Source organism: Equus asinus, chromosome 5 (genome assembly GCF_041296235.1).
Source record: "Equus asinus isolate D_3611 breed Donkey chromosome 5, EquAss-T2T_v2, whole genome shotgun sequence".
NCBI classification, from domain to species: Eukaryota; Metazoa; Chordata; class Mammalia; order Perissodactyla; family Equidae; genus Equus; species Equus asinus.
The window spans coordinates 21,384,520-21,626,770 of record NC_091794.1 but is presented as its reverse complement, the minus strand read 5'-3'; the positions used below and the strand labels follow the sequence as shown (position 1 = coordinate 21,626,770).

Genomic DNA, 242,251 nt, shown 5'->3' with positions numbered 1-242,251 from the left:
GGAAGTGTAATAGAAGCCAGCCTTTCCTTCTTTTTGAGAGACTTCTCTGACAGCTCAAGCTAGTAACAATGGCTCTAGACCAACGGTTCTCAACAGCAGTGATTTTTGCACCCTCCTCCCACCTAATGACATCTGGCAAAGTCTGGAGACATTTTTGGTGTCACAGCCAGGGAGGGTGCTACCAGTATCTAGTAGATGAAGGCTAGGGATGCTGGTAAACATCCTACAATGCACAGGACAGTCTCCCACAACAAAGAATTATCCAGTGCTGGATGTCAGTAGTGCTGAGGTTGAGAAACCCTCCTCTAGACACAGTGGTTCTGAACCTCAGCTGCACATTGGATCTCCTGGTAGCTTCTAAAACTCCACGTGCCCAGGGTATACCTCAGACCAACTAAACTAGAAATGCTGCGGATGGAACCCAAAGGAGAATTTTTTTGAAACTCTTCAGGTGATTCCAATGCACAGGCAAGGCTGAGGACCACTGTGTTAGAAACTACCTTAAAATCAGTTTCCAAAACGCTCTCTGTTTCCAACCTCAGATCCTGGTCCTGATAAATCAGGGCTTCCTACCCTGATGGAAGGAAGATGGAAAACATCCCCAGAGCTCCCAGTGTTCCAGTAAACATGGAGCGGGATGAGACGGAGCAGGTGTATTGTGAGGGATTATCCAGGAGGAAAAGCAGGCTGCCAAGCAGTGGTGGGGAGGGCCCCTGCCTCCCACCAGAAAGCATGAGCTTTGGTGCCCAGGGCGGGCACAGGGAGAGTGCAGTGGGGAACAGAGGGCAATTAGGAAACCTAAGGCCGAGATGTAAACTATTTACAAGGTAAAAGTTAATGTGCAGTTTCTGTGTTGTGATTTCCCAGAGTGATGAAAGCGTTATCACTCCTGGGTTTGAGGGAAATTTTGTCCTTCTGGAAAGATATTTTACTACTAAAATGAAACATAAAAAAAAAGAGGCTTGAGAGCTGACATTTAAACTTCTTCCTTACATTTAGCAATCAGCTAGCCCTCAATTTGATATAATCAACTGTATACCATTGCATCACACATCTGAGGTATTTATCCTTTTGTGAGTCAGTGGAGTGCATAGTTGAGAACAGATGCTGGAGCCAGATTGCCGGGGTTCAAAGCTAGGCTCTACCACTTATTAGCTGTGTAACCCTGAACAAGTTATTTAACCTCTCTGAGCCTCTGTTTCCTCAGCTATAAACTGTGGATAATGATAGTACCTACTTCATAGGGAATCCAGACTCTGGAATCCAGATGGTGCTTTCATAGCTGAGTGAGTTTGAGCAAGTGACTTAACCTCTCTAAGCCTCACTTTCGTCATTTGAAAGAAGGAAATGATTTATTTCACAGGGATTTGGTACAGGTTAAACGTGGCCAGGCACTGAAGGCACCCTCACTGCTTGGGGCACATCGGGAGCAGAGGTGAATAGTAGCTATCATCGTTATTGTTTTTCATTGCTATTATGACTCAGTGAATGCTTATTAGTTGCTGCCTTAGGGAGGCCATTGTGCCACCTACTGTAGGAGACATTAGAATGAGTAAGCCAAGGTCCTTGTCCCTAAATTAAAACTAGCATTTAGCTGAAGAGGAAGGCATGGACCCTTCTACTACAGTAAATAACAGAAGCCCAAAGTGTGGAAAATTTAGAAGTATTGCCTCATTTTTGTCATCTTTTAGGTCTTAAAACAAGAAAACCATATTGAAGTTCAATTTAAGATCTCAACAGTGCATATTAATAGCTCAATTAAAATGAAAGTTAAGATAGAATCTGAAGTGGCTTTGATATAAGTAGTTCACATATGACTAGTGACAGAGCTTTTCCTGGAGGCATCTTGCCTAATCATGTGGGCCTTTGGGACTCTAATTAGCCTACTCCAGGTTTTTTAAAGCTAAAATTATATCAGAAGCTTCGATACAACCCACTATAGCACTATTAACAGGGATACCTTGTCGAAAGCAAGTGTATGCGGTTCTAGACAGTCCCTGGAAGAGAAGTTTAACAAATGGGGCGGTTTGCTCATTCATGAGCATTTGCTGCCTTTATTTTGGATCCTATGAATAAAATTAAAATCTGAAGGACAGATGTAGTTTATGATACTACTTCTCTTAATGAAAGGACATGGTATCAATTAAGAGTGAATTCAGCTGTAAGGAACTGCAAATCTAACAGTAGCTTAACAACTAGGACTTTATCTCATGAAAGAAGTCTGCAGTTGGCAGGACAGGATGGGGACAATGACAACCAGAAGTTATCCTGGACCCAAGTTCATTCTGGTTTTCTGCTCCACTGTTCTTGGTATATTGTCTTCATTCCATTTCTAGGCCTCACATCCATGTTCTAGGTCACAGGAAGGGAGGAAAGCAAAAGAGTGAAGGGACAGAAGGATTTCTCCTTAGAGAATGTTTTCTTCCTATGCAGGAAAGGAGGCCCTGTCCAGCAGATTAGTCTACCGCACAGAACTGGGTCACATGCCCAGGCTTAGACCAATCCTGGATTCATTTCCTGGGGCTGGGGTCATGCCCACCTCTCCTGAGATAAAGGCACTTCCACCAAATCGGGGTTCTACCAAAAGGAAAGAAAGGAGGAGTGAGTGACAGTGAGCAATAGCTGGTGCCCACCGCAGACACCTTGTTGTGGAAATTCAACAAGAATAATGTGCGAGGTGTTGGGTTTGAATTGAACATCTTCACCCTCACAGCCCCAAGAAGACACAAATCTGCTGATGCTTGCTTTCCACAGAAAATGCTCCAAGCATCTGCCTAATTTCTCTCCAAACACATTCTTATTAAAACGGCTCTTCAAGTCTTCTGTTTGTATGAGGCAAGGAGGTTCGCTGGCAGTTGTCTCAACAGTCTCATTTCTAATCACGAACAGGTGATGTGGGCAATCAGAGCAGTAATTCTTAATCAAAACCTAGAACCCTAGTCCTCAAATTAGCAGGGTTTCCTGAAGAGCTGGAAAGTGCTTTCTCCTGTCCAAACTTTTCCTATAGAATTAGGTTCTGAGACTAGATCTTTCAAGATCATTCCAGTTCTAACATTCTGAATACCTGTGAATGTGCCAGAAAAACTAAAAGTGCAAGTGGGAGTCTCTACTCTCAAAGGCGCCGTCTCTTAAACCCTCCAGGCTGGATTAGGTATCCTTTCTCAGTACTGGACTCCCCACAGCATCCGTTTTCATCCCTTTCAAAGAATAGTCACAGACATGCCCTCTGGAGCCAGGCTGCCCAGATTTAAGTTTTATCTCAGCCCTTATTAGCTAGTGGACTCAAGCAAATTATTTAACTCCTCTAAATCTCATCTGCATAATGGGGATTTTTAAGATGTGCTGGGAGGCGTGTAACAGCCCTTATGTTAGCTCAGTGCCTAGAACACAAGTAAAAGTTTAGTAAGTGTTGGCTTCTGTAATTGTTTTTCTCCACTGGTGGTTCCTCCAAAAAGGAGCTATATCTTCTTCATATTAGTATTCTCAGTGCTTAGTAAATGACCAGGGCTCAATAAGCGTTTGATCAACGCAGAGGAGACCTGACGGTCAGTGTCCTACTAGAACTCAATAGGACACAGGCTCCTCCACCCCAGTGGTTCAGGAAACAAATCATCCCCCATACCTGCAGACCAACAGGAGTTCATTCTCCTTGCGGCCTGCATTGCTGTCTCCTCCCAACTGCCCTGATGGGACCAAATCACATCTGTGCCACCCCCTCTGCAGAGCATGATTTTGGAGAGAAGCTGCTTATCCAACTTCTATTACGTGGCTTCAGGGTAACTGACCACCTCGATCTCCATCTACCCTCACCCACGCCACTCCATATAAAATAATAATACTCTTTGATGCTGACTCCCTCTCAAAGTATGAATAAAACCCTCTTCAGAAAACTTTGCGTTTTTAATTGCTATGAAACATATAATGTAAGTAGAAAAAAATGCGCTTAACTGTGCAAATGTAGTTTCAAGAGAGGTCCCCAACCACCTTCTCCCACCCACAACAATTCCATATCAGATTGCAGCCCCGAGTCTCTCCTATGTTAATTTCTGGAGCAGCCTCAGCCAGTTGCCTCCTTCCAGACCCCCAAGATCTTTTCAGAGCCTAATTTTTAAATAAGAGATGAATGACTTAAATGCAATTAGTGATAGAAGTAAAGAATTGACTCAAAACAGATAAGGTGCTACTCCTTGTAATTATGGGGAAAATGAACTTGAACTCTAGTGCTAGGTTTGCTGCAGAAATCTCAGATGTTTCACCAGCCATCCCTCTCCAGGGACATTCAGAGGTCGGATGTCAGACTTTCATTTTGACTTTAATTCTTTAAACCCTGAAGCTTGGCAATGAGATCGATGCACCCTGCGCTGTCTTGGGATGATGAAGAGTCTGCAGTTGGATGACACGGCTCAGTGTCTGTCCAGGCTCAGTGTGTATCAGCAGAAGGAGGAGTCCCTGTCTCAGCTGGAGAAATGGCAGTAATCAAGGCAGCCAGAGGGGAAACTATTGGAAGTATTACAATCATAGTTATAGGTACAAATGGATCCTCTAAAGGAAACATGATAAAACTGTATTTGTTCACACAAAGGTAGAAAGTGGCAGTGGAAGCTTTGAAAATTCAGAACCTTTGAATATATCTTTACTCATTTTAAAGTGCTGTCCACATTTTTTAATCATGCATATTTGATCAAGACAGTTTCCTATACAGATCTCTAATCTCTTCAAATACCCTATTAATGATCGTAAAGAATGTAGAGATAATCAATACTCTGTATCTCTCCTAAGTTATGAGAAGACTGTGTCAGGTGCCACTGGGAACGAGAAAAAATAAAAAGGAAAATAAATCAGGGACTGAACCCAACGGGATTTCAATCAGAGCACAAATGTAATCTTCTTCTCCAGGCAGGATCCATAATAAAGGGTAAAAAGACACAGTACTTAAACAAACCAGCCTATTAGGGAAGCAATATTGTTCCAGAGAGGGGAAGGGCTGTCATACAAGGATAAGGAATTATTAAGAAGACTGACTCCTCATGCATGTGCATAAAGAGGAACTAATAGAGATAATATATTCAGACTTTCATAAGGCTTTCAACAAGTTCACATCCAAATGAGTCATCCTGGGATTGGTAGGGGCTGCTTTATTCTGCATTGAGCGCTGTCTCAAAAATTGAATCATTTCTGGCCCAAAGTCTTACAACAGACTGATTACTGGTCATCCTCCAGCCTCTCTTGCCCAGAGATCATCCTCCAGGATCCAGAATGATCTTCCAGGAATGCAAATCCAATCAGGTTATTCCTGCTTAATACCTTCAATGGCTCCCATTGCCATCAGGATGAAGTCTAAACTCATTAACCGTGCTAAGGGCCTTATGACCTGGTTCCTGGTTTTCTTCCTTAGTACACACTTGTCATTTTTTGGATGCTCAGCATTTGAACCACTTTCTTATGTTTGGGAATTCTTTACCTACCTCACACTTTAGAGCTGAACATGCCACACGCTTGCTCTTCCAGCCTCCCTTGCAGCTGGAATTCAGGCACATGATCTAGGCTCAGCCAATCATATGACCCTGGGCTGAGGAGCAAGTGATGGAAAGATATAGGAACTTTGAGGAACTTTTTCTGATGGCTGTGGTTGTAACAAGCTTGAGTTGTTGGGCCAACAGAGGCAGCAGTACCAGTTGGGGCTCCTGTACCCAGTGCTCAGGGCTAGAACATCAGTCAGCATGTGGCAGCATTAAGAGCTCAGATGAGATGGCAATTGGTATTCTCACCAGACCACTTCTGGGTGTAATCTGGGGCATTGTTCATATAATAAAAAATCCTTTTTTTTTTTAAAGATTGGCACCTGAGCTAACAACTGTTGCCAATCTTTTTTTTTTTTTTTCCTGCTTTTTCTCCCCAAATCCCCCCAATACATAGTTGTGTATTTTAGTTGTGGGTCCTCCTAGTTGTAGCATGTGGGATGCTGCCTCAGCATGGCCTGAAGAATGGTGCCATGTCCATGCCCAGGATCCAAACCAGCAAAACCCTGGGCCACTGGACAGAGTGCACGAACTTAACCACTCGGGCCACGGGGCCAGCCCACTAAGAAATCTTTTGAAACTGATAAAACTCTTAAGAACACATTGCTCAATAATTTTCAGTGTTAAAAAAATGTTTTACGCTTCTCTGCATACTGCCTTCTTTCCAAGTTTAAGCACGAAAGTTTTTCCTATTACTAAGGTATACTAGAATAACTCCCAATGAAAGACCAGTATGATCAGGGATTAATATCTTTAATTTATCTTGTTTAAACTTTAAAATCATTAAGAAAAAAGGCATCAGGAAAATTGGGCAGTGGACTTGAACAAGCAAATAACAAAATAAATACAAATGGACAAAATATTTGAAGAAAAGTTAGACCAATAATAAATGCAATGCAAATTTTAAAGTTTTTATCAATCAGATTAAAAATAATAAACTCACTGAGACACTGTTCTAAATACTTCATAACTCATTAAACAATGAGCTTAATAACAATATAAGTATTATTAGTATATCTATTTTGAAAATAAGGAAACTGAGACACAGAGAATTTAAATACTTTCCAGGTCACTTCACCAGTAAGTGGAGGAGCTAGGATACAGCAGCAAGGAGGTCAGGGAGGTGGGACTCAAAGTTCCAACCCCCTAATCACAGGGTTGGTTCTCCTGGAAACCAGCCCCCATCCTTGAGTCAACTAAAGGTCACCTCATTAACATAATAAAAGACACCTTTACTGATCTCATCACTTAGGAAATCCCAAGGGTTTTAGGAGCTCTGTGCCAAAGCAGAGACAAAGACCAAATATATATTTATTATAAATCACAGTATCACAGGATTTCACTTTAATCTGAAGCTATGACTATCTCCCGGTCATTTTTGGCTTTTTGTACCTGGGAAACAGCAGACAAAAAGAAAAAAAAGGTTTCCATCTTGGCAGCACTAAGTGACCCTGATTACAAGGAGCTAGGGTTGCTGCTACACAGTGGGGGCGGGATGGGATATGCCTGGAACCCAGGGATTCACTGGTGCATCTTGGTGCTTCCCCGTCCAGTGACAACTGTGACCAGGCGATTACTGCAACGGCCTGATGATGCTAGAGTAACTAAGGTTCTGGCCTTCGGAAATGAAGGTCCTGCTGACTCCATCAGGCAAGCAATCTAGACCTGGTAAATTGATGGTCAAGGGAACGGAAATCCAGGAAGCATCATGGGGATAAATGATGACTATCAGTTATGGCCTCTGATCAGTGGCAACAGTGTGGACTGTAGTTTGTTCCCTTAACCCTCCTATTCTGAGATTGCAGCCAGTCACCCTGAATGACGTTAGATTGGACTTAATGTGTGCATAGATCCACGCAGTGCAGGGAGTGGATGAGGAAACTGTGTACTTCTTGTGCTGTCTCACTTCCTCTTGGCCCATCTTTCTACGCCTGTTGCTGCTGTATCTCTCAGCTGCCTGCAGGTGTGACCTGACAATACTTCAGCTCAGCTGTACAGCACATCAGTTTCTTTCTGCCCTAAGCTTCCTTCCTCCTCCATGTGAGATGCCTCTAAGAACCCAGCCAGCTGTTCTGAGGCATGCCCATGCCTGGAAGTGCAAGGGAATTACCTGCAAGAGTCAACTCCTGACCAATGGGCAGAGGAGCTAGTGGATAAATATTCACTTTTTCCTTATCTGGAGGGAAAATTCTGAGTACATTCCACAGGACTCCTCAGAAGGTCCCTGGTGGAATGAAGCCCCATTTCTCTAAGGCAACAGGCCAATAGCACACATGTGGTGGGCTTTCCTTCTCTCATCATCTCTGTTTCACTCTTACAGTCTCCCTCTTGTTCGCCCAGATCACTTCCCAACATAAACTACCTGAATACAAGCTTTTCTCTTGGGCTCTGAGTTTTGGGGTACCCCAGGCTCATACGAGGATCAAATGGAAGAATAGTTGCGAATGTTTTGACAGTTAAACCAATAAACTAATGTACATCAGCCCTACCTAGCATGCTGTTCCTCCTACAGCACCTGGTTTTATCCTGCCTTCATAGGTGAAATGGCCACCCTCCTGTTTCAAGACTGAACTACAAAGCATGGGGTAGCTTTATTTTATTGAACAATATTCTGTTATTTCATTTTCATCTTCGTGACCTCGTGAGGGAGGAAGCAGTACTATCTCCATACCATACGTGAGGATTCGAACGCCTGATATTCTAACTGCTAGGCTCCAGCTGGATTCTAGCCCAGGTCTGACCTCTAAAGCCCATGCTCTAGACCATTCTACTTCAGTTTATTTTTTTTTTCTGCTTTATTTCCCCCCAAACCCCCCGTGTACACAGTTGTATATCTCAGTTGCATGTCCTTCTACTTGTGGGCCTACTTCAGTTTCTCGGCACGGCCTCCAGCCTCCCTGTCTTCACACTCCACAGTGGCCCCCAATCCAGCCATACCCAACACACCTTGCCCTTTTGTGCCCTGTTGGCCGTTGATCTTCAGAGCCTAGATCCAATGCCATCTCCCTAGACAGAGGTGTTTGCATCAGCTTGCCTACATCACTTTCCTGAATCCCTACGGTGTTTTTTACCACACTGTTGTTACTGTTCTGCTGCATTTACCACTGGGGCTGGAGCCAGACAAGTAAGTAGTATCCACACATAATAAGCACTCAAATAATAACTGCTGAATAAACAGTTCTCAGAGTGTGCACTCCTTAAACACAGGTCCTAACTTTGTCTCACTGACTGTTGTATTATCAGCACATAGCACAAGGCCTGGCTCACAGCAGACACTCACTTGTTGAGCAGACACTCACTTGTTGAATGACTAGTTGAATGAATGAACGAGTCTGTTTCTTCATTAAACTGTGAACTCTTACAAAGTAGAGATTCTACAATGTCCAGCAAACATTTGTTGCATCAAGGTGATATTAAGAAGGAGAAACTATTTAATGATTAATAGAACATTTATTTAAACAATACATATAGTCATCATTGCCAGACTTAATATGAGATGTTAAATGTGCGATCCAATTTTCCTTCCTGGATAAGTTTTTCTTTCTTATCCTGTATAGACAGAAAAAAAAAAGTGCAATAAAAACAATGCATTCTGGCATAACCCATGGCACAACTCTGAAAAACAGGAATGAAACACTCCAATCCTAATTCCAATTCCCCATGGTCTGAAGCCTACAGAGTATGAGTGAGGAAGTGGCAGACTGAAGAAAGAAAGGGACAATAAGAAAACACTTCTATTGAAAAATACCTTACCCACATTTTAGCAAGTAGTACTGTATTACCCTACTAAAAAGCACACATCAAAAGCAAACGCAAACTCCTTCTGGGTAAGTGTGGCTTACTTTTCTGTTAAGTGGTAATTTATCAGACAATCAAAATACACACACTCTAACAGGAGAGTGGATTGGCCAGCTTAAGGCAGAGTTAGACGGGCGGGATCCAGTCTCGATAGCAATGTGAGGCCTAGGGGCTGGGCCTGGGCCTGGGCCTGGGAATCTAGTACCAGAGTGGTTTAGTGTCACAGATAAGCTGGGTTTTCTCTGCAATCATATACCCAGGCCTCTGATGACTGATTTCCACCACAGGCTGCTTCTGCTTTTCTGTTGTTAATGCATTAATAAGTTTTAATATTAAGTCACATAATGTGACCAACATAACTAGAATTTATGCAAACAGGGAACACACTAAATGATTTATGTATTCTGCTAACACTTAATCCAATAAACACTTCTCTTTAAAACAAATGAACTAAGAAAACTAAATACAAAAATTTGCAATGACAATATCTAACAGTTAATCAGAACAGAAAGGTTTAACTTCTGCATATCTAATGAGAAAAAAGAAATTAACTTTTTAAAGTTATTTCTGTATTCTCTCACTTAATATTCACAGTGTAATTTCCTTACATCATCCAAAACACACCAGGAACACTCTTTCATGAGCTAAGCTCAAGTCTTAGAAATTTAAATTGACTGACTCACTGCTTTAAATTCTAGAGCAGTCATTAAATTAAATCTGAAAGACTCAGAGGCCATCGTGATTTTTAACAAAGTATATTTCTATAAAAGTTGATATGATGAGGCAATAAAACCAAACATACAATTGAAATTTTCTGTTTTAACTCTTGCTGGAAAGGAATACAGATAAAAGAAGAGAAGAAGCCAAGAAAGAGTAGAGGGCAAAGGCGGGAGGAGCGCTGGAGCAGGCACCAAGAGGAAGAGCCTCAGCCAGCAGAGTGAACCCATCACACAGACACCAGACATCACGTCCTCATACTCACTCTGTCAGTTTTGAAAACATAATACCAGAAGAAGAGGGGCCCGATTCCAAACAGTGCTCCTAAGAGTGAGGTCTTGGGAGTGGGTCTGAAATTAGGATAGATATTTGCTGATCTTGCATAGGTCCAACGAAGCAAGGCAGGATCTTCCTAAAATTTATGAAAACAAAAAGTTACAGGAACTCAAGCAGGGTCACACGGAGAAACAGTCTCCCCAGGACTTGTGCGGAGGAGCACAGGAGACGCCTTTGTTCTCTACAATGGTTAAGGGGATTCTCTGAATATTCCTCAACAGCTTCAGGGAAGATCTTTCATTTCTAGCGTTTGTTGAATAATTCTGATGATCCTATTCAAATCCTTCAGAATTTAAGACTCTTATATCACCCTTCATTTCTATTATTTAAAATTTATTTAAAATTTAAGAATACTTATCTTTTAAAGCAATCAGAGAAGCCAGTTTTTCTCTATGATCATTTTTTAAAATTCTTTTCTAGACTGTTTTTAGCTTCACTGTCTTTCTTGAAGTGTGACCAACAGAACCACACAATACTCCCAATGAAGACAAACATTTCATATGCTCTGTCATGCTTTGAACTTTGTTTCCAGGACCCCTTCTAATGCTACCCCGACACTGGTCTTTCCAGGCTACAAATAAGCCGCAGGACAGTGAAGAGTGAGGTAGGCTAACTCTGAACTTTAAGCTTAAGCTGACTTGGTTATTTTAAGAGCAAAATTATTATATTTCACACTATTAAAATAGCTTTGTAGAAAAGACAAGGTTTTTAAAGAAAAATAATCAGACTGTCTTGGTTAAGGAAAAAAGTAATTGTCCATTTTTAATATTTATACTGGAATATATAAGAATAGCAAAATCTACCCCAAACACATAATTAAATTTAATTAGCAAAAGTCCCAAATGATTTTACAAAATTATTTGCTCCAATTAACTGATAGAGAGATAAAAATAAGCAAATGAAATCTGCTTTAAATCTTTAATACTAAGCTGTGAGGAAGGCATTAAGGTCAAACTTTAATACTAAGCTGTGAGGAGGACATTCAAGGTCCTGACCAACACCAAAAAGTCATGATTGGTAGGACTAAAATAATTAAACTGGATCTTCCACAGTAACATTTTAAACCAAACTGTTTGCAGAAACAGCAAAGAAGGTGAAGACACAAGATACAGGTTCATGGGGATGTTGAAGCTCAACACCTAAAAGGATAAATACATCTACTCTTGTATCTATCCCTTCTGCTATGGATGTATTTGAAAGACTCCCCTTCGAAGAATTCTCAATCTGTCGGTCACCTCTCTACAATTTAATATCTGCCAGATCTATCTTCCAGAAACACACCTCATTTTCAACAGCCCCATGTGCATAGTTCACTGAGCCCAGTACTGTTAAGTGAGGCTCCAAAACACACGCCATGGGAGACAGTTCTTTGCTACCACTCCATGTCCAAAGGACTGTGGGCAGCATCTGACATGGTGGACACTCCTTGAAACCGTTTCTTCATCTGGCTTCCAGGGCACACCCCTCCATGGTTTCCCTCCTAACTCTCCTGCCATTCCCTCTTAGTCTCTTTTGCATTCTTCCATCTTATCTCCCCAATCTCTTAATATTAGACCTCAGACTTTGCTAGTCTTTCCTATCTGTATTCACTCCCTTGATGATCTCCTTCAATCACATGGCTGTACATATCCATCAACCATAGGCTGATGATTCTCAAAATTATACCTCCAGTCCTAGACCACGACCCTGAACTCCAGATGTAATATCCAAGTACCTGCTCAACGAGGATGTGTTGCCTAACAGGATGTCAAATGTGATGTTTCCCAAATTGATCTCCCAACAGTCCACCTCCATCCCTGCTCCTCTCACATTCTTCTCTATCTCGGTAAAAGGCAAGTTCATTCTTCCAATCACTTACGTCAAAAACCCTGGAGTCAACCTGGACTCCTCTCTTTCCCTTATACCCTAAATCCAATCTGCCAGCAAACCTGGTTGGCTCTACTTTCAATACACACCCAGAACTGACCACCTCTAACCACCTCTGCTGCCACCACTCTGGCAGCCCCATCGACTAAGAGATTAGATTACTGCGAAAGCCTCCGGACTGTTCTCCCTGCTCCTGCCCTTGCTCCCCCACAGTCTATTTCCAGCTAAGCAGCCAGAGAGATCTTGTTAAAAATGTAAGTCCAGATTATGGGACTCCCTACTCAGTGAAAGTCCTCACAAGGGCCAACCAAGGCATGGGTGATCTAGTCCCAGGTACCTTTCTGACCTCACCTCTTCCTAACCTGCCCGCATCTTTCTCCTCTGTAGCCACAATGGTCTCTTCAGTATTTTTAGAATTAATTAGGCGCACTCCTGCCTAAGGACCCTCGCACTTGCCTTCCCCTCTGCCTAAAATGCTACATTCCTAGAGAGCTGTGTGGCTAGCTCCCTCTCTTCACTTCTTTCAGATCTTTACTCGAATGTCACCTACCAAGCGAGACCTTCCCTGGGTTTATCTAAAATTGCAGCTGCTCTCCCTCCTTACTACCTACACACACTCCTCATCCCCTTCTTTGCTTTATTTTTCTTCTTATCACTTACCACTATATCTAACATGTTAAGTGATTTCATTTCTTAACTTGTTTATTACCTGTCTCCTCCACTGGAAAGAAAGCTCTCCGAGGACAGGAGTCTGTACCTGTTTTCTTCTCCACTGTTACCACAGCATCTAAAACAGGGCCTGGCCCATAATAGATTCTGAGCAATTATTTATCACTGAATTAATCATTCTTAAAAATTAGGCAAGGAATTTCCATGCATTGATCAATATATGATTACGTCCCAGGCATTCATTTAATTAACAGAACTACTAACGAGGCAGGTATGACTACCTCTGCTTTTACAGGACAAAATTGAAACTGCCCTGGATCACAGAACTGGAAAAGAGAAAATCTGGAGTTTAAACTCAGCTCTGTTGGACTCAAGGCCTTATTCTTTTTTACTACATCATACTATCTGGCACATCAAATCCATTCGTGTGAGGATGTAAGTAATAAATGTCTCTCTCCACACCTTCTTCTCAAGTAAAGAAAGTTCTAGCTGGGGATGGTACAGCCAACTGGTTAAGCTTTGGGTCACAGAGACCCAGGTTCAAATTCTGCTTGCTAACAGAGTATCACTCTGTGACCTCCTTGTCCTTCCTTTGTTGTCATCTCATCTGTAAAATGGGGGCAGTAATAGAGCTTAACTCTTTGAATAATATTCAGAAAGGGTTTAGATAGTGCCTGGCACATGGTAAATTTCCTTCAATCCTCACAACTTCCTGAAATTCCTACAGAACACCAATGTAGCTGGTGAGAAAAGTTTTTTTTAAAAAAAAATATATATTTGACATCATACTTACACAGCTCACGGGCAGAAAGTTATCTATAAGCACACTTGTTAAATAATAATAGCTATCAGATTACTGGGCATATATTACGTGCTGGGAATGTTTCACGGGCTATTTCATTTAACCTCACAATGAGTCTATAAAGAATGTACTACCATTCCCATATATGAAGATCAGAAAACTAAGGCTCAAAGGAGTTAGGCAGACTGCCCAAGATCAGATAGTTTGCTACTATGTAGTGCCTTGGCACCGCACTCCAAAGTTTCAAAGGACTATGGGCAGCATCTGACATGGTGGACACTCCTTGAAATCGTTTCTTCACCTGGTTTCCAGGCCACACACCTGCATGGTTTCCCTCACTCTCCTGCCATTCCCTCTTAAGTCTCTTTTGCGTTCGTCCGCCTTATCTCCCCAATCTCTTAATATTAGACCTCAGACCTTGCTAGTCTTTCCTATCCGGATTCACTCTTCTAAAGCTGCAGGGTCTTTGGATCTTTAAAAGATGTAAACTGAAGAATCACTATATTCCCATCAGGAGAAAGCAATACTGCTATGAACTGTGCACTGAAAGATGGAAAAGGGCTTTAAAAAAACTATATATGACACATTTTCTGAACACTCATTACAAGCCAGGCACTGTGCTGGCCGATCACGTGCCTTATCTCATTTAATTCTCTAAGAGCCTCGTAAGACAGGAAGTACTATATCACCCCCATTTTGGGGATAGGAAGACGGAGGCTCAGCAGCAAAGTTGAGTAAGATTTTTCAAGATCACCCAGGCGGAAAGTGATCAAGCCAGGACTCAAACCCAGCCAGCTGTGAATCCAGAACGCGTCCTCTTTACCAAGCTCTCTGCCCAAGGTCAAAGGGCTAGTGAGTCGGCCTGCTCCCTGGGCCTGGAAGAGGGTCCATTTCTAAGACACTGATAAGGAACGGTGGCTACTCCGCTGTGTGGTCCCCCTGGGCCGGTCTGGGCTGCCCTGCTGAGGGGACCGCCCGGACTCTGGCCCTCGATTCCCGCCCGGCCGACCCGTCACTCACAACGAGCCCTCGGCGGCTGGGGTCGTTGTACTGAAGCAGATACTCCCGTTTAAGCCGGGATCTTATGGCCAACCGTTCAGCTTGCGCCTTCCGCGTTTCCGGAGATATGTCGTACTCAGCTGGGTCGAGGGTGGTAGGCAGGCTGGCCAGGCGCGACGGCTCGTACTTGGGGAAAGACATCTTGGCACCCCCCGGCGCACAACTGCGCCTGCGCGGCTCCGAGGCCCCGCCCTCTTCTGACCTTCAGCCTGAGGAGGTGCGCCTGCGCGTCAACCGGAGCTTGGAGACGGAGTTTAGCGGGAACTCGGCTCCCTGTTAGCGATCTGCGCATGCGCAATGTGCTTTCCTTCCCAATCCCACCAAACTATCGCTTATTGATTCTTCCTAGCAGCCTTATCTTTACTGACATAACCGAGCTTATGATGTGAAGTTCAGCTGTGTGGGACTCCAGAGAGAGGAAACGGGACTGACTGTGAAATCCTATTCCAATGTGCGTCCATCCAAGGTGTGTAACCTTGGGCAATTCACTTCCTTATCCTGGAGATAATGACTCCTATTCTGTCCACCTAGCAAAGTTGTTGTGAGGATTAAATAAGGTAATGAACAGATGCCAAAGTGCTTTGCAAAAGATAATTCCCTATCCAAGAAAAAGAGAATAAGTTTTTCCGTACGTTACCACATTAGATCCATACATATTAACCAGAAGAGTATTTTTCATAGGCACGAAATAATGTTTAATAGGAGAATGATGTTATAAGAGAGGTGTTGCCTGCCTGACTATAGTAGATCAGAAAAAAATGAGGTATTGAGTATATGGAGAACACATGTCAGTACCCTGTGGACCAAATTACACAGGCTTCTCAACTTTGAATTTTCATTAGTGCTATGAGTCAAAGAGGAGTAATTTCACCAATTGTATCATAGCATCATGCTGTAAGAAAAGAATTCAGAAAAAAGATTTGCAATTTTAAGTATTCCAATTAAGTCTGTTTCTATAAATACCAAAATATATCTTCGTTGGCCTAATCACAGTGGTTAAAGTTCCTCACACTCTGCTTCAGCAGTCCGGGTTCAAGGATTGGATCCTGGGTGTGGACCTACTCCATTCGTCAGCCACCCTGTGGAAGCGTCCCACATACAAAGTAGAGAAAGACTGGCACAGATGTTAGTTCAGGGCGAATCTTCCTCACAAAAAATAAGTAAATAAAATAAAATAAAATTACCTGTCTAAAAAAAAAAAATGAGGCATTGAGTAAAGCTCGTGAAGAAACAGTATCTTGATTAAAATACTAAACCCTCTCTAAAATCCTTAGCATTCTGCGGATGCTAAGAATGAAAAACATCCTTAAAGATATGAAAATAGGCATAGGGGCATTGTGTCTTACTATGAAAGATGATTTGGGAAGAAAAGGAAGATAACCTGAAATGAAACCTCCTACATCCCTACTGTCCTTCTCTCTCCCCCACTATCACCAAGGGAAAAGAGCAACTTCAAGTTGCACAGCAGGGTCTTTGGGTACCCATCAGACACTTCTTAGGGGAAAATATGTAAACAATAGTTCCACAACTCAAGTAAGGAAAGCTGGATCAAAAGAGAGCTTCAGCTTGGATGAAACGTCTGGGGATGTGTAGGTATGTGGGGAAATGGTTGCTAGGCAGAGAAACGACCTAGGAAGTGTTGGCACTTAAAGTGATGAGGAGGAGCATTGCTGTCAAATTTATTCAGCATTTTAATACTGTTTTAACATATTTATTAAGCACCCACCATGTGAAGCATACTGTACACTAGTCAGTCTTAGTCAGCCTTCCAGGTTCAGTGGGGGAAATGCAGAAGAAGTGAAGGACATGATGTTTGTCTTCGAGGAGCTGACAATCAGGCGGTGCAGAAAGAACAGACAGAATACGATAATATTTGCAAAGCAGTTTAATGTCCAAATGAATTTAGAGTAAAATGGGCTCTTGAGAATGCAGGCTGAGGGAAGGTAAAAAAAAAGAAATTTGAGACAAATCACTCACCCTTGATTTTAAAGAAGTGCAAAAAAAAAAAAAGGAAATTCTGGGTTTTTTCAAAAGTGTTTTAAAATATTAAGAAGATAATGAAAAGCAGGAGCAGGTTGTAAATTCTAAAGACTACATTGAAATGTTTAAAAAAAAACCTTTGTTTATAGATTAGACACTGATCTAGGAAAAAGAGTGTGTAAAAAGAGTAAAAGAAAAAAGAAAGAACAGTGAGTACAAACCCCTGACAATGTTAAAAAAAAAAAAAAAAGACTTTTTAAGGTTAAGAGAGGGAGAGACAGACAGAATACACTTCATCCTTTCACTTTGGATGAGTTAAGGTGGTTACGTGGGAATAACATTTGCTTGATTATCATAAGGATCCTTTAAGATGATTGCTAAAAATAGGCAGTCCTAGGTTCTCTTCTGCTCTTGGAGATTCAAATTTGGTCTGTCAGGGGAACATAGGAGTCTGTACTTTTTACAGTTTCCTAAGAGGAGTCTTATAATAGTGCATTTGGGAAACATAGAGATGAGTATAAGAGGTCTTCCTTTCCCTCTTCTTTTTCCCAGAAAAGGCCCTCTTAGAGTGAATGTATTTAAGATGGAGACCTTGATTCCATAGTGAAAGAAAAAGACTTGATTGGGACTTTATCTTAAAATAAGGCAACCAAAAAACTAGGAAAATGAATTTATCTTATATTGAACAGATTTTAGGTTACAATTACAACTGTGTGCTAATTCTAATAAATCAAGTGTTAATCTGTGGGGACATTATTTTTATATAGCTCATTATCCCTCATTTTGCATTTAATTTTTATAAGAGGGTCATATTTGCAAAAGTGTTGCAGGGTTTTGTCCAGTTTTCCCAAAGCCCTCTCTTATTCCTTTGAATCTAAATTATTTCCTTTTGAAGTACTGGTGTCATCATCATTCTTACCGATTTTCTGTTTTTCGTGTGTTACCTGGTCCAACTCTGTGAACTCCTCCTTTATTAGTAACTTTGCATGTGGATCCAGCAGCTCACAGCATCACTTTTATCAAGTTTATGAAATTCCACATCTTTTGCAAGATTTGCAATAGATTTCTACTGTATTTGAGGGTAGGATATTTCCAAATGGATGACCAAGACTTCAATAGGGATGGGTGTACACACTAGGGTTAGCAGATGGAGCAATTTCGCAAGTGGTCATTTCATTATTTCATCAATGGATATTTCATGTTTTGAAGACTTTCACTTCTCTAAGAAATCTCCTAATAGAATTCATCAGAATTTATTGGGACATGGATTACAAGGACTAAGTATATGTACCTGTATTTGGCTGGAAGTGGGGGGATGAAGGGTGAAGGAAAGAAGCAAATATGCAGGTATGGTCAAGCTATGTGAATGGGGTAGGGTTTCAGGGAACAGAAGATGGGCAGGTGAATACAGAAACTGTAAGAAGCAGATAAGTTCCAGCTTGCAACAATATGAAGAACATTCCTTCTCTTCATTGGGTAGGATCATAAGAAAATTTGTGAATAAAGTTCTCATTTTGGGTTGAGAATAAACCCAATACTCAGAGATTTAATTAATCAGTAATTAACAGCAGTTGACGTTTAGTATTTTTCTTTATTGTTATTTTTAAAAACCTTATCCTAACATTGAATATCAGCAAAGGATATACCGTCAAGCTAATAAAGAGACCCCTCCTTACATGAGCCCTCTGGAATAACCTGGGAAGGACCCTAGAAATGTGTTCACAAGGTCATTCTGTTTTTGTGAAATGAGAAAAAGTAAGATATTTTCATCACGATTGCCTAAGACTGCTGTGTCTCTCCTCTCTGACTTCCCTTCTATCACATTTTCCCTCCTGTTGGGTGGTATCACAGTGGTGTTAGGCACTTGGGGGATCTGGCAAACAAAAGTTCGGGTTTTGTGGGATATATTTATTTAATTCACATTAAGTTATTGCTCATTGCTAGGCATCCAGGTGCAAGAATGGCTTCCAGGGACACCACCATCCCCTAGAAGGTGCCGGGTCAGAGTTTGTATTGTGATATGAACTCATCCTGTGAATCCTGGCCCTGGAAATATGTGAGTAGAGGATGAGAAAGAAGGTATAAAATATACAGAACCAGAAGCTAATTTGTAGAAAATTCTTCTAAGCATCATTTGAATTTTTTCTTAAAGAAACTGGATAAAACCCTCCAACACTTTTGCTAATATGACCCTGCTGCAAAAATCAAATGCAAAGTGAAGCATAATGAGCTGTGTAAAAATAATGTTCCCACAAATTAATATGGATTTATCAGAATTAGCACATAGTTGTAATTGCAACCTAAAATGTGTTAAATAGAAGATAAATTCATTTTCATTGATTTTGGTTGCATTATTTCAATATATAAGCTTCAGGTCTCATCAAACTTGGATCTTCCTGTTTGTCAGTCTTGTTAAGGCTGCAAGGAAGAGACACAAAATGCTATGTGAATTAATTTAATTGCAAGGAGATCCAGGAACGCAGGGTAGCAAGAAAAGTCAGCTCTTCAGTTGTGTAGCCACCCTGGGAACTTGTCTTCCAAAATTGAAATGAATAGCAGTTCCAATGGAGAATAAGAACAATATTCCAGAGTTTCCAGCATCCCACCTAAAGCTCAAGTAACCCACTTTCTCTTTGTTTATCTAGCATTTAGTCTTTCTTCCAAAGAGGATGTTATTGAGTAAGGTTGACACTATTCTATCTAAAGATTGCCTGAAAGCACCATGTGGAAGGTTGGCTTTCGTGTATCCAACTCATCTATGGCCCTGTTAACTTGTGTGCTGTCCAAATCAGTCATAAATAAGGTTACATGACTGTTTTTACCCAACAGATCCATCTAAGTCACAGAAGCATCTCATATTTAGAAAAGACGCACATAGAACTACTTTCTTCAGAGTGGTACTGTACCCAGCAGGCACTTTGAGACTACACGGACTGTCCATTACAAATACACATCACTTTCTCTATGTTTCTACTATAGCTTTATAATAAGTCTTGCTATTTCATGAGGCAAATCTATCCATTTTTTTATAGTTCAAAATTGTCTTAGCTACTTTTGTTCTTCACTTTCAGATGAATTTTAGTATTAAGCTGTCAAGTTCCATGAAAAAAAAATCCATTGGGATTTTGTTTCGAATTGCACTAAATTTATAGCTGGATTTAAGGAGAACAGTCATCCTTATAATATTGCATCTTCTTGACTGTAATCATTAGTTAGGTCTTCCATGTCCTTCAATCATGTTTTGTAACTCCCCATAAAGAACTCCGGCCTCTTCTATTAGATTAATTCCTGCTACATTATAGATTTCATTGCTAATGTTAATTGTTTCTTTTTCCTATTACATTTTCTAAGTGGTTATTGCTAGCATATAGTAATATTATTGATTTTTGTACCCTGATCTTGGAACCAGTATTCTTATTGAACTTTTCCTTAGTCCTTTTAGCTGTCCTATACATTCTTTTTGTGATTGTTCTATATAGTCAGTCATATCTTTTGCAAATAGGAGTCTTGCATTTTCTTTTCAAAGTGTTTTATTTCTTTTTTCCCCGCTCTTATTCATTAGCTAGGACCCCCAGTACAATGTTGTATAATAGTAAAAATAGAGGATCTCCCATCTTTTTCCCAGCTCTAAAAGGAAATCTTCTGTTGGTTCATCATTAAATATGTTTGCAGTAGGGTTTGGAAGAAGCTCTTTATCAGGTTAAGAAAACTCCCTTACGTTCCTCGCCAAAAGCTTTTTTTTTTTTAAATCATGAATGACTGTTTAATTGATCAAATGCTGTTTCTGCATTGTTTGACATATTGTCATATGATTTTTCTCTGTTAGTCTGTTAAAAAGATGAAGAACCTTAGTAGGTTGTTCTGATGTGGACTCATTTTGCATCTGGAATTAACTCTACTTCATGGCCATGATAATGTTGTTTAATATACTGATGAACTAAATGTATTAGCATTTTATTTAGAATTTTACCACTTATGTTTATAAATGAATTAGCTCTATCTTTTTCTTATTTTGTTCTTGTCTAGTTTTGGTAATATATTTACATGAAATCAGTTGGATAGAGTTCCTTCTTTTATTTTTTTTTAAAAGTCTCCAAAGCAGTTTGTATAAGACAGGGACTATCTATTCCTTGAAGCCTTGGTAAATTCTCTTATAAAACTCTTTGGGTCTTACATCTTTTTTCAGGGAAGACTTTAGGCTGTCAATTCAATTTCTGTAATGGTTGCTTATTCAGATTTTCTCTCTTCTGGAGTCAATTTTGGTAATTTAAATTTTCTCAAATATCTTGCTTTAAACTTATTTCCATAGAGTTTCTAATCTCATCTTATGATTTTTTTCTATCTCTACTGTCTTTATAATTATGATCTTCTTTTTGCTTCTAATATTATTTATTTATTTCTTCTTTTTTTCATCATGCACTCTGCTAAAGGTTTGTCTACTTTGTCTTTTGAGAAAACCCATTTTTTACTTTGTTAATCATCTCTAACCAATAACTTTTCCTGTTATACTTATTTTTCTTTTTTCTGAGATTACTTATTCATTTTTGTTTATTTATGTTTTATATACATATATTATATTTTTTTGAGGAAGATTAGCTCTGAGTTAACATCCACCACCAATCCTCCTCTTTTTGCTGAGGAAGATTGGCCCTGAGCTAACATCTGTGCCCATCTTTTCCTATTTTATATGTGGGACGCCTGCCACAGCATGGCTTGATAAGCGGTGCGTAGATCCTCACCCAGGATCCAAATTGGCCAACCCCAGGCCGCCAAAGTAGAGCATGCGAACTTAACCATCACACCACTTGGCCAGCCCCTGTTTTATACTTTTTTATGCATATAATTCTGTACATTTCATTTTAGCTACATCTCCACAAGTTTTTACCAGTATTTTCATTGTCCTGTAGTTCTATTTCATAATTTCCATTACGTTTTTTTCTTTAACTCATGGGTTATTTAGAAATGCATTTTTCACCTTCCAAAAGATGTTTTGTTTCACCTATCTTTTTGTTGTTAATTTCTAATTTAATAGCATTATTGTCAGAGAAGTTTGACTGTATAATATTAGTCTTTTGAAGGTTGCTGAGACTGTGGTCAGTTTTTTTGACCAGTCATTTGCCATTCAAAGAGTTATTACAAGGTGAACACACCTTTGTAAACATACATAGTCATTTTTATAATAGTTCCATGTGAGTTTAAAAAGAATGTATGTTCTGTATTAATTGACTGCAAGGTTAGATCAAGTCTGTTAGTTGTGTGGCTTAGATCTCTCATATCGTTATTCATCTTTGTCTATTTCCATTATAGAGGTATATTATAATCTCCCAATGCCGTTGTGGTTTGTTAATTTCTCCTTGAGCAAGATTAGAATACAAAGGGTGAATTGAAGGTGAATTGGAAACATTTTAATGTGCGTGCATCTGTGAATTGTTTTTAGCATAAAAACAAAGCAACTCACACATAATGGCTTGTTCACTCCATCCATTTAGTGTGCTGTATACAAACCAACCAGAAAAAAAAATCTTTCTGCTTAAAATATACAGTACACTTAGAAACACATCTGTCATGTAGACATATCCAAAAGCTTATGAATATTACATTTTGCATTCCTCTTCTTCAGAGACAGTCTTTTCATCCTAGTCTTAGCATATATCTGTTCTTATTACTAAAGTCACTTACATAAGCACATATTTGTACTTGAAAGGAACAATAAGTTTCCTACAGTGTAAGGTGACATTTTCTTGCAAGTTGTCAATTTAATATAAAATTAATCCTCTTAGCTGAGGCTATGTCATGCTTTCTTCTTTGGGATAAAGTACTGCTCTAGCATCTTCTTTTGCTTGGGGAGAGCAATTGCCTCTAGGTCAATTTTCTGACATACTCCCATTTCTTACCCATATGGCAGTCAGAGTGACCTTTTAAAATAGACGTTATCCTATCGCCCCTAATTAAATCCTTACATGACTTCAAGGTCCTGTGAGTTCTGCTCCTTGACTCTTCAGCTGCACTTGCCTCCCTGTTCCCCATCACTGTCTGTGTTCTAGCCACACAGGCCTCTCTTCAGTTCCTTCCCTCCACAGGGCATTTGCACTTACTCTTCACTCTGCCTTAAACATTACACTCTATACTCCCATTCATCCTTCAGAAATCAATTCTGTAGCCCCTTAACTAACCAAAAAGGTCAAATCCTCCTAGGAGCTTTCATGGCACTATAGACCTCTCCTTTGTAACACTAATTACAGTCAGAATTTTATATTTCTTATTATTTAATTATTTCCTGTCTCTCCCCACCCTCACACTAGAATGGAGGCTCTTTGAAGACCAGGACCACATTGGGCTTGGCTCGCCCTGTATCCCAACACCAGCATGGTGTCTGGCACATCATAGCAGTGGTGAGTGAGTAAATGACTAGTTGCCTTTCTTCACTTCAAAGAGAGTATATTAGCCAATTGTACCTACACACCTCTTGCTGCCTCTGCTTTCAATCATGCTTTCCTCCAGGCCATACCCCATACCCATCCGCCCCACCCCGCCCACCCCAAATTCACAATTCAAGTCTAAGAGCATTGTCCAGTAATGTCAGTTTTTACTGAAGATTTTGTGTGGTTACAGAGGAGGGGGGTATATTAAAAACAAAATGCCCCTTTAACATCTCTGCTCCCCCTAGCCGACCCCCCCGCCCCTCAACCCTATCTCTAACGCGGCTGGCGCTGTCTCAGGCCTCCTCTTTTGCCGCCCTGCCAAGTCTGCTCTGGCTCCAGCCCGGCGGCCTCCTTCTCCACCTGCCGCCAAGTCTAAACTCAGCATAACCAAGTGCAGCCATAGCATAACCAAGCCATGACTCCTGGGGTCTTTAGTTCAGAGAGTCACTTGCATTTTTAAAAATTTGGAACAGATAGTGTTGTCCATTTTTTAATATTTTCCTTTACTTGATGATATTCTTCTCCCTGTGAGTGCCATCCTATGCCCTCCCTGCTATCTGTGGCCAACTGAAATCTTCTGTCCATCAAGGTCCACGTCAAATGCCACATCTTCTAGAAACGTTTCCGTAAAGCCCCCGAGTAGAGGTGACTTTTCTCTTCCCTAAATGCATATACTACTTCCTTTATTCTGCTTAGTACTACAGGCCACGTTGTGGTTGTTTTCCTCTCCCTCTCCTGTAAGAGCCAGTTCCACTTCATACTCTACATGTCTCCTGAAGAGTCTGGCTCAGGACCCTGTGCACGGTAGGCTCCACTGCTGGTTACATTATAATGAAACTTTTTGTATTTCCTCTCTTAGGTTTTGGTAAAAGCCTCTTCAATAAAGCTACTGAATTTCATGGTTCTAAATGACAGATATCCAATATTTCCATTTCAGAATCAGCTAGCAGAAACCACTCCCCTATTTGAAGGATCCCTGTAGATACTGCCGGGGATGTAGTACAGCCTTGGGTTCAGCAGTCTTGGAGAGCAGGTCTCTATCCAGGTAAAAGATACAATTGATGTCTTTGACTGGGTTGAGTCTGGCTTTCAAAGATGCAGCATCAGTCTGTCCTGTGAAAGACTACGAGGGCCCCTGAAAGAGTTAAAATTGAACTCCTATGACTCCTTACAAATGCCAAGGAGGTGGCTAACCAAAAATGTTGGCATACAAATTTAACCTCCTGTGGTCTAGAGAGAGACCGACTGCTAGCGGGCTGTGTTCTATTATTAGTGTGATCTTCCTGTGAAGAGATCTCTCAATGTCTCATAGTCACCTTGATCAAGCAAGGGGGGCAGGCAGGGGGCGTGATGAGATTTGCTTCATGTGTGATGGCTAACTGAGGGCATCTAAGATATAACTTGCTGTTACTTGCTCAGACTTCTTACCAAATTGTATTTACCTTCTCAACATGAAACCGTAAATATCTTTACCTCCTTTTATTCCAATAAGCATCTTCATTACCCTGAATTAAACATGGATAAAAAGTAAAATGAAGTTCTTTGGTTTCTTTTTTAACATTTTTTTCTATTTCAGAAAGAAATACATTTCATTATTAAAAAAATTTAAAAATAGAATGAAAAATTAAAATGTAAAGAAATTCATATTTCTACAACCTAAGGACAATCACAAAATTTTTGACATTTTTTTCTTCCAATCTTCTTTCCATGTAAAGGATGTTTTTTGAAAACTGTAAGGATGCTACAGATATACTGTATTCCATTTTTTCATTTAAGTTTTTAAACTAAGCATTTTTCTGTAGTCTTTTTTATAGATAACAATATCCATAATATTGTGAATGTCTAATACTCCAACAAGAGGAAATAATTATAATTTGCTTAACTATCTCCTTTGCTCTTTCTTAAAGTTGGTTAAAAAAAGTAAAAGTATAAATAAGTACTTAAACACTGCATTTCTAAACATTTTACATTTATTCATGGAATTATCTGCTTTTTTACAGTTCAGTTTATCTTTGCTCCTTGCCCCTATTGGATCTTCCAGAGGCTGTGCCCACCTCCAGCTTTCCCAGCACCTCCTCTCAGTCCCATGATGCTCTGTGGTAAACAAGCCTGATGCTTCCTTGACAACTGTCACTTGGTCTATGAGCTTTTATCACCCTATCATCCCAAGAGGGCATGCTCTTAATTTCTCTTGGTTTAGGCTCATCCTGAGCAGAAGCAGGCCAATTCCCAGAAAATCAATCCAATGGGAGCCAGTGTGTGAATGACTGCTTCTCTGAATGGCGAGCGGACCTAGAGCAAACCACAGTGAGAGGGTCTGAAGGCTGTGAACAGACGCATGGAGCTTCAGACCCAGGCCCCTCTCCCAGTGCCTCTGCAATTTTCCACCCTATGATCTTCAGGCAAAAGACCTGATCTCTCTAGCCTCAGTTTCCTCATCTGTGAAATGGATCCCTAGTCAGAGTATTGGAGATAAAACGAGGTCCTGACGTAGGACCATCATGGCAGGGCATGATGGAAAGTTGTTAGGTGACTTCCTCCTCTCTGGAGAATGGTGATAAGGATGAAACAATTGGCAAAATGTATGCTATTCTACATCTGAATCCTAGTTTCTTCTTTTAAAACCCAGCTCCTAACAAGTCTCTTTCTTAAAAGGATCAGCCCTTTTTTCTTCTAAATATTCTAAAAATATAAAACCCAACCAAAGTTTTAAAACACACTTTTGTGGTTGTTTTTTCACAAGTGTTAAAGACAGTTGGATATGCTATCCTCCCAGGAGCATTTTTAAAATATCAGGGTACCTTCTATTTTTTTATTACAGAAATTTCCCAATACTCACAAAAGTGGGGAAATGGTATAATGAACCCCACATACTCATCGCTGAGCTTTCACAATTTTGAATATTTTGCCAATGTCATTTTATCTATCCCCCTCCATATACTTTTATTTTTGCTGGATTATTTTAAAGCAATTCCTGACAGCATTTCATTTTACCCATAAATACTTCAGCATGTATTTCTAACAGTTAAGGAGGTTTTTTTCCTACATAACCACAATGCTATTATCACACGTAACAAAATTATCAATAATCTCAGGAGCATTTTAAAAATAGGATTCTGGAAAAAGCAAGCCAAAGGAATGAGTAATATAGAATTTCAAGCCCTATGGTAAGCAGTTTGGGAAGATGCTTTTGGCAAAGGGGGTACTTTCACTCTGCAGATGACATCATAGAGCCAGATGCCACTTTCTCCTACATATCCGAAATTGGATTTACTTTCTTACCCCCCCAAGAATATTCCCTAGTTCATTTCAAGGCATCAGCATCCACCCAGGACCTCGAGCTTGAGATCCAGAGTCCTTGCAGAGTCTTTTTACCCTCCCCTCTCTCCCTGGCACTCCATTTAACCAGTTTTGAGGTCCTTAATCTCAGAATGAATATTGCATCTCCCCCTCTCCATTCTCACTTCTTCTCCCTTCATCAAGGCCCCCATTATCTACCTCTACACTGCTGTTTTGAAAGGTCTTCCTTTGGGTTCCCCCAGAAACAGAGCCTGAAACAAGGATTTGAGTATAAATAATTTATTTGAGAGGCAATCCCAGGAGACACTGGGAGCTGAGTTGGGGAGTGAGACAGGGAAGTGAAAGAAGCCAATGCGGGTGTGTTATCAAGCACTGCAGGGCACGGGAGGGAGCTCCATCCCACTGGGAAACTCTGGGAGACAATACAGAACATGCCTTCAGAGTTATCCCAGCACACAGGCAAGGGAGCTGGGGTATTTATCCAGCTCTCCACCCATCATTGCTTGATGGCTTCTCTTAGGGGCAAGAACTCCCCAACACTTCTGGCCTCGCTGTATATGGGCTGAGCATGCTGCCAGCTAGAACACAGAGGGTCACGGGCCTTCAGTGTGTAATGGTGAGTACCGAGGGGACATAGGCAGGGCACCAACAGACCCACTACATTGCCTCCCTTCTCACTCTCTCCCAGGACAGAGGCCAGGGATAACTTCCCAAAGCGCAAATGTGATCCTGGTGCTCCTGTACTCAATAAAAAGAGTATGTGGATGATGCTAAAGACCAACCTTGTTTATTTCCCCTGATGGAGGTGACTGTCTTATGTGGTACTGAGCCCTATGTCCTGGACACCTGTGGCACATCTTCTGCAGATGGCCAAATTTTGGTTTGCACTTTAACTACTTGTGAATTCAATGGATAGATAGCTTTATTCATATGTTTATAATTAAAACCATGTTTATTTACAGAACAAGTTGGTAGGGGAAGGGACAAATGATTGCCTCTGGTTAGGACTCCACTGGTACAGCCCTTTTTACCTCTCACTGGTTTGCAAAATCCTTCCCAGACAGTGGAGCGCCTCCCTCCACTGGTGCCACTGCACCAAAGCTATCGTGGCAATACTTTGTTCTTTAGGCAGTCACATTATCTGGGAATCTCAATGTGATTTAAAAGCTTACATAACTTCCCAAATGAGTCAGCATGCTCTGACGAGGCAGCATGGTGGAGTGGAAAGAACACAGCATTGGGTGCCAGATAGAACAAATTCAGTTCCTGCATCTGCCGCTTCTTAACTGCGTGGCAGACAAATTACCCTGCCTCTCCGAGCCTCGGTTTCTTCCTCTAACAAATGGGAATCAGAGTACCTACCTAGGAGGGTTACTATAAGGATTAAATGAAGTAAGAAAACAATCAGTGTGATCTAGCAACATCTAGCAAGTTCTTGAACCTTACTGACCTGCAGTAGTAGAAAATGCTCATTTATCTCTGTCTGCTTTTAGCACTAGTGAATTTTAGATGAAAGTCCAAATCAGTTCTGTGTAAAGGAAAATTGCTCTTGCTCCACTCTGGGTAAAGTAGCCACATTGTGTGTGAAATAAATCTGTACCAGAAAAGGGTGGGATGCTCTAGGAAGGGCTGGGCTGGCACAGCCTGGCTCGGCCCCGACTGCAAGGGCAGCCAAAGATCGCTAGCTTTCAGTGGCGACTTTGCGAGTTCATGGCGAGACAGACAGCAAGAAAAACAAACTGTGCAGGAGAGCCTGTGCGATCAGCTCTGCATAGCTCCTTACCGCGGTGGAGAGCAGTCAGGAATGGCGCTGCAGAATGTCTTCTGCTAGACAAAGCTGCAGCATACAAATGAGGATGCTGCTGTGCCAGCCGGGGCTGGGGACGATTCTGGAACTGTTTTTCCAAAGTGATTGGAACAAACGCCTGCAAGTTAAAATAAATAAGTAAATAAAATCCCTGGTCAGCAAACGAGCATGCTGCAAAGTTCTTCCCTGCCAGTCGCAACAATATTAGGGCAGGATTACCAGGCCAGGATCTTTACAGTCAGCATAATACACAGTTAGTAGTCAGCTGGAGTCAGCAGAGAAAGTATTTATAAGCAGGGGGTGATCAGTGAGTGTGAACCTAAGAGCAAAGAAATCTCTGAAAAGAAAAATCAGGAGCCAATTTTTGAACTTAGAAACAACAGAATGTTAGAACAAGAAAGGTTCTTTCAGATCATCCAGCTGTTCTGGTGATTTTTAAATGCTTAAAAGAGAAACTTTTTTTTCAAATAAAATCTTATGCAGACTCTCCCACTGTAAGGCAAATAAACGGGATGCTGCTCTGAGGAGGGGAGGGCAGGAGGACGAGAGGGCAGTGTGGTTCAGGGGCCCCAGTCTCTGAGCCTCAACTTTAGATCTCCCAGTGTGGCCCAGAAATATGTCCTGGAAATCCCAAGGCCCCACTGACCACAGTGTGACAACCTCTAGTCTGGTCAACCCCACACATCATACTAATGGGGAATTTAGGCTCAAAGAGGGGAAGTGATCAGTCTAAGGTCACCCCGCAGAAGGAACCAGAGTCCAAACCTCTTGATTTTAAGCTCCTTGCTCTCTCCTAAAAACCATCTCCCCTTTAAAAAAAAAAAAAAAAATGTCTTTAAAGATAAAGTTACCCCATGAAATAGCTTGTTAAAGTAAATGAGAAAGCCAGAGGCATCCAAGTGTAAATACTGGCTTTGGAAAGGATCCAATTGTATCTCCTTGTCTGCTGGACCCAAGTGCATCTTCTCATTACATTTATTTATTTATTTATTTTTTTAAGATTTAATTTTTTCCTTTTTCTCCCCAAAGCCCCCCGGTACATAGTTGTGTATTCTTCGTTGTGGGTTCTTCTAGTTGTGGCATGTGGGACGCTGCCTCAGCGTGGTCTGACGAGCAGTGCCATGTCCGCGCCCAGGATTCGAACCAACGAAACACTGGGCCGCCTGCAGCGGAGCGCGCGAACTTAACCACTCGGCCACGGGGTCAGCCCCATCGTTACATTTATTTTTAAGACTTTCGGGATGGCAGTCACCAAATCCAAGGAAACTGGCTAAATTAATGGTCTCTTAGGCCAGGAGAAGTCTAACCAGTTTGTGCCTCCTAGAAAACAACAACTTAAAACAACTACAACAGCGTAATGTCTTTAAAAAAAAAATTTTTTAATATACTGGCACAAAAAGAAAGGAATCTGAAATGCATGGCAGATGGAGATGGCCAGACGAAAGCCCTCACACAGCGGAGCACAAGCCGTTTCAGACTCCTGATTCTACTTCCTGTTGTGAGACCGTGGGCAAGTTGCAACCTCTCTGGACCTCAATTATTTTTTTTAATCTATAAAATGATTGAATCTTTCAAGTCACTAAAAGTCAGTATTCAACAGAACCCTGCCTCAGTGCTTCCCTGCCAGGTCAGCCGGCACGGTGCCTATTTCATGTTCAACAGAGGTTTCTAGCTCCGAGGCTGAGGAGCTGGAGGTACATTATTCTAGGAGAGAGAGAAGCAGCAACGTGGGGGCCGCCGTGGGGTAAAAGGAAGAGGGAGCAGGCAAGCAGATGGGGAGAAGCGCTACAGCTCTCCTTTCACGCTTCAGAGGCCTGCGCTTTGGTCAGCATCCATCCTGCACATTATGTGACACCTGTTACCCTGGAGTCCTCTAAATGGCAAGATAAATGGCATATGCAAATGAAGAAAAGTCAGTAAGAACATAAACTGAAATGCTGTTTTTTCTGAGTTGTGTGATTATGAATGCCCTGCACGTCTCCCTCTCTCCCTCCCTTCCTTCCTTCTATCCTTCCTTTCTCCTTATATGTGTTTCCTAAATTTTGTACCTTATCTGTACATGACTTGTGTCCCACCACCCCCCAACACTAGAAGGTAAGGCGGTGAGTGCAGGACTTTCTGTCTATTTTGTTCACTGCTGTAACCCCAGTGCCTAGAACAGTGCCTGGCATTTAGTGTGTGCTTAATGAATATTTGTTGAGTGAATGAATGAATGTGTGATTAAAAAGTAAGACTTTTTTTTTTAATTGCAAGCAACATAGATCATGCTCCAAAGCAGTGGCTTTCAATTCTTTTGGACCATAGCCCACAGTAAAAGAATATATTTTAAATTGTTATATCATAGTACATAAACCAACACACACATATATGACATATCTAACAAAAATTTCACAAAATAATACTTATTATTACTACTTGTGATGCACTCTGAATTCATAATTCTCTTCTATTTCATTTTTTGAAATGCTGCCCCACTAAATTTATTTCAAGACCCACTAATAATAGGTTATGATCTGCAGTTTGAATGTCACTGTTGCTGAGAGGGCAGCCACCTCTAGGGTCAGGCACGGTTACCCATAGGGAAGGGCATGGGTGGGAATCCTAGATCTACTGTACCTAATCTTCTAAACAGAACAGAAACCCCACCTAAGCAAGGGCCAGATGAAGTTGTTTGTGGTAACCTGTGTTCCCTGGCTTCTCTTCAGAAAGACAGTGTGTCTTAGAACCTTGAGTAGAATCATTTAGGCAACTCCATCATTGTACATAAAGACACTGAAGCTCGGGGAGGGAAGATGGCTCCTCATCACACCGTGTGTGTATGAGCTTAATGTTCCTGGAAACCAGTACTCTAGCCAAATCCACTTCTGAACATGAAGTAGAGAGAGAGAACACTGGGGAGGGCGTCAGAGATTCCAGTTCTGCCACTGAGTAACTGTATGACTTGGCCAAACCACTTTGAACTTCAGTGTCCTCATCCGTAAAACGAGGAGTTGGGCACGATGCTATTCAAGACCAGCACCAGCCCTAAACATTGATAGTCTAAGAGTAAGACAAACAAATAATAACAACTATTACCAAGCACCTATTATATACCGGACTCTGAGCTGAGTGTTTTATATATAGTATCTCGTTGAACCGCCCAGCAACTCCATGAGGACAGTTATTAGCTCCTGTTTACAGAGGAGGAAACTGCAGCTTAGAGAGGTTAAATAAACTTGCCCGAAATCAGCAAGCGGCAGAGTTGCTTTCTAATGAAGATCTCTCTGATGCCAAACCCCACAATCCCAACTACAACACATCCTGTTTCCCAATGGACCTGCTTTGGGGTTTCCATTCAAAGCCCTGACCCCTTTGGTCTCACTTTAAGCTAGGAACGTTCAGTTAAAGATGTTAGGACAAGATAGCAAATGATGAAATGCTACCAAAAGGGTGTATGTAAGAGGAAGAGAAGCAACATTTTTTAAAATGCAATGTCCTAGGCATTTTGTTTATGTTATTCAATTTAATCCTTAGCACAACTTTTAAATCAGGTATCTTTTTTTTTTTTTCATTTTACAGAACTAGATGGAAAGAGGTATAGCAACTTCTTGAAGATAACAGGTATTCTAAGTGGATGTTGGGACTGTAAACTCCCTGAAGAGAGAGACCGACTTTTTCATTTGTGCTTCTGTCATCAATGCCTGAGACAGTACCTGGTACATGAGAGGCGATCAATCCACATTTACCAAAGGAACAACTGAAGGACATGGCCAAGTGTCAAATGCAGATCTGCTCAACTCCCAAATCTAATTCTTTCTACAACTGAACTCATATAACTTATTTAAAACCAATTGGTATTTGGCCAGTTGTTTTTAACCTCTTATTTAGTGCATAATGAGAAATACTATGAGCTCTGTCTCCAATGCCCATTTGAAGCTCTAGCTACATAATTAGTTACTGAGTTCCCCACTCTTGGCTGAATCTATAATTAAGCAGGTTTGGTAAGACATAGTTAGACATAGTCCCCGGTTCCCTACAATGCATAACATTCACCCAGAGGACTAGACTTGGAGAAAAACACAGGACTGGAAAATATTTTATCATACTCCATGATCGTTGCTCTCCCTGGTCACCATAAGCAGTTACAGAACAGGAAGGAGCTTTCCTTTTTTTTTAATCAGTGAACACAAATTTTAAAAGGCCCACAGGCATCAGGGGCCATGGCTCAGTCAGCCCAGGGCACTTCACTAGGGCCTTCCAGTTGTGTGCTCCTCTTTCTTCACTCTCCCACTTCTTCCGGGTATTTACTAAGGGCTCTCATGGGCTCAGCCTCTGCAAGGTGCTGTGAGGGCTGCAGGAGGAGCACAGTACGAGCTTCTAGACTCTGTCTGCAGGCATTATATACCTGGAACTCAGGTGTGCCTGTGAGGCCCCCAGCAGCTGAGCTGCTGCCTCAACCATTATCACCTTTCTTCCTCACCAGCTCCTGAGAGTCTGGGAAGTCCTTCTTGTTACCGGGGCCCTAGGAGTGTGAGTCTCCCTTATTTCCCTCTGCACAGGGGGTCATCATGATGTCCGTGCAAATGTGGCCCTCTCGGCTTGAGTGAAATAGCACCCATGTTACTAGGCTGGAACAATCAGAGACGTGTCACCTTTTACAGGTCAGTCAGTTGGAGAAGACGCTGGGTCCGCTCAGCTTTGTGGATAATTCTCCTTGATCTCTACTCTGAGTTTGACTACCTCTATTTCCAGCCTGCACTAAATCTACTGTGTTCATCCAAAATGTTGTTTTGCTTGGGGGTAGGACTGCCTCTCCCAGAAGTCAAATATTCTCTTTATATTCTCCTTATTTCCTGCTCTCAGCTTCCTCTATAACATCTGCCCTGGTCGAAATCCTTTTTTTTAAATAACATTTACTGTGATATTGTCACCCATTTAAAGTGTACGATTCAGTGGTTTTGTATATTTACAGAGTTGTGCATCACCACTATCTAACTTCAGAACATTTTCATCACTCCCAAAAGAAATTCTATACTCATTAACAGTCACTCTCCGTTTCTCCCCTCCCCCAGCCATTGGCAACCACTAATCTATTTTCTGTTTCTACGCATTTGCCTATTCTGGACATTTCATATAAATGAAATCATATAATCTGTGATCCTTTGTGACTGGCCTCTCTCAATTAGCATAACGTTTTCAAGGTTTATCCATGTCATAAAATGTATCAGAACTTCATCCCTTTTTCACTGAATAATATTCAGTTGTATGGATATACCACATTTTGTGTATCCATTCATCAGTCAGTGAACACTTGGGTTGTTTCCACTTTTTGGCTAAGATGAATAATACTGCTATGAACATTTATATACAGATATTTGTGTGGACATATGTTTTCAATTCTCTTGGGTATATACCTGGAAGTGGAGTTGCTAGGCTGGCTCAAATCTTAGGGAAACAGTTCTAAAGGTCTTCATGCCTATCTCTGTTTCCTAGGGAATAGTTTTCTCTATGTTCAGTAGACAAAAGGGGATGACCAACAGCTGGAACTTCTTCACCAAGTCCTGGACACAGCGCCTGCTTTTCCAAGTCAGACACAAAGTTCAAACATCTCCACTCTAAACAACATGCCACTTTGAGTGACTATGGCAGATTCAGGATGGGGACGAGTCACCGCAGTGACTCACATCAAAAGGCAGCTTGCAGCACCCAGACGAGGTATGCAGAAGCAGCCTTTTCTGCCCAGGTTTCAATCTTACAAACAAAGGAACATTTACAGTCATGTCGTTCCCTGCTTAGAGCTAATTCCCTGAAATCTAGTCTCTCATATGGTGTCAGGAATCTTGGACTAGGATCTGTGGGGGTACACATAGCATGGGAATAAGCAGTTGATGACCTTGGGATCCTAAATTGCCCTTTCCCCACCATCCACTCTGCAGCCCCCGGTTTATAACTGAAGTCTGCCCTCTGCTGGTCATAGGTGGCCCAAACTCACAACATGGAGCAGCTTGCTTCTAAAATCATTTCTTCTGCAGGAGCATTTTGGAAATTGCTACAATTTATTCAGCTATAGCAATACAGAGAAGTGACGTCTTGTGCAGAGCATTACTCTTTTATTTTTTACTTATTGGTGTTTGTGAGTTTTTTTCCTTTTATTCAACAGAAGCAGAACTGGGACAGTTTTAGTTATTTATAAGCCACTTTCATTTGTGATAAATAACCATTATTTGCATTTGCGCGGTGCCTGCCAAGGCCCTTCTGCTCCTATTGCCTCATGAGTCACTAAGATACTTTTCTTGGTAGAAGTGGATGAGGGCCATTCAAGATAGGAGATAATACAACTTAAGGGCTGTCAACAGTCCAGTAGTTTTTCAGAAGTGGTTTGTGGACTGAGTGTTGAGTAAAGAAAGACCCAGAGACTGATTCTCCTCAAGTTCTGTGGGACATCTGCTTGCTCTGTTAGAACTCTCAGGCCGTCAGACATTTGGGGATCCCAAGCAAACATGGCAGCCCTTTCTTCCCCCTCATTCCGTATGGGCACTCTGGCCGAGGAGGCAGAACCAGGAGGGATGTGAAAGGTGAGTGGGGAAGGACGCGAGAGCCTGGAAGGCAGTGTGAGCAAAAGGCTGAGCCAGAGATAAGAGGAGAGGAGAGAAGCTAGTGGAAGGGGATAAGAGAAGGAAACAGTGAGCATGGGCAGAACAGGGGCCTGAAGAGCAGTGACCCTACTTCCCGGAGGGCCATTACTGCTTTCTGCAGTGCAGTGACTGTAAAAATCTGTTCAGCTTTTAGTTATCAAAGGAAAGGGAATCCTTTCCCATCTTTTCACTCAGAGTCCTTGAAAATAACTCTATGCCTCTGACCTAACGTTTTAGGGACATTTATACTTTCTGCCCTGAGAGAAACACAGCATTTTTATGAAAGAAAAGTTTTGGAGAGATGGTTTGGGTTTCTAACCTCTGAGTAGTGGGGGAGGAGGAGGTAGGGGTGGTGAGTATGCATCCTAGCAAGAGGTCTGGAAATCTATCCCCCTCCTCCAGGGTGATCCTCATGTACAGCCAGAGTGGGGGCTCCACTGCTGACCCCAGGGTCAACCCCCAAGGGTCCAACTACCCGGTCAGTCAGCTTGGGGCTGCAGAAGCCAGGGCACAGGGTGAAACCGAGATTTCTCTGTCCTGTTCTTTCTCTTCCGCTCCATTTACCTCTCGCCTCCTCCCTCACCTGCCTCCCTGGTCCTCGGCCTCAAGTTCTCTCCTCCCACATTACCCCTCTCCGGCCTTTGTGACTCCAAACTCAATCACTTTAGGAAAAACAGGGCTCACTCACTGTCTCTCTATGACTGGGTGCTGCCCCTTTAAAATCAACCTTCAGCTGGGAGAAGAGAGAACCAGGTCTTCTGCCTTTCCTCCCAGAGACAAAGGCTATTCTTAGCAGTAAAATCAGCTTGGCGTTTGGGGAGACTTGTGTTTCTCTCCTTCCTGCCCCAAGGGCTTTGCACATTGCAATTCCACTTCTTCATGCAGAGAAGATGAACGGGGAGAAAGAGAAGGAGAAGGGAGGGGGCCATCACTGCTGCCCTGATAGACTCTTCTCAGGACTGACTTTGGAAGGCTGGTCTGGTTGCTCAGAATGGACGGGGAGTGCCCTCACCCCAGCCCCAGAAGGCCCTTTTAATTCTAACAGTCACTTTTGAGGCGAGCCTACTAAAGGCCAAATGAGCTCCGTTCAGGCCTTTTGTCCGCGCCACGTGTTCAATCAATGTTTGCTCAGCCAGCCTCCTGGGGGCACCCTCGGTAGGATTGGTCTCAGGACTGCCCTCGCTGGGCGTTAGGACCGTGAAAATCAGTCAGGGCAGTTAAGCCCCCGCATTAGACAGCAGGCTTCGGAGAAACCAGGAACTTGGGGAAATAATTTTAAAATTTAAAAAAAAAAAAAGGAAAGAAAGAAAGGGAAAAAATGAGTAGGCAAATCTCGAGAAGATTTACGTAATCCGATTCCACTTTGGACACAGATGGTGACATTCTGCAGAGTGGCCAGCAGGGGGAGCTCAGGCAGTGTGTCAGAACGCCGGCTCCCAGGTTACCAGGAGCCAAACCCTCCGGACAAACAAAACAATGAAGCTTTGTGGTTTCTCTTGGGGTCTTAACGCAGGGAGGCTCAATCCAGGACGGCCTGATCCCCATCCTTGGGGACCCAGCTAGCATCTCACAGAACATCGTCTTAATCTCTCTCTCTCCCAAATTGTTTTCTCTCTCTGTTCCTCTACCTCTAATCTCTCTCCTCAGGTTCTCTCAGTATCTCTTTGTGCGTCTCTTCTTGTAATTCTGGTTTTCTCTGAATCTGTGTTTCTGTCTGTGCGGCTTTCTTGTTATTTCTCTATATCATCCTAGATCCACTAGTAAATGTTAATGAAAAATAAATGGAGATGAATCCACCCACTGGCTGGACTCTGAAAGATTTCAACATCTGGCAAAAACTAACACTTTAAATAAAATTTAGAATATGCCGTACAGCAACAGTGGCTAATTCTGCCACCACTTAGCAGTGCAGTCACGTCTTTCGTGTCTATTCTCTGGTCTCTCTCCTCTGGGCTGCTGCCCTGCCATCCTACATTCTCGCTACCACACATTGGTTACTGCCAGGCTGCTGCCTACCCTCCAAACATTTGACCTCCAGTGGTTATCTCCCCCCTTAACCAGCAGGACTTTTAGAGACAATGCCCACACTAGAATTGTTGTGCCTCTAGTGACACAATTTAGTCAGACCCAGATTTAAGTCAGACCCAGCCACTTCATTTTCGGAATGCACTGGATCTCTTGGGATCGGGGGTTCAGGGGCTCAGGTGGGAAATGGAGAGAGTCAGCCTTGCACTCTACCTGGAACCTCTTGTCTTCCAATATTCAGGTGCTCCGGCTGGATCTGGTCCACTGGGCCAGAGTGTCTTCACTCATGGTGACTCTCTTTCAGGGATCTTCCTCATTCTCTTTCTCTGCAGCTTGACACTTGGGGACCTCTAGTTTGTCACACAGTCTGTATGTATCTGACCCCTTGAGGGGACAGAGTTTAAATTCTTTTTCTGGTCTTTTGGGCTCTGTGGGAATCAAGAAATGCAACTGATCATGTGTTTTAAAGTTCCAGAACATCCCATGACAGTCAAGAAGCACCCCCCAGCATCTGATGGAAGGCTGCTTTGCTTGGAGCCCGCAGAGGCCAAACGAGGGCCCTGAGCATGTCCAGCATCCAGACGGCTCTGAGGCAGCGCTGCTCAGCAGGAGTTGTCTCAGTTCCAGCCCCAATACTGCGGCTATGGTGGTGGCGGTGATGGATCCTCCTCATTTCCACATTTCATGGTCCTTGCCTCCAAATCTATCCTGTTCGACCCGGTTCTCATTATTTTTCAGATCTTAATCATATGTGTCCCTGAGAGGCAGATTCTAACACTAGAGCTGGTAGAACATGATGCTCTTCAGTCTTGGCATTTTAACTTTCTTTAAGCCTCCTGGAGCCAAGGAAGGTAGTGGTGGTATGATCTGATCACACCTGTCCTTGCCCTGCTCAATACTTGGTAACCATTATCGTCTCCTAGTTCCAGAACCTGTTTGGACCACGTTCAAGACCAAAGTAGGGAGTAGGGATCAGACAGACAATGCAATGCAATCCAACATTTAAAGACTCTTAGCACCTGCTTCCCTTGCTAGGTCCTGGCTATACAGAGAGGCTGAACAAGACATAGGCCTTGTCCTCAGGGAGCAAATGCTTCGATTGGATGACCCACTGTATCCCTGAACTGACAAAAATGAAACTGCTGCAGAAAAACCCAGTGCTGCAAAGTGCTAACCTCATCAGGCACGTTGCCTCTGCAGTGCAATCCATAATCTCTGTGACTTCCAGAAGCAGAATTGTTCTACGACTTTCTAAATTAAGCTTTGCATCACTTTAGAAACTAACAAAGCATTCCTTCCCACAGACACTGTTCCCAAATTAAACATTTTGTGCTTGTACAGCTGTTCAAATGTTGGTGAATTGGAGATGGAAAGGTTCTTAGGAAAGGAAGAGAGGTGGGTGCCTAGAAGAGAGGGGAGAGCTCTGCAGGGGTGTCCTTGGGCGGAGGAGGGGGGAGTCAAGTAGCAGAGATTACAGAACAGTTGGAGAAGACTATCATCAAGTTAGTGAATGCATACACTGTTTTTAAAATTATTAGGTCTAGATAAGTGTAGGTTAGGGGTCCCATTATGATGTAGTATTTAAAAGCATACTTTTAAGTGGAAAAGTTGGTGAGCGGCTAGTCTCTACCTCTAATCAGTAGCAACCAGAGGAAAGAAACAAACTGTCAAGGCGATATCTTAAGGTCGTTGTGTGGCCCAGCCCAGGTCTTCTAACTTGAGCTCAGTTCTTCATCCTTTGGTGGGGCCCAATGTGCCTTTGAAATCAGATAATTGTGGCTCATCTCTCTAGGGAAATAAACCCAGGATTTTTAGATGCTCCACATGGACACAAGGTAAAATCTCCTACTCTCGGCCACCCTTCTGAACTCTCGCAAATGTGTGTATGGCTAGCTTCTCAGGCCAGATTGCAGGCTCCTTGGAAGTTCAGGCTTTATGTTTTCTCTTCCCTCCTGCTCACCTCCAGCAAGTGTCACAGAGCCAAGTACCTAGCAGGGCTGTTGCGTTGCCAGGAAGAGGGAAAGCGAAGGAAGAATGTGAAGTAAGTGGGGCAGATGTCTGTTTCTATCTTCGACCACTTGTCATACAAAAACTTGTGTCCTGATACATGTTCTGCCCTGGATGGTCATCTGCCTGCCACCCTATTCCCCAAATCCTAGAACACAGCACTGATTCCCATGGTGGCAGCAGCAAAATCCTCCTCAACATGATTTTCCAGGCACAAGATGGGCTCAAAGGTACAAAGAGACATGGCCTCAGTGATCTCCCGCCCCAGGAGCCCGATGTAAGTACAGAAGGCAGACTGGCCGCCTCGGCTGGGGAGTAGAGGTGAATTAGTAGGAGGGGCTACTGTGAGTTTAAGTTGAGAGGGAGAGGTGGTGCTGAAGCAGGAGCAGCCAGGAGCAAATGAGGAAAGCTGCCAAGGACATCTGGGTGACTGGAAGGAGAGAGTGCCTTCTGGTATTGGGAGGGGTGGGCGGACCTGGGGAATGTGCCAGTAAGGCTGAGCCCATGAGCACTTGTGCACATGTGCACACTTGACACCAAGCTTCACTGCACTCTTGCTTTATCTTCCTAGACCTCTATCCTCATTAGCAACTGTGACTTCTGTTCTTTCATCAGGACTGCAAGGGGGAAACACTCAGTGATAATCCAGAGGCAAGGACAATTGACTAAACAGAGATGGCCTCAATTTAAGACATTTGCCCCATTATTACCCTGCCATCTCTTCATTATTGTATGTCCCAAGTCCGTACTTTCCCAGATTTGGTGGAGAAGGAGAAGGATTCCAAGACTGTTGTAAGCAGAGGCACTCCCAACAAATGAGACCATCCCATGCCCTAGGGACTGACTCAACTGCGCTCCACTAGCCAGAAGAAGAATCTGAATTCCAGCCAAGGGAGGTCTTTGTCTCTCCCCTTGTAGATACCAATGACTCCACCATGAGAAGAATCCTAGAGTGATAGAACATTAGAGACAGCAGGGACCCCAGAGATTGTCTATTGATCCAACACGCTTATTGACAGATGAGGGAACTTCAGAGTATGGAGATGACATACGTGTCCAAGGCGACCAGGAAGTCAGTGAAAGAATCTGGACTCTCACCCAGAAATCTTGACCCAATAGCACACTAGCTCTGCTCCTGTCTTACCTGACCCTGACCCTTTTAGATGCCAAAGGTTTCCACCCAGGGCCAACTCTGAGCAACAAGGAAGAAAGGTCTGAATTTGCAAAACTTCATTGTGGAAGCAATTGCTCTTTAGGAGACCTCTTCATGTTACAGCCAGCCCTGGGGACTCTGTCCCTGCCTCCCTGCATCCGCCATATTGCTGCTCTAAAAGCCCTTGTGGCTGCCAAATCTGACCCCTCTGGCCAAACACAGCTCCTGATCTAATCCTAGTGGATCACCAGACACACAGTCTTGGTGCCTCCTCCTGGAGCAAAGAGGGTGATGCCCTGTCAGGTGCAAAGTAGAAATGGAGCACCTTGCACAGACACTTCATAAATGTTCTACAAGTGAATAACTAAGGTTCCAACTCTGCTACACTCCCTGTAGCTCACCACTTCCAAAAGCATCCAGCAAACTTAGGTTCAACCTGTGGCTCAAATCAAATCCAATAAACAGATATTTCTTGAGCTCCTATTGGAAAGGCAGTGTAACACATGCCAAGCTCTAGACAAGGACAAGCCTGAGACCCTGCCTCCAAAAACCTCACAGGCTAACTGGGGGGACCAGGTGAGATGACATTTGAAGTTCATATCATAAGGCGGCAATACAAGAAGTACCATGAAGTAACAAATGATCATTTGCAAAATTATTAGAATAGATAATTTGCATGTTGGTACACAGAAGAAGAGGACATTGTGCATTGAGCAGTCCAGGGAAGTTTGTGGAAAAGGGAAAATCTGATCAAGACTTTAAAGGATGGGAAGAATTTAGAGGCGTGGAGAGAAGGGAAGAGCATTCCCGAAACTGGTAACTGTGAGAAAAAGCACAAAAAGAGAAAAATGCAAATGTGTTGAGGGTAGGGAGTAATAATAATCATAACAGTAGGTGATGCTTATCATGTATCAGACACTCTTCTCAGCAGCTAACAGTGATCAATCCTCTTGACTCTCATGCAATTCATATAATTATTATTATTATCCCGTTTTTACAGTTGAGGAAACTGAGGCATAGAGAGGTTTAAGTAACTCACCTGAGGACACAGCTTGTAAGTGACTGGGCTGAGATTTGAGTCCAGAAGCTACACACTCAGCCACTGCTCTTCACAGCTTCTCTCATTTTGCCTAGAGGAGTTGATTCCTCGGAAAGGTGTGTTGGGGGTAAATCATAAAGGATCTTGAATACCATGTTCACAAACTTGGACTGATTTTGTGGGTGGCAGGGAACCATTAAAGGTTTCTGAGCAGGGACGTAGATCTGGATTTAGGTTTTTAAATTGAGATACATGGGAAGAAAATCCTAAGGACACATTCACATAGAAAAAAAAAATCGCAGGACTGGCCCGGTGGCACAGTGGTTAAGTTCGCACATTCTGCTTTGGCAGCCCAGGGTTTGCTGGTTTGGATCCCAGACGTGGACCTACACACCACTTGGCAAGCCATGCTATGGCAGGCGTCCCACAAACAAAGTAGAGGAAGATGGACACAGATATTAGCTCAGGGCCAGTCTTCCTTAGCACAAAGAGGAGGATTGGCAGTAGATGTTAGCTCAGGGGGCTAATCTTCCTCAAAAAAACAAAAATCACAGAGAAATATATTAGCACACACATATAGACGCCCTTCGTTTTCATAGAGTGCTTTGTCCAGAGTTACTTCTGGTAGCCACTCAGATCTTAAACTAACAGAAGATCAAATCCTTGGTTGGTGGCATTGAGGGAACAACCAAAAGGTAAGAAGCCCTCAAACCTACATGCTCAGAAGCTGGGGGCAGAGACAGGCTTGGAGGACGGTGTATGTAGGGAGATAGGAGCCATCAGGAGAGGGTGGGAAAGAGTAGACAGACATTAGCAAGTGAGAGGTCAGCAAAGTGAGTCGGGACCTCAGGTGTGTAATTCAGCAATATCTTAAGCATGATTAAATCAAAGCTTCTGGAAGAAGAAAACATATCGTCAGCCATCTTTTTGATTATTTTGTAGTAGCAAATAATTTCTTCAGTCCCTTTCCTCTTTTTACCTGCTAAAATGGAAAATCTTTGTTTCATGTACGGAATGCTTTTCTTTATCTTTCTTTTTTTTTGAGACTTAATTTTGCTAATACATTCCATCAAGAACAATAAAGCTGAACTTGTTCTCGTGACCATCCACTATAATGTATGTGGGACAGATGAAGTAATAGGACCTTTGAATGGGTGGTAATTGAAATAAGAGGATCTTTTTTTTTTTTTTCCAGGAGCTCTATGCACAAAGAAGCCAGCTCAACCCGATGGAGTAAAAACATTAAGTAATTTGAATCCTGAGCAGAGATTAGATAATTGTCTTGGATGGGACTTTGGGAACAGTCACAGGAGATGAGGCATCTTCCTGATGAGATGGTCTTCGGGGAATGTTAGATTTGTGTGAGTGTTGTTGGGCTCCTGAGTCAAAGCATGGGTTGTGGGGCTGGCCTTAGTCCAGGCTCCAGGGAGAATGATGTACTTACCCTTGTAAATTGTGGTATTCAGTAAAAGCATTGCCTCAAATGGTGGCCACGCCTTCATGACTGCGCTTTTGGAAGTGGACTCCAAGTATGAGTTCCCAGCAGCTGTGTTCTGTCCACCCACAGGAAACCAACAGATAAATGATGTGAGGGTGGGTAAAGAATGGTTTGCAAATGCCCAAATCTTGTTCTCTTGAGCATGTACTCTTGTTTGAAGAATGAATTGATTACTTTGTGTTAAAAATGAGGGCAAAGAACGCTCTAGTAGAAAACCCGATGTCATTGTGTAGCTGTCCCCTCTTCAATCACATGCACGTCACTACTAAACTGAGGCTGTTGCTCTCTCCTGCCTTTACTTTCTTCTCAGCTACTACAAGTTGAGAAGACTTAAGCCCACGCCTGACCTTGAGTCATTTATGGCTGGGACTGTGCATAAGGGGTTTGGAAATAAGTCACATTGCCAGACCCAAGTTTTAGAAACCAATCCGCTCCTTCCAGGTTCCTGTGTTGACCCCAAATTCTTCCCTTTCAGCGACATCTGGGATCTGGGGCCCCAAGAACAAACCTGGGTACCCATGTGGCCCCAGAGCCACAGTTCTTTCTTGTTGACCCTTCCCTGTATGTTGCCCCAAGTCCCAGAGCTGAACTGTCACCCTGGTCTCCCCTCATATGTTCTGAGTTATTGTCCTGCCTGGAACTCTCTTTCTCCTTCTAGACCTGAGTACTCTACCCAACCTCATCCAGCTTAGCTCCTTCGTCCTGCCAGCCAGGGTTTTCTGTGATGCCAGGTCATGCAATGACTGCCTCATGCCAGGGCAGGGCAGATTTGCTCGTATTGATTCCTGTTCACTTAACTCAGTGTCTCTCAACAGGAGAGGTCCTACCCACTAGGGGATGCCCTGGAAACTCAAGGGGGCGTTTTTGATTGTCTCAGTCATTGGGAGAGGGACTGGTGGTATTGAGTGAGAGGGAACCGAGGACACTAGCTGTCGAATCATGTGCAGCACAGGCACAGCAACCAAGAAATGTCGTGTGTCCTGTGTAACCTCCAAAAGTCACACACTCCAAAAGTGTGGAAAAAGTTGTTTATAATTATCTGGGTGGGGAACTTAATCCCATTTTACTTGGAAATATAAGTTCCTTTTGCATAGTTTTAATATATGCTGAATTTTCCATAAATGCCCTCTAAGGACTTTTAAAGCAAGAGAAGATTGTTTGGTTCAGAATCTTCTTTTTAAAGTCTGCTTTTTCGGTGAGGAAAATTGGCCCTGAGCTAACATCTGTTGCCAATCTTCCTCTTTTTTTTTCTCCCCAAAGCCCCAGTACATAGTTGTATATCCTAGTTGTAGGTCATTCTAGTTCTGTGTGGGAGGCCACCACAGCGTGGCCTGATGAGCAGTGTGTATGTCTGCGCCCAGGATCCGAACTGATGAACCCTGGGCTGCCAAAGTGGAGCCTGCGCAAACTTAACCACTCGGCCCCAGGGCCGGCCCCCTGTTTGCTTCAGAATTTTACCAAAAGTAGTCACGATTTCAGAAAAGCACTTCAATGACAGCAACATCACTCTTGGCATTTGAGTTGCCAATACACCTGCCTCTGTCTCCATTTGTCTCTGTCACATTCATTCTGATCCCGAAGCAACAGACTACTTCATTCTGTCTTCTGGTTAGTCATCCACAAGCATTAATATACTATGATACATATTATTTTATTACAAATTATTCCTCTTCTATGAGTATTTTTTTCTTATTTTTCTAGACATTATGTTGAGTTTTTAAAAATATGTGGGTAGGTTTGTTCTTTGTGAATTCCTTTTTGGAGTAGTAAATGGGACATAACAAAGCCTTCAGTTAAAAATAGGTCATTGGGTCTGACTGGGTTAAGAATCCTTGACCTAAGCGGATAGTGTGGTACTGTCTGTTGAAGGCAGAAAGGGTCTGAAGATGAGGTCGATGCATGCCTGGTAGAAGGCTGTAGCTGCCTACCAAGAGGCCTCACAGGTAGTAGCCCCGGGGGAACTGACCACTTGCCCAATTCCAGCATTTCCCTCATCAGGATCTCAGAAGTTTTCAGAATCCAGGGTCACTTGAATCAATGAAATCCATTAGGTTACTCATGGCAAACTTAGAAATTTACAGTGAAAGACGTTTCTTCCCAAGGACTGAAAAGCTTATATCCACCGTCCAGGGCAGCCAGTGATAGAATCAGAACATCTGGAAGCCAACGTCAGATGAACACAGAGGCTGAGCATGGGGCACATAGGGTGCTGAAGAGGGATCAGAAGAGGCACTCCTGTCCCACAGCCGAGCATTCTGCTCCAGCAAGCACAAAGGGCAGGGTCTCTCCTCTGCAGGGCTTCGCTGGGCACTGTGGGTTCCTTGGGTTTTCACCCTGTCACCCAAGCTGACCACCTCCCATTCTGTCCACCAACTCCCACCGGCCTTCACACAGTCTTCCTCCAGGCACTGCAGAATTCAATGGATTAAATATCTTCTACTAAATGACATTCACATTCCAGACCTGCCTTCCTCTGATTACACCCAAATTGCCTGCCTTGATTAGAGTTTCGTGAGGTCCACACATTTCAGACAGCCTCTTGCTTTACTCCCACAGACAACTAATCACATTCCTTATCTGTGAATTTTACTAGCTCAACTCACAAGGTGAACTTATGTTCCTGATCTCCACTTTCACCGGGAGGGAGACTTCCCACTGCAGCCTCCTGTCCTGTCCAAACGGATGTCAGAAATGAGGGCTGAGACCATCTCAGGCTCTTTTCCTGCTCTACACCAGTCCATATAAGCTGGCATGCTTTTCCTGATTCTTATCTCAATTTGACAAAGAATATTCCTGCCTCGTTCCAGCTCCCCACTGACCCCCATCCACCCTCCCTGGGTGGCAAAGTTCCAGCATAGATCAAGCTGGAGGCCACCCAAATTATGACAGTAACAGATTATGGTTCAGAAGAGATAGCACGGGCATCAGGGTATTTGCTTTGTTGATTTGTCTGTTTGTTGTTTTTGAATATACAGTGACTCTCTCTTACACAGACTGGTTAGAGATGGAGCGATGATCTGATTAATTGAACAGTCTAATTAATTAAGAGCTATTACAGATAACATAGATGGACAATGACTTTCAAAGAATTATAAATGAAATGCCATTAATTCAAAACCAATATTATATAGATAGTTGTCTCTTTATGGTTCAGAAAGGAAGAATTCAGGGAAGCATACTTGCCTGTCTGCAAGGGGCTTTTCATTATTACGTTACCAACTGAAATAATGTTCCCTCAAGCTTTTCATCTCAATCACCCAAATCTTCTCAGTCCTTATCAGTGCTCTCTGTGCCCTTTGACTTCCCAGAGTTGAAACTTTCACTGTTATTTCTGCATCAGTAAGAAGCTTTGTCACTCTAACCTCCTTGTAGCTTCGGCCCACACTTGTATCACTTTCATTAAGATGTTGATTGAGTGTGAAGAAGCTTCCTCACCAAATCAAGAATTTATGTTAGTGTATTTCTATAAGGCTCTAATTTGGTACCTTCCATTCTTCTTTATTAAAACACACAGTAAATATAGCACACTTTCATAATTTTCTCCAAGACTTTTTAAATGTTGAATGAATATTAAACTTAAATGTAAGTGTAAGAAATATTTCAAATTGTACCACATTTATTCACTCATTTATTATTTATTACATGAACGTTTATTAAGCATCCATCACATGGCAGACACTGTATTAGGTATTGGAGATGCTAAGATAGCAAGTCATGGTCTCAGTTCTCAAGGAGCTCATAGTTTTAAAAGAGAGAGAGAGATACATGAAAATACAGCTTCAGCTCAGTGTCGTGGGTCCTTCTACAAAGGTTTGCTGAATGTTCAGTAATGGCACAAAGGAACTAAATGATCAACAGCACTTAAGAAAGAGGGCTACAGAAGTTTCACAGAGGAAGATGCTTATAATGAGTTTTGAAGGAGAGGTAAAAATTTTCCCACTAGACACAGCAAAGAAGAACATTTCAGAAAGATGGGAGAATATGCACTAATGTACAGAGGCAAGTAACAGTAGCGTAGTTTCTGGGAACTGGAAGCAGTTTGATGGGGTTGGTGCCTAAAACAAGACCTTGTAGGCGATGGGGCTGGAAGGGCTAGATCCTAAGTGGTCTTGAATGCCTTAATAAAGTGTTTGGACTTCATTCAGTTGGCAGCGGGCAGTAATCAATGAGTGCTAAATGGGAAAGTAACACAATCATATCTGTGTTAGGAGAGATTACGATGAATTCCGTGTGGATGAATGTGTGGTAAGACCAGAGGTAAGGAGTCTGGCTGAAATAACTGGCTGGCCACTGAAGATGTATGATCTCCTTCTACAGTATAGAGTTGATTCTGGAAAACATTTGCTCAACAAGAGTCGACATTTCCCAGCTGTCTCTAGGTGATGCCATGTGACTAGTTCTGGCTAAAGGAATGTGAGTAAAAGTGTGTAGGTCACTCTGGGCCAAGGTGGTTAAGTGAACTTACCCCTTGCTGTCCTCCCTCCCGCAGAAACCCTGGAGGCTTCACGTTGAAGATGGTTATGTCACAGGATGGAATGAACCTGTATCTGTGATTCAGAGAAGAGGTGCTCAGAAGAGCCACTCAACCAAGAAAACCCACGTTGAACTTTGCATGAGTAAAAAAATAATTTTTTGTGTGCTAAGCCTCAGAGGTCTAAATATTTTTTAAACTATTAGATTACCCTGGCTAATATAGGAGGATTATTAGGAGATGCTTACAATACTAAAGATAGAGACTTTCCATGTTGTATGCTGAAGGATTAGAGCCCTGGGAGAAAATAAATGGAAGATCATAGAAATAGAGTGATAATTTATGGATAATATTAAGAAGGCAGTAGGAGATGAGATCCAGAGCATAGGAAGCAATAGATCCTTCGACAGGAAGAAAGGAAGAATGGCTCTTTATTTAAAACCGGAGGGAAGACACGTGGATAGACACATCTATAGATGAGGAGTAAGAAGCCACCTAATAGCTACATTTTCTCTAGGAAGTAGGAGGTAAAGACATCTGCTGAGAGAGTGAGAAGATGGCAATAAAGGTCTTGAGGAGCAAGACAAACATTAATAGTAACTTCTGTGAAGAACAGTAGAGAACTGCGCAGAGATATTTAACAAGTGAAAGACCACTAGCCCATGTGGTTGAATGAACTCTCTCCAGCCCAGCTCATTATCCTGGGTGTAGCTGGCAGAAAGGTGCGTTTTAGTATTGATCCAAGGTTAAAGGATTGCAGAGTAGGTGTGGTGCAAGAACAGAGGGATGGTGGAATTGACTCAGTAGGTCAGGATAGGCTTAGCTGCTATAACCAGGGACCCAACAATAATTTAGTGACTCAAATAACAAAAAAATTTCCAATTTCAGGTGCAATGGAGTAAACACATTCCAGACTGAATGAAACTAAAAAAAACCCCTCGATAGAAAGATAGAGAGCTTTTCAAGGACCCTGAAAATTAAATAGTAGCTATTGATTGGAGAAGAGGACTAGAATTTGAACTACCATCAAACTGGTGGTGAGTTTATCATTTTTTTCCTTCAATATACCAGGTGGAACTCCAAGCAACATAAAACCTGAATATGGGCATCTGCAAGGACAGAGGGAGCTCCAGGAGAAGTCCTCTAGTTCTAGTTCAAAGAGAAGGGAAGGGGGCCAGCCTGGTGGCGCAGAGGTTAAGTGCACACGTTCTGCCTCGGCAGCCCCAGGCTTGCTGGTTCGGATCCCAGATGCAGACATGGCACCGCTTGGCAAGCCATGCTGTGGCAGGCATCCCACGTATAAAAAAGAAAAAGTAGAGGAAGATGGGCACAGATGTTAGCTCAGGGCCAGTCTTCCTCAGCAAAAAGAAGAGGATTGGGCAGCAGATGTTAGCTCAGGGCTAATCTTCCTCAAAAAAATAAAAAAATAAACAAAGGGAAGGGTCTCCAGTCTCCTAATGCTCAGAAAGAGTGGGGGAAAATCCCCTTTTATTTTTCTTTACTCCATTCTCTCACACCCCAGGCCCTAGGAAATCCCATGGCAGCAGTGTCCTTGGCAGCAACTGTAGTGACAACTGGACCTGCAAGATTCTAAAACACTGAGGGAGGGAAATCTTCTTCTCTGATCAGAGGAGCTGTGATCCTCAGAGGATGGGACAAACCCCCATTGCCTTTGCCTTCTCTCTGTCCTCCCACCAGTTGGCCCTGGACATCAGTGTGGTTGCAAAAAGTATGCATCAGAGAGGATAAATATAGCCCCAACTTTCTAGATGGAGAACTCAAGGTAACCAGAAAGTACCAAAGAGATTACCACAGGAGGAAATTGGGAAAGCAGTGCCATAAAGTTGCTTATGAACTCCTGGGCTCACTTCCAAGTGGTACGTGCTTGGATCTGACCCTAAACAGCACACAATAGACTTTAAGAACTGAATTACAGTGTAGCCCACTGTCAAGGTCCCAAACTAGCCACTGGGTGGTGCACCAGAAAGACAGATCTGAATAGCACTGAGAAGGCTTTGAAATCAGAAATTACACTGAAATCACAGCTATTTGGAACTTGTACTTGAACCTGAGTTGATTGTCTGTTAAAACAAAACAAATGCCCAGAATCCTGTAACATAATATTCAAAATGTCCAGGATACAATCCAAAAGTAATCAGCATATGAAGAACCACAAAAATCTCAACCTTACATGGTAAAAGATAATCAATAGATGCCAACATCAAGATGACGTGAAGGTAGGATTTATCTGGTAAAGATTTTCAAGCAGCTATTATAAAAACGCTCCAAGGAATACAGGCAAACACTCTTGGCATATAAAAAGCTAGAAAGCCTCAGCAAGGAAATTGAAGACATAAAGAGAAACAAAGGGAAATTTTAGAATTAAAAACACAAAACTGAAAATAAACTTACTGAATAGGCCCAACACTAGATTAGAGACGGCAGAAGAAAATATAAGTGAATTCGAGGACAGGCCAATACAATTTACCCAAAGTGAACAACAGAGAGATTTTTTTTAATGAATAGAGCTTTAGAGATCTGTGACATGATACCAAGATCTAGCATTGCTGTCATCAGAGTCCCAGAGAGAGAGGATAAAGAGTGCAGTGTAGAAAAAGTATCTGAAGAAATAATGGCTTAAGAAATTCCCAAATTTTGTGAAAGACATAAATCCAGAGACTCAAGAAACTCAGCAAACCTCAACAGGACAAACCCAAGGAAATCTACGCCCAGATATACTATAAGCAAACTTATAAAGTAACAACAAGGAAAACACTTGAAGATGACCAGATGAAAATGATACGTTATTTGTAGGCAAACAATTTGAGTGACTATGGAATTCTTATCAGAAACTGTGGGGGACAGAAGGAAGTGGAACAACATTTGTAAAGTGCAGAAAGAAAAAACACTGTCAAATCAGAATTCTGTATCCAGCAAAAATATCTTTCAGGAAAGAAGTGAAATAAAGACATTTTCAGATGAAGGAAAACTAAGAGCAGCAGACTTGCTCAAATATAATTGCTAAAGGAAGTCCTCAGACTGAAAGGATATGATACCAGAGGAAACTTGGGACACCAGGAATGAAGAGAGAGCAATAAAAATAGCAAATATATAGGTAAATATAAGAGACTATTCTTCTTCTCTTGAGTTCTTTAAAATAACTTTCTAAAGCAAAAATTAGAAAATATCTATACCTGAACAAAAATGAAAATACAACATATCAAAATTGTGGATGTAATTAAAGCACTGCTTAAAGAGAGATTTATAGCATTAAATGCTTGTGTTGGCAAAGAAGAAAGTTCTTGAATCAATAAACTGCCAGCTTAGAGACTTTTAAAAAGATAAGCAAATAAACCCCAAACAAGCAAAGGAAGGAAAAAATAAAGAGCAAAAATCAACTAAATTGAAAACAGGAAACCAATAGAAAAAAAATCATTGAAATTAAAAGTCAATAAAACTGACAAATCTTGAGCCAGGCTGCCAGAGAGAGAGAGAAATTACCATATCAGGAATGAAAGAGGGGATATGACTACAGACCCTGTACACATTAAAATAATAATAATAATAACAATAAGGGAAAACTTGAACAACAACCCTACACACAAAAATTCAACAACTTAGAGGAAAAGGACCAATTTCTTGAAAATCACAAACTGAAACCCACCCAAGATGGTACCTTGCATAGCAGTGTAGTGGTTAGAGAGATTGAATCCATAGTGTAAAATCTGCCCAAAAAGAAAGCTCCAAGCCCAGATTGTTTCACTGGTGAATTTGCCAAATGTTTAAATAAGATAACATCATTTCTCCACAATTTCTTCCAGAAACTAGAAGAGGAGGGAACACTTCCCAACTTACTTTATGAGGTCAGCATTATCCTAATACCAAAACCAGACAAAGACAGTACTAAAAAAGAAAACTAGAGACTAATACACCTCATAGACAGAAACACAAAAATCCCAACAAGATATTAGCAAATTGAATCTAGTAATATATAAAAAGAATAATACACCATCATCAAGGGAGTTTATCCTGGTAATGCAATGTTGGTCCAATATTTCAAAATCATTCAATATTCTCTACTATGTTAATATCAAAGACAGCATTAAGAAAATGAAAAGGCAAACCATGGTCAGAAAGAAAATATTTGCAAAACAAAACATATATCTGACAAAGGACTTGTATTCAGAATATATAAAGAACTCTGACAACTTGACAAAGACAAATTGGACAAAAGACTTGAGCAAACATTTTACCAAAGAAGATGTGTTGATGGCCCACAAGCCCATGAAAAGATGCTCCAAATCATTAGGCAATAGGGAAATGCAATTTAAAACTACAGTATACTCACTAGGGTGGCTGAAATTTAAAAGACTGACAATATTAAGCCTTGGTGAATGTGGAGCAACTGGAATCCTCACACATTATGAGCAGGAATGCAAAATGGTATAGCCACTCTGAAAATCAGTTTGGCAGTTTTTTAAAAAGCTAAATACACTTACCATATGGTCCATCAATTTCACTCCTAAATATTTACTCAAGGGAAATGAAAACATGTCACAAAATTTATTCACAGATATTTAGAGCACAAGCATTCCTAATAGCCAAAAATGGTAACGATACAAATGTCTGTCATCTAGTGAATGGATACTCGAAATTTGGTATATCCATGCAACGGAATCCAACTCAGTAATTAAGAGGAATGAACTACTGATATATGCATGACATGGCTGAATCTCAAAAACGTCATGCTAGATGAAAGAAACAGACTACAAAAGGCAACATGCTGTATGATTCCATTTATATGAAATTTTGGAAAAGGTAAAACCATAATGACCTGAAGCGGATCAGTGGCTTCTGGGGGCAAGGATGGACTGTAAAAGGGAAGAAGGGAACTTTTTGAGGGTGATAGAAGTTTTAAAACTGGGTTTTAGATGGGGCTGGCCCCGTGGCTGAGTGGTTAAGTTCGCGCGCTCCGCTGCAGGCGGCCCAGTGTTTCGTTGGTTCGAATCCTGGGCGCGGACATGGCACTGCTCATCAGACCACGCTGAGGCAGCGTCCCACATGCCACAACTAGAAGGACCCACAACGAAGAATACACAACTATGTACCGGGAGGCTTTGGGGAGAAAAAGGAAAAAAAAAAAAATCTTTAAAAAAAAAACAAACTGGGTTTTAGGGGCTGGTTACACAACTGTATACATGTATACATGCAATTTACCAAAACTCAACAAGCTATACACTTAAAATGGGTGAATTTTATTAGATGCAAATCATGCCACAATACATATACAAAAATAAAAATAAAGGTTAAGTAAAAATGTTTTCAGACAAATAAAACCTGAGAGAATTCAATGCCAGCAGCTATAAACCAAAAGAAATACTAGACAATTCTTCAGGCTGAAGTAAAGTGATCTCAGATGGCATGGAAATGCAGGAAAGAATAAAGAGCACTGGAAAGGGTGAATATGTGGTTAAATAGAAAGGAATATTGACTGTTTAAATCAAAAAAATAATATGTAGAAGTAAAATATATGACAACAGTAATGCAAACTGTGGGAGGGCGGTAAATGCAGTTACACTGCTGCAAAGGTTCTTGTCTTATTTAGGAAGTGATAAAATCGAATGTACTCATCTAAGGTGGACTGTAATCCACCAAGGATGCTATTGTAATCTCTAGGGTAACCACTAAGAGAATTAGGTAAGAATATACAACTAAAAAGCAAATAAGGGAGAAAAATGAAATAGAAAATATTTTCATAATCTAAAAGAAGGCAAAAAATGAGACATTAAGCAATGAAGTACAAGAGAACAAATAGAAGACAAATAGCAAGATGTTAGAGGAAACTATATCAGTAAGTATTTTAGATGTAAATGGTCCACAATCCAGTTAAAAGACATCAGACTAGATGAAAACGCAAAACCCAGCTACATGCTATTTACCAGTCACACATTCAATAAAAAGATAGAGAAAAGTTGAAAATAAAAGTATGAAAAGAGATAAACAACAAAGCACTAATCAAAGTAATCTGGTGTAAATTAATATCAGACAAAGAAGATGTTGAAGTAATAAGTATTAATAGAGATTAACAGGGACATTTCATGGTGATAGAAAGATGTTTTAAAATACTACCCATTTCGATCTTCCTTTCTTGTGTTAAGTGCTATAATTATCTAATGATAGAAAAACTGCCTTCAGGTAAGATGATGTTCCAAAACACCTTGTCATTTCACAAAATATTTTCACAAAAATATGATGAAACTAATTTTTAAAAATTATTGTGGATCTATGGGTGACATTAGACTTATAAGAGTGACACCTTTAAAAATGTTAGGACTGTTACATTTGCTGATCACCAAAGGTTTTATTTGTGCCTATAGCATTAACATACGTAAAAATACTCATTGTCTCCCTCCTATTTGATAACATGCTTCTATTTCCTCTTCCTTCTTCTAAAATCACGGGTAATGAATTCATTCAAAAACTAGGAGGGAGCTAGCACTGCCAAAACAGACTGGTTTCATCAGCTTGATGAAATCGTTCAGGGATAAGACCTTCATCAGCTATCATGAGTCTTGACTAGAGTTCAGTCATTACCTGTTTTTTTTTTTTTTTTTAAGATTTTATTTTTTCCTTTTTCTCCCCAAAGCCCCCCGGTACATAGTTGTATATTCTTTGTTGTGGGTCCTTCTAGTTGTGGCATGTGGGACGCTGCCTCAGCGTGGCTTGATGAGCAGTGCCACATCCGCGCCCAGGATTCGAACCAACGAAACACTGGGCCGCCTGCAGCGGAGCGCGCGAACTTAACCGCTCGGCCACGGGCCCAGCCCCAGTCATTACCTGTTTTTTAAAAAATAACTTCACCATAGCTTCATATTCAGCTGTTATTTTCTGGATATACATCTAGCTTCTAATATATCCTTAAATAGAAAGTATTGAATGTAAAGCTGTAGAACTTATACAAATGTCAGATTCTGTTATTATTTTTCACCAAACTCTGAAGGTCATCATTCAGAAACCACATATGGCTCAGTGAAGTGTTTTTGCTCATAAAAAGCCCTTATGTCTTTCTGTGTGAGCTGGAGCCAGAGGTCGAAATGCTCTCGAAACGTTGCACCAGAAGCCATTCAGATAGAATAGTGTGGGATAAGCAGAATGCGTCCCTCCTTCGACGACTTCATTTGAATCAGAACCAACAGAATCACTGAATGGAGGGGCAGTCATTTCTGCCTTGATGTCTTATAAGCTCCTCCAAGTAAAATTTACCATAACTGTACAGCTCACTGAAACTGGGAGATCTGGGGGGACTTGGCCCGAGTGTAGGGCCCTCAGAGGAGGGAGTGGTTAGCAAAACCCAGAGGAAGCATTCTGTGTACAGAGGAGCTAAGACTTTTGGTCGATGGAGCAGAAGGGAGCTGGAGAGGGCAGCGTAAAAACCCTGCCCTCTTGGGGCTGGCCCGGTGGTGCAGTGGTTAAGTGTGCACGTTCTGCTTCAGCGGCCTGGGGTTCACCAGTTTGGATCCCGGGTGCAGACATGGCACCACTTGGCAAAGCCATGCTGTGGTAGGCGTGCCACATATAAAGTGGAGGAAGATGGGCATGGATGTTGGCTCAGGGCAGGTCTTCCTCGGTAAAAAGAGGAGGATTGGCAGCAGATGTTAGCTCAGGACTAATCTTCCTCAAAAAAAAAAAAAAACCCTGGCCTCACTCTCCTCTCTCTTTCTCACTTCCTGCCAATACCCGCCATTGACCAAACACAACTGGAAACCAGAAGGCAAGTTGGGGTAGCCACTGTGTGCACCGAGTAAGATGGAGAAGGCCATAGAGGGGATCTGGAGGGCATTGGGAAGCTATCTGGCACAGGGACTACTGTAATTGTCTAGATAAGAGATCACCTACTGAATCAGAATCTCAGCTGTGCAATAAACTGTGTGCTGTGTGACTTTGTGGAAGCCAGTTAACTACTCTGAGTTACAGTGTCGTATTCTGTTAAAATGAGAGTAATAATACCTACCTCACAGAGTTAACGGTGAGCATAAGGTTAATATGTGTAACATTTAGTGCAGTGCCTGGCACACAGTAAGTGTGTGCTACCTTCCCTTCTCCATTAAACTTATTCACTGTTTGTCTCTTTTAAGCCAAGCCTGGATATCTACTTTCTTTTTCAATGTTAACAAGCTTTAGAAAAATCCTATTATTCCTAAAGGCCCTGGGGAAGTGTCAGAATCATTCTTATTTCAGACACATTACAATAATAATTGCCTTGAGTCAGGATATTATTTAAGCAGAAAAACATTTATTTTTTATTCTTCGGAAATGTTGTGCACACTACAAGGGATTAATTTGGCTCTTAGCAAATAACTCAACATAAATTACCACCTATTTACCAGAAGCAACAGTTTGTTTCCTAGGACCGCTACAGACTGACAGCAGCGGTACCCTGTTTGTTTATGTCAGGCAATGAGATGCTCCGCACTCCAAAATTCTCATTGGATTGCCTTTTGGGGAAGCTCAGAAGATTTGCTATAAACCAACTGTTCATTCCCAGGATTAGAGCTTTTTGGGTTTTTTTTTTTTTCGTGAGGAAGATTGGCCCTGAGCTACTATCTCTTGCCAATCTTCCTCTTTTTGCTTTAGGAAGATTGTCACTGAGCTAACATCTGTGCCGATCTTCCTCTGTTTTATGTAGGATGCCACCACAGCATGCCTTGACAAGTGGGGCTGGCTCGACACCCAGGATCTGAACCTGCAAACCCCCGGCTGCTGAAGTGGAGTGCATGAAATTAACCACCACACCACTGGGCCGGCCTCTTTAGAAGACACACCAATTTGCAATGTCATTTCCAAGTTCTGATGGAAAGTCTGTAATGTATGTTTATAGTCATCTAATGTTTTTAACCATGATCCTCCAGGCTGGATATTTTCTGCTATTACATTCACCCACAGTAATTCCAAAATGATAATGGTTGGCCTGCTGGCTAGGCCTCCAGAGATGTCTGGACGACGCCCAGGCTGCAGGCTTCCCCTGTGGGGTGCTCTGATGACAAGGGAAAGAACTGACGGTACTGAGAGCTGTATTGAGAAAGGCTAACAATGCTTACATGCATCTCCTCTTTCCACTTTACTAGGCAACTTCACAGCCTTTATGTTGACTGAGGTGGATAGCAATAGTTACTTCCTTGCTCTTTACAGATGAGAAAACTGCCTCTCAGAGATGAGTAGCCTGCTTCAGGCCTTCCAACAATTTGGGTTGGCACAGGATCAGAATACGGGTCTTCCGATTCTAAAGTACTTGTCCGTGGATGTAAAAGTAAACTTATATACTCGAGTCACTTGCTGACTGCCTGCTTTCTGTAAAAAAATAGAACAAAGACTACCAAGAGCTTTAACAGTTAAACAGAAAACACAGGTTACAGTTTGTTTATTCGTCTGACAGGAAAACACTCATCAGTAAAAAAAACTTCACTGCCTAGTCTGCTGAGGGGGAAAAGTCAGAATTTTGTGAGTGCTTTAGAAAGGCGGAAGGGATTCAAGGTGGTTATGCTAATTAAATATTGAAAATAAATGCTCTGGATAGAACAGAGCCAGACCGTAGGTCTTACGTGATTGGTTAAAGCAAATCCCCTTGTTTGTGGGTCAGGAGAATCTTCAGTTAGCAAGGGTCTGGTAAAGGGTCACTAGAAGTCGACAACCCTTCTTCAGCTTCAGCTGGTTACAATCGTTAAGAACAGCATTCTGTTTTGACATCTTCTCAAACTCTCAGATTTCTCAAGCATTCATCAGAATCACCCAGAGAACTTGCTGAAATACAGTCGGCTGGGCCAAACCCCACAGTTTCTGAGTCAGAAGGTTTGGTGTAAATCCTTAAAATCTGCATTTCTAACACATTCCCAAATGCAACATTGCAGCTGGTCCAGAGTCCATGCTTTGAGAAGCACTATGTTACACACATGATGCTATAAGGGGGCGTTTTAACTTTATACCTCTTTGATACCAACCTCCTCCTTGGAATATAACTATCAGATGACTCCCTCATGCCCAAGAGGAACAGAGGTCTCTCCTCGCAATACCTTCATATTTCACTTATGGAAGACCTGCATTTTCTTCCAACAGTGGTTCTCAGGGGAGGGAACTATTTTTATTGAGGGGAGATCAATAAATAAATGGCTCATGGAATCTAAAGTCAATACAACTTCATACTGCAACCTTTATGTGTTCATGTCTCTTCCTCGGGAGAAACCAGTACTGAATTATTTGACTCGCCTTTTTAAAAATAGCATTATATGCGTTGATTTGATCTCATTAAATTTAGTTTGTTTTTATTACCCTAACCTGCCTGATCAATAATCACGTTTTTCCATGCTCATAACTTTCTCCCCTCTGATTTTGGTCAGTGCACAATCTGATTTATTTCTGCAATGACTCAACCTTACCATTCTCTAAGCTAACAATTCTCTTCGTAAGACTCCACTCTTCTCCACACACACCTTCTTCATTCCTTTATTGGGCACGTATTCCCCACTGCCCCATAGTTGTTAATTGTGTACCTGTTTGTTCTTCCAGTGGATTGGTGTCGGTGTCTACAGAGAGAAGGAACTGATTATGAGACTCTGTTTCCCTCACAGCACCCGTCCAGGCTCTGCTCATAGTAGGCACTCAATAAATATTGGTTTGGATTCACTGACAGGTTTAAATCAGACATACCTTAGCTGATTATTTGTTTTAAATTCATCTAAGTGAAATTCATATTTTTTGGCATACAGTTCTGAGTCATGACAAACACATAGAGTTATGTAACCACCACCACAATTAGGAGAGAGAACAGTTCTGTTACCCTAAAAAACTCCCTAATACATGCTACCCCTCAATAGTCAAAAATTCCCCTTTCCCTTAGTTCCTGGCAGTCAGTGGTCAGTTCTCTGTCCCTGTGTTTTTGCCCCTTCCTGACCATCATGGAAAGGGAATCATGCAGTATGCAGCCTTCGGATATAGCTTGTTTCACTTAGAAAAATGCAATTGAGAGTCACCCATTTTGGTAACTGTATCAACAGTTCATTCTTTATTGCTGAGTAGTATTCCACTGTGTAGGTGTACCACAGTTTATTTATCCATTCACCAGCTGAAGGACATTTGGGTTGTTTCCAGTCTTTGGCAATTATGAATAAAGCTGTTGTATATATTTGTATACAGGTTTTTAGGTGAACACAAATTTTTATTCCTCTTGGATAACTGCCTAAGAGTGGATATGATATGGTGATATGATAAATCTATGTTTAACTTTGTAGGAAACTGCCAAAGTTTCTGATGAAGCAGCTGAACCATTTTATATTCTTATCAACAATATGTGAGAGTTACAGTTGCTCCACATCCTCGTCAATTCAAGGAATTGTCAGATTGTTTTGTTTTAGACATTCTAACAGGTGTATAGTGTTATCTCATTGTGGTATTAATCTGCATTTCCCTAATAAATAATGATATTGTGCATCTTTCCATGCATTTATTTGCCATCCATGTATTATCTTCTTTGAGGAAATATCTTTTCAATTTTTTTGCCTATTTTTTAAATTGAGTTGTTTATTTTCTTACTGTTGAGTTTTGAGAGTTCTTTATATTTTTTGGATGAAAGTTCTTTGTCAGATATGTAAGGTGCAAAAATTTCCCCAGTCTGTAACTTATCTTTCATTCCCTTAGCAACAGCTGTGCAAAGCAAAATATTACATTTTGATTGTCTCATTTATCAATTTTTTCCTTTTAGGAATTGTGCTTTTGCTGTTCTAAGAACTTTTTGCCTAACTCAAACCCACAAAGATTTTCTCCTGTTTCCTTCTAAAAGTTTTACAGTTTTACATTTTACATTTAAGTCCACAACCCATTTTGAATTTATTTTGGTTTAAGGTTGGGAGTATAGTTTGAGGTTCCCTTTTATGCATGCGGACATCCAATTGTTCCCGTGCCTTTTGTTGAAAAGACTGCTTACTCCATTGAATTGCATTTGCACTTTTGTCAAAAGCTAATTGACCCTATTTTTGTGTGTCTATTTCTGGCTTCCCTATTCTGTTTCACTGATCTATATACGTATCTTTTTACCAATACTACATGGTTTTGATTACTTTACCTTTTTAGGAAGTCTTAAAACCAGGTAGCATGAATCTTCCAAGCTGGTTTTTCTCCAAAATTGTTTTGACTATTTTAATTCCCCTGTCATTCTATATAAATTTTAAAATCGAGTTGTGAATATCCACAAAAAATTCTACCCTCAGTTGATCTTTAACTTACATTATTTACTTTGGCTAGCCTGTGGTTCTCAAACTTCAGTGTGCTTAAGAATTATAAAAATGCACATTCCTAACTCTGAAGATTCTCATTCAGTAATTCTTTTTTTTTTTTTAAGATTTTATTTTTCCTTTTTCTCCCCAAGGCCCCCTGGTATAAAGTTCTGTATTTTTAGTTGTGGGTCCTTCTAGTTGTGGCATGTGGGATGGCGCCTCAGCATGGCTTGATGAACGGCGCCATGTCTGAGCCTAGGATCCGAACCGACGAAACCCTGGGCCGCTGAAGCAGAGCGCGAGAACTTAACCACTCAACCATGGGGCCAGCCCCTCATTCAGTAATTCTGCCAAGGGCTTAGGCATTAGCATTTTTAATACTATTCCTAAGGTGAGCCAATGTAGGCGATCAGGGACCATGATATGAGAAACATGGTCCTAGCTTCGCTGGAACCTAGGAAATGCTCCACAGGCTTGGAAGGATCTTCTAAATGTATATCCACAAACTTAGCAAAACGACATGGCATTGGGTTCACAGTTAAATTTAAGGTGGTAATGTACATCATACAATATTATGGCCAATCAGTATTGTCCAGCCGGTGCTGGAACACAAACAAGAACCTCCTAGATGTCTAACTCCCCTGCTTTAGGCAATGAGAAAAATGATGTGGATTTCCTTGTCCCGTGAGTAGCTCCTCTGTCGTATTCATCCCATGGACCAATTCCATGAACATTTTCTTATCCTCAGGGCAGAATTCTTAAACCATTCTCAAACTAGGAAAAACCAGATTGAAGAGATTCACAAGGTGAGTAAGAGTGTTACAAGGAAAAACATTAATCAAGTGAGTAGATTCTCCAGAGAAAAATTAGATTAATGACGATAAATATTAACGTTGTTTTACGTTGAAATATGGATTGATCAGCTTGCTCAGGGAATTGGACATTCTTGTTAATTTAATTTTCTGGGTAATGGGAGATGGAAGGGTAACTGGAAAAACCTTTCCAATAGAAAAATCTTTCTAAAATGAATTAGTATACTTTCCACTTTAATTTATTACTAAGCATTCACTGCCCTGCTTCTTTCCTAAGGGTTGGAAATAACAATTTAGAAAACACCAAAGTGAATCTAAGAGACTGCTCATGGGTCCCTAGACCAGGAGGCTCACTGAATAGTCCTGGCAAATAGGTGGGAAGAAAGAAATAATTGTAGAATGGCATTGGGGAAATGAACTCCTTTCCAGCTGTTAATTGCTTTGCTAATAGACCAAGGCTGCTTAGAGGGAGATGAACCTTTGGATTTAAGAGAGCCTTCTCAGACCAGCACCCCTCAGGAACAGGCTTGCCACGTGGCAATATTGGTGCCCAATGGAAGAAACAAATTGGAGATCTCACCCAGCACAGGACCCTTCTTTGTCTTAAATTTTATCAAGTGACCACCTATTCTTGAATCTTCCTATAAGATTTCCTGAGGTACCACAAGGAGGCTTGATGAATCACTTAATGGGCAGTGTAGGCTAGGGGTTCCTAGGTGGACTTGGAGCCAGGCTGCTTTGATCTACAGCCTGGCTTCACCGCCTGCTGGTTATATGACCTTGGAAAAGTCATAGAATAAAGAACTATTCCTCAGTTTCATTATCTGCAAAATGGGGGGAATACTGGTACCTACCTCACAGAGTTTATTGTTATGAAGAGCAAATGGGTTCATGTATAATTATAAGATACTCAGAACAGTCCCTTGAGAGTAATCGCTACTCAAGTGTTAGTCAATCCTATTAATAAAATGGTTTATTTATGAGGAAGGATTTAAGACAGTAGAGAGCAAACAAAATGGAAGAACTTATGCTAAAGACTCGTGAAAGGGGGCCAGCCCGGTGGCGCAGCAGTTAAGTTCACATTCCACCTCAGTGGCCCGGGTTTGGACCTATGCACAGCTTGTCAAACCATGCTGTGGCAGGCATCCCACATAGAAAGTAGACGAAGCTGGGCATGGATGTTAGCTCCGGGCCGATCTTCCTCAAAAAACAAAAAAGAAACTCATGAAAGGCACAGAAAAATGGAGTTATGGGCGTAACAAACAATGCCTTAAAGGAACACCTACACACACGCAAAGATAATCAGACAGCACAAGAGCAGATCTGAATAAGATATGGAGGCAGTATAAAAGGGAGAGAGGAAAAAACACTGATGCCAGCGAGCCATCCCGTAGAGAGGCACCAGCTTCTCGTCGTCTTGCTGAATCCATGCCTCTCCTCACTCCCTTCTGCTCGATTGACTTCCCCTTCCGGACTAGCCAGACCATGCAGAGGACTTTGGGGACTTTGGTTCATAACCCTTTGCATATTGGATGCTGTGTTTGGTGTTAACTAATATGCTTTTATGAACCTCATATGATTTAATGTGTGATGTTTGATTGAGTCTCTGTAAAGGAACACTGGGCTGTTACTGTCGTTCCCAGGCCTGTCGCTTGCCACGAGATCCTTTGAATTTACCCTAATAAATTCTGGCATTATGGAAAGACACAAAAGCGAGTGGATAATCTGTCATCAACTGCTCGTTACAAAGACTGAGAAAGTATACTCTCTGGGAAAGATGTTATCGGATTTGAAGTGTGGGTGCTGTTTTTATTTTTGCCTGAGTTGCTAAGCAAATATTTGTTGGGTATATACAAGATGGTGACTGTCTTAGAGGAGAGAACGCTAGGGTTTGATGAACACCCTATAGGAAATGTACCATGCTCAAGGTTCAGTGAAGAGAACATCCTGATGAGTCAGCTCGTCTTTAGGGTCTCCCCCTTTTATGCTGAGCACCTCCTTTTTAAAGGCTCTGATCAGAGTATAGACAAAGGATCCTTCCTTTGAAAACTGTAGCACAGATAGGATTGTTCAGACTGAACTACAGACTGTGGGAATAACAAATAGGAAAATAAACACAGAGACTACCACCAGTCCAGACAATCTAAGGCCATGCATGGCGTGTTCTCCAGGCCTTTAAATCTGTCCCATTTCCTTGGACCTCAGGGTAAAAGAGATCTTGCCTGGGCCTCTCTACTCAGACAGACAATGACATCTTTAACCCTATCCAACCAACAATCCGTTCATGAACAGTGAGGCCCCAGGGGGCCTAACCAAGGACAGGCTGGGCTACCTCTGGCCTGCCTAAGACCCACCCTCTCAAATAAGCCTTCCATCCTAATGCCCTGTCACCTGTTGGAAATGGGTAGCTGTCTTCAACTATCTCCGAATCCCACGCGATATCACCTGACATTCATGTTAGCCCCAGAGTTATTGTTTCCCTTCAATCTCTCTGGTGCTATGATTTACCATTAGAAAGGGAGTAGGTTGCCACATAGTCTTAAAGAAATTATGCTGAAAAGAAATCAGAAATAAAAAAGATTCTGAGGATGTGGAGATGTTGCAAAATAATTCTCAGGAGGTTGAAAAGTAGAACTAGAGTCTGCGTGGGGCTTTCCCTGCGGACAGAGTTCCAGGAACACAAAACAGCAGCAGCAGCTCATGCTACTCCGCTGGGGACTGAAGAGCACGTGTTCTCGTAGCCTTCCAGAAAGATAGCTTCCCCGTAGGGTGAAATGCTTTACTTTACAAACAGGGCCTTCTTCCCTCCACCTCAAACTAGATTTCTAGGCCCCCTATTGATACCTCACCTTGCAAAGCCATAATCAAGCCAGGATATGTGACTGTGCCATAAGAGGGACTGAAAGTTGGTTCCCCAATGCCATGGAGCCAGAGTTGTAGTGCTTGAGCAAAAGTGTGGGGGCATGGAGGCCTGCCACTCAGATCTTACTTCAAGAAACAACTTGCCACAGCCTGCAGCTGCAGTGCCAAGGCCATGCTGTTGCCAGGCAGCCCCCAGTCAAGGGCTGAGCAGAGTGGAGGCCAGGACCTGGCCATTTCTACTCCTCCAATGGACCATCTTTGATCCAGGTCTCCCCGTTGAGCTGGCTGAGACCATCAGATCTGCATTGCAGTCTGATGCTGCTGCTTCCCAATTCTGCCTTTTTCTCCCCTTCTTTTCACAGATGCCAGATCACCATTGTGATCTAAAAGCTTTCCCTACCCTGTCCTGCTTCCTTCTCTTTATCTTTCTCAGGCATCACACCCACCTCCCACCCATAAATGCTGTGCACTCCCAACCATGTCTCAGCAACTGCTTCCTGGAGAACCCAACTGTCACAGCTGATACAGACAATGGTTCAAGAAAGCAGATGAGGGGCCAGCACTGTGGCTGAGTGGTTAAGCTTGCAAGCTCCGCTACAGGCGGCCCGGAGTTTCGTCAGTTCGAATCCTGGGTGCAGACATGGCACTGTTCATCAAGCCATGCTGAGGCGGCATCCCACATACCACAACTAGAAGGACCCACAACTAAGAATACACAACTATGTACCTGGGGGCTTTGGGCAGAAAAAGGAAAAAAATAAAATCTTTAAAAAAAAAAAAAAGAAAGCAGATGATAAGTTGAGGTACTGAGCCTGGATCACTCGCTGCCCGACTGGCAATGCAAACCCTATTCTGGATGGTATAGTGAGCAATGGGGGCTGCAGTTCTTCTCAATAACCTCCCTCTTCTACACTTCCCCTCAGGAAGAGGGGCCCACTGGAATCCTGGAGGCACTGGTCCCTGAACGTATGTAGGGAAGGAGACCCTAATGGCATAAGGGAGGACTGTGGCAGCCATGGATGTGCACCACTTGGATTCTCTTCCAGAATGAACTTGCCATTCAGCTGCAAGGAGTACGATTCCCTGACAGTCTCCAGCACCTTCAGGATCTGCCTCAACTTTCAAGCCCAGGCCAGACTTTTCCAGTGCAGCCCCTGCTCGATGACTGAGCACAGCAGGGGTGCTAGGGCCTGGCCATTTCTGCTCATTGCAGGACACCTCTAACAAGCGGTCCTTGCTCCAATCTCCCCACTGGGTTGGCTGGGACTTTGCAAGATCTTCAGCACCGTCTGAGGCTCTCCTTGCCCAATTCTGCTCCTTCCCTCCTTTCCTTTCACAGGTGTCAGATCCTCCTTTTGGTCTGAAACCTTTCCTTGTCCTAGCCTGCTTCCCCCCTCTTTATTTTGACTCTTGAACTCGTGACTCCATCCCATCCTGCTTCCCAGGGGGCCCACACTGACCCACAGGGCTCATTGGCCCCCTTGAACACCTCTGAGGACGTGAACCCACTGGGCCCTCCCTTGACAGGCAATGCCTCACACTGAATCTCCCCTGCAGAGGACCCTGAGCTGCTGGTTGGGGAAGATTACAGGCAGAGGACTGACTGCACCAGCACGATCGTGGCTCTTCCAGTTGAATTTGTGCCTTCGGAGGATTGAGAAGATTACTGGAAGTGAAAACGTATTTCAGGACATGGTGTCAATATTTTTCTTCTCAACTCTGATTTATAACACCAAAAATGACAGATTCCTGGCAAAGCAAGTAACACATGTTAGGAAGATTAGAGAACATATTTTAGGGACAAAGCTTAGTCGTCAAAGGGCTTCACCTGAAGTTGGAAGGGAATAGAGAAAAAGGCTCAGAAGAAACTTCTAAATCACATAAATGGAAATTAACATAAATGGCTTAGAAACAAGGTTCACAGCAGGAGAAAGAGAAGCCTAGTAATTCTAAGAAATAACAGAGATCCAGACTGGGAATAGTACTCAAGGCTCAATTATTCATGTGAACACACAAGATAATACAATAGAAGCAAAACTTTGAGACAAGCAGATTGTCCCAGGTTGGGTTTCTCAGGAAGCAGACCCTGAGATGGAGATCAGGCTGTGGGAAGCTCATTAGAGCCTGCTGTTGGGATTAATACTTGTGGACTGGAAGGGAAGAAGCAGAACTGAGCTGAGAAGGAAGTGGAGTTCCAGTGCCGTCTCAATGTGATGCCTCAGCCAACCCTGCTGAGGAGTTCTGAGTTGTGATGACACTTCAGAGCTTTCCTAAACTGGGGCAAGAGGGCAGGCCTTTCATGCCCACACCAGTCAGTCATTGGACACAGGCCTCCCTGAAAGGGGCATGGCCCTGGGAGATGAGGCAGCTCTCCTCAGCTGAGGCAGTCCCCAAATAGACTGACAGGTGAAGACCGGCTTCAGTGGCGCTCCCAGGAGCTGAAATAATAATTCCTTTATTCCCAAAGGGGAATGAGTGGTGCATCACAGCATCCACCACACAGATAAATATAATTTCCTAGATGTTCCTGAGACTTGGGGAAAGGGAACTGCTTCAAGCAATGAAATGGCATATGTTTTGCAATATAAACACTTCTGATTAAAATGGATATATAGTACCACAATGTGTCAAAATGGCAAATATATGGAATCCACAAGTACAGCATACAGCATATGGAGAGGATTAAATGAGTGAGAGAGGACGGCTATTTGCAGGAGTATGCTAAGAATGCCAGGCTAAACGGGAGAGCTGGAGGGTGCTTTCCCAAATCAAATGATAAAAATGTCACAGAGGCAAGATGTAATATTGATGTGTTACTTCAACTACTTAGACATCTGTTCAAAATCTCTACAACAATCTTAGAGTTTAATACATTGTTGACTTGCCTTCCTAATAACTCTGTCTTTCAGAAAGTACAAGAAATGAAGGAAACACTACACTGGCTCAATTCTGACCAGCAAGGAAGGATGTGTTGGTGATGTTTATAGGATAGAAATCTTTCAACAAACGTATGCAATAAAATGCAGTTCTTGCCTTCCTGAAGATGAAAGAAAGGGATCACGTCATCCTGGAATCTATAAAAGAAAAACAGAAGAAGAACCTCTGGCATAAGAGACTTGTAATTGAGGCTTTAGGAAAACGAACTTCAACTAGTTCACAGAGATATAAATATAATCCCAAGCCCAGAAGCAATAAAAAGGAATATGTTGGGTTTTTCTTCATTGTGAAACTCTGAAAAATTAAACTTTGTACTACAACAATTACCTGCAGAAGCCAATATGACCCAACATGGAGTCCTCTGATGAGTCTACATTTTGAAATGACACACAATAAAAATGAAAGAAAGGACATCAACCAACATGAAAGTGACAGACGGCAAAAATTCAGAATGAGCTGAGGAGTTCTAAATGATGAGACCACAGAAACAGCTTTAAAAACACACACAGTTTGAAGCAAGAAGATGAAGGGAAGGATAAGCTGACTGCTTAGAGAAGATTCTGTTAAATGATAACAGAGAAAAGGCAGAGCTACTCAATTGCTTCTTTCTTCTCCAGCAAGGAACATGATCTTCAGACTGAGACGGGTATAACAGATACCACAGAGGGTAAATTGAACCCAACCTAAGTGAGAGAGTCAGAGCGAACCTGGTGTACAGGCTTTGCAGACTGAACAAAAGACTACAGGTCTCTGAACCACTGCCTCTTGTCTCAGGGAAAGAGAAAATAGAACAGGTGCCAGACACCTAAGCCAGGCAAAAATACAGATTTTCTAAAAGGAGAAAGAATGGATTATGGAATTTATAGAGTCAGCAAGCTTAGCATTGCTTTCTGCAATATTCTAGAACGCGAATTACATAAACATTTGTGAGCTAACCTTTAAGACAGGCTAAACTAACTTCATATTATTTTCTGATACAGCTAAAGGGTAGATAAAATGTAAGAATACCAGGCACGATCTTTTTTTTTTCAACACAATGTGTTGCAAATACGCTCATAATATTCATTTGAACAAGATGGAGTGATGTTGCCCAGTTTGTTTGTAAATGGGTTAGAAGGATCCACTGCTGGCCAGACAATTGCATTCAGGTGTCTGTTAACGGATCCATGTCCGTCAAAAACGAAGGCCTCTAAGGCTGTAGCATGTAGCTCTATACATGTTCTTGTCTTATTCGACACTCTGTTTTTTGGAAGTACATATGAGGACAATATAAAGTATAGTAGAGAGAATATTATGAAAAGAGTAAGAGTAAGGAATTCGTAGAAGAAGAAATATAAGATGCTCAAACTCAGTAATTAGAGCAATTCCGATTAGTAAAAACTAAAGCAATTTGTACTAATCAATATTACTGAAATGTGGGGAAATGCTACCCTGACACACATTGGCAGGAATATACATTGGTAGGCCTTTTTGGAAGACAATTTTAGCATTTGTTATCAAGATCTTAAATGCATATACATTTCAAGCAGCAATCCCACTTCCAGGTGTCTAGCCCACATAAATTCCCATACGTGTACTCAAAGAGTCATGTACAAGGAATTTATTACAGTATTTTTTTAGTAACAGAACTAAAAACAATATATATATATATATATATATATATATATATATATATTGGTGAGGAAGATTGGCCCTGAGCTAATATCTGTTGCCAATCTTCCTCTTTTTGCTTGAGAAAGATTGTCATTGAGCTAACATCTGTGCCAATCTCCTATTTTGTATGTGGGATGCTGCCACAATGTGGCTTGATGAGCAGTGTGTAGGTCTGAGCCCGGGATCTGAACTTGCCAAGCCCGGGCCACTAAAGCGGAACATGCCAACTTAACCACTACGCCATCAAGTCGGTGCCTAAAAACAATCTTAATGTCTATCAACAGGGGGAAAGTTAAATAAGTTATACACATCCCTACAATGGACCACTGTGCATCGGATAAAAAGATGATTACGTAAATGCTAACATAGAAAGGGCTCTAAATATATTATGAAGTGAAAAGGGCAAATTTCAGAAAAAATACAATACCTCACAAAATGAACTATTTCCAGGAATGAAGAAGTGCATGGGAAATGATCTTAAAGAATACATTCCATGGGGCCAGCCCCATGGCGGAGTGCTTAAGTTAGTATGCTCCACTTTGGTGGCCCAGGGTTTTGCTGGTTCAGATCCTGGGCATGCACATGGTACCACTCATCAGGCCACGCTGAGGCGTCATCCCATATAACAGAGCCAGAGGCACTCACAACCAGAATATACAGCTATGTACTGGGGAGGCTTTGGGGAGAAGAATAAAAAGAAAAAGAAGATTGGCAACAATTGTTAGTTCAGGTGCCAATCTTTAAAAAAAAAAAAAAAAAACAAGAATACATTCCAAGCTGAGCTGTGTGAACACCTTTGGAGAGGGATATGGAGTCGGAGGAAGGGCCAAGGGGGATGTGCACTTATCTATGGTGTTTTGTTTTATGCAACGTTAATATACTTAACATATTGCCTGTAAAATTAAAAATAAATGAAAGAGCCATTTTTTTTAAATATAATATTTTAAAGGAGAAAGGGCAACAAGGCACTAGTCTAAAGAGATGTATCCTGTCCCAGCTCTGCTCTTGCTAGTCAGTCACCTTGCCACTCAGCTTCAGGGGCCCCACCTGTAGGAAAGGGAACAGGCCCTGAGACATTGATGACACAATGAGTTCACATAAACAACGAGGCCTCACAAACTTCCCAGGACACTACAATCTCCTATAATTAAAATGCATCCAAGTTGAAATTTCAGGTGACCAATGTTGGAGGGAAAGTTAATATACTGAATGAGCGAAACCGGGTCCAAATTATTTTAATGAATTGGGACAACGGGCCTCAAACAACCAGAATAATGGAATAGGGATGAGTATAAATTTTTATTTATAGGTTCAAAAAATGGATTGCATAAGTGCAGGACACAAGAAATAGCGTTAGAACCACTATTGTGAAACCATTTGAGAAGCAGTTGTATGATGCAGATGCAAAAAATGGAACACAATTTCAAGCCACATTTAGAGCAGCCTTGGGAAGACAGACGTGGTCACAGTTACCAACTGGGTCATCCACCAAGACTGCCTGGTCTAAGCTGGTTGACCAGTTAGAAACATTGAAATATGTTTCATACAGGAACTTACCAGATTGCTCTGCTCTTCTCTTCATTGAATGCCACACTATTTAGCACTTAATATAATTTCAATAATTTTCACTGTTGTTCCCATTATACTGCAAGCTCTTTGAGGGCAAGCACTGCAGATCATATTTCTTCATTATGCCTAAAACTTGGATGAGAGCCAGGCATATAAAAGGCATTTAATAAATATTAAACATAATAAAATGATTTTTAAAAACTGAGGATAATGCAGTTCCCACATTCATCATTCTGAAGATCAATGATCACATACATGATTCTAAGAATCGGGGTGTGGGTTGAACCTACACTGCCAGTTGATTCTTTTGTTACCTTTATATAACCTTGTTTTCTTGGGATGTTCTTTTTTTTAAAAAAAAAAAACAGAGTGCAGTGGAAATTTCAATTGGTTCATTACTGTATCGTATTAGCAAAGGCTTTATGTGCAGAGGAGTCTGTGTTACAGGTGACAAAAATGGCTAAGGCATCTGTTAGAATGTGAGAGGAAATTATCCATCAATCAGAAACAATTGGAGAAAACAGCTATTTAAGCAAGGAAGCCCTTTGTAGAATTTTACGAGAATTCAGACGCATGCAATTTTTCTCTCTATTAAAAATTAGTACCCAGTGTAGTCAGGGTACTAATTTTCACCTTCTCAGAGTTATGGTTCTTCTGAAGTAGGCGCTGTGTCCACTGGAATATGTGGAAAGTTGGAGCCATATCTATCACCTTGGCTGTTTCTGTGAATCCTTCTTCCCGAATATCTATCTGTAGTTTTCCTCAGAACCAGTCAATATACTTTTTAAAAAGATATGTATGACCCAGTCTCCCTCCTCCTGATCTGAAATGGAGCCCCAAATTCATGATTTTTTTAGAGCTTTTTTTGATACCTGGCCAGGACTGAAAAGAACTTAGCTATAGCTATAGAAAATAAATTCTGTAACCTTAATGACATATTTCTGCTACTGTCATATTGTAGAATATATCTTCATCTAATTCAATTAATCACTGATTTGGATTTGAGAGGAAAACAAAAGGGAAAATATTCAAGAATTCTATTGGTGAGATGAGAAAATAAGACCACCCCCCCCCACCACCACCACCACCACCAGTCACAGCGGGATCTCTTTGTTATTCAGCATCCTGGCAGGGAACTGACGGAACAAGCCAACAGGATAATTGAGGAGAGTTTAAAAGGAGTGTTCACAAGGTGTGGAGAGGGGTAGGGGAAACACCCCAGGGCCAACAACCATGGGAACCACTGGCCTGGAGGGGCAGGAGGAAGGGGTGGTAGACAGAATTCCAGCTGCATGAGAGACCACCCGACAGGGGCCTTCAGGAGAGAACCAGCCTGCAACCAGCCAAATCTCAGCCTCTGCCACCTTCCCCTCACCTGCAGCCCTTCCTAATGGTCAAACTCACCTGGAGGCAGAGGGCCAGGAAGCTGGTTGATGTAGTCTGATGAGGATCAAGGCTGCCCCAGGGAGAGAAGCCCAAGGCATTCTGGCCTACATGCCCATCTTACCACCTTCTGGGAAGTATAGGAGGTCCTCACCTGGTTCTTATCTAAAGTTATAGACCACAAGATAACCAGACCCCACCTGTGCTGATACCATTTTAACGACTTTTTTTCACATGATCTTTCCTTTGTCTTGTAAAAAATAACTCACATACCTATGCCTTATGAATTTAGCCCCACCCTCAACAAATTGCAGCTCTTCACTGCCCATGGGTCCTGTCCCCATGCTTGCAGCTTTTCACTGCCCATGGGTCCTATCCCCATGCTATTCTCAGAATAAAACAGCACTACTACCAGATCTTGAGAGTCCAAGAATTCTTTTTTTCTACTCCTCGGCTGGCCAAGCCCACAGCACAGTCCATACAGGTCAGCCTCCAGGGGCACAGTGCAGGGTGGAGAGTGGATTTGGAGGATAAATGGAGATTACCTAGCACAATGGATGGTCTTGCCCCACAGGCAACCCCATGGCCCCCTCAGCTCCTTTGTTTGTTTGCCAATTTTAATTTGTTTAATGCACAAAACATTGGCAAGTTTTCTAGTTGCCTAGTACCTGAACATTGTGGCTATATTTGGGGAAGTTTCCTCGTTCAGAGCCCTGGCTCTCCAAGATAAAAGACAGAAAACTTGCCTCCTCAGCCCCTCATTTGCAGCTAGCTTGGTCAATGCGAGCCCGAGTACATCAGTTAGACATATCCAAGCGCAGCAGATTCCTGCTTGAAGAAGGAAGTTTTGCACAGAATCCGTTGTGCTGCTGAGGATGGTGAGAGAGGAGACTGGCTTTCAGGATTAGCAGGGGTTACAAGTGAGCTCCCAAGACTGGAGCAGTACCAACACCCTGCACAATTCCAGAGGGTGTCATTCACAGCATGGTATGTCCTCCCTAGAAATGGCGTTGATGCTGGTGGCAATTGTAGCTTCAGTAAAACCAAGTTCCCGTAAGCATTTGGTTCAGTACAGCATCCAGTGCATGGTGCTTGCAGCAATGGGTTTTCTCAGCAGGATAGTTCTAAAGTTTGGGGCCCTGTTCCTGAAAGCTTATCCTCAGGCCTGATGCTAGCTATACCAATGATTTTGTGAGCTATACAAAGCCCTTGTAATACATTACTTTTCTGCTTAATCAGCCAGAGTCAGCTTCTGGTGCTTGTAACTGTGGACCCTGAAATATACTACACTATTTTTGCATCTATCTTTTTTTTTATTCTTTTATATTTATCTAAATTGGACACTTGGGACATGGCCATGTGAGCAACAGGATAAGGAGCATCCTGGCTAACTCTGTTTTCTATCTGGAGCAGGAAATGCTGCTATGCACGTGTTTGCATTTGAAAAACACACAGTAGATTGAAATTGAGACCTTAAGAAACCTGGTTGTGATTTGTTCTGTGAAATGCCTCCACTTTGTAAATAATTAAGCATTGTGGTAGAAATCATTTATCAAGCATCCTAGTTCTATCGCTTCTGATATAGGCTACGGACAAGTTTGTTAGGGAAATACAAATCTTGGAGAACCCGATTAATTCAAGCTCTAGCTTTGCTACCAGTATATCCTGTAACCTTGAGCAAGACCTTTAATTTCTCTAAGTCTCCTTTTACAGGTCCAGAATTGAGGGGCCAAGAATATATGATCTTTGATTTTCCTTTGAGGTCTAAAATCCTATGATTACATATCTTTTTTAAAATCTTAAGAAATATACTTAACTTTTTCTGGATTTTAGGTCTTGAAGGACCACAGAATTTGCAAATCAATTCAGATAACACAGTTCTTGATCCAGTGAGAACAGTTTGACCTTGAGGGGGAAAATCATGTCTTATTGTTTTTATAACCAGCAAGTCATTCTAACTTTACTAAATACAAAATTCCTATTTCATCCTTAAATATTACAACCCATGGCCTGTGTACTCATTAATGGTCACTTGTCTGTCACAGAAAAGTGAAAGTATGGCAAGGTAGATTTTTTAAAACAGCTGCTGGACATCTAATAAGATGGGACAGTCAGTCCATACTTTGGCCTTGCTGTTTCTTCCCTCAAACACACAGTAAAGATAGATAAACTATAAAAAAGAAAACAAAAATGACATTACAGAGTTCAAGGGGAAAAGAAGATTGCTATCTCCACGGACAAAAAAAGCAACAGAATGCCAAAGAGTGAGTTGGGCTGAAGCCATGGAATCGCTGGTCTTCTGGTCCAGAATTAGGTGATGGTGGCTGGGTGATTGGGAGCCTACTCCAGTTGAGACGAAGGATCTGAATTGGGACGATTGCCTTAGCCAAAGGCTGTCCAAGCTGAGTTAGGAGAGGCTGTTTACCTAAGGAGATGAGAGGACACAGATCCAGCCTGGAAATCAGGACAAGAACCGAGCCACATGTTGGCCTGGTGCCTGGACCTGAGATACCTCTGACATCACCATGGCTAAGAGCCTGAACTGCCTTTATAGAGTCTGGTTCTGAAATGAAATTCCAGGGGGCCAAGTAAAGAGACAACCACAAAACCAAAGGATTTAGAGAAACAAACACAGGAAAAGATAGGAAGGAGAAAAGAGGAAAAAAGCAGACTGACTATAAAAACAATTCAATTCAAAATAAGCTTGCAAAAAAAAAAAAGTTCCAAGATCTGTGAAATCTAATTCTAAAACAATAGAGTTAATAAAATATGAAATCAGAACATGAATTCACTCCAGAAAGAAATTAATTTTAATGAACAGTATAACAAGCTGACTACAACAAGGATGCTCAGAGATAAATAAGAGAATAACAGTTATAAAAAAACTCACCATTATGGAACGTAAACAGGCATAAATGAAGCAAGAACAGATGGATATGCAAAATAACCCAATAGAACTCTCAGAAATGAAAAAGCAGGCCTTGAAATTTTAAAAATACTTAATATATGGAATGAACTCTAGACTCAGTGAAGGAAATACTGGTCACTGAGAAGATCAAACTGAGGAGTTCACCCCAAATTCAACACAGAGAGACAAAGGGTTTAAATATACAAAAAAGTGGCTACATGCATATAACATGAGTCCCAGAAAAAGAGAATGAAAAGATTGACAGAGCGGCGACATAAACTGCTGAACATAAAAGTAATTAGCTGAGAATTCTCTGGAGAAAAAGAAAGACATTAAGTCCTCAGATTGAAATTTCACTGTTGGTAACAAAAGGATAAATAAAAATACAGACCCACCTAGGAACATTGTAATGAGACTTAGAAGTTAAAGAATAAAAGGAAATCTTAAAAGTGCCAGAAAGAAAACCCAGATCATAAAAAAAAAAAAGAAGAGGGAAAGAATAGCACTAGCACACTTCTCAGCAGACCTATTAAATGCTACAAACAATGGAGAAAGCAATCTTCAAAGTGCTGAATGAACAAAACTCTCAACTTAGACTATTATATCCAGCTAAACCACAATTTGAGTGATGGAGAAAAAGAAAGATATTTTCAGACACACAAAACTAAAACTATTTATAATGCACAAACCTCCATCGAAAGAACCTTTGTTTTGCCAACCATGCTTCCTACCCGCCCATTCCTTAGCATCTCTACACTCCCACTCCAGCCCTACCTTGCTCTCTTCCCTGCCTGTGCCAAGCTCCATGCCCTGATCTTGCCCACGTTATTAGCCATGTACCTCCAGTCACTCTCCGCTCTTCTTCACTTTCCTCTTCCCCTCCTCTGACCTGGTTCTCCTTATCCCCGTGGTATGAGCACCTAGCTGCTACATTCTCCTGCATCTCACCACCCTGAGCCAGCCAGACACACCTCTTTGACCTAGAGTTTCTGCTATCTCCTTCCACAGAGTGTGCAATCTGGGCAATTTAAGATTGGAAGCATAAAGAAATGCGGCCCCATTATCCTTCACCCAATTGGGTTTGTGCAGAGAGTGGAGTGGAGGTTAGAAATCTAAGTGCCAGGGAGAATTCCAACTACTGCTATAATGAATCACAGTCTTAGAATGTCTCTCTCTTTCTGCTGCCTCGTGTGTGTGTGTATGTGTTCTGTTTGAGAGAGGGAGAGACTGAGAGAGAGACTGAGATTTTGTAGTTTTAACACGTCTCAAATCAGGAGCAGCTAATACAATAACACTTTAGTTTCCTGACAATCTTGGATAATAGATTTTAAGGGAATTTCCCATCTAACCAAGAGTCATTCTCATTTGTGCTGTGAAATTACTGTGGACAGGGATCTTCCCACACAAGAGTGTATTGACCTGATCTTGCCCCACTGCACGATCTTACTGGTCAAAGCCTCAATTCTCCGTCTTCATTCAAGTGGTTTGATCTGCACTGTGCAAGCAGGAGCACCCTGGCTTTGCTTGTATGCCTTCTTTTCAGTTTCTGGGGTTTGTATGTTGTTTTGAGGGTGGAGTTTGTCCATGGAGGTTTTTGCAGTAATAAAGAACCATTTTATTTCAGACCTGGTGGCCTCTGGACCAACTTAACACCACCTGACAACTTTTAAAGAGGCTTCATACAAAGAAAATTAAGGCCATTTTTAGTGACTTTGGCACAATCAATTTCCCCAAAGCATCGCCCAAGTAGAGGGTGGAAAACTTTCAAATATGATAGGCAGTGACAGATTTTTTGTCTAATTGTTGAGAAATATAAGAAGTAAATGCATCGCTAGAAAAGCAAGCAATTTGAAAGTTCTCGTTTAAAAATAAGAAATTAAAATATGCACCATCTCAGCAGATTTTGCAAACGAAATGTCTTTTTATGGCATTTATTTCTCTTTTCTTTGATTACAGAGAAAATATGGAAAGAACAGAGAGAAAAAAAAGCAGATTTTTGGCACTGCCCTAGAGATAGCCACTATTAACTTTTGGAGTCTACTATTTTTTAACCTGCTTTTTTCTCTTCATATATATAATAATTGGCTTAATCTATCATAAAATATTACTACAACACAACATTATGTTATGATTGCATAGTATTCCATTGTGTGAATGTACCATAATTTGTTTAAGCAATCCTCTTTTTGGCTAACTGGCTGTCTCCAATTTCTCATTATGATAAATAATGTTGTAATAAACACACTTCTACAAAAATCTTTTTTGCACGTCTTGGATTATCTTTTAAGGTGACTTCTGAAACCATTTTTTTTGCTTTCTGAAGGCTGGAGTAACTGACTTGAGAGAGAGCTTTTAGGCGCTGATTTTCCTCTAGCTCAGGCTCTCCCAGGAGTGTTGACTTTCTGCTTCACAGAGGTGTCAGTCACTGGCAGGCTTGCTGCTGGTCGCTAAGGCAGCTGCATCATTCTTAATGGACAGGCTCATGATTAGTAAACTCTTCATTTCCATCTTGAAACCCTCGAATTGTTTTTGCCATTCTATTCAAACCAATTTAAAAAAAACAAAAACACATCCTGAACTGACCCACACGCCAACTTTTGGATGCAGCTGAAATTAATTTTTGTGTGTTTAAGAGGAGGTTGAGAACTGTTCTCCGAGATCTGTTATTTTTAGTTTTAATAGCTGTTCCTGTGCCTTCCCCAGGCCGGTTCACGGTTAAGTTTATCAGATCTATAACGTACATTTTAATTAACTCCATGGTGGAGCCAAGCAGAATTCTGCAACACTTAACTGAAATTTTGGAGAAACTTCATGAGCATCTTAACACACAGTTTAGGCCTGTTAATGTGACTCAGAAATAAAGACATCTTTGGCTCACAAACTGCCGCCCTTACATTAGCAGTCTCCCTTGAATCCCAGCAGGCAGAAAATGAAGTCACTTTGGACCAAAGCCTAAGAATACAATGACTTCAGAACACAAAATCTTCACTTAGGGAGGAGTTCATAATAGTCATCCTGACGAGAAGAATTTAAACTCCCCTGGACATTAGTGAAATTGTTTATGTTCAAATAGCCGAAAAGATGGGGGGCCGGGGGAGAAGGATAGAATTTTCTCCTATTTATCTGTTTCTTTTTGTTGTTTTTCCTTTATTGGTGGTTTTTGATAGCACAATATCAACAATCATAATCATAATCATGATACAATAGTTCTCATCATTTCATCACCATTAAAAAAAAGAGGAAAAATTCAGGTTTATGCCAGCTGACTTAATTACTGGTAAACCCGACTGATTAAAATAAAATCTTTTTTTGTCAATATAAGTAACAATGTTCTGAGTGTCTTGGGTTTCCAAGCTGCAGCAGCTGAAAATTAAGTTTATAGCCTATGGCAAAAGCAACACATCTTAAGATATGTCAGAGTTTCTGGCAGAAAACAACTGGGGAAACTGGGCATAAAGAAATCATAGAATTTTCAAGTTAATTCCTAATATTTTTAGCAGTCCTGACCCCAGAAAAATTATAATCAGTTTTAATAAAGGCCAATTCAAAAGCAGCGGTGTAGGACTTGGCGCTCATGGCACCCTTCATAGTCATGGCTTGTTTCCTTATAAACCTCTATTGTACGATGTATAAAAATTGGATAATGCTGCCTGCCTGGCTCATTAAGAGTTTACAGGCTTTTAAACTAAAAGGCTGACAGAGAAAGAAAGAGAAGCCTGCAGAAGGGCTGGGAGAGGAAGCCAGAGGAGAAACAGAGGCTGTGCTGAGACCTTGGGGGAGCAAGGAGACCTGGGGCATGATCCCAACCACACCTTCCTCTCCCACACCTGAGCCAGAGCAACGTGTGCCCAGCACAGAGTGACTGCAGAATAAAAGCTGCCTCGTATTCGCTCTTCATAATCAAAATGAAGACAATTATGTGCTCTTCCATCATCCATTTGTAACTCAAGGTGGAGTAGAGTTGGGAACCTGGGGAAAACGCCTGGGGTCAATGTGTGCGGGCATTGCTATGACTGTGGGCAGAGAGAGCAGAAGCAGGACCTGGTAAGGTGAGTCGGGGCTTATTGCCAACACTAGCCAGCCTAGAAGGACAGGACTGGGCTTCTCCTTGGGGAATATGACATATGTCACCAGAGGACAGGGCCCCATTCCCTGATTCGGCACATAGAAAATAGGGACCACTGGGGGAGGATCCACGGGATTTGAAACACCAGCAACAATAATAAACGACACTAGCACTTTAGAGCTTACAAAGCACCTTCATCTTTTTTTCTCCTTTCTATTCCATGGACTCCTCACATTTCCAAACGTGGGCAAACTCTTAAGAGAAATGATGTCTGAAATAGTGTGTAATTCCCAAGTTGCCAGAGAAAGATCCGGTAAGGGGGCCTAAATAAAATCATGAGAGAACCAGGTTCTGAGGGAGTCATCAGCACACAACAGTGTGTAGCAAGTGGACTTGCTGTGCTGGTAGGCTCCCTCAGTACGTTCAACTTTTTCTGCTCCCCTGGGAGTGTTCAGAGAGATGGAATTTTCTATGACTTATGGAGAAGCGCAAGTGCAGGCCAGTCCCACCCAGACTGCAGTAAAAAGCCACCAGATGGAACTGAGAGGAACCTGCTGCCTCCAAGCCTTCATTCCTCTCCCAGGTGAACATGTGACATTTCCAGAGGGAGACGACACTATTCATCTTTTTTCCAATCCAGTGAGGCTGGCAGTCCCAAGTGAGGAAGTCCATGACCAAGACTGACTTCTCATCCGCACTTCAGATTCCCAGTGCATGATTTGGCCCTGGGAAAGAGGTTTCCACCTCGATACAATAACTCCCACGGTTTCAAATAGCCTGAAACTTCCAATATCTAGTCTTGCCTTCAATATCATAGCTCTGTGCATTGCTAACACGAATCTATTCCATCTATAGAGGGCATTAACTCCTGCAGAACCAAAGCCAACGGCTCTTCAGTGTTACCATTCATAGCAAGGCTCTAGCATTTGCTAAAGCCAGCTTTAGTCTTGCCCCCACTGTGAAAGCCTGTGACCAGCAGCACCATCCATGGGTCCAGCAGTCTAAGCTATTTCAGGCATTAATTCACTCATGGAGGCATAGGGGAGACTTTAGGTTTAGGGGATGGGAAAAGCATTCAATGGAGGTGCCTCCTGGCTCTTTCTGCATAAGCCTAAGTAAATCCTCATTCTTCCTCACAGCCCTGGGGGAAAATGAGGAAGCCTGGGGACTGCTGGAGATGGATGGGGAGTTCCCCGGGCCTTCTGATCAGGCCTGCAAGTTGGCCAGTAGAATGCTAACTTGAGGTTTGGTGGTAAGGGAGCCACAACTGCTGTAGACCCTCTAAAGCTAAGTGGGTGGCAAACAGGCCTTCAGAAGGCTCCCTCTCACGTCCTCCTAAGCAGCTGGGTTATAGGCTGGAACTTCTCTGGGCTTTCACTGTTCTAGTTGCCACATCTGTCTTCCATGAGCATTGGTAAAGAGAAGACCCCGTGAAGGTGATTCAGCAAGAGAGAACTAGCAAGGGAGAAGAAAGACAAGCAAAGAGAAAGTTGGAGAATGAGCAATTTAGTGGAATGCAGGGAAGAGCAGCGGGAGGACTGGGAAAGAGCCCTTACTGTAGCTGCCCCCCACCCCCAACCCCCGGGCCCTCAGTGTGTGATACACACTATTTACATCCTATCTTTTGACCAAACCCCGTAACAAAGATTTTTGCATTAACAGGTAGGTGTCTTTATTTGCATTTCATAGATGGAGACATGAAGGCCGAGGACTGAAGTGTCCTTGCCCAAGAACACACAGTGAAGCAGTCGGAAACTTTCCCGGCCCCTCATTTGTCCTCTGGCCTTTGGAGACTATTGATTAGGCCTTAACCATTTTCTGTTCTTTGGAACCTCTCCCTCATGGGGTTCCAAGATGCAATCGGCCGTGGCTATTCACACTTCTTAATTAGAGAGCATTGTACTGTTATTTTTTGAGAATTATACCAAAGCATCAGAACAATGAAAATCAATTACAGGATCTGAGAGATGGAAGGAAATTTTAAGATCGCTGAGCTCATTCTCCTCATTTGCTAGATTAGGAAACAGTACAGTCCAGAGAGGTGAAGCGGTTTATCAAAATCAAATGGCTGTGCAGGAAAAGCCGCAATTGCAATGTCGGTATCTTTATTTCTAGGAAGCTATCTACCCAAGAGTCTTACCAGACACAGATTTGTTTCTTTTTTAATGCCCAATCCAAGGTATTTAGCATCCCCAGAGCATTCCAAATGAGTGAACAATAGCAAAGAACTCAGTGTGATCCAAAGCACTGACTTCTGGTGTTTCTTCAAGGGTGTTTTTGGCTTTCAATCTGTTAACCATAAGAAATATTGAACTTAGCAAAGTACATCGAAGTTTTCTAGGCAACATGTTAAGAACAGCTGAAACTAATTAAATGCTAATCAATTTACCCTGTCTGATGCAGAGTGGAAAAAATGTTCCAGAGGTCTCTCCGCCCTGAGATGTTCTTGGCAATAGGTCTCTGTGCTGTGGGCCCCTCCCATCCCTCTTAGTCATGTACACTCAGGAAAAGGAGACTTGGCCAACTCCCTTCAGATCTGAGAGGAGAGCAGAAGCCAGCTCAGACTTTTCCCTTGAAACAAAAGTTCACCCTGGGAGGAGAAGGCTGCAGACCCTGGGACAATGCACAGCACAGCTGAGAGAACAGGAGGGACTGAGGAAGGTAGTGAAGTCCAGCCACCCTATTGATCCCTGTGGCCACCTCTGGATTTACCAAACATCTCTATTACCTTATCTCCTAACACTTCTTCACCCCAGGACCCACTCTCTTCCAGAGAGATAGGCAGCAAAGCAGATTTTCAAATCCAACAAATCAGGGGTTGAATTTGGGTTCTGCAATTATTAGATAGGATCATAGGCAAGTTATTTAACCTCCCTAAGCCTTGGTTTACTTATTTGTTAAAATGGAGTAATAACACCAGCTTTTAAGAATTAATTGAGATAATGTTTACAGAGTATGTGATACACAGTGGATGATCAACAAATGCTAGTTTTGTCCCACAGCATGCCTCCTATTTAATTGTTCATATACTCTCCTTCTTCTATTCAAATCATTTCAGTCGCTTTTCTATTAGCCCAGATCAAGTGTGTCACAATGTGTATGTGTGTGTGTCTGTCTGTCTGTCTGACTATCTGCTGTGTCTGTCCTGGAGGACAGATGGATGAGAATACGTGTGTTAGGAAGCCACAAGCCAAAGTGCCTGGATCCCCTCCCTATGTGCAGAATAGGGAACACACTACTTTTGATTCTGCTCAGGGTTTTGTGTCCAGGATAACTATCAGCTTCCATCCCCAAGGCCTGAAATCTGAGAGCCTCTGCAAGACAACCACAGTTCACTAATTCGCAGCATCAGTCCATGTGTAAATATTTTTTAATGTGTTAACTTTCATGTAACTACCTGTATAAAAATATCTACACAGGTAGATAGACATGTATCTTAAATTATATCTTTATTTTATTTAATTTTTTCTCTTTAAATCAACTCACATCTTAATTAATTGCATATATTTGTATTAATTAATTAAAAATATATTACTAATTTGGTGCTTTTATTCTTTTCTAATTATGTGAAGGGTAGGAGTGGGAAAGGAGGTAATTATGCACCCAAGTCAAGTCACCAAGTGTTTATTAAGATTTGAAAGATACCCAGTGGCTTCTGCTTCCAGGAAGATAGAGAAGATATACTCTTCCCTATTGCTCCCACTAAGCCCAATGGAGAACCTTGGATGTAAAATATAAAACAAACATAAGAAGACTCTGAAAGATAGGGAGAAGACAGGACTTTGGGACCCAAGGAACAGCATGGTGGTGATTTTCCGGGGTTCTTTTTGCCTTGTAGATCCCAGACATGAAGCAGAAGAAGCATGCAATTTAAAAACACCAACAGATGAAGACAAAAGAAACCCTCAACAAAAGCCTGCTCTCTCTAGCCAAAGGACCAGAAAATGGGCATTGTAGCAAGACAGAAGACTTTTAGACAAAATCCACTCTGCTTCAGTGAAACACCAATGGAGAAACCATGCTTCAACCTCTCCCACACCAGCAAAGTCCTAGTGGGGAGCTTAGACTCCCACCTTCAGGAGGCTTTAGTGAGGTACCCTAATCCCTCTGCTGGGCTGGTACAACAGTGTCAGTGGAGACCACACGAAGAGCCTCAACTTCTATCCCTACCAAGGAGTAATGAGACATGCCTCAACCTCCCCTCCCTGCTGAGGTGGTATCAGAGGAGGCCTAGTGAAGAGTCAGGGCTTTCCTCATCACCACGTGGAAACCAGGCCACCTCCATCATGGTGCCAGTGGGGATCATATGGAGAATCAGAACTCTCAATCCTGTCCCAAAGTAAAGAGAGACTCCCCACCTTGGGTATCAATGGGAGCTGAGTGAGGAATGTGGACTTCTACCTCCACCTGGCAGTAACAAGGTGGCCATCCCCTTTTCCTGCCAGAGCAGTGTCAAAAAAAGCCAGCTAAAACAGAAGGCTTAAATAAGATCCAGAGTCTTATAACAATATGAAAACATCCAGGTATCAATCAAAAATCACTCATCATACACGAGTCAGGAATACCTCAAACTGAGTGAAAAAAGACAATCAACAGATGTTAACACTGAGATAACAAAGATCTTAGAATTACTTGACAAAGATTGTAAAGCTGCCATGATAAAAATGCTTCAATGAGCAATTACAAACATGTCTGAAACAAAGGGAAAGTAGAAAATCTCAGCAAAGAACTAGATGACGTAAAGAAGAAGCAAACGGAAAGTTTCAAACTGAAGATACAAAAAATGAAATAAAAATCCTAGCTGATGGGTTCAGAAGCAGAATAGAGGGGACAGAGGAAACAAACAGTGAAGTAAAAGATAGAACAATAGAAATTACACAATCTGAACAACAGAGAAAAAATAGACTGGAAAAAATGAACAGCACCTCAGACCTGTGGGATCCTAACCAAAGATCTAACATTGTGTCATCAGAGTCCCAGAAGAGGAGAAAGAGGATGGGGTGGAAAACTATTCAAAGAAATGACAACTGAAAATTTCCCAAATTTGGCAAGAGACATATACCTCCAGATTCAAGAAGCTGAGGAAAGCCCAAACAGGGTAAACCCAAAGAAACCCATGATAAGATATGTCATTATTAACCTGAAAACTAAAGACAAAGAAAAATTCTTGAAAGCAGTCAAAGAAAAATGACATTATATCTATATAATTTGTATGACAGCAGATTTCTTATGAGAAATCATGAAGGCCAAAAGGAAGTGGCATGATATTTTTCAAGTGCTAAAAGAAAAGAACTTTCAACCCAGAATCCTATACTCAGCAAAAATATCCTTCAGGTGTGAAGGGGAAATCAAGACAATCTCAGATGAAGAAAATTACAAGAATTTATCACCATAGACCCACACCACAAGAATGGCTAGTTAGAGTTCTCTAAACAGAAAGAAAACAACAAAGAAGACACGTTGGAACAACAGCAAAGAAAAAAAGGTCAGCAAAAATGTGGGTAAATACGATCGCCTTTTCTTCTGTTGAGTTTTTAAAATTATGTTTGACAATTAAAGCAAAAATTATAACACTGTCTGGTGTGGTTCTAAATGTAAAATATTTAAGACAATTATGTTATAAATGCGGGAAGGTAAAGGGACGTGAATGGAGGTAAGGCTTCTCCAACATTACTTGAACTGGTAAAACGATGACAGCAAAAGACTGACAAGTTAAGTACATATAACATGATACTTATAGCAACTACTGAAAAAGCCATGCAAAGAGATACACTGAAAATACTACAGATAAACCAAAGTGGAATTCTAAAAATTGTTCAAGTATCCCACAGGAAGGCAAGAAACAAAAAAACACAGAAATGAAAAACAGAAAGAGAAAACAAAAAATAAAACAGAAATACTCAAAAGTGGTTGGGGGCCAGCCCCAGTGGCCTAGTGGTTAAGTTCAGCATGCTCCACTTTGCCAGTCCAGGTTTGTTTCCTGGGTGTGGACCTACACCACTCATCTGTCAGTGGCCGTGCTGTGGCAGAGGTTCACATATGAAAAGAGGAAGATTGGCAACAGATGTTAGCTCAGGGCAAATCTTCCTCAGCAAAAAAAAAAAAAAAAAAAAAGTGTTCAGGAGCTTGGCAAACACACAGAGAAGTTCACAAACCAGCATACAGATGCTGGGCCTAAGCCACAGCTATATCACCATTGCAATCTGCCCAGCAGCCCAGCCTTGCCACTGCCACACTCACGGGCTTGCCCCTGACTGCACCCAGGTGTCATCTGCCACTAATATGGGGCAGGGGAAGGCATGTCTTACAAACTAAACTTGACTGCACACAGGCCCATGGCCTCCCTCCACAAGGCTGCAAGTGTCCACTCACCTTTCACCTTGACGGCAATGTTTTCACAGTACTACTTGCTGCTGAATGACTACAGGCCACCATCCTTAGGCTGTGCTCAGTGAACTGGGGACAGCCAGATACCTCAAAGCAAGTATGCTAAGCTGCTGACCATCATAGAAGGATTGGAAAGTGATCTACACTGAGGTATCGCTCATGCTAGAGGACCGGGGAGGGGGTGCTTGGCTGAAACAGAGCAGAAGGCCAGATCCTAGCCACCTTGTCAGGTTTGAAAGGCTCTCCGTTTTTTTACAAGATGAGAAGTCACAGTTCGTATCCTCTGTTTAGATGAAACACATCTTCAAAATGGTGACTGTTTGCTTTTCCCTCTCCTGGTTCACTAGGCGCTGAACCTACAGAAAAGGTTTGGCAGTTGATAAGGATTTGTACTTTAAGTCGTTAGAAACTATTCAGGTATTTTTTTTAAATCATTGATTAAAAAAATGCACATAAAAGTTGTCTAACATAGCAAACTGTAGTTTGCCTCTAAGATACCAGTGTCTCACTATAATCTTTTTGTTGAATATACTTATGTAACCAGAATTGTTCCTTCTTTCTTTTTGCAAGCCAACACAACCCTAAGGATTTTGGTTTTAATGAATACTGACAGCACACTTGACTTAGTAGCCAGTCCTTGTTGGCCATACATTATAGATTCTGCGTAACGTAACTTTTTTTTTGCTTAAGCATTTGCATGACTATGAGTGCTTTGAAGTCAGTTTAAAAATGCACAAGTTATAAATACAAAAGAAAGAGCAACCAACCAAACAACAATATTGTTCTGAGACTATATAAGATTTCAGTTGTGTTTACTGTAAGTTGATCAAAACATCTGGAATAAAATGATTAAAACTGTTTTCATCTTTGTGTATATTTATTACTTGATATAATAAAGCTTATTTTCATTAACAAAAAAATTAAAATAAATAAAATTAAGTGCAAGACTTAGGCTTTAACATATTTATGATTACATTAAATGCAAATAATCTAAATTCATCAATTAAAAGATAGAAATTGGCAAATTGGATTTAAAAACATGACCCAACTATGTGCTGTCTATAAGAGACTCATTTCAAATATGATGATATAGGCAGGTTGAAAGTAGAAATATGGGAAAAGATATATCATGCAAACATTAAGTAAAGGAAAGCAGGAATGGCTATATTAATAACAAAGTAGATGTCAGAGCAAAGCAACTTACCAGAGACAGAAAGAGACATTATATAATAATTAGAGTCAATCCACCAGAAAGATATAATGATCCTAAATATGTTTGCACCAAACAACAGAGCTGCAGAAACTGATAGAACTGAAAGAAGAAATAGAAGAGTTTGTAAGGAAGAGCAGATTTGAGCCACTAGAGGATTAGAGCCCAGAGAATATGACTGGAGCAGAGAACAGGAAAAAGGGGCTTTGCCCTGCACAGATGGGCCGGGCTGGGCACAGGGAGAGACACAGTCTTCGAGGTAAGATGGGGCCCAAGGATTCCAGCAGAGTGTCGTATGCAAGATGATTTCATACCACTGAACTTTTTTTTATTTTAAAAAGTATTTATTTTAATGTAGGCTATCATTCCCATGTTGACATTGCTTTGAAATGGGGGTGGACTGTCAACATGCCCCCACTGTGTCACACCACCAAGCAGGGACACCACCCACTGTGAACCACAGAAGCATCTAGGCTTAGGGGCAACATCAGTCACCCACCTGGCCAATCTCCAACCTGGACCAAGGAGTTCTTCACACGTGTAAGTTAAGCAGCTATTTTCTTGTATGCATTTAAAAAACAAATTGTCTTTACTATTTGATTGTCCTTGGTTTTTCAACTTTAACTTTTAAAGGTATAACTTCTTTGTTTTCACAATGTTTATGTAAGCAGAGTGTTGAACAAGTATGACCATGACACAATCAAAATCCAACTTTGTATTTTGTTTCCCAGGTCTCCTTTGAACTTTATCCAGTGGGAAAGCTTTTTTACTGCCACTGGATAATATCCCAGCAGGTCCGGCGTCCTTTTTTGCCAGCTCTGAAGTAAAAGACGGTCTTAGAGTCTTCTTTGTGCTAATACAGTCCTAATTTGGTAAGTTGAATGTCAAGTCCTAGAAATTAGTCAACCCTTCCATCTCCTCCCCCTCCTCTGGGCAAGGCCTCTACTTGACAGCTGTCTGCCTTCCAGACAGGGAGTGTGGTTGGCTTCTGCTCTCTCCACTCACTTCCTCCTTCACTTGTTAGCTGCTGTCCTACTTCTTTTCAGGGTTAGAAAAGGGGAGGTCAGAGGGCAGAAGAGGTAAATGCATGAGGACAGTATTTCCTGGCTGGTGGCTGAGAGCTCTTCAGGCCAAGTAGGTCAAACCTGACTCCTTCTTGCCTGGGCACTTTCTTGGAGATTTCTCTCACTCCCTGTTGCAGGACACTTTTTTTTTAGTGAGGAAGATTGGCCCTGAGCTAACATCTGTGCCAATCTTCCTCCATTTGTATGTGGAACGCTGCCACAGCATGGCTTGATGAGCAGCGTGTAGGTCTGCCCCTGGGATCCAAACCCACAAATCCTGGTCTGCTGAAGCAGAGTGCAGAAACTTAACCACTATGCCACTGGGCCAGCCCCATCCATTGCAGGACACTTAATGCAAGCATTTCTAGTCTGAGTGGCTACTGACTCCCTTCAAAGCCCCTAAAAAGCCAGTATTCTCCCATAGATTCTTCTTACTGGAGTTCCTCCGGGCCACTCAACTGGAAAGACCCAAGATGATCTGACCCAACTCCAGTTCTCTTTGTCCCAAGTGGCCCACATCTGGTCCACGGAAAACATTCACACCTCCCTTGTCCCCAAAACACCGGGAGTGCAGCCCAATCCTAGCCCAGCCATTTCTACCTTTTCTTAGGTGGGATTCAGTTCCCATTGCTCTACATCTCCTAATGGCAGGGAACGCCCTCATAGCTCTCCATGGGGTCTCAAGGAAGCTTCTCACACTAGGTCTGAGGAGAAAGCAGTACCCCCTCTCTTGGGTCTCTAGCATAGCGCCAGATCCTTCCTAAGAGATCCCTCACAGAGCCCCCTCTCCCTTCATATTCTGACTCATTTTAAATATCATTGATCTGACTGAGGAGTGCAAAAACCCTGGAACCAGTTCTCCACAATTTCCTTTGTAAACTTGCATGTGAGGAGTCCATCTTACACTAACTTTCATAATATACCTACTGTTTCTTGTATATTGTGTCGGAAACTCAGTCAAAACTGTTGGAAACCTCATTTAACAGCCTGCTGTATTTATTTGTATGATTACCTTCCATTTAAGGAAAGTGACATCAGTTTTTCATTTATGGCAGAGAGAGTTTACTTTTTAAATTAATGTATGTAATTACAGAGTGAGCTGATTTAAAAATTTTAAGTAATAAAATACAGGAAAAATATACAAAAAGCTAAAAACAAAGATAATATATGAGCAATAGACATCATAGATTATAAAGCAAGGGTATTTTATAGAGATTAATTTGGTAGATGTGAGAAGAATACACTGGAGGAAGGAGAAAGTAGAGTTTTACCATGAATCCTGAAAATACACACAAATGTGTAGTCAAGAAGAAGACTTAGCAGATAGTACAGAAGACGTTTGGAAATAGAATGCCTTCTGAGAGTTAAAGTACAATACAGACATTATGTCCTTTGTTTGCCACGTTCCCCAACTTTGAGGAGACTGACTATCCCTCCTTAATGAATATAAAATAAAAGCAGTACATTCAAAGGGACCTTATTCCCCAGCCACAGTTGATTGTTCCAGGGTAGGAAATTGGCTCGGGTTTGGCTAATGATACTCCTTCCTTAGGAATTTGGATTTGGGATCAAGAGATTACAACTCAGTTAGACTGCCCCTTCAGGTATGGGTTCACTATTAGTGTGCTGAAAAATTTTCTGAGCTTGTAAAACGGACAGCTTACATCTCAGAGCCCGATATGCATTACCCGAACTCATGAAAACTAACGAGCCAAAAACCCAGAATTCTGATTTTTACATTTATAATGAGAAATGTAGTGATCCAACAAACTGGATACTTTGGTGATCAGATCAGCATATTCTGACACCGTAGTTTAATCTAATAAGCAGCCAAATTTTCAGGAAGTTCCTTGAAATCATAAGAAGGCATGCTAGTTGAGTAATCCTAGTTAAATATCCCAAATGTGGTCCCCCAAAAGATACCCACATCTTAACCCCTGGAATCTGTGAAGGTTATGTTGGCAAAAGGGGTCTTTGCAGATGTGATTGCATCAACTATCTTGAGATGGGAGATCATTCTGGATTATCTGGGTGGGCCTTGAATGCAATCACAAGTGTCCTTATAAGAGCGAGGAGGTTTCACACACAGACAGAAGACAAGAAGGCAATGTGACTCCAGAGGCAGAGACTGAAGAGATTGACATAGCCACAAATCAAGGAATGGTGGCACCCACCAGAAGCTGGAAGAGTCAAGAAACAGACTCTCTCAGAGCCTCTGGAAGGAGCATGGCTGTGGAATGAGTAAGGGCCCTGCTTATTCATTGATTTCAGCCCAGTGAGACTGATTTTGGACTTCTGGCCTCCAGCACTATGAGAAAATAAATTTCTGTTGTTTTAAGCCATCAGGTTTGTGGTTATTTTTACAGCAGCCACTAATACATCAATACTTAGAGTTTCGGCTTGAGAGCCACCCTTTCTCTTATATGCCTGAATTCTGATTCATTGTGTGTGTGAAGGAACAGCCATACATGTAACAGAAGCTGATTCAAGCTACCATAAGCAGAAAAGGGAATTTGTAATTAGGGTCTAGGGGAGTCTCGCAGAGCCTGCCAGCAGGAATGCAGCTGGACCTCAAGAATGGACAGAACCAGGCAACCTAGGGCTCCTCTTTTGCAGTCACTCATCTCTGCTCCTTTCTGAGCATCTCTCTGCTCCATGGCCTCTCTGGCTGCAGGCTTCCTCTGTTACTCAGCCCCCATTGCAGATAATGGCCTCCTTCAACAGCTCTCAGCTGTAAATTGTGTTTCCTCAGCTGTTAAATGAAAAAGTTCTGCGAGCTCCCTCTGGCTCTGAAAGTTGATGGAATTCTATGAGGAGTCTCGTGTGGAGGGTATGGGAGGGATCCTGGGAGTGGAATGCCAACTACAGTAGATGAGAGGCCGGAGAAGAGCTACAGGGAAGATGGCTCTAGGTTGAGACTCAGAGTACTGAGTTGAGATATCTTAAGGGGCCCAGTGAGATCACAGGCTTGACCAATTGGAGAAGAGATTTTGACAGGTGGCATGGAGGAGGCTTCACCCTGACACTGTACCTTTAAGCTAGCGCTATCCACTTATACCCTAATGGCTGGCAGAAATCCAGCTAGGCTGCTGCTTACCTCTAATGAGCATCAATTATTTATGAATTCCTTCCCCTCCTTTGGTAGAAAGACACTTTTTTTAAAAAAATGGAAATAAGGCATGTTGCTCCATTCTACATATGTATTCCTTTAGAGCACTTCCTACTGCCCTGGAGGAAAGTTCAATCTGGCCCTGGACCTACCGTGTGACAAGTAGACACATTTACGCCCATGCAGAGTTCAAAAAGTGAAACCCCACTCCCCGCCAAGAACAAAACCTCACCCTGGGCCTGCTGGCTTCTTACTGAGCCTGCTCTCCATGTTTGGAGTTAGCGGGAGGCTGGAGGAGCTTGCTTGCTAAGGCTAAGCGAGACTCCACTGGCGGGGGTATCTGTACCTCTAGACCTGGCCTTGAGGTGGCTGCTGCTCCTGACCAAAGAATTCCTAACATGGATTCCTCCATGCACGCTTCTCTAGCCTCCTCTGCTAACACTCCCCAAGCTGGCACTTTCTACTCCAGCCCGATTAAATTGCTTCCAGTAGGGACTCTCTCTTCCCTCAAGCCTCTGAATTGTCCTTGGCCTGGAGTCCCCACTCCACACCCATTCACCAACCACACCCTTCACCTAGGTGACTCCCACCTGCTTAAATGACACCATCTCTGGGATCGCTTCCCTGACCCCTTACGTGTACCCACAGCACTCCTTACTTGTCGTTAAGTTTATAATCCTGGCTGGCAGTCAGCTATGTATTTCTTTGTCTCCCTCCACCAACCTCTGGTTCCAAGCTGTATATTTTCCATCTACATCTCTCATGACCAGCACAGGGCATGGAACATGGTAGAAGCCCCCTAAATGTTGAATGATGAAAGGGTCAAGTGCCCCATTTACACACCTTCATTTTGCTGCCCTGTTGACAGAGATCATGGCCCCTTCCATTGTTTCCTACTTTCAAACTGTGATCCCTTTCACGTTATAATGGATATTTCATCTGATGCACAGTGAAAAAAGAGATGCTTAGAACCCTAAACAGAGGACTGTCAATGTTTTCTTAGATGAGTTGGTTTTCTTGTCTATATAAATCTAAATGAGGTTTTTCCAAACATGGCAAATGTTCCGGGAGATACAGGAAGGGCTATAGGGAAAGAAACAGCCCTTCCTGCTCCCAGCTCAGAACCTGAAGAGAAGACCTCCAAAGATCCTCCCAGCTTCACTATGGAATGACACACAGTCACCCACTCTGAGTTCCCTTTGTGGCTTTACTTCTCATGGTCCTAAAGTTTGGAAAGCAGAATGAATTCATTTTGAGACTTCAACTTTCGTGCAGCATTCCAATGATTAAATCCATCTTGAGAAACATCATTCATTGGCCTGACTGAAGCTATTGTTGCTTGATTTGCTCAGCACATATTTTCCAAGCATGAAAGGAGAGGGTTGATGTGTGGAACCTCGGAAGAAATATCTTATTTGGTACCCACTCCAACTGCTTCCTCAGAACAGCCCCACCCTCAGGCAGACCTACATTCCCTCAGAGGTCTCCACTCCTATCCAGGGCCTCCAGAGTTCAGAAGATCTGTGAAGCCCTCAGGAAGGAGGCATTCTTCTTGCATGAAACAAGGCTAGGGAAACGGTCTCAGTTTTATAGGACTGAGAGCATGACTTTTTTTTTTAACGCTAAGCAGCATAGACGTAATTACTTCTGTCAATGCCACATTGCTAATTCCAACATCAAAGTGAGTGTCTGGGTTGGAGAAAGAGGGTGGAAGGGTAGGTGAGTTCATGAGGCAATGAGGAAGAACTCCTTACTTGACTCTACAGAGCCAAGTGTTTGTTGATGTGTACACATTTACATGCTGGCCTTCCAATGCTTCCGAACACTCTAGACCGATGGTTCTCAACTGGGAACAATTTTTCCCTCCGAGAAACATCTGACAAAGTCTTGGGACATTTTCGGTTGTCACAACTTGGAGGTGCTACTGGCATCTAACAAATAGAGTTTAAGAATGCTGCTAACGTCTTACAATGCATGGGACAGCCCCCTAAAACAAAGAATGATCCAACCCCAAATATTGATAATGCCCTGCTCTAGATACTTTGACTTAGTGACCTCATCACTGTCCATGGCCATCAACCACCTTCCCTAACTCCAGCCCAGAACAACCTCCTGAGCTCCTGCCTTACACAACCAACAGCTTAGCAGGTATTTTTACTAGAGGTCTCAAAGGCTCCTCAAACTCAACGTGCCAAAAACTCATCTTCATCCTCAATCATTCAACAAAGATAAATAAGCACTTACTATGTGATAGTCACTATATTCATAATGAAAATATAGGAGTAAAGAAGACAGAATCTCTACCTCCTTAAAAATTCTGGTCTGGTGGAGAGTCGAAGCAGCCAAATAGGTAATTATAATATTGAGCGGAAAGTGGCCGTTAGTCCAATGGAAGACTGGGTTTTAGAATTGGTGAGAACTGACACTCAAATATATAGATTGTATGCAAATTTCACTCTACTGTAGTAAGCTTAAAGGATACAGTTGTCAGCAAAAGGATAAGAGATATCAACTAGAGATGCTTGGTAAGCATAAATTCTTGGATCTCCTGCAGTCCCCCCTGACACACGATCTCTGTTGGTGACAATGGTCAGCCTAGGAATTGGGAGGTGGGTTCCTGCCAGAGGATAGGAAGCTATGAACTCAGGCCCTTGGGCACATTACCCTGAAACTTTAGCTTAATTGCCTGCACTGGTTGTAATACCTGTGGGGTTTCAAGGTTCAAGGTATACTTTCTTACTCAAATGCTACAAATGCCATGTTTTTGCCTTATCCAAAGGCTGTATAATAATAAATAGACTCTACCCATGGGCCATAGCTCTGCTTTACAATCACATTTAGCTTGAGGGCATGGAGAATCATTTAACTACTATACCACGGGCCCAGAAGGATTAAATGTGGCAGGCTATTAAATGGTGCTTTGAAAGAAAGACTCGAACTCAGGCTTGGAAGTTAGGGAAGGCTTCCTGGAAGAAGCGTCTCTAAGACATGCCCTAAAAGACCCGGGAAAGTTAATCAATTGAAGGCAATGGTGCTTCATGGGTTCCTGGAGACTTGCCCTGTGTCCTTCATAGTAACTGTAGTTCAGCACAAATGTAAATTCCCCCAATTTCTCTGGATGCCATGATTTAGATACCTACCCTCACTCTCAGCCCTGGCCCTCAATACTCCAAGCTTTCCAGCTTTCTGCTCCTCCCCAATGCCCCGCCCTGCTGCTGAGGTCCCCATTGCCTTGTGGGTGGACCCGCCTACACACAACCTGGATGAGTCCTAGTCCTTACTCCACCACTTACCAGCTGTGGAACAGCAGGTGGTACCAGGTTTCTTACCTGCATCATTTCTCCCAAGAACGTAGCCACCTCAAACCACCAAAGGACTGCTGTTCCAGAAACAAGTTAATAAGAGCTCAGTGCATTTATTGGTCTATTTTCACCTGTTCCCCCTTCTAAAGTGGTTCACATTGGAATCACAAGAAGTTTTAAAAACCACTGATGTCCCCAGACATCCTTACTGAACTGGTATGAGGCACAGCCTGAACAGCAGGAGTTTTTAAATCTTCCCAGGTCATTGCAATATGCAGCAAAATTTGAGGACCACAAAGCCCCATCCAAGCCTGCTGGGCCCACAGCACAGAAGCAGTGAGCTGATGCTCTATGGCCCCACCTGTGCACTCTGCCCAACTCTGCCAGGTGTGTGCCTTGTCTGTCTGTTCCCTGTGGCCCACATGGGATCCTCCATTCATTACTGTTAACTTGGAACAGTGTTATTGATTCTTCCTCCCAATTCAGAGTCTGTTTGGTTCCCTCAATCACCTTCCCATCCACTCCATTCTACCCAAGTACAACCTTACTTCTCCTTCTCCCAAAACAAAGGACTGTTTATCTGCTTCTTGTGTTCCCCTTGGGTATTGGTTTATTGCTACTGTAGCAATTTACCACAAACTTATTGACCAAAAGCAAGACAGATTTATTCTCTTACAGTTCTGAAGTTCAGAAGTCTGGAATGGGTTTCCCTGGGCTATCATCAAGATCTAGGCAAGGACGCATTCATTCTCGAGGCTCTAGGGGACAATCCATTCTCTATCCTTTCCTGGGTTCTAGAAGCTGCCTACATTCCTTACCTTGTGGCCCCTGCCTCCATCTTCAAATCCAAAAGGATAGCATCTACTAATCTTTCTCTGTTTCTGACCTTGCTTTCATCATCATGTCTCCTACTCTCTAGTGATTACATTGAGCCAACCATTGATAATCCAGAATAATCTCTTTATCTCAAGGTCCTTAACTTAATCATATCTGTGAAGCCTCTTCTTCTATGTAAAGTAACATATTCACAGGTCTTTGGAATGGGGACACGAATATCTTTGGGGAACCCTTATCCTACCTACCACATTGTTTGAGGCAGCTGTAATTTTGTGATCCATCAGCTTTCAAATATCTAGAGGTTCTGAGATCCTTAGAAGATGCAGACATTGTAACAGGACTTCAGTTTCCAATAAAACCAGAAGGTTGGATTAGACCAACACGGTGGCAGGGGGAGAGAGGGGAGACATTTTTAGTTGTCACAGCTGATGGGGGTCACTGGCTTCTAGTAGGTAAAGGCCAGAAATGCTGCTAAACATCTTACAATGCACAAGAAAGCCCCCTGAAACAAAGAATTATCTGGCCTCAAATGTCCATAGTGACATGGTTGAGAAACACTGAATTAGACCATTCCTACTCAAAGTTTGGTCCATGGACCAGCAGCCTTGACATAACCTGGAAGTTTTTTAGAATTGCAGAATCTTGGGCTCCAACCTCAGAATCTGCATTTTTAACAAGACTCCCAGGTGATTTCTATACATATTAAAGTTTTGAGAAACCCCGGACTAGAGCAGTGATTCTCAACCCTGGCTGCATATTAGAATCACCTGAGATGCTTAAAAAAATATATATTGATGCTTGAGTCCAACCACAGACCAGTTAACTCAGAAACTCTGGGGCCGGCCCCATGGCCGAGTGGTGAAATTCATGTGCCCCACTTTGGCGGCCCAGGGTTTTGCTGGTTCGGATCCTACTCGTGGTACCACTCATCAAGCCATGCTGAGGTGGCATCCCACATGCCACAACTAGAAGAACCACAACTGAAAATACACAAGTATGTACCAGGGGGCTTTGGGGAAAAAAAGGAAAAATAAAATCTTTAAAAAAATAAAAGAAACTCTGGGGGTTGGGAACCAGGCATCAATGTTTGTTGAAAGCACTCCAGATAATTCTAATGTGCAGCCAAGACTGAGAGCCTCTGCTTTATGATTGCTAAAGCTTTGCAATCAATGTGTGGTTGGTGGACAAACAGTGTCAGCATCACCCGGGGAACTTTTTAGAACTGCAGAGTCTTAGGCCCCTTGCCAGCCCTCCTGAATCGGAATCCGCATTTTCACAAGATCCCAGGAGGTGCATATTCACATCAAAGTTTGAGAAGCACTGCTAAAATTCCTTCCAGCCTGAATTAGTCAGTGTTCTCCAGAAAAACAGAACCAATAGGACATACATATACAGAAAGGGTTTTATCATAAGGAATTGGTTCACACGATGATGGGGACCGACAAGCCCCACGATCTACAAGGTGAGTTCTTCCTTACTCAGTCTATGGATTCAAATGCTAACCTCTTCCAAAAACACCCTCACAGAAACACCCAGAATAATGCTTGACCAACTATCTGGGCCCCCATGGCCCTGCCAAGTTAATAGATAAAACCAACTATCACACTATTCTAGAAATTCCACTTCTTTTCAAAATATTATATAATGCAGTCTTCACTGAGGCCTCTCACTGTAGTCCTACGTGGAAGAAACTATTCAAAATCTTATTTAAACAATGCTCTTCTGTTTCAAAATACTGCATCTTCCATGACTATATTTAGCCAGGCTGTTCATGGGTAACCATCACATTTTAAGCAACTCACAGCTTGTTAGTTTCCAGGAACAAGGATTTCTAAACAAAGTAGCGTGGGGAAAAGCGCTCTCCCCAGAGAGGCAGGGGTGTGGTTAGCAGCATGAAACTGGGCCAAGATTTGTTTGGGAGAGTGGGGTCTCTAACAGAGGCATACCCAGATCATGCCAAATGGAGCAGAGAAATGAATTACAGAGCAAAGGGAAGCCCTGGTGATACCACTGCAGTTAGAATGAAAGGTTGCAGAGAGCTGTTTGTGGAGGCATGAATGTCCAGTGGTCAGTGCAGCCCTTGTCAGTCAAGTCTTTAAGTCAGTTGTGAGCAACAAAACTCCATCTTTTCATCTAAATAGGATAAGAATAATAGAGTGAGCAGGGGAAAAATAAGGGGCAACACATTTATCTTCTAGGAAACATAAAAAGAAGAGAGAATTGGCATTTTTTTAATATATTATCTCTTTTAATCTTTGAAGTAGGAATTACTACATCCATTTAATAGAGGATAAAAATTGAGGCTTTGAGGGGCTGGCCCCGTGGCCGAGTGGTTGAGTTCACGCGCTCCGCTGCAGGCGGCCCAGTGTTTCGTTGGTTCGAATCTTGGGCGCGGACATGGCACTGCTCATCAAACCACGCTGAGGCAGCGTCCCACATGCCACAACTAGAAGGACCCACAACAAAGAATATACAACTATGTACCGGGGGGCTTTAGGGAGAAAAAGGAAAAAAAAAAAAATTGAGGCTTTGAAAGATTAAGCTTCTTGCCCAAGGACACAGAGCTGAAAGTGGGCTAACCAAAACTGAAACACACAGTTGTCTCTAATTGCTGTTCTTTATGCTGAAGATGACTGTTATGGGTTGAACTGTGTCTCCCCAACCCCCACCCAATGTACGTATGTTGAAGTCCTAATCCCCAGGACCTCAGACTATGACCTAATTGGAGATAGGGTCTTTACAGAGGAAATCAAGTTAAAGTGAAGCCATTAGGGTGAGCTCTAATCCAGTACGACTGATTTCCCTATAAAAAGGAGAGATGTGGGAACAGACACACATAAAGGGAAGACAGAGTGAAGGGACACAGGGAGAAGACGGACATTTACAAGCCAGGGAGAGAGGCCTGGGACACATCCTTTCCTCACAGCCCTCAGAAGGAACCAGCCCCACCAACACCTTGATTTCAGACTTCTAGACTCCAGAACTGTGAGACAATAAACGTCTGTTCAGGAAGCCACCCAGTTTTGGGTATTTTGTAATAGTGATCCTAGCAAACTAATACAGTGACTCTATAGTGAGAATTTAATCAAGAAAACACAAACCACACCAGTTCCTTTTCACAGAAAGAATTTAACTGAAGAAACTGCCTAAGCAGCCATTGGGGATGGAAAGGCAAGGCAGGGGAGCCGTGAGGTAAAATAGAATTTCATCCTTGGGCTAAGGGAAAAGGGAAGTGGGTGGAGTCGTCAGAATCCAGAAGCATAGAAGAAAGGCCCTGCTGAGCTGGGGCCCATATCTGGGGCTGCCTGTCAGTGTTGCTGTCTCCAGAGCTCAGAATAGGGAGCCACTAAGTTGGACCTCGGATCTCTGAGGAGAGGGGGCAGCTGGCTGGGGCTGCTATCACCAAGGGGACAAGGGGACACTATGAGGTTGGCTCAGAAGTGTGGGAAAAATGGAAACTGGAACCAGTTGTCTTTGACAGGGTGAAGAATCTTTCCTGGGGTGACACTGACAGGAACAGAAAGCAGAACAGTCCCGAGAATCTCCTCCAGCCTTCCAGGCTCCCTTTGCTATGCTCTATGGTCAGACGCTCACGGGGAGCCAGCCAGCCAAGGAGAAATTTGGCTTGATGACATCTCCCTTGTTAAAAGGTCTAGATGATCTTACTTCAAGAGGACCCTGCTCATGATCCCTTCTTCGGCCCCATTACCAGTCGCCCTAGAATTTGGCAAAGCTTACCTGCACTGTCTGATATACCAGCACTTTGCAAATTTCCTAAAACACATTTGTTATCACATTACTCCTCTCCTGAAAAGCCTTTAATAACTCACAGTTGTCTCTATAACCCTTTTTTCTCTCAACATTGAGCAGGCCCTTAGCCCTAACCAGCAATGATTTCGCCTGTCCCTATTAAATGATCTTTCTCATTCTTCATGTTGGCAACTCCACACACTCTCCATGAGCCCTTTCTCCAGGCTGTCCCCCTCAAGCTCAGCAGTTGAGATCACTTGTCACAAAGATAATGGGCTATCTGGCAGGAACCCCTCAACTTCTCTTCCCTCTTCCTCTAACCTTACATATCGTAGCCCTAACTTTCCTCCTTCCTGCCTGTCCTAGAGCAAGAGCTTTCAGTCCTCCTGTCCCAGGGTAACCTCCTCCCTGTGTGGGCCTCAACCCAATCTCTCCCGCCTCCCCCCAGGCTTTGCTCTCTTGTCTATATATTTTTTTTAAATGTATACTTTTTTTGGTGAGAAGAGAGTGGCCCTGAGCTAACATCTGTTGCCAATCTTCCTCTTTTTTTTTGTTATCCCCAAAGCCCCAGTACATAGTTATATATCCTAATTGCAAGTCATTCTAGTCCCTCTATGTGGGATGCCACTACAGCATGGCTTCATGAGTGGTGCATAGGTCAGCACCCAGGATCCAAACTGGTGAACTCCAGGCCACCAAGGCAGAGCACATGGACTTAACCACTCAGCCACGGGTTGGCTCCATGCTCTCTTGTCTATATTTTTAATCTCATCTTGCCCAAAAGCTACTTCCTCTCCACCTATAAATACAGCCAATTCTTCTCTCATCCCAAAAAAAAGCTTCCCTAAATCCAGCTCCCTTTTCATGTCCTCCTCCCTGCATACCTTTACCTCCTCACTTTCAGTCACTCCTCCACCCGTGCACTCTGGCATCTGTCACCAATGCCATCAAATGCCATCCACTAAAGTCAGCAATGACCAACTAACTCAACTGATGGTGGGACCTCTTGCCTGACCTCTTGGTAGATTTTATGATAGTGTTTTTTTTGGTTTAAAATTAATACACAGTCATTATAGACATTTTGGGAAATACAGAAAATAATAAAATATAGTGAAAAAAAAGTTCTGAATGGTTCTGAGAAGCCATGGGGCATACATGAGAGAAATGGGGTTCTTGGAGCAGAGAACTAAAAGAGTAGAATAGGAATTAAAAACAGTTCACAGGACACAAAATGTTTACACTGAAATCCAAACTATCAACAGTCTTTGGAGAATAGTCCTGGATAAATCCAGCATTCTGAATTCCTAATGCTTATCCCTTTAACCACCAAGACATTTGAATCTTATCTCATAAGCTAAAAATATCTTCTAAAAATAACATACTCCCCCTCCCTTTGTTCAGAGAAAACCAAGACAAATTTAATCTTTATTGCTGGCTTAAGGTCATGATAAGGCATAGTAGATATAATAATAGAACTCTGTTTGTTATCTGCCCATTGCAGTGCCATGCCCGCACTAGGTATTTTCCCTGTGTAACCTGAATGTAATCTCATGGAATTGCACAGCTCGTCTGTGTTTCATGAATGAGCAAACTGAGGCTCAGAGAAGTGAAGGAGGTTATGAACTGCAGCCCATCTTCTAAGTAGCAGAGTCTAGGTCTGGACCTAACACCGTATGTTCTTTCCGCTACCGCAAGCTGCTGCCCAGAGGGAAGAGCACTGGGTTCAATTCTGCATCTTCCTGGAAACCTTAGAAAATCCTCTAGACTGTTCTGTGACTAAATTATAAAGCCTCAAGTAGATTTTTTTCCATAGAATGCAGATAACAAAGAAGTTGGTTCTTGGTGTTTGGGTTTCAAAATAGTCTCTGTACTAGTTTGCTAGGGCTGGCATAACAGATCTACCATGGACTGAGTGGCTTGAACAGCAGAAAGTTATTTTTTCACAGTTTTGGAGGCTGGAAGTCTAAGATCAAGGTGTCAGGAGGTTTGGTTTCTTCTGAGGCCTCTCTCCATGGCTTGCAGATGGCTGCCTCCTTCTCTGTGTCTCCTCACATGGTCTTTTCTCTGTGTGTGCACATCCCTGGGGTTTCTCAGTGTGTCCTTATCTTCTCTTCTTATAAGGACACAAGTCAGACTGGATTAGGGCCCACTAATAGCCTCATTTTAGCTTACTCACCTCTTTAAAGGTCCTGTCTCTAAATAGTTACATTCTAAGGCACTGGGGTTACAGTTTCACCATATGAGTTTTAGGGGAGACACAATTCAGCCTCTAACAGTCTTTGCAAAAAAACAAGTTTCTAGATCTAAAAGCTTAGCTTTTAGTTATCAAAAGACTATAAAATCATGTCACACCATCATTATGTCACATTAATAACGACATAATAATATTATTATGTCATATTATGTCATATTAGTAATGACATAATTAACAAACTCTGAATCCCATATTTCATACTTGGATTAGATTACCCTAAATTCCCACTAAGCTCTAAGTCACTGATCAATTATAGTAGCGGTTACAAGAACAAATGAAAATTTAAGACATGTTATCTTTACACTGAAGTCCCTAGACAGTATTGATGTTTTAAATGTTTGTACCTGATTTTTAAATGTTTGTACCTCTGTTGCTATCTTACTATCAGCTATTTTTCCTACTGTTTGCAACACACAGCCAGATCCTTCTGCCACTTAGCAACCCCAATCCTAGAAACTTGATAACTGAGTGTGTTTAAATATGTAAATTAAAACAAATAGGCTTAATTTGAGGTCTTAAGGGGCTTGCCTATGAATGAACTCTTCAGTGTATGGCTTCTATGAAACCTGTTTTAGTGACTTAGAGATTTTGCTTGCTATCGCCTATCCCCAGCTGTGTGGAGATTCTTGAGGTTGCCCCGTCTGACCCAAGTTTCAGGTAGATGAGATGTTAACATATAGTAGAATCTTGTCATCAAGATCTAGGAAAACCTTGACATTAGCAAAGGAAACTCTGGGACCTATTTAAATCCCAAATTCATTAATGCTACATTGGCATAGAGAATGGATAATATAACGCGATGTGTTCTTCTCCTGCCCACCCCTACACTGTCTTATATCCCTTGACCAGTCTTCACTTGACCTAGACCTGAAGTTGTCGTTGCCTCAGGGTAGGTTTGTTTCAACAAAATGCAAATAACAAAGAAGTCAGCTCTTAGCTTTTGGGTTTCAAATAGGCTTTGCAAGAAAAAAGCATTTTGAGATCCAAAAGCTTAGCCTTTAGATATCAAAAGCTAATATCCAAAAGGATTCAGGGCATAAAATCGTTCCATATTATACATTATTAGATTGTGAATTCCATATTTCTAAAAGAGCAATATAGAAAGTTTCCTTTTTGTTAGTTCTGGTTATTTTGTAATTGAAGAAAACATCAAAATATGCTATTTCAGTGCAGGTATTCCAATAAGAACAAAACACTAAGTTTTAAAAGAAAATATGCCATAAACAGCAGAGAGAGAATAATTCCAGGGGGTCTATGGTCCAGTCCCCCAACCCAGGGCTGTACAAGAGAGAAGAGAAAGAATGTCACCTAGGCGACTCGAGAAAGGCCCTTGTACCCTCCACAGGCTAAGCCAGGGAGGAAGGGAGACAGAACTCTCAGGATCTTTTGGGGAAATCTGACCCCAAGCAGCCTCAGAGAGTCACTGTGCACCCAGGCAGCAGGTCTGGACCCCGAGAGCAAATCAACCAGGAAAAACCTCACAGTCAGGGCCAGGAGGACCAGAGGGTGAGGGGACATCTTTGTAGATGCCAGGCTCACATCAGTGGTCATCACCCAGGGGTATAGCCCATTCTCCCCAACACACGCTCCAGGGGGAAAAAGGGACAACCCTGAACCCAGTGAGCAAACTCAGACTCTGCCGCCAGGTAGAAGAGAGGCTGCAGATAGGACTTAAGTTCAGGATAGAAAAGAAGAGAATGTTACTCCCCCTACTGCCCAGTCCACACCTGAGTTTGTGGCCTGAGGAATATGTTCCCACTACACATGTGATATATTTCCTCAAAGGCTAGAAAATACGATTGAAAGTGATGCTTCTAGTTAATGCTTGTATTCCATGTCGTACCCACTCCACTGAGATGCAGATGCCCACAGTCCGTGGGGCACACCGTCCAGCTGAGCCACTCATTCCACACTCCCCAACTCAGAGGAAGAATCCCATAGGTGCCCCAGTGCCCGGCCGGCCTGGGGGCTCAATCAGAGGCCATCTGTTCACAAGGACTAGAACCACTCCAGTTTTTTTTAAGAAAATTTTTTTAAAGAATTTATTGGAAGGATACCAGGGTATCTCATGGATCTCAGAGGCAGAAAGAAGAGCCAGGCCTTGCACCAGAACCAGACCTCTGGAGCCGGAACCAGATCAGGAAGCCAGCCTATACTCCTAGCTTCCTGGGACCTCGGGCTCCCTGCCCTCTGCGTGTGTCTGCACTGTGCTTCTCTCGTCTCTCGCTGAAGGACAGACAGCTTTCTCTCCCGGGTGCGCTTCGCCCCTCCACCCAAGAGTAATATGCAATTTCTTAGCTCAAAGTCTAGAAGAGATGGCTGGAGGCTCTCGAGCTAATTTCTAACTCAAGCAGTTTTGTTCAATCCTTTTTAAAAGGTTTTTTATTTTCCATTAAAAACTTTTCCCAACTTATAAAAATTTAAACCAAAGAAAAACTGAAAGAATAGTACAATGAACATTTGCATGCCCTTTAGTTAGATTCACCAATTGATAGAACTCCAGAATGTGATTTCTTCTTCATGTATCTCCTGAAAACCAGAACAATCCAGGGGACAAAACTGGGTTGACTTAAACACCAGATTGGCTCTCCTGGCTCAGCAGCGCAATCAGCTGTGGTGAGGAATCATGAGGCACAATGCCAGCCATGGGGGTCTGTGTCTCTTGTGGGGGGCAGTTCTCAGAGAAGGACATGGCTGGATGGGTACTCAAAACGATTCTACTGTATCCTGACTTCTTTTCATATCCTTTAGATTAAGATGAGATATACGTAAATAACATATACCATGTCATGGACCCTTGAGGTTGTCTGTGAACAGCTGAAACCACAAAACTGAACTCCACAAATGCCAAAGGTCTTCTACACTTTACAAACGGCACCAAGTCTACCCCTGCTAAATGTCTATTAAACTTGCTGCTCTTGGGGCCGACCCAGTGGTGTAATGTTCTCGTGCTCCACTTCAGTGGCCCGGATTCACAGGTTTGGATCCTGGGTGTGGACCTACACACCGTGCTTTGGTGGCATCTCACATAAAACAGAGGAAGATTGGCATAGATGTTAGCTCAGCAACAATCTTCTTCAAGCAGAAAGAGGAAGATTGGCAACAGATGATAGTTCAGGGCCAATCTTCCTCACAAAAAGAAAAAAAAAAACTTGCTGCTCTCGACCGCTTCTTGTGATGGAATTCTGGAAGGGTCAGGAATAACCTGGGGCTGGCCCTGTGGCCGAGTGGTTAAGTTCGCGTGCTCCACTGCGGTGGCCCAGAGTTTCGCCGGTTCAGATCCTGGGCGTGGACATGGTACTGCTCATCAAGCCATGCTGAGGCATCATACCACACACCACAACTAGAAGGATCCACAACTAAGAATATACAACTACGTACCAGCGGGCTTTGGGAGAAAAAGGAAAAAAATAAAGTAATCCTATGCAGGATTCAGTACCTATGAAAAAATAAAATAGTTAAATAAATAGCTGATAGTCATTGAACGCTCACTCTGTGCTGGGCCGCATGCTAAGTGTTTTACATACATTACTCAATTCCATCCTCACGAAAACCCTCTGTGATATTATTATTCTTCACATTTTACAAAAGAAACTAAAGAGCAAAGAGCTTAGGTAACTGGCCCCAGCAGCTAGTAAGTTGCAGATCTCTCGGACTCCAGAATCTGTAGTCTTAACCACTACTCTGTATTTAAAGGCATAACGGTTCCCTGAATGCTTAAGGAAGCCATTCATTTTCCCCTCCCCCTACAGAGAAAGAAACCTTGAGCTCGTTTTTAATAACAAAGGATGGAAATGTCCCCAATGCTAAAACCTGATAGTCTCAGACAACCTTTATCACTTTGACTGCAGGAAGCTAAGACACAGAGTAAGTATTCTTGTGCCATTTAGCGCTATCTCTGAACAGCCCCCAGCACTCCAGCTTCAACTAAAAGGTCACCTGCCAGATAAAGAAAGGTTATCCTCTCTTTAAGAAGGTGATGGTGTTGGAACGAAAGCACCACCCCCAATTAGAGTCCTGCCTGGGCCAACAACATACCAACGGGAGTCTCTGAAGTGCTGAGCCTGGTGGCAGGTAGCATGTTCCCACACACTGACTGCATGTGCTGAGGGGCCTTTCACAGGAACAGCCTGGGCTAGGCAGTATCCATGGGGTATATTTCCAATTACCCACATCTTGCAAAGTCCCAAAATGCTGACTCTCGAGATATATTCAATCCACAGACAAGCTGATAAATACATTATACTCCTGCCTCTGAGCCTGATTTGAATACGGGCATTGAATATCGCCCTCCCGTCAGGATGCTTCAGTTCACCAGTCAAGTCTAGTTTGGGATTTCTGGGCTCAAATACGCAAGGGATATTCTCAACATCACAGCCCCTGCTGGCAGCCTCACCAAGAGGAACCCTTGCTCTGGACTATCCTGGGGTCGTCCTGCCTAGGCTTGTATGTGCCAAGGACACGAGAGTTTTGTCACGGGAGATCATCCCTCTCTTTCCTGACATCCATCTCACAGACGAGGAAATAGTCCCAACAGATTGAGCTTTTCCCAATAACTCCTTATGACTCAACCACGCAGATAATTTTTAAAGCTTTTCTTAAGTCTACGTATGTTTCTATTTTTGAGGGAGTGGAATTGTTCTGAAACTTCCTTTTTGTAATGCAAGGTACCACTTCCTGTTATTGATCTAAACTATACTCTTTCAATTTTCCTTGGACACCCTCTACTACAACTATGGTCATTTTCGTTGCCAAATCCCTTTGTAAAGGGAATTTTTACCCCTGTGTTAGCTAGGCTCTTTCAGGCTGCTTGGAAAAGATACACCATGTTAGTGAAGGAAATGTCTTCATTGCAAGGATGCATGAGAATGTGAGCCAGGAGTCATCACCTCCACCTTAACCATAGACTTCCAAGATTAAGGAACACCAGGCTTCAGGGAGACCTGGAAGAATAACTCGACACTGTCCTCCTTCAGTCTAAGCTCTAGTCATCCACTTTCACTTTCTCCATCTAGCATTTATTCTTCCAAAGACAGTGAATTGGACCAGTTTGTCACCACCCACTATGGAGCTCCCCTTCTTGATCAGGCTCTGTGAGTCTTGGTCTCGATCATGTCCAGCTATGCCTATTAACTTTTGACTCAAGAGAAGTCCCTTGTTCCACCATTTATGGCCAGGATAAGCACAGGGCATATGAGTACCATTCAGAAGAAAGCTGGGGGCATGACAGATATTTGAGGCTTCATGGTGTATCTCTTAACTTACATTTAATAAGTTCTGTTTTATAACTTTAAGGTTTATGCAGGAAATGCAATGGCCCCTGGTAAATTGTGGAGACTAAGGGATTGGAAAGTTTCGTTGTCACTGTGTACGGAAAAGAGTTAAGATATCAGGCCTGAGAGTACTATCCTTAGAAAGCGCTGGTTGCAAGGATGGCCCATGGCTGACATTGGGAGACTTGGATTTCCAGAGGTTTCCCACCATTCCCAGAACTGATGAGAGTGGCTCACCGTGCCTAAACTGTGCCTAAACAGTATGCCTTATGCTAAACACTTGCTTTCCTTCTAAGAATCTGGAATTCTGGTATGTGCTAGGCAGACAGTGCCTACATGACCAGCCCCCAGCACACACCCTGGGCACTGAGTCTCTGAAGAGCTTCCCTGGTTGACAACATTTCACATGTGTGTCCCAATTTGTGGCTGGAGGAACTAAGCGTATCCTGTGTGACTCCGCTGGGAGAGGACTCTTGAAGCTTTCACCTGGTTTCCTCTGGACTTTGCCCCACGAGCTTTTTCTCTTTGCTGATTTTGCTTCGTGTCCTTTCACTGTAATGAATCACAACCATGAACATAACTGTGTGCTCAGTCCTGTGAACCCACCTAGAGAATCATGGAATCTGAGAGTGGTCTTGGGGACCCCCAAAACACAGCCAATGGGTCCGCAGATTTTCATCCGTATTAGAGCAGCACCATTTCCTCACATTAAAAATGGAAACTTTAGGTCTGTTCCTTGCAGAGACATTGCACTGCACCCATTACAGCTATTGAAGTCAGAAACTTGAAAGAGTCGGCTTTCTTTGGAAGGAGCCACAAGTGGCTAAAAATTTAATGAAGGCAAAGAGGAGACATCAAGGGGGCAGACCCAGCTGGAGGGGGCTGCCGCGCAGCATCTCTGCTAGGCTCACTCTGAGGGGTATTGAGCAGGTGAATGGCAGCATTTCCATTTACCATGAAAAGTCAGTAAAAATGAGCATTTTCTGCCACGTTCACACATTCCTAATGAGCCAAATTCTTCTACTGCACGACCTTCGTGGGCAGGTCAGTTCCTTTAAGCAGCTGCATTTATTCACTTCCATTTTTAGGTTTTGCTGGTACATTAAAAATAATACCTAAGGGTCTGAAAGAAGCCCTGTCATTGCTCAAAAGCGCCTGATTTACTCCTGGGGAGTAGCCCCAGCCCTGGGAGAATCTCAGTCAGTGAGGTTTTATGATAAATGCCTGTGATTATACTGATAATAGACTGTTCCACCAGAACTAGGCAGGGGAAGGCATTTTGTTTTCACTGGGGAAAAAAAGCATAAACTGCTTTCTACATAGCCCAGGCTAGTGCGTTAGCATCCTGATTCTTCTCCTAAGGGTAGGAGTTGACAGGGAAGAGGAGAGAAAGAAGAGGGAGGAGGTATTGGAGGGAAGGAGACTAAAAGTGGGGGAAGAGAGGGAAGTAAAGTGGCCAGAGAATAAGGTGAGGCTCCCTTCAGCCTTGGGCTGTGGCCATGAAAAACCCTATCCGCGGGAGTCTTCTCAGGAGAGCCCCAACCTATCCATAACCTGACGCTGCCGATTAACTTCCTGGTGCCACGGAGGCCACCCTCTCATGCAGTCCAGACCAGTTGCACTCAGACTGGAACCTACAGGAGGGTGGGCCCATCATTCTGACGAAACACGCAGCTTTTCCAGTCTCCACCTGAATCTTTACGTCTACATATGATTAGAGGAGGGGCTACCCAATGTCCCATGTCCCAGGGACAAGTCTGTTGTTCTGCCCAGAATTCTACATGTCCCCGTTGTGTCCCAAGCTGGGAAAGAGCCCAGGAATCTAACTGACTGCCTTGTGGTGGATATTTGTTGTTTCAGTCTGCCCAGGCTCCCTTCTTTGGAAAAACCTTCTCCCCTATACCATGTGGTTTGGGAAGATATCAATCAGAGTGTGCTGCCTGCTCTGGGGATGGCTTCATGACCCAAACACAGCCAACCACAGGACTGCCCCCTGGGCAATATGCTTTGTCCAAGGTGCAGGAGGGACACACGACACATCTGGACCAATCCGAATCCTGTCCTGGGTTGCATATATGGACCTCGGGAAAATAAACACTCTCTTTTGTTGGGGTTCCAAAACTGGGAGGATGTAATCTGAGGACTTGCACTAGCCATCTTCTCCGCCATGTGGAGAAACTAAAGATGCAGAATAAGCTGAGGTGAGAGAGACAGAAAGCGAGAGTGAGAACTTACAGCATTGAGTCCTGTTTTTGTTTCCTGGAGCAGCCATAAAAAAATTACCACAACCTTGGTGACTTACAGCAACAGAAATTTATTCTCTCCCAGTTCTGGAGGCCAGAAGACTGAAATCAAGGTGTTGGCAGGGCTGCACTCCCTCTGCAGGCGCTGGGGGACAATCTGCTCCTGGGCTCTTCCCGCTCTGGTGGCTGCCAGCATTCTCTGGTGTTCCTTGGCTTGTGGCTGCACCACTCCAATCTCTGCCTCCATCCTCACATCACCTTCTCTGTGTGTGTCTCTTCTCCTCTTCTGTCTGTGTCTAATATCCCTCTGCCTCTTTCCTATAAGGATGCATATGATTGTATTTAGGGCCCACCTGGATTATCTAGGATAATTTCCTCCTCTCAAGATCCTTCACTTAATCACATCTTTGCAAAATATATTCACTCTTCTGCATATAGGGTAACATTTGCAGGTTCCAGAGGTTAGGAAGTGAACATATCTTGGCGGGGATGGAGGGAGCTTTTTTTAGCCTACCATAAGTCCCATTCAAGTCCCTGAGACCTTAGTTCCTGCACCTCTTCCTTCAGCCCCATTCATCCTCAGCAGCCAATGAGTTCCCTCTAGGCTTAGGCTAGCATCAGTTGAGTTTGGTCACTTGCGTTAAAAGCGTCTTAAATAATACACATCCCCATGGCTGCAGCAGGCTGGGAAATGAGGAGGCAGCCTGGTCCAGTGGACAGAACATCTGCTCTTCTGTAAGAGTTGGAGACAATCATTTCCTTTTCCTAGCTTTGATGTTTCATAACTCTTAAAAATATTAGGCTTAAAGGACTGTAGCATTTGTTAATGCTATTTTATTGTTTCAAACACTCTGTAATTATTTTTATGGCCTGATGATCAGCTGGGATTTTTTTCAATTGTGACCAAAAAAAAAAAAACCCAACCTAAAAGGCTTGAGCAAAAACAAGCAGACAACAAAGCTAAAAAGTCTGGGGCTAATCAAGTCCAGCTCAGTCTGAGGCTCTGACGATATTCTTGGGCTCCTTCTCTTGGCTCTGCTTCTTTAGAGTGGGCAGTCTTTCAGGCCCCAGGAGGTAGCCCCCTGCAGCTTCAGACTCACATTATCGTGTACCTAGGCCAGTGGAAGAGATGGTCGGTTTCCCTGATGGGTAGAACAAAATTCTTGGAATTGGATCTCATTGGCTCCGTTGGCCTGACTTCTGTCAGATGCCCACTCCTGAACTGTGGCCAGGAATGAAATGCACTGACTGACTTACCCTAAATCATTGCTTTACCTCTAGAGTGGAGTAGAGCACACGGGTGGAGAGTGAAAGAGGAATGATATTCTAGAGGGAAATTGGATACAGTTACCTGAAGGAAGCTGAAAGCATGCTGGCTACCAAAGGAATAGATGTGTACTGAATATCATGTGGATTTCATGATATGAAATTCCTTTATTGATCCAAATTAATAGGCCTTCCAAGCCTATTGCCATGATAAGTAGATTGATTATCAGAGATCATAGTTTTGTGAGTATAATATGAAAATTTTTACTACCAATTTACAGAATTTTCAGAAATTAACTTGGAGGAGATTGTGTGGATCTAGCACCTTTAGACAGGGCAGAATAGGCATACATTTAAATTATACATTGCTCTGTATACGTCAATAAACACATAAATATTTAATAAGGACTTTATTTCCCCAAGTGGCTAATGAAAGCATCTTGTCAGTGGTACTTTCAATGATTAAACAAAATGTCACAATGAATGTGATTAACAATGATAAATATTATACTCAACTCTAGAAGTGTTCTTTTGGCCTAAGTGGGAGATTTGGTTTTCCACAGCAGTGGTCTTCAAATTTTATGGTCACATACCTCCACCAATAACAATGGGCTAACATATTATATACATTATGAAACATAGACAAAATATAAAATAACAAGACGGGTTAAAGATAAGATAATCAACATTTTTAAAACATTTCATTATTAATGGTTACTAATGGTCAAAAAGGCTTTTTGTTCTCACTGGAAAAATAATAATAAATTTAGTGAGAGTGATGTTTTTATTTCATTTAGAAAACATTTGCTTCACATTCTGTGACAGAGAGAGTTGAAGGTCTGATTCTAAGTCCAGTCAATTGTGATATTTGGTTTTATGACTGTCAGAGGTGAAAAAAATAACTCACTATTATAGACTGGATTGTGTTTCCCCAAAAATCATATGCCGAAGCCCTAAGCCCCAGTGTGGCTGTATTTGGAAATAGGGCCTTTAAGGCGGTGATGAAGGTTAAATGAGGTCAGAAGGGTGGAATCCTAATTCTATAGGAGTAGTGTCCCTATAAGAGGAGGAAGAGGTACCAGGGATGCACCTACACAGAGAAAGGCCGTGTGAGGACACAGTGAGGAGATGGTCATTTGCAAGGTAAGGAGAGACGTCTCACCAGAAACCAATCCTGCCAGCACCTTGATCTTGGACTTCCAGCCTCGGGAACTGTGAGAAAACTAATTGCTGCGGTGTAAGCTACCCATTCTGTGGTATTCTGTTACGGCGGCCCTAGCAGACTAATACCCTCCAAATACACGCAGATTTGGATGGAAGATGTGCATCATTGGCTCACTCACAAAATGGCGACACTCATTCTTCAGTCCTCTAACCAATCATGCAAAAGTTTTTGTTGCCATTTGCCTAGTAAATTTCCCCCTGCTCTAGAAATCATTTGTTCTTCAAATTAATTGAAAGTTACTGCATTTTTATATTTTTCACAAACGAGTAAATAAACCACTGGAACTCTTTAGACAAGTTTGAAAATTTTGTTGAAGTTTTTAAAATGGGCATATATGAGAGTTTTTATGGGTGCCACACCTTTATTGTTTTGGACAACAAAATCACCTAATGATGAAACATTTCCAAATATCCAATTTTAAAATACTTTCTCCATAGCACAAGTTTGTTTTTAAAAGCAATGACTTTCTCACTCATTATTAGCATCACAAATTTTCCTTGAAGTGGTAGACTCTGTGTGGATTTTTTTTTAATCCAATAGGTAGCATTCTACTTCTTATCACATAAAAAGACAACAAATTTGGAACAGCTGATTTTATGTTAAACAAAGGTTTTTGTTTTCAAGTTCAACAACATTTACGGCCTCTGACCCAAGATAATCTGTGAGCTTCAATGTGGTATAAAATATTTTCCTAGTCACTTCCCATATCGTTATTATTACAAATAATCCACGATACGTTAACGGGAGCTAGCTGCTGTCAGTCCCTTGGTGTGGGAGAATGCCCCCTCACTCCTCACGGTACTTGGCAATGGGGTGTAGCTTATGACTGTCTGATTTATGGACCAATTATGGGTGCCAGAGTCTATCTACACATTTGCAAAGTCAATTTCTGTTTTTAAATAGGAAATAGTTAAAAGTTAAAGGCAGAAATCCTGATATTGTTTTCCCATGCCCTTTGCAGACACTGCACCCCACTTTGGAGGACACTGGTTTCACAGTGTACGTTGGGGATGCTTTGCTGCCATGGACATTGCTTGGCTAGCCCAGCATTCATTCCCCGCTTTTTCTGCCAACATTAGCCTGATATTTTTTTTTTTAAAGTTTGGCACCTGAGCTAACATCTATTGCCACTCTTCTTTTTTTTTCTTCTTCTCCTCCCCAAAGCTTCCCAGTACATTGTTGTATATGACTCTGGTTTGCTATGTGGGACCCCACCCCAGCATGGCCTGATGAGCGGTGCCATGTCCACACCCAGGATCCAAAGCGGTGAAACCCTGGGCCGCTGAACTGGAGCACAGGAACTTAACCACTCAGCCATGGGCTGGCCCCTAGCCTGATTTTCTTTTGGGTGGGTCCTCATTGGCTTAGGCCAATCAGCCCAGCCCAGCCCCTCAGTCACAGTGATGGTATGGGGATGTCAAGAAACCCAACTTAGGCTTTTATAAAAAAAGCGAATCCTAGAACTTTTGTAGCAGCTCCTAAAAGAGGCTCTCTCCCTCACTGAGATGGTGTAGTCCAAAGGTGTGATGAGGCCATCACCGCAGCCAGTTTACCACCTAAGAGCATAGACCGGAACTCCCAGGAGCCACCAGGTGGAACCCAGGGATGAAATAAAGACTGTTGAAGGTAAAGGTGAGAGATGGCAAGAAATTGGATCCTTGGTGACCTTATTTGAGCTCCACGATGAAGGCTAGCCCTGGATCTCAGCTGTATGGGCCAATAAGTTCCATTCAATTGCATAAGCCATTTATTCCAGTTGGCTTTTCTATCACTTGCAACCAAAAAATTCCTCTGATGTAATCGTCAACTCCCTCATGCAGTTTGTTTTGTTGTTTTTTTTTGTCTTTTGTTTATTATAAATAGTTAAGTTAACCATAGTCTGTAACACAATTATCATCAGTACTTGCAAGGTCCTTCTATTAAATTATTCCCTTATTAGCATACATTAATTATAAGTTTATGTACCAGGCACTGTTCTAAGTAATTTACATAGATTAACACACGTAATCTGCACAATAACCCTATAGAATTAGTGCTATTATTATCCCTATTTTACAAATGAGGAAACTGAGACGGAGAGAGGGTAAGTAACTTGCCTAAGGTTTCACAGTAAGTAGTAAAGCCAAGATTCACTACCAAGGCAAATTTGAACCATGGCAATCTGGCTCCTAAACCCATGCCCTTAATCAGTACAGTACACCAGAAAGACTGCACTACTCACATACTAACAGTTGGCATTGTCCAACTATCTAATTTTTGCCACTGTGATGAGTGTAAAGTAATATTTACCACTTATTGTGTAACCTTGGACAAATTAGTTAAACTCTCTGTGTCTCGCTTTCCTTGTCTGTAAAATGGGAGTAATAAAATAACACTGATTTCATACAGTGGCTGTGTAGTTTGAGCTGACCTTGAGCATCCTTGCCCCTTGGCCACTTGGGATTCCTTTTTTGGGCATTGCCTGTTCATACCCTTGCCCATTTTTCTATTGTGTTTCCTGTCTTTTTCTTATTGATTGGGTCACATGTATATTGCAGTTATGAGTTCCATGTTAGTTTTACATATTGAACATCTCCTTCTAATCTATCATTTTTTCTATGATTCCCTTGATTGAACAGGAATCTTTAATCTCAATATAATCAAATCCATCAGTTGTGCCCCAAATGAAGAGAGAATAAAGATACAAAAAACATTGTTTACGCCCTAAGCAACTTAAAATCTAGCGGGAGAATCAAGAGCAACAACTATATGAACAAGTGTTAAAAATTGTATAATAGTAAAAAAAAAAAAAATGTATAATAGTATGCAATAAAATGCCAGTTTGGAAGGCTGTATAACCAACTGTTAACCTTGGAAAAGCATCCAAATTTTTCTGAGCTTCAGTTTCCTTAGTTGGAAAATGGAAGCAATAAATAAAAAAAATACCTTTCAGTTTGTTGTCATAATTAAATAAAATAAGACATGTGGAATGGCTCTTGTGGTACCTGGCACATAGTATCAACTGCTATTCAGATACAAAGCAGATCAATGAGGTAATAATGGCTACCATTTATGGGGGTAGTACCTGCCAGGCACTTTCTATAAAGTACTTTATTTAAATTTCACACCCCCCTGCAAAGCGTTATCACTGTCCTTTTTCAGATGCAGAAACCTAGGTTCAGAGAGTTTAAGTAATCTGACAAAGGTCACACAAGCTGGTAAGTGGTAGCACTGAGATTAAAAGCCAGGTTCGCTTGACCTCACACCTCATGTGCTTTCCAATATGCCAAGTTATTGTCAGAAAAGGAGCTAGAGAAGCAATAAAACTTTACTTGGGTCCTGCAATAGAAGAGACAGAATTTGAACAGACAGAGGGAGAAAGGGCAGAAAGGAGATGGAGCTGGATTCTGAGGGGGTGTAGTGCACGTGCAAAGGATGAAAAGTATTGTGAGTCACTAGAGGACAGAAGGGAAACCTTGCACATCACAGTTCCCTTCAGTCCTGGCCCAGAGACTGTAACCATGGGCCCTCTAGGATCAGATCAAACTAACCCCATCTTAACAGAAGGTTAAGCTTGTTTTACAGGGAGAAGCCAAAAAATGCAAGTCATGTAGCCAGAGAATGCACAGAAGAGAAAATCTTGACCTGAAATAACGCCTGAAACCAAAGTTTCCTCCACCCGACCCACCTACAGAACCAAAGGACCGGGACACAACTGGAACTTGAAAGAAAAAAACGTAACTTGGACTCTCAATGGAAGCGAGGGGTCCACTGTCTAGGAAGATCTGGTGTTAAAGGCCCTTCTATACTTTACCCTGAGTGTTTAAAGCGCTCCAATCAAAACCTGCCTTGCAAGCCCTCCTGCATACCAGCCTGGTCCCCCAGCCTCTTAAATTTTGCCCCAAGCTCTGGATCAGGAGACAGATTTGAGAGGCTCACCTCCTGTCTCCTTGCTGGTGGACCCCACAATAAAGCCTTTCTTTTCTCAAAAGCTGGTGGCGTAATTATTGGCTTTTTATGTGAATTGGGCAGAGAAACCCCCTTTCGTGCAGTAACAAGACTGGGACAGAGTAGCTGGTGAGGGGACATTTATTCCCTTCTTCTTTTCTTTCTATAACAAAGAAGCAGGAGTGCATTGTCTGACTGGTGAACGTGCAAGAGGAACTGGGGGTGTGCCACTCTGGCCCCTCCAGTTTGGGGAGCAGGCCTGTCCCAGGAAGCACATGCTTTCTTCCTTTCTAGAAACTGTAAAACTGCAGTCAGTTTCATACAAGCAGATTGTCCAACTCTGCTTGTGAGTGGGGGGGGTATGTTCAGTTCTGGGGTGAAGTACAAGCAGAGATCTAACGCCATGGCCACCATTCCAGTTGTCACCAGGGACAAAGGTGACATTTTGCTATCAGTCTATCAGACTCCTGCAGCTATCTCAACGGATTCTGAACTTGTGGAGGGAATATGGGGGTTGTTTGAAGTCCCCTAAGATGGCAGCAGTTGGCACTCAACAAACCACGGTCAAAGAGTGAATACGACAAGTTCAGAGGACAATGAGAAGACTGACCTGACTTGAGCAGAGGGCATATGTTAAGCAGCTGAAGTTAGATGGATACGGTACCCCAGAAATGGAAGACTTACAAGAAAGGCAGAGTTTGGATTTGATGGGGGAAGAAGAGTGCTGAAAGCTTCTGAGCAGGGGAAGAGCGTGAGGAAGACAGTGTTTAAATCAGGTAGTGAGTCTACGGCAGTGGGTTGCAGTGGAGACCAAGGGAGGAGAGCCCGGAGCTGGAGGCAACCAGAGGTGGTTTCCAGAATTCCCAAGTGAGGGAGGATAAAGGTCTGGCGTAAGGGAAGAGAAAATGTGACTGGGGCTGAAGGGATGCAGGTGATATCTCAAAGGGAAAACTGCCAGGGTATGGTGACAACCAGGTTTGGGAAGTGGAGATAGGTTTTCCGCGCACCACTCTGAAGGAGGCGGATGGGCAGGCCAGGGAGCTGGTGGGAAGTGGAGCTCAGCCTCGGGCATGTTAAATTTGAGGCGTCAGGCGGATTTGTTCTCGGCACCAGGGAAACCGATGCAAGGTGGGAAAGAGGCCACAGCTGGGAGCAGTTTGGGGCGTCAACACTGTCAAAGAGGCAGTGACATCTGAAGGCCTCCGGGAAGAAGTTGGTAGAGCTGGGAAGTTTGAACATGGAGGGTACCTGGGATGACAGGGGTGGGAGCAGGGACACAGGTGCAGGGTGGGCGGAGGGGAGGGTGACACCAGTCGCTCCTGGACCTCTGGGAAGGGCGGGATGAAGCTGCGGGCAAACGCTGGAGTCAAGATCTCAGCAGAGGAGGAGGGCCGCCACCTTCCCCCCAGGAAATCCACAGTTGAACTCAAAGCAGCTTTCCCCACGCTGGCCAGGCCTCTGGGCCTTGCGCCCACTTCCTCGCACTCTGGCTGCAGTGGCGCCCTGGACCCCAGCCTGTGGGGGTCCCTCTGTGCCTCCGGCCCTCTCTCTATCAGCCATGGGGGGCGGCTCCGGCTCCCCAGGCCGCAGGGCGCCTTTTCCTCCAGGTTCCCGCCCCACACCGGGCCGGGGGCCCCGGCAGCACCGCCCACCTGGCCACCGCCGCAGCCGGCGCCCGCAGCCCGCCCGAGCCGCTGCAAGCCGGCGGCCCCTCCCGGGGGTGGGGTTTCGGCCTCTCCCCCCCGAACACACCCCCTCCGCCTTTGTTGCAGCATCTCCCCGGACACCCCCCTCTCTGCCTCTGCCTCCACGTCCTGGGGTCTGAGGGGTGCTCGGCTAGGGGCCCGGCGAGGAGAGGGGTTCGGGCGGCGCCAGGACGCCCGCGGGCTCCCCGGAGCGAGGGGCGGGGAGGAAGCAGCGGAGCCCGGAGCCGCGGGGCCCGCTGCAGCAGAAGGGGGAGGAGAATGGGGAGGAGCTGGGGGGCAGGCAGTCGGGGAAGGAGGGGTCTTAAGGGGCGGGGAGCGCAGGTCGGATTTCCTCCGAGGCTGGCGATCAGCGGAGCTCCCACCGTCCCCTAGAGCTCGCTGCAGCCGCCCTGCCCCGCGCCCTCCGGAGACCGGGACGGGACCATGGTGAGAGCGGGGTGCGCGGCGCGGAGCCGAGGGCGGCCCGGGGTGGCCGGGCGGAGGGGACGAGCCTGCGGGACCCGAAGAAGTTTCTGGGGTCGGCGCGGGGCCCGGTGCCTTCAGTCTCGCTCTTCTCTCTTCCGCAGATGTGGACACGCTGGCTCGCGCTCGCGCTGGTGGCCGTCGCCTGGGTCCACGCCGAGGTAGGCGAGCGGCTGCGGAGGTCCGAACTCGGGCTCCGGGGCCACTTGGGTCTGCGCGTCAGGCGGGCGGCGCGTTCGTCCTGGGGATGCTCTCCCGGGTGGGACCGGGAGTTTGCATAGGGGGGGTGAGGGGGGCGCTCCGAGCAGAAACGCTACTTGGGAAACTTAAACCTCAAAATCGGGAAAAGTAGTTTGGGCCGTAAGCGGAGCCGCACCGCGGCTAATATGGAGGGAGAGCGGGGAGGGGAGAGGACGAGCGGGCCCATCGCGACGGGGGCGGCGACAAGAGCAGCAGCCGAGTTCAAAAAGGCGCCTTGAGTTCTTTCCTTCACTTCAGAGGAAACTGAGAATAGTTGCGGACTTTTCCCTTCCGAGTCTGTTTCCTGGGGGGAAAAAACCCCACGGGATTCTTTTCTTTTTTAGGGCGGAATACAGTTTTTTCTCTTTTATGAAAGATTATGATTCGCTGAAATTTGGGGTTCTTTCTTTGTATAATGTCCTCGGATTTTGTGTTATTATCAGGGCCATGTCATGACCTTTTAAAATCTCTATTTTTCCCTTAAAGTAGCGTTGCGCAAGTGTGAGACATCCCTTCCTCTGCCCTTGGGGGCTCCGCGTTTCCAGTCACAGTGTTTCAGCGCTTTTTTGGTAATGTTTTCTTTTCAACTCCAGTGACCTTCCTGAGACAGTACAAACAAACCAACAAACCCTTCCCTCAAAAGCCCCTCCATTAACTCAAAGGTTTATGGCTAGAAAATAAACAATTCTAAATTCCCTGTGCTCCAGTCTCCAGAAAAGTGAGGTCAGAAACCAAACATTTGATAATTATGGCAGGAAATGTGGAAGGAATTAAAAAGCATGAGGGAGAAGAAATGGAATGTACATTACAAAAGAAATAGCTCCCTGGTGGGTGGTTATTCCCCCTCTTTGAATTTTTTTCTTGGTATTGCAGCTTAGCCTCACCCTTAGCATCTCAGCTTGACTCTGCCTAGAAAAATCATAAAAGCAATCAAGCTCTTTTTGATTTTAAGAAAATACACCTTATCATGAACTCTCATCTAATTCAGTACTATGTCTTTGGTTGAGCTGGAAACACGAGCTGTTTTTGCTCACAATGAAATAAAGAAACACCTACTGGATATCTGCTTTGTGTTATAATAAACCCCATTTTAGTGATGGGGAAACTGAGAGAGATTACAGATTTATCCACTGCCCTGAGCTGTTCAATGGTAGGAGTAGAACTTGAATCCAAGGCACTCCGGTGTCACACCCCGGCCTCTTCACCACCACCCCACAGGAGGACCATGTATTTGCCAGGCACTGCTTATATAGCAGATGCCGGGCTGCATGCAGCATTTCTTTTAAAGCTTCCTGAACCTTGTAGGGTAGGTTTTGTTATCCCCATTTTACAGAGGAGGAATCAGGTTTAGGGGGATCAGGGAAGCTGCTCAAGGTCATAGTTCTGAAGGAGCATCTGAACCCAGCTCCCTCCGCCTTTGGAGCCCATCTTGAACTCCGGGTCTGCTTCTCAGGCGTTTTGTTTTCCAGGGTTTGGATCTGAGGGAGGATCTCTCTTTCATGGGCTGATTTAGCCCTGGCTGAGGAACACCCGGCCCTCCCTGCTGTGGTCCTCAAAAGGCAGCCGCAGGCCAATGATGGATGAGGCGAACCCCTGGTTGGTTTTACAGCGGGCTTAGGAATTGCCAGCCAGTGTGAAATCGCTGGAAACTGGAATGCAAATACAGATGAGGTGTGAGGAGGCTGTTGGTTCACTCACCACAAGGCTGCGTGGCCCAAGGTCCAGGATCTCACTATACTAGGCAGCCTGCATACACCCCCTCCCCCCAGTGCATTGCAGGGAGAAGCAGAGCTCTCATAGGAAGTTCCCCCAGCAGCAGTTTCCTGCTTGAGGTGGAAGAGCAGAAAGTCCTCTCACAGAATTCTCAGGCAAAATCCACAGGGAAAGAGGCAAAATCAGGAAGTGCTGAGGCATGAAAACTGAGGGAGTTGGTGCAGAAAAGAGGCTATAAACTCAGAAAAGAGGAGTGAGGAGTAGCTATGAGCTAGTTATATTTTATGACTCCAGGTTATTAAGGGTTATCTTTTAATCAGTCCAGTCTCTTGGTGTCTGGCTCTAGTAACATTTGGCAAAATTTTAATCCATGTTTTAATAATAATATACCTTTAATTATTAATGAAAAGGTAAATTAACCTTAGCAATGTGGATATTATTTTAAACATTTTATCCTGTTAATAGTTAATAGTGCTTGCAGTCAAAATTTTTTTCCTTGTTAGCTATAACAACATATAGAAAACAAAGCCAAATAATGATATTTATAGTCTTTATTGACATGAATCCACTTCTGTAGACTTTAGGGCTAACATTGTACAAATATGGTTGAACTTTTTAGAAATGAAATTTAGAAAAGAAACTGAGTTTTCTTGGTGCCTTTTGGTTTAATACAAACACAAAGATTCAATTCAACAAATTTTTTAAAAAATATGATCGCCTGACACATCATGTTGATATTTGAAGAAGCGAAGCCTTTGGAGTAGTAGACATCCAGAATCAGAGGTATCCCAAGCTTGGGAAAGGGTGGTTGTCATCATTATTAATGCCAAGCTTTTTTTTTTTTTTAAAGATTGGCACCTGAGCTAACATCTGTTGCCAATTGTTCTTTTTTCCTTCTTCTTCTTCCCAAAGCCCCCCGGTACATAGTCGTATATTCTAGTTGTGAGTACCTCTGGTTGTGCTATGTGGGATGCCGTCTCAGAATGGCCTGATGAGTGGTGCTATGTCTGCACCCAGGATCCGAACCAGCAAAACCCCAGGCTGCCAAAGCAGAGCCAGCAAACTTAACCACTTGGCCACGGGGCCAGCCCCTAATGCCAAGCTTTAAATCCTGTTTGGTTAGAGTCAAGAAACTATTAACAAATCTCATTAAGGAAAGTGTCATATTTTGAGTATTTTCCATGATCTCTTACTGGCACCTCAGGGTTGCTTTTTGATTGCTCCCTTTCTTTCTTACTTTCTCTTGGTCTTAATACTCTATCACCATTGTATTCCTTCAGGCAGCCTCCATCAAAATTCTGCCCCATCCACCTGAGCTCGCACTCATGCACTCTTTAGAGTCTGTGCTGGAAAGGGGGTGTTGAGGGGTGTGGCACGTGTCTCTTGATGAGCATATCTTAGTGTCTGGTATGGATGAGGAATGGGAGGTGTGCCAGCAGCAGAGGGAGAGCTTCAGTTAACAATCACACAGCTACCCCTTTTCTCCATTCTTCTGGGAGGGGGCTATGTGGCCCTGCTCACTCGCCCTCACCAATTTCGCTCCCATTGAGAATTACTGCAGTTCCCCGAGAGGTGTGGATGGTGGGGGCTGGGAAAGGTTGAGAAGCCAGGTGCTAGGGCATGTGCCCTTGAGCCTCAGTAGGCTCAGTCCCTTCTACATGGCAGACTGGAGGGGACCCTGTGGGCCAACTGCTTCCCAAAGACAGCCTTGGCAGGTGTCCAAGCGCTCTGATCCCCAGCATTCTGGCTCTATAAGTTCATCATGATAATCACATGTACAGGGGAGTGATTCACACAAATCAGAACACTCATTTCAGTAAGGCAATGCTTGACCCACGAACTGAGTGCATCATTTAAGGTAATAGTAACAAGGACAGTAACAATAGACAAGATTATTAGGGCATTGTCCCTCTGAAGCCAGATTCCTTAACCTCATTTACACCCTGTTATCAACATACAGTTAATCAGCCACGAAGGGTTTTATTGGCTGATGTGGGATCTCCTCTGTACTCTCTGGAATTATTCCAATGGTAGATTCAGGCAGGCTGAGGGTCTGACCCACATCCGCTGACTGCTTCTTGGAGCTGCAGCAAAATTAGGGTTTTAATATCCATCTTGTACATTAACCACTAAAATAATCTCTTGTTTGTTTACCCTTTGGCAAATAAACTGCTTGCTGTGATTCTAAAGACCATCGCTGGAAACTGAGATGTGAAAACAGCAGATACTCTGCTGAGTAGCCAAAACAGATGGGCAAGTGCCCTGAAAATTGTGGCCCTGGCCATTGAAAATGTCTTTAGAAGAGGGGGGACATGTTACAGTTCCCATAGAAGTCTCTGCATTGGGTGATGGAAAGCAAAAGTCAGTTCCCAGGCTCAGAGGAGCTAGTTGGGGAGGACCTGTGAGGTAGAGAAGATCGGGGGCATAGGCTGCAGTGGATGTAATGTCCCAAAGAAGAAAATTAAGTCTTTAAAATCAGCGAGGCAGAAAGACGTGTTTCCAGGAGAATGGAGAAAGGAAAGGATGAGCTGTAAATATCAGTAGTCACACATGGAAAATTGAGAATGTCACTGTGTCTTTTTCCTACTCCTCTTCAAATAACTGGACATCCAGACAGAAAATTTCTAGCAGCCACAAATAGTATTAGCTTAATGACACCAGATATGATAGGATTGAAAAGCCCCTTACACTTAGATGGGTTCATTTTGTAAGCCAGGTGATTAATGTCCTGCAAGTCAAATTCTTGCTTTTCTCTAAGGTGCTGTCTTCTGGTGCCTGGGACTTTGTTGCGGGGCACTTTGTCCAGGAGCAAGTAGTAATGGTAGGAGCCTTCCCTTCATGATGCCAATCAGGCAATATTCCCTGCTGCCGGCTGAGCATGCCCTACACACAAGGCAGAGTCATGGATGAAGTGTAAGACCTGTCTCTGCCCTCAGGTTGCTTACAATGTAATGGTGGGCCAGGTGCTTTTAAACTCTGGCAGCTATAATGTATATTATTATAACTACGTGATGAACAAGTATCTTTACAATTATTATTGCTTTTTTTTTACATCAACATATTGATTTTTAAAGTTCTTTTACATTAGTACAGTACACACATCTTTAATGTATAGCTTGATGAACTTTTACATATGGATACACCCATGTAGCCACCACCCACTCAGTCAAGACTGAGGGAGTTGGTGCGGAGAGGAGGCTGTGAACTCAGGGTGTGTGGAAACAGTTACAATGAAAAAGGTGAGGAGTAGATATGATCAAGGTTACATTTCACCACTCAAGGATCATCATCATTTAATTAGTTCAATCCTTTGAAGTCTGGCCCTAGTAATGCTTGGCAAGCTTTTAATTCATGTTTTAACAATAATAAACCTTTAATTATTAACGAAAAGGTAAATTAATCCTCTCCATATGAGACTTGCAATTTGGATATTAAGTGTTTAGCTTGTAGTTAACAGTGCTTGCAGTGTAAAATTGTTTTTCTTGTAGCTACAAGGACACATAGCAAACACAGTTAAATACAATCTATATTGACCTGAATCCATTTTAGCAAACTTTGGATCAGCTTTCAGGGAGCTGACTTGACTGTTTGCAGAGAATATTCCAGGGCTCAGTATAATCTATGCTGAGAAACTCAATCAAGGAAAGAAACTCAAATAATGCTATTTGACCACTTTGCCCTGGTCATTATTACTTTTAAAGAGACTCTACATAAGATGCATTTAATATTTATGATAGCTAAAAACTTAAAACCTACTACATATCCAACAACAGGAGAAGAGTTAGGAGTTAACAGAAATATGTTATGTAGCATAACATGTTACATATGTTACAATATGTAGCAGCCACTAAAAGTTATGTTTACATAAATTTTGAAAGCTCTGGCAAATGATTATGATTTAATTTAAAAACAGAACACCATCCCCACCCCCTGCCAATGCCTTATGCTCACAGCTGTGTAAAAATTTTTGGAGAAGTATAACAAAATGTCTTAAAATCCATTATGAAGATTCCTGTGACCTCTCTCCTTTTTCAAGAGGAATTTACCCTCCTAATATATGCTATCTTTAAGTATAAAAGTTAATGTGTTATTTTCTGATAAAATATGAAAATAAAATATGCTCATAAAAAGATTAGAGAATATAGAAAAGACTAGAGCAAGGAATAAAATTACCCATAATTCCACCACCTAAAGATAAACGAGCTCTTCCTCCCTCCTTTCAGAGAAATTATCAAAATCGGTGAACAGGTGTAAGTGATGCACCTAGTAGACACTGTAGGGAATAAAAGTAAGTACCTCCCAACATCATGAGATAAATGGCCTCCAGAGATGGCACAAACATAGCATGCATGTCACCACTACCCTCTCCTTTACCCATGACAGACATTGGTAATCACTCGTAGAATATTTTCCTTCTGAGCCTGGAGGAGGTTTGAAAATCTTTCTCAGCAATGTTCTAGAGAAGCACTAGCAATAAGTCTGTCTGTGAGACACAAGATATTTGCCATTCTTGTCAGAAAATTCAATCCAATTTGACAAACATTGGTATATCTTTAGCCAAAATTAAGGTGATTCAAAGGCAGAGTTTGGGACTATGTGAAACAAAGACAACATGGGGTAATAGGTGATAGGACTAAGGTAGCAAATGGATGAAAATGTCAAGAAAAAACTCTTTGTTCCTGGGCCAGTCTTCTCACTTCTTTAGATGAGTTCGAACACCTTCAAGTAAGCCAAACCCTCTAATGTTGACCATCAACAAAAGTATGATAACGAGAATTTTCTTGGCTGTTCTGATGGAACAAACGGTTGCTCTTGCTAAGGCTCTGAGAGCTGCTGCTGTCATAGATAACAGCTTCTGCATTAGCAGCCGTCTGGCAGTAACCTGCTAATAGAAAGCTTTTTGGGTAATTGGAGTACAAAATATATCCTATAAATCTGCATTTTCTGCTGTGGTTAGAGGATTTCCATGTAATCTCTTCCCAGACTTTTTATATGCTCATTTGGAAGCCATCACCAATAAGCTCTTCCCAGGATTAAGTCTGAGTTTATGACCTTTAAAATGTTCCCTGAATAATCCCAGACACTATTTGTGACTAAGCTGTTGCCAAAACCAGGCATGTGACACATGGCAAAAGCCGTGACATGTTTTAGGCCCAGATTTATACATGCATGTGTTGTGGGATATTTGCTTGAATGGATGTAGGGAAAATGTCTCTTTGTCTTTACTTGTTAGTGTGGTCAAGATTTAAAATCCTTGTGTCTGAGGCAGAATTTGTCTTTTTCCTGCCAGTCTTTCGTTTTATCCTTTAATAATAGAAAATGAGTGTAATTTATTGATCTGCAGAAGTGCCAGACATCACGTTCGTCACTTTGCACATATGCTGCTACAGAATAGTGTGGAACTAAAAGGCAGTTCCCTATAGGTCCCTGTTCTGAAGGGGCTGCTGCCACCATAGCTACAGTACAGCTCAGAGGGACCTGGCTGCCAGGGGCCAGATCCATGGCCTTTGCAGAAATTACCACCCCCTTCCTCACCTCTTGCTGCTGGTTCAGAAAACCCTGAAATGTGGCCATGGGATGGATGCCTTCTTGGAGTTTGAGAGGCTGCTCTTGAGCCTCTGGGGCCGTGTCAGCCTGTCCACCTTGTCCACTTGACCGGTCTGTCCAGTAGGCGGCAGCTTTTGTGTGGCACACATCTGAGATTGTGTCTGTTCCTGGGGTGCTGGTGCTCTTTTCTCATTTCCCAGTTTCATGTCCCTCAAGCCTTCCAGTGAGCTTCTTGCACCTTTCCCTCTCTCGTTCTCGTCTCTGGGTGTTTCCAAGCCTTGTCTTTTACACAGACCCTGTCACAGAACCTTCTCATTATTAAGGACATTGTAGAAGAATAAGAGTCTTGACATAGAAGTCCTGCCCTGCCACTTTCTACCTCCTGTCACCTTTTTGAAGTCACGTAATATCTCTAACTTGCAGCTTCAGTTAGGAGCGGGGCTTTCGGGTGGCGGACCAGGTTTGAATTCTGACCTTGTCTTGCTGTGAGGCCTTGAGCAAGTTACTGAACCTCCCTGAGCTCTTTTTGCTCATCTGTCAAGTGGGAATACTGGCTGTCTTTCTGCCTTTCTGTCCACTTAGAGAATGGAAAAGGTTTCTTCTACTCATGGCACATAGTCGACACCAAAAACAAACACCTGCAAGAGAGGACATCCTTCCACCGGTCCCTACTAGGCACTGGCAAAGGATGTTTTTGACTCCGTAATGACTTCAACAAGAGAATTCTCAGTTTACACGTGGACATTCACTAGGCCTGTCTGTCTTTGTACAGCCTGCGTGCTGGCTCAGGTGTTATTCTGTTTACAGATTGATCCTTGAGAGGAAGTAGAGCGTGATGGGCGAGCGCTCAGGCCTTGAAGCTAGATTACCTGAGTTTAAATCCTCGCACTGCGCTGATTAGCCCTGCGATCTTGGGGAAGTTGCCTAACCTCTCTGGGCCTGTTTCCTCATCTATAAAGCAATTAGCAGAGTGTCTTGGTACATGGAGGGCAGTAAGTGTTAGCTATTGTGGTCATTCCTGTAGTGTCTCTATTGGAAGAGCTCTAAAAGCCATGGGGTGTGTGCTCATGGCTTGCAGAACTCTGCTCACCTCTGACTCTCTCCTGAGATTAAGACTCACTTTCTTCTTAAAAGACAACTAGGATTATTTATTTCAGTGGATGCTTTGATGCCCAGAATTCATATCAGAACCCTTGCTTCTACTGAGCCAATCTTGCCGTCAGACTTCTAGACAGCATTTCCTCTGTGGAGCCACAACCCTCTCATTCCTCCAGGAAGAGAGTGAAGCCCTCGCTGAGTGCCTCCTGTGCTCAGCAGTGGGCTGTGCCGTCCAGCACAGCTTCCTCCCTAAAGACATGATGAACGAGAGAGCAAGCTGGCGAGGGAAGAAGAGAAGAGGCACAGAAGAGAGGTAACAAAACTCCTCTGGAATGTTTCCACATTCGGTTTTTGTCTCCTGAGTCCCTCCTTCTTACAGATGGAGGTGGCCACCAGATATCTTGGATTTTTTTCTGGGCTGGTCATTTTCATATATTCTTGCTGTAGTCCCTGCAGCCTGCCTGTTACTGGGCCACGAATTCTAAACTTGGGGTTTGGAAAATAGAATGAGGCAAAGGAATAGAAGCCTTTGCTTTCATTGTTTGAATAATAAATACCTCCTCTCAAAGACAGGATAGGAAGGATTCCTGGATCCGGCTGGGATTGTCCCTTTGGAAACCAAGGCAACCCTTTGGGTGTTTTGCACACAAACCCTGGGTTCTCTGCTGGGCGCTGCTGTGTCTGGCAGCCAGCCCTGACTGCAGCCCCACGTGGCCACTGATGCCCAGGCCTGGGAGCCCAGTCTCTGTTGCTCCTTATGTGGCTCTTTGCTCTCTTCTTTGTTTTTCCCCTCTCCCTTCTTGTCTCTCCTTTTCTTTCTCATCTTCCTCCTCCGCCATTACAAAGAGGTCATTCTGGAGTGTTTGGCTGGATGGGGAGCTGCCAGATCATCCACAGACCACCAGCTTCACATTTTATGCAGCGAGAAAGCTGCACAGTGTGGAGGCATTATTTTGCCTCACCCATCTGGGACAAAGGGAAATTGCTCACAGGAAACTCAAGAAAGGAAAGTAAAGAGCACCACAAACCCGTTCTCGCTCAGGCACTGAGTTAGTGCTGGTGACTAAAATGCAGACCTTGTCCCCAAGGAGTTTGCAGTGGAGGAGGCAGACGGGGACACGGGCTCAGAGTGACCCAGTGTGGAAAGTGCGAGGACAGGCCTGAGAACCTGACCCAGCACTGGCGGGTCTGGGAAGGCCTCCAAGAGGGAGCACCCCACAAGCCGAGCCCTGAAAAATGAGTGGTGGGGAGCCAGACAATGGGCCAGAGGAGAGGAAAAGAGCCTCATCTTATTTCATTCTCCGAACTCGATAATGCAGTTCTTATAATCGTCATTTTATCAGTGAAGAAACTGCGGCTCAGAGAATTCGGTTAGTTACCCCAAATCAGCCACCTAGTAAGTAGTAAAGCCAAGATTCAAACCCAGGACTTCAACTCTCAAGGCAAATGCTCTGGGTTCAAGTGTGCTCAAGGTCCGCTCAGGCTTATTTCTGAACGTGACTTTGAAAACAAAGCAAAGACATTTTTGCTAGGTAACAGGGACACAAAAAAGAAAACCGTGCATAGGCCCTGTCATTGAACTCTTCCCACCATACCAGCTATAAGTGCCTGGAGCGACTTCAGGCCTGGTCATTCTGGCCACATCGACAGCGGCATGGTCTTGGTTTGGTTCAGGTACAGCTGCGTCTCTGACCCGCTCTGAAGGGTAGTGGTTCCATCAGAGCACTTGCAGCATAGGCAGTGCCTCAGAAGATGTTTTAAGGCAGTTTCTTTGTCCTGCAGATGTATTCACAACTCTTCCACACTGAATAAGACCAAATGGCAAGATAGCTGTAAGAGTTGCTGTGGGGGGCCGGCCTGGTGGCGCAGCTGTTAAGTGCACACGTTCCACTTCTCAGTGGCCCAGGGTTTGCCGGTTCGGATCCCGGGTGTGGACATGGCATCGCTTGGCACACCATTCTGTGGTAGGCGTCCCACATATAAAGTAGAGGGAGATGGGCACGGATGTTAGCTCAGGGCCAGGCTTCCTCAGCAAAAAAGAGGAAGGCTGGCAGTAGTTAGCTCAGGGCTAATCTTCCTTGGGGAAAAAAAAAAAAGAGTTGCTGGGTATGGTTGTTTAGTCTGTCCACTGCACAAATGTGGCTGGCTAAGAGGCAAATGGGGCTGACTGCATCCTGCACTCTGTTTACCAGGCTGTGTGCCCTAGCATGGGCTTGTCTGTCCATCCAGAGGAAAGGGTGTCTTTTCTCTAACGGATGTGTAAAGCTCCTCAAACCCAACATTTTCTCTTAGATATATGATGCTAATTGGACTCAGGTTGCCATTTCTCCATCTATACATTTTATAAATTGATGTCGTTCAGAGTCTTATAAAATTTTTACAATAGACCTCTATCAAAAGTTAGTTTTGTATTTTTGTGAATTTTCTTCATGGATTAGCTAAGATGATACAATGAAAATTTTAAAAATCTATTCTTTTGCACCCACAAATGTGCTTCTTTTGGCTGTTGCCCAACTCAGTCTAGTTTGGGAGCTATGATTCCCGAGGAATTAAGTACAGCATTCCTAGCTTCCCTCTGATTCCTGGATTAGCACAACTTCCCTCAGCCCACAGCTGAATTCCAGCCCCGAGGAAGAAATGTCTTGGAGTGAACTCCCAGCCTGGAGCCTGTCAGAGGTGGTGTCATGTGTTTGCCTTAGCTGAACAAAAAGCAAGCAGGCTTTCCGGGCTCGCTCCGCCTCCCTACACCCCCCTCTGGAGAGGCCGGTTAGCGTCTAGACAGTGTCTGCTTGGCACTGCGCCTTCCAGCACAATCTGCGCAGTTCTGCAGCTCTGGCTTGGGTTGCCTCTCCTCGCTCATTTCCCCAGTTTTCTTAGTCTGCCTTAAACTGTCTCAGTGGCACTGATGTGAGCCACACACATAAGAAGCAGGTGAGTGAATCTATGAGATTGTCAGGGTTCAGCCGTCTTGAGAGGTTCACAGTTGAGAAAACACCCACAGTGCCGGCAGAAGCTGGGGCTGAGTTTATAGAGATCCCTGATGGCAGCTGGCTTCCAACAAGCCTCCATTTGTTGGCCAGAGATGGGCTGGAGCAGATAACCCGGGACAGACAGTGGCACCCAGGCCATGAGCCTCATTACTGCCTTCCACTGTGGTGTGACCTTGGGCAGGTCACTGGACACCTCATCTGCAAATGATGAGGGTCAGAGCAGGCGAGCTCTAAACCCAGCTCTGAAATCCCATCCCTCTAGAAGGAGGCAGACATTTTAGGTTGAATTGTCAAATATTCTACCTAATGGAGTTAGGATAGTGGATAGGTCTTGTCTTAATTGACGGCCTGGGCAGGAACAGTTTTAAAGAGAAGCTGGCCCAGGAATGGGAAAAGAGAATGAATAAAAGCAGGAGGCATTTTATGTCCCTTACTTGCTCCTGCAAGTATTGAGTGCAATATAAACAGTACAGCACGTGGCACCCAAACGGTCTTCATGCCCAGGAATCTCAAACACCTGATTTTTCCACTTTAGAAACCAGCTGCTCAACAACACTGGACAGGAAATGAAGGATGCTGGGTCCCCTTGGGGTTGAGCAAGGACGCTTTAAAAAGAAAAAAAGAAAACCCCAAATTCCAAAGTGTGTAACTTGAGCTTCTATTGAACTTATTTAAAAAAACAAAAACAAACTTTCTTCTGACCTTTGTAAATATTCACATTATCATTAAAAATAATAATAAATTTTCATTAAAAATAATGATGCAGTATTAAAATGGCTTACAGAAATAGTTGTCTGAAGATGTGGCACACTCTAGGTTTGCTTTCTGGAGCCCTTCTTGCCTTCTCCCCATGTTGCCTCACCCATGACCAGGATCCTGCGTTTCCTGAGCACATATTGATGAAGTCCCTGCCTGGTCCCATGCCCTTCTCTCTAAGTCAGTGCAGGGCTCATGTTACAGCTGGGGGCACTGTTCTTCCACCTTGACCTCAGCGGTTAAATCAAGTGAAGTGACTTGCGAGGGTGAACTCAGTGAGGAAACAGAGGCCAATGCAGATGTTTTAGTCCTGCTTAAAGCTTGGTACCTTCACTGCACTCCAGTTCCCGCATCCCACCGGATAAGCCTAGAATATTAAGTTGTGCTGACTGTTGGTCCTGAATGGGGGGCCAGCCCAATGTTGTATGTGCTTTCCTAATAAGGCTACTTGTAAAACGAGAATTGAGTTAAAATTGGCTGTGCTCTAGGGTAGACTATAGACCGAGACACACAGATAAATTTCACTACTTAATTGACACTACTGAATTGACTTAAATTTCACTATTTGGAGAACATGACCATCTACCTATAGCTCAAATACACTTCTCTCACAACAACCAATTCCTGTGGAGACTGATGAAGAGAAGCACATACGTTCTGTAGGCACAGGTTCTACCAACTGTAGATCAAAAGGCCTACCACAGTGTGTCTGTACCAAACATGGAGATGCACACTTTTTCTTGTCATTAATCCCTAAACAATACAGCATAACAACTATTTACATACTATTTACATTGTATTCGATCTTATAAGTAATCTACGGATGCTTAAAGTATATGGGATGTCGGATGTAGGTTAAATGCAGATACTGCACCATTTTATAAGAGCGACTTGAGGATCCTTAAGTTTTGTATCCATGAGGATTTGGAAACCAGTCCGCCTGCAGATGCTGAGGGATGACTGTAATTCAGTTTCCCTTAATTTCACTGTTTTGTTTAATTCAGTTTAGTATTTGACTTCTGGTCTACTGTCCTGATCCCTTTCTGAGCCCAGGCAAATAGATCAGTGCTTATTTTTGTCGCTGTGAAGTTTGCTTGTTAATGAACATCAGCTTAATCAATATGTGTTATTCATTCATTCATTCATTCCCCATCTCAGTCCTAAAATGAGAGAGATGTGTTTCCTCTCAAATCCCGTGGTTACCATGTCCCACTAGCTCTGTCAGAATTAGGCTGAGCGTAGTTTCCCTTATAGGGAAGGACCCACATTTGTGGCATAACATTTGCAGCAGAGAAAAATAAAATGGATGGAGAGCTCAAAGATGGTCCAGAGAAATTCTTGGTGACTCTGACAAGGATACCTAACTCATCTAAACTTTAGTACAAAATGGATACATATGGAATTCCTGTTAGAGCAGCTAAAAGCTACTGAAGCAGAATTCTGGTGCCCACACTGAGCACAGACTCAGACATACCTGAATGTCCTTCACTGTCAGGGTCTCCATCAGGAATGCCCAGGTGTAGCTTCTGGGTGGCCCTGGCCAGCTCACAAAACCTGTTTTGGAATGGAGGCAGAATTTACAAATGTCCAGAATGCTCAGCTTCACTTCTTCAAGGGCATCCTCATCCTTGGGTCTTCACTATATGCTCTAATTACGTTGCGACAGTTAATTGGGGGCAGGCTGAGGTCTACATCAGAAGTGGGACATTCACCTGGCTTCCCCTCAGACTCCTAAGAATCTTTCAGGATTATGTCCATTCATGCTCTGTTCCCCCACCTCCTCTAGTCTTCTGTGCTTGGCATTTTCTATTTCCTTTCCTTTCTTATCCTGTGTGGCCTTGGCCTTGCCAACAGCCACATGCAGGGAAGCAGACTTCCTGGTTTAACTATTTATTTTAAGGGTAAAGCCTTTTACTTTATGCATTAATTGGTGTCTGCATCGTGTTCAACAGAACAGTAATTTTCTGCGTGGCACCGAGGGCTGGCTAATGATCAAAGAAAACCCCAACACAAGGACAGCCACTTCAGGTGTGAGTTCATTTGGGGTTTCTCAATTTGCTTTTTTGGGGTGTGGGACAAGAAGGGAGAGTGAGATCGGGAAGTGTTTTGAGTAGAGGCCAGACATTCAAGTCTTTCCTTAGTGTTGGGTATAATAAATTCAGTACTTAGTGCAGACTTATTTCTTAATAAAATTTCTTAAGCTACTTCTGGGCCATTTTGTTTGAAGGACACTTACAAAGTTAATCACTTTCTCTCTGAGAACTACAACTGGAAAAGAGTCTGTGTTTTTCCTTATTTTCTACAAAAAAAGTGTAATATAACCTGGATAATAATAAGAAACTATGAGAGTTGGAATTTTTGTATTTGTGACACCCCCTATATAGGTACTCTCTGTTTTTAAACTAAAATGAACCACGAAGGTAATATGAAATCCTGTAACAACAACCAGTGCTTGAGGATTATTAACCCCACTGTGTTGGTCATTTTCCTCTTAGGTAATTGCGTTTTTCCCTCTGAATTCCCTTTACACTTTTGATCAAACAGAGGGCTCTTCATTTCCCTCTTAGGTTGCTTCACCGAGTTGCTAGTGGATTAGGGAGCAAGCTGGGCTCCTTCCCAGAGGCTATATTTCAGTTGGTGATTGCGTTATTTTTCTAGCTAATGCTGTCATTATTTTGCCCAGTATAAAATGGCATTGTCATTTCGTGACCATAATTACTTATGTTACGGTGGCCAGGACTGTAAAGACCTCATTCCCCAGTGACCTGTTGTTTAACTCCAGGAAAAAGTCCCCTCTGCCTAGGTTGGTGAAGTGAGTGTGTGTGTGTGTGGTTCCCAGATAGCTGAGGGCTATTATGGGCTCTAGATTACCGGTCTGTGGCTTTTGATGTGAAAACAGCCATATTCAGAAAACCATGACATTCTCTTTGAGGGAGAGACAAAAATTAGGGATTCGAAGCCCAAGGGTCTTGGAAGCATGTGAACTGTCCCCAAACAGTTCTTGTTTAGGAATGGATGGAGTAAACAGGAAGAGGGAAAATAGGGGTGAGGACGACCGCGGGAAGAGGAAGGAGGCAGTGATGGGGTGGGAGCCCCTCACCGTTGGCTGTAGTGCAGTAAGGAAATGAAGGCAGGGCGATAAAGTGGAGAACGTCTGGTCTTAAATGCTTCCTGAGGAAATACTGTGAGTGAACGCTGCTGATAGATTTGATCTGAAAAGATACGTAACTGTTTTTGCTCAGTAAATGCATGGTCTGTAAGCAAAACTCCCAAGAGCAAATGATAATGTGAAAGTTGTAAATTAACATGGTGCCTGTGTAGAGTGTGTTCACCAAGGGAAATAATGATAGGAAGTACCTTACACAAAGTAAGTGCTCAATAAATAGGAGCTGCTATGCTTCTTGTTGCTTTTGCCTGAATTCCCCGGGAGAGTAAAACTACAGGGAAAGACAGACAGAGCCCAGACCTTGGTTTCTCAAACTCCGTGTTGAGTGATGTTAATATATGTGCTAGGCAGATGGCTTTTTAGTTGCAAGACTTTTCAGAGCCTTGCAATATTCATATGCATTATTTATTTTCCTCTCTAGGAGGAAAGGTTTTTGTTTGTTTTTTTTTTTTTGAGGAAGATTAGCCCTGAGCTAACTGCTGTCAATCCTCCTCTTTTTACTGAGGAAGACTGGCCCTGAGCTAACATCCATGCCCATCTTCCTCTACTTTATATGTGGAATACCTACCACAGCATGGCATGCCAAGCGGTGCCATGTCTGCACCCAGGATCCGAACCAGCAAACCCCGGTCTGCCGAAATGGAATGTGCGCACTTAACCACTGCACCACTGGGCCAGCCCCTAGGAGGAAAGTATTATAAGCAATGTTTCCCAGACCTTTCACCACAGAACAGCATTTTAAAACATACCATAAATATTTCAAGGCTAGTGTTCCATGAAACAGTTTGGAAACATTGGTCAATTCCAGGCAGATTTCTGTAAGTAGAGTCTATTTACATCTGACCCCAGGTCTTAGTGGGCTTGCTGAACTCACTTCCTAAACTAATTCCGTTTCATTGGTAAGGCATGGGACTCATCTGGACTCCAGGGCCAGTTTGAGAGAATATCCTTCTGGGAGTGACTCCAGACTGGACCGTGGGCATGGCCATGTCCCTGCCTACCTAAAACTGGCTGGATTTTTTGATTGTCCAGGAATTTTGAAATACCCAAAAATCTTCTTTTTACTTTTTCACATTCCCTATCCAAACCCAGTCCATCAGCAAGTCCTGTCAACTCTACTGTCAGGATATATCACCTCTTCATGGACTGTTCTCTGTCTCCATCGCCACCACCTCATCCAAGCCACCTTCATTTTGTGCCTGGACTATTGCAGTAGCATCCTAGATGCTCTCCCCCTTTTCCTTCTTGCCTGTCTCCATCTGCTTCTCTACACAGCAGCCTGAATAATCTTCCTAAGACAGGTATCTGATCATGTCACTCTCCCACGTAAAACCCTCCAGCGGCCCCTTTGTCATTAAGAATAAAATCGAAATATCTTATCAGCGCCTACAAGGTCCTTCATGCTCCAGCCCTTGCCTGCTTTTCTCAGCTTACCTCTCACTGCTCTCCCTTTTGGACCCTGTGTCACAGCCACACTGACTTTCTTTTGTTCCAGAAACATAACAAATTGCACCCTTCTTCAGAACCTTTGCACTTTTCTTCTCTCTGCCTGAACTGCTCCTCTCATCCTTCAGGGCTCAGCTCAAGAGAGCGTTCCCTAATGACTCGATCTAAGTGGTGCTCTCTGTCCCAGATCTCTCCGTCAGACATCCTCTATAGTCTTCTAAGTATTGACCACAATCTGAAATGATCTTGTTGTTGGTGTTTATTCTCTGTCCTTCCTCTAGAATATGTGCTCCTTCAGGACAGAGCCCTCCTCTGTCCCATACACCAGTGAATCCCCAGCATCTAGAACTGAGCTTAGTGAGATGCCCAGTGAATATTTCTTGAATTAATCCACTGGCCAAATGGATTAATTAACGAACCCAAATATCTCATATGCAATATGAGAAGATGCACGGTATCTTGCCTATAATCTTTGTACCCCAACCATCTCTGTGCTGGATTCTCTAAGTGTGTTATGCACCTGGGAAGGTGGTTGACAGCACTTTTCCGTCAACACTTTGCTTAACCTTGGACGTGGTAGTAATGCTGGGCTTGCTCAGTCTGACCCCTGGACGCTGATGCTCTCAGCTCCAGGTGAAGCTGGAATTTAAGCAGAGGCTGGGTGAATAGTAAATATTTTTATTTTTTCCTTCCATGATCAGCAATTCTAATTTAACTGGGCATCATTTCAGAGTAAGCTAATGTCCCAAGGGACTGTAAAATAAAGCATTAAATTCTGTTATTTCTTTGCCCCAAAGCCTCTGGTCACTTTGTCTTCTGACCTCACCATTTGCTGAGACCTTCACTTTTTGGGATCCTTTCTGCTCTTGCCCTCTCTCCTGTTTCATTTGAATGGCAACTGTGATGTCCCCAGTATGGGAAAAACAATGTCTCTGGACTTAGACATTAGATCTCAGAGAAGTCTTTTATTCTGGAGAAAGTTCCACCAAAGGCACAGAGATCAGCCGTGGGTGGAGTCCTGGGGAGCAGACCACCCCCACTTACCCTCAGTCTTACTTCTGTAAAACTCTTACAGTTCACCCTTCCACCAGTTTTCCTGACTTCCATAGCTTCTTGCTCCACTTTTCAGTGGAGTGAGGGAAACCAAAAGCACTTCAACATGTGGCATTTCTCCAGTGTTTAGTCAGTTAAAAATGAAGGAGAACAGAGCTTTGAGAACTACTGCTACATAATACTTGGGAGTGTTTTTACCGCAAATGATAATCTATCTGTAGCAACTAAGCTAGTAGGATTTTGTGTAGAGTTTCTGAGGCAGTCCTTGGGGGAATACAAAAAGAACAGAAAAGGAGGTCTTTGTGCATTGTTGGTACAGCTTTAGGGTCTCCCAGGATTTTAATCTCTGCAAAAATAGGGAGTTTGTCTACAATGGCGCAGAATACCTGGCAGTCCTGCATTGGTGGGTCTCCTGTCAGCTAAGGCCTGATTGGCCCGCACAAGTAGGTTTTACAGTTCCTTCTCCCCAGCTGTGACTTCCCAACTGTTCCAAGGAAAGAATGCAAGGCAGGAATGTCTAAGAAGAATAGAATGTACATGTTTTCATTGACTTCAATCTCAAGGCACTAAAAGTGTGTGTGGGGGGCTGTTTGTAATATTATTGAAAGCTGGCGGCAACAGAATATAGCAGTCAAGCCAAGAAAATGAAAAAAAATGTTTGAGAAGTATCCACTTCATTGCCAAATTTATCCACGGACTTTTATGCAAAAAAAAAAAAAAGTGTATTTAAATAGTTAAGAGCAGGCTCAATATATGTAGTTTAATTAGCCCCTTATCATTATTTCATGAGATACGTTATACAAATCCTAAAGACAGGAGGTGGCGAACATTTTGTTTTCCTTAGAGAGGAGACTGGAAGGGTGAACAGACTTGTCCACAGGCATTGAAAGCAGAGCCAGAATTAGGCTGAAGCACCCATGACGCCTGCCCGTTTTCAAAGGACTGGGTGTTCATTACCTCGGTATCTTGGTCCCAGATGCCGTCCAGCATGCTGCCCTACCCATGTGTTCAGATAATATCTGTTGACTTCAATTATGTACAGCACTTCTAAAACATTCCAAGTTAAAGAAAGTCTTACTCTTTCTACCTAAGCTTTCCTCCTCGATTCATCAGTAATATGTCAGAGCTCAAACTTACTGTGTAGAGCTGTGCTGTTCAGTAGGAAAAGCTACCAGCCATAAGTGGCTATTGAGCACTTGAAATGTGGTTAGTCCAGTGAAGATGCACTGTGCGTGTAGAATACACTCCAGATTTCAAAGACTTAATATGGAAAAAAAAGCATATAAAATATTTCATTAATCGTATTGATTACATACTGAAATGGCAGCATTTTTGATATATTGGCTTAAATAAAACAAATTATTAAAATAATTTTATCTGTTTCTCTTGACTTTTTAAAATGTCAGCGTTTTTAAAGTGGCCACTAGACACTTTTAAATCATCTGTGAGATGGATATATTTCTATTGGACAGCTCTGCTCTAGACATTTGTCACTTTTAACCATACGTTTCACTTAGCCGCACATTGTCTTGAGCTATCTCTTATTAGATTGTGTTGTTCTGTTATTTAAAATCCCATGTGTTTCTGCCCCCTCTCCTCATCTGAACTTAGGGACGTGGACTGAGCTTTGTCCTTCCTTGAGTCCCTAGCACCTGGCACAATGTTTGCTGTTTTGCTGCTCGATTGCCCATGTATTGCTTACTTGCATGGAAATAGGTTTTGTCCAGTTCTGCGATGGACAGTGATAAGGAAATGCAGATTAATTTGTGTTTAGAGTGTTGCTTTTTTCAAAGGGACTGATTTTATCTAGTTCTTAATTTGTTCCAGAAAGGTTAACATTCCTCTAGACTGGACGATTAAAATCTAGGGGACCTGCAGGAGGTGCCAGAACTTCCTGACACATGTGCCCAGCAGAGAGCAATGCTGTTCATTGATGGTTACAGGTCGTAAGGAGCCCCTCATTGCCACCCAAAAATCTTAGGGAAGCTCCACATTAAGCTTAGAGATTTGCACCCCACTTTTCAGGACTGTCTGGGTTTAGGTGCAGGTAAATAAGGCACGCTGGCCCCATTGACTCCCACCCTTGAGCCAGGGCTGAGAGAAGAGGGCCACCACCAGCCATGGTTACCAAGTAACTGCCAGGAACTCCTACCAAATGGCTGTGATTTCCAGAGTTCTGAGAAAATACTAGGGCATGCACCCTGGGTGGGCCTTACCCTTTAAACATCCTACAATTTTGTAACTGAGCTTGTGGCTGAACCACATGACCGTAATTTCTAGGCTGCCTATATTATGCCTAAAATACAGTCATTTCTGCTGGTTCCCTGGGAGAGTTTGACCTTTCCCTGGGTTTTGTGACTACAGGCTCCCTGAGCCACTGTTTTTCATTGTGTTGTTAAGGAATGTGTAAGAATGCACCTCTGGAAACCTCCCCTCTTCAGGGGGAGATTTATTAGGTCTTGCTGCTGTAGAATGATCCCACTCCATTGACCACATTATTGCCGTAAATTCATAGAGAACCATCTGCCTTTGGCAACAATGCATGAAATGAATGATGCCATCTTTAGAAAAGCAGTTGGAAGGATTTATAATGACCAAGATTTTGAAGCAAAAGTTGTCCCACCCGCCCAGTTTCCCCAGCTTTGCAGCAACAGAACCCCAGGAACATCCTCATGTGGCAGTTGAGTCCAGGGAGACTGAAGCTCCAAGAGGCAGTCCGCATCCAGAGGAGTACTTTCTTGGGTTTCTCATCTTTCCTAGTTTGGGATTCCTAGGAAAATCGAGTCCCAGAATCTATAGCTGGGTTCCTGGGGGCTCATTCCAACACTGTAAAATAAAAATGAGCATTTCTCCCTTGGGCTGCCTAAGAATAAAGGTGACCGTGAGTCACAGTTTGTTCCTGTTGACCAAGTATGTCAATTTATGAGGTCCCCTTTTACTCTCAAAAATGTCCCAGTTTGGCTGATAAAATATCCAGTTGCCCTACTCTGAGCAGATATTCCCCCACTCCAGCTCATACCCCTCCCTGTCCTGCAGCACCCGTCCAGCATCTCCCCTCTTGAGGAGCTGGGCTCCATAGTCATACGTAATTTAAGCTTGCAGCTTCCCTCACTCGTCCTCAGACTCAGATCCAGAGAGCTCCCCAGAGGACATTATCACCTGTACAAACTCTCCTCTAGGAATCGACTTTTTTGGATGCCAGCTGAAGGGAGCCCTTCATTTGCATTTATAATTGCTCCAGGGGGTGTATATCTGGGGAGTAGGAAGCAGGGATGAGGAGGAATTGGGTGGGGAGGGTCCTCAAGAGTCTGGGAGTGGGCACGCTGGAGGAATGAGCCCTGCCCGTAGAGCCTGAGGGTGATGAACACCACCTGCCTCTGGCGTTTCCTTGGAAGACTGTATTTCTCGGACTCCAGGTTTCCCCCCACTTTTCTTCCGGCCAGCAGTTGCCATGGCAACATAGTGTCTGAGAACTTCTAATTACATCTGTCTGCTTCTCCTAGAACCATACCGAGCCACACATATGGAGACTTCATTTAGCCCAGAGTTGCTTGCTGGGTTTTAACCCCTTCTGCATTCCTTGGGCTGGAGAATAATTGCCAGGATGCTGGAGACTTGACAGCTGCTTTGCAGCTACACTGCCCCAAAGCTTCCCAGGGCTTTGTCCGAGTTTTTAAAGTGGAGATTCATGCTGTGCTGCTGTGCTGGGTCTCTGGATGTCTCTGCTCCATTCTGTTGCAGTCAACCCTAACCTCCCTGCAGTGCCCCCCACTTTGCCCCCTCCATTCCGTCAAGTGGTCTCAGCTCTTGGTTGGACATCACAGTTCTTTTAAGGTGTCCAAGCGCCAGGGGAAATAAACCACTTGGGCACAGCTAAGTCTTTGCTCTTCCCTGGCAGCTCGATGTTTCAATTATCTTCCAGCCCACAGCAAGGTCAGCCTCAGGATGAGCCAGAGGGGAATAGGTGGAGACCCCTGGAATATTCTAAGGCTGGGGAGGGGTAGAACAAAGCAAGAAGCTTCTTTTTCTGGTTTAGGGAGACTGATCAACTTACCTCTCTTCTGCCTCATAGGGCAATGTAGGGGCTGGGGTTCCTGAGAAAAGTTAACACAAAACAGCTGCCTTGGATAATAAAGCTATTTTTACAATTTCTCTTGGCCTCTTCTTACTTGTTCTCTTCCTCTCTGCTTCTCCCTTGTATAGGCCAGCAAGGTGCCAGGCTGCTCTTTGCCGCCCCCACCCTATACTCTGAAGTCTCACCCAATTTTGCCTTCCTCTGAGGTACCTCACGTTCCCACATTACCTCATCTTCCACCCTCTTTCCCGCCACCAAATTCTCCTTCCCTCAGCATGTCAGCTAGCTTATACATTGTTATGAACAAAGAAAATGACTGGAAGCCATTTCAGTCCCCCATCGCTCTCCTGTCCACCTCACCAACACACACATACACCAATGTCTGTCTGTGGGTCTAAAACAATCTCTAATTAGTGAAATTCCAGGCTGAATATTTATGGCCTGATGGAGGAGTGTGGGGTCTTTAGACTGCTTCCCCAAAAAGACTGGTCCTGGAAAGGGGCAGCCCCAGGAGAGGAGTTGGCACCGGGGTTGTCTTTCTGCCCTACTCCAAGTCCTCAGGACAGTGTGGTTCTGTCGCCCTTTTATGCTTTCGATGAAGGTTGATTGAGTGGTACAGGGTACTATGCTAGGACCTATGGAAGAACTTTAAAACGTAATCCTTGTCCTCGAGGAACCTATAGTTCAGCTAGGAAGACAAATCTGCATAATCAATTCAAATTTTTAAAAAGTGATCAAAATGAATTCATACAAAGAGGAATGAAAGATCAGAGAAGGAAGGAGGAATTCATACCAATCCAAAGAAGGTCCCTGAGGATGGAGTGGTGTAACTTGAGCTAAGACTTGAAGGACAGGAGGAATTTGTGCAATCCAGACAATAAATCAGACTTCCCAGATGGTGACATTATTTTTTCAGCTGGTCTTGTGGGACATTCTCTGCTCATCTGAAGATTAGAGAAGCATCTCACAATATCTCATGGTGTTAACATTTTCAAAGGGTAATGTGTTCTCATTTCAAAGTGTAGACCCTCAGCAGCCCTTGGCCCCTTAGTTTAGTCTGCTGTGGCTACCTGCTCTACTCACAGACACCTCCTGAAGCTCCCTGTAGCCAGAGGACCTGAGAAGTGAGGGTTCCTGGAGGTGAGAAAGCCAAGAATCTTGAGGCCACATAAACAATGAGGTCACCCAGGAGGGAGAAAGAGGACTGAGCCACGTGCCAAAGACCTTGTTTAATGTGGCCAAGTAGATGACAGTGTCAGGCATCAGTGCCAGGTCGTGTGAACCACCTTGGAGGGCGGTGGCTTAATTTTCAGGGTTAGAGGGAGCCATGTGCACATTAGGATAATGGAAAGGAGCTACAGATGTGATGGGGGAATATTTCCCAGCTCAGAGAAGGTACCCAAGTTCTCTGCCATGGTGGATTCCTTCCCTGGTAGGTACATGAAATCAGGAGCTACCTTAATTCAGTAGTGCTCAGGGCAAAAGGGGTGGAGAGGAGAACTTGTAGCTCTTAGCCTGTATCCATACCTCTTCAGCCTTCCATTAAAGCAGGGGAATAAATCCTACATTCCACTCAGAAGTCAAAAGAATGTGAATCCTATTTGATTCAGGCCTTGAGAGGCTTGGGGAGGTGGAGGGTTGGCCTGCTCAGGATGGAGTGCCGGGAGTGTGCAGGGCTGTTGGTGTCGATGTGGCAGGCCCTGCACGGACTCTTCTGAAACTGGTTCTCAGAACGCTTCCACAGCTGCCTTAAAGCTGCCTCTTCTCTTTAGTTGAGGGTATTGGGATTTAGGTGTGTGGATTTTTTTTTTTTTTAAACTTTTAATCAACCATTTTCCTTGAACTACATGTGGAAATAATTAGAGCATGAATGCTGAGTAAATGTGAGCCCTGGCAGTCCCAGACATACTTCAGTGACAGGTTCTTGGCAGGAATGAAGAATTGTGAATCTCATGTGAATTTCCTTTAGCCATTCGCTCTCTTCTTTTCTTCCCTTTTTTTCTTGCAAGGCAAACACAAACAGAATAAAAACGTTATTAATGGCATTCTAGGGGAGCAGAGAGTTCCAACCAGTTAACTAAGAGTGAAATCAGGCCACTCAACTGGGGTCCGGTTACCGCTCTCCTGATTTCCTCTGCTGTGATCCAGGAGGGAATGAAAAGGCATTGCTGATGAAAATCCTTTGACTATGAAAGCCAACTTTAATTCCCCCAGCAAAGCCCAGCAAAAACCCTGAAACACCCTCAGGAGGGTCTATATGTACCCAATCTCTTCAGTTTGGGCATTTTGGTTAGCTTCTTTGGGAGATTACTGTTTCAGATATTCCTGAATGTCAAACTTTAAATTCCTGTGCTTTCTAGTTAAGAGAATTCCAGCCATTTAAGGGGTTTGGGCATCATCTATAATGCTTTTATTTTATAGATGGGGAAACTGAGGCCCAGAGAGGTCAAGCACCTTGCTCGAAGTCCTGCAGTATGTTAGAGGCAGGGCGATGTCCAGGGCATGTCTCCAGGTTCCTGCCTTAGTTCTCTTTACGTAGGACCTCACTGCCTCTGCCTAGTCTGCCCTCTGGGTTACTGTTCAAGTTTCAGCAGAGGTTTAAAAGCTTCTCTTTTTTTTGGCTGTTTCATCCCAATATTTGCCAAATCATTTCTCATACAGTGACATTCATCATCCATTTCTTGGAGCTCTCTAGACTTCCTGGTTTTGCTACCAGTTTTCTGAATGCACTTACTCTCCTTTCTTGGCTGCTTTGCCTTCAGAAGCCTCATATAGTTGTGCAGGCTGTTCACTGCACGAGGAGGTGAGGTGGGCTGAAATCCAACCTGCACTCTGCTTGCCAAGTCCTATAACCTGGCCCAGTGTTGCATCTGCCCGGAGGGGAAGGCACCTTTTCTGATTTGCACAAAGACCCCATGTGGGCTGCTGGCAGCCTGTTCTCATTCCTGCTCATCCATGCCTTCCTCTCCTCAGCCACCCCCAGCCCTCCATTCCCACCCTTTCCTCCTCAGCTCATTTGTTCTCTAGCCCCATTTCTCACTCCTACATGCATGATGTCCAGATGTGCATCTCTAGTCCTTTAGTTTCAACTGTCAGTGGGATGTTTTACTGTCCCCTTAGACTTATGTCCATAACTGACTCATCATGGCCTGCCCCTCCCTCACTTGGCTGCTTCCCAGGGCTCCATCTCAGACAGACATACCAGCAACCTTCCAGGCCCTCAAAGCCAAAGATCTTGGCAGCTCTCTTGATTCTCTCCTTCTTCTCCTCTATCCAGTATGTTGCCGGATCTCCTCATTCTTTAGAAATTTCTCTTGGATTTCTTCCTTTCTCTGTATCCATGTGACTCTCATCACCCCAGACTCTTTCCAGCTGGTTTCCTTGTGCCCCCAATTCCTCCTCACCTATTTCTTCCCATGTACCACTGCCAAACTGTTCCTAAGACCCTCCTGCTCAGAAACCTGCAGGTTTTCCATCCAGATCCCACCATTCTTCAGGGCTCAGCTCAAGTCTCATCTCGCCCATGAAGCCCCATCACCTGGAGCCAGCCCCATGTACTCTGGGACTGCCTCATCTGTGTGTGTTAGTTTCATCGCCCTGACTGGCTTAGAAACTGTTGTGAAGGCAGAGGCCACATCCTATACTCCTCTAGAGCATATGCCACCCAGCCTGCACCCTGCTGGTCACTGGCTGTTATCACTCTTGTTTTGTTCTTAGAGGCATTCATCAAATATGCTTTCTGATGGGTTTAAAGTACTTGCCTTGGACCAAAGAAGACTGGAGGACCATCCGTACCCTCCACTTTGTCCTTTAAAGTAAACAAGTCTTAGGAAGATGGTTGGAAAACAGAAGATGAACACCATGCTCAAACTTAGCAGACTCATCCAGGGCGAAGTGGTTTGGCTTAAAAGGCTCCATCCAGGTGTTCTGAAGAAACCGAAGGGTGAAATTGTGAAACATGGGGACTTACGGAAAGCACTCTTTAGGCAGACTGACAGGAAACCTTGGGAGCTCCCAGGAATCACTCTAGGGCTATAGGCAGATATTGGGGAACCTGATAGACCCTGTCAGTCAGAGTGGAGTCACTGGATGTGCCTGAGTCAGGGAGACAGCGTGGCACTGCACAAGCAGACACCCCACCTCATCGTTGTGGACCATGACCTGAAGGCGTGAGAGCAGAAACGCCCCCTCAGGCCCTGGGGTCACAGCCACCTGGGTTGACTCTCACCTCAGTCGCAGCACAACTTGGTGTCACAGTCTCCTCACTGCCAGCGGGATCCTCCCACCTCGTAGACCCTTGTGAGATTATTTTCAGTCCCGTATGAAAAGGCCCGGCATATTTCTAACTCTGTAAGAGCTCACTAAATGCTGCTGTATATTTCTGTTATGACTGGACAAGTCCATTACAGAAAACTGAACTTACCTTTATATAGAAACCAAGCATCTAGTTTGCCATGCTTTCTGGGCCACCTCAAGAAAGACCGAATATACGGTGGGGGGGCATGGGGCATTCGAGAGATGGCAGATGAGCAGCTGGAAGGTGAAAGGGCTTCCACATGACAATGACAGTTTAGATCCTTCAGTCTGACTAGGGAAACAGAGAATGTGACAGAATCTGTAAAAGAAGAAAGGCAACAACTAAGGTAAAAACCCTGTCCCATGTGACATTTGAAAGTTGTCATTTCCAGGCACATGTACATTATCACATAGAGAGTAGAAAACGCCGGGAGCTTGTTATCCCATAAGCTGTGATAGAGGCTGAACATAGAAATTAATACAAAGGAGAATTAGCTAATCCTTGAATGACAAGTCCATAACAGACTTTTTTTTTTTTTAATCTTAAAGCTAATCCTCTTGGGATGATACATCCCTTACTTTGATGTCATAAAGCCCAGCCACACCTTCGCGCAAACATCCTGGGTGTCATTGTCACTGGCCACTGATACTGACACTAACCTGAATAGACCCCAAATGACATTTAATGTAAAAAACGTTTACCAGGCATTTTCTCAGGCAGGACATTTTCCCAGGTCTGTGGGAAGCCAAAATGTGCAGACGCTTAGTCTACTTGAGATAAGCTACATGTGCATAAAATATTAAATAGGGCTCTGACTAATAGACTGAGGGCCCCAAAGCCTTCTTGTTTATGAAGAAAATAATAGCAGGGAAGATGGAGAGTCAGATTTACTGTGAAGCTAAGGAAGCTTCAGTTTCAGACCTTTTTCTTGCAAGGCCCCTTCCAAGGCCCTGTGCCCAATTCTGCAGCCAGTTCCGTATTCTCTTTCTTAAGGAGGGCCCCTCAAATTGTTACAGCCTCAAGCCCCACAAAAGCTGCATCTGGCCCTGGTGCATTAACCTTGAGATGAGGGATTGGTTGTGAGCACGTACAAGGGAGGGACTCCGTCCTGCAAATGCAGCGTCTGTCTCCACACGCATCAGGACAACTGCTAGAAGTCTCCACTCCTTCCTCCTCTTTCCCTAGCATGTGTCATGGTGCACCGACACATTCTTTTCCGAGAAAAAGAATCTAAGAGACTTGAGCAAGGTCACATGATGCTCCAGCTATATTCCAAGGTCTTGAAGTTCTTTGGCTTTCTCCTTGACTTTCTCAGGCCTGTGCTACTGGGTTCCATTCCAGAACAGCCGCCTGAGAGCAGCCAGCCTCCCACCCTATGCCCCACCCAGGTCTCCTGCTCTCCCCGGTTCTGTGAATTTCTTTGTCCCCAGTGCCGTGGCGCTCTACATATCTGAGGAGCCCGGGGGTTCCTGTGAAGTTTCCATGACTAATTCTGGCAAAGCAGGGAGAACCTTTCTCAAGTCAACAAAGCTGCTTTGTCACAGAATAGCGGCAAGTGGAGCCAAAATTTCACCGTGGCATGTGTAGGGCTGGGTTTTTTTTTTCCCAGAAAGAAAGTTGGGAAGGAGGAAAAGGATGAAGGGACAGAGCCAACCCAGTTCACTTTAGTGAAATGATGGTATATTAAACGGACAGTTTTATGGCTTTGCTTATAAGCTTCGTCCCCTGCCAAAGCACACTGTTCTTCCAGAAATTGTTTCACTTCAGAAGACTTTTTTAAACATTCAAAGCGTATTTTATGTTCAGACTTAATGCTAGTCGGCCCAGAAACTCAGACACGCTATCACCTCTACTGGTGGTTTTGCAAATAACTTGCTTTTCCCTTTGCTTTGAAAAGGATCTTTTTCAGTTGCAAAGATAATTTCTGTCTTTTTAGACCTTGGATCCAAGACGACAGCTTTCCAAGCTTTGATTTGTAAAGAGTCAAAGTAGTTTAGTGGAAAGAGGGCTACAATTGAAGTCCGGAGACCTCGGGCCAGGAGCCAGCTCTGCAACCATGAGGTCTTGGACCGCTCACAGGTAGCCATGAGCCTCAGTTTCTTCATCATAGGATGTTACATTTGGAAGTGCCCTAGAGGTAACCCCTGCCTGCCTATCCTAAAGGCTTTGAGAATCAAAAATGATAGTAAAAATTACAGGCTAATTGAAATTGCTGTACAAGTGTAAAATATCATTATTACCATGCAGGGGCTGACAGTTGCTCAGTTTTCTTTCTCCAGTAAAAGTCAGCACTGTTCCTTGGAGCTGGCCTAGTGGCATAGCGAGTGGTTAGGTTCGCAAGCTCCACTTTGGTGGCCTGGGGTTTGCAGGTTCAGATCCTGGATGTGGACCTACATACTGCTCATCAAGCCATGCAGTGGCAGCTTCCCACATACAAAATAGAGGGAGATGTGCACAGATGTTAGCTCAGGGGCCAATCTTCTTCACCAAAAAAAAAAAAGAAAAAGAAAAAAAAAGTCAGCACTGTTTCCAGCTGGTTTTTTACCAAGGGGAGTTGGCATTGTGAAAATTAACCATGAGACCAAACCCCTGGAGCATGGCATGCAATGCTTAATGAAAACAACATAGAAGCAAGTCAGGGAGGTGATGCGGAAGGATAAAGCTAGAAACCTGATGTTTTGCCACTGGAAGCAAGTATTTTGTCAATTTTTATCATTGTATTCACACTTCCAGAACATGGCCCCTCTCCCCACTCAGTCAAGCACACTCTCACAGGTACATTCAGACTCATGGGTTCATTTACCTGTGACCCCACACTCCCAGAGAATATCCATATGCCCGTGTGGTTATCTACATGTAGATAGAATTCTCATACACCCTTGGGACCTAATTCCTAAAATTGTTATGGTGGTAATGCAAACAATTCTGTTTCCTTTACGAGAATGGCATTGTGCCCTGTGCTCTCTCCCTGTGCAGCCCTCATAGCTGTACCCTCTCCCCACAGCTCGTTCCCTTGAATGCTCCCCACAGCAATATCGAGGCTCTGGGGTCAAACTGACCTGTGTTCCAGTCCTATCTCAGCTCTCACTATTTCTGTGGCCTCTGTACATCCCAGAGCTTTTCTGAATCTTAAATTCCTCCCCATCTGTTACATGGGACTAAAAATAGCGAAACCTGCACAGAAGCTGTGAGGACAGAGGTATCTGAACAGCCTCACTCAGCTGTAGGTGCTGTAATTAATACTAGCATTGGCCATAGGCCCTTGTCACCTGGCACAAGATCACTGCCTTACACTGGGCAGGTTCCCTGCCTCCAGTCTCTCCATCCAGGATGCCCGGCATTTTGAGTGGGAATTTCCAAGTTGGAAGGGACTGGATGCAAATTAATATTCCAAAACACCACATTCATCATTTCACCTGCCAGATCCCTAACTTCCCAAGGTACTCACTGCCCACCAGATCCATGGAGAGCCCCTCTGGTCGGCTGGCGAGACCTGCCTCCCTGCCATCTGCCACCTGCCGCCTTGCCTCATCTCTCTCTTCCTTGCCACACCCCTCCCTACCAGGCAGTTGTTGCCCTGTCCCATAGCACGTTCATGCCATGCTCATCACCTCTCAAGATGTTCTTCTCCACTCAAAGTCAGTCACTCAGCAGATGGGTAAGACCACCTACCGCCCTGAGGAACTTTCCAGAGCCTCAGAGATGCTCCTGACACTCCTGCACCCAGAGAAGATAGGGCTTGGAGAAGGGCTTTCAATGGCGTAATTTGCTTTATTGTTGATTTCTGCATTAAAGCATGCCTGTGAGTGGGAAGAACCGGGGAGGGCTCTGCAGGCTTCAGGTTAGACATTGTTTCCCCAGTGGGCAGATCCCCAGTCCTTGGGCCCCGCTGCCTGTGCCTGTGGGGTGGTCACCCTGTTCTCCACCTTAGGACATCACATCTCACTGGGAGGACAGAGCTGGGCCACAGGAGGTGAGGCTGCACTTCTGCATTGCGACTCTGGCTCTGCGAGACAAAGAGAGAGATTGCCACCTATTGACAGATGTGCCACCTGCAAAGAGGAATGCTTGTGTAACTAGCATTTCTCTGTGGTCTTCAGACAGGATGGCGGGGAAGGGGCTTTCTTTTTTCACTCAGCCAGTCCCCCTGCTCTCGGTATTTTCATTCCAGTGTAAGGGAAGGTGGGTGGGGACATGACAGCCCAAGGTGACAACAACATCTCAGTGGAGAAGTTGTCTGAACATCAGTACCCACTGTAACAATGGCTGCTTCCAGCGGTGTTGCCGGCACTCTGCTGCATGCCGCACGCTCATCGAGTCCTCATGCTCATCGAGTCCTCATGCTCATCGAGTCCTCATGCAGCCCTTGCAGGGATTCATGGTCCCATTTTCCACACGAGGAAACCAAGGTTTAAAGAGAGTGCCTTCCCAAAACCAGTGGCAAATAAGGGGCAGAGGAGGGACGTGGGAATTCGAGTCTAAGGCTCTGACGAACTCTTAAGTACTTTTCCCGATATTTGCTAATTATGCAAGTCAAATCTCTATCATCATTTCCTTAACCTTAAGTCTTCTGGATATGAAAATAAATTGAATCTAAAAAAACAGCGTTCCCTTTGGTTGGGTGGAATCCTAGCTCTGCCACTTTCTGGTTATTTAACCTCTAAAGCTCAGTTCCCTCATCTGTAAAATTGGGATAGTTATGGTGGTGTTGTAGAGCTTGCATAAGATACTGGATAATAGAAATCCCCTTGCAGGGTGCCCAGTATTTATAAATGGGAGCTTAGTCGTCTGTCGTCTGAAGATCTGAGTTGGAAGACCAGCTCCTCTCATTGTTAGCTTTGGGACCTTGGGCACGTTACTCGACCTTTCCAGTCTTCAGTTTCCTCATCTGTAAAATGGAGTTCATAATATACATATTCTTGCAGGGTTGTTCACAGTGTAAGATGAAATCATATGTATGCAAACGCTTTGTAAATTTTAATTGTAATGTAAATATTAGTTTCTATTTTAAGTAAAGAGTATCTATTTCCTCAAATGGATTTTTGAGAACTATTTCTGAAAAATGACTTGGGATGAATTCAACCTATAAGTAAAAGCTTTTATTTTTAATATTCACTAAAAACAACTTAAGATGAAAGGAGGCTCTATAAATGCCACAGGCTATTGCAGGAAGCTCTGGAAGCATTAACGTGAGTAACACTTTTCACAGGCAGTTTGAACTACGATGCAGTTCCAAACATACTATCTCATTTCATCTTCACAGGGCAGGGCTGGTATATACATTTTACAGATGAGGAAACTGAGGCTCACAGAATTAAAGTGACTAGTTATGAACACACAGCTAGTGAGTGGTAAAGGTTTGTGGGTGTCGGCCCATGGAACTGTGTGTGTCTGTGAGTGTAGGTATATGTCAGTGTGCTTTTTTATGCCTTTGTGTGTCTGTAACTCATGTGCCACACCCACGGAGGGGCATCGATTTGTCTGTATCCCTTGGTTAGTGTGTTGTGTCGTGAAGGGGAGAGCAGAACACAGTCATCTCTGAGATTTTCTTACACTGGTCAGCGATAGCCTGTTCCTCTTCCTTTTTAGAGTTGCTTTCCATTGCCAGGCACAGTTTCCAAGAGGGACCTGCCTGGAGAATATGCTTGATTTTATCTCCATTCCTTGTTTAGGAAACAACAGCTCTCCCAGCCTTCTGGGAATTACTTCCTCTTTTCTTCCCTGCCTGCCAGCTTTATTCATTTCTCCTTAGCAACATCCAGAAAAGAATGGGTTTAGCAACAGCATGTGGACCAATGAAATGTGAGCATGGCAAGGGCTTCTAGACCAATGGGAGCCCTGCATGACAGGCAAGATGGCTGAGAGAGATGATAATGACTTGGAGTTTGCAAAGCAGCCTCCGGGTGGCAGCAGCCCAGCTGTATTGGACACATCCCCTTAGCTCTCAACATCTACTTTGTTTTTTGCTTTCTTTGACCTATTCTTGGATAACAAACATTTACTGACCATAAGAATTTTACTGTTAGAAGCTTTGTGGGTGTGAGTTCTCTGCATGACACGGTAGACATGGCCCAAAGGATGAAATCTGAGGTTCCATCCCCGCCTTCACTACAGCCAGTCCCATGACCCCATCACAGCTCCTGCCATCTTTGTTGGTTTTGTTACAGCCAATGCTACCACAGTGGGCAAGGGCCCCGAAGCCTGTGGTGACTCTGCCTGCCCAGCCAGTCAGGGAGGGGGACTGGAGAAATCACATTTTCCTTCATTCAACCACCACTGTTGCAGGCCTGAGTGGAAAATGCGTTGGGGCTGGCTTTCTGCCACCAATTAATGTGAGGGAAGGAATGTGTCACCAACAGATTAATGCCTATGAACACCCACATTTTCAATGGCATAGACTGGGACCATTCCCTGCCTTGTCACTTCTGCTGCATATGTCTGAACATGAATGTCTGACTACAAGTGGCTTAAGGATGGTTCTACAGTCTGTCAGGTGGTTTGGCCCTCTTGGTCTTGAAGCCAGAGGTGGATGTGGACAGGGGCTGAATAAGACCATGCTGAGTCACAGCAGATCCATGTTTCCAGTGGTTTAGCCATCCTTCTTTTCCTTTTGAGATGATATTGCCTTGAATGCTACTCAGTGAGATTTTAGTCCTTCGGATATCCATATTTCTCTCAAATGTTTCCATTTCTGCCTAGGTTGCTCTTCTCATCCTTTAAGAATCAGTTAAGGCATCCTATCTTCAGAAAGTCTTACTTGATTCTCGCCCTCTCCTCCCCTTCAGCTCCCTGGTGCTCCTGTGGTTGCACTACCATGTTGCTTCCTAAAGGTCTCTTTAGTTATGTTTCCTCGGAGAGTCACGGAGCTTCGCGAGGACAGGGACTGTGCCTTTATATCGACAGTCCTTAGAGTACTATTGGCATATAATGGACGCTCAATAAACTTTTTTAGAAGAAAGGAAGCATGCAAGAAAGGAGCTCTTGTTTTTCAAGAAACAATCTTGGGGACTCAGAGGTGTCTGGGCCTGGGTTGGAGGAGTACCAGCAAGGCTGGTGCTGGCTGTTAGGGACAGCTTCTGGCTGTGCAGAACCCTTCAACCCCATGAACCAAGATTCCAGACCACGGCCCGAGCCTGAAAGGTAATTACCACAATTGGTTCATCCTGTGATGGGCTTATCTCAGTGACATGGCTTCCTTTATGATTTTATGTTTTAGGAAGAACTTAGGAGCAAATCCATGATCTGTGCCAATGTGTTTTGTGGAGCCGGCCGGGAATGTGCTGTCACAGAGAAGGGAGAACCCACCTGCCTCTGCATCGAGGTAAGTCCTGAGGTCGGGAGCCAGAAGACAGTGGCCAAGGGAAGCCAGTGTGGCTGCCTTGCTGGAGCTACCTGTCACAGTAGTGCCAACGATTTCATCATCTTTATGAAAATACACCTTGTTTGTCTGAAAGATGTGGAATTTTCATCCCAGGAATTAAAAATGAGATGTAAATTCAAGGATGTTTTTTCTTTTCTTAAAAAATGTTTAGCGTTAGGGGCTGGCCTGGTGGCGTAGCAGTTGAGTTTGTGTGTACCACTTCAGTGGCCCAGGGTTCGCCAGTTTGGATCCCAGGCACAGACCTGGCACACCCCTTATCAAGCCACGCTGTGGCAGGCATCCCACGTATAAAATAGAGAAAGATTGGGCACAAATGTCAGCTCAGGGCCAATCTTCCTCAAAAAAAAAGGTTTAGCTTTATAAGATTTTTAAATTACAAACTTAGCAATTGCTTTTTATAAGTCAAATAGTACAGACATTTGTACAAACGTAAAATTAATAATCTTCTCTCTAACTCCCAAATTCCATTAGTTTGAGATAACCAGTGTTAACGGTTTGGTATATATTTGTTTCACATTTTTTTTTCTTTGCTATGATAAACCCATAGAGTTTCCCCCTATTTTATACCAAAATGAGATCATTATATATATATATAGACTTAGATACATGCAGGTTGCATTTTGTACTCATTAATACGTCACAGATACCCTCCAGGTTGCATTTTGTACTCATTAATACGTCACAGATACCCTCCAGGTCAGCACATATGGTTCTCACTCATTTTTTAACAGCTGCATAATATTTAGTTTATAAAAGAACCAGATTTATATAACCATTTTCCTGTAGATGGACATGTAGGTTGTTTCATGGGTTGTTTACTACTACAAACAATAGCATCCTTACATGCAGCTGCCTTTATCTCTGGAGGATTGATTCCCAGTAGGACTTGCTAGGTCAAAGGACACGCAAATTATTTTAAAAATACTAGACAGAATGCAGATTTTTCAGGTTTGGTGTGGTTTTCAGTGAAGTTTAAAAAGCAAAGTGAGCTTTTGAGAAATACTTCCTCCGTAAGCAGGATTCTGATAAGTTCTTGCTCTTCAGGCAAATGTGAATAACCTGGATGTGTGCCCTTTTTTCCCCTTTCTGTCAAACCAACCCATGCCTGGAAATACATCTCTCTTTCTGCAAATAAATACACCCACCTAAGTCCCCAGGTGAAGGATCCTGACCCATTGCCCCAGAAAGAAGGTCCCCCAACTCAGAAACCTGAAGACCAGATCTGCTGGGGCCACTGGGAGGTCCTCAGAGAGGTGCACCTGGCCACCATGTGGTGCACTGAGCCCAGACTTAAGGTCTGGAAACCTGGCATCTAGTCTCAGCTCAGCCCTGTATAGTTGTATGATTTTGAGCAAGTGAGTTGTCACTGGATGCCATGAAGACAGAGACCGTGTCTGGCTGTGCCCCTGGCCCAGCACATAGGTGGAACTCGATAATAAGTACTGGGAAGGGAAGTTCATCTTTCTGTTTGTTTGTTTGGTTGGTTTTTTGAGGAAGATTAGCCCTGAGCTAACTACTGCCAATCTTCCTCTTTTTGCTGAGGAAGACTGGCCCTGAGCTAACATCCTTGCCCATTTTCCTCTATTTCATACGTGGGACGCCTACCACAGCATGGCTTTTGCCAAGTGGTGCCATGTCTGCACCTGGGATCTGAACTGGTGAACCTTGGGCCACAGAGAAGCGGAACATGCAAACTTAGCCGCTGAGCCACCGGGCCGGCCCGATCTTTCTGGGCTTTGGTATTCTCGTCTGTAAACTGGAGAGGTTGGGCCACCTTCCAGTTCCAGTGTTCTGTGTTTCTTTTCACCACGTCTGCTCTCTCTTGCTTTGCTGCCTTTATTAAGTCTGAGCTGAACTTGCTTCCCCGTTTCCGCTTTCAAAAACCACAAAAATCTAAAGAAACCAAGCTTGCCCATGACCGTGGCACTTTAGCCAAAGCAGAATTGAGTTGCCAAGTGAAGTCGAGTCTGTTTTCCTGTCCATCATGATTCTCTCTGTTTTTTCACAAAGACCAGGCCTCCCCACCCCCGCCTCACAACAGGCGTGTGAGATTAAGAGGAAAACAGAATGGCCCCCAAATGCTAAACAAAGCAAGAGAGCAAAGTACCCTATAATTCAGCCCCGAAATAACTGAAGAACTGGGGAAAGGCTGTGTGAAGGGAAGGCCTGTCATTCAGTCTCTCCACATGCCCAGCTCTCAGCTCTGGCTGTTTTGTGTTGTAGAATCTTGGAATTTTAAGGGATCTTAGATTATCCAAAGACTTTGTGTGACTTTAGACAAAGTGACAGGGAATCCAAATTCCTGATTTCTAATAAAATGCTCTTCTTGCTAATTGACCTGGTTGGGGGCAGGGAGGTCTATTTCTTCACTGAGTAGAAGAGATGGCCCCGAACCAGGATCAGCACAGAGGGCCATGCGGAGCTGCGAGGTGACAGAGTGCCTCCAGCATTGAGTGGGTAGGGTCACTGGTGCCACAGCTGGGGCTCCCAATGCCCTGCTGGGACAGAGGCCCTCTCTGCTGGTGGGGAGTCCCCTCACAAGACGGCTCTGTGTGCGTGTGTGTGTGCACACACACACCTTTGCACGCTCATCCTCCGCGGGTGTGTTTCAGCAATGCAAACCTCACAAGAGGCCTGTGTGTGGCAGCAATGGCAAGACCTACCTCAACCACTGTGAGCTGCATCGAGACGCCTGCCTCACTGGGTCCAAAATCCAGGTCGATTATGATGGACACTGCAAAGGTAAGCAGTGCTCTCACCACTGCATGGCAGCTCAGCCATGAGGAGCCAGGGAACAGGGCAGTGTGGCCTGGCTTCCTGGAGTCCTTTCCACCCTGACCGCAGCACCCAAAGCTGTGGAGACCACCCAGTTGCTTAAAAACACATCCTCTTAGCGTTCATGAGCCTGCTGGCTTTGCCCTGGATGGCCCAGGCCTCTACCCGGAGTTTCCTGCATCAGACCCCCAGGGTGGCTTCCAGCACTGTCTGCAGCTGGTAGTGATAGGAGACCACATCAAAAATCAATAATCAATACTTAATAAGAAAATGTTTAAATGAATTCTGTACCTTTTTAGAAAGCAGGTGAATTTCACTTTTCCCATGCTTTTTAAATTCGGGCACCTCTCAGCCCTGGTAGTATTATATTTCCTCTATTTTACACTCAAGCCATTGTCATTAGGATAAGAGGGAACGGGTCCCAAGCTTGTTGTTAATTAGACACCAGCCACCGCCCTGCCCAGCCCCTCTCAGTCTTGAACTTCCCTGGAGAAACAAGAAGCTCTTTTGCACATGTTGGTCTCCACTCCATTTCCCTGATACGTATGAGTCCATAGTGGTTCCATATGAGTTCTCAAAGTCCCAGCGACCCGCCCCCACCCCTCAAGCTAACAGGAGGAGGTGGAGAGCAGGAGGGCAACTCAGGGGCCTCAAAATGTCAAACAAAGCAGGAAAGGAAGGGTCCCCATACTTGGGCCCTGGAAGAAGGAAAGGAGCAAGGACTCAAGAGGTTACACGCGGCCCCCTTCATGCGGGCAGTTTTAATCCTAGCAATGCACAGGAATTTTCTTTTTTCTTCACTTTGCATTATGCATTTTCTCCTTTTGTCTTGCAGAGAAGAAATCTGTCAGTCCATCTGCCAGCCCAGGTGAGTGCCTGTGTTTCCTACAGGGTGCATCTTAGGGAGGAAATGCCTTTCGTGACGGAAATTTCACGTTCCACAGTCCCTGGCAGAGCTCACAAGATCTTCTGTGTGTCAGAACTGGTGACCCAGAACTGGTTGCCCTCAACACAGCTCAGAAAAGCTGCAAAACTGCATTTTTTTGTGTTTGCCATCTGAAGCAGCTGGTTGGGTCAGAATGTTGGCTGTGTTTTCCATTTTTGCCAGCAACAGGAAAGCCACTGAGTCCTTCCTCCAGTACTCTCTGTGAGACGTGCTGATGTCACAGGACGAACGAGCAGAATGAGAAGGCGTAACTCTTTTGAAAGGGGATAACTGGAAATACCAGTATGACTTCTTCCATGGTTTTCCATGAATAAAAATTAAAATTTCATCATGATTTATGGTTACAGACCCCCTTAGCGTATACTTTTCCTTAGATCTTCACGATGACCTGGCGAGGTACATCTTCTTGTAATTACCTTATAGAAGAGGAAATTGAGGCTCAGAGAGGTTAACTGATTTCCCTGAGTCACACAGGTAGGAGGTAGCAGAGTGGGGACAAGTGTCTGGATTTGTATTCCCCTAGCTCAATGCCCTTTTCACATCCGAACATGTGTTGTCTTCCAGAAATTCCATTTTGCCATGGCCTTCCCTTCTCTGCTTCCCCATCCACCCAACTTTCACCCCACCTGTTGTTTCCATGTGGTTACAACAGCTGTCCAGAGCAGGGCTTCAGTGCACTTCCTTGGCCTTGTTTTCTGTTGTTTATAATAAAGGAAATGCACGCAGGGTAACATTTTAAGTGAGAGAAAGTTCTCATAGACCCAGTTGGTGAGAGAGGGAAGAGCTATAGAGAGAGAACCAGAAATCCAGCGGCATAAAGAATTGTAATGTTGTCATTTATTCATTTATGCTTTCAGCTCATCTTTGAGCCAAGAGAGCTGTTCTATCGATTGATGGCTTTCTTTTTCCTCAGCTTTCTAAAATTAATGAAAATGTCCTTTATTTTTCCGCTCTACTTCTTTCTCACCTAAGCAGCATAATCTCTCTGTTCAATATTCTCAGTCTTTATAAATTTTTTAGAGACGTGAGCTTGACTCCTGGGTTGGATGCTTTCCAGTGTATACCTGGGTCGACTCCTCTGGGATATTCCTGTTCCCTGGAGTGCTGTGAAAACTCAGTGAGATGATGCATGCAGAGCCCCAGGCACTCAGCCTCCCACGTAGGGAGTGCTGGTGATATTGGGTTCCTCACCACTCGGCTGACCTCTTCCCCTTTTCTGCAGTCGTTTGCTATCAGTCCAACCGCGATGAGCTCCGGCGTCGCATCATCCAGTGGCTGGAAGCGGAGATCATTCCAGATGGCTGGTTCTCGAAAGGCAGCAACTACAGTGAAATCCTAGACAAGTACTTTAAGGTAATCCTGAGTTGAAGTCAAAGACTGTTCAGCCCCAGCGAAGGGGAGATTTCTTTTCCCTTTGCCTGATCACGTCTCCCCAGAGCACGAGGAAATATAAACCTGCGTAGAGTCCCCAGTTGTTTCCTCATCGCAGATCATTCCATGGAGCTTTGATACAGTGATAGTTGCCTCCTGACCAGCTGGATCAGTGGGACTCCAGGAGTCAAGCCTTTGGGATCTAACACAAATTTAACTGCTCCCTTTGGGCAGTTAAAGCACAAAGAAAGGTCTTAGAGAGCCTGTCCTTGAAAAATATGTCCAGGCTCTATCCCCCAATCCCATATGACACCTTATAGAGCTGGCTGCTGATGCAAAATAGCTTCTGATCTCACCCAGACCCAGGCTGCTTCAGCCTCTTTCCCACCCCAGTTTGACATTGTCTAAGTCATTAACTTGACTATCCATGGGCTGCAGAGTTCTCTTCATCTGAGAAGAGTCAAGGGACTGGTACTTCATGGGTCCAGGATTCTTCATCAACCTAGATATTGCTGCCCTCATCGTATTTAGTTGAAGAGACAGCTTGTTCCAATTAGGGCCAGGAGAGATGCTGCTTTCAAAAAGGAAAATGAGAGAGGAAATAGAATTTAGCAATGAGTAGGGCTGCAATGGATAGAGATCTTTCAGAGAGCTAGAGAGACGTGTTAGAAGAAGCAGTTAAGGGCGCTCTTCCAGCTGATTGACAAGAACACAGACACACGCACATCGCACTCGGAGATAAACATACCACACCCAGAAGCACAGACACAGATACACCACATACAGAGATGTGCATGCCATAGAGAGACACATCCTACACACAGACACACACATTCAGATACCCACCTTCCCACATAAGCACAAAAGCCCCCTTCGCTTACAGACACACTCCTCTGGGTAGATGCCTTCAGAAGGTCATCCCCAGATGTACATGCCCTCATGTGCCTCCAGGGCCTGCTGTCCCAGGGCCTAACCAGCCCAGACTCAGGAGCAACCCGAGATACATGAGGGACTTCTTGGCAGCTCAGAGGCCACCTAGTGTGGTCAACACCAGCCTAGTCTGTGGATTCCTCTTTCTAACTGAACTTATGGACCCCACAGATGGAGAAATAATGGGTTGGATTGAAATACCTGGTCGTTTAAGACTTTGCTTGTGTTACTGTCTTTAGATAGAGGTTCCTCTCTTCTGTGACAGAAAGTAAATCTCTCTGGATGCCAATTGTTTGAGATGGAACCTGGAAGAGAAAGCTCAGCTCTTCTCACTCTGTCCCCTATCTCAGCCACTCCCATATTACAGAGCCCTTGGAGCAGGAGGTGATTCCTTATCTAGAGAAAAACACATCGTGTTACTGAGCTAGGAGAGTCAGACAGGAGCAGAAAGTAACTTAAAGAAAACGATTTTTCAAAAGCTGAGTAAGCAGCACCTGCCAGGTCTGTTGTGAGCAGTGACTTTGCAATGGGCGTTACGGCACAAGAGCCCTGGGGCCCAGAACACTCTTTCCAAGGGGCCTCTTGGGACCTTGTAACCATTTGTAGTGGCCCCTTCATGGCTGGCACCCTGCCTCAGGCATCACTGACAGCTCTTATTAATTTGATTCCCAAGTAGCTGGGCCCCACACCACTCTCAACACATCTCTACTTTCTCTGGCAGTAACTTAACTCTGCAGGCTCCTGTCTGAAAACCACCAGGCCGCTTGAGAAGGTAGCTTTTCTCTGGGGCGTTCTCACTCTCAACCCAGACAGCTCAGTCATGACTGACAAACACAACGCTCGCTCTTCCCAAACACTCTGGCAGTGTTTTCTGAGAAAATAAGGGTTTTCACTATCTCCTTTTGATGAAAGTCAGAGTCCCATGTGGTGCCATCTTCAAAGGGAGACTCATTCCCACCAGGCAAACAGCTGCCCGTGGGTGAGAGAGCTGATATCTCAGACACTTTCTGAACCAGTGAACTGCCTTCCAGTCCAGCTGACATTCCTTATTTCAAAATTAGTTGAAAAGCAAATCTAATCAGAATTTGAATAAGACTAAAATCAGACTCTCACCTCACTTGGTGATTAGCCACGATTTCTTAGGTGAAAGCATAACAGAATGAAGAGGGGAGACCCAGGAAGAAAGAGCCTTTATGGCCATGTCACACATGCACCCTGAAGGCCAGGTGGCAGACTCCTGGTGGCCAGGGCTGAAATGCAGCACAGCCTTCTGACCTTCCTCACCCTGGTATCATGTCCCTCGTCGCCCCAGCTGCTGTGTGTGTGAGCGCCTGGCCTTGCCCATCTCCTCTGAACAGTCTCCAAACTTGCAGTAAGCCCCAAATATGGGTTTTATAACATAATCTTCCTGCCTTTCCGTAACTCTATGGTTACATAGAAGAAAAGGGTTCTCAAGTATACAGCTGGGAGATGCAGGCATGCAGAGGACTGCCTTTGTAACTGGGTGGCTGAACAGAGGCCCAGTGAATTGGGTTGGTTCATGGTCTAAGATCATGACCTCCCAGGCAGGCCCCGTCAGCATTCCAGGCTGTTTCTGGGACAGGGACCAGACCTCTGTTTTCCTGTGGATTCCACCTACAGATCTGGCCTGGGGAGGCCCAGCTGGGCCCTCATGAAAGGAGAGTACAGGCAGGCTGGCACCTCCTCTCAGCTTCAGGCCTGGATTCTGGTCCCACTGAACGTGAAGTGTGAGCCCTCAGTACTGCCTTTTGAGAGCTGCTTGGGTCCCAGGTACCCACTGGTGCCCTCTGGGTCTGCAGCCCATGCTGGACTGTTCCCCTCCTTGCACTCGCTGTCATCAAGCCTTGATGGTATTGGGGTCCATGAGGGTTGCTCTGGTCTGTCCAGCACTTAAAACATTTGGACTCAAGAAAGACCTGTGCTACTAAGAGTGGCACCTGGCCAGCCATATTTCATTTCTTTCCATTAACTAATCAAGACCTCACAAGGTGAACACTTAGGGAAGTTTCCTTAGGGTGAATGTTGAGTGACTAGGGAGCATCTGAGACCTGTTCCTAGGGATTAGGACAAGAATGATAAGTAGGTACTGAGCAAGGGCCTGCATAGTTGTTTTATACATACCTGTTATTATGCATGCCAATGAAAGATTTACAACCTTAGAGTGGAATACATGTGACACATGACAGTCATGGAAGGAGAGTCAATGGCTGTATCTTTCCCTGCTCCTTGGAAACCTGTACAGACTTTTATTCCAGAACCCCTTACACCATCTGGGAAGCCACCTTGAAAGTAACATTGGGCTGCTGATTATTTCCCAGGGCAGTGGTAAGAGGCAGCATAGGGGAAGAATTTTGAGAAAATTTTTTTTCCATTGGAACTATTTAGGAGAACAGCAATGTCCAACTTGGAATTTGATCTGAGCATTAAAATTGATACCTCCCTCCTGTAGCTAGGGCCTGGGCATCTTGAATGGTCCCAGATAGCTTAGGTCTCTGTTTAGCATCCTGCCAAAGGGGGGTCAATTCCTGAGCTCGCTATACTCTTGCTCATGCTCAGGATATCAGCTGGGTTGTGAGGACAGCCTACGCCAGATAATCAAGCACCTGTGCACACATCTACAGTAGGGCCCACAGCACAGGGCAGAGGGGTGGGGGGCTTTGTACCACCTCTGCCTGCAGGTTAGCAATGTGGGGCCTTTGTCTTTGACTTCTCCCCACTGTGGTCGTTTAGAGGTACCTGTGAAAGTTAAGCACTTAGGGCAGGTCAGGGAGGCTGGAAATCAAGCAGCAAGAAATGGCCCTGTGGCTCCCATAGTGAGCTCTGAGGGTCGCCTCATCCTTCCCAAGCAGCTTGTTAGAAATACGCATCGTGGGCTCTGCTGCTGAGATTCTGATGCACAACTTTGTTGTTACGTGTTCTTTAGGGTTTGAGAACGTGGTGTGGTGGCTGACCTGGACCCAGAGGTAACGTCAAGAATGTCTGCAGGGCATGTCAGGGATGGAGCTCCAGAGTGCTCTCGAGCACCCCAGGCTTCTCAAGCACCCCAGGCTGCTTGGGCCACGTGGGCCTGTGTTCAGGCTGCCCCCCCAAGCAGGGTCTGGGTTTCAAAGGCCCTCCATGGCCTCCATCCAGGCACTTTCACTCTCTCATCTTGGAGTGCAGGTGCTCCTCTGGGTGCCCCAGGGCTTCGAGCCTGGTTGCTGTAACTCTCTGAGGCCAGTCCAGGGCAGGTTTGGAACATGTCAAGAAGAAGATGAACCAGAGAAGGGCCAAGCCAAATGGGGGAATGATGGAACCCGAGTTCTACAAAACTTTCATGAAAGATTTCTTCATTTGCTTTCTAGAACTTTGATAATGGTGACTCTCACTTGGACTCCAGCGAATTCCTGAAATTTGTGGAGCAGAATGAAACTGCCATCAACATCACCACCTATGCAGACCAGGAGAACAACAAGCTGCTTAGGTGAATGGAGGGAGGGGTCAGGGAGGGGTCCACCAGGGGAAGGCTGGATAGGAGACGGGATGTGAGCCCCCTCCTACCTGCAGAGGAGCCACCAGTGTCAATGTGAAGTAAAAATTAAAATAGGAATTCTGTCCTGGTCCATTCTGTGAACATTATTCACTAATTATATATTAAGCACCACTGATATCTGATCAGGCAGTTATTGTTTTTGGCCACAACTTGCAAGGAATAGAAGAAGGTAATTTTAAAATAAATTATCAAGGTTGCATCAGAGCAAAGTTGTTTCTGAGTGTTGTGGGTGATGTTTTAATGGTTAATTTTCTGAAGGAATGACTTTATTATTTAGCTGTGGGTCTAAAATAGCTTTAGTTCTGATTTTAAAGATAATCAGTGCTATTTCACGTAGAGAACCCTAATGTTACAAATGTGAGCACGTCTCTCTCCTTTTCTGTATTATTCCAGAGTAAATATTAATAAAAATTAACCGCTAAGAAACTTCTGGTGTGGTTGCAGTACATCAGTAAGAATTAAAAACAGGAATGACACTTCTTTCATTCAAAAGTACAAAGCATGAAGCCCAGATTCTAGAAGGATTCTTTCTTAATAATAGTCTATTACCTTAAAGTATAATATCTGCAAATCCTTCATATTTTGATAACCTGAAATTACATAGTATTTTATAAGTTCACTGTTTGATCCTCATAACATCCCAGTGAAGGAGGGCTCCTTGTCCTCATTTTACAGTTGAGAAAACAGCTTTAGAGCAGTTGAATAACCAGCTCAAGGCTATTTGAATAGGGAGTGATTGAGCCAGGGCCCGAATCCAGGCCAAGGGGAGAGTGAGGGAGCTGGCGTTCTAGAAAATTTTTCTGAAAGATCTCTTTCTAGAATGGTGATAGTGGTGATGCTTGCTTCAACTCCGTGTTCTTTCAGATCACACATTCCTTTCATATCATCTGTTCCTATCTCTTCTGTTTTAATTTTCTATGCTGGTTAACTTGATGCTTATACCATGGGGAAAAGCAATGGCTAGTAGAAGGTGTGCCAGTAGTGAAACATTTGTCAATCAACATGGACAAAACCATCTAGGAAACTTTAGTCATCTTGGGAGGAACATTTGAACAGCCTGAGTGATCTGACATCCAGTATAAGAAGCCAAGGGCTGGATGCTTAATAGGAGTCAGGATGGATAATGGTTGTGGGAAGTCAGTGTAGAAACTTTCTCCATTAATAGTCACCTTCTTGGCCTCCTCTGAGGCCCCAGGTGTATGTGATCCTGATGCTTCTTTCCTTTCCTCAGGAGTGAAGCTGAGGTCTTACTGACATGTTTCTCCTGTGTTTTGTTTCAGAGGACTCTGTGTTGATGCTCTCATTGAACTGTCTGATGAAAATGCTGACTGGAAACTCAGCTTCCAAGAGTTCCTCAAGTGTCTCAATCCGTCCTTTAACCCTCCAGAGAAGAGTATGTTAACCTAAGAAAGAGGGAATTGTAGGGAGTGGGGGCATTTTGAGGGACCGAGATAGAGAGGATTGGTGAAACTCTCCAGAGATTTCTAAGAAAATTCCCTTCCACAATTCTACACTGGGCCCCAGCCTTTCATCTCCATGTTGAGGTTCAGGTCCAAAAGTCCTTGGGTTGATGGTGGCATTTGCCCAGATATATTGCCTCTGGGGGACAGGCAGGTCTTGTCTAGGAAAAGGGTAATGTGCATAGACTATAGCCAAGATGTCCTGTTCCACCATCACCCTAAACTGTTGCCCCTTTTTTCTGGTCCCAACAGAGTGTGCTCTGGAGGATGAAACATATGCGGATGGAGCTGAGACCGAGGTGGACTGTAACCGCTGTGTGTGTGCCTGCGGAAACTGGGTCTGCACAGCCATGACCTGTGACGGTGAGCTGAGCCTCAGGCAGAAAGAAAGAACAGGGAGAGAGCTTCCGTCATGAAATCACCATGAGAGAAGTCAGGGTAGGGATGATGGAGAAGAGTGCAGGGCTGGGAGCAAGTGACAGACTCAGACCTGTAATCTCGGAGCTCCCAGGGGGCAGCATTGAGGGCAAAACACTTATGCTCAATGCATTAATTTCGAAAATCACTCCAGAGGCTTGGAACAAGAGAGGTTCAAGACCCAAGACAAGATCAAATGTTGATATGAGATTGAAATAGTAACAATAATAATGAAAGCAAACACTTGTTTAGTGAGAACTATGTGCCAGGCACTCTTCTAAGAACTTTTCATAGTAACTCACTTAACCCTTACAACAGCTTAGGAAGTCCTCTGTGTAAAAAACTGAGGTGTTTGGAAGACAAAACAACTCCTCCTTGCCATCTATACTCAGCAGAAAAAGGAAAAATATTCATAGACCCTCTTTGAATTAACAGATTTGGATAATCCTAAAAAAAAGAGATAGTTGAGACATGAGCAGGTAGGCTTGGGGAGACAGAGATGCCAGAAAGGGGGGCCAGTGCAGAAACCAAAGAGTATGTTGGAACCACTAGAGTCCAGCATCTCTACACTGCCCAGCCTGCCTCAACCAGGAAGCGTCCTATACTCATCTTCCCAAAACTCCCTGCAGTAGCTCTCCACACCTAACTGCTCCTGGTCTGGCAAGTAAAGGTAGCCGTCCATTTCTAAGACACAGGCAGTTGGTGAACAGCTGGTTTACAGAATAAGTATGGTCATCTGGATAATGAGCCCCATCACATGCATCAGACAGAATCCAAATGATCACCCCCGTGGCACAATGCCCATTTCCACAGCCCCACTGGACAGCTCATCCACCCTCCTGGGATGGCCCAGGTTCAGAGCCCTACATGGGTATAAAGAGCATTCTAGATGGTGGTGCCACAGGGGCCTGAGCGCATCTTGGTGTGGCCCATGGATATGAGAGGACATTGTAGAGGTGGCATTCCAAGGCATTTTCAGGTCAGTACCTGAAAGTTAGTCTGGTCTTAGATCACAAATCCCAATGGGGCAAAGAAGGGCCATCGAGATGTGAAGCCAAGTGGAGCCAGAGCTGAGGAAAACTGCTGTGAGGGGCAGACTGATGCTGAAGCCGGAAGGTGGGCTGAGCAGGGTTTCCTAAAAACAAATTTTCTTTCTCTCTTTTTTTTTTTTTTTTTTTTTGAGGAAGATTAGCGCTGAGTTAACTACTGCCAATCCTCCTCTTTTTGCTGAGGAAGCCTGGCCCTGAGCTAACATCCATGCCCATCTTCCTCTACTTTATACGTGGGACGCCTACCACAGCATGGCATGCCAAGTGGTGCCATGTCCGCACCTGGGATCCGAACCGGTGAACCCCGGGCCACCGAGAAGTGGAACGTGCGAACTTAACAGCTGCGCCACCGGGCCAGCCCCCTAACAACAAATTTTCTATGCTCAATAAACATGCAGATTCCATCCCAAATCTACTGAATCAGAATCCACAAAAGAGCAGCTTGGGAACCTATGTTTTTAAGATGTATAGTAGGATTTTTTTTTTTTTTATCACTGTGCAAGTTTGGGAAACATTGCTGCAGTGGTTATCAACCCTAGCTGCACTTGAAACCACCCAGAGAGCACTTACAAAATCCTAGTGCCCAGGTTCCACCTCACAACAATTAAATCAGAATCTCTGAAGGTGGAATCTAAGCAATTGTATTTTCAAACGTTCTCCAGGACACATTGAGGGCATGTGAATGGTTGAGGGTCACTGCCGCAGAGGAACTTCTGGAGTCAGGATCCAGATTGTCTCCATAGCTTTTTCTGCAGGGCCAGCTCCTGGCAGGGATATGCTGGAGCAGTGGAAGGGGCCACTAGGAACAGAGGCCAGAGAAGAGTGGAGGTAGATTGCTGTGTTTACACTATGTTACTTTGGAGGTGTCAGTGGCTCTAGGACACTTCATATTCAGAGAAATGTGGGTAATTCACTTCTCCTTCCATGAGTTAAATGGGAGATGAAATTGAGAGCCTAAAAAGTAGATATTGGTGGGATCCCTAACTGGCTTCTTTTAGCCACCACTGCTCTAAGTCTTGGTTCTTCTTGCAGGAAAGAATCAGAAGGGGACCCAGACCCAGACAGAGGAGGAGATGACCAGATATGTCCAGGAGTTCCAGAAGCACCAGGTGAGTTACAGCCTCCATGCTGGTTCAGGTATTGCTGTCACCATCAGGCCCTTCCACCACTCAGATACTGCCTAATGCCCCAGGAGACGAAGGAGACGCACTCTGTTCAATACAGAAGGTCCTGAATGATACACCTATAGTATCAAACTGTGCTATAGACAGTTCCCTGATGGAGTCCTTGCAGGGCCAGCAGGTTCCAGCAGATGTAGATTACAACTTGGTAAATTGCTTTGTAAGTAAGAATCTGCCAGGTGGTGATTTGCAAATAGGATGGAAGTGGTTTGCAAATGAGCATGGTCTAAAGAAGTGTTACTATTTCTTGTCAGTGTCCAGACTTAAAGACTGTGAGCTCCTTGAGGACAGGCTCTATGGCTTGCTCACCATTGTACCTGTGCATTTAGCACAGGGCCTGGTATATAGTTGGCTCTCAGTGAGCATGAAATTAGTGGATTTGGATCACAACAGAAAGGATTTAAGTTAAATGCCAAGCTGGCTAGAACACAGCCTGGGATTGACAAACACAGCGAACTTAGAGGTTCTGCTTCCTGGAGACTTGAGAAGATAACAAATAAGAATTCTGTTCAGAGGGCCGGCCCTGTGGCCGAGTGGTTAAGTTCACGTGCTCCGCTTCCGCGGCCCAGGGTGGTTTCGCTGGTTCGGATCCTGGGCATGGACATGGCACCGCTCATTAGGCCATGTTGAGGTGGCATCCCACATGCCACAACTAGAAGGACCCACAACTAGAATATACAACTATGTACTAGGGGGATTTGGGGAGAAAAAGCAGGAAAAAAAAAGAATTCTGTTCAGGTTCTATGTCATTAAGTTGAAGGCCTTCTTGGGGAAAAGCTGCTTAGCAGAATAGTGATCTACTGACATATCTGCTCAGGGCCTGGAGAGAAAACATGGATATGCTGGACCCCTGGGCCTGTCTTTCCACTAGTTTGCCAGGTAGTCTTAACAAACAGTGTTGCACCTTAGATCACCTGTCTGTAGACTGGATCTGGTAATTGTGGCAAAGGATGAAATCTTCTTCTGCCCTTTTACATCCTTCTGGCTGGTCTAAGAATTAAATTGACATGAGACAGAATAACAGGAGAAAATCAAACAAGTTTAATAACATGAATACATGGAAGAAACCCAGGAAAACTGAGTAACTCACCAAAATGGCTGAAGCCACCCCCTGAAATACCATCTTCATCTAAAGACAAAGGAGGATGTTGGGGATAGTGGTTTGGGACTTCATAGGGGAGGAAGGCAATTCACATGGAGATAGAAAAGCAGTGTTTGGTAAAACGAATGTTTGCCAAACAAATTGCCTTGCAAAGACAATGAGACATGGAGAGGACTTTGATCAAATGGGCTTGCTAGGTTCCTCCCTGTCTACCATACCTAGTTCATATCATGCTATAGTTATCTATGGTATTAGCTCCTTTCTGGAATAGGCCTTCTATCTTAAATTCTGTTAGGCAGTTAGGGAGAAGGTAAAAGTTTCTTCCTGAGTCTTGTTCTTAAAAATAAGCCAAAGAGACACATTTTGGGGTAACAAATTCTGCTCCCCTACGCAATACAAGCCATTGGTTTTCTGACATATGTTTTTAAGGAATATAATGGTCACAAGAACTGCTAAACTATTGAGATGAAATATTTGACTTGAAAATAAAGAATTAACTATTAATAATTGCTCATATTTATTGATGGTTTTTTATATGCATTTTTTCATCATTGTCACTGATAGTGTAGAAACATTATGTCAGTCTTCTAAACAAAAGCAGAAGCTCCTAGCCTTTTGGTTTTTTGTATTTCACCAGCCTTGAGTCTCCAGATGAGTATAGCCCCATTAAAGAAAAAAGAACTTAATAGGAATTCCTTTCATCTAGGGTGGAGAAATGATCAGAGTAGAAAGTGGGGAGTGAACTATAATAGCTAACATTTTTAAGCATCTCTGTTTTGTGTGAGTTCCCTTAGAAGCAGATGCTAGGGCAAGGACTCAAGTACAAATAGTTTATTAGGGAGGCGATCCCAGGAAACACCAGAAGGGGAGTTGGGAAGTGAGCCCAGGAAGAGAAGGAAGCAGTAAAGAGTGTATAACCAGACAAGTTACCACTGTAGAAAAGTGGAGCTTAGTCCTGTTATGAAACTCTGGGAACAGAGTTACCATGCCCGAGGGGGAAGGGAGCTGTGCTATTCCTACACGAACTCCTGTCGCCCATTGGCTGAGAGCTGCCACCAGAAAACATGAATTCCCTGGCTTTTCTGGCCTGCCAACATGTGTGGGCAGAGCAGGCTCCAGCAGCCAGAGAAAGCCTCAGGCTAAGAGATGCAGGTGCTGGCAGTTAGAAGCCATGCCAGTGCACTGAAACGTTAAAGACAAGGGGCCGTGGATGAGGCACCAACAGTATCTGTTAGATGCCAGGTGCTGTTGTTGTTTTTTATTTCCTATTTAATTTTTTTATTGAGATGTAATTCACATACCATAAAACTCACCCTTTTAAAGTGTACAATCCAGTGGTTTTTAGTATATTCACAAGGTTGTCAACCATCACCACTAATTCCAGATCATTTTCATCATCCCCAAAAGAAACCCCATACCCATTAGAAGTTACTCTACATTCTTTTTGCCCTCAGCCTCTGACAACCACTAATTTACTTTCTAATTCTATGGATTTCCCTATGCTGGACACACATAAATGGAATCATAGAATATATGGCGTTTTCTGTCTGACTTCTTTGGCATAATGTTTTCAAGGTTTATCCTTGTGGCATGAATCAGTACTGCATTCCTTCTTAGGGCTAAATAGCGTTCCATGGTGTGGATAGACTACGTTTTTGTATCCATTCATCAGTTGATGGATGTTTAGGTTGCTTCCACTTTTTGGCTATGATGAATAATGCTGCTGTGAACATTCTTGTACAAGTTTTTTGTGTGGACATATGTTTTCACTTCTCTTGGGTATATACCTAGGAGTGGAAGTGCTGGATCACATGGTAAGTGTGTTTAATCTTTTGAGGAACTGCCAGACTATTTTCCAAAGTGGCTGTACCATTTTATATCCTCACCAGCAGTGTTCCACAAACTCACCAACATTTGTCATTGTCCATTATTTTACCATCCTAGTTGGTGTGAAGTGGCATCTCATTGCACTTTGGATTTGTGTTTCCCTAATGATAATGCTGTTGACATCTTCTCATGTGCTTATCGGCATAAGTGAGAATGTCTTCTTTGGAGATCTGCTACTGTTGCAAGAGGTGGTACTTTATTACCCTCATTGTGTAATTGAAGACGTGGAGGCACTGAAGATTTCAGAATATGCCCAAAGTTCCCCAGAAAGTAGCACTGCCATGATTTAAGATCAGGCAGTCTGCCTCCAGAGCCTGTTGGTCTTAATGCTTGTCTGGACTTGGATTCAGAACATCTTGTAGCACTTCCATTTAGTATCCTTTTCTTCATCTTTAAAATAGGGATAATAATGTCTGGCCTGATTATTTCATAGGAGTTCAAATGGGGTCAGCTCTTAATTCAGTGACAGCCCCTACATGACTATGTCATGAAAAAGACGTGATCCTTGCCCTCAAGTTGTTTGTCATCCGTGGAGAGACAGACAAGTAAACAGAACTAAAATTCAGCATAAGCACGTATATGTCAATGCTATATAAAGACTAGATAAATGCCAACCATTTTTTTTTATATTTCATAATGCTTATTTCTCTTGCTTCTCAAAGGAAACAGCTGAAAAGACCAAGAGAGTGAGCACCAAAGAGATCTGACGAGACGGCATCTGGAACGGTGTCCAGAACCCGGCACCTCCTCTTCCACTTCAGCGCTGAGTCCAGTATACGCAAGTGTCTGCTACAACCGCCAAATCACCAGTATTTGCTTGTATAGCAACGAGTTTTATTTTGTCTATTTGTTTTGCAATAAAGGCAATGAGGGTGGCTGGCTAGGAGGGGAAGGGCCATAGCCTTCATTTCTAGGAGTGCTTTGAGAGAAACTGTGCAAATGGTGCTCAGGGGCTGGAGGCAAGTAAGGAAACTGCATCAGGGTTGGCAAAGGAGCGGACCCAGATCTAAACCACTTCTGAGTCTCCCACAGCTATAACCATGCTGCAGGGAGTGCAAGCAATGCCAGAGAGAGCCTAGCGCGCTGTCCTAGAGAGGAGGGGTTTGGGAAGCTCATTGGAGAAGAACGCATTCTGTTTCCAGCTCTTCCTGTTGCCATCAGCATAACAGACCTCCAGCATCTGTGCTTCTCCTCATGGCCCCAACCACTGCCTCTAGTTACACAGCCATCCTGCTAGTTACCCAGTGTCCCTCAGACCTGACGGAGTTTCTGGGAGAGTGCACCCAAATGATGCAGATACTTGTCTACTTTGAGCCCCTTAGATACCTAACCAAATTTTTAAAATACTTTTTACCAAAGGTGCTATTTTTCTGTAAAACTTTTTTTGGCAAGTTGACTTCATTCTTCAATTATTATCATTGTATTATTGTTGTTGTTTTTTAATATTTTATTTTCTTGACTAGAAATTAAGCTTTTGTAATTATTTTTCAGTAGTCCTACCATTTCAGAGGTGGGCGAGTTTGGAGTTCTTCCAGACTCCCTCAACCCTGTCACATACTAGATGCAGCCCAGAGTTTGCCCCCGGCTTCCAGTGGGTCAGCAGTCTGCCAAAGGAGCAGCCAGTGCCTCAGACAGAAGCCAAGGGAAGAACGAGCATCTCCACACAAAGCTTTCAAGATCCAGAAAGCTAATTTGTTTTCATTTATCCTGATAAGTTCATGCAAATCAGTATTCCAAAGGATGGAGACAAGTACAGCTAAGCAAGGCTTAGATATCCAAGCCTATCAAGATGCTCATTGATCCACCACTAAGAGAGTGACTTTGGCCCTGTCTCTCCTATTTCTGGGCCTCAGTTTCCTCAGTGAGCAGGTAGGAATGCATTAACCTTTCAATTTGATAGATAATCAATTCTGCGATTCTGATGATCAGTCCAAGAAGATAGGCTCCTGTGATTTTCCCTGTCCTTAGGATAAATGAAACCTTGTTGTTAGAACAAGAAGAGTCAGACAGTCAAAAACGAGACGACCAAATCTGACCTCAGGCTGAATGGCCCCACAGCCTGTGCTCTGATGTAGAGCCCTCTCAGGTGAAGCCTGCCCAGGAAGAGAGTGGGAAAGAGAACCACTCCACCTTGTCTTCACGTTTGCATTTCATATTTAACCTTGGAAACAAATGCCTTTCCCTTTAGAAATGAGGACAAAAGAAAGTTTCACATCTCAAGAGGGGGAATAATGGAAATTGAATCTTACAACTGTGATTGGGAAGAAGTCAGTTGTTCCTGTGTCTTTTGTGATTATTAACCCCACTCAATACCATGTTTAAGATGCATTTGGAATAACAAAGGTTAGAAACTTGATGTAAGATCTCATTTTCAGAAAGCAGATTACAGACCACCAGAGGGAAATTATGTGTGGGTTGTGCTGCACAGGCACTCTGAGAAGGTTGTGCTGAAAATGGAATTCCTTCTAAGCAAGTTTCCTTGTTCTCCTTGGAAAGGAGGACATGCCACTTTGTTTAGAATTCTGAGCTTTTATATATCATCCCACTTCAAAGCTCTCTTCGAACCCACTTGTGCAGCCCGAAATGCACCTCCCTGTCCAAGTGTTTCGGACAACCCCCAATAGCATGCTTTGATCAGGTTTTGCCAGTCCTTGGACAGTAAGGAAAAGAGGGCAGAAGTACCAGCCTGTTTAAAGCAAGAAGCCAGAGTGTCTCCTCACCAGTTACATTGAGGACAGTGATTGCCATCCTTACCCTGCAACATTGGATTCTTGAGAGCAAATCTGCATTCCTCCTGTCAATAGGGAAGCTGCTGTCTGCACCATAGAATCACGTGATCTGATGACCATTCACAGAAAGCTGCTAACTAGCCTAGTTTGGGGAGTCTTGCATAGAGCTTTGCATGGAGCAAATAAATAAGATTAAATCAGGTTCAGTTCCTCCAGCTCTAAAAGCACAGGGCTTAGACTGCAAGCTTCCTTGGGCTTTCTCTGTGTGTATATGGTTTTGTAAACATATTACAGCATCTGTTGAGATTCAGTGTCCATGGAAACCTTCTCACATGCCATGACTCTGGACTCCATCACTGTTTTTGGAAAGCAGGGCTCCTCCACCTGCTAATAAACCCATGTGGACCAGTCTGAATGTCTTTCCTTTACACTTATGTTTTAGACTATTTCGAAAAGCAATTTGAGCAGGTTTCTGTTGCCTCTGTTTGTGAAATGTATTTGTATTTAGTAGGCTTCCATATTGCATTTAACTTGTTTTTGTAACTCCTGATTTTCCTTTTTTTTTTTTGGATACTATTGATAAATAAAGAAATTAAAATAATAGTTGTGTTAGTTTCCTTCCCCCCAGTTAAGGCCAAATAAAGTTGTGAGAACATTAACCATTTACCTTGTAAAAGTGGCTTTGGGTTTCAGGAGCCTTCAAAGAGGCCTGAAGAGTTTCTCTTAATACAATCTCGGGACTGCAGCTGGGAGGGAAAGTTTACTCAGGGACAGAAGAAGTTTATTTAAAAGAATCATGGGGGCCAATCCAGTGGCATAGTGGTTAAGTTCACGCACTCCACTTAGGCGCCCCAGGGTTCGCCAGTTGGGATCCCAGGTGCAGACACCTGGCACCTCTTGTCAAGCCACGCTGTGGCGGCATCCCAAATAAAATAGAGGAAAATTGGCACAGATGTTAGCTCAGTGACGATCTTCCTTGAGCAAAAAGGGGAAGACTGGCAACAGATGTTAGCTCAGGGCCAATCTTCCTCACCAAAACAAACATTTTTTAAAAAAATAAATAAATAAAAGAATCATGGATAGTGGGTCTAGGAATGAGAAATCAAGGAGCATTCCTGTACTGGGAAGAGGTTAAACGAAAACACTCCTGAAGCCCCGTGGATCTTAGAGACTGGAGCAGCATCGGGTGTGGCTGGCTGCACGTAAACCTGTATAAGAAGCCAAATAAACCGGGGAAAGTGGCACAGGGAGCATGCCAAGGTCTGGTTGGATAACTTTAATGGCTTTTACCTGATACACACGTATCCCATAGGGATAAACATTCCAAGTGGACTGAATGTTGACTGGTCAACACCCTCTGTTCCACTCCATCTTGGAGACATGACTGGTATTTGCTTTCTACCTCCCTGTCCAAGTGATTCTTTTTTTTTTTTTTTTTTTTTCTGCTTTATCTCCCCAAACCGCCCCGTACACAGTTGTATATCTTAGTTGCAGGTCCTTCTAGTTGTGGGATGTGGGACGCTGCCTCAACGTGGCCTGATGAGCAGTGCCATGTCCACACCCAGGATCCAAACCCTGGGTCGCCGCAGCAGAGCACGTGAACTTAACCACTCGGCCACGGCCCCCGCAAGTGATTCTTATAGGTATCATGCACTTCCCACCCCCAATAATTCTGTCTTTCAAAAGAGAGGATTATAATTGATGAGGTTTAAGTTTTCTTAATTTTAGTCATAAGTGTAGAAGTCTCACTTCTCTAAAATTAGAGCCAGGTCACCTTGATTGGATTTGGGGTATTATTCAAATGCGAATCAAATGTTAAAAGGCTATCTCTGGTTATGTTATTGCTACAGATTACTGATCTCATTAATCACAAATTGATTTGTCAAATTTTCTTTCTCAGAAGGGAATCTGAAACCCAATTTGAAGGGTACCTTGTCCACAACCACTTTTAAATACTGGCTGGCCCCTCCCAACCTTCTACCATGCTCTGGGAGCAATTTTCTTGCTATCACAGTATGTATGTGTTCAGAAAGTGAAAAGGAATTAAAATAGCCTGAAAGAAGCATAATTCAGAAGGTAAGTTTACTATAATCAAAATGTAATATTATGAATTGTGCAAATTAGTACAAATTACTTTGATTAGCTTTAGTTTTGGAGCACCTGTGTCAAGTTCCTATTAGTCCTCTTGAATTATTTCTGAAACAAGGAGAGTGAGAGAGGGGGAAAAAAGAGTATGAATGAGTAAATAGAATGTAAGCAGATGCCTCAGAGCCCTAGAGTAAATCTAGCATGGATGTGGGACATGGAGAGAGTAAACCCTGGACTACTGATGCTGAGGGCTATTTCACAATGTAACCTGCCTGAATGAGAGGGTCCTCCTGTCAATAGGAGTTCATTTTTTAAAATTATTTAACACATTTCTTATTGGAAAAGTAAGATATGCAGATGGTAAGAAAAAATCCAAATTATATAAAAAAAATACAGTGAAAAAATTCATCCTCTTAGAAGGTATGTACATTTATAAAGTTGCTTCTAATTGCCAATTGTTCGAAGAGGTTGCACCATTTACGTTCACACCAAAAATACATAAATGGAGCATGTCTATTTCCCTACATTTTTGCAAGGGCTGTGTCTTCAAACTTTTGGGCCTCTGATAGGCCCCCAAAAATGGAAACTCGTGTTCTTTTTGAATTATTTACTTTATTATTCCTTTTGTGAGATTGAGCATCTTTCCATGAATTATTGATTCTTGTCCTTTTCTTTGACTCTCTTTGCTCATATTCCTATTGATTGTTGGCTTTTTCTTCTTGGTTTGTGATAGTTCTTCATATATTGTTATTAACCCTTTGTCACGAAGGTGGCAAGACCTAGCAGTAGTAGATAAGTTAGAGGCTGTTTCAGGAATGAGGTGAGAAATAATGGTGATTTGAATTAAGATAATGGCAGTGGGGATTAACAGAAGGTCAAGGAGGTAACACGAACTGGAGTTGGCTATTGACTGGCTATAGGAGTTAAGGAGGAGAGAAAACAGTCAAGAATGACTCCAAGGTTCCAGCTTGGACAATCTGGTAGATAGTGGTGCTATTTCCTGAGATTGATAAGAGAGCAGGAGAAGTTACTTGGCTGGGGAAGGGAGGAAAGAAGAGATGATGAATTTGGTTTTGCACAGGTTGAATCTGAGTTGCTCTAAGACATCTAAATGGAGAATTCTTGTGAGCAGTTGGATAGAAAGTTTCGAGAAGAGATCTAGGCTGGAGATAGAGATCCAGGAATAGACAGCATAGAGATAGTGTATGCTTCCTTTGTGTAGAAAAGATGGTCAAGTTTAGAAAGAAAGAAAAACGTTGAATTGAGAGAGTTCATCATAAAGAAAGAGAACCCTTTTGAGAAACTCTGGATGTGTGTATTTCTCCTTCTTCATGGCATCATTAACAAAAAGTGTACACAGTTAGAAAAATGGTACAATGGGTTGGATTTATATATGAGAGCATAGCATGTAGACAATTCAGATGCAAAATCATACTGTGGATTATATTGAGAGGTCAAAATTGACAAGGAAAAAGAACTTATTTTTTTGCTACTTTTTCTTTTAATTTGAGTTCATAATAGTTTACATCATTGTGAAATTTCAATTGTACATTATTTCTTGTCTGTCACTACATAAGTGTTCCCTTCACCCCCTGTGCCCACCCTCCAACCCCTTCCCTGGTAACCACTGAACTGTTTTTTTGTCCATGTGCTTGTTTATATTCCACATGTGAGTGAAATCATCTGGTGTTTGTCTTTCTCGGTCTGGCTTATTTCACCAAGCATAATTCCCTCCAGGTCCATCCATTGTTGTTGCAAATGGGATGATTTTGTCTTTTTTTATGGCTGAGTAGTATTCCATTGTATATATATACCACATCTTCTTTATCCAATCGTCTGTCAGTGGGCACTTGGATTGTTTCCATGTCTTGGCTATTGTGAATAGTGCTGCAATGAACATAGGGGTACATATGTTACTTTGGATTGTTGATTTCAAGTTGTTTGGATAGATACTCAGTAGTGGGATAGCTGGGTCATGTGGTAGTTCTATTTTTAGTTTTTTAAGGAGTCTTCATACTGTTTCCCACAGCGGCTGCACCAGTTTGCATTCCCACCAGCAGTATATGAGGGTTCTCTTTTCTCCACACCCTCTGCAACATTTGTTATTTTTAGTCTTAGTGATTATAGCCATTTGAACAGGTGTAAGATGGTATCTTAGCGTAGTTTTGATTTGCATTTCCCTGATGATTAGTGATGTTGAACATCTTTTCATGTGTTTATTGGCCATCTGTATATCTTCTTTGGAAAAATGTCTGTTCATATCCTCTGCCCATTTTTTGATCAGGCTATTTGTTTTTTTGTTGTTCAGTTGTGTGACTTCCTTATATATTAAGGAGATTAACCCCTTGTTGGATATATGATTTGCAAATATTTTGTCCCAATTGGTGGGTTGTCTTTTTGTTTTGATCCTAATTTCTTTTCCTTGCAGAAGCTCTTTAGTCTAATGAATTCCCACTTGTTTATTTTTTCTTTTGTTTCCCTTGTCTGAGAAGACATGGTCTTCAAAAAGATCCTTTTAAGTTTGATGTCAGAGAGTGTTCTATCTATATTATCTTCCAGGAGTTTTATGGTTTCAGGACTTATCTTCAAGTCTCTGATCCATTTTGAGATTATTTTTGTGTATGGCATGAGATAATGGTCTACTTTCATTCTTTTGCATGTGACTGTCCAATTTTCCAACACCATTTATTGAAGAGACTATCTTTTCTCCAGTGTATGTTCTTGGCACCTTTGTTGAAGATTAGCTGTCCGTATATGTGTGGTTTTATTTCTGGGCTTTCACTTCCAGTCCATTGATCTGTGTGTCTGTTTTTGTACCAGTACCATGCTGTTTTTTATATTGAACCTGAAGTGAGTTCGCTCACCCATTGCACAGCAAGCCAATCTCTGACACTGGGTATAGTGGAAGAAAGTAGGAATTTTATTATTGCACAGCGCTGAGCAAGGAGAAAGGGCAGCCAACGCTGAAATCCCAAACTCCCCGAAAAGCTAAAAGGAAGTGTTTTTATTTGGGGTTTTAGGTAGGGGAGGGGGAGCATATGGTCTTGCTGGTCAGAGCTTTCCCACCAGCCTGTCTTTGGCCTTGAGACTACTTGCAGAGAGGAGGGAGCCCATGACCTTGCTGGTCAGCAGCTTTCCCACCAGCCTGTGTCTCTTTGCAGGAAGGAGATAGTGAATCCAGGTGCTTGTCCTTGGCAGTATCTGTCTCCATGGAGGATAGCGGATTCTGGAGCCAGGAAGCCAGGGAGTAAGCAGGGAATGAGTGTTTTTGTTTTAACTCCATATATGCTGGGTTTAATGTAGGGAAACTGACATCAGGGTCGGTATCATTTTGATCACTATGGCTTGTAGTACATTTGAAATCAGGGATTGTGATGCCTCAAGCTTTGTTCTTTTTTCTCAGTATTGCTGTAGCAATTCGGGGTCTTTGGTTGCCCCATATAAATTTTAGGATTCTTTGTTCTATTTCCATGAAGAATGTCATTGGGATTCTGATTGGGATTGCATTTAATCTGTAGATTGCTTTGGGTGGTATGGACATTTTAACTATATTTATTCTTCCAATTCATGTGCATGGAATCTCTTTCCATCTCTTTATGTCATTATCTATTTCTTTCAGTAATGTCTTAAAGTTTTCATTATATAAGTCCTTCACCTCCTTAGTTAAATTTACTCCTAGGTACTTTATTATTTTTGTTGCGATTGTAAATGGAATTGTATTCTTGAGTTCTCTTTCTGTAAGTTCGTTATTAGAGTACAGAAATGCAACTGATTTTTGTAAGTTGATTTGGTACCATGTAACTTTACTATAGTTGTTGATTATTTCTAATAGTTTTCCAATGGATTCTTTAGGGTTTTCTATATATAAGATCATGTCGTCTGCAAACAGTGAGACTTTCACTTCTTCACTTGCTATTTGGATTCCTTTTCTTCCTTTCTCTTGCCTAATTGCTCTGCCTAAAACCTCCAGTACTATGTTGAATAAGAGTGGTGAGAGTGGGCATCCTTGTCTTGTTCCTGTTCTCAGAGGGATGGTGTTCAGTTTTTGCCCATTGAGTATGATGTTGGCTGTGGGTTTGTCATATATGGCCTTTATTATGTTGAGGTAATTTCCTTCTATCCCCATTTTGTTCAGTTTTTATCATAAATGGCTGTTGGATCTTGTCAGATGCTTTCTCTGCATCTATTGAGGTGATCATGTGGTTTTTATTCCTCAGTTTGTTGATGTGGTGTATCACATTGATTTGCAGATGTTGAACCATCTGTGTGTCCCTAGTGTGAATCCCACTTGATCATGATGTATGATCTTTTTGATGTATTGCTGAATTTGGCTTGCCAATATTTTGTTGAGGATTTTTGCATCTATGTTCATCAGTGATATTGGCCTGTAGTTTTCCTTTTTTGTGTTGTCCTTGTCAGGCTCTGGTATCAGAGTGATGTTGGCCTCGTAGAATGTGTTAGGAAGTGTTCCATTGTCCCTAATTTTTTGGAATAGCTTGAGAAGGATAGATATTAAATCCTCTCTGAGAATTTGGTAGATTTCCCCAGGGAAGCCGTCTGGTGATGGGCTTTTATTCTTTGGGATGCTTTTGATTACTGTTTCAATCTCTTTACTTGTGATCAGTCTGTTCAGATTATCTGTTTCTTCTTGAATCAGCTTTGGGAGGTTGTAAGAGTCTAAGAATTTATCCATTTCCTCTAGCTTGTCTATTTTGTTGGCATATGTTTTTCGCAGTATTCTCTTATAATCTGTTGTATTCTGTGGTATCCATTGTTATTTCTCCTCTTTCATTTCTAATTCTATTTATCTGAACCTTCTCTCTTTTTTTCTTCGTAAGTCTGGCTAGGGGTTTGCCAATTTTATTTATCTTCTTAAAGAACCAGCTCTTTGTTTCATTGATCCTTTCTACTGCCTTTTTTTGTTTCAGTAGCATTTGTTTCTGCTCTGATTTTTATTATTTCTCTCCTTCTGCTGACTTTGGGCTTTGTTTGTTCTTCTTTGCCTAATTCAGTTAGGTGTAGTTTGAGATTGCTTATTTGGGATTTTTCTTGTTTGTTAAGGTTGGATTTATATATAAGAGCATAGCGTGTAGATAATTCAGATGGAAAATCATACTGTGGATTATATTGAGAGGTCAATACTGACAAGGAAAAAAAAACTTTCTTAAATAAACTGAGAAGGAACCACCATGCACATATGGAATGGAGTACACAACTTGCTAGAAAACCAGTTAAATGAATTTAGGAGAAAGGAACAGGAAATGCACCTGATGATTATCGCTGGAATGCACAGGTTTTATCTGACCTGCTGTGTTCAGATAAGAAACTTACAGAAATTTGACCATGTTAGGGCCTGTAGAAACAATGTATTTCCAGGAAAATAAGAGACAAGATTGTTAATGAATAAGAATAAAATGTTTAACCAGGAAACTTGTATAAAATTTTCAAGAGGATGAAACATGTTTGAAATGAAATTTTTGCCCACAAAAGAAAGGGACTTTGTCCTTCTAGTTCCTAGCTTGGTTTTAACTGTACAAGTTGGCAGAATTTGTCATTTTCCAAGAAGCAGGGACAACTCAAAACAAAATGTTTGCTTCAAAATTCTTTCACCAGACTCCATAGTTAAAGCTGCTAGCCAGTAATATATATCCTCACATATCCTTTATCTTTCATAAATGCCAGTCATTCTTAGTTTCATGCTTCAACTTCTTTCTAATTGACCTGAATCATAACGTCGTTCTTATTGTGACTGATACTTGACCGAGAGGCAATGTCATCTAATGTTTAACAACCAGGTTTCCTGGGTTTACATCCTGACTCTGCCCCTGCCCTTTATACCTCTGGAAGTTATTTAACCTCTCTGTGTCTCAGTTTCTGCTTTTAAGTGACATAATAACAGTACCTACCTCATTCCTTTTATTTTTTATTTTTTTGAAAATCCAATGAGTTAATGTATATAATTTTTTGAAGAGTCTCTAGCACATAGAAAGTGCTATGTAAGTGTCAGGTATAGTTATTATCAATTATTCTCACCTATTATACATTCTCATAATTCTCACAATGACCCTGTGCAAAAGATATTTTACAGATTAGGAACATAGTTTCTAAAGTTTGAGGAACTTTTTAAGACCATACAACTAACAAGGAAGAGAGTCAGGATTCAAACCTAGGTCCTTCTCATACTCATTCTACCTTGTCACAATGTTTCCCTTTATTTGAAAGATCATCACATCAATCTGAAGTGTTAATTCCTATTTAGTGTTCTCCATTATGTCATTGCCAATCATGTGTCAGTAATTCATAGGTTTCTTCATTTAGTTCTAATAACTCTGCATGTCCTCTCACTTTGGTTTCATTTAAGTAGATATTTGAAAGCAGTTCAGACCAGGCCTGTGAAGTTCCCAGAAATGTGACCCCCAGTCCAACTTGGTCTCCCCAGAGATGACACATCCAGGAGTCATGCCAGTCAGTCAGTGTGAGGCCCCCAGCAACCTCCAGCATACACCTCAAAGGTTCGGCCTGGTAAAAACTTATCCTAGACTGCAGATGTCAAATTTGTACAACTGTACAAACCTGCCTGGTGTGCCTTCTTTCTGTGCCCTCCTCTATGGAGGCTTTAGAAACAGACATATGTCTTATTTCCATGGAAATTATTTCATCACCTGAATCCAGTGATTCAAAAAATTGGGATTTGGGGCCAATTAAAATCTCTGCTTCCTGGACAGCTGTCTGTCTTTTCTTTTCTCTTATGTGCCTTTTTCCCCTCTCTCCCAGAGCCTAAGCTTGATTCCTACAAGGCCCAGCTCCCAAGAAAGACATCCCCCCAACTTCCAGAAGGAGCAAAGGAGGAGAATCTATACAGAAAGCATAGAGATGGGAGAGATTTGAAAGGTGGAGTATGGGAATAACAAAGACTCTGAAAGCACTTGAGCAAATCAGAAGAGTTCAAGAGTTAGTCTCATCTTTGAATTTCCAAGATTTTCATAGTCTTTGCCTGGTAATGCCCAGCAATGGCTTTTAGAAATATAATAATTCCCATCCATAATCAGTTTTAGGAAGATGTCTCTTTCTTAGATTCTCCTTTGTATCAGCAAAGTGCCAAGTAACATGATCACCAAAACACAGAAAATCTAGTTTAGAGAAAACACGCTCTGCCTCGAATTCCCCAATAGTGCACCACGTCAGTGAAATACACAGAGTGGATAGTTCATCAGCTTTTAATCGTCTTTCATTTTGCAGTTAAGATTTTTAAGTTTTACCCAGAGAACTTAACATGTGAAAGGCAGAAGTTCAAATAAAAGTAAATCTTATAAATAAAACAGAGAATTAGAGATTAAAAAAACAACAAGACTTTAACATACAGACCTAAGAGAGACAAAATAAGGGAGCTCCTATAGTCTTAGTCAACATCTAACACACTGGACCTGTTATTTCCTTACTTTTTTCTGTTTGTGACAGACAGGTGCCTAGGACGAAAAGAATATCATCCTCAAGAGAAAACCAGGAGCTCCAGTGGCTAAAGGCAGGACAGTTTGGTCCTTGGGTGGATGTGATTCAAATCTCTTAACGGTAGTCAGAGGTATGAGGATACCTTCTCCCTAGAGAAAAGAAAGAAAGGAAACATGGTAGATCAGAGTTCTGTATTCGAGGCAAACCCTGCATTCAGCTACGATGCGTTTCTGAAAGTCACACAGGAAAGAACAGCTGTGAACAATGAATTCTCTCCATTCCTTCTAAGAGCAGTAGCCCTAAATATCTCTCATACACCACTAGCAGCTCTCTTTCATTTGTAGGGCAAAATTCCAATTACTCATTCATTAATTCAACAATATTGTTTGGGGAACAATTAGAGAAGCAAAATAGAAAGGGGAAGTGAGTAAGATATTTCCTACCAATTTTCAGAGAGAGAAGGGAAACAAGTGAACCAGGTGCAGGGCCTTGGAATAGCACTCCTGTGTCTTTGATTTGTGGAGCTGAGACATGTGTAAGAGGAGCTGATGTCATCAGTTGGCAAATCCCACCACATTCCAGGATACTCTAAAGGAACTCATCCCAGGCCAAGGAAAGACTGCAGAGTGTGACTACTAGTCTGTGAGCCCTTAGGGAGAGAAGAGAGGAGGATGCCCCTATGTTTCCTGAGAAAAGGAATAAGGAGATCAGATCGTGCATTTCCATTTCAAGGTTGCAAGTTACTTTGCATCTCGGGGGGCATGATGATAAGACTCAGGAGTTAAGAGCTAACACCTATTCCAAGAGCCTACTTTGTGTTAGGAGCCAGAAAAGAGAGAGAGGGAAATATGGTTCCTGCTTGTGAGGGATTCACAGTCTTGTGACAAGATAAATAATAATGAATTTCAGTAATGCAATAAATTTGTAAATATAATGTGTTTAGGTGCTATGGAGAGTGTGTTTTTCCAGGGCAGTCACATCGCATTCACCCGGGGATGCCAGTTACATCAGAGTCTATATAAATGGAGCACCCTTGAATTGTAATATGCACAACCTGAGCTGCTGTATGTGGCTATCTTGTTTCTCTTTCTCCAGTTTTCACGCCATCACCTACAAGAATCAAAAGGGAGTCCCCGAGTTCCACGTGTTCCAGAGAAGTCTGCCACCCTGGCTTCCACACCTCCATCACAGAGAGTAAAAAGAGGACTTGAGAATTCTATGTGCTCCCTCTTTCCCCCCACACCATTCACAGCTTTGCCATCAGCGTCTGTCTTGAAACCAGCATACCTAATTTCTTCATGTCTTTTCTCTATTCAAGTCTAACACCACAAGAAGCCCAAGACCCCCAGTGTCTCCTTCACCCCATGGACTCTGAGCCCTATATGGCTCTGTACCTTCCCTTTTCTGACCCCATTTCCAACCCATTCCCAACTTCTGAAACCCTTCTACTGTGCCCCCTGGAACTTGCTATCAATTATCAGCAAACCCCTTCTATTCTCAACTTCTTCTGTTAACATTTTCTTCACCTTCTTGCTCTAACTGAAATTGATTCTCCTATTGCCCTTTCAAGTAGTGCTGGTTTTCTTTCCAGCATCCTTCATACACTTAGGGTAAGTGAAGTCCTTGCTTCTCATTATGCCTTCGAGATCATTCTCCCTCCCTCCTCTCTACACACCTCTAGCTTAAAATCTCATCTCATTAGACTTTTCCACTCACTACCCTTCTATGTTACAAGCTTTGTTGTTCCCCAGCAACATTCCTTGGTTTTAGCTGCTGGTTCTGTCAAGCTGTCCAACATTACTTCTGTCATAATTCTTGTTGTTACTATTTCATATATGATCCATCCATTGACCTCCTTTGGACTTAGACCTCCTTTCCTCCAAGGATCTTGTTTTCCATGTTATCTTAGCCACCTTCCCCGTGATTAGAATTAGACTTTATCATTAGCAGTAACCACAACCACTCCATTGTCTCAATTTCAAGCACTGAAACTCTCCAACCACTACCTTTCATCTTTGCAGCTCACTATCTCTAGTACCCAACTCTAAAAACTCTTTGGCTGCCATCAAGACCTAAGACCTACTGATCCCACCACTTTTTCACTTTCCTTTCTCCCCTTCTTATCCTTCATCCGTCCTAACTCAGCTTAGATCCCATTGATTATTATTGATTGATTGATTATTGTCATCATTTTCTAGCACATATTTGTCTTCCTTTGTCATACTTGCATGGCAAAACCCCAACATCTGGTTAACTTGACTTTCCTCCCATTCTGTGTCCACACATAAGCAAGTGAATGTGACCAGGGAAAAACATACAGCCATGCTGAGGGTTCTCACTTTAAATTCACAACCGTGAACCTCAAAAGTGCCTTTAGTACTGCTCAGGAAGCCTGTTATGTTTCTTTAGTTAATCTCTCCTACTCTCCTAGGTGAGTATTTCATACTTTCTCCTCAAACCTTCAACACCACAATCCCCAGCCTCCCAGTCAGCTAACAACTTGCCTCCTATTTCACTAAGAAAATTAGAAACAAGAAGAGAATTTCCACAAGCTCCCGCACTACTCACATTTCTGCATCTTGCCCATGTACTATCCTACCCCCTTTTACATAATCTTCCCAAGGCAAAGCCTTCTACCTGTGCATTAGCTCCCATACCCTCTGCCTACTGATAGACCATTACTCAGTAATTCTTCCCCATATCCGGCATCATCAACTTTACCCTCTCCATTTGTTCATTATCTACATACAAAGATGCTGTTATTTCTCTCATCTAAAAAAAGAAGAAAAACAAGACCTTATAACTTACTCGGTTGATACACATTTCTCTGCTGCTCCCTTTTGAAACAAACTGTCCTCTATGTTAACTGTCCAGTGATCTATTCTCAGTCCCCAAAAGTTGCCTATGTTCCTTCTCTGAAATGATCTACTCTGTGCTCATCTTACTTGAGCCATCGGCAGCTTTTGACACAGGTGATCCCACAACATCCTCCCTGAAACATTTTCTTCGTTCTGCTTCCAGGTCATGACACTTTCCTCAGTTCCCTTCTGCTTTACTGTCTACTCCTGCTCATTCTCGTTTGCTAGTTTCTCTTCATTGCCCTGACCTGTAAATGTTGGAGGCTCAGTGTCTGGACCCTACTCTTCTCCACCTATGACTACTCCGTTGGCAATCCCATCTAGTCTCATAATTTGATATACCATCTGTAGATTGACAACTCCCAGGTTTATGTTTCAAGGCTGGACCTCTCTCCTAAACTCCAATTTCATATCCAACCACCTACTCAATATTGTCTCTCAAATACCTGAAATGAGCATCTCTAACTTAATACATCCCAAACCAAACTCCAGGACTTCCTGATCAGAATAAATGGTGACTCCACTCTTCCAGTTGCTCAGGGCAAAAGCCTTAGTCATCATTGACTCCTCTCTTTCCTTCACATCATCATCTAATCTGTCAGCAAATCCTATCTGCTCTACCTTCAAAAATATATACATAATTCCATCTCTCTTCTCACCAATTCCACTACGACCACCTTGGACCATATCATCATCTTCTCTTACCTGGATTATTATAACAATCTCCCAACTGGTCACCTTGTTCCCACATTTGCCTCTCTTGGGTCTTTTCTCAAAAGTAGTTAGAAAGATACTTTTAAAATATAAGTCAGATCATTTCACTCCTCTGTTCAAAACCCTCCAATAGCTTTCCATGTCTTCCTATAGTATGAGCAAAAGCCAAAAGCTTTACAACGGCCTATAAGGCACCACGCAATCCAGCCTCCTGTTATCTTTCTGATATTATCTCTTATACTCTCCCATGCATTCTCTCCATTCCAACCACTGGCCTCCTTTCTGATCCTCAAATCTGTCAGCCCTTGCCCACCTCAAGGCCTGGCTCCCTCACCTCCTTCAAGTCTTTGCTAAAATTTAACCACTTGGTGAGTCTTTCTCTAGATAGTCTATTTAAAATTGCAAACCTCCTCCCCCCCAACTCCCCTTTTTCCAATCTGCCTTCCCTGCTTTATTTTTCTCTATATGACTCTTCACCATCTGATATACTACATAAATATGTTTTGCTTTATATTGAAATGTAATATATATACAGAAAAGCGCATATAAGTGTGCAGCTCAATTAATTTTCACAAACTGAATACAGCCATGTAACTAGCACCCAGATCAAGAAACAGAATATTACCAACACCTCTGGAGTCTCCTCATTCTCTCTTCTAGCCACTAGTCCCCTTTCACACTCCAAGGGGAACAATTACCTGACTTCTAACAGCATGGATTGATTTTGCCTATTTTTGTATTTCACATAAATGGACTCATACAGTGGCATACACATGTTTTAATGATCTGTTTATTTACAGTCCATTTCTCCCCACTTACATGCTCTTACATGGAGCATGTAAGCTCCATGAGGGCAGGGATTGGTTTTGTTCATTGCTGCATCCCCAATGCCTGAAAGAGTATCTGGCACAGAGTTGTAGCCCAACAAATATTTGATGAATGAATGAAATATTGAACAAATGGAAATGAGAGTAGGAGAGTTAAGAAGGGCTTAAAGTCTAAGCCAAATCTTGAAGGATGAGCAGGAGTCCCTAAGGCAGTCCAAGAAAAGAAAGGTATTCCAAGTATAGGCCAGAGTCTCTAAAAAGGCTCAGCAGAATTAAAAAATACACACAACCTAGAAACCACGAGGAGTCAGTAAGCTGAGAGCAATGAGCAACAGCCACGTGTTGAAAAATAGAGAGCCATGAGGCTAGAAAAACAGGCATATGTCAGATCTTAAAGGGCCTTATACAAATAAGTCCACAAAAGGAGGTGAAGAAAAGCAAAATATGGGGGCCTTTTAAGCATTTCCAGGACCTTTTTTAGGTGTTGAAATTTAGAGGGACATAAAAGAGGGAATTCCTTGAAGTCAACTCATTAACACCTTCTTCTAGTCTCAAAAGAAAGTCTGTGACCCACTGCAATGGTCAAAGACCTGTAACTACTCCTGAATATATAGGAAAGGCTTAATAACCTGTGGAATAAATAACTCCCTCTTTTCTTTCCTTTAAAGGAAAAGAAAACTCAAAATAGGACATTTAAATCTCTTGAGTCTGTCTAGTTAGTCTTATTTTATTGGAGTGGGGCAAGGAGCCAGGTGCTCTGCTTTCCTTGCCTGCTGCACATGGCTTTGAGGAGATGGCACCACATCCTCACAGGGAGGAGAGGCCAGAGATTTCCTGAGTGTCTTCGCCACTCTTGAGGGCCAATGCCCTACATCACTGGTACTTGAAATTGAGAGTGGGTCAAAATCACTGGAGGCCCTGTTAAAACATAGGCCTACCCCCAGGGTTTCTGATTCAGTAGGTCTTGGGTGGGGCCTGAATTTTGCATTTCCAGCAGGCTCCCAGATATTGCCAGTGTTGCTGGTCTGGGGGCTCTGCTTGGAGAGCCACTACCCTACCCAATGCTAGCCTCTTAAACCAGGGGAAGAGGCCCTCTGCATGCTCCTGCTGTCCCCAATTTCTCTCCATCTTAACTCCCCTCACTCTGCAGTGTTCACTCACTTAATCTACGTCTTCCCCACTAACTTGTCTACTGAATGAGGGCAGGAACTATGTCTATCTTGTTTATCTTATTGGCACCGTCTGGCACTGATTAAGCATTCTACCAATATTTGTTGAATTAATAGATGAATGACTCCAACTAGAGTTTGGGTTTGAGCCATTACATGCTTCAACAGTATGAGAGTAGCAAAATTAATACTAAAGTTGACTTCGCTTCTCTAGTATGTCACATACCAGTCTTTTTTCTCTCCAAATTCTCTTAACCTCAGGGCCTCCACATTTTATTTACATTTTTTAAAAAGTATACCTTTAAATAAATGGAAAGACATCATATGTTCACGAGTCAAAAGACATCATATGGTTAAGATGGTAATGCTATCCAAATTGATCTACAGATTCAACACTATCCCTATTAAAATCCCAGCTTTTGATCAGAAGATCACATGCCAATCATAAAATTCATATGGAAATGCAAGGAATACAGAAAAGCCAAAACAATTTTGAAAAAGAAGAATATGGGAGAAACCTAGAAAAGCTGAGCAACTTGCCAGAATGGATAGAGCCACCACCTTAAATACCATTCTCAGCTAAAGACAAAGGAGGATGTTGGGGGTAGTGGTTTGGGGCTTCAAAGGGGAGGAAAGAAATTTACATGGAGATGAAAATGTAAATGTTTGTTAAACAAGTGTTTACTGAGCCTGCTATAGACAATGTTATCTTATGGTATTAGCCCCTTCCTGGAACAGGTCTTGCATCTTAAATTCTTTTAGGAAGTTAGGGGGAAGGTCAAAGTTTCTTTCAGAGTCTTTTGTTGTTAAAAATAAGCAAGCCAAAGAGACACATTTTGAGGTGGCCAATTTCAATCCTCTACACCAAGCATCAAAAAGAATAAAATTCTTAGGAATAAATTTAACAAAAGAAGTTCAAGACTTAAACATTGAAAACTACAAAACGTCATGGAAAGAAATTAAAGAAGACCTAAATAAATGGAAAGACATCCATGTTCATAGATTGGAAGACAACATTGTTAAAATAAGAGTACTCTCAAAATTGATCTATAGACTCAACATATTCCCTATCAAAATCCCAGGTGTCTTTTTTGCATAATTTGACAAGCTGATCCTAAAGTTCATATGGAAATGTTAAAACAAGAAAAGCCAAAACAATCTTGAAAAAGAAGAACAAAGTTGGAGGACTCACCTCCCTGTGTCAAAACTTACTAAAAAGCTATAGTAATCAAGACAGTCGGGTACTGGCATAAGGATAGACACATAGTTCAATGGAATGGAACTGAGAGTCCAGAAAAAAAACCGACATTTATGGTCAGCTGATTTTTGGCAAGAATGTCAAGAGAATTCAATGGGGAAAGAACAGTCTTTTCAATAAATGATCCTGGGAAGACTGAATATCTATACACAAAAGAATGATATCTCATACCATATACAAAAATTAACTTAAAATGGATCATAGACCTAAACATAGGAGCTAAAATCATAAAATTCTCAGAAGAAAACATAAGAGTACATCTTTGTGATCTTGGATTAGGCAATGATTTTTTAAATATGACACCAAAAGCAGAAGTGACAATAAAAATAGATAAATTGGATCTCATGAAATTCAGAAACTTTACAGTTTCAAAGGACATCATCAAGAAGTGAAAAGATAACCCACATAAGTGGAGAAAATATATGCAAATCATATATTAGATAAGGGACTGGTACCCAAACTATATAAAGAAGTCTTATAACTCAATAATAAAAAGATAAATAACCCATTTTTTTAAAATAGGAAAAGGATTTGAATGGATATTTCTCCAAAGAAGATATACAAATCACCAATAAGCACGTCATTAGCCATCAGGGAAATGCAAATCAAAACCACAATGAGATAAAATTCATACCCACTAGGATGACTAAAATAAAAACGACAGGTAATAATGAGTGCTGACAAGGGTGTTGAGAAATTGAAACCCTCATACACTGCTGGTGGGAACGTAAAATGGTACAGCCACTTTGGAAAACAGTCTGATAATTCCTCAAAAGATTTAAAAATAGTTGCAATATGATCTAGCAATTTCACTCCTACGTATATACCAAGGTAAATAAAAACATATGTCCACACAAAAACCTGTGCACCATTGTTCATAGCAGCATCATTCATCACTGCCAAAAAGTGGAAATAACCCAAAATTTCCATCAACTGATGAATGAATAAATAAGATGTGTTATATATATCCATACAATGGAATATTATTCAGCAATAAAAATAAGTGAAGTGCTGATACAGGCTATAACATGATGAACCTTGCAAACATTATGTTGAGTGAAAGAAGTAGGTTACCACATATTGTATAACTCCATTTATATGAAAGGTTCAAATAGGTAAATCTATATAGTCAGAAAGCAGATCAGCGTTTGCCTAGGACTGAGGAATATGGTGGGAGGAATGGAGAGTGACTACTAACAAGTATGGGGTTTCTTTTCAGGGTAATGAAAATGTTTTAAAAAATAGATAGTGGTGATGGTTGCACAACTCTGGGAATATACTAAAACAGTTGAATTGTACACTTCAAATGTATGAATTTTATGGCATGTGAATTATATTTCATAAAGATGTTAAAAAAGATTTTTTGAAGTATAGCTTTTCTGGACTATAAAAATAATACACGTTCATTATGGAATGTTGCATAAGACGGAAAAGTACAAAGAAGAAAATAAAAATTGCCTACAATGCCATCATGCGGAAGTAACCAGTAACTGTTGTTAATAACAATTACTATAACCTTTCTTTTTAATCTGCATACAGTTGAACAACTTGGGCTCATGCTACACGTACTAGCTTACAGCATGTTTTTTTCAACTTAAATTACGTTGGGAGCTTTTCCCTATGTCACTAAAAATTTTAGTGAATAATTTAACAGTTGTACAGTATTCACAGTTACTGGGAGATCCAGGATTGCGAAAGTGTTTTGAATGCTTCAATTAATTGCCAGGACCATATAGACTAGACCTGAAAGGTGACCAACCAACTTTTGCATGAAGTCAGACTCCCTTAATAAGTCTCATACGGAGGCTGTACGATCTTGGACAACTATCTCAGCTCTCTGGACTTCTGTTTCCTCACTCCTGCATGCTGTGGTTAGTAGATGACGACAGCTGAAGTCCCTGCTAGATCTGACCCTCCAAGAAGGTCTGAGAAAGGATCTAAGTTAGGGACACAGGAAAGTAGAAGGAATTAGCTTATGGTACAAGTTTACTCATCATCATCACCTTCCTCTTTGAAGGAGAGGCAGGTGGAGCCATACATGGCAGCACAGATCAACCACTCTGCCTGAGGTTCTGGACGCTATAACACAGGAACTTAATGCCCCTGAGTCAACCATATTAGAGTGGAAAAGTACCCAGGCCTTTGTTAACCAGTTAGACCCAGGTTCAAATATATGATTTAGATCTATTCATGCAATGTATAGCGTTAGATGTATAAATGCTATGTGGTATAAGAAAATAAATTACATGAAGTTTAGATTCATAAAAAATAGGTTTGAATCCTAACTCTTGTGCTTATTAACCATGTCCTTAGTCAAATTGTTTAACTTGGTTTCCTCATATAGGAAGGGGAGAGCAATAACCATTACCTTGCAGGGTTGAGGCAAGGACTTAAAATGACATATGTAAAGGGCCAGGCATGTGGTGAGAGGCTGATAAATGATAGCTATGAGTAGACATTCTGTCACATCATAAAGCTGATGTCCTTAGCAGAGAAACAGAAGCCTCACCAAGAGCAACAGCCATGTCGATCAGGGTGAAAGCTGTCAGTCCCTGAAGTGTTTTTTTTCCAAACCCAAAGAGACTTCACCTCACCACCTTCTCTTGCCTCAGCCCACAAGCTTATGTTTCTCATGGTTCTTTTACTCTCCAAAGTGCCCAGGAGTGCCTGATACATTTGGCATTCAGGAAATATTAAAGAATGATGACTTTTTTGTGGTGAAATACACCCAGCTTCCACTCAATTACTTGGGTACTTGCGTATGATTCTGAAGGGCTGGTTGTTCACATCTGTCTCTGTTATGCGGCAGATATATTTCTCATTTAACTTGACAGGGTATTTCAGGATGGAGAAAACCCTGTAGAAGCCATTCATCTGCTCCTCCAGGACCTCCACAGTACTGTGGTTGCTCAGATCCCTTTCTGCCCGGTCCAGCCAGGTCACATTGGGTGCGAGGTACCAGCCCTGGGAGATGCACATGGCCACATCCTCATCATTAATCTTATCAAACTGCACCTGGGGCATTTCAGAGTCTGGTTGGAAAAAACAACAAAACAATTAGATCCTTTTTTATCCCAGACCCAGGAGGATCAGTCCAGCAGAAATCTTGCCCGAGTTTTTACATTAACCCCTATGTAGGCAACATATCTTGAGGTCCACTGTAGTTAAAATTTAGATCCAGGCATGGCAAGAGAAAATCAGGATATACATATGCTCCTGCCCTTCAGGTCTCACCTACCACTGCTGTATTTATTTTTGGAATCTTCCCCCCTTTGAGGGGTTCATTTCAGACTCTCTGTGGACCTCAGATACCCTACTGAGAATCAGAGAAGATAACAAATGATTCTCACCACCACCTTCCCATCAATTCCAACTCTCACCCTGGAGGAATTCTGCCATGCCTCCCTCTACCCTCGTGAGGTCTCTGGTGGGGAGAAGACCACTCTCTATGTAACCCTAGGAAGGGTGAGGATCCCTGGGGCACTAGGGAGATCCACTGGTCCTGTCCAATCCTACATTTTAAAGGTGAGAAAATGAAGCCTAGAATAGCTAAATGAGTTGTCCAAGTCATCCAGAGTTAGAATTAGAACCTCCTGACCCCCAACACAGGCTCTTCTCACTAAACCACACACATATCTCAGAGTTTTCATGTAGGTGTATTATGTGATGAAAAATTTTGGGTTTTCAGTTTTACAATTTGTTTGGTGAGTTTGGGATAAGGCCAGTGTTTTGGGTTTTTTTTATGTTTTGCTGCTTATTTGAATGAATGAATGATGTAGACAGGTGTAGAAACAGCAACTTTGGTTCAGAGTAATATTTTTAGCTAAGATAAATTGACATTCCAAATGGCAGACTCTCATGAGGGGAATGAGAAGAGCCTGTAATATTTGAGGAGAAGAGAAAAAGTGAAAACACCAGAAGAGAAAACTTAGAATTTAGTGCTGTGAGCAAAAACAGAGCTTGAAACCAAGTTCATCCAATAAATTCCCTTACCTTCTACTATTAGCTTAATTGTACTTTCACCTCTTCCATATGGTGTGATGGCTGAGCACTTGTAGATAGCTTCATCCATGAAATCCACATTTCTTAGTAAAAGTGATAGAGTCCCCTCAGAAATTCCAGCCCGATCTACAGAGACTCTTCCCTCATACAAGGAGTTTTGATCCTCTAGTTGCTCTGTGTTATTGTGAAACTGGTAAACCAGCTTTGAGAAAACTTCAAAAAAATCGTAGTACCTGAAAAAGTGGTAATATTCTTTATCATCCTCTACCTCATATTCCTCTTTGATGTCTTCTCTTTCCCAAGAAAACTCAAGATTTTCTGGGCCCTCCACAAAGGAGAAATGGCAGGAGAGGGTAACATCAGTGAAAGGGTGAGCCTGTAACTCTTCTGTAGACACTGAGAACGTCAAAGAAGAAATGAAGTTAGCAAAGTACTTATAAAGACCAGTGAACTCAGATCTTATATTCAGGTTAATAACAGATAAAAGAAATTACTCTAGCTGGAGGAATGAGCCCAAAGAAAGCATGGAAGATAAGACTTGCAATACATGTGTTCTGTCCTTTCCCACATTACGTTAGGCTCAGGACACCACTGCAGAGCTGGTCTGCCAGTGGAACTGCTGCCTCTGCCATATCAGGAAGCTGTTAAATCAGGAAGTCATCACTGCAGGCATTGGCTCCAGAGCCAAACTGCACCTGCTAGATTCATGCTGGCAAAAGAAAGGATGCCTCAGGCACTGTTACCTTTCTCCCACCTACATTAGTTGCCAATTTAATCTGATCGGCAGAGCTTATGTCATTCCCAGAGCCCAAAGTGCAAAGGAGTCTTCAAAATGTAGTTTTTTACTCTCTAGTCTTGGCAGTCCAGGAAGGCACATCAGAAAGCAGAAACAGATTTTCAGTAAATCAGTCCATTCAACCTACTGGTCTGGGCAGAGTTATCAACAGAAGCAGGTGGAGGCTATGAGGAATACAGCTATGCCCTATGTACCACTCATAGACTCATGACATGGAACAGAATCCTGATATGTTAGAGCTGGAAAAAAGCTGAGGGAATTTGATTAAATCTTTAAATCTTGCCACTGACAGCCAAAGGAAGACCAAATCAGTGAGATTTCCACTCCCTTAACCACTTCAGAACAATACTTCTCTAATTTACTTGATAATTGGGCTTCCAAGTCAGAATTCTTCTGTCAAATGTCTCTGCTACTAAAAGACAAAACTGAAAGCCAGGAAGCAAAGTTGTTCAGAGTCACAAAGTAAAATACTGGTAGCACTACAGAAAAAAATAAGATGGTGCAGAGTTTAAAAAAATTCTTTTGGGTCATAGTTACCAAACTTTTTTTTTTAAGTGAGGTAAGATTGTCCCTGAGCTAACATCTGTGCCAGTCTTCCTCTATCTTGTATGTGGGATGCTGCCTCAGCGTGGCTTGATGAGTGGTGTGTAAGTCTGCTCCCAGGATCTGAACCCATGAACCCTGGGCCGCCAAAGCAGAGTGCACAGACCCAACCACCACACCACCAGGCTGGCCCCAATAGTTAACCAAACTCAAAAGAGCCTATGAAACTAATTAAATTCCCAATTTGAGTAAGACTGAATAATGAAAGTGAAGCATTATGAAAGTAGAGACTACAATAAGAAGGCAATCTTGAGCCAGCCCTGATGGTCTAGATGTTCAAGTTTGGCGCTCTTACCACTTTGGTAAGTTTCCTGGTGGCAGAACCACACCACTCGTCAGTTACCATGCTGTGGTGTCGGCTCACACAGATCTAGGAGGACTTACAACTAGGATATACAACCACGCGCTGGGGGACTTCAGAGAGGAAAAAAAAAGGAAGATTGGTAACAGATGTTAGCTTAGGGCGAATCCTTCCTGATGAGAAATTTTAGGCTGGTTAATTTTAAAACGGTTTATAATGAGGAGTTTTAGGCTGGTTAATTTTAAAACTACAGATGAGAAGCAGGCTCCGAGGAGTGGAATTTGCTTGTCCCTTTGTTGGGAAACATTTACATTTCTAAGGGAAACCTCTATCTGTGAAGATGCCTCCCTCTCTGTGCCAGGAAGAAGGGGGATGGCCTTATCTCTAGAAACTCTTAATCAATGCCAGAGGCCAGAACTTAAATTGGTTACTGTCTGGCAACCTCATGTAACTGACCCCCCCACCCCCAAATCTTCCTTTGTCTTTAGCTGAGGATAAAATTCAAGCGGCGACTTCTGCCATTTACTCAATCCGGTTTGATTCTTATCTAAAATTTGTGGGACCACCAAATGGCCGGACCCTACAGGCACTGACACCATTTTAACTTTTTTACATATTCCTTTGTTTTGTAAAGAGATAACTCACATACCTATGCCTTAAATTTAGCCTTACTCTCCACCCAACTTTGCAGCAGCAGTGGCTCCTCCTGCCCGTGGGCCCTGTCCCCACGCAGCCGCCTGACTGCCCATGGGTCCTGTCCCCATGCTATTCTATTCTCTAAATAAAAGAGCACTACTGCCAGATCTTAAGAGTCTGAGAAATCTTTCTTTTGACTCCTCGGTTCACCGACCCCGCATCACTTCCCTGCAAAAAAAAAAAAAAAAAAAAAAGAAGGCAACATTTTTTTCTCCTGCAGACACTGTGTAGATAACAAGCATCAGAAAGGAAGAAGAGCTGGCCAGTGTGAGCCTAAGTAAAGGTACTGTTTGATATAATGAGGTGAGATGAAATAGAAGAAAAGATAGGTGAAGCACCAAGGGAAAATCTAAATGGTGAAAGTTAGTAAGCAAGGACGCTTCTAAGCCATTCCAAGGAGACATTCCAGTTGAGTAATAGATGCAATCTGCTCATTCCAGAAGGAGCAACCACGTGGCTATTGGTGGCGCTGGCCATAGACTGTCCACAGAGAGCAGAGACCATATCTTTACCGTCCTGTTTCACCAGTACCTAGCATGGGGACTTGATACAGTAAAAAAGGATCAGGCTTGGCAGTTAATTTTATATGTCAATTTGACTGGGTCACAGGGTGCCCAGATATTTGGTCAAACATTATTCTGGCCATGTAGGTGAAGGTGTTTTGGATGAGATTAACATTTGAATTGGTAGACCAAGTAAAGCTGATTGTCCTGTCTCATGTGGGTGGCCCTCATCCAATCAGTTGAAGGCCTGCATAGAACGAAAACGCTGACCCTCCCTTGAGTGATAGGGTACTCCTCCTGCGGGCTGTTTGACGTGAGACTTCCGTCTTTTCCTGCTTTCAGACTCAAACTGAAACATAGGCTCTTCTTGGGTCTTGAGCCTTCAGACACAGAATAGAACTATACCATCACCTTCCTGGGTCTCCAGCTGGCCCACTGCAGATCTTGGGACTTCTTACCTCCATAATCACATGATCTCTTTATATAGCTTTGGATCGTTCTCTTTTTCTGGAGAATCTGACTAATATATAAGGTAACATTTATTAAGTGTTTACAATGTGCCAGACACATTCTAAAAGCTCTTCCCAAATTAATTCATTTAATCAGCATGCTAACACTGAAGTTAAGTACTATTACATTCCCCAGATGACCTCTAAGAAAACCAAGGCACAGTGAGGTGAAGTAAGTTGCTCAGGGACGAGCAGCTAGTGAGTGGTAGAGCTACTACTCAAACCCTGGCAGGCTGGCTCTGGAGCCCTCCATCTGAGCCATGTTCTTTCTTCTAACAGTAGGCACTTGTTTTAAGTTTGATGAATGAATCAATGACTAATTAAATAAGTGACTGAACGAATATAAAGGAAGACAGATGAGAATGGAAAGAAGGAGGCTGGGAGAAACAACTCACATAACCTTTAGAAGGACAGATTTGCATACAAAAAACTAAGTGCTTTCTTGCTTAAATTGTTATTTGTCTGAGGCGGTTATAAACAAGAAGCAGTGGACTATGGTTATCAACAAATCCTCGTCTGAAGATTTGTAAATCCAAGTTCTAGTTCTAAATCTCCCTTACTAGTCATTTGGCATCGAGAAAGTTACTTCATCTCTCTGAATTACAGTTTCCTTATGGATGACTAGGGTAAGAACACCTGCCCCAGGGTTGTTATGCAATACCTTGGGATCTTAGGGACTGTTTTTATATGACATGGCTCAGTCATTTTCCAGAGGGACAGAAGGAGTGGACCAGATGGGTGGATACCTTAGTAAACTGCCCCTATTCCCAATCTCTCTCATAATAATATGTAGCTGACTCATGATGGGTCCTTGATCCTAGCTTCTCAGTATACCCAGGAGGTCTTGCTATAGCTGTACTCTTTCTGGCCCCAAGGGAAAGGGTCACAGATTCAGGAATCCAAAGGCCGTAGCCAATGAATCATGAAACATGGTTTACTGATGATGTAATTGGTAATAGAACAGCCAACTTCTGACTTATGTCTGCAGATGGTCCTACTTGAATCTGAATAACTCTTTTGTCTATTTCAATCTGTATTATTTCTAGACCATTATGTCTCTAGCTTCCCAAGGCCAAGAAGCTGAGGCAAAAGCTCAGCAAAAATCATATAATGGGGAACACACTTTGAAAACTCTAGAAAGATATTATATCTAAAGCACTTACTCTAGTACCTTGTACATAGTAGTAGATTGTCAATATTGCTATAAAATGTAAGATATTATTAAAGCTGACACACCTTTCTCTTTCTCACCTACATACACACCCATTCCTTTATTTTGTTAGGTTGTTCCTGACTTTGAGTGGATTACCGTCTCACTTTGCCTTACTGCCTCCTCTATACACACACACACACACACACACACACACACACACACACACACACACAGAGTAACCAAGCATCAAAAGAAAAGAGTCAGTCGACATAATCTGGGTGGATCAGGCCTTGCACTAACTCCTGAGTAGATCTATGGAGCCAGAGGATGCCTTCAAGCTGCTTCCACCTCTCAGAGACTGGCAGAACTGCTATCGGTCCCTGAGAGATGGCATATGCCTGAAACTATAAATGTGTTTGATCACTATGTAGAATAGTTATATTACAGGTTTGGGATACATGTGTTTTTTTAAAAGAAATTTTTGCATGTATACTTTTGGTAGCTGAATTACGTCAACATTTGGAACATCTATTTACTGTTCATCCCAACATTTTTGAAGAATTGAGTACAAAGAGTTATATAAACCCTGTGTTGACTGCTCATCCAGATTTTTCAGGACAGACCTGATTTCAAATATTTTGTGATACTATACTCTAAATCAGCACTTGTCAGAGTCACTTGAAGTCAGAGAGAGTGTCTAGTTTTGTTTTTGTTTTTTTTTTGGTTGAGGGAATTCACATTATACATGTGAATCAGTGTAGTTATCCAGATATGGCCTCAAATAGACAAACCACATTAGGAGTGTGGGGAGGCTTTTCTCATTCAAAAAAAACAAAAATAGAATAAACAATAAGGCTTTACAATTTGTGTCTATTATATTTTCCCATCTGTCCTTCACCATTTCCTGCAAAACAAATATAGCATTGTTGTTCTCATCTAACAAATGAAAAGACTGAGGTTCAGAGAGATTAAATCATTTGCTTGTTTTTTGTTTTTTTTTTTTTTAATCTCCAAATCACTATTTTCCTCACTATCCCAAAGCTGCTTCAGAAATACAAAGGTTTTTTGAAAAGTGACTCACCGGCATCATGAACAAGTAGAAGTATGTTGACAGTCGCCAAAAAGAAAGACATTCTGTAAGGAACAAAAAGAAAGGCAGAAAATTTGCTTCCCCCAAGAGAGTGTGGGCCAGCAGAACCCAGCCACCACTGCTGAGTTCGAGGAAGCGCCCCACAGGCACCACCTCTAAACTTCACGCCCACCAGATGCACCTTTAGCCAACAGAGGTTTCCAGCACCTCAGAATTCCACGTGGGATGCCCACTGAGTCAAGTTCACTCAGTTTGATCCTATGCAGATTTCTTCGATTTGCTATGTGAACCTGGAACTCTATCTGTCTGCAAATCTGTCTTTTTAGGTGAGTCACATGTGAATTCATTTGGATCAGAGTCAGCCCTGAGATGATATTTGAGGGGACAGTGATGGCTTCCCAGGCAACTGTTGCTGGCCTTTCTGGGCATTGCTGGGGCAAAGTCAGCAGTAGAGGGGGTATAACTGGTAGATATACAGGTGTATCTGGGAAGTTATGAAGTGATGCTTCCCAAATGGAAAAAAATAACCAAAATAGAGACAGAACTAAACGAGTCTGCCCAGCCAGGGCTGCACTTTAATGGGAATGGTATTAATGAGCCTAGGACAGCCCTGGAAGGGGTGGGATAAAGGGCTTGGGGAATGCTCAGCCCTTTTGAGAAGCTCTGACACAAATGTACATCTACATTCAGGTAAAGGCAGTCTTACTCTTGAGCTGGATCCCGTCTTCCTCTCTGGTGTCATTTCTCACTACTCCCACCACACTTCAATTCCACCAGCACCATCCCTAAGTCATGGTGCTGTCTAAACCCTCCGCACCTGGTACATCCCCCAGCACCACCACCCTCATCTGCTACATCCCACTACTCACTTATCACTCAAAACTCTGCCCAAGTAGCACTTCTTCTCAGAGCCCTCCCTGATCCCTTAGCCAGTGCATCATTCCCCCTTGGATATCTTGAACATACTTTTGTCGTTGCCTGAATCACCTTGTATGGATTTATTTCTTTACATGTTATTTTATCCCTTACTATTTCAAAGAAAGAAAGGTAAGATTATCATACCCTCTCAGCATATTTTCTTGTCTCCTTTTCTTCCTGTTATCTATTAAGGAGAAAAAAAACCCCACCACAATCCTCTAGGTCTATGATACAGCATAATAATAGCAACTATATTTCAAATGCTTACAAATGCCAATTTTTACCTTCAGTATAAGCCTGTGAAGTAGATACCATTATTATCTCTATTTTATAGGCAAGGAAACTTAGGCAGAGAGAGGGTAAATAATTCATCCAGCATCACACAGAACCAAGATTCTCACCTTTCAGGATAGCTGAATTCTGTGCATGTCACCTAAATTCTGTCCTGACAAACCTGCAACTCACACACACCATGGGAAGTCTCATCACCCAGGGCATCCACCAAGAGAACAGGAAGCTCAGAGGCTGACAGAGCAGATGGCTTGTGGAATATTACAATGTCTCTTTCCTTGAGGCCTATTAGACCCTGGAGAATATGTGCTCTGTGGGTTGAATATTAACAGGCACAGAAGTCTTCAGAAGAATAGGATTAAGGAGCAGCCCTTGCTGATCAAGGACCAAATAAAGCATTTCTGGGGTCAGTGGGACAAGTGGAGAGATTCTTCACCAAGTCTGTATACCCTCACTAGGAATACAGCTAGTGACTGACAACTACTGATTTAGAAAATCTCTCTCTGTGGTAGATGTAGTAAAAAAATTTAAAGACACATCTAAAATAACATAAAATTTAAAACATAATATTCCAGCAAGCAGCTAATAGAGCTATAGATAGTTAACAGAGAGAGATTATAGTCAAATGTCATAGGGAAAAAAGGTAGGAATATCATATTCCTTTTCAACTCAATAAAATTTCATTATCTATATCCAAGATGGAAAATTTTTCATTATGGAAGACATAAATTCTAAAGCCTTCCCTATTCCCCATCCCAGTCAGATATAATCTTTGCTCCTCTGCACTTCCACTGTATTTTGTACTTTTATATAGTACTCTCACTTGTTTAATAAATCTTATTTTTACTGATTCTAATAGTAACCCAGATGTATTGTAAAAAAAAGTTTGAAAAAATAGAAAAGAACAAAGAAGAATATTGCAATTACTTTTAAGTCCATCAGCCAGACAACCAATATTACCATTTTGCAGTATTCTCTTTCAGTCTTTTATATGCGCACCTTTTAAGACAACTCAATTTGTATACACAGGTTAGTGTCCAGTTTAATTTTCCTCATGACACTATTTTGTAAGCACTTCTCCATCATTAAATATTCATATAACCTGGTCTACTTTTAGCTATTTGCACACATATCTTATCACCCCTACCACACTGTAAGTTTCCTACAGGCAGAGCTAAGTCCTCCGTGTCTTCCATACATCCATCACTGTGCTCCATATGTTCGAGGCACTCAATAAGTGTTTACTGCATTAACTGAACTAAATTGAATTTGGTGTAACGTTCTTACAAAGGTTCACTATATAACTGGAAAAAGAAAAAATAAATTCATACAGTGCTGAAGATAACAATCAACTACGCCAAAACAGAAAATTCCAGCAGTACATCCTGGAATTCCTCCAGCACTTGTACCCTTTTCACCTCTCATTTACAGAAAAACTATGAGAAGTCTATGAACCAGCTCTATGTGGAGACATAAGTGTAAAGGGACCAGACACAGTAGGAGTAGATACCTAAACACTTCAGTCACCTCATCCGTCATTTCGCTCTTGAGTTCAGTCAAGATTTCTCTGGTCAACTATTTCTCCTAAATAAACAGTCTCTTTGTTGAAACAGCTTACCTGTATCACAGCTGGTTCCCCTGATCAGCCAGGTGAGAAGCGAGTGAGGTGGAGTCAGCATGTCTTGGAAGGCACAGTTGTGTGGCAGCCCCCAGGGAGAAGGCTTGGTGACACCGTTATTACCAAGCTGTTGCGGCAAAATCTTGGCAAAGAGCTCCGTGAGACTTAATATTCTTATAGCTGCATTTGTTGGCTAAAAAAAAGTGTTTGCAAGGCATTGTGGTGGAAGAGTGGAGCTAAAACAACACCATGATGTCCAACACTGGGGCATCTGAGCTTGTTTTAAACAATCACATTTTTGAAGAAAAATTAAATAACAGAAAATACTCACTAGATAATTTTTAGTGAGAAAAATCAAAATATAAAACTTAATATATGTTTACACGTACGTATGATTTCAACTTTGTGGGACAAAACATACGCATATAGAAAAGGAAGAAAATACACCAAAATGTTAGCAGTGGTTACTCTTAGATGGTGAGGTTATGTGTGATTTTACTGTTTTCATCACATGACTGAATTTCCTATAATAACCTTTTACATTTACATTACACTAAATACTTTATAAGCAGAAAAATAAAGACATGGACAGAAAGACCTTACATACATGATGTGGTACAGAGTGTGAGGGCAGAGGAAGGAGAGCAAATGAAATTTATTCTCTATTCTCTTCCTCTTAGGGATAAGGATGGTTTGTGCCTCCCATTCAAATCTTTCCAATTTACCTTTAGGCTCAAGTTTAGTAGTGGCCAGCTCTTTATTAGGGTGCCCTTCCCTCTCTACCCCCCCCCAGCACATGGATTACTGGGTCAGGGTCTGAACTGGGTTGACCTGGTTCTTATACTCAGCACACAACCCAGGTGAGCTATAGACAAGGGTTTGAAGGAACATTTCTTCTGGTAAACAGACTTACTCGAACAGAGCAGATAAGATTAACACAAGATCAGGAGGCCTCCTGCTGGGAATCAGGGCCTGACGCAGTTTCACCCTGTATCCCTCACCCCACCTGACTGTGAACGGAGTAGCTAGTCCCTCACCTTGGGTCTCCGGAACCTCTCAGTTCCTCTAATCACTTTTAGTGGCTAAGTGAAGGAAACACCTGTGAAGTTTCAAAATAAACTTAACGCTACATCCATTAACCTGAAGTGTTGAGGGATGCCTTGTTTTTAAAGCTCCTACAACATCTAGCATAGATTTTTCACATAGTATGCTCAATAAAAGAACTGGGGAATGGAATGAAGTAATTGCTATCAATTCATATCACTTTTCTGATTCATGCTACGGGGCTCGAGTCTTGACTTCCACCCTGAGGAAGAGGAGGAACGTCCTGACGCTACCACAGTATTGAGAAACCTTGAAGAATACTTTGTACTCAGAAATAAGGCTTTTTCTACAGATGCCACATTCCGCTGTCTCCCCCAAGCCTGGCAGTCTTTTCCTGAATGTACCAAGCCAGGCAGTCTTTTCATGTATGTCTACATGAGCTAATGAGGAAATGGGATTTAGAGCTTCCAGTAAGGAAAGAAGCAGTGACGATCTCCCCACCTGGTATTCATACCTCTCCACCATGATCTAGACCAACTTATCATTTCAAGCTTTACTCCTCCTTTACACCACGTCATAACAGTACACCTTAGATTTGGGAGACACTTAGAATTTTAAATCTTTTCTCCCATATTCTACGAAGTGTGGCAATTCCTGGCTATACCAGCACCAAGCACACCAGCCAAATGAGACCCTTCACCATTTCCCAGACACATGCTGTAATTTCCTTCTTGCTTTTGCCATTCTTTCTCAAGAAATACCTCTTCTTTTCCTTTCCCCCAATTTCATAATGCCTCACCCCATTTATATCAAAATTCCACCATCCAGTGAAGGCTTTCCTGATTGCAGCGGCCTGAAATGGTCTCTTTCCTCTGAATTTTCATAGTATTTGGTTATGCCTCTGTATGACAGTTATCAAATGCTCCTTTATATTTTAGTTACTTTGGGTTTGTAACAGCTTTATTGAGATAAAATTCACATACCATACCACAATTCATCTACTTAAAGTTTATAATTCAATGGTTTTAGTATATTCACCAAGTTGTGCAATCGTCGCAATCAATTTTAGAACATTTCATCACTCTAAAAAGAAACTCTGTGCCTATTAGCAGTCACTCCTCATTGCTCCTTCCTCCAGCCCCTGGCAACCACTAATCCATTTTCTGTTTCTATAAATTTGCCTATTTTTGATATTTCATATAAATGGCATCATACATTATGTGATCCTTTGTTACTGAGGTCTTTCACTTATGTGTTTTCAAAATTTATCCATGTTGTAACACGTATCAGTACTTTATTTACTTTTGTTGCTAAATAGTATTCCACTGTATGGGTATCCACATTTTATTTATCTATTCATCAGTTGATATAAATTTGGGTCGTTTCCACTTTTTGGCTATGATGAATAACACCGCTATGATCATTCATGTACAAGTTTTTGTGTGGACATGTTTTCAGTTCTCTTAGATACATATCTAGGAGTGGAATTGCTGGGTCACATGGTGATTCTACTTTTTGAATCTGTGAGGAAATACTAGACTGTTTTCAAAGTGGCTGCACCATATTACATTCCCAGCAGCAGTGTACGAAGATTCCAATTTCTCCACATCCTCACCGGCACTCAAATCTATCTTTTGGTTCTAGCCATCCTAACAGGTGTGGGTGGTATCTCTTTGTGGTTTTGATTCGCATTTACCAATGATATTGAGGAACTTTTCACGTGCTTATTGGCTATTTGTATATCTTCTTTGGAGAAATGTCTATCAGATCCTTTGCCCATTTTTAAGTTGGATTACTTGTTTTTTTAATGGGTTCATGTTTAATCTGTTACTATACTCTAAGTCTCTTGAAGGCAATGACTATTTGGACAAAATCATAACACTGGAGTCATATTCCACTATTTTGGTATCCAGCCCCATCATAACTGTATGACTTGGCAAGTTACTTAATTTTCCCACATCTCAGTTTTCTTGTCTGTAAAATGGGGATAATAATGCTTACCTTATAGAATGAGGACTAAATAAAATAATGACTACAAAGCTCATAGGACAGTGTCTGGCACTTAGAAAACAATCAATAAATGTCAGCCATTATTTTTAGTTGTCTGTACATTTCCAATGTATAGTTCAGTTTCTTACACACAAGAGGTGCTCAATGAGTATTTGCAAATGAATAAATTGGTGACTAAGAGTACTTTAGCTTGTTTATTAGATGTTGTTATGACTAGCTATCTGTGAAAAGGTAAAACAACACAATTGTGGAACATAGACTGAACAAGCGGAAAAAATTAAAAAGATTTACAGCCACTCAAATTCCCAAAACAATCACCAAGGAAAACACCTCACCAGTGTGAGAAAAACCATAAATGGAGTGAATTCAATGGAAGCAGTCATGAGGATGCTTTTATAGCTCTAATAAATGCTTCGCCAAAGACACCCATCCAAAAATGTCACATCATTATTTGAATCTTCAAAATAAAGGGAGAGCAAACTTCAATAAAGATTGGTTTGGGGAAAGATACTCAGAAAAGCTTAATCTACTAATTAATCTTAGTCTATCAATTCTACAGTAAGGATAAACTGAGGCAGAAGGAACTGTTAATGATAACCAAACTGTAGACCTTAAATGACAAACTGGCTGCAGACCCACTCCAGGCCCCTGTATATAGAGAGGCCGATGCCTTCTCAGGATGGATAGTAAGACTACAGCTCCCTCTGCCTTCAATGCTGCCTTAAACAGAGAGTAAGTGGTTGTTTGAGATTTGGACTACAGTTGTAGGAAGATGGCAGAATTTTAAACCATCCCAGGCCAAACTGGATAAGCCAAACTGAGAGGGATTCAGCAATGGAAATAACTGAAAACGTTGCATGCCAGACTAAGCAACTGGCCTTCATCTGATAACTAATGAGGAGACACGGGGTCAGGGAAGGAGGAAGAGAGATGGATTGAATAATGGAAGCAGTGCTGCAGAAAGCCTATCTGAACCAGAGGTGGCTGGAAGACAGGTAGAAATCCAGTTTGGGAGCCATAATGTCTTGATATAACTAGGAGACAGGACAATAAACATAGATCTTGGGAATCGAGACTCAGGGGCAAGGAGAGTCCACATCAATCTCTCAAATTGAATCCCCAAAACATGGCATGGTCCAGAGCAGAGAGCCATCATGAGTAAAGATTGTTCTCAATTTCATTTCTCTTTACCCTGATCACAATCTAACATGCAGGAGAGAGTAATAATTATAACAATAACTACTATTACTGTTAATAATAATAATAATTGCCACTACTTATGGAGTATTTACTTTGTGATAGGTACTACGCTGAGCACTTGAGACTTAAGCCCTATAATGACCCTATGAAACATAACATTCTTCATAATCAAATGATGAAATCAAGGCTTAAGGAGATTAAGTAAAAAAATCAAGATTAAGTAAGAGAAACCTAATTTCCAGAGGTGGGATTTGAACCCTATATCTGATAAAAGCCAAAGCCCACGCTTTAACTACATCAGTACGTTGCCTCCCAGCAAGTATGGTTTATGAAAGGATTCTCCACGGTTTATTTCTTGATTTCTGGAGTCAATTAGGCAACCAGGGGCCATCTTAGTCAGGTATGCCAAAACCCACTCATGCATTTATTTCATTCACACATGATTTACTGAGTGCCTACTATGCCTCAGGGGCAGTGCCATGGTGAATACCCACAGTTTCTGCCCTCAGGAAACCCAGACAAGTGGCTGAAGGAGGAAGTGCCCTTCATTTGGTCTTCTTTCTTTTTTCGATAACATTCTAGTCAGGTGACACATCCTGAAATATGGTCAATTTGACCCAAGAGTAGCTTAATGGTGAAGATTTGATAAGAGGACAACTATGCCATGCACCTTCCCAATTCCCTAACACCCATATCTCTTTCCCTGGATAATGCATTACGTTGTCTCTGCCTCCCTCACACTCTCCAGCATCCCACTGCCTCTCTGGCATCTCCTTCAGGGAGCCACAAGACATCCCATCACCGCGAACGAAGGTCCAAGCCTCCAAAGCTCCTTCACCTCCAAGAGGGTCTTAGAACTCTCCAGGCTGCTTGGGTAGTTTCAAGGCCCACCATATAGTGTTGGGGGAAGCTGCTTAATTTAGACCCATGTGCCTGCAAGGTTAAGAGATGCATCCATGGTTGCTGAGACAAAGAGGGCTTCTCGTAATGAGCAATGAGGGGATTCTCACATTAATCTAAACATTTCTTCAAAACTTGCTATCAGGTAGCTTCATTCTCTATTATGGAGGCTATTTCCATCTTTCCCCCTTAATTTCCTTAATTGGTAATCAACTCTATTTCTGAATCACATTCGAATTATTTTTCTGTATTTTAAATTACATTCCTGTCACTTTATTTTTACCACAGAAGCATTTTTTAAAGAATAAAACTGAACTATTTTAAATATTTGCGATTTTCACATGTCAGGGTTCCCGCCAGAATGTGATCTTGATCCAAAATAAGGTCTAATTTTTAAAACGTCCCTTTCAAAACAAGTTTCAAGAGCAGGAATCCCTATCGGTTTAAAAAACATTCTATTCCTGGTTTAAATTAACAAAGTTTATCTTCCCACAACTATTACTCAACCAGTAACTAAAGTCTGGCAGCAGGTAAGAGGCATAAAGCTTCTCACACAAATCACCTCCTTTTTAGAAGGAAAGCAATTTAATCTCATTGATTATACACAATCTTTTAACATTTCTATGCACAAGGTTTGTAAAAAACATAAATAAAGCTAAATACTTTTCTAATTTCTGTGCAAGACTTTTCAAAATTATACAAACTAATTTCAGAAAAGACTGAGTTTAGGACAAGGGAGAAAATATGTTAATTAAAAGTACTAAATCCAAGCCAGAGTCCAGATTTCCCCAGCTAAATGGCAGTTTTAACCTACAGTAAAATCTCAATGCTTTCTGAGTTCTTCAACTAATAATTAATTTGAGCTCCCTCACATTAACGAATCTCCTCCACGCCTCCCAAATTCATTTCTAGCGACCATAATTCAAACCAAAAACCACAGAAGTGCTTCTATAGCTAAAATGTCGAAACGTCCTTACTTGATATACCTTACTGCCATCTTGCTTTAAAAAAAAAAAAAAGAAAAGAAAAACAATCCTGTCCTGCAAGCAGGGCAAGTATTATCGTCTTTTACAGATCGAGAAACTGAAATCAAATCCCTGGTCCAAGGACCCGAGGCTACAGCACAGCAGGCCCCGGGGTTCTGATTTCCAGCCCAGCTGTCCCTGCATAGCGAAGTCGGCCTGCTTAATCCCGGGACTTGAAATTCCTGGGGCTTGTGTAATGGAGCTGAATCACCACGAAATTCCTGTGTCCTCACTGGAGCCGGCAGAGTCGGGGCCCCCTCCCGAACAGGGACGCAAGGGGGCGGCGCGCTGTGACACGCGAACCCTCAAGGCCAGACGGCCAAGCAGTCTTCGGGCTCTTTTACTGAGGCGGCCTTGGACTCTGTGGACAAGTCAACAGCCTCCCGAGACTACCAGAGCGGCCGCCCCAACCGGACCGGAGTCAGAGGGCCCCAGGAAGGCCTTCGGTGCGCACCCCCGCCCGCGGCCCCCCTCCGCGCCGCGCGCCACGTGCCACGTGGGGCGGAGCCTGGCCCCCGAGCGGCGCGCGCACCCCGCCGCCTGGCGTCGCGGGCCTCGGCGGCGCCGCGGGGTGAGCAGCCGCCGCGCCACTTCCGACGCCGCCCTCCCTTCAGGTTCCGGGGCGCCGCGGAGCTCCGGGCCTGCAGAGCGCGCGGCGCTGTTGGGAGTACGGCGCCCCGGGCCCGGCGGCGGCCGGGATGGAGGAGACCGGGGCGGCGGTGGCCGCAGCCGGGGAGGCCGAGCTGAACCTGTCCCGCCTCAGCGTGCCCGCCGAGACGCTGGAGGCGGAGCTGGAGGCGCGGGCCGAGGAGCGGCGCGGCGCGCGGGAGGCGCTGCTACGGCTGCTGCTGCCGCACAGCCGGCTGGCGTCGCTGCCGCGGGCGCTGGGCAGCGGCTTCCCGCACCTGCAGCTGCTGGACGTGAGCGGCAACGCGCTGACGGCGCTCGGGCCCGAGCTGCTGGCGCTGCGCAGCCTGCGCACGCTGCTGGCCAAGAACAACCGGCTCGGCGGGCCCGGCGCGCTGCCCAAGGGCCTGGCGCGCTCGCCGCTCTGCCGCAGCCTCCAGGTGCTCAACCTCAGCGGGAACTGCTTCCAGGAGGTGCCCGCCTCGCTGCTGGAGCTGCGCGCGCTGCAGACCCTCTGCCTGGGCGGCAACCAGCTGCAGAGCATCCCGGCCGAGATCGAGAACTTGCGGAGGTGAGCGGGTCCCTGATGCAGAGGAGGGGGCGCCGGGCCCGGCCTCGGCGCCCTTCAGTTGCCACGTTAACTGTCGTCTTCCGGGCTGTCTCTTGAACTCTTGGCCAGTGAGTACTGCCTGGCCATCTCGGCGAGTCGCAGTGAAGATCTAACAAGGTCGTGTGTCTGACAGCGTTTGCTATGTAGCGTGTGCCCTGTGCAGATGTTTAAGGCAATTTTTCTGTCTTCCTTGGGTTTGGGGGAGTGATCCTGAGTAGGTACGCAAACAAACGTAAATCTGAGCTTGTCACTTCCTTCTCAGACGACTTTGGGGGTTTTCTACGCTTATAGATCAGTTTATGCCTTTTAGCGTGACATACAAGCTACTCTGAGCTGACTCTTGCTATCCGCAACATTTCCTGCTCCCTCTTCTCTATAGCAATACCAGCAATAATGCTATTTGTGGAATTCAGTGATCCATGCACTTTGCGAGCATCTTGTAGGCATTCACTAAATGTGTTGAATGGATGCAGTGTCTCTGTACGTGTGCTCTTGCCGTTGCCTGGAATATTGCCTGCACCTGGCAAACTCCTATTCATCCTTCAAAACCTCTCTTGATGAACATCTCTTTGTTTCTTTCTTTTACTGCTTCCTGGAGAACCATTCAATTATTGCCTAAACTATACTTCCTCTGTACCTTGTTCACCCCGCCATTGCATTTACCTTATTGATTATTATTCCTTGTTTACAGGTCTGCCTCACCCTCACCTATTAGATTACTTAGTAAATGGATGTTGAATTAAATGGAAGGAGGAAGCAGAGAAGCAGGATAGCAAAAGTCCCCTAGAGGTGCCTGGCAGGGGAATGAAAAATAGAGCAAGAGCAAGTGTATTGTTCAAAGTGAAAAAAAGTGTCTTCCATCTGTAAAATCTTTTCACGTCTTTTATTGAATTTTCTGAGATATCAAAATGTTAGAGCTGGAAGAGACCGCAGAGTTAAATGTAGTGAAAAGAACATTGGCCTGAGGATAAGAACTCTCGGTGTCCCAGCCTCAGGCAAGTCACTCAACATATCCTGACGACAGCTTCCTAACCGGCAAAATGAGGCCTTTGGACAAGATATCCCTTTATTTACTCCTCATCAGATAGTTATTGAGTACCTACCATGTGTCAGGCACTGTCCTAGGTGCTGGGGATACAATGGTGAACATGTTCCTGCCCTCGTGGAGCTAACACACTAACACAGGAGACGTTACACCTAACTGTAAACCTCATTATTTAATTACAATTGTTATAAGTTCTGTGGAGATGTGCAGAGTGCCTTGAAATGACGTAACAGTGGGACCTGACTTAGTTTGGTCCTTGAACAAGTAACATTTGAATTGAGCTTTTGAAGGAAGAGGAAGAATTAACTAGGAGAGGGTGGGGTGGGATCAGTTCAGGTAGAAGGAACAGCACATGTGAGATCCCAGGGGCAAGTAGGACTGAAGGCCAAAATTTTGAAAGAAGGACATCGTACTGGAGCATAGTGAGGAAGTAGGAACGTGGCCAGTATAAATTTGGACCAGATCCCAGGCCATGTCAGATCTTGAAGGCCATGGTGAAGTTTGGATTTTATACCAAGTACATGTGAGACAGTTTTTAAAGCACCTCTGTCTTGTCGCTGTGCAGAGATGGAGTGGGGAGGGGGTGGAGAGAGAGATGAGATTCTGAGGGCTGGTTAGAAGGAGGCCATTCTAGTAGAATGAGCGACGATGGTAGCTTATACCAGGGTGGTGCTAGGAAAGATAGTAAGAAATAGAAGGGTTGGAGAGAGATTTAGATTAAAGTTGACAGGTCTTGGTTCCTTCTAATTTTGATGTTACATAATTCCAGCCTTCTTAGTCTTTTCATACTAAGAGAAACCCAGAGCAAGAATTATTTCTGTCACATGGGGAAAATGGTAGGCAAAAATCCCATTAATTGAATACTTACAATGCAGTAGGCCCTGTTGAAGGTGCTCTAAATATGCTTTTTAATTCTCACAGTGACTCTGTGAGATGAGAGGAAGAAACTGGGGCTCTGAGAGGTTCGGTCATAAGGTCACAAAGCCTGTGAGCGGTGGAACTGGATATGACCACTGGGGTTTCTGGCTCCAAACCCATGAATTTTCCACAGTGATAGAGTGGGGCTAGAACCTGATTCTCCCGACTTCTGTTCTCTTGCATATGTGACCAGGAGGATTAGTCAAAGCCTGGTTGACATAATTTTCGGGGCTGGTAACTGTGTTTTTTGGTTATTATGCCTTTGCTATGTGGGATCTTTTATGTTAGAGTTTTTATTTTTCAGTTGTATGCTCCATTGCTCTTAACTGATAAGAATTAGTAAAAGTTTAGGCCGTGCCCCAAATATAAACTCTGGTTGAGTGTAGACTAAAAGAGTGGTGTAGAAATATACTCTGAGAGGTAGAAACAGCCTAAATGGGCTGATTCACCCCCTTCTTTGTACGGATGAGGGAATTGCGATTTAGTACCAGTCACTTGATTGAGGCCAAAAAGTGAGAGTGAGATTTATGTGGTTCACCCCTCAAGGGCTGCCTGTTACTCACTGCTGAAACAACGCATGAAAGCTGCAAAAATGGAGAAGTGGAAGTTCAGTCACTTAAACCCTGAGGTACCTGCCCCAGAACGCCTTCTTCTCTTAGAATGTATGTGACCCCCAGACCTCGTTAGTCACGCTGATGTGTATTGTAAACTGTGCTGTGCTGCTGTGAAGACCACGTCAGGTGTGTTTGAATGTTAGGAAGATAGCTGCCCTCTTTAATAGCAATTTCAAAAGTAACGCAGAGCGTATAGTCCATATAAATGTCCCTCTGCTCTCCACGCTTCTTCATTTCAGGAAGGAATAACAAACACACACTCTTAGCTTACGTGGCGTAATTGACCTCTCCAGATTTAGTGGGTGCCTCCATGTATGTTTTCTTTACTTTGTTGATCCTTTTCCCTAGTGTCAAAATCTTTAGAAAATGGCTTCTGAAAGATCAATTTTGAAGTAATAAGTAGGTGCTGAAAATATTATTTTTATGATTAACTTCATTCCCCAGGAGTAAATTCAGCTATCAGTGTAACCATGAGGTTGTAGGTGTTGATTCTTTCCATCAAAATAGGAGGTTAGGGGGCTGGCCCCGTGGCCGAGTGGTTAAGTTTGCGTGCTCCGCTTTGGCTGCCCAGGGTTTCGCCGATTCGAATCCTGGGCGCGGACATGGCACCGCTCATCAGGCCATGCTGAGGTGGCATCCTACATGCCGCAACTAGAAGAACTCACAACTTAAAACACACAACTATCTACCAGGGGGCTTTGAGAGAAAAAAGAAAAATAAAATCTTTAAAAAAAAGAAAAAAGGTTATTCTTCAACAAGTAGTTATAATAGCTGGCTTCTATGAGCACAGACTTGTTTTTGTTTTATAATGTTGAAAAAGTAGGTGTAATTCATATTTCAACCTATTTCTTCTTCTGAACTCTTGCCTGTCATTCCTCTCAGTTAGCTCGGACATTAATTGAGAAAGAGCTTAATAACTTACCACCAAATGGGTAATAGACTTGACGTGAGAAAACAGACTTGACGTGAGAAACCAAAAGCTTCAGGCTTGTTTGGCTTCCCGGAGGGTAGGTGTTTGGAGAGCAGGTTTGAGCACGGGTGAGTTCCATTGGAACTAGTCCCCACAGTCTTTGCTTCTCAAGTAGTACCTGCCTTTCTCTATTCAGGACCCCTCGCTCACTGTCTGTCTGATGTGGTCTTAGAAATTGAAGATACGAGGATTGTAATGAAGTAAAAGCTAAAAATTAATGCCCTGGAGGAGGTGACTCAACCAGATGATAAGGAGAATGTGATAAAGTTTAAATAAAAACATTTTTCCCCATTTAGAGTTGCATACTGAGTTTTTCTCTGCCTCTCGGCTTCTTCCCTCTAACTTCTTTCTTTTATAGCCTTAGTTTGAGGCAGGTATCAAGAGATGATTCCTCTTTTGTGCGTCTACTTTTGAAGTGTATAATGTACTTTAACAGTCCCTGGTGAGTGATAGTATTTGAAAATGACTCAACATGCGGATGCTACCTCAAGAAAACTGTGTTCTTATCTTTCTGTGTTTCTCTTACTTTCTGTTTTCTGCCTCTGTCTACAAATCTGTCTCACTTTAATTCCATCTGCCTTTAACCAACCATAATGTAGGACTAGTGTATATTTTTGTTATAATAATGTCATTTTTATTTGGGTAGAGAAGCAAAACATTTTCGACTTATACCTGCGGCTAAAATTGATTGGCACTGAGGGGCCCTAGTGTATTTTTTTTGGTGGGTCATTGGTCCCTGCTGGAGAAAAGGCATCTACTTCAGTATCCCTAAGGGTTGGAGAGGTGAGTTACTTTTCAAGAACAAATTTAAGGTTAGTCTGTTAATGCTAAACAGAAAGGAAAGGAAGAAATATCGTGAACTGTTTTCCTGTTTTCTATATTTGTCAAACACCGAAAGAATTGTTCCAATCCTGATTAACAGAGGTGCAATCCTGACAAACACAGGAACTTTTAAACACTATAGTTTTGCTTTAAAGATTTTATTTTATTTTTTTCCTTTTTCTCCCCAAAGTCCCCCGGTACATAGTTGTATATTCTTCGTTCTAGGTCCTTCTAGTTGTGGCATGTGGGACACCACCTCAGCGTGGCTTGATGAGAGGTGCCATGTCTGCGCCCAGGATTTGAACTGACGAAACACTGGGCCGCCTGCAGCGGAGCGCACGAACTTAACCACTCGGCCCACGGGGCCAGCCCCTATAGTTTTGCTTTAAATTGAACACCTTTGCCTTCTCCTTACAAAAAAGCATGTTTGGAAACAGTAGAGTGTGTTTTAGAAATTTAATTCCCACAAATCATTGAAAGGGCTCAAGTCCCTAGAACTTTGGAAGTTATTTGAGTTTCAAAGTGAGAAATAAGCCTGAAAGTGTACATTTAATATGCTGGTTGTGTAGTCTGGTTGATGGATACCCATCAATTGCAAAAGAAAATTTACGTAATTTCAGAATCATGGGCTTGGTTATATTTTGAAACATGACATCCTTCTCTGCCAAAGTCACAGTAACTACTCAGGTTTGGTATCCTTTCTGTCTGTGTGTCCCCCACTCACCCACCTGAAGCATTGAGAGAAGACGACATGGAATACTAGTTTCTCTTGATTGCTGACTTAAACAAATAGAAAGGACAATATTTGAATTTACTCTTAGGCTCACTCTTCCCCTTCTTTGCTTTGTTTTCTTTTCTCCTCCAGTATTGAACTATAGCAGGTTGTTGTTTAACTATTGAATCTTTTGTAAAAGTTTCCAAGTTTGCTAAACTTTTTCCCCAGATAGCTTTCTTATTAAAATAGTTCCTTTTCCAGGGTAGTTTCTGTTATTTGGACTCCAAATATTCTATCCTATCCTATTCTCTCTCATCATTGAAAAACAGAGATTTCTAAGTAACGGAGCATTAACTTATACTCGGTAGGATCAAAAAATCCTGCCTAGGAAGGAACCTTTTCCACCTGTGCTTAAACACTTGCATGTAGGAGAATTCAGTCTTGTATCCAGACAATTGGTTGTTGCTACGAGGTAGTCTTTGAAAGAGAGAAAAATAATGTAACAGAATTAAAGTTGTCTGCTTATTTTTACTAAACATTATAAATCTAAATAGAGAAAGGCAATCTTGAAAAGCTTTACACCATCAGAAATAGAAAAAAAATCATCAATCTATGAAAAAAGAAAGACAAAACTTCAGATTCAGGTTGGCTTTTTGAATCACCACACATCAAGGAAGGCTGAGATTATGAAATGCAGATAAGAAATTCAACAAATAGAAGAAATTATACCTGAGAAAATACATATAATGCAATCTGTAAAGGACTTTAAAGTAAGTATGTTTCCTAACTTCAGAGAGGTAAAGGAAGGAACTTTATCACTGAAACAAGAATAGAAAGTTAAAAAACTGACAACTCTGAAAACCCTAATTAGAATTCCTTGAAGTGAGAAAAATGAAATTGAGTTTATTCCTAAAAATGGACTCAGTGAGCCAAGTGGTAGACTGAAGTCAGCTGATGAGTGGATCAGTAAGCTAAAAGACCTTCTGGAAGCATTATCCTGGAATGCAGCACAAAAAGATAAAGAAATGAGAAGTGTGATGAGTGGATCAGTAAGCTAAAAGACCTTCTGGAAGCATTATCCTGGAATGCAGCACAAAAAGATAAAGAAATGAGAAGTGTGATGAGTGGATCAGTAAGCTAAAAGACCTTCTGGAAGCATTATCCTGGAATGCAGCACAAAAAGATAAAGAAATGAGAAGTGTGAAAGAAAGGTTAAGAGACATGGAAAATTGATCCTGAAGTTCAAGCTGCTGTTTAACAGGAAATTCTAGAAAGAGGAATGTAGGAAAGGCAATGTTTGAAGTAATAGTGGCTATTTCCCAGAATTAAAAAAGAGAGTGCTCTAAACTGGTATCTTGATACATCATAGTAAAACTTTAGAACAATAACGATAAACAGAGAAAAAAGATCCTAAAAGCTCTTAATGAGATAAAAACAGATTACCTACAAAGGAAGAATAGTAATGCTGTCTGTAATAAGATAATGAACAATATCTTCCTAGTGCTAAGGAAAAGTAACTGTCACCCTAGAATTTTATGCCCAGCCAAGCTATTACTCAAGAGTAAGTGAAAAAATTAAAACATCAGGCACAAAAGGACTCAAAGATTAATAACCATGGGTCCTTGCTGAAAGAACTTGGGTCCTTGCTGAAAGAACTTCTAAAGGAGGTACTCCAGGAAAAATGCACTTTGAAAGAAATAGCAAGCTGCCAAAAACAGTGGTAAACAAAGAAATTGGTAAAACATTGATGAATCTGAATAATTATTGATTGGAAGTAAATTTATTTTTAGATCAAGATAAACTAATTCTAGATGATGATATGAAGAGAAGGACAGACAAGCGAGCCTGGATGTGTGTTTGGAAGAGAGAAGGATAGCAAAGGAAATTGAAGGGGCAACTGCTGGCAAAATAGAAACAGCATATCCGGTTCAGAACAGTGGAGAGTGAATGGGATGAGAGGAAGCTGCATGCGCATAGTGGAAGGCAGAGCTGAAGAGAAGAAGATACACCATGGTAACAGAGAACACAAGTCTAACCTAACAGTCAAGTTGTGTACTGTTTATGGGAGTTACACTTAACCTAGAAATACCCCAATAACTGAGAAGTAAAAGGACTGAAAAAGATGTACCAGGAAAAGCTATCGTTTTGCATCTGGCCTCGTGCTGTAGGCTCCAGTCTGCTCTTGCTGCCCCCACTCCTGCCTTTCACGTTCCCCTCCCTGCCACTTCCCAGCTGCTTTCCACACAGTAGCCAAAGTGATCCTTCTAAAGTGTAAGTCAGATACTCAACTAGCCTTTGTTGAAAACCCGTCCTTCCTAGGATAAAATTCAAAATCCTTACTATGGCTCCAAGGGCCCTCTGTGATCTGGCCTCCTGGGCTACCTCTGACCTCTTAATGACCACTCTCCCCCTCTACCACCCTCTCTACTCACATTGCTGTGTTGCTCTTTCACAACACACCAAGCATTTTTGTATGTGAGGAATTTATACTCAATCATTTTATTCAGATCTACGTTGAAATGTCAGCTTCAAGAGAAATCTTTTCTGACCACCTTATCTAGGATATCGCTTCCATCACCATCTGATTACCTCCTTTTTTCTTTATAGTATTTAAAGCTATCTGGCATAGTCTGTACACATTCACTAATTTATTTTCTCTCTCACTAGAATGTAGGCTTCTTAATGTCAAGAACTTGGCCTTACTTACACAGTAGTCCCTAGACTGGTGCCTGGCACATGGTAGGTGCCTAGTTGATGTTTGTTGACTAGGCACTTTACATGATGTGTCATAATATTCCATTTTGAAGAAGAGGAAACTGGGGCATAACAAGATTGTTGCTGGCCCAAGTTCTTATACTCGTAGGTGGTGGAGCTGGGGTTAAATGAAATAAATACTAACAAAAATAAAGCAGTAGGCAGTATTGATAATCAGAGGAAACAGATTTGAAGGCAAAATGGATTAAAAGGAACAAAGAGAAATGCTTCGTGTGAATTAAGGAACAATTCAACAAGAAGTTTTAATGGTCATGAACTTGAATGTATCTGCAGTATAGCTTCTATTTTTTGAGGGGAAAGAGAGCAAAAATTGACAGAACTATCACGGGAAGAAGGAAAACCATGGTTCCGCGAGGAGACTAACCACCAGAGCAAGAAGGCGGAATGATAGGGGAGACTGTAAAAATTCAAACTGCACAGTGAACAAGTTCAGTTCTAATAGCTGTACATTCTTTTTTACACATATAAAATGTGAACAAAAACAGACCGTGCTCTAGGCCACAGAAGAACAAGGTTATGAAAACATGTATTCAACAACAACAAAGCTCCCAACAAATTAATAAGAGAAAGCCATATAACCCATGAGGAAAATGGGTAAAGGATAGGAACCAGCAATTCTCTAAAGATGTACAAATGGCCAAAAATATATAAAAAGGTGCCAGACTTCACTAGTAATTAGGGAACTGCAGATTAAAAGAACAGAATGGTACCATTTGTCATGCCATCGAATAGTAAAAACAATTAGAGCAGGTGTTAATACTGAATGTTGGCAGGGCGAAGAGTAAGGAGGGCTCTTGAATGCTAATTGTGGACTTGTGATTAGCTATAGGGTAATTGGGCTCTATCTTTTAATGGTACCCCTTGTACCCTAAAATCTGGATGGGGCCTGGATTTTGTAGCTTTAAAAGTATCCCGGGTAATTCTTATCCTGGAAGTTTGGGTAATAGTTTAGTAGGCTATCTTCTCCCACATTTAAAGGTATCTTAAAAGAATGATAGTGTCTATTGAGTTAGTAGATTTAACAAGACGACAAAAGTAACATAGTAATGGAAAAGATCTCTGTGTATGCGTTTTATTTATATTTATATAGTAAGAACTGACTGTCACGCCCTTGCAAAAATCTTTTGGAGAGAGCCTTTCCACAGTCGTCACCACAAAGAGTAGCAGTTCATTTTGGTGCAATGTAGCCTACGTCTGAAATGTTGTTAATTTGTTGGAAAACAGGATAATTACGTGAAACTTAATTTCATGATAGTGATCAGTTTTACATAATTTGTTTAGATAACTTCAGAAGAATGTCCTGCTATTCATTCGTAATGTATAATGCTATAATAAGAATATAATAATGAATGCTGTAAGAAGAGCAAAAAAGAAACATAGAGTTCAGCCATGTTTTTCCACTCTTTTCAAAAAAACGGCTAGTGGTTTTCCCATTGCCCAGTGGCATACCAGGTCCAAGCCTATGAGCACAGAATTCAGGGTTCCTGTCATCTGGCCTTTCTCTAGCCTCATCTCTGGATTCCTCAAAATGAATTCTCCTCTTCTGTGTTAAAAGATAATGTTTTGTCCCGTGAAATTCCTCTCCTCCAACCTGAGGTGTGCTCTTTCCTTCCACGTAAGTGAGCTGAATTCATAGTCCAGCTGAAGTCACAGTGCTGTGGGGAAGCCTTTCCCAGTCAGAACCACTGTGTCCTGATTTCTCTACTTTTTTAGCTCCTGAATCATTTGTGGATTGTGCCGCTCATTTTGGTGTTTCAATCATGTTATGCTTATTTTTGGCCTTGTTTTGTGTTGAATTATAATATTGTCTAACATTGGTGTGTCTTGTCTCTTACCTATAAGCTCCCTGAAGATTGCGTTGTTTCTCTAGAGACTGTGAAGCACATAGCAAATCCTAAGAAGAACATCTGCTGAATGAATAGATGAAATGTGTTCAGTGTTATAAAGACAATGGGGTATCTTATCCAACTTCTGTTTTGTTTACTTTTTTTGTTTTTCTTTATTTTGCAGTTTAGAGTGTTTGTATCTTGGAGGAAACTTCATCAAAGAAATCCCACCAGAATTAGCAAATCTGCCTTCTCTAAAGTATTTGGTGTTATGTGACAACAAAATCCAAAGTGTGCCTCCTCAGCTTTCACAGTGAGTAGTTTCAGGCAGTTTATGTATACGGAGATCCATGCTTACGAATTATTGCCCCTATTCACCCACATGTTTTATATGTAGAAGAGAATTAGGTGTTCTCAAAGTACATGCTACATGAGAGTTACAGTTCTGAGGTTTGCTGTTAATTGGGTTGCTTATTGTGAATGTTACTTTTAAATGCTCTATTTAAAATGTTTTATTTTTCAAAATATTTGTCTAGCTTGTCTTCTGTAATCAAAACTAGAGTATTAATTTAGTATAGATTTCCTTGGTTTTATTGATTTTGTATTTGATATAAAGCTTTCCTATCCTAATGAGATAATGTAAAGGATCTCGATTCCTGTTGCATTTGAATACTTTTTTAGGTATCTGAATGATAAAGCATGCCCAAAAAGTCTTTAAATCCAGCATTTATATTTCAGCCAGTACGTCAGAATACTCTCTAAGTATTCTGAGCTCTCCAAGATTGTATGGGCAAAAGTCCTTCATGACACTTGCAAATGTGCCCTCTGATCCAGTTTCAGCACCTTCTCGTTTTACTTCCAATGACCTTAGTCTTAGTTGCTCGTTCTTACGTGGAAATCAAGTTCCTCATTTGGCCTTCTTGGTAGTTGTCTTGCGTACTGCCATTGAGTTTTGTGTTGCATTCATTCTAGGTTGCATTCCCTTCGTTCCCTCAGTCTTCACAATAACTTGCTGACGTACCTGCCTCGAGAGATCCTCAACCTTATTCATTTGGAAGAATTGAGTTTGCGAGGAAACCCGTTGGTGGTTCGTTTTGTTAGAGATTTAACCTATGACCCTCCAACTCTCCTGGAGTTAGCTGCACGGACCATTAAAATTCGAAATATTCCCTACACCCCCTATGATCTTCCTGGGAATCTTCTTAGATACTTGAGCTTAGCCAGCAATTGCCCAAATCCAAAGTGTGGAGGTAAGTTCATTCATTGTCCTTGCTTCTCATTCACTTAGCTATTTTTAAAATTGATGGTCTAAGTGTTGTTTTAATTTGCTGTCTTCTTTCAGAGAAAGGCAGGTAGTCCCTGTTTCTGTTTCCCTCATCCTTTCAGTCTTTTATCAGAAAGTAAGACATTTCACCCTCTCCAGATTTCTCTCTTCCTCCTTTTATGCCTCCCTTCCTTCCTCCCTCCCTCTCTCTCTCTTTCTTGTATAGTTAGAGGAATAATGAGAGAGAGGAACAAAGCATACCCCAAGGCCAGGTTATAAAGGGCCTGAGGTGCCGGGGTGTGTGGGTGGGAGTTGGTGACTGACGGGCAGGTTATTTTATTTTGGCTCCCTCATAAAAGACTACTTTTAAATAATCCAGTTTAATGGGAGTTCTATTGTAGGATAAAGTAGGTGCTGAGGAAGTGCTGTATAATGATGATCAGAACCAGGTCAGATTTTCCCTGAAAGTCTCATCATGGCTTGACACCGTTATAAGGTTAAAAAGGGAGGAAATGATCTCAGTTCCTCAAAAAATATTGAAAGATAGGAAAAGACACTGTTGGTTTAAAAAAGAAAAAAAGACAATACTCTGGGCCGTTTCTGGCCACTCCATCTTAGAAGTGGAGGTTGCCGTGCCGCATTAGATGTGCCGAAGCTCTTCTCGATTCTCCTTTCCTAGGTTGGCTTTAGCAGTGGCAGGGGTGGGTTCACACCAGGCCTCCAGACTTCATAGTCTGTGTCTAATCTCTGCTTTGAATCTGTCCTTTTCTAGAAATGGACCTCCACAAAAATTCTCTTCTCTCTTAAATGGTTTCTTAATGACTTCTTTAGTATACTGATGTGTTATTTACCTTAGGAACAAAAATACTTTTAAAATTAGTAGTTTAAAATTTGAGATAATATACAAAATAAGCCATTGATGTTTCCCTTCTCAGACTCATTAGTCATTGAACTCTAAGTTAAACAAAAGTAAATTTATATTTTGTGAGCTATTTTGTCCTTGTATAGTCTGAGATCTTATGATTGACAAGATAGTATTTTTCTTTTTTAGCTGATAATTCTGGAATGCTTTATTTTGTTACTTCCATCTGTTTTCAGGAAGCTAACACATTTTTTGGGATTTATTATCAATATAGATTGAGCAGTTTGTTGAATTTATTTACTTTCCTGAATTGTTCAGAGTAATATACCATAAATTTCCCCTTTTAAACCATGAATTATACTTACTTACTACAGGATCATAAAATTAGAAAGTTAATGAGGAAGTATCAGGAAAAAAACAAATAGAAATCATAGTTTCTCCTTTGCTTGGACCCCATCTTTTTATTTTGGTTCCTCACGTGATACATTTAGAGTAGTAGCTGCCAGAGGGAACTTAGGTAGAGTATGGAGCTGAGATTCTGCTCCAGAGAGGCGATGGAACCCGGAGTTCTGGATGTTCCAGCTGTGCTGCAACCGTTGTGGGTTAGAGGTGTGCAGTATCTTTTTAAGGAGCAGCTCGAACCCCGAGACACAGCAACCTCTGCCTTCCTCTCAGCTCTAGCTGGTATTTCCACTTAGCTGAAGGGCCACAGTTCAGGAGCATTAAATTAGGAATCAAAAGTTTCAGTCTACCTACTAATTATAGTTGTGTGAGAATCAAGTGAGGTCATTAGTGAAACGCTTTGAAGGCTATAGATTTAGAGCCTGTGGAAATGTAAGATGGCATTTTCTTTCTTTTAATTTTTCCTTCCCAATACTTAAGAACAGGGGTACCAAAAGTTGTCTCCTTTTTGCAAATTTTGTGTATAGCAACTGATTCCTTAAGATCCTTATTAAAGGAGTTTTGTGGCGGTTTTTTAAGTTTCTTGACTACAGGCTGGTACCAAGGAGTGGCTTGGGGGTGGAGGAATGGCGCTTTAGGTATCCTATAATTTCTCCAGCAGCTGCTGGCCACCAAGTCACCCAGAGAAAACAAGCTAAGTAGGCAGTGTCCTTTCACTGCCAGCTCCCTTTAAGGTAATCTCCTGGCCTTCTCTTTGCAGCTAAATTGCCGTTTCTAAGACCTTCCAGTATTTCTGTAAATAGCTGTAGAAGCAACTACTGCTTCTGCTTAAGATTCACAAAAGAAAAGACTGTATATGACATTTCTTCAGAATGCTGGAGAAAGGGCTGAGAAAGAACCTGTGGCTGTTTGCTGTGTAATGGTTACTTTGTGCTTACTCCTCCTTCTCTCCAGGAGTCTACTTTGACTGCTGTGTCAGACAGATTAAATTTGTGGACTTCTGTGGGAAGTACCGCCTCCCGCTGATGCACTACTTGTGTTCGCCAGAATGCTCTTCCCCGTGCAGTTCCGTCTCTCACAGCTCCACATCCCAGAGCGAGTCTGACTCAGAGGACGAAGCTGGTGTTGCCGCACACAGAATGCAGAAGGTTCTTCTTGGTTGAACAGAGTGCAGGGGGGTGTGAGTCACTGAAAGACTGAGCAGAAGTGGTTAGAAAAGAAAAGACTTTGGAAGGTCACGAGTAACCTTGTCTTCATCTTGAATGTCCGTGAAAGAGTCGGAGATGATGTAAAAGGTTCTGTGTTTCATCTGCCCATTCATCAGGGATGAGTCCAGTTCCATGTTTGGATTTCTTCGATAGAATTCACTCTGAATGGCAGTTTCAAATTTGGCTGGTTGTTTGCAGTTTTCACTCAAGTTTTATATGAATTACACAGCAGAATGGAATGTTCTGAAGAGCAGTGCTATAATAAACCGTGAGCAGTGTAACTTGTGACAGTTGAGTGAAGAAAGAAATGATCAAAGCTGTAATTACTACCAGAATTGTCTTTGGGTTTCGGTTGAACACCGTATCATGACGGGAGGAGCCCTCCCTTCTTGTATTGCCCATATGTCTAGATTACAGAGCTATTCAGATAAGCTCACAGATGGCTACATAGGACCTAAATGTTTCTGACCTGCTAACTGCTAAACAAAGGGACGTAACTTTTATGTAGGATTTTAAAACTGTTCAGTTCTGCTCCCTTGTTCTATGTGATTGTTGCTACCCTCGTGTCATCCAGCAATAACTGTTATAGTGCCTTAATTCTAGCAAAGATTGGGAAATTTATCCAAGAAATGTTGCCAGAGCAGCCTGTAACCTGACATTCTATGCAGAACACTTTAAAATGTGCTTTAACGGAACTAGATAAAGAACTGTATATCTGACATCTGAGCTCATGGCCTCCTGAGCGTCAATCTTTTGTTTAAACATGAAATGATCCCCTGTAAGCAAATCACTTTTACCCTTAATGAGAGGCCGTGGTCTTGATCAGTTGTTCATCGTAAGACAGAATAACACTTCTTGATTGGAAAACTGGTCAGATTTCTTTTGACAGAAAAGAGATGTAAGCTTGCAAAGCTTCTTTATGTCTTGCATTACAGGAGAGGGAAAATGATTTAAAAATTTTTAATCGTCAAAGACGACTTCTTTGCCTATATACTAACCTGTAACTTTCTCTATATTTTAAAGAAAAACTAGAAAAACATTACAACAAGTCAGATAAAATTGGGAGCAGGAATCGTTTGTGTAAAGATTAAAGTAGTCTTTAAATTGTGTGAAATAGAACGATTTTTGTATCGATAACATATAAAAAATTTATTAAATATATTATATCCTTAAAGTATTGCAGAAATATGGTTTCAAAAGTTAATTGCTATGAGAAATGACAAAATTTTCACTAACTAGTTTAATATGCAATAAAAATTGAATAATAGTACAATTACAAGTTGATATTATAAAAGATAGTACACAACATATACTAGCAGCCATTAGGTAACTAACCTGTAGTAGCATGGTAGTTTGTTGGTAAGTGTTACCTGTACAGTAATAGGCAGGTCAGAAGCTCACCGGAGCATCAAATGATCTCCCTTCTGACCTCCTGGCATTCATGATGGGGGCACATCATTTCTTAAAAGCATATTGTTGTATAGTAATGATATGTACGTGTGTTAGGTTTTTGTCCTATATATTATTTTTTATTTTAGAAGAAAATATACCGTAGGCTAGTTCGGGTTTGTTTGTCGTGTGTTAATTCATGAAACATCCTGAGAGTTTCATGACTGCAGTTGTGAAACGCTGCTATTGAGTGAATCCCTTCACCTTATTACTGTAGTGAGATTCCTCTTTCCTTCTGATTCAGAACTCTTCTGACTGTGTCTATAGAAGTAATCTAGTATGTTTCTACTGCCTAGCATAGTACGTGGGTAATTATATCATAAGATGGAAGTAATAGAAAGTCTTTGTTTACATTTTCATTTGAGCCACAGCAATGGCATACCACGAAATTAGGAAAGGTAAAAATGACTTAGGCACTGCCTAAGTGGCAAGCCCAAAATGTTTTGTAAGTGACTTAGTTAAGATACATAAAATATTTTCGTAGAAAATAAATGACATATTCATAGTAAAATGCTCAAATTGACAGGACCAAATTTTTCTGGCTTAAATGCCTCAGTTTACTTCCTCATTCATTACCAGCTTGATCTAAGTAACAGCATGGGTAATCTTCTAAGAGTTAGTCTTTGTAAAATAAATGGATAGGTATGTAAATATAGTACTTAACCTTATTTACCTCTTTCCAGCTTCCCAGAAAGAAGGTACACTGATTCATCTTTTACAGATGTGAATAGGTCCAACCAGAAACAGTTTCTGGCTTTTGCTACATGATGTAGACATATACCATAGTATACAGCAAAATGGCTTTCAACAAAGTGTTTGTTATGGTTTTCCATATGTGCATTTGAAAATCTAAGATCTGCGTGCAACTTGTCTTTGGTGACTTTTACTGAAATCTACATTTTAGCTGTATTATCCTCTTTTTTCTTTTTTTTAAATCTTTGACCTAACCTTTTACAAGAGCTGCTAATATTTTCTAAGATTTTCCCTGTTTCTTTTCCATCACTTCCCTTTTTTCGTAACTGGTGATTGTAGAAATTAACCAGAAGATGCGATGCAAGGGAGCTGATATTCTTGAGACCAGGTAGTCAGCTCCTGAGTCATATAGCTGGCTCTGTCTTTAAAGTGATCGTCTCTCTCTTTAGTTGCTAAGTCACATGTTTGTGTTTAAACTGAAGTTAATAAGCTTTAACTGTATTTTTTGAGATTTACAGAATCTGCACTAATTTTCATAATGAATAAGTTTTTGATATTGCTCAACTCGGACACTTTTGGTGACCAGGACTTCTGTGGTTAGAACTACATAACCAAAGCATTATTCTGTTTGGAATGGGATTCTTCAGTGCTGAAATTTGAAATTGAAATGGGTGGATTGAACGTTCTTAGTCATCTTTCTTCCTAGAATCCAGTTCTCTCAGGATCACCAAGCTGAGTTGGTGAAATAGTCCTAGGATTTTAGGGAGCAGGAAGATTAGCTAATAGAACATTTTGCCCCCTGGAGTCAGCGATTGGCCGACCTAGGGACGAGCTAGTCCAGGTTCACAGGATTCCTTGTAGTTGAGTAGTGGAGGTAGATCTGAGAGTTACTGTTCGTATTTTACTTTTAAATGTCTGCTGGAGGAGTCTCTTATTCTAAAATTCTTGATATTTGGAACTTTAAGTACCAAGTTTAAAAGTAAAGACTTGCATTGTAAACTGTCCCTCAAATTTGAGAAATTTTTGTGTTGCTGTAGGCGATCCACCCTAGTGCAGTGTAGTACTGCAGACCAATTCGGCCAAACACTGTAAATACCAGTTTTAAATGGAAGAGAAGGAAAAGGCTGATTGCTGGAGCATTAAATGGAAGAAATCTTTAAAAGCTCAAAGGCCAGGGAGAGAGAAGTCACCAGACACCCATGGATCCTCCTGAGCCAAGAAAGCCCTTTAAAGTAATGATGAGTTGTTACAAAGTTAGGTGGCCCACTGACTACCATCTGAAAGCCGTATCACCAAATTTCTTCAGTTTCTGCTCTTGGGAGATTGTCCACATCCCTCCACAATGAAGGGCCCAGCAAGTGATACGACTTTCTTAGGGCCAACCTCGCTCTTTGCAAAGGGAGAGAGTAATACCTCATTAACCTAAAATTTGTGGTATAGCCTTGATTAGTGTTTACCTTTTCACTCCGTAAAAAAGAAAAACCACCAAGCAAATAATTAGTGCAAATAAAGTTTGATCTTTTAAAGCATTTTAGCAGTAGCTATTTATATAAAAAGTTATTCTGAATTAGAAGACCCTTTGTAGGTAAAACTTTATCCATTATAGTATGTATATATAAAATTAGTTAAGCTTCATTTATTTAGAAATAGCTAAATGACCTCCTTTCTTCTCATCTGAAGTATAGATTTTATTATGTCAGTATAAATAGTACTCTCCATTTAGTCCAAAATAGTCAGCTTTTAAGTTATGCTGGGTGTTTAGCAACAGTAAAGGCAGCTGTGTAGGTTTTTAGGCAACATGATTTGTAATACATAGTACTTGACCTTCACTGTTTCTGTACTGTACTCTGTATAACGTTAATCTGATGAATTTAATAGCATCCAGTTTTGTGTTTTCGTTGTAGTCATGGTCTTTTTAAAGGTAGCAGTGCCTTCAGTTGTGCTCAGAAAGTATGTGCCTTAAATCCTCCACTCTACACCCAAAGTTTGGGGAACTGTGTCGTTTAATAACTTGTTTCTGACAGCCCTGTGACGGTTTGCATTTGACTCGAGGGAGAAAGACTCATCTTGAGCAACTCCTTCCCCTAAAACAGGGCCTCATGTCTGTGAGTCTAGGGCTTCTGGAGAGAGAATCCCAGTCATGCCTGCTGTCACAGAGGTCAAAGCCATGAGGATCAGGGTCCCCTGGAATGAATGAAAGGTATAATTCTCTTTTATGTTATGAGAAAATGTATCTGCTACCACTAAGTGGGGGGCAGCAGTTCCTAACCCACTTCATATTGATAGCATCATGGAAAGATATTATTCCCATGAGGCCTAGCATATTTTGTGAGTGGTTTCTTTGTAATACTATGTTGAAAGGGGCCTACGTTTTAATATTTTTCATGTAAATATCTCCATTCCTTTTCTATCTCTCAGTCCGTATTTGCTAAGAATTGATGTAGAAGATAACGGTTCACTAACAACAAACCTTCCACATTATTGAACACTCACAGGGTAATATTGATTTGGGTGCTACTAGACTTTTACCTAGCATTTGTCAGTCTCAATTTATTGTAAGGGACAGTATTCAATCTAGTAAATGTATTAGTTTCATGAAGGTTATTTATATACTGTTATACCAGAAAGCCAGGGTTGGAGAGGCTGTCTGCCTTCACCAGAACTTACTTTCTTCCTTTGGCTGTGAATAAATTGGATAAAACTGTTTTATTCTAAATTTCAGTTAGGAGAAGAAATTTGGATAAGATTTCTGTTACTGGCACTACAGAAACATTACTAAATTGGTTAATTCTTCTGTCTCCCACTGATGTTTCAAGAGAATCCTTTGACTAACTTAAATGGTTGACATTGACGTGTTATTGACCAGGAATATTAACCTCAGCAATCACTTTACAACGATCGTAGAGAGACCTGTGTTCCTGTAATCGGTGTGTGTTGCACTTCTGAGTCTACTTTGTGTTCATGAGAAACAAAAACAATGGGAGAAATATTTTAAATAACCCGTATTTTAACCTTTTATAAAGTTTGGGCCTTTGAAATATCAACAAAGGATATTGAAAATATATGTACTTTTAGTCAAATTACTTTTTATTATCTGATTTCTTAGTTTTCTGTATTTGAGATTTATGAATTAGGAATATCTGTATCTATAGGTATATAAATATTTACAACTTAATGGTAATGATAAATGTAATACTGCAACATGATTCAACAATTAAATTTTATTTTCAGGACAACATATAGTTTACTACATCAGATTTCTGTTACCTTGTAATGGTGAATGCTCTAGAAAGAATATTTAAGCTACTTCAATTCTATACCTCCTTTCCCCCCCGAGGACATACAAAAAATGTGATCTTATATTAACCCTCTGTGTGAATTTTGCCTTATCAAACATTGTGCCTTATTTTATTAAAAGTGTTTGGTTGGTATCTGATTCTGTATTCTGGAAAAAGTAACAGTATTTTAGTTTTAATTGACAAGCATTTACTTAAAAAAAAATTAAAATCCCTATAATGTTGGTATTTGCCTGATTATTTGCTAGACCATTGTTCATCTATTTGTTGAATTTTTTCCAATACATGAATACATACATTAAGCATGTATTAGCATTTACTCTCTGTGCTAGATGCAAAGGATAAAAGATGAATTAGACCAGGTCCCTTTCTACTAGAGTTCTTCTGCTTCCACAGTCTTAACAGACGTGCTCTAATAAGAAATTGGTGAAGTCATTTTGCTAACGAAAAGTCAGTTACTTCTTGCATTTAGTCCAGAATCAAAAAATATTAACACAAAGTAGTACAGTACTAATTGAGCACGTTGATATTACTGTGCTTAGTATTGTTCTTTAGTGCCATTATTTTGGTCACCTAGAACACCTGACATGTTTATAGATTACAGAATTTGGAAGAATATTGTGGTTGGTTATGAGTTGAGGAAAACAGAGTGGCTAGGAAAGACACACGCTTGCAGAACAGCTAATCTTTCAGATTTGCCGAGATGGGACAAGCTCAGCGCTTCCCTGGTTAGTATATAGGAAGGCTTCTTGGTGAAGATAGGCTCAGAAATTTGAGGGCACAAGAGAAAAAACATTGGGTGTAACTCAGATCTCTCTCCTGAGGATAAACCTGCTCCCTAAACTACCTGGTTGGGAATGTTCTCCTTAGAGCAAGTCTCAGAATAAGATTTTCTTTAATGGCCTAACTCTGTAGACAGCAAATAGGAAGCCAGATGTTTCAGAGGGTGTGTGAGCCTTGGATGTGTCCCATCCATCACAGCAGTCACTGCCAGCCTCGTGCAGTTCCGTCAGCATTCCCCAGAATGTTAGAGCTAGAAGAACCTTAAAGGTCTGAAATTGACTCACTCTCTTGAGAGAGGAAAAAATTTAAACCCAGAGAGACTTTTCCAAGACTTAAATGGCTGAATCTTGAATCTAAGCCTCTGGGTTCTGATTTCAATGCTGGTTCCCCAATAGTGTGCTGCTTTCTTCTTTAATACTCAATCTGTGACAGGAAATTACTAATAGTACTGAGAGTGCATTGTAACTGGCCAACTAGCATCCAAGTAATGCTGTCTACACTATGTCTCCTCAGTGTATTCAGAATTTTAGATATGGTGGGAAACCTTAGATACGAGTAAACATCTGGGTAGCTCATTACTATTTACAAAGACATTCAAGAACCTACCTTACTTAATCCTCATGGCAGTGAGGTAGGACTAGATTTGGTGAAGCTGGTGCTGTGGCTTATCAAACCCTTTCCCTCATCTGAGTTTGAAATCAATTAAGAAATTGGCTTAGATTAGAGAAAGGGATCTGAATATCAGGTTTATCAAATCGGAATTGAGCTGTTTGTATTCTTAAATTGAATGTAACCAACCAAAATCACAGAATCCCCTTGCAGGGGCTGTCTATCCCCACATAGCATTCCACAAAGCTGACCAGAAAGCACCGCAGATCCAAAGGGGGTCATGTCAAATCTTAAACCCTGTAGTGCTACCCAACAGAGAAACCTGGAACAGTTAGTGTCAGACTTTGGCCATCTAAGCAGATGAATTAGCTTTCCCCCACAGGGAGGAAAAGAAGCTAGAAAGGTTTCTTATGGGAAGCTGTTCTCAACTGATTGCACATTAGAATCACCATGGGAGCTTTCAAAATGTACAAATGCATGGCCTCCACCCCCAGACCAATTGAAACCTGCTCTCTGGAGGTGGAGCCTGAGCATCAATAGTTGTAGAAGCTCGCCTAGCTGACTCAGTTGCCCAGCAAGGGTGAAAGTTCCCTCATGATAACCTGAGGTCAGTGGTCTACCTTTTTTTTTTTTTTTTTTTGAGTCTCCGTGGCTAGCCAGGGCTGTGGGGTTCAAATTTCCCACAAGAGTCAAGAGTCAAGTCAAATGCCCAGGGATTCTTTATCTTTTCTGGGGGGTAGCGGGGGGCGAGATTGTCCCTGAGCTAACCTCTATTGCCAATCTTCCTCTTTTTTCCTTCCCGAAGCCCCAGTACATAGTTGTGTATCCTAGTTGTAAGTCCTTCTAGTTCTTCCGTGTGAGATGCCACCACAGCGTGGCTTGATGAGCAGTGTGTAGGTCCATACCCAGGATCCAAACTGGCGAACCCCAGGCCACAGAAGCAGAGCATGCAAACTTAACCACTATGCCACCAGGCAGGCCCCTGGATTATGATTTTTAGTGGATGAAGAGTTGGGCCCAAAGGATGAAGTGACTTGCCCAAGTTCTCTTAGATAAATAGCAATGGAGCTAGGGCTAGGATCCATTCATCTATTGAAAAAAAATGGTGTTTTCTTTTTAATTGAATGCCTACTTCAGACCAGGCACTGATTGCTAATCCAATGTTATTTGCTTCTCCCTGTCGGTCACTTTTTTCCTGAACTGAAAGTGTTTTGAGGATGTAAGATGGTGTATTCAAGTGGATTGGCCATGTTGAAGGCAACTTCAACTAAGTCAGAGTATCTGCTGAATCGTGGAAAACAAAAGCAGAAAACAGATCAACTTGACCAGAAACATTCATGAAAGGATGGCTTGGTCAAATATTTCAAGTCATAGCCACAAGGCAGGACATAGCCTTTCTGTGGGTGAGGAAAACCTCATCAAGTCACACACTGGTTCTTCTGACCATAGACAAATACATGGCTAACATTCCTAAGGAGCAGTGAGGAACAGGTTAACATTGCCAGGAAAGATAAGAAAATGTAGATATGGCCTAGAAGAAAGTGCTATGGTTAATCCATAAACATAGATTCCCATGATAGGAAACAGTAATAAAAGTTCAACTCAACTACACATTTTTATAAGCACTATGCATAATTTCTACCCCAGTTTCTTTTAGATCTAGCTATAAGACTATGATTATTTTACTGCTTCAATCTGAATGGTGCTGCAATCTTAAGGTCTCTGTAAATATATGGAAGATTTAAATGGAAAAGTAAACTTGTTCATGATGCCATGGAAACTCAAAGAAATGAAAATATTCTTAATATGTTATTATGAGTATTTTCTTCCTACAAATAAAGACTGGATTTACAATGTTGCCTTGGGAGTTTTAAAAGCTGAGCTAAGTAAAGATATGTGAAATAAATTTAACTTCTTGGAAATTAAACTTATGTTACACCTAGAAATCATCTACAATTTTAGAATTTTGTCCTTATTAATTTTAACCTCTTTGTAAACTTGACAATGATCTCTGAGGTTCTTCCTGACTTTAAGAGTGTGGAACTACCTGTGCTCAAAACTCCTTTCTATTTTTTGTAGCTCTCAAATATTTGTATGTTCTTGCATCACTTACCACACCCTTTTAAGTCATCTCTATTTAGGTCTTTTAATCTTCCCTCCTAAATGCACAGGCAGCCAGGGGCAGAGTTAGTGGAGTAATGAGAACTTTGCCCTTGAATCTGCAATTAAAATTCTACCCTTTATATCACTTCCAAGGGGTTTTTGAGGTGGATGATATGTCAATGGGCAGCTTTGAAACAAACAATGTTTTTTTATTTCTGCTGAGGGCAGCATCTCATAAAAGAAAGGCAGATGTGCAATTGACCAATGGATAAGAATGAATCAGGTGATTACTAGATGCCCGTGACTTAAGCTTTGGTGTCATTGTAACTACATTTTTAACCCTGGCCTGCTAGAGGAATCTCTCTCTAGTTCTAAGTGATCACAGAATCACTTGGTTTACCAGCGAGAGCTTGAGAAGTCATCATAATGCCACTTAACACAAGAGGACAACTCAACTATCAAGGTGAGAACCTATCCTATTTTTAAATACTTCAGGGAAGATTTTACTTCTTTGGCAATTCTGAAGTTTAACAATTGTCGCTAAAGGAAGTATTTCCTGGTTCTTTGATTTGTGATAGCTGGATTCAATATGGGGGCAACCTTTAAATTATTTATGTCAGCAGAGAGGCATGATGACACAAGCAGGACTGTATTGTGTGTGTGCAAGCATGCATGCACACACACACACACACATTGCTGTCTGTTACATTGTTTTTGTACCTTTGGCTCCAGAATGCTGCTGCTCCCTTTCTCGCAATACTTTCTCTCTGTCCTTTCTCCCTATCCAAAACTCCTCCCACCACTGTAAAGTCAATGCACACAGGAGTCACACTTCCAATATTCCTACCTTGTAAGCGTTTGTGCAACACCTATAGGAAGAGAAAAATGAGAGAACAACAGGATCACGGCTCTATGCAGCTGTTGACCTTAAACAAATAGACAGTCAGTTGTTTCTCCAGCAAAAACGGGTTTATTCGGGATCAGCAAAGAATTGCAGTTGGAGGTCTGCAACCATGGCGAGCCATGTGTATGTCCAAGCAGCAAGGGGAGAAGAAACTCTTTCATGAAGGGAAAGAGGAAGTCAGCAGGCCTATTGTAAACAGAGTCCATTGAAGGAATTGAGAGTTCCATGTGTGGTGGCTTTTCATTTGCTGAATTGTGACAGTCTCTCATTGGCTGAGCTTCTTGTCAGGTCAAGAAGCAGAAGTCTTTCTTCTTCCTGTTCATCTCTGCTATGGAAGTAGAGTGTGAGATATCCCCCTTTTGGCTTCTCAAGTCCATTTTAATGAGATTTTTCTTTATTAATTTCCACACAGTTGAGACATAAATCCAATAAAACAAGAACTGGATATCAAGCTGTGATAAGGTGAGAAAAGAGAATTCTTGGCTGTAAAGCTTTCAACCTTGACACTAAGAAGCAGCCAGACTAATGTAGATACAGGAGCTGATGTATCCAGGAGGAGGAAAGAAGGACAAAATGCTTCCCCAGGTACTCTTGGCTGGTTTCATGGATGCCCCAGTGAGGAGGTTGGTGATTGATACCTAAACCATAGTGAAGTTATATATGCATATTATTTGTAAATTGCCACATACATGTATGTACATGTTAATTGTTGCAAACTTACCCCAAAGGGAAGATTCCCTCTTTTACTTATTTTTGGTTATCCTTATGAATTCTCAGGTAATATAATCTCAAAGAACTATTGAGGAGAGGAACTTGAATGGGTAAAATGAGTATTTACATTCAGATAAGCCCAAATTTTTATGCAATCCCATATCCACCTACACACACACATACCCAATGCAAATAAACACATATGCATACCAAAAGATTAAACTTCAATCTTTGGGCACAGAGAGCAGAGTGTACCCGTCAGTTTCACCTGACCACGTGGCCCGGAAAGGAATAAATGAGCTGCTATATGACACTAAAGCCAGTGCTGGGCTCACTGTGTGATAGGATAGATTTTTTTTCTCATTTGAGAGATGCAGTGTGAAAACCAACTTAGAGCAAAGGCCGAGTAGTTGATCTGATACAAAGCCGATGTGTCTTTTCTCAAACCAAGATTTGGAGGGATCTGCTTATCATTACTGAGCCTACTACCCTGATGAGGGTGATTTTCCTGTTTGTGCTGTTTAGCCCCAGATAACCAGCATCTAATCTCCTTTCTTTATGCACCCATGGGCACCAAGACAAGATCAGGCAACCATTCATATACTAATAGATCCAGAAATGCAGGTGCATGCCCTCATAAAATTTGGCAGTTAGAAAGTGAGAAGGTCATGTTAGATGCAGACACTGATTTAAGGAAATCTCTTGGCACTGAGAACCAATCTTCAAAACACAGCTACATTGCTGAAGATTTTTGGCACTGGCATCTTGCTGTCTTTCCTTTCCTTCCTCCTCATTCTCTTATTCCCCCCTCCCTCTTTTTCTTCCTCTTCTTTCTCTTTCTCCATCTTCATTATAATAATGATGTGTAGGTCACAGATATATGAGGACATAGAGAAGGCAAGAGATAGTCCTGCCTTCCAAGGGCTTAGTAAGTAGTTGACAACTAGAGCACTGAGAAGATGGTGATTTGAGTACAGTTGTCTTCTCTCCAACTATCAACTCTAACCTTTTGTCAAATGGCAGCTAAGGCCTATGAATGTATGAGTGAAAGTGAGGCTGTCGGCTCCGTGTGAGTCCTAGAGGGAAGAAAGGGTCCAAGATCCTCCTACTAAAGCCTACAAAAGAGACTAACATTGGAAATGCCCAGGGCAAGAAGTAACCAATAAATCCAGGGGAAATTTGGCTCTCAGAGATCTTGTGGATCCTAAGGTAAAGGCTGATTTCAGCCCTATATGAATATGTCGCTTTTTTCTGGTCCCAAGAAGAGAAGAAGGAGGTGAATGGTGGGCTGTGTCCTCTCTTCATCTGAGGCTGAGAGAATCTACAAAGACCAGCGGGGCAGGGTATCTTTCTACTTGCTTCAGTAGAAGTGTTGCAGACAGTTTACCCCCACATAGGGAGCTCAAAGAGAGGAGACCATTCTGCCTTCCACCAATATCTATGACTGCTGCCTCTTAGGATCCTCTAGAACGAGGCTTGAGCCCCACTGAGTCAACAAAGGAAATCACAATATATCTAAAGGAGCTCAGTAGCAGAGAGGAAGATCAATCAGCACAGACAGAACACATACCAAGAACATACAAGGGCAAGAAAAAAAGAAAGACCTCTAGAGCTAGGAAGGAAGGGAGAAAGAAAGAGAGGGAGGAAGGGAGAAAGAGAAAGGGATGAAGAAAAGATTTTCCAACTTAATTCTCTGCACAAATGAAAGGAGAAAATGATGCCTGTTGAGACCTAAATTTATGGGCTGGAAGACCAAATGGAGAAAATATCTCAAAGCACAGAGCAAAGATAAAAAGTGATTGAAATCATGAGAGAAAAGACAAGAGACTTGAGGATAGATCCAAGAGGTTTAGCACACAATATTAGGAAATCTGGATGGAGAAAAAGACACATAAGAAGGAAAAGCAATAATTAAACACATAAAAGGAGAAATTTTTCTTGGGCCAAGAAATACCTGAGTCTGCAGATTGAATGGGCTCTCTGAGTTCCAGGCCAAACTGATGAAAACACACACACACACATGCACACACGCAGAGAGAAACATCCTGGTAAGTTTCCTGAACTCTGAGGAAAAAAAGAAATTTTTACAAGCTTCCACATAGAAAGAGTAAGTTGCCTTATTACAAAGAGAACAGAATCAGACCTCTTATCTGTTTCACCAGCAGCTAGAAGTTAGTGGAATAACACCTACAGACTTCTGACAGAAAAGGACTGCCCCAACTCAAGCATTCCGTGAAGAGCCAAGACCTCATCCAGTTGTCACAGTGAAAGAAAGATACTTGCAGCTATGTAAGAAGTCAGAGAATCACACTGACATTTTCCCACTAAGGACTATACCTCAGAAAAGGCTCTAGCCAAACAACAGATTAACCATAACAGAGAGTATAAAGTGATAAAGAAGGAAGGAAATGGTAATGAGCAAGAAAACTTGGAATAAATAGATCAATATAAAGACAGAGTTATATAGATAAAGTATAGAGAGAGATAATCTGAGACTGAGAATGTGTAAGTGTATATAGCAGACAACATAAAAGGTAAATATATCAGGCAAAAATTATAAGAAATACAAGAAGAATTTGATAAAGCACCATTATAGCAGATAACTTCAATATTTTATTTCAGAACCAGGCAAATCTCGTATGTAACAAATATGGAATGACATAGGAATTGAATGATACCATCAATAAACTTGATGCAATAGCTATATATATAATCTAACACACCTCAACAAACAACAACAAAATGTTTTTTTGGTACCCATAAAATATTTACAAAAATCAGTCATATTTGACCGCAGAGAGAACCTTAAGAGATTCTAAAAACCACATTCTCTGATCTAAATCCAATAAAGTTGAAAATAAATAGTGAAAAGATGACCAGAAACCATACACGGAAGAAATCAAAGCAAAATTATAAAATATCTATAAAGTAGCAAAAAAGAGAACACTTTTTACTAAAAATCAAATGTCACAGTGGAAACTGTACTCAGAAGAAAATACATACGTTAAATGTTTTCATTATTAAAGAAAATACTATCAAAAATAAAGCTAGTTTTTACCTTAAGAAATTAGAAAAAAAAGAGCAACAAGGTAAAGCAAAAGAAATTAGGAAGAGACTTAATCAAGATTAAAGCTAAAATTAATATAATAGAAAAGAATCAGAAAATACCAATAAATATAAAAGCCCTCCTTTGCAAAAGATGAATAAGATCTGGCCTGATTAAGAAAAGAACTGAACAAAAGTCGATAAAATTAAGAACTCTTTAGAAAATGGCAAGTGGAGGAGAAATTAAAAGCATAAGAGAAACCTATGGGAACAAACTGGAATCCTAAAGAAAACGGGTGATTTCCTAGTAAAAATGCAATTATGTACCAAAATGGATCCTGAAGTAAGGAAAACATGAATAGACCAGTTAGCATAGAAAAGCTTGAAATGGTACTTAAAAACCTTGCTTTGGAAAAGACCCCAGGATTACACGGGTTCACAGCTGAGCATTAGTTGATCTTTAGTTAATTCTGATATTATTTTAAGTGGTCAATGCCTACAGCAAAAAATGGGACTCTCTCCAATTCATTTTAAGTTTTAATATCAAAGCTTGATATAGTTGACATTTCATCTAATCTAAGATCCCAATGATTGTAAAATTCACATTATTTTATGTACCATTACAAAAATATTTTCTTAGCACTTAGGATTTTAAATTTACTGAAAACAGGCTGGCCCAGTGGCGCAGTGGTTAAGTTCGCACATTCCGCTTCAGCGGCCCGAGGTTCACCGGTTCAGATCCTGGGTGCGCACATATGCGTAGCTTGGCAAGCCATGCTGCCACAGGCATCTCACATATAAAAATTAGAAGATGGCACGAATGTTAGCTCAGGGCCAACCTGCCTCAGCAAAAAAAGAGAAGGATTGGCAGCAGATGTTAGCTCAGGGCTAATCTTCCTAGAAAAAAAAAAAAAAAAATATATATATATATATATATATATATAAATTTACTGAAAACACTGCTTTAGGCCTATTTTTAAAGATTTTTTAAAATTTCTATCACTCCTGTGCATCATAAAAAAGAAAAAGTCTTCATGCTCAGAGTCAACCTCTTCTGAATCACTTTTCCATTCAAAGCTGCTGATGTCTGTGTTTTCCGTGCACTATTGTCCTCTGTACCATCAAAAGCATTGGTAGTACTGCCTTTCCCGAAAGGAGCGTCCAGTATGGTCTCTGGGTTTTTTTTCCAAACTGCTGGCGCTCACTTGGTGAGTTTTGATGCCATAGCTTCCTTGCTGTTGCTGCAGGTGTCAATGGAAGGTTTCAGATGAGTTCACATAGGCACAGGCAATGACAGCCATGTCATGACTGAGGCCTGGCCGACAGCAACTGTCAGCCGCATCCTGATTTCAGAGATTCTAAAACACGAAAAAATATGCATCATGGAATCTGTAAAAAACAGTAGTTCCAAAACAGAATCTCACATATGGAATACAGATGCAAACATTCTAGATAAAGTCTTAGCAACCAGAATCCTGCAATATATCAAAAGAATAATGGCCAAACACGAGACCCTCAATTCTGAGGGGCAGTTGGACAATTAACAGGAAGAGAAATTGAATGAAGATAGCCAAGCCATGAGTAGAACAGTGCAGGTATCACATCATTTAGAAAAACAGTACTTGACCGGGGGCCCAGAGACCCAGGTCACAATCCTAGTTCAGTCACTTCCCATCTGTGTGACTTGGACCCGTATATGTCACTCCCTGGGTCTCAGTGTCCTCATGTAAAAGGAGGGCACATCCAAGGTCCTTTTCAGCTCTGATATTCTGAGAGCCCATGAGTCTGGGACAGTGTCTCATTCACCAAGAATCCAGCCCAGGTTTTGTATAGGACTCTGTACAAGTCAAACCCTCAGTTACTCAGGGATAAAACTGGTCATGCTGCCCAATAAATCCTTCTGCTCTATAATTTCACACAACAGTGCAGTCTAATCACAACTCGAATGGAAATAAAAAATTACCAGGTTCCCCTCCCCAACTTATTCCAGACAAATATGCATGTCCTGGCTCCTTTCTGAACCTGCCATAAAAGCTTCAAGAGGCCTCCTGAGCAATGCCTTCAGTGAGAGTCACAAGACAAGGCACTGAACTGGTTTTTACTGCCACCTCAGAGCTTTCTCATACTCTCCCTCTCTCTTCCTGCAGCTCCTTGTTCTCCTCGTGGTACCTCTTTTATTTAAAATGAATTTACATATATTTACTTCTTTATTGTGCAAAAATATACACAACATAAAACTTACCATTCTAATCATTTATAACAGTTCCGTAGCATTAAGTACATTTACACTGTTGTGCAACCTATTTATTAACTTTTCACAGTAAAAAAAAAAAAACCACATGTCTTTAGTAACAAATTCAAATAGCACCTAAAGGTACCAATGAAAACTGAGTCTCCCGGTCAATTTTTGTCAATTTCTTGTTACATACATTTAGCTACTTACAGATTACTTTCCAAAAAGTAGTACCATCAACAGCATATGGGAATGCCTGGTTTGCCCAAGCCCTCCCTAACACTCTCTTCAACATTTCTGAAGACCAGATTTTCTGGCAGAACCAACCATCTTAGATTATTTTGTCTTCTATAGGAGCAGGAAGCAAAAGAAACGAGAGTAGAAATGCAGAGCACCCATCCCACTGCTATCATGAGTACTTCCTGTGTAGAATTTGAACTATTCTGTGTGGATATGCTTGACCTCTAATAATTAGCTACAGAGTAACGTCTTGCCTCCACTTGCCTGACAGCAAGTACTACCAGAAGGCAGTGGATCTAGTTGAATATGGGGCCTGGAGGAGAGAGGAGAAATCAGCACTCCTTGAGACCAATATTGAGGTGCTTAGGGAGAGACTTCAAGGGGAGTGTAATAAAAAAGTTGGCTGGCCTTTGTCCCCAGGCCCTGGGAGGTAACCTCTAAATCCTTGGGATTTTTGGAGTGATAGGAGTCTCTTTGTTATTCGTGGTCAGGCCCTCAGACCATATCTGATAATTTATGCTAATGAGATGACTCATGGTGAGCCACTAAATAATTTATGCTAATGAGATGACTCATTATGGGGGCTATCTATGCCAGAAAGACTAACCATGTGCCTGGAGGGTTGGGGTTTTAAGCAATGTGCTATCAGTTCAACGTCCAGGAAGGGGAGGGGTCTGGAGATGGAGTTCAGACACATGGTCAATGATTCAATCAATCATGCCTACATAATGAAACCCCAATAAAAACTCTGGACACCAAAGCTCCAGTAAGCTTTCCTCTGCATTGTGTATTGCCACACACTGAAGTGCCAGCCAGGAAGGCAATGCATCCTTGAGGATGATGGAAGCTTTGTTTTTGAGACCCTTCTGACCTTGTCCTACGTGTCTCTTCCTTTGACTGATTTTGATTTGTGTTCTTTTGCTACAAAAATTGTAATTGCAAGTATAGCACTTTCTTGAATTCTGTGAGTCATTCTAGAATATTTTCAAATCTGAAAAGGCAGTGGGGACCCCTAAATTTGCAGCCAGCAGGTCAGAAGTTGATCTGGGGACCCCCAAACTTACAGATGATGTCTGAAGTAAGGGAAGTCTTGTGGAGGACTGTGCTGTCACCTGTGAAGTTTGGCCTAACTCTGGGTAGTTGGTGTCAGAGCGCATTATAGGGAGGGAGAATCTCTAGGCAAAAGTTGGAACTATAGGGGCCGACCTGGTGGCATAGTGGTTAAGTTTGCATGCTCCGCTTCAGGTGGCCTGGAGTTCGTGGGTCCAGATCCCAGGCACGGACTTACACACCACTCATGAAAGCCACACTGTGGCAGCATCCCTCATGCAAAATAGAGGAAGATTGGCACAGATGTTAGCTCAGGGCTAATCTTCCTCAAGTGAAAAAGAGGAAGATTGGTAACAGATGTGAGCTCAGGGCCAATCTTCCCCACACACATACACAAAAAAGTTGGAACTGTAAGATCCAGTCACCTTTAGCCTTGTGGAGAATCTAATTCTATGACACAAAGAGTTAAGAAGATTCATTTCCATCTATGTTCATTACTGAAGAGTTGAACAGCCCTGTGGCTTAGCAAATAGATTATCCACCTGCGATGTCCTCTCCTACTTCTGCTCTAAAGACTTGGCCCAAAGGGCTACTTTCTACAGACCAAGGGAAGAGAATAGTGGGTTCATCAGGGGCCATAAGTTATTCAACTTTATGTCCTTCGCTGAGAAAATACAACAGTGCATCCCTGTAATAAATACTCAAAATAATAATAGTAGTAGTAGTAATAATTTAACAAAACTCAGGAAGGTCCACATATGGTGGCCAAAGGGTTTGAGAAAAGAATAGACCAGGCCAAACAATGAAGACTGAAAGAAGACATAATGAAAACTTATGAAATCATGAAGGGTGTGGATGAGGTAGCCAGAGAGTGCTTGCTCTCCATTCACTTTCAAAGTGTTTAAATCTTGAAGCAGGAAAATTTAATGCAAGCAGTATACACAGAGAGTAATGGATTGAGAGAATCTGTTACTCAATGAATGACATAGTGCAAGTTGAAAATATCGAAAGAGTTTAGAGGAAACTCAAAAGTGGCAAATCAAAATAGGTTATTTCTTAAGGAAAAATAAAAATTTAGAGGATTTATCATAACTTTCTGATGTCACGGAGCAGAGCCAAGCATTCCCAGTATGTACTTAGGATTCACTCAAAAAGTGGAGCCTTCAGCTAAGCGGACAATGGAGATGACTCAGTCTCATCTCCCAAAAGGAGGGGGCTATTACATCAGATCCTTGCTCAGCCTGCTTAGCATCCTCTGGGGTTCATTCAGTTGCCCAGTCATGCTGGAACTCTTTGTCCTGCCCTCAGTTTATACCCCACAAAAGAAATTGTTTCACTCTTTCCTATTAAGTCCCTGACAAACTTCCATTTCCAAAGACACTCTCACATGCTCTGGTGGGACAGGATACTGGACAAGTTGTGGCAATTTGTCATTATTTACTGAGGAATCCTGCTCCCGTCCGAAATCCTATGTTTGATATTTCAGACCCGATCATGGGAAATTACAAAGCTTTGCCTGGCAAGCCTCATGAGGAGAAGCTGCCCTCCCCACACCAGACTTGATGCACTGCCAATGCATTGCAATTTCCCGGAGGGAGGTGCAGTCACGGACTCAGCCCTCCTTCTCCCCACCCCCACAAGCCACGCTCGTACACATAGCTACATTCCTAACCCAGATGCCTCCATTCAGAGCCCTCTTTGACTGGGGGCCTTGCTGGGGCACTTTTCTCCACTTTGACTCAGTACTTTTCCACTACCAGCCTTCTTCTCCCTCCCCTGGCCCACAGGTCCACCAAGAGGTGACAGCCTTTTGATCAGGGCTTCTTGACAGTGAGGTGATTCCCCCCACATGTACTACATTAAAGTTTTCAAAATATGTATATTAACAACCTAAATGCCCAGCAATAAGGATTGTGCAAAAAAATTTTGGTGCATCTATTAGATGAATATTTTGCAGATATTAAAAATGATAATGGAGATAAGTGAAAAAATGCTTGTTATAGGTGGTTCAAAGCGGCATGTTAAAAAAAGTATGCAGACACGATAGTTATCAACAGTTACCTCCACAACACTACCAATGGCTCCCCCTGGGTGGTGAGGTTGTGCATGTTTTCTTGCCTATCTGTATTTTTTAATCTAGGATGATCATGTAATATTTCTGTGATAAGAAAAAACAATAATAATTATTATTGTTAATGTGCATACTCTTTGAATGAGCAATTCCATATCTAGAAATTCATCGTCAGACTGTAACTTTAAGTGTGCACACAAAGATTCAGCTAAAGTAATATTTACTGCAAAGTTGTTTATAATAATGAAAATCTAGAAATAACTCAATTTCTAGAGTTAGGAGATTGGGAAAAGAAATTTTAATACATTCATAGATTATAATATTAGGCAGCTCAATTAAATATTTAATGAACTGAAAAGAGGTTTATAATATATTAATGGGTTAAAAAAAAGCAAATTACACAACAGTGTATTTCATACCCTTTGACCCAGCGATTCCACTTCTAGGAAATACTAGCACAAAGAAACAAGTATAAATATTTTGATTGTGTCATTATTAGAAGCTACACAAATTTTATCAATGGAGAATGTTAAAGAAAATAATGGCATATTCCTATAATGAACTACTAAGCAAGTGAAAGTTTTTTTCCAACTAAAAACTTTTATTTCAACGAAAAAGAATGAAATAAATTTCTATGACCTAACATGAAAAACGTCATAATTATTCTTAAGTGAAGATATATCTATAAGGAGGGATTATGAAGTGCATTCTAAATTTTATATTTCTATGCTGTTTCAATAGCTTTAACACAAACATCTATAACTTTTATAAACAGAAAAAAAGATTTTTAAAACATACTTAATGTGATATATGTGTGTGCATGTAATATGCATAGCAAAATGTCTGAAAGAATATTTATCAAAATGTTGACAGTGGTTATTTCTGGGTGGTGGGATTAGAGCTGATTTTTATTTTGTTATTTTTGTTATTCTATATTCTTTGAGTTTTTGCAACAACTACATTATTTTATAATAAGAAAAATTAAAACTGCTTTAAATTTTAGGTGTTCCATTAGTTTTCACTCCTACTGATCCCAAATGTCCCACCCAGGGCTTGCCCACAGCTCCTAGGTTCCCACTGTGGAAATGCACCTTCTCACAGGCAGAGGCAGCTTAGATAAAAGCAAAAATGACAAAGAAGCCCATTCATGAAAGACCACATATTTTCTGATTCCATTCATATGGAAGCCCAGAAGTGGAGGCAAGAAGCCTGTCTGCCTCCACAGTCCACACCCTTTCTGCACTGTGATCTTCAGCTGTGTTGGAGATGGGCTAACAAATGACCTTTCCTTCCAAGGCCCTCTATATGATGCTCCCTCTTTTTTAAAAAAAATTGTGGTAAAATATACATAGAATTTTCCACCTTAACCATTTTTAAGCGTTCAGTTCTGTAGCATTAGGCGCATTCACATTGTTGTGCAACCGTCAGCACCATCCATCTCTAAAACTTTTTCATCTTCCCCAATTAAAACTCTAACTCCTCATACTCCTGTCCCCTCCCCTCAACCCCTGGCAACCCCCATTCTGCTTCCATCTCTACGAATTTGACTACTCTAGGTCCCTCATATAAGTGGAATCATACAATACTTGTCATTTTGTGACTGGCCAATTTCACTTAGCATAATGTCCTCCATGTTCATCCATGTTGTAGCATGTGTCAGAATTTTATTCCTTTTTAAGGGTGAATAATATTCCATCATATGTATATACCATACTTTGTCCATTCATCTGTTGATGGACACTTGAGTTGCTTCCGCCTTTTGCGTGTTGTGAATAATGCTGCTATAAACATGAGTATACAAATATCTGTTTGAGTCCCTGCTTTCAATTCTTCTGGGTATGTACACAGAATTGGAATTGCTGGATCATTTGGTAATTCTGCATTTCATTCTCACCAGCTGGGGTTTCTTTTTGAGGTAATAAAATCGCTCTAAAATTGACTGTGGCAATAATTGCACATATCTCTGAATATACTAAAAACTACTGAATCGTAAAGTTTAAATAGGTGAATTGTATGTTATGTGAATAAACCAATAAACCCTTTTTTTTTCCTGAGGAAGATTCACCCTGAGCTAACATCTGTGCCAATCTTCCTCTATTTTGTGTGTGAGTTGCCGCCATAGCATGGCTGATGAGTGGTATAGGTCTGCTCCCAGGATCTGAACCCACAAACCTGGACCACCAAAGTGGAGTGAGCCTAACTTAGCCACTAGGCCACTGGGCCAGCCCCCAGTAAACCTATTTTTTAAAAAGCAAAAAAGACATTTGCTTAAGAACACTAAGGCTAAGCCCTTCTCAAATGCCATCCCCAAGAAGGCCTTGACAACCAGCAAGCTTCCCAACCTCAAAGGACTGGCAGTTTGCATCACATGTGTTGGATTCTGGACATTTAGTTTCGGAGAGTCTGCTGCTCATTAAAACTCTCCCTCTGGCTGTGTGGGGTCACAGTGCATTAAACATTTGGTGACGAAAGCAGGTTGGAGAATGTCCATTTTATTAACTTAATTATTCTTAATATAATGTTTACTTCTGTTTCCCACAGGTGTTCCCCTCTGTATCTTGTTCCTGCCTGTCCCATGGAACTCACTGCCTCATGAGTGAGGCCTAGGAGACAGGTCCCTGCTAAGACCCATAATGGCAACCCTTTCCAATGGCCTCCCATCATCCCAGCAAGCACCAACAAAAGACGTCTCTTACCTTTTTAAAGGCTTGCTGAGGGTTGAAAAGTTAACCTAAGAATCATTTAGGAGCATGACTGTAACATGAAAAAAAGAAAAACCTAATAATAATCTACTAATTACTGTGACTCAGTCCCTCTGGTTCACACAAGACCAGTATCCACACGTGTAAAGACCAGAAATCTTCCCACTCACTTTATAGGAAATTATTTAATTTGTGTTAGTGAAACAGTTCTTAGCCATTGTGTTATTGGAATTCTGGAGAGCATCTGCCCTTCTTGTTCAAAGATGATGCCATTGCTGCTTTTATATCTTGGGATGGATTTCTCACATTGACATTATCTTTAGATTTTTTAGGTATGCACCTCGTGTTCATAGGAATATTCACTTCATCTCTCTGAGCTCCTTTCTTCATTTTTAAAATGAGAAGTTGAACTAGAATATCTTTAAGGTCTTTGCCAGTTTTGATATTCTATGACTGCATATCGAGTAAAATATAGAGGAAAGTATTTATTTGGAGGACATTTTCCTTCTCATAAGGAGTTCAGCCTCTATTGAGACCCATTTTTTTTTTCCTATCCGGGGTCACTGACACTTAATCACTAGGCTCCACTGCCTCTGATCAGATCAGCAATCAAGAAACTACACAATTTAGTTATAATCTACCTGTCCAGTTATCTCTCCTAAAAGATCCCTCTAGTTCTGTCTAAATGGACTGCTTGCTTCGATCCCTGCCTCCAAGCTCATGGTCATGCTATTTTCTCTACCTGAATATCTTCTCCCATCTCTGCCCTTTGAAATCCTATCCTTCTTGGACCAGGTCAAGTTCCCTTTTTTCCTAAGGATTTCTCTGTATGGTCCTTGAGAGCAGAAACTATAACATATCTCTGTACCTTCGGTACCTGTTACAAAAACTTAAACCAGAAAATGATTCCAAAATATTTGATGATGATATCCTCATTTGAATTGTTGTTATTTGTGTAAATGTCTTATCTCCACAATAAAACTACAAATTCCTTGAGGGCAGGGACCATGAACATAATTCCTTGACTTCCTCATAGCTCCTAGCAACACATTGCACAAAATGAACACCAATAATTGGAGTTTGAGAATGGGAATCATATCCCTCTTGCCTCTGAGTTCTGAACAATAGAAATATCAATTCAGGAATCAGACAATAATCCAAATATCAGCTTTTTATGGCTATGCTAGATTGAAGAACACAGCTTGGATTAGGGGTCAAATGAGTTTCATACTCCTTCCTCCCAAAGTGAACTTAACCTACCCAAGCACAGGCAAACTTGTACAGCCATCTATAGAAGCAGGGTCTGCTCCAGCTAGTCTACCATACAAAGAAGAGAAGAATGCAGATCTCCTCTGGGCAGGCTCATTCCAAAGAAAGCCAAGGAGGGACCTGGCCATATGAATGCAATGATCCTTTTTCTAAAACAACAATCATACAAACCATTCTACTTCCCAGAAGAAACAAGTGGGAGGTAAAAGAATGAAGGATTGCAGTTTTCTGCTTAACACTTCTGAGAAAGCAGAACTATGTTTTGGACCAAGGTAAGAAAACATGGAAAAGAAGAGGTTGGTATCCCCTACACTTGATAAGTATTTATTTAAAAATAATAGCAAATGAAAGAATGCTATTCTGACAATAGTCCATTCTTAGAATGTACCATTCACAAACTAGCCACGACTCTCTAGGTAGCAGTGCAAGTTGGAGTCAGTCTTTGGAGGCTAGTTTGAGGCAAGGCAGGGAACATCTCAGAAGCCTGAGTGAGGTGCAGAGTCTCAATGCCTGATGCTACTACTTGGTTAAAGATGGTGAGGCCTGGGGATTCTAGTGGCTTTCAGGTCAATTTCAAGGTAAAAATTCTGGAGTCTTATTTTAAATTCTAAGTGGAACAAAATGAAAAGGGAGTAAAGATGGGGAGCCAAGGGAGTGGAGAATAGAGGTTACCTTTTTCACAAGAAGTGTTAGCATGAGTG

The 242,251-nt window shown here is 42.4% G+C and overlaps 4 protein-coding genes and 1 pseudogene across 7 annotated transcripts; 3 read left to right on the top strand and 2 right to left on the bottom strand.

Annotated features, from left to right (window-relative positions):
• Positions 1 to 8,949: 8,949 nt before the first annotated feature.
• On the bottom strand, positions 8,950 to 15,060 carry NDUFB4 (NADH:ubiquinone oxidoreductase subunit B4). The gene is made up of 3 exons (XM_014829584.3): positions 14,728 to 15,060; positions 10,300 to 10,446; positions 8,950 to 9,068 (listed from the first exon to the last, which is right to left on the bottom strand). The coding sequence occupies exons 1-3, from the start codon at positions 14,905 to 14,907 to the stop codon at positions 9,006 to 9,008; spliced, it is 390 nt and encodes a 129-aa protein (XP_014685070.1). The 5' UTR covers positions 14,908 to 15,060; the 3' UTR covers positions 8,950 to 9,005.
• A 68,774-nt stretch (positions 15,061 to 83,834) lies between these two features.
• On the top strand, positions 83,835 to 84,140 carry LOC123285571 (cyclin-dependent kinase 2-associated protein 1 pseudogene; annotated as a pseudogene).
• A 31,188-nt stretch (positions 84,141 to 115,328) lies between these two features.
• Positions 115,329 to 169,315, top strand: FSTL1 (follistatin like 1). Its single transcript, XM_014829566.3, has 11 exons — positions 115,329 to 115,514; positions 115,655 to 115,711; positions 149,148 to 149,252; positions 151,925 to 152,054; positions 152,923 to 152,955; positions 154,256 to 154,386; positions 158,700 to 158,818; positions 160,168 to 160,280; positions 160,600 to 160,710; positions 162,846 to 162,922; positions 166,646 to 169,315. Exons 1-11 carry the CDS (start codon positions 115,512 to 115,514, stop codon positions 166,688 to 166,690), a joined length of 924 nt encoding a protein of 307 aa, XP_014685052.2. The 5' UTR covers positions 115,329 to 115,511; the 3' UTR covers positions 166,691 to 169,315.
• An 8,686-nt stretch (positions 169,316 to 178,001) lies between these two features.
• Positions 178,002 to 204,157, bottom strand: LOC106823704 (V-set domain-containing T-cell activation inhibitor 1-like). Of its 4 annotated transcripts, none has more exons than XM_070508929.1 (6): positions 203,687 to 204,157; positions 197,556 to 197,748; positions 194,720 to 194,772; positions 189,069 to 189,473; positions 187,823 to 188,107; positions 178,002 to 178,398 (listed from the first exon to the last, which is right to left on the bottom strand). In XM_070508929.1, exons 3-6 carry the CDS (start codon positions 194,769 to 194,771, stop codon positions 178,364 to 178,366), a joined length of 777 nt encoding a protein of 258 aa, XP_070365030.1. In that variant the 5' UTR covers position 194,772; positions 197,556 to 197,748; positions 203,687 to 204,157; the 3' UTR covers positions 178,002 to 178,363. The 4 variants fall into 4 exon arrangements, with proteins under 4 accessions (XP_070365030.1, XP_070365033.1, XP_070365031.1 ...); XM_070508932.1 differs by having other exon boundaries at positions 187,835 to 188,107; XM_070508931.1 differs by having other exon boundaries at positions 178,018 to 178,394; positions 187,831 to 188,107.
• A 124-nt stretch (positions 204,158 to 204,281) lies between these two features.
• LRRC58 (leucine rich repeat containing 58) lies at positions 204,282 to 224,054 on the top strand. Its single transcript, XM_014829567.3, has 4 exons — positions 204,282 to 204,932; positions 214,841 to 214,969; positions 215,629 to 215,906; positions 218,139 to 224,054. The coding sequence occupies exons 1-4, from the start codon at positions 204,433 to 204,435 to the stop codon at positions 218,345 to 218,347; spliced, it is 1,116 nt and encodes a 371-aa protein (XP_014685053.3). The 5' UTR covers positions 204,282 to 204,432; the 3' UTR covers positions 218,348 to 224,054.
• Positions 224,055 to 242,251: the final 18,197 nt, after the last annotated feature.

Excerpts from the sequence above, each read along its gene's own strand:
- FSTL1 (XM_014829566.3), top strand. Across the intron at positions 158,819-160,167 it reads GAGAACAACAAGCTGCTTAG|AGGACTCTGTGTTGATGCTC; the intron begins GTGAATGGAGGG and ends GTTTTGTTTCAG. Across the intron at positions 162,923-166,645 it reads AGGAGTTCCAGAAGCACCAG|GAAACAGCTGAAAAGACCAA; the intron begins GTGAGTTACAGC and ends TGCTTCTCAAAG.
- NDUFB4 (XM_014829584.3), bottom strand. The coding sequence starts at position 14,907 with ATGTCTTTCCCCAAGTACGAGCCGTCGCGCCTGGCCAGCCTGCCTACC. Across the intron at positions 10,447-14,727 it reads CCAGCCGCCGAGGGCTCGTT|GAAGATCCTGCCTTGCTTCG; the intron begins GTGAGTGACGGG and ends CATAAATTTTAG. Across the intron at positions 9,069-10,299 it reads ATGTTTTCAAAACTGACAGA|GATAAGAAAGAAAAACTTAT; the intron begins GTGAGTATGAGG and ends CTGTCTATACAG.
- LRRC58 (XM_014829567.3), top strand. The coding sequence starts at position 204,433 with ATGGAGGAGACCGGGGCGGCGGTGGCCGCAGCCGGGGAGGCCGAGCTG. Across the intron at positions 204,933-214,840 it reads GAGATCGAGAACTTGCGGAG|TTTAGAGTGTTTGTATCTTG; the intron begins GTGAGCGGGTCC and ends TTTATTTTGCAG. Across the intron at positions 215,907-218,138 it reads CCCAAATCCAAAGTGTGGAG|GAGTCTACTTTGACTGCTGT; the intron begins GTAAGTTCATTC and ends CCTTCTCTCCAG.
- LOC106823704 (XM_070508929.1), bottom strand. The coding sequence starts at position 194,771 with ATGTCTTTCTTTTTGGCGACTGTCAACATACTTCTACTTGTTCATGAT. Across the intron at positions 189,474-194,719 it reads TCTACTTGTTCATGATGCCG|TGTCTACAGAAGAGTTACAG; the intron begins GTGAGTCACTTT and ends TGACGTTCTCAG. Across the intron at positions 178,399-187,822 it reads AATCATACGCAAGTACCCAA|GGAGAAGGTATCCTCATACC; the intron begins GTAATTGAGTGG and ends TCTTTTCTCTAG.